The sequence below is a fragment of the Microcebus murinus genome, chromosome 8 (assembly GCF_040939455.1).
Source record: "Microcebus murinus isolate Inina chromosome 8, M.murinus_Inina_mat1.0, whole genome shotgun sequence".
In the NCBI taxonomy this organism is placed as follows: domain Eukaryota; kingdom Metazoa; phylum Chordata; class Mammalia; order Primates; family Cheirogaleidae; genus Microcebus; species Microcebus murinus.
The window spans coordinates 104685433-104964824 of NC_134111.1; the positions used below are offsets into that span (position 1 = coordinate 104685433).

A 279392-nucleotide genomic window follows, 5' to 3' on the forward strand; every position below is an offset into this window, starting at 1 on the left:
ACAAAGAAATGTAGGTCTGAGAAAACAGAAGAAAGCAAGAAACAGCTATTCTTCTTGAGTTAATGGGCCAAGCATCCGCACAGCAGGGAAAAGAGGAAGGAGGTAAGAGAAAGTTGGAGAGAGGCGCCTGGGCCATCCGTCCGCTGCGGGCAGTGGGGAGGGTGCGGGCAGCGCAGCCCGGGCCTGCGTCCCAGGAGCAAGAGATGGGGGCGGGCGGCACAGGGAGAGATCACCGGGGGGCAGAGGGTGTGCAGCCACCATGACGCCTTCTGCCACTGACTTCTGCTCTCCTCATCTTCACCACTCTGGAGGTTACGTCCATTTTGCAGGTGAGGAGACTGAGGCACAGGCAGGCGAGAACACACGCCCGGGTGTCCCTGAGCGTGGGTGCTGGAGCCAGGACTTGGAGTCGGGTCTCTCGGACTCCACGGCCCCCCCGTTCTCTCAGGAGCCTGCGCTGCCTGCCTTGGCACAGGACGGTGCAGAACGATCAGAATCAGGGCTCCGAGGAGACGGAGGGCACGAGAGACCGTCTGCCTCCAGCTGTGTGCGCATTCAGGTGAGTCACGGCTGGGGGTCGGCAACTCCGGGAACTCTCAGTCCAGGTGGGCTGCCCGTGCGGGACTCGTGCCCGCTCCTGCCCAAGCCCCCCACCCCCCAGCCACTTCTGCCCTGGGGACATGCCCAACGCAGCAGCCCCGCACCCCTCTCTGCCTGGAGGAGCCCAAGCCAGGGAGCCCCACGAGATGCCCCGGTTCTCGCTCCCGGCCCTCCGGGTGCAGGGACGCAACTGGGCGTCACCTGATTCTTCCACTCCGCCTCTCGGCTCAGCTGAGCATGCCGAAAGGAGAGTGCCGCATGCAAGTCTCACCTGTGCGTGCTGGGCTGGCCTCCCGCCTCGGCCTCCCACTTCGGCCTCCTGTGCTCCAGGAAAGGTGAGTAGCTCGGCCCCCACGACCAGAGCGAGCAAAGCCCCACGGTGGAGGGGTACTCCGCGTGTCCCCAGGAGCACATGCAGTCTCCAGCCCTACGCCGTGCTGCCCCTGCGGGCAGCGCCCCCTCCGCAGCCCCCGGCTGCTGCACCCTAGAGGCCCTCACCCGACCCTGCTGCCAAGGGGACCACCCTTCCTTCTTCCCAAGCCTTCAATTCTTATTTTTTAAAATGATTTCCAAAGCTGGTACCCATAGAACAGTGGATTCCTGTGGATGGGTTTGGAGGGGGACTTCCCAAGTTCACAGTTTCCGTGGTTTTAGAAAGATCATCACCTTCCAAGCCCAGCCCCTTGGAAGGGCCAGGAGCTGCCCAGGCCGTCTCTTCCCTGTCCCCTTGTTGGCCCGGAGGACACCTGGGGGACACCTGGCTGCCCAGGCTCTTCGAGGGTGGTGGGGGCTGGACTTGGCTGGCAGGAGGGCAGGGAGCACTGGAAGGAAAACTGGGGTGCCTGCAGGGTGCTTGCGGCTCAGCCTGTCCCCAGAGCTGGGGGCAGCGGCCCGGGGCACAGGAGGACACAGTGCGCAGTCGCTTGGCCACCGCCAGGGGCGCACATGGGTCCAAGGTGAGACTGTCATAGCATGGCCACCCACCTCTTGTTACTCCCTCTCCTTTTTCTTTTTCTTATGGAAAGGCACATTTATATAGACACTGCAGAATGACCAAAGAACTTCTAATGCTTAAAACAGTGCCTAGCACGTGGCAGGTGTTCAAATAGGATTTATTGAATTCATTAACTGTGATCAATAAATCATAAATCAATGCACCACACTTCATCAGCCGATCCTCTATTGTTAGTCATTTAATCTGAGAGCAATTTCCCCCTATTTCTTGTCATGCAAAATGGTATTTAAAATACCAAATGGTATTTAAAAACAACTTCTTCTGTTATAGAAGTACGTTGTCAAACATACAGGTAAATAAACAAAGAGCCTTAATTCCTACCACGCAGATAATCTTCAATGTACATCTTGGCATATAGCCTTCCAAACTTTATGCTTAGGTACATAGATGATAGATAGATAGATACTTAAACAACAACAACAAAAAAATGAGCTCATGCTGTTTTATAAGTGACTTTTTCAATTTTAAAAATATCGTTTTTTTACAAATGACTACACAGTTTTTATAAGCTTCTAAGGGCAAGGATTTTGTCTGTTTTGTTTATTGCTGTTTATAAATAACTCTCTGATGTGCACTTCCTTAAAACTAATGTTTAGAAACAGAATATTTGGGCCAAAGGGATCCTTAAGCTTTGTGTAAATATTGCCAGATCCCTTGCGAATATTTGCGCCGCCTCCGCTAGCTGGCATCGATCCAAGTTCCTATTAATCTAAGGGGCCCTGGGTAGCCAACAGAATTTAAAAAGAACAAATTTGGAGGACTCGTGCTTCCTGGTTTCAAGACTGACTACAAAGATATAGTAACAAGACAGTGTGGTACAGGCATACGGGTAGATACATAGATCAGTAGAATAGACTTGAGAGTCCAGAGATAAACCCATGCATCTATGGTCAATTGACTTTCAACCAGCATGCCAAGATCATTCGATGGGGAAAGAATAGTGTTCTCAACAAATGTCTCTGGGACAACTAGGTACACATGTGAAAGAATGTGTATTCTATCTCAGGCTACATGTGAAAATTAAGATGGATCAAAGGCCTAAATGTAAATAAAACTCTTAGAAGGAAACGTAGGTGTAAATCTTCATGACCTTGGATCAGGCAATAGTTTCTTAAATATGACACCAAAAGCACAAGCAATAAAAGGGAAAAATAACTAAATTGGACTTCATCAAAATTTAAAACTTTTTTTTTGCATGAAAGGACTCCAAGAAAGTACAAACACAATTCACAGCTTAGGAGAAAATATTTGCAGATTATATATCTGATAAGGGACTCATATCCAGAATATATAAAAAAATTCTTATAATTTAACAATAAAAAGACAAATAATCCAATTAAAATGAGCAAAAGATTTCAGTAAATATTTCTTCAAAAAAGATGCACAAGTGGTCAATAAGAATGTGAAAAGATGCTCATCATCATTGGCTATTAGGGAAATGCAACTCAAAACCACAATGGACTACCACTTCACACCCACCAGGATGGCTACCCTAAAAACTAAAACAAAAACAGAAAATGGCTAGTGCTGGTATGGGTGTGGAGAAATTGGAACCCCTGGGTTTGCTGGCAGGACTATAAAATGGTTTGGCATTTCTTCAAAACGTTCACCACAGAATTGGCGTATGACTTAGCAACCCCAGTTTTAGGTCTATACCCAAGAGAACTGAAAACATATGTCCATGCAAAAATGTATACATGAATGATCATAGCAGTGTTACTTATAGTAGCCCCAAAGGGAAACAACCCAAATATCCATCAAGGATAAACAAGGTGTGGTCTGTCCATACAGTGAAGTATTATTCATTTGCAAAATGGAATGAAGCACTGATCCACGCTGTAACACGATGAACCAGGGGAATTATGCTCAGTGAGAGAAGCCAAACACAAAAGACCATATATAGGCCAGGTGCAGTGGCTCACGCCTGTAATCCTAGCACACTGGGAGGCTGAAGTGGGAGGATCACTCGAGGTCAGGAGTTCAAAACCAGCCTGAGCAAGAGTGAGACCCCCGTCTCTACTATAAATAGAAAGAAATTAATTGGCCAACTAAAAATATATAGAAAAATTATCCGGGCATGGTGGCGCATGCCTGTAGTCTCAGCTACTCGGGAGGCTGAGGCAGGAGGATAGCTTGAAACCAGGAGTTTGAGGTTGCTGTGAGCTAGGCTGACGCCACGGCACTCTAGCCAGGGTGTCTCAAAAAAAAATAAAAAAAGACCATATAAGGTAAGATCCTGTTTGCAAGAAATATCCAGAAGAGGCAAATCCATTGAGTCAGAAAGTAGATGAATGGTTGCCAGGGGCTGGTGGGATGGGGAGGGGGAGTGACTGCTAGCAGGTACCAGTTTCTTTTGGGGGTGATGATGGGAATGTCCTAGCATTAGATAGTGGTGATGGCAGCACAACAGTGGAAATATGCTAAAAACAACTGAATGGGATACTCTAAAATGGTGACCTTTATGTTAAGTGAATTATACCTCAATTTTAAAAACTGGGAGGAAAAGTCTAAATTTACAGTGGAGAAACCTGGCAAACACCAGCTCAGCCAGATGACCGTGGCTTTGACACCACCAGTGGTGAGTCTTGTTGAGAGTGTCCTTCCTTCCTTCCTTCCTTCCTTCCTTCCTTCCTTCCTTCCTTCCTTCCTTCCTTCCTTCCTTCCTTCCTTCCTTCCTTCCTTCCTTCCTTCCTTCCTTCCTCCTCCTCCTTCCTTCCTTCCTTCCTTCCTTCCTTCCTTCCTCCTTCCTTCTTTCCTTCCTTCCTTCCTTCTTTCCTTCCTTCCTTCCTTCCCTCCCTCCCTCCCTCCCTCCCTCCCTCCCTCCCTCCCTCCCTCCCTCTTTCTTTCTTTCTTTCTTTCTTTCTTTCTTTCTTTCTTTCTTTCTTTCTTTCTTTCTTTCTTTCTTTCTTTCTTTTCTTTCTTTCCTTCTTTCCTTCTTTCTACAGGATCTCACGGTGTCATTCAGGCTCGAGTGCAGTGGCCCCTGGCAAGCTCACCACAACCTCACACTCCTGGCCTCAAGCCACCCTCCTGCCTCGGCCTCCCAAGTAGCTGGGACTACAGGTGTGTGCCACCACACATGGCTAATTTTTCTATTTTTTGTAAAGATGGGATCTCGCTCTTGCTCCGGTTGGTCTCCAACTCCTGACCTCAAGCGATCCTCCCGCCCCGGCCTCCCGGAGTGCTGGGATTACAGGTGTGAGCCGCCACACACGGGGCCAGCGTGTGTATTCTTACCGTGATGCGTTGACAACGGCACTTCACCTCTGTGGTCTTCTTCCCAAAAAACTAAAACCTCTGACTGAACAGGAGAAAAACATCAGACAAGTTCCAATTGAAGACATTCTACAAAATATAGGACCAGCACTCTTCAAAACTGTCAGGGTCATCAAAAACAAAGTCTGAAAAACTGCCACAGCCGGGAGGAACTTAATGAGGCATGACGATTAGATGCCATACGATATCCGGTGGGATCCTGAATATATAAAAAGGACATTAGGGAAAAACTAAGGAAATTGGAACAAAGTATAAGCTTTAATAATATTGTGTGTCAATATCAGTTCATTAATTTTGACAAATACGTCAAATTAACATAAAATGTTAATAACAGGGTTAACAGTGTTGGGTGTATGGGAGCTCTGTGGGCTCTCTTTGCAATTGTTCTGTAAATCTAAAACCATTCTAAAATAAAAGCATTATTTTAAAAAGATAAAAGCAGTGACAGTCTCTGTCCCATCAGTTTGGTGAGTCAGTGCCCCTGCAGACGGTGGAATGACAATATCCAACACTGCAATCCAGAAGCAGTGCAAAGAGGATTGTGGAGGCGGCTCATAAGAGAGTGATTTAAATATCAAAGGTTTCAAGGAGGCCTTGGAGAAAACTGATCAAGGGCTTTTGCAAACACGCCAGGCAGGATTTCATATTGCACTGTCCATCCTTATAGCTGCTGAAACCCAAACAATACTTGATGGATTCTTCTCCCCCACCCCCACCTCTTTTTTTTTTTTTTTTTTAGAGACAGGGTCTCGCTCTGTCGCCCAGGCTGGAGTGCAGTGGCCCGATCACAGCTCACTGCAGCCTAGAACACCTGAGCTCAAATGATTCCCCCACCTCATCCCAGCCTTCTGAGAAGCTGGGATGCCCAGCTAATTTTTTTTTCTTTTATAGAGATAGGGTCTCACCATGTTGCCCAGTCCAGTTTTGAACTCCTGTCCTCAAGTGATCGTCCCACCTCGGCCATCCAAAGTGCTGGGGTTACAGGCGTGAGCCGCCACACCCAGCCTTGATGGTTTGGTTGTTCTATCATGGGCAGGTGACACCATCCCCAGGAAGATGATGGGTACTGGCCCCTGTGGCAGCCTAGGTCTCTTAACCACTTCAGGACCACGCTGACCGGCCGAGAAACCTCGCCCACAGCCGGCACTCACAGTCCGCACGATAGTTTGTGCTGTGCATTGACGATGAATCTGTTTTGCTCTTGTGTGATGAGGAAAACTTGAAAGCACTGAAAGCTTGTTTTACTTTACAGGCAGCTTTAGGAAAATAACTATAATAACTCCTACTAAGGACTTGGTAAAAGGTCACAGATTCGTAGTAACTTATTAGCTGAACATACACACTGCAACTGCAGAGATGAAAGCTGTAAAAGTAAAAGCTTTTGGCTGTCGGCTAAAGGACACTGGGCTGTGTGCCTTCATATCACGGCTGTCAGCTAAGGTCGACGCTCGCGTTCATCTGTGGGGCGCTGGGTTAGGAAGGGGATTGGTGAATTTGTGGACCCTCCTAAAGAGCTGAATTTTCACTGTGTTTCTGTATTAAGTAACGTCTCATTTATTACATATAGTCTTTAAAATTGAATCTAAGCAAACTGGGTCAAAAAGTTAAAATAACAGTGCAAATGACAACAGCCCTTTTCATGCCAATTAATTGTACTAGAATGTTCCAAGCAAATATCCTCTTCCACAACCAGGGTCCAGCCTGCCGCCTCCTCCTCCAGGCCACTGGGCCTGGCTGCTGGTGGCCCACAGGGACTTCACCTGCCACCGTCTCCGTCCTCCACCAGCACCCACAAGCCACGCCAGGTGCACGCATGATGGCACGCTCTCCACCTGCAGCCACGCCCCCTCCCCTCCCCTCCTACCGGCACTGTGTTCGCTCCGTTGTGAGTGACACATTACCGCAAACTCGGCGGTTCAGAAGGACTCACATTTCTTCTGTGGTCAGAAGTCCAGGCCCTGCCCCGCTGCGTCCTGTGAGACCAGGGCACTCCCCAGGCTGTCACCCCGGTGTCGGCCAGGCCGAGTCCAGCCTCTTCTAGAGGCTCAGCCAGGGAAGCCCATTCAGGTCGTGGACGGGACTCGTCTTCTTCCGGCCGTGTGGCTGGGGCCCTGCCTGTGCAGGCCGATGACTCGAGGGCCCCTCGAGTCCTTGCTGGTGGTTCTCTGCTAGGTGAGCCCCCGAGACACGCACCGCGCTACACGAGGCCGGCAGGGAGCCCGTCCAGTGTGTGCGTAAGACGGAGCCTGGTGTGTGTGTGTGTGTGTCCGTGGTCTCAAGGCCGGGGCTGCCATCCCGTCACCTTCGCCGTGCCCCGCTGGCTATGAGCAAGCCTCGGGCCCCACCGCCACCCAAGGGGAGGATATTCTGGGGGCTGCCCACGGGTCTGTCTGCCACGCCCTGAGACTTTAGAGCTTGCGGGACAGGTGTGGGGCGGGAGGAGAGGAACCCTGCGGGGTGGTGCCCTGGCGGGGGTCAGAGGCACAGTGGCTGACCCAAAAGACGACGGACGGGCGGCTGCACCCTAGCCAAGGCTTTTGCATGGACCACTGTGCGCGGTGTCAGTGGTGGCCCTGACTGGTGCAGTGTGCACCTGCGCACCCTTCCCTGGCAGCCCTGACCCCGCCGGCGATGAGAGGCTCCCTCAGAGCCTTACTCCCCCCCCCCAGCATCGGTGTCTGGTCAGGCTCCAGTGCCACCCACGGACCATATGTCTGTGCAGCTGAGTTTGCTTCCCACTACACCCTCTTTCCCAGCGATTCCTTGACTTCTCGGTTCCTCAAACACATCCATAGCTTGAAATATTTTCTCTGCAACTTTTGGCTGTGTTTGTACCCTAGGCAATTCGAACCTCACAGCTTCGGGGAGTTTATTTTCCTATGCTGCCGCTGCCGGGCGGGTCTCTAGAAACGAAGCATCGAAGTCAGCAGGAGGGCCGAGGGAGGGTCCTGATTCTTCCAGAGCAATGACGGTCACAGTTGCCACATGGCGGGGACAGCCCACCCCCCCACAATGCATCTCAGTTGCAGTGTCACAACTAGAGGTTATGCACACACTCCGGACAAGTAACTCAGTTCCCAGGTGTCTTTAGCACAGCCCGAGATTGTTTTTTAATTAACAATAAATGTATCAATAGAAGGTGCAGAATTTCAGAATAGCATCACTGAGTTTGTGTCAGGACCCATTTACCAAGATAAACCACGTTTGGGACCTAAAAACAGGTCTCAAAACGTTTTTAACCACTTCGGCACGGCACTCACCTGCCGCGAACCCTCGCCCGCAGCCGGCACTCACAGTCCGCACGGCGGTCTGTGCTGTGCGTTGACGGTGGATCCATTTTGCTCTTGTGTGGTGAGGAAAGCTTGAAAGCACTGAAAGCTTGTTTTACTTTACAGGCAGCTTTCCTTGTCATGTAAATCAGAATAGGTAGCATATATGTATATGCTTTCATCACGTTCTTTTTAAATGTTCACAATTTTATTATGATAAATGAAAAATTAGAAAAGTCGTATCACAGCTGTCGGCTGAAGTCTTTGTGCGCGTTCACCTGTGGCTCACGCCTGTCATCCTAGCACTCTGGGAGGCCGAGGCGGGCGGATGGCTCGAGGTCAGGAGTTCAAAACCAGCCTGAGCAAGAGCGAGACCCCGTCTCTACTATAAATAGAAAAGAAATTAATTGGCCAACTAATATATATAGAAAAAATTATCCAGGCATTGTGCCACATGCCTGTAATCCCAACTACTCGGGAGGCTGAGGCAGGAGGATCACTTGAGCCCAGGAGTCTGAGGTTGCTGTGAGCGAGGCTAAGGCCACGGCACTTACTCTAGCCTGGGCAACAAAGCGAGACTCTGTCTCAAAATAAAAAAAAAAAAAAAGAATTCAAGTCATGCGAAGTATGTTCTTTAACCACAATGAAGTTACATGATGAATCAAAAAGATTTCTGGAAAATCCCCAAGTGTTTGGAAACTGAATAACACACTTCTAAATAACCCATGGGTCAATCAAAATTGAAATAAGGCCCAGTGCAGTGGCTTACGCCTGTAATCCTAGCAGTCTGGGAGGCCGAGGTGGGAGGATCGCTTGAGCTCAGGAATTCCAGACTGGCCTGAGCAAGAGCGAGACCCCCAACTTTAATAAAAATAGAAAAATTAGCTGGGCATCGTGGTGTGCACTTGTAATCCCCCACCTACCTAGTCCCAGCTACTCGGGAGGCTGAGGCAGGAGGATCACTTGAGCCTAGGAGTGTGAGGGTCCTGTGAGCTACGATGGCTGTATTCAACCTGCAGACTGACTCTGTCTCAAAAAAAAAAAAAAAAAAAGGAGGAAATACTTTGAAGTGAATAAAAATGAAACCAACATATCAAAATTTGTGGGATGCTCCAAAAGCAGGGGAAATTTACAGCCTATATTATAAATTTATAGTAAATGCTCATGTTAGAAAAGAAGGTGTCAAATCAGTGACCACCTGAAGAAACTAACAAAAGCTCACAGAGGCATCTCAGCCCAGGTGTGTAAAGTCCAGGCGTGATCCGAACAGGCTCCCCCTGTTGCCTGCCCTGCCCTGCCCCGCCGGCCTCGCCCTTCTCCACATTGCTCTCCCGCCAGAGTGTCCAGCTCACTTCCCTTCCCCCACTCCAACCCTTCAGTCAAGCCCGTCCCTCTGCCTTCCAAGGCAGGCCAGAATCTGATCATTTCTCACCCAAGGTACCTACACACCCACAGTCACCCCCACTTTAGTCTCCCTAGTCTCTCCTCCCTCCCTCCCTCCCTCCTTCCCCCCTCCTTCCCTCCTTCCCTCCCTTCTTCCTTCCTTCCTTCCTTCCTTCCTTCCTTCCTTCCTTCCTTCCTTCCTTCCTTCCTTCTTCCTTCCTTCCTTCCTTCCTTCTTCCTTCCTTCCCTCCCTCCCTCCCTCCCTCCCTCCTTCCCTCCCTCCCTCCCTCCCTTCCCTCCCTCCCTCCCTCCCTCCCTCCCTCCCTCCCTCCCTCCCTCCTTCCTTCCTTCCTTCCTTCCTTCCTTCCTTCCTTCCTCCCTCCCTCCCTCCCTCCCTCCTCCTTCTTCCTCCCTCCCTCCCTTTAGAGCAGTCAGAGTGATCCTTTAAAAACAGAAGCCAGATCACGTCCCCTCTGCTCAGGCACCGCTAGCTTCCCATTCCCCCCAGAGTAAAGCCCAAATCCCTGCAGTGGCCTATAGGGCTAGCTTGATCTGGCTTCTGTGTCCCCTGTGACCTTGTCCCGTCCACTGCCTGCCCCTCCTGCACCACTGCAGCGGCCGGCCACCTCACTGTGCTCAGGCGAGCCCCGCACCCCCCCAGGGCCTCTCCTCCCAGGCTTCACCCTCCGCCAGCCGGCCTGGCCTTGCCCAGAGTGCGGACCTGCCTGGCCACACGGCCGCCCTCCGCCTGCGTCCTTCTCTGGCAAGGGCTTGCTCCTTGTCCTGGCCGCCGCCTCTAGACTCTGAGCCCCAGCAGATCAGGGGTTGGGGTTCTTTGCTCTCTGCTAGGAGCCCCCCATGGCTGGAGCAGAAGCTGAGTGTTGTATGTGCTCAATAAATAGGTTTTGAATGGGTGAGTAAATGTAACATCATTTTAAATTTTGTTTTAAAAAATATTTTCTTCCCCCTTTTTTGATGAAAAGATATGTCATAATTCTTTATTTTTTTTAACAGAATCAAGAGATTAACAAACATAGGTTTCCCCAGAGAAGAACACATTTATTCAATGAGACCAGCTACAGAATTTACTGCCATTAACTGTCTAAAAAAACAGGGCACAGAAATGAGGAAGTACCGGGTATTTACAAATTACAAGTTGGGCTTATTTTCTCTTCATTTTGGTGCTTTTGATTTTCCTGTTATGAATTTTCAGACATAAAGTGTAAGGTTGGGGACTCACTTTCGAGGGCTGGAAAAGAATTCTCACACCAAGGTTAAAATAGTTTTAAAGAAAGTTCATTTTACTTCCCAAAGGTGGGAAGGGCATGACACAAGAGAAGAAAGAAGTTGACAGTGTGAGGGTCAGGGATTCGGGGGTTTTGTTAGGGGGAAAAGAAAAAGAAAATTGCCCTATTCCCGTATGTGTGTGCAGCAGTATCTGAATTATTAGCTCATAGCCCCATGGCAAACGGCTTTATAACTAGAGTACAACGCTTGTGTGCAGTTCCTCTGTCTCTAGACTCACCGCTGCTGCTCATTTCCAGAGTTTCTTAGGTCAGCACCCCCCCCCATTCCCTTCAGTGACGTCACTGCATACATTTGTACTACAGTTACATTCTCTTGTCACAGTCTGCATTTCTTCCCGGGATCCTAAATGGTCATATCCACAGGACAGCAATAGCCTTTTGCATATGAACAGGTATCCTGCAATCTTGCTACAAACACTGATTCATTCTAGGAGTTTGTCAGCCAATTCTTTGGGATTTTCTACATAGACAATCATGTTGTCTAGGAACAAATACAATTTTGCGTCTTTCTTTCAAATATGTGTACATTTTATTTCCTTGTCTTGTCTTATTGCACTTCCTAGGACTTCTGGTGTGATGTTGAATTGTAGTGGTAAAGCAGGATGTCTTTGCTTTTTCCCAATCTTAGAGGGAAAGCATTCAAATTCTCATCATTAAATATGATGTCAGTGGTAGGTGTTTTATAGATTTTTTTAAAAATCAAGTGCAGGAAGGTCCCCTTATTTATAGTTTACTTTATCATGAATGGGCAACAGATTTTGTCAAATGTTTTCTCAGCATCAATGAATATGATCGTATGATTTCTTTAGCCTGTTGATAGGATGGATCACATTAATTGATTTTTTTTTTTTGAGACAGGGTCTCATTCTGTCACCCAGGTAGAGTGCAGTGGCATCATCACAGCTCACTGCAAACCTCAAACTCAAGCCATCCTCCTGCCTCAGCCTCCCGAGTAGCTGCTCAACATGCCAAAGTGCCACACTTTGGGGTATCCTTTTCTGAGCCCCAACATAGGCCTCTCTAGAGTATCTGTTTTTCCTTGTTTGAGTTTTGGTAGTTTATATCTTTCAAGGACTTGATCCAGTTCATCTAAGTTATCAGACTTGTGGGCATACAGTTTTCATAAAGTCCTTTATTTTCCTTTAATACCACAGGATCAGTAGTAATGGCCCCTCTTGCGTTTCTGATATTGGTCATTTGTGTCTTCTTTCTCATTTTCTTGGTTAGCCTGGCTAGAAGATTTACCAATCTTATCTTTTTTCTCTTTAGAGACAAGGTATCACTCTGTCGCCCCAGCTGGACTGTGGTGGCATCATTATAGCTCACTGGAACTCCTGGACTCAAGCTGTTTTCCTGCCTCAGCCTCCCAAGCAGCGGGGACCACAGGCAGGTACCACCACACCGGGCTAATTTTTAATTTCTTTTCTTGTAGACCCTAGTCTTGCTATGCTGCCCAGGCTGGTCTCAAACTCCTGGTCTCAAGCAATGCTCCTGCCTCAGCCCAAGGTGCCGGGATTCTAGGCGTAAGCCACTGTACCAGCCCAAAAGTCAGGAGAAATAAAGGCATGTCCTCTGAGCTGGTTTTACAGGGAAGACAGGTCGAATAATGATTAAGTCTTTTGTGAATGAGGTCTGTTCTCCCTCTGGTGCTGGGAATGTGCGCTGCATTTTTATGGAAATAAAGATCAGCCCAATGAGAAAAGCAAAGACTTATTGACTAAGAGCCTGCTGTGGCAGGGAGGCAGCCACCCTCACTGGGGCTTGGCAGAAGCTCCCAGGCAGGGGCGCGGGAAGCTGCACAGTGGGAAAGGGGAGGTTGGGGGTGCCCAGTGGGGCTGCTGTCTGGGGAGCTGCTGGGAGCTGGCTAGAGGTGGCGCCCCGTCTGTGATTAGTTGGGGGAGCGTAATGGATTTCTCTGGCTTGTCCTAAGCTGGAAATGGGGACAAAAGTTAGGGAAGCTGTCCGCTATTAATCAAGTCTGGGCCATTTGGGGCTAATGGGGCCAATCTGACCTCCTACAAACCTGCCTTTCCGGCAGCTTCCTTGCGGGGCTGGTTGCTGCAGGCTGTGGCCGCAGTGCTTGTCTACGTAGGGCCTGGCCTCCTCCGAATATTTGGCCTCTCACTTTCAAGGCTGTTGCTAAACTGGGGAACAGCACTCGGGACTAGCGTGAATTAAACCACCACAAAGCCAGGGCTCTTACTGACATTCCACTGTTCCTCCTAGCAAGTGCTTCCAGCTTCTTCTGAGTCTTTGGTTAATGTCTGGAGTTCCAAAATGGCGACTCTGGCAATTTCTTGCCAATTTTTGTTGCTTTTTAGAATGGGCAGAATTTCAGGATTCCTTACTGCATTTTCACTAACATCACTTGCCCTACTAGTTTTCAAAGAGCACAGGGAGGTTCCACGTGGGTTGTTCTTTAGAAGTTATTTCCCTATCAGCTGACTTTGGCTTTCCTATCTCATCTTGCAATGGTGCTAACCAAGCCCCTCCGAACCAAGAATTTTTTTTGCAGCCCATTCTCATCCTCTGTGATTTTTTTTTCTTTCTTCTTTAAAAAAAAAAAAAAATATATATATATATATATATTTATAGAGAGAGAGAGAGAGAGAGTTTATTTGGGCCAAATTTGAGGACAGCAAACTGGGAGACACAGATTCGAGTTGCCCTGAATATACATACGTTCCCCTCTGCAGTTTTTAGCTAGCGCTGCCCGGCTCTTGTTAAGCACCTAAACTGCCTCCCGTGGCTTTAATCAAGAGCAGTTACCTTTTATACCTTGTCTTTTTCAACATAGCCCCAAGCTTAGCACAGGAGCTGGTATAGGATAGGTGCTTAATAAATGTGTACTCGGTTGGGTGAATAGATACACCCCCCTTGGCTGACACATTCTAGAGTCGCAGCAAACACCACTCAGGTGGATTGGGAGCAGGTAGTCGTGGCGAGAGGCAGACTGATGGTGAGAGAGGCAGGGCTATAAGACCACGCAGGCCCCCAGAGACGAGAGAAGCTTCCATTCCCGCAGGCCTTCTAGAATCCTGGAGCTCCCTGCCTGACCTGCCCCAGTATGAGATGTCTGTGTTAGTGGGAGCAAGTTTGCGTGGGTTTCTAGTTGTGGCTACCAAAGACTTTTGACTAGAGCAACACGGCTTAAAAGGGGTAGAGCCACAGACATGTCAGTGGAAACGGTGCATGAATTCCGTGTGATCCAGACAGCAGCCATGTTGCATGTTCCTGTGGTCCTTTCATGCACAAGCTCAGACCCCGGCACCGCTGGGAATTCCACCCTCCCCTCTCCCGGGGCTAATGTGGAGTAATCGGGCAGCGCAGAACAAGTACGTACGTAAGGCGCTGTACATTAGGGCTGGGGGTGGGGCTCTAGCACAAGGGCAGGAGGGAAGCGCACAGATGCTGACAAGGGGGCTCCAGCTCTGAAGGGCTGGGCAGCCTTGGTGGCCTCCCTGCCACCACCTCAATGGAGCCAGGTGATGGATGAAGAGACTCCTCTGGGCTCTCAGTGACCTGCTTCTCAGAATCACTCTGGAGAGCCCATGGCGTGCAGGAGCGCAAAGGAGCCTCCCCACGAGCAGCCTTCCCACCCAGAACTGAGACATGGCCACGCCTAGTGCCAAGGGACACCAAGCCATTTGCCCAGCTCGAAGTTAGAGCTTTGATACAGAGAAGAAAGGGAAGGACGGATGTTGGCACAGTGACATTGCCTGTCACTCTCTTCTCTCCACTGCATATCTCTCCATGAGATACCCTCTGGGGACAGGGCGCCTGAGCGTGAGGCTTTCCCACACGCGTTCGACTCCAGTATTCCACCTGCACCACCCTGTTTTCATTACAACAGCTCTGCAATAGACCTTGATTTCAGGTAGCACAAATCTCCTTTCATCTCTTCTTTTTTTCCTTTTCAGAAATCCCTTAACTGTTCTCTAAGATCTTTACTCTTCCATATGAATTTTAGAATCAGTTTTTCTAGTTCTTTGTGAGATTTTTTTTTCTGGACTTCAGTGAAATCATAAAGCTGATCTTGACTTAAGAAAAAAAATTACATTTTCTTTCGAAAAAAGGTCTTGTACTCCAGGGCAGATCCAGGTTTGTGCTGAACGAATCAGAATAGCAAGTCCGGAAGCAGGCCCAGATGTGATGAAGAACTTGAAGTAGGGTTGACATGGCATTGCACTTCAGTGGGAAAAGAGCACATGGCACAGTAGAGTGCAACTGGGGCCAGGCGCAGTGGCTCAGCACTCTGGGAGGCTGAGGCGGGATGATCGCTTGAGGTCAGGAGTTGGAGACCAGCCTGAGCAAGAACAAGACCCTGTCTCTACAAAAAATAGAAAATTAGCTGGGAATGATGGCATGAACCTATAGTCCCAGCTCCTCGGGAGGCTGAGGCAGGAGGATCACGTGAGCCCAGGAGTCTGAGGTTGCAGTGAGCTATGATGACACCATTGCACTCTATCCCTCGTGACAGAGTAAGACACCACCTACAAAAAAAAAATATATATATATAGTTGGATTCTTACCCACCACCATATCCCAAAGTAATTGCCAGTTGAATGAAGGGATTAAAAACTCAAATGTTAAAAACAAAATTGCAAAACTATTAGAAAATATAGAAGAATTTCAGTTATGATCTCAGGGAAGAGTCATTCTTGGTGAAAAACCACAATTTAGAAAAGACTGGTAAATTTGACAACAAAAAATTAAAACTTTTGTATGGCAAAAGAAACTATAAACAAAGCTATGGACCAAGTCACTGAACAGAAGATCTCACACGATGTATACAATATATATCAGACACAGGATTTGTTCCAGAAGAAAAAGATATACTCAATAGAAAAATGGGTAAAGGATACCCTCTGGGAATGGGCCATTCTCAGAGGAAAACTCTGATTGGCTGATAGACATGAGCAAAGATGCACAAACTTGCCATCCAGGGATATGCAAGTTCAAGCACAATGAGATACAATTTCATACCTGTCACCCTGCAAAAAACTACTCAGTGTGTCAATGCCAGGAGGTCCTAGGGAAATGCAGATTCTCATATACCGCTGATAGGCATGTTAAGCGGTATGACTACTTTGATCAATGTGGCAATTCTAGCAAAACCGAAAACATGTTCCATGACCCAGCACTTTCACTTCCGGGGACAGGCCTCTGAGAAACTCCTCGCCTGTGCTCCGGGTTGCTTCTACCAGACAGTGTTTGCTACAGCCCTGTTTGTAACCGCAAATAATCGGAAGGGACCTGAATGGCCAGCAGGAGGAAAATGGACATGCAATTAAGAAATATTCTTGTGGAGGAATAACATATGCACGTATTAAAATGAATAATACGGCTCTCTGTGTATCAATATGCATAGATATCAGAAACACAGTATTAAGTCTAAAAAACCAAGTTGTGGAATAAGTACCCTTTTTTTGGTGAATACACACACACATACCTAAGAGGGAGATGGCTGGGTTGTAAAGTGTCTGCTCAGCTTTAGGAGGGGCCACCTACTCTCCAAGCCCGCGCCCATCAAGCCGGGCTTGCTCCGCATCCTTGCAGCTTCCTGAGGGGTGCAGGACAATGTCATGTCACCTGGGGGTTCCATTTGTCTTCCCTGATGACTCGTGAGGAGTCACCTGTAAGTGCCTCTTGCCATCTGGATAACCTCCTTTGTGACCAGCCTGCTCAAGTCTTCTGCTGATATTTCTTTGTTAGTTTCCGCCCTTCCTTGTTGATCTGTGGACGCTTTATAGTTGTGGGTATGCATCTGATGTGAGATACTTGGGAAAGCATGCGAAATGTCTCCTCCCACCCTGGGGCTTGTCCTTTTATCGTCTTAATGGTGCCATTTAGAACTTGATGACCAGAACTTCTAAACTTTAATGTAGTCCAACGAACCCGCTCCGTCTGGCATGGCAGTGCTTTTGCGTGTAAGGCACCTTGCCTTCTAAGACGCATGTCCCAGAGCTCTGAAAGCCGCTGCTCACCTTCCACACTGAGACCGCAGTCCGGCTGGAATGTGGATTCCTTTGTCACCGCTCCCTAGAGGTGGTGCGTGATGCTGGGAGGGGGCTGGGAGAGGGGTCCTCCAGCCTATCCCGGGAGGGGCAGCAGCCCTCCCCCGTGCAATGACAGCTCTGCCCCCTAGTGTATAAAGCGTGTCCCCCACTAACTGTCCTCTGCTTTGCTCGGTCTGCAGCTCCTAGAGATGCGCCCCAGAGGCTGGCCCTGCCCCGCAGCCAGCTCCTCCACCGCTGAGGGGGCGGTGGTTCGCAGCCCTCGGGGACACACTGGGTTCTAGGGACACAACGGGTTCCAGGTTCAGCGACACTGGAAGGCTGCCTGGCCTGAGGAACCCACCGAGCCCTATGCTTAGGGTCTGGCCAAACTGCGGTGCCAGGGGCACCCCTGCGCGGGCCCGGCGAGGGTCCTCAGTCCCCAGTGCCGCACGCCGGGGCCGCCGCACGCCGGGGGCCCCCGTACCCCTGCAAGTCCGCCCACGCTGTAACCGCGCCCGGTGTCCTGGGATCCCCTGGCCTAGTACCCCGGGCAACCCCGTCCCGCGTAACCGCGCACCCCAGGGGAGGACGATGCCTGCGGCGAGGGCATCGCCCCCCACCCCGCCCCGTCCCGCGCAACGCCCCAGCGTGTAAAGCCGGAGTCGGGGCGACATAGGCAGATTCGGGAAGGGCGCCACCCTGCGCCCACCTTCCGCAGCGCCCGGCGTCTGCCCCGCCTGTGTAGACGCGGCGACCCGGGATCCTTGAAGCGCCTCGCCGTTAGAACTCCCCTCCCTTTGTGGAAGGACACCCCTCCTGATCCTGGCGCCGGCGGGGCCTCCACGTGGCCCTCGCAGGGATGGGCTCCATCGGGGTGGAGCTGGGGATGGGTGGCTTCCCCCTGGGGTGGGGATGGGGTGGAGATGGAGTGGGGTGGCGGGGTCAGGAAACGGTGCAGACTGCCCTGCCCGTCAGGCCTGCCCGCCTCTTACCCAGTCAGCTCGGCTGGGCGCCCCAGCTCCCGTGCAGAGGTGAGGGGGGGGAGCCGCCCCTCCAGTGGACTAGGGGTGATGGGGGCTGATCCGCTGTGCCCTTACCTGTCCTCTGCCCTGGTGGCAGATGCCAACTGGCAGGAGATGGGGGCTGCCCTCCCACGCCCCTTAGCATCTCGGAACACTTCCAGATATTTTTCAGAGATGCCCATAGCATAGGCGGCCTGGTGCTGCTCTGCTCAGCCCGCTGCCACGGCTCCAGGCTCCACACCTAGGAAGGTGAGGGGGAGGGAGCCTCGGGAGAGGCCCTTTCGCTGGGCGCAGGTGGTCGCCCCACAGCACTTGATCTCGATGGGCAGTGATTTGAAGACCCCTGACTACCCCCAGCCCCCTCCACGAATCAAAACAGTTCAGGGTTCTATGAAGCGAAAAGGCCCCTGTTCCCACCCTCACCCCATCCTGTTGCCCAGAGCAACTGTAAGCGGCTGGTGTAGGTGTGTTATGAGCTGAACTTCAGTCCCCTCTAGGTTCCATGTTGAAGTCCTAACCCCCGCACCTCAGAGTATGACCTTATCTGGAGATAGGGTCATTACAGAGGTAATTAAAGTGAGGTCATTAGGGTGGGCTCTGATCCTATAAGACTGGTGTCCTTATATGATGAAAAGGGGACAGCCAGGGATGATGGCTCACACCTGTAATCCCAGCACTTTGGGAGGTGGAGGCAGGAGGATGGCTTGAGGTCAGGAGTTTGACACCAGCCTGGGCAGCATAGGGAGACCCTTTCTCTACAGGAGGAAAAAAAAATCAGTGGCTGTGGTGGCGTGTGCCTGTAGTCCCAGCTACTTGGGGACACTGAGGCAAGAACACTGCTTGAGTCCAGGAGTTTGAGGCTGCAGTGAGCTATGATTGCACCATTGTGCCACTGCACTCCAGCCTGGGCAACAGAGCAAGACCCTGTGTCAAAAATAAATAAATAGGGCCATGTGCGCAGGCTCACATCTGTAATCCTAGCACTCTGGAGGGCCAAGGCAGGAGGATTACTTAAGGCCAAGAGTTGGAGATCAGCCTGAGCAAGAATAAGACTGTCTCTACAAAACAGAAAAATTAGCCAGGCATGGTGGTGCGTGCCTGTAGTCCCAGCTACTCGGGAGGCTGAGGCAGAAGGATGGCTTGAGCCCAGAAGCTTGAGGTTGCTGTGAGCTGTGATGATGCCACTGCACTCTAGCCTAGGAGATGGAGGCTTTGTCTCAAAAGAAAGAAACAAATAAAAGGGGGGATTTATAGGCAGACACATACACAGGGAGGCCGTGGGAGGGATACAGGGAGCGGACTGCCATCTACAAGCCAAGGACAGAGGCCTGGACACAATCCTTCCCCCACAGTCTCAGAAGGAAACCCTGTCGCTCTCCGGCCTCCAGACTGGGAGACAACACATTTCTGTTGTGTAAGCCACTCAACTTACAGTACTTGTTTTGGCAGCCCTAGCAAACTAATACAACATGCTTCTAAATATTTTCCAATAGTTCATAAACGTATCTCCATCTATAGAGACTATTTTTACACAAATGCTCTTATACTACTCACCACTGATTCACCACTATTTCACTACTGATTTTTTTCATTTTGTGATATATAATGGATAGCTTTCCATGTGGGGTGGGGGGTGTTTACTCATTTTTGGAGCAGCTGCACAGACTCACTCACTGAAGCCCCATCACTGATCTCCCTGGGCCCTGCGGGGGGATATTTAGGTTGCTTCCAGGTTGTTGCCACAGACAACAATACAGCAGTGATGGGATGGGGTTTTTTAACCTGTTCCCCCTTCTGGGACCCCATGTGGCCTTGGAGCCATCCTTCGAAGGCCAACCCAGGTCCTTCCAAGACATCTGGCCCTTCTTGGGCTCAGATCTCAGTTTCCCAGCCTGGCTGGTTCTTGCGCATGATGTGTGTGGGCTTCTAGCAGCAGACAGTGTTTTCTTAACTCTGCCCTGATCCAGACGTGTACACTTGGAGAGACATAAAGGTTCGTAACTTTCTTCGACCAAATTAAACCCATTTGCCCTTAAGTTTATTTACATATTTTACATGTCTTTTCTTTCCTCCTTATTGTGAGAGGGTGTCTTGATAGCTAATTGGTTGTTGTTGGTACATAAAACATACCTACTGGTTTTTTTAGTCAAACCACTTTGTTAATTTCCCTTATTCTGTTTACAGTTTTCATTGCCTCTTAAATACTCTAGGTGGCTGATCACATTGCCTCATCCTTTCTAATAATCATCTTTTGTTTCTTGTGCGTGCCTTCTTAGGGGAGCCAGAACTTCCAGAATAATATTAATATCATAATGAGAAGGGTAGGGGGTACCTCTAACCTCTCTCTGTGCTGCTGCTGCTCGCCCAAGTGATTCTCCCTCCCCTCTGTCATCGCAACTGCCCAGTGTTCCTGGCAGTCATTCTCCCGCCTCTGACATGTAAGGAGTGAGTGCCTGGGCACTGCCATGAGGCAGACTGTATTTCCCTGTAGAAAATGCATGTTTGCAATTTCCTTGAAGTTTAGCCTAGAGACAGGCAGGTCTACTGCCACACGGATTTGACCTAAAACTAACGTATTATCCCCCAAATCACTGGTTGGGCATTTATTTTAAATTGATTTCATCTGTCTCCTTGGAATTTAGAAAGGCCTTCCAAGCACTATTTGGACTGCTGTGTGTTTGAAACCATCGGCCCAGGGAAGCCGGGGGCTGCCCTGCGATTATTTCTCTGGCGAGTGGCAGCATTAACAACATCACTTCTGTGACATGAGACTGGTGCTCCGAGTTTCGGATCAATCGCGTCTTAAAAGGAACCTTTGTATTGTTACGAAGACAATATAAATGAAATAAATGAAAGTTTGAAGGGAAAAAAGAGGAAAATTCACTCCAAATCCTACCACCCTGACACAAAAATTGTGTTCATTTGGCTCATTTACTTTCAGTCTCTGCCCATATATTTGTCTTTTTCAGAATTGCAGTCACTGAGTTTATACAATTTGAGTGTTGCTTAATTTAATTAAACATGTTCTTGGTTCCACATAATCTGCATAATGACAATGCCAGTGGCCGCATGATGTTCCCTGTCGGTAAACGAACGGTAATTAAGTTACCCTCCCCTAACCCTGGGCATGAGGCCGCTTCCAAGTTTTCATGATTACATGTTAATACAATGGACATTTTTGTGCCAGAGCTTTTTCTGCTTTTGGATTACTTCCTCAGGACAACCCCGAGAGTGGAATTACTGGGTCAAAAGATCAGAAGCTTTTTAGGATTTTTATTGCCCTCCTAAGGAGCCATGCTGGGTCAGGTGCTGCCAACGAGGCAAGCAGAAGCTGAAGGCCACTCTGAATGGTGGCTCCTCCTCTTCACAGACAGGACCTGCAGGGTCCCCATCACCTGAGTCCTGCTGGACTTTAGTCACGAGGGTTTGGAAAGGAGTCAGAGCTTTGTCCCAGTCTCCAACCAGAGCTGTGGCTGCAGGGGAGGGGCTCGCCTTTGACATGACCCCAGGAGGGCCCCGGGGGCTGCAGCCTGTGGTGTAGACTGTGTGGACACCACCCTGGCCTGTAACCAATGCTCTGAATGCCGGCCAGCTGCTCCCGATCATGTTCCTGCCTTGTTCACTCAAGTGCTGACATAAACTCCAACAGATATGCGTTTACAGCCATGTTTTCTTTAAGGGAAAAGCATTCTGTGGCATTTTGCCTACAGCACCCACTGAAGTGGACAATGTCCGATACCTAGAACGATGAAGACTGTAGGAACCACACAGAACATAACACACAGTGGCACTGTGTGCAGTGTTTCCCTGCAAAAGTGGTTCCAGCATCTCGAGTCCCTGAGTACCGTGCCAGTATGTGCCCTGGGCTGGGGCCACTACTTCTCCGTGCAGCCAGGCCTCCCTGAGCCGAGATCCCGGCGGCCCCACCGCCATCAGCTGCCTGGGAATGTTCCTACAGCGGCCATAGCAGCTGCTTACAACAGCACAGGTTCTTCCAGCTCCGGACGTCAGCGGTCTGAAATCAACGTGCTAGCAGGGCTATTGGTCAGCTCGGCTGCTAAAACAAAGTGCCCCAGACAGGGGGGCTTAAACTACAGACATTAATTCTCTCACAGTTCTGGAGGCTGGAAGTCCAAGATCACGGTGTGTCCACAGGGTAGGTTTCTCCTGAGGCCTCTCTCCTGGGCTCGTAGACGGCTGTCTTCTCCTGTGTCCTCACCGGGTTTTCTCCGTGTGTGTGCCTGGGTCCTAATCGCTTCTTGTAAGAACACCAGCCCATATTGGGTGAGGCCCCACTCTAATGATCTCACTCTAACTTAATTACCCTTTGAAAATGTCCTGTCTCCAGGCAAAGTCACATTCTGGGGTACTGGAGTTAGAACTTCAATGTATGAATTGGGAGGGGACACAATTCAGCCCCTAATGACAGCAGGGCTGCGATCCTTTTGGGAGCTTCGGGGGAACATCTATTTCCTTGCGTTTTTCAGCTTCCAGAGGCCATGTGCATCTCGTGGCTTGGGCCCCTTCCTCAAATCACCCGACCTCTCTTCCATCCTCACGTCTTCTACTACTGACCTCTGGCCTCCCTCGTGTAAGGACCCTTATGATTGTACTAGAGCTCTCTGGCTAATCCAGGATAATCTCAAGACCCTTAATTTACATCTGCGAAGTCCCTTTTTACCAAGTAAAGTAACATATTCCCAGGCTCCAGAGTTAGGATGAGGATGTGTTTAGGGCCCCAATATTCAGCCACTGCATGTGGTGTGACCTGTGCCACACAACACACAGCCGCTACTCAAGTCCTGCCTGAAAAGTAGTGCTCATCTTCAGCTGGACAGAAACGCCTAGAAACATGAACTGACCTTGGTTAGTGACTGACGTGAAAGAGCATGTGATGCGAAATGGGAGGAAATGTGACAAAGGCAGACAATTTTAATCCCTTTCTGCAAGAAAGTAAAAGCAAAAAGGCTCTGGAGGAAGGCGGCTCCTCTCGTGTAAGATGTTCCCGTAGGGTTTGCAGGCTCTGGGGTGACCTGGCGGACAGCCGGGGAACCACAGAAAGTGCCTCCTGCAGAAGGAAGGGACAGCAGGGACCATGGGGCGTGTTTACAAGCCAATTGTACCATTTTAACAACAGCCATGTTAAAATGGCTGTTGCTTTAGGGTGTAGCTTTAGGGTGAACGATGACACTCTCAATCCTACAAGATTTAAAACACCACTCTGATTTAGTCCCTCTCCAACAAAACCATCACAGTCCATTTTGGTATTTTTTTAAAAGAAATAAAAGGACTTTTAATCATCTGCTGCCTGGACAGTCCCTTACCAAATAATAATGATGATGGTGATAATTCAAGCCTCCGTCTGGCCCAACTACAGACGTCTGTCCCATCCCATGCCTTGGGGGATCCCAGAGCTGGGTCTTGGATGTCACCCCAGTTTCTGCCGCCGAGAGCCTCCCAGCACCTACAACCACTCCAGTCTCTTTTTGGCCTCATCTCTGTCATCTCCCTGGCTTAGGCCGTGGGGCAACTCCCATTTACCCGCAAAGGCCCATTAAAGCCTTTCCTAACAAGAGCACCGTTTTCCTGTCTCCACTTTTAGTAACAGAAAACCAGTGGAAACTTGGATTTTTGACATTTGTGTTTTACCTGCCCAGTTGGATTCGAAGGAGAGGCTTATGGTCAGCAGAGTTGTCTCATGCCCTCCTGTCCCTAAGTCCTTCAACTCGAGTGGGGTAGTGGAGGCTTTGTTCACCCCTGCCTGTAGCAAACCTCCGGGGTCACAGTTGTGCTCCTGTCCCCATTCCATAGTGATATACAAAGTGCTACTGTCTCCCACCAGCGCATGCTCTCCCAGGGCAGGGTCTGCCCTGTCCATGCTGCCCCTTAAGGCGCTCAGCCCTTGATAGAGTCTCATCGTATAGCACTTGACTTGGATTAAAATAGGTTTTAGAGGACTCCACAGGGACACAGGGTCTGTGAGCGTCTAGGCCTGCACCTGAGTGTCCTGAGCCTTACTTTCTGCAAGCACGAGACCTGGCTGGAGAGCAGGTGCACACTCTGGAATCATCTGGAACAACACAGAACAGGTGGAGCAGGTGCCTGCCGAAGGCTTAGTTGCACCTGTCTTCCCACATCTACTCCACATCTAGTGTTTCCTGGGCTGGTTCCTAATCCATGCAACAAGGGGTTACATTTGGAGTGTCGCTTAGATTTTGCTGGGGGGAAAGACAGTGTGTCTGGAAGAAGGGGTGCCTCTATAATAAGATTTAAAACACCACTCGGGCCGGGCACTGCACCCGGTGGGCCTGGTTCTGATGCCAGCTCAGCCAGACTGCGGATTCTTCCACCTCTGGGGGCCAATCCTCCCCTGAAACCCAGAGCCAGGAACGCCTACCGTGTTGGGGAATGAATGTTGGGGAGACCCCCACCCAGTGAGGGCAGGAGGGGAGAATGGAATGGATGGCTCAGGAAGGTGCACCCCTCCAGGGCGTGACTGGATGTTACAGACACAATAATTCGCTTGTTGAAGCCCTAACCCCCAGTGGGGCTGTATGTGGAGACGGGGTCTCTAAGTCATTAAGGTTAAAGGAGGCCGTAAGGGTGGGGATCGATAAGATGCGTGTCCTTATATGAGACACCAGAGTGCGCTCTCCCCCAGAGCACAAAGAGGCTCTGTGAGCATATACAAGATGGTGGCTGGCTGCGAGCCAAGAGGAGGCTTCAGAATGCAACCTACCTTCCTGGCCCTTGATCCTGAACTTCAGCCTCCAGATTGTCAGAAAGTAAGTGTCTGTTGTTTAAGCCACCTAGTCTGTAGTATTTTATGGCAGCTTAAGATGCTGGGAGAGGCCAGCTTTCCTGCTTAGGAGAGCCTTCCCTAACCCAGCAGGTACCCAGGCCCTTGCACCTGCTGTTCTTAACCACTTCAGGACCAGCGTCGACTATAGTCGATAGCCACAGATGAAAGTGCACAGCGACTGTAGCCGACAGCCATGATATGACTTTTCCAATTTTTCATGTATCAAAATAAAATTGTGAACATTTAAAAATAACGTAATGACAACATATATGTATATGTTACCTATTCTGATTTACATTACAAGTAAAACTGCCTGTAAAATAAAACAAGCTTTCAGTGCTTTCAAGCTTTCCTCATGACACAAGAGCAAAACGGATTCAATCGTCAATGCTCAGCACAAACTATCAGGCGGACTATGAGTGCCGGCTGTGGGCAAGGTTTCGGGGCTGGTGAGCGCTGTACCGAAGTGGTTAATCAGCTGGCAGGCTGCTCCAGGCCAGAGCTGGGCAGGCCTGGCTGAAAACAGGGAATATCACCCCTTCCACCACCCAGCTGTCAGTCTCTGGGGTTGAACTTCAAGGGGAAGGGATGGAGGGAATGGTGAGGACACTTGGTAGGTTATTGCCACCTGCCTTTCCTCTGGCAACAACACTCCTATGTGAGGCTCACAGCTGAATCTCCACCCCTACCCCCACACAGGTGGTGCGTTTGTGACCCAAGTCCAGCCAGTCCCTCCCAGAAAAAGTGAAATGGGAGTGAAGGGCAGCTAGCCCCTCTCTTCCCTGGATTGCAAAGATGTGTCTGAGGCCGGGCCCTAGCTCCACGGAGGCATCTGGGAGGACGAGGCCAGCCCGCAGAGGCCAGGACTCAGGTGAGAGGCCTACAGGCAATAAACCACGGCACTGTCCCAAGGTTCCAAGAGCTGACCTCCTTGGGTTCTGTGAACACATCCGTCTTTTGAATCTTTTGTGCTTAAAGTAGTGCAGGTTTGCTTTCTGAAGGAGCCCTGGATGAAGACAAAGTCTTCCTCTGGGGACTAGTTTAGCCTCTTCCCTTGCTGCTGGCCTCACCAGCTGCCTTGGGGCCATAAGTTGTGCTGATTGAGGACAAATCTCAGGGCCAGACTGCCTGGGTTCAAATGCCAGCTCTGTTGTGTTGGGCAGACACCTTAACTCCTGTGCCTCAGTTTCCTCATCTATAAAATGGGGATAATGCCTGTTTCATAGGGTAATTGTGAGGATTAAATGAGTCAATAACCTAGTGAGCCCTACATAAGTCTAAGGTGAAGGCACAAGGCGGTCTCACAAAATGGAGATAGAAATGACTCCATTTATCTGCAATGGGTGAAATCTGGGCCCATGTGGGCCGATATGTGGTACAGCCCATCCTGCAGACAGCGACCCTTAGTGAGACAAGGGCTCAAGCCACTTCAGGTGTACCTTCAACGACTGCCTTGCTTCCAGCCCTTATCTTCTCTTGCCAGGACTCGTGCAGCAAGCTCAAGTAATATTTACCCAGGAGATGCGTGCCCATCACCTTTATGTCCCGAGATGGGAAGGGCGTGGTAGGAGGATGGAGGAAGGAGGTGAGGAGGGCTGAGGAGCTGCGCCCAGTCAGGGAAACAGGCAATGGCGATAAACGCTGGGCACCAGGAGGGCGGCGGCAGTGCAGGGCTCCAAAGAGGACAGAGGGCACCTGTACCGCCCACCCCACCCCACCCGCAGACTTTAGGGCCTCTGAGAAAGCGGCGTCTAAGACTCGTTCCCAAACAGAAGGAATAACAACATGAGTCGTGTTCTTAACCGGTTTTCCTGACTCGCCTCTCTTCTCGGCCAGGCTCCCCCGCCACCGACTCACCCAGAGACAAAAGCCTCTTTTAGAAAGAAAACCTGACATCGTCTCTCCGCCGTTTAAAACCTGTCAGTGGGGTTTCGGACACGGAAGTCTGACCCCTTGGCTCTCTCTCCCCGCCTCCGCCGTGAACCCCGTCTTCCTGCGGGGGACCCCCTCCGGAGCCTCGCCGACCCCACGGGGCCCACCGAATCGCTCGGCGACAGAGGGCGCGAGGAGAAGGACCCGCGCCCCGCACGCTGGGAGTGGGACACCCTGGGAGGGGTCTTCAAAGGACGCGGGTTACACACACGCCAGAGTAGAAGAAGGCACGGAAGTGATGAGAACAGCGCGAAGCTCACCGGGGGCTGAGGGACGCCCGCCGGCCGGCCCGGCCCCTCGTCCGTGCGCGCTGCAGGCCCGTGCTGGACACGCGGCGGGAGCCCCACCGCGGAGGCCGTAGGTTGCGGCCTGGCGGCTCCTCCAGGACTGCCGACGCCGGGCCCCGCTGCCCGCCACGCTGCTATGACCACTAAAGGAACCCAGTCAGGAACGCCAGGCAGAGGCCCAGGCGCTCGGGCGCTCTTTCTCCAGAGCGAACCCGGAAGCCCCGCCCCAGGCCACCACTCTCCAATCAGCGGGGGCCGAGAAATCCGTGCCCGCCTCCCCATGCTCTCTCCACCAATGAGCGAGGTCCTAGCCGCCCTCTGCCCTGCCCAGCCCAGCCGCGGGCCGGCGCACGCTGCTGTTCGTGTGTCAGACTCCAAATAAAGTTCTCCGTGGCTTTGAATTTTTTTTTTAAAGCGCCCGCTGCAGTCGCGGCCGCTGCAGGCGAGAGCAGCCGAGTCCCCGCCCTGCCACTTCCGGTCCCGCCGCCGGGAGCCGGTGCGGCTGTGAGGGGCCGCGTCTCGCCGCCGCCGCCCGGCCGGGCATGGTGTTGGGCGCCGGGCCCGCCTCGCCTGTCTCCGGGTGCCCAGGTGAGGAGCGATCGCGCGGCTTTGCGGCGGGCGAGGGGCCGCCGCGGGCTCCCGTCGCGCGGCTGCACGGGCGGGCCTGCGGGCCGGGCCGAGGGCGCGAGCGCTACCGGGGCCGCCTCAGGCCCGCCGGGCTCCTCACACCCGGCACCGGGACGCCGCGGCACCGGGACGCCGCGGCACCGGGACGCCAGGCCCGGCAGCGTGAATGGCAAGGGGCCGGGGCCGGGGCCGGGGCCGGGGCGGCGGGGGCGGCAGGGCGCTGGCCTCGCCGGACAGTGAGTGATGGTGGCGACGCGGGACAGCCCGCACCGAGCACCTGGCGTGTGCCGGGCCCTGTGCCAAGCGTGGCACAGACCTGCCCGCGTTCACGCCCCACGTCGCGGGAGCTGCCGCCTGCAGTGTACCGAGGAAGCAGGGCGTCGAGCTCCTGGCCAAGGTCACCGGCCCCACCGCGGCCGCAGGAAGCGGGACTCCTGGTTGCTTTAGGAGCGGCGCTAGGCCGTGAGGAGCGGGGAAGCGGAGGAGGAGTGACCGCGCCCGCCTCGTCCGCCCTCCTGCAGCGGGAAGAGTATGTATGGACGCTTACCTGCAATTGGGGGCGGCCGGGCTAGTTTGGAAAATGTTACCGCGGCAGAGGAGACGAGAAGGGCAGGGCATCTTGGACAGATTAGTATAGCAAAGTCTTGATTGCAGACCTGGTTCCGCAGGTGTGTAATACTCCCCTCCCTGGGCTCAGTTTCCTCATCTGTCACAGGAGGGGATTGGCCCGCCCCGCCCCTCTATGTGTTTCCTCGCTCAGGGAAGTGGGCTCAGGGTGGGTTGGAGTAGCCAGAGAAGGCTTCTTGGAGGAGATTGGAATCTAGGTAGGAATCTCTTTTTAAGGGAGGGATAGAACTAGATGGTGTAGAGAAGGAGGGCATTCCAGACGTGGGTATCAGATTGAACAGAAGCTTCTGGAAATGAGCAGGGTGTTGTTGAGCAACAATGGGGGGGGGGGACTGGCCTGTCTGGTGCAGAGGATTCCTGGCTGGGGAGCTGGAGAAAGGCAGGGGAAGGATAGAGGTGGGAGGAATATTCAAAGGCAGAAATCACCACCAGGCTTAGTGATGTGGGGCTTGAGGACCCCCACCTGGACCACACCTGCCATTCAGGTAGTAGGCAGTGCTGAAAATAAGGGCCTGGGTTCCAAAGATGATCAGCCAATCAGGGGGACTCCTGTGCCAGCTAGGAGGTTCCTAGGCACTGGCATTCTGTAGAAGAATGGGGTGTGGACTTTTATGTGTCCCTGATCTGGGCCTCTTTAGCTGGGGAAGTTGAGTGTCCCCTAGTGACCTCAGTTCCATCTTTTGTGTTTGGATTGGGACTTCTTCATGCAGGAGGAGTTGTAAATAAGGAGTTCCCCTCACCTTGGGCTGCATGGACCCTGATGTCCCTGCACAGGTAACATGGCCAGGTTTTGCCACTCTACACAGGAGTGACAATGAGTACATATCACTTGATGATGACACTGGTAATTGACACACAAGAATCTCTTCCTTGGACAGCCTGAAAGCAGGTCCCACCCAGGGGAGGAACTTCTCTGAGCCAATTACAACTTGTGGAATTTAGAGACTGAGCATGCTATTCAGAAGAGCTGATCTGTTACCAAAATACTCCATTAGTCAGAATGTGATTTGCAATAAAGAGGAAGTTTAGTTTTAAACCAGATCTTCAAGAGATGAGGCATATTGAAGAAGGAAAAGAGAATTCTGAAGCAACTGCAAGTATTCAGCTAACTTCTTGACAGTTTGAATAATAACTTTAGTTTGAGTCCTTTTGTATAGATTTAATTTTACAACTATGGAAACATTCGCAAATTAGACCTTTGGCTTATCCCTCAAGTGGTATGTGATTCTGATACAGATAATAGAGAAATAGATGGTCGCTATATACTTAGATTTCCTAGAATATTAGGAAAGTACATTTTGTATTATCTTCTATGGAAAAACAAAACACCAGTGTTACATTATCTTATATCTTGCACAGTCAGTGCCTAGTGTGTTTTATTCAGGGCCACAAACGTGTTGAAGATAGCAAGCCAGGAAATTGACTCTTCCAGTGGAATGGGTGTGGGGCATCCTCTGCGCACAGAGAAGACTGGTGTAGGGTGGTGGAGGTGTAAGAGCATGAAGCACAGCCCGAAGGCTGCAGCGGACAGGAGAGCATCTCGGTGGTGAACCTTTCTTTATGTGAGCAATCGCTCTTGCCAGGCTCCTCTGAGTGGTTCCTTCAGGGCAGGTCCTCAGGAAGCTGGGTGTGGACCTGGTGCTTGATTTTCTGTGGGACTCGTCATTTTGACTTTCCTAAGGACTTTCCTAGGGTACTGAACTCTTTAACACACATTGTACTTTTTTTAACTTTTTGCCCTATTTGCATTGCCAAGGTTAGCCAGAGAATAAAACCCGGTGGTCCTTATATAGAGCATCCGGTGCTTCCAGCACACCCCCAAATAAATGGATGCATATGTTGGCCAATCGTCTGGTGATCCTGACTGATGTGCTCAAGTCTGGGCTCATGGCAGTGGGCGTGGCCGGGGAGGCAAACACTGCACTGTGGTCCACATCCGCCTGAGGGATTCCTGACAGGATCATTCCACGTGGGGGGGCGGCGCTGAGGCAGGACAGCGTGGCTCCAGGAGATGCTGCTGTCTCTGGCAGTTTGTGCGCTGAAGTACCCACAGGCGTTTTGACTTATCTTGTGAAATGACTTCATGAACTGAACTGATAGTTGCCTTGCCCTGGGTGAAGCTGTGATGACGTGTGTGTTCACTTATTGTCTGTGCGCCTGTGTAGGTCCATCTGAGGAGAAGGCACAGCAGAGTGGGGATGTAGAAACTAGTATTGATTTGTTCTCACATTTTTGTCAATTTTATTGAGGTATAATTGAGGCACACTAAACTGCACATATTTAAAATATGTAATTGATTAGTCTTGACATACATGAGGAGAGTAGTATTTTTATATTTTGGCTTTAAGGATCTTAGCCTCAAACTAAAATTTCTGTGCTTAGGTCAAGCTTTTCATATGGAATTTTAAAATCATTTTCTGTTGAAAATGATCAGGATGATATTGAAAGAAAATGATACGAAAGCAACAAAGGAAATTTTGGAAATGTTGAAATGGTGACCATTTTTTTTCCTCAATCAAAAGAAGTTCCAGGCCGGGCGCTGTGGCTCACGCCTGTAATCCTAGCTCTTGGGAGGCCGAGGCGGGCGGATTGCTCAAGGTCAGGAGTTCAAAACCAGCCTGAGCAAGAGCGAGACCCCGTCTCTACTATAAATAGAAAGAAATTAATTGGCCAACTGATATATATATAAAAAAAAAATTAGCCGGGCATGGTGGCGCATGCCTGTAGTCCCAGCTACTCGGGAGGCTGAGGCAGAAGGATCACTCGAGCCCAGGAGTTTGAGGTTGCTGTGAGTTAGGCTGACGCCACGGCACTCACTCTAGCGAGACTCTGTCTCAAAAAAAAAAAAAAAAGAAGTTCCAGAGTCCCTCTCTGGAACCATGGTAAAGTAAACAATAGTTAGGAAGAATGTCAGTATATGTTAGAAATAGGAGGTAGATTCTGGAGGATAGTTACACCTATTAAAATTGGTACCATCCTATTGGACTTTGTTGATAATAATGTATTAATGTAGGTTCTTCAGTTAAAACAAATATACCCTCTGGCGGGGGGTGTTGATAATGGGGGAGACTGTGCATGTGTAGGGGTGGGAGTATATGAGAAATCTCTGTCCCTTCCACCTAATGTTGTTGTGAACTTAAAACTGCTCTAAAAGAATAATAAAGTCTTAAAAAAAAAATTGGTGGCATTTCTTCAGCCCTTCTCCTACGCAGTCAGGGGCATCTCCTGTGTTTACTCTTTATTGTCCTGCCTAGTGAGCTTGCAGTGGGGCAGCCTGAAACACATTGGGTGGGAAGCAGCCGATGAAGAAACTCTAGTTTGGGGCATGAATTATAACTTAGTCTTGATGCTGATATTGCCAATAAATAAATAAAATGCAACATAAATCAACACAACATGAATAATGAGAACATGCCTTTTGAGGCTCTGTCCATACCTTTATTAAAGGAGGAAGGGAAGCAAAGCCTTATGGTACCCCTCCACCAGATGCTGACGGGTACGTGGTCCCCTGCAGCTGGGGAGGCAGACTTACCAGTGGGCAGTGAGAGACATGGGGACCCATCGGTGAGGGTATGCTGGTGGAAAAGCTGTGGAGCCCCCAGACCATGTGCTCCTGGGAGCTTTGTCACGAGCACATCCCAGGGCCTGGCACCTAGTGTATATACCCAGTGACTGTTAAATGCAACTCTCCTTTTGTAAAAATTTTAATTCATACTTTTAAAAGTTAGACTTACAGAGCATGGCATAGAGCTTACCCAAATTCATTATGAAGGAATCCAGTCTTACTAATACTCATAACTAAATTACAGAAAAAAAATTAAAACTAAAAAACACCTGTACATTTTTTTCGATGTCTAGTCATTGTCTAGAGACACAATCCTTACCCTGCCTTCCTTGCTGTCTTTCAGGGTAAAGGTGGCAGTAATGCTAACGCTAGCAAGCAAACTGAAGCGCGATGACGGTCTCAAAGGGTCCCGGACGTCAGCCACAGCGTCCGACTCCACTCGGAGGGTTTCTGTGAGAGACAAGTTGCTTGTTAAAGGTAAAATCATCCATGTGAGCTGTTCTGATATCCTAAAACAAAAGGAAGTTTGACTGCAGGCTCTTTTGGGATATAAAGCAGCTTGTTGCTGAATAGCAATACCTGTTTGAAAAGATTAAAAAACCTAATTGCTTATCGCTACAGTCGAAGGACTTGGTACCATGCAGATGATTAATGGCAAAGAGGTGGTATTGGAATCTGTGGTGTGTCTCATACACTGGGAATATCCTTTGTAGGGTCTGCCAGAATGCTGGCAGAAAAAATACGGTGCTGACAGCCGCAGGCCTAAGGCTGGGTTCAGAGCTGCCATCATCTTCCTCTTTCCCTGACTCTCAGCACCAGTTTCTGTCTGTAAAGGGGAGGGAGGTGAATTCCATAATCTCTTAGGATCTTTTCCTGTTTTATTCAGGTCAAAGCTTATGGCGATTCTTGTGCAAAATTAGTTCTCTTCATAGAATTATAGAACTAGCTGTGTTCACTTCTGTATCCATGTTGGTGAGGGAAGACGTTATCTTTGGAGAAGGGTTGATAAAATTTGTGAGAGTATGTGTGTATGAAAATACTCATTCATTTGTGGTTTGAGTGTAAATTTTGCATTTGTTTATTGAGGAAATTTTTATAATTTTTAGATGCACAGGCAGTTTCCTAGGGTCATGAGACCTCCAAAAGATGATAAAAGTTGCTCCTTTTAAGGAGCTTGTAATTTGCAGTATTTTTTACTTTACTTCATAATAAGTGTTTACATTTCTTGTGTGTACAGCATCTAGCAAGCAAAGAAAGGTTGAGCAGTGTATGAGAACTGCCTGTTTTCATGTCGTATTAAGTGGACAACATGGGGATGGCTGGCATTTGTATGTCCTAAAGGAATCTAATGACAGGAGTGCTGCTGTGTATAAATGCACTAGGCCTTCCCAGACACAGGTCACTGATAAACTGGGGACAAATGGGAACAGGAAGGCACTGGGTTTCTGGAGACTTAACAGAGTACTTTCTTCTTGTTCTCCCTCTCCCTTGTTCTGCCCCTGCATTTTGACTTAGCTTTGGGTTATCCAGCTTGATGGATGATTGGTTAAAAGCAGAGTAAGCATCATTTTTTACATCTTGGTCTCATCTATGAAGTCTGGGAGAACATTAGATGTAATTCAGAGTCTGCTACAGTGCTAGAGGGTTTACCCTGGCAGGGTCAGGCATGGGCAAGGGCCCACGCACCTCACTTGGGTGGGCCTGATAGGACTTGAGTCTCTTTCTCAGATTCCAGCTTTAAGGTTCTGCCTGCAGCAGAAGCCAGGAGCTAAGCAAGCCAGGTAAAGGGGTTTGGGGTACTTGTGGCAATACTTGGAGTGGAGAGTGTTTTAGTGCCTGGGAGTTGCGGTGAGAATGGCCCAGATGTCAACCGAGGAGGAGCAGGTACAAGCTGACAACTAGACTGTCCCATCCTTACCCAGTCATCATCATGGTTAACATTGAGCACTTATACCACAGACTGGGTAATTTATAAACAACAGAAATTTATTTCTCATGGTCCTGGAGGCTGGGAAGCCCAAGATCAGGTACCAGCAGGATTGGTGTCTGGTGAGGGCTGCTCTGCGGTTCCAGGATGGCGCCGTGTTGCTGTGTCCTCTGGAGGGGACAAACACTGTGTCCACATAGGGCAGAAGAGAAGGAAGGGCAAAAAGGGCCTGAGCTAGTTCCCTCCAGCCCTTTTATAAGGCACAAATCCATTTACGAGGGCAGAGCCCTCTTGACTTAATCACTTCCCCAGAGGCCCTGCCTCTCACTACCACCACAGTGGGGATTAAGCTTCAATATGAATCTTGGACCCATTCAAACCGTAGTAGGCACTTTATGGGGTAGTTCTTGTTTGGCTATTGGAGGGCCTTGCCAGGTGAATGTTTCATGTTACCCAAGAAGAACTGAGACTCAGAGGTTAGCAACTTGCCCAGGCTGCTGCTGTATTGCTGCGAGACGGCCTGACCCACAGCCTGAGGTAGGACAGGCTCTGGGGGAGCAGACTCAGCAAGCAGAAACTGAAGGAGCAGGACCGAAGTGGAAGTCCACAAAAGGGAGAGCTCAAGGAGACTCTGAGTCTCTTCCACACCTCCTGCCCTGCTCAGGGATTCGCCTCAGGGCTCTCAAATGACTTCAGGGCCTGGCAGAGCCCGGGGGAGCCCACTGAGGCATACCAAGCTGGACTCCCTTCTGGCTCCAAGGTCAGGAGATGTCTTTGCTGGGGTGACAGGGTCCAACTAAGGTTCTTTGACCTTATGAGGCCCATCAAAGAGAGGAACAGAACCAATTCCTGACGTCACTATTTCTGTCCTACCTGAGTACTGGTGATTGTCAAGTTTTGGGGGCCCAAAGCACTTGCAATTAATGGCAGTCAGGCTCAGTGTAAACCCCTCCCAAGGCCTGCTCCCTCCATTTGCCTCAGGCTGGCGGGGCTGAGTGCTGAGTAGTTTGGGCTTCGGGTGGAGGTTGGGTAAAGAGAAGGGTGGCTGGCCCTGAGAGAGGAGGCTGTAAATGCAGAGTGTGGAGAGACTGCTTTGATGGTTGATGGTTGCTTAGTCTGTGGTGGCCTTCCATCCCATGATAGTAGAAGCACGGAGGTGGGGGGGAAGGGGGGAGGGTAAGCCTCCACGAATGGGTAAGGGCTGTCCTCAGGCACTCCGGCCTCCTCAGCATCGCTGGCAACTGAGGCATTCCAAAGGTGCTGTGGATTGAATCTGTGCCAACTCCCCACATTCATATGCTGTGCTCTTCACCAAGGCTGCTGGCCTTTCAGAGGATACTCATGGCAGGGCACTGCAGCCCTGCAGGCAAGGTGCTTCAGTGCTCCCCATTTCCCAAGCACCCCATGTATGCCCTGCCCAGTGCAAGGTGCTGAGCTCAGAGGGCTGGGGCAGGCTGTACGGACCCTACTAAGAAGAATGTGCAGGGTCGGGGGGCAGGCAGTGAAGAACCAGCCCTGTGTTATGAGCAGCCCAGGGTAGGCAAAGGTAAGTCTGTGCTGTGTGGGGGCCGTTGTGGTGATCGGGTGGATTTTGCAATCTGATATTTCAGTGCAGTCATACTTCAAGTGGGCCCTGTGGTTTGATCTTTAGTTAGAAAGGAAAAGAGTCTTAATTTCTCAGCAGGAAGTTGTGCAGCCAAGGAATTGTGCAAGGTGCCAGGTTTCTCCCAGAAGTTCTGGGCCACAGAGTGGTAGAAGTGTTAGCATCTTGGAAAAGGTGAGGCATTAGCAGTTTAAAAACAGCTGTAATTTCCTGCTACGTTACAGGTGGGGTAGTGTCCTTCAGGTGGTGAGAGTTTGCAGGGAAGGGCTGCAACCAAGAGGCCTCTAAGTTTGCAAAGCAATTGGCTTTTTTTTTTTTTGGTCACAGTCTTATGTTTCCTATAAGGTGATAACTATTGATGTTAGCGAATTATTATTTGCCATCATTTGAAGTGCAGAAAAACTACTTGTCATTTGTGACAACTCCCTAAGAGGAGCACTGCGTGAGAATGCCTGGCTTATTTTATATTCTGCACTGGGCTGAACCAAATGCCGAGCCTCTTTATTGAAACCCTGTGCCTTAGGATTGTATTCCTCGCCTGCAGGGGGCCTGACTGTGGTGGGTGTCATCAGCAGGCTGGTCCCCAGCTTCCCTTAGCTTTGTCCCCCTTCCGTGGATGAGCTACACTGAAGACGCAAATGGAAGCATAACACTCATCTTGGAATTTAAATTCTTTTTTTTTTTTTTAGACAGGGTCTCACTCTGTCACCCAGGCTGGAGTGCAGTGGCCTCATCACAGCTCACTGCAACCTCAAACTCCTGGGCTCAAGTGATCCTCCTGCCTCAGCCTCCCAAGTAGCTGTACAGGCATGCACCACCACACCCAGCCTAAGTGAATATTTTTTTAATGTACACACTACCACACAAGACTGCCAAGAAGATAGACTCCCAGTCTTGTGTTTAGTCACAGAACTTGTTCTGTTTCCAGTCATAGCAAGAGGATCATGAACTATTCTTCCTCTTCTCCCTGCACCCAGCTCTGCTGAAGAGATTTGCCCTTTGTCTCAGTGTGAGAACACTCGCCTGCTAGAATATGGCCTGTGTTGCCCTGGACCCACAAGGAAGCAGCTGTGGGCCCCCTCCCTTTCCCTGGCTCCTCCTCTGTCCCGCTCCACTTTCTGGGTGCCTGTCTCACATACTTGGGCCCCAGAGCTAGTGAATTTAATGGGCTGCCTGTCTCTACCTAGATGCCCAGTTGCCTCATATAAAGAACTGTTATCAGAGGCCTGTGGGTCTCCTGAACGCTGAGCCTTGGAGTAGAGCCTTCAGCCAGCCTTCCCACTCCTCCAGCTTCGTGAGCGTCTGGCCTCCATCACCCCTTCCTCTTATTTTAAGGCTAAATAATGTTCCCTTATATATACTGTATATACTATAATTTCTTTATTCTCAAATGTTGATGGACACTTAGGTGGTTTCCATATTTTGCCTGTTGTGAATAATGTTGCAATTACTATGGGAATTGAGATATCTGTTCCACATACTGATTTCATTTCCTTTGGGTATCTGCCCAGAAGTGTGATTGTTGAATCATAAGATAGTCCTGATTTTACTTTTTTGAGGAACCTTAATACTGTTTTCCACAATGGCTGTGCCAGTTTATATTCCCACTATCAGTGTATAGGAGTTCCCCTTTCTTCACATCGTCACCAACACTTGTTAACTCTCCTCTTTTTCATAGTGGCCATCCAAACAGCTGTGAGGTAATACGTTGTTGTGATTTTGATTTGTAGTTCCCTGATGGTTAGTGATGTTGAGCACCTTTTCATTTAGCTGTTGGCCATTTTTATTTCTTTTTTGGAGAAATGTCTAGTCAGGTCCTTTGCCCATTTTTAATTGGATTATTTATGGGTTTTTTTTTTTTCTTTTTGCTGTTCACTGTGTGAGTTCCTTATATATTTTAGATATTAAGCCCTTATCAGATATAGGATTTGCAAATATTTTTTCCCAATCCATAGACTACCTATTCATTTTGCCAATTGCTGTGCAGAAGCTTTTTAGTTTGGTATCCCACTTGTTTATTTTTTCCATGGTGTAAGATAAGAAGCCAGTTTCATTCCTTTGGACGTGGATATCCAGTTTTCCCAGCACCATTTATTGAAGAAGCTATCCTTTCCCCATGGTGTTTTCTTGGTGCCCTTCTCATAAATTAGTTGCCTATGCTTATATTTATTTCTGGGCTCTCTGTTCTGTTGGACTATGTGTCTGTTTTCATGCTAGTACCATGCTGTTTGATTACTGTGGCTTTGTAATATATTTTGAAATCAGAAAGTGTGATTCCTCACCTACTTTGCTCTTCTTTCTCAAGTTGCTTTGGCTATGTGGGGTCTTTTGTGGCTCCAGACAGATTTTAGAATTTTTTTTTCTATTTCTATGAAAAATGCTGTTGAAATTTTGGTAGGGGATACATTGACTATGCAGATTGCATTGTATGTACCTTATAACAATATTATAATAATTCTTCCAGTCCATGAATATGGGAGATCTTTCCATTTATTTGTATCTTCTTCCATTTCTTTCATTAGTATTTTACAGTTTCCAGTGTACAGATCATTTATCTCCTTGGGTAGGTTTATTCCTAAGTATGTCATTCTTTTTTGATGCTATTCTAAATAGGATTGTTTTCTTGATTTCTTTTTTGGATAGTTTGTTGTTAGTGCATAGAAACACATATGATTTTTGTGTGTTGATTTTATATCCTGCAACTTCACTGAATTCATTTATTCTAATAGTTTTTTTTGTGTAGTCTTTAGGGCTTTCTACATATAGGATCATGTTACCTGCAAACTGGGGTGATTTTACTTCTTATTTTCTGACTTGGATGCCTTTTATTTCTTTTTCTTATCTGATTATTCTGGCTAAGACTTACCTGCAAACTGGGGTGATTTTACTTCTTATTTTCTGATTTGGATGCCTTTTATTTCTTTTTCTTATCCGATTATTCTGGCTAAGACTTTTAGTACTATGTTGAATAAAACTGGTGGGAGTGAGCATTTTACCGTGTGCCAGATCTTAGAGGAAAAGACCTCAGCTCTATAATCTATAATAGCAGGCTTGTGGGGGGTTTGCAGCTTTGTCCTGCAGAAGGGTGCTGGGCCTGGCAGCAGTGACTAGATGAGTGAGAGAATAGGAACTGGGTGGTCTAAGGCCCCAGAGAGGAGGGGACTGGGGCCAAGAAATGTGGCTTCAAGGAGGCAACTTGAAGGTCTGGGAAAAGACATGGGCACAGATATATATAAGTCAGATTTTGAGGGGAGTTGTTCTACTTGGGGAAACCATTTTCAATATCACTATAATGACTTTACCTATAAATAAGTTCTGTTAATTTAAAACGATTTTCATTCATATTAAAGCGAATTTTCAAGGTTTTGTTGACATTTTGCAAGTCACTTTGTTTATCTAAAAGCTGCTAAATAGCTTAAAGTCTAAACTTTAGACCAGATTTCAGTTTGTCTAGTTTTATTTATTTATTTTCTTCTGTGTTCTAGAAGAAATTGTCAAGTTAGAACTGGTGATTTTGTGAAGTAATTGACTAATATTAACAATAATTTCTTTTTTTCTACAGAGGTTGCAGAACTTGAAGCTAATTTACCTTGTAAGTATAGCATCCCCAATCAAACATTAAGTACTAATATTTCAGTCTGTCTGAAAGAGACATTTTTTATTTTTTGCAGAGAAACCTCTATAAACTTTCATGTACAGAGCTACAAACTAGTTCTGAATAGTTACTGAGCACTGCTACATGGAAGTTATTTTATTGGCCTTTGTAAGTATTTTAGAGTGATTATTAAACAGATAGTAAAGATATGTTCTTTGGTGACTTCTTGTTTCCTCTTTAGAACAGTGAGTGTCATATTTTTGGAAAGCATGGCTTACTTGTACAAGTTGGTTTAGATTTTCCCCTCTGATTGGGAGAAAAGGTTGGGGAAAGAATGAAAAGAAGAGGCACATAGCATGTTGTTTTAATACCTAGCATTCTCCTTTGTTTAAATAAAGCAAAAGATGCCGAAACCAATCCCTCTGAAAGGTGGACCATCAAGAATAAAGAAATTATCAAGGCGGATTAAAAAACAATAAAACTACAGAAAAGAACCCAAACTTTTAAAGGTCAAGAAAAGTTAAGTTCTAAAAAATAAAAGGTTAAAAGTCAGGTTTTTTAGTTCAATGCAGGTGCTTTATTAAAACTCTAGAATTAAGCTTTTCCTTACATGTAGGCATGGGCTCTTAATTTTTAGTGACCATTTAAAGGTTGAAGGAAAACATCTCAATTTGGAATTAACTAGTAAAAGACCATAAGGAAAAAAAAGTAGCAAAAACCTCTGGTTTGCAATTTTAGTGTATTGGCATAATTATTATCAAACAAATAGTAACCAACTTATTCCATAAATCATATAAACCCCTCTAGCACTGCTAACTTTATGTGTGTTCAAAGGTTGGCCTCAACATACGGACAGTTGCTCGCTACCAGACCTTCCTGATGTGCTATTTCTTTTGCAGGTACATGTAAAGTGCATTTTCCTGATCCAAACAAGCTTCACTGCTTTCAGCTAACTGTAACCCCAGGTAATATTCTTACGTAAAGTGTTAAAGTGATTTTCTGATGGGGATAAGACCACAGGACTTAGGGATGCTATGTCTGAGGCTGTGGGAGGAAAGGAAGTGAAGGAATTGCCTGAGCAGAAGCCTGAAATAAGGACAAATGTTAACTGCCTAGTTGGGGGACATATATCAGCGATCTGGGAGTACAGCAAAGCATGCTCCAGTCTCAGAGCCTAAGGGGTCTCATGCCTGAAAACCTGTAGATCGGCCTGACATGAAAACGTCTTATGGCTGTGGAGGTAGATTGCACTATGTCAGCCCTGGAGAAGGGTCTTAAGGCTTCCATTGTTAGAACACTGGGCCAAGCTCCTTCTCTCCCTTTCTCTCAACAATGCCTCAGTTAATGTAAAACCAGTCTCCCAGTGGGAAGCATGTAGTTTCTTTGTTCCTTGGTCAAATGGATCACAGCTACTAAAGTTAAAGATTGCTATCTATGTACATAGCGTGTGCTTGGGATAAAATTAGTTTACCTTGGGACAGGTTGTACCTACTAAAGAATTATGTATTTTCACTTCTAGATAGGAGAGGGTAACTAGCTAGGACACCTTGTGATTTTGGGGGAGCCCCAAGAATTTTATTCGTTGTATTCTATGATTTTTTCCACATAAGATCATTATATTTTGTAGCATGACAAAGAGAATAAAAAGCAATTGCTGGGTTTCAGTCACCACCACCTTGGCACTGGAGTGCTGGTGGTCCCCTGATTTCCCCATACTCTTAAAATTATTTTTGTGTCTGTGTCTCTGTTTCTTTTATCTCTTGCAATGCATTCTTCCCGGGGACCTTATCTTTGTCAGGGATATCGCAAACCCCTGATAACTTTCAAGCAGCGAATTTTAAAGGCTGCCCAAATCTATAACCTTTGGCTTGATTTGTCCTCTAGCCTTTTAAAAGTTGATACAGTAATAACCATTTTATATGAAGACAAGATATATGCTTGTAGTCAAATAAAACATAGTAAAGTGAATTTGAGGCATTCTGTGTATAGTCTCAATAACTATATGTAAACAGTGACAGTTGAGGCTGTGGGTATGTAGTGAAGAGTATGGGCTTTGAAGTCATAAGCAGGTTCCCATCCTGCTCCCCTACTTAGAAGCACTGTGACCTTGCTTAAGTTGCTTAACCTCTTAGTTGCAGTCCACCTATCTACAAAGTGGGGGTCAAATGGGACCTATCTCATAGGACAGTTGCAAGGATTAAATAGATGGTGTGGGCAAAGCACTTAAGCCCAGGTCTGGCACACAGAAGCAGACGGAAGATTACCAGCTGTTCCCGGTAGGATTGATAAGTGTCTAATCTCCAAGCTGCCCCAGGGTGGCAACATATTTCTCCTCACTCAAACTGGGCAGCAAGAAGGAGGACTTGTGTATTTTCTAGGTACAGGGCAACTCCCAGAGTGCAGATTCCCACACTGCCCAGCCTGCTGGTGTTAGTGCTGGACAGGGGCTGGCGACCAGTCCGTGCTGCTGTGGGGAAAGGCGAAAGGAGGATAAGCGAGCTCACGTGAGGGAAGGAAGTTTTGTGGTGGAAATATAGGGTGTTATTTTATTTGTAGGATAGAAAGGGAGTGAGAAACTGAGAATAATGAGTCACTAGCTAATTAAAAAGTAGGGGAGAATAGAGAATTTTGGTAAGTGATGACAGGCCCATGAATAAGCCCTGGCCTTATTTCTCTGTGGGTAGGATGGGTGTTTTTCTGTGGAAGCTGTTTTATAATAATAACACGAGCTATCCCAATTTCAAAATATGCTTGAAAACTTTTTAAAATTCCATTTTATCTGTGTGGTGGCTCCACAAAGGGCTCTGGGACATATGTGAGTATAAATTCAGTCTGGTCCTATTCCTCTAAGATGAGGAGAGTGCTTGGATATAGTAGTTAATTCTGGAAATGGGGTGTTCCATATGCCTGACGTCTATAGATAAGTAAAGTGAAGGACTTTAAACTACGAAATGTTGACAACTCTAACCATCCTTTGGCTCCCTTCCTAAAACACGTTGCCCATTCTGCTGTTTTTAACGAGAGGTATTGAGCACACGCTAAAGTTTTCTTGGTGACTCAAGGTCATTGTTATGGATGGCATTTACTGTACAGTTAAGTAATGTAGGGTATTTTCAGAAATTATTGTAGTGCTTAAGATTTGCTCTCTGTTTACTAAATAACCTCAGACTTGTGTGTTTATAGTGGAGTCAGTCCTGCCCTCTGCCTTTCTAGGGTACTTTAATGGCTGTCTGCCCCGCCCTTCCCAAGCACGGGCTTTGTGGTCCTCTGCCACTCAAAGATCTCTGTTGAGTTTTCCAGTCTTGTTTCTACCATATGATTGGGTTTCTGTCAAGTCTAACCTCTGGATGAATGTTTCTTTCTTTTTTTTTCCTTCCTTTCTTTAAACTGAAATTTTTTACTGAATCACATGGATGTTATGATTATTGAGATTATACATATGACACCATCTTTGATGTCCTTATAATTGTTCTTGAAATGGAGTATAATTGTTAAAGTTGTTGTATTCATTGTTCCATCAGATAAAAACGTAACTTGTGTTTTGGTGCCTATAAATACTTATTAGCATTTATATTTTTAATAAGTGCACATGAGGGATGTGATTATCACATTGAACTGTGTGCTCAGCATGCTTTTTAGATACCTATATCTGCCCTTATTTGGTGGTGGCAGTGAATCAGAAAGCTGTGGTGGTTCCTACCCATTGTTTATTAAAAGGAGTATGACCGAGATCTGCCATCCCTAAAAACTTAACCTCGTATCATGGTTTTAAGGAAAACTTTTTGGAGTCATGCTCCTCCTAGAATTGAAAAAAATTGGCTGAGCAAGGTGGCTCATGCCTATAATCCTAGCACTTTGGGAGTATGAGGCAAGAGGATTGCTTGAGACCAGGAGTTCAAGACCAGCCTGAGCAACATTATCGAGACCCCGGCTCTACAAAAAAAAATAGAAAATTAGCTGGGTGTGGTGGCATGCACCTATAGTCTTAGCTACTTGGGAGGCTGAGGCAGGAAGATTACTTGAGCCCAGGAGTTTGAGGATGCAGTGAGCTATGATGATGCCACTGCACTCTACCCTGGGCAACATAGCAAGACCCTGTCTCAAAAAAAAAAAATAAAAAATAAAAAATATATATATATATATATATAGTACAATGTGCCTAAGTAGTAAAATTTTAACAGTGCATGAAGCAAATCATTTTGAAACTAGCTCACTTGGCCAAGCAACCTGGGGTTAGGTCTGAAAACTTGCTAATACATACAATCTAGGTGTTAAGGAAGGTCAGGGTGGAAGAATTGTAACTCTATTTTCAGCTCAAAGCTCTTCTTTATAGATGTTGTTCACACTTGGTAATATTTTTATATTTTTGTTTGTTTTTGAAATGGTCACTCATGTTTGGGAAGTTTGTATGTCTTCTTTTGTGAAGTACCCAAATCTTTTGTCCCTTCTAAAATCTTTTATTTTGTGGGGTTTTTCTCTATGAGAATATAAATCCTTTGTTAGATTGATGAGCTAAGAATATTTTCTTGGACAAGTCCATTGTCAAATACATGACCTGTGAATATTTTCTCCCATTCTCTGACTTTTCTACTCATTTTCTGTTTCTGTCTTTTGTTGAGAAATTTTAATTTTAGTGATGTGCCATTTATCAAAATTTTTTTAAGATTTATGCTTTTTAAGACCTGTCCAGGCCGGGCACGATGGCTCACACCTGTAATCCTAGCACTCTGGGAAGCGGGTGGATCGCTCAAGGTCAGGAGTTTGAAACCAGCCTGAGCAAGAGCGAGACCCTGTCTCTACTAAAAATAGAAAGAAATTAATTGGCAAACTAAAAATATATAGAAAAAATTAACCGGGCATGGTGGTGCATGCCTGTAGTCCTAGCTACTCGGGAGGCTGAAGCAGAAAGATTGCTCAAGACCAGGAATTTGAAGTTGCTGTGAGCTAGGCTGACACCATGGCACTCGATCCCGGGCAACAGAATGAGACTGTCTCAAAGAAAAAAAGACCTGTCTAAGAAAGTTTTGCTTACCCAAAGGTTGCAAATATGTTCTCTTATGTTTTTCTTTAGAAGCTTTGTCATTCTAGGTTTTATGTTAAAGAAAAATGGTCCATCTTGAATTGATTTTTGTTTATGGAGTTAAGACAGAGGTTCAGGCTGGGCACGGTGGCTCACGCCTGTAATCCTAGCTCTCTGGGAGGCTGAGGCGGGTGGATTGCTCGAGGTCAGGAGTTCAAAACCAGCCTGAGCAAGAGCGAAACCCCGTCTCTACTATAAATAGAAAGAAATTAATTGGCCAACTAATATATATAGAAAAAATTAGCTGGGCATGGTGGTGCATGCCTGTAGTCCCAGCTACTCAGGAGGCTGAGGCAGAAGGATTGCTTGAGCCCAGGAGTTTGAGGTTGCTGTGAGCTAGGCTGAAGCCACAGCACTCACTCTAGCCTAGGCAACAAAGCGAGACTCTGTCTCAAAAAAAAAAAGTTCAGGTTTATTTTATCTGTATGGATATCTGTTCATTTCAACAAAAAGACTCTCCATTCTTCATTGAATTACCTTAATGCCTTGCCCAAAAAGTATTGGCTATATATGTGTAGGTCTGTTTTTTGAACTCTATTCTGTTGCATTGATTTCTGTGTTTACCCATAGGCCAGTACCACACTGTTTTAATTATTGTAGCTTTGTAGTATAGTACCTATTTTGAAATGCGTAGTATAAGTATTTTGATGTTGTTCTTTTAAAAAATTGTTTTATCTAGTCCAGGTTCATTGAATTTCCATTTCTATTTTTAAATCATCTTGTACATTTGTACAAAAGAGGCTGCTGGGATTTTTATTGAGACTGTGTTGACTCTGCAGACTAGTCGGGGGAGAAATTACTTCTTAGTAATATTGAGTCTTCCAATACGTGAGCATCGTAGATGTCTCCACTTATTTAAATTTTCTATAATTTCTCTCAGCAGTATTTTGTAGTTTTCAGTGTATAGGTCCTGCAAATACTTTGTTAAATTTATCACCAAGTATTTCTTGTTTTCTGAAACTATTGTAAATGGTGTTTTTTCAATTTCAATTTTTAATTGTTGCTACTGTATAAAAATGAAGTTGTTTTTAAATATATTGATCATGTATCCTGTGATTTTGCTAAATTCACTTATTAATTCTAATAGCTTTTTAATGTATTCTTAGAATTTCTATGTCCATGATGACACATCTGTAAATAAAGACATTTTTTTCTTTTTCTTCACCAGTATGTATGCCTTTTATTTCTTTTACTTCACTGGCTAGGACCTCCAGTATAGTGTTGAACAGAAGTGGTGAGAGCATTTATCTGTCTTGGTCCTGATCCTAGGGCAAAGTGTTGTTATTCATTAAATATGATGTTAGCTGTAGGTTTTTTGTATATTCCCTTTTTCAGGTTGAGAGTTTCTCTTTTTTCCTGGTTTGCTGAGGGTTTTTATCATGAATATGTGTTGAATATTTTCTGTATCAATTGAGATTATCATATGATTTTTCTCCTTTGTTTTATAAACATGGTGAATTATACTTAATGATTTTTGAATATTGAACCAGCCATGTATTCTTGTGATAAATCCTACTTGTTCATGATGTATTAACGTCTTTTTAAAAAAATATATATTGCTGGTTTCAATTTGCTAATACAGTATTTTGTTAGAGAATTTTTGTCAATATTCATGAAGAATGTTGGTTTGTATTTTTCTTTTCTTGTATTGGTTTATCTGATTTTGGCATCAGGGCAATGCTTGGCTGATAAAATAAGCTAGAAGTGTTCCTCTATTTTCTAACGGAGTTTGTAAGTCAGCTTTGCTAATTTTTTCTTTCAAGGAATTTGTCACTTAAGCTGTAGAATTTATTGACATAAAAGTTTGGAATAGTCTTTTATTATTCTACTAATGTCTGTAGGATCTATAGTGATATCCTCTTTTTCATTCCTGATAAGGTAATTTGGGGCTTCTCTTTTTTTCTTGATCAAGTTAGCTAAAGGTACATACAGTTGACTTTTGAAAGAACTAACTTTTGTTTATTTCAATTGTTTGCCCATTTCATTGATTTCTGTTCTTTATTATTTCTTTTCTTACACTTTGGGTTTAATTTGCTCTTCTTTGTCTAGCTTCTTAAAGTGGAAACCTAGATTACTGATTTTTTTAAAATAATGTTTTAAAAAGTAATATTGACTTTGAGGTATAAGTTACATTCTTTTACTTAGCATAATGCTTTTGAGATTTACCCATCTTGTTATAGTAATAAGTATTTTGTATTTTTCATTGGTGAGTTGTATTCTCTTGTAGGGATGCATACCAATTTATTTACCCATTCACCAGTTGATAAACTTTTGTTTTGTTTCCACTTCGGGGAAATTTGTGCATAAAGCTGCTATAAACTTTTGTGTGCAGGTCTTTGTTTATCAGTATGTTTTTATTTCTCCTGGGTAAAATACCTACCAGTGGAATTACTGGGTCATATAGGAAGACTAAGTTTAACTTTGTAAAATACCACCATTAAGTTTTTCAAAGTTGTACATTCCTACTAGCAATGAATGAGAATTTCAGTTACTCTCCATTCTTGCCAACAGCTGGTATTGTCATTCTTTTCACTTTTAGCCATTCTGGTAGGTGAATATCTCATTGTAACCTTAATTTGCATTTCCTTAATGGCTAATGACGTTGGGCATCTTTTCCTGTGCTTGTTTGCTATTGCAAATTTCCTTTGCTCAAGTGTCTATTCAGATATTTTCCCTATTTAAAAATTGGATTCTTTGTCTTGTAAGCTTTCTTTATATACTTAGATATAATTCCCTCATCAGATATGTAGCTTTTCTGAGGTTAATAACATCCTTTTTATTAATGTTACATATAGGAAGAATTCTGATTAGGGACTTCTCTAGCTAGAGTATAAATCATGTATAGTTATCTGTATATTCATCTAAATTTGTTTTAAAATGTATTGATCACTACATTACTCATATTTTCTTCATTTGAACATTCAATTTATAAAAACTTCCCAATAGGTACATGATAATAAAAGTGCAGCTTACATTGAGTCATAAAATTTTAGTGGATTTAATCCCCATCATGTTTGGTTAGGGGTCATTCTTAGCTTTGTTTCAGAGCTCTGGAGTCGCAAAAGGAAACGTTTCTGAATGCATCGTAAAGGAAGATTCCCAGTTCTGAGCAAAGAAATATGATTGGTAAGCCTGAAACCCATGGTTCCACACATGAACTTTTTGGAACAATGTTTAAAGAATCACGGGGATTTAAGAAGATCTGGACATGGAGCAGAACACAGCAGCAGGCCTATTGGCTTGACCAGCATCCTGATTATGTCATAGTTCACTACTAATGTGTCAAGGTTTCAGACACATAAAATGTACTCTCATCCCTGCATTTTTCATCTCATTATAGAGAAAACCAACATAGGAGGATAAATTTGAGGAAGAACAGGGTTTTTTTCTAGTACAATCTTTTCTTTCAAATAATCCTAAAAATACAGATGGCAGTTCTCTTCTTTGGATGTAGAATAGAAATGTGATATGAGGTCTTAAAACATTGGTTATCTCCTGAAGCATCATCATAACTTTGGTCAGGAAAACCTTCACTGTGCTTTTCTTGCTCCTTCCAAGAACTCTGCTGGTGTGATGCTTTGTTGCTTACTATGCCTATTGGGGGCCACCCCTGTCATCTCATCACAGGTATATCTGATCTGTTCTTACATGGGTCTCTGTCCCCTGCCTCAAACATAACTCCGAGTCGAATTCTCTTGTGGGATGTTGGGTCTTCCTAAGTTAGTATGAAATGAATTGTTTTAAAAGCATTAATTTTTATGGTTAAAAATATATTTTGGTGTCACGAGTAAAATGTATATAAGGTGTGTAAAATTTCCAAAAAATAGATGGTGTTTAAATCTTAAGTGTTTTGGCATTTAACAAATTACCAGCGTTTTTCAGTTTCCTGTTCCACCAGTGGTGCCTTTTATGTGGCATAGGCTTCTTATCTTTTTTAAAAAATTGTGGTTACTGAGGTGTAATTTACAGACAGTGAATTTACCATTCTTAGGTATATAGGTCTCTGCATTTTGACAAACATACACAGTCATGTAACCACTACTACAATCAAGTATGGAATGTTTCCATCACCTCAAAAAGTTCCCAGAAGCCCCTTAGTAGTCAGTCTCCTCTCTCCATGGGCACTTCCCACAGCTGGAAAATGTAAGGAAATGGGATCTTTTCTGGAACCAGACAGGGATATAGCCCTGCCAACATCTTGATTTTATCCTAGCAAGACCCGTTTTGGACTTCTGACCTACAGAAGATAATAAATCTTTTTTGTTTAAGCCACTGAATTTGTGGTAATTTATTATAGCAGCAGTGCAAAACTTGTCTTAAGAAATCTTCGTCTAAGAAATACAAAGATTTATTCCTTTTTTTTAAAGTAGAAGTTTTACTAATATAACTTTAGGTTTTATGATTAGGTCTACGATCCACACTGAGTTAATCTTTGTATATGGTACAAGATAAGGGTCTAGTTTCTGTCCATTTTCTGTCTCTTTTTGTGTGTGGTTATCCAGTTGTTCTAGCACCGTTTGTTGAAAAAAACTATCTTTTCCCATTGAATTACCTTGTACTTTGTTGACATTACTTGGCCATATGTGTGTGGGTCCATTTGTGGACTCTTGTATTCCATTGTTCTGTGTGCTTATGCTTATGCAAATGCCACTTATAGTAAGTCTTGAAATCCCATCAAGTGACTTCTGTCTCCTTCAGCTTTGTTCTACTTTTTCAAAATTCTTTTGGCCATTTTTGGTCCTTTGCTTTTCCACATACATTTTAGAATCAGCCTGACAAATTCTATTTAAAAAAATAAAAACCTGGTGAGATTTTGATTGAGACCACATCAAATCTATTGTAGATCAGTTTAGGGAGAATTGTCATCTTAAATATTACATCTTCTAATTCATGAGCATCGTTTATATCTTCATTTTCAATTTTCCATTGCTAGTACATAAAAATACAATTGATTTTTGTATAGTGATGGTATGTCCCACACCCTTGATAAACCTGCTTTTAGTTTTAGTAGCTGTTTTGTAGATTCCTTAGAATTTTCTATGTAAAACTATCATGTCATTTGTGAATAAAGACAATTTTATCTCTCCCTTTCAGTCTGTATCCTTTATTTCCTTTTTTGCCTTATTTTACTCTCTTAAGACTTCCAGCATAATGATGGATAGAAGTGGTGACAGGGGTATCATTGCCTTGTTTCTGATCTTAGGGGGATGTGATCAGTCTCTTCATTAAGTATATGGTTAGCTGTAGGTATTTGTAGCTTCCCTTTATCAAGTAGAGGAGTTGTTTTCTAGTTCTTGTTTGCCAAGAGTTTTTTTCATAAATAGATACATAATTTGCCAAATGCTTTTTGTGTATCCATTGAGATGGTCACACGATTTTTGTTTTTTAGTCTGTTGATATGGTGACTTATGTTGATAGATTCTGTTTTCCAAATGTTGAGCCAATCTTGCATTTATGAGCTAAACCATAATTCATCATATGTTATGTGTTAATGGCTTAATTTATTGATTGATTTGCTATGCTAATATTTTGTGAAGAATTTTTGCATCTGTCTGTTAAAGAGGTTTGTCTGTTGTTGTCTTATAATGTGTTTGTCTAGTTTTGGTGTCAGGGTAATACTGGCCTTGGAATGAATGAAGTATTCCTTCTATTTTCTGGAAAAGTTTCTGCAGAATTAGTATTAATTCTTTTTTGTTTGTTTTGTAGGTTTTTCTCTACTTCCCTGTCTTGAATGGTAAAAGTATTAGTTCTTTATTGACTGGTAGAACTCACCAGTGAAGCTACCTAGGTCTATAATTTTGTTGGGGTTTTTTTTGTTCTTTTGGTAAGATTGTAAGCATAAATACAATTTCTTTAATAGATATAGGGCTATTTAGGTTATTTATTCTTGAGTGAGCTTTGGTATTTTGTGTCTTTCAATGGATTTGTTCTAATCTTCCACATTTCCAAATTCATTGGTATAAGGTTGTTCTTTTTTTTTTTTTTTTTTTTTTGAGACAGAGTCTTACTCTGTTGCCTGGGCTAGAGTGCTGTGGCGTCAGCCTAGCTTACAGCAACCTCAAACTCCTGGGCTCAAGCGATCCTCCTGCCTCAGCCTCCGGAGTAGCTGGGACAACAGGCATGTGCCACCATGCCTGGCTAATTTTTTCTATATATTTTTAGATGGCAAATTAATTTCTATATTTAGAAGAGACGGGGTTTCGCTCTTGCTCAGGCTGATTTCAAACTCCTAACCTATAGTGATCTGCTCGCCTCAGCCACCCAGAGTGCTAGGATTATAGGCGTGAGCCACCGCTCCCAGCCTAAGGTTGTTCTTAATATCATCATTTTACCCTTTTTCAGTTCTGTAGAGTCTGTGCTGATATCCCCTCTTTAATTACTGATATTGTAATTTTTGTCTTTCTTTCCTTCTTGATCAAGTTAGTGAGAGGATTATCAATTTTGTTGATCTCTGCAAAGAACCAGCTTTTGGTTTCATTGATTTCTCTTTATTTTTTGTTTTCTGTTCATATCTTTGTTAGTCCTTCCTTATGCATATTTTCAGTTTAATTTACTCTTCTTTTTCTAATTTTTAAGGTGGATTCATAGACAAATTGTATATTTCTACTTCCCCTTCCCACCCTTTATTTTATAGTTCTCATTCATTTTACTTTTATACATGTTATAACGCAGAATACATTATCTTTCCTTTAAACGCTCTATTTTTTTAAGATTATGTCTCCACATACTTATAATATGACCTTCATTCCCTCTTATAGAGACGGGTTATCTGTTATTTTCGTTCTGTCTAAAGAACATTTTTGAGGATTTTTTGTAGTACAGGTTTGCTTATGATAAATCCTATCAGCATTACTGAATGTTGAATTCTTAAGTTAACAATTCCAGCATTTTTAGGATTCCATCGTACTGCCTTCTGGTTTGTATTTTTTTCTTATGAGAACTGAGTGGTAATTCTTAGTTCCACTTTCTGTGGCGTGCATTCTATTCTCTGACTGCTTTAAGATTTTGTTTCTTATCTCTATTTTCAGCAGTTTGATTATAATGTGCTTTGAAGTGGTTTTCTTTCTTTTTATCTCACTTGGGGTTTTTGAGCTTTCAGGTCTGTGAGTTACAGTTTTCATCAAATTTAAGTAGTTTAACCAACATTTCTTTAAATACTCATTCCTTAATACCTTCCTGGGACTCTAGTTTTTTTATATTATATCTCTCACATACAGATTATCTCTACATGTAAATTATACCTTCATTAGGTCACAAGGTTTCATTCACTTTTCTTTCTGGGCTTCATTTTGGATACTTTCTATTTCTGCTATGTTAAGCTCATCCAGTGAATTTTTGCTTTCAGAGATTATGTTTTCCAGCTATTGATGTTCCATTTGGTCCTTTTTTCCTGATTACCCATTTCTTTCCTCGTTATGTTCATGTTTTCTTCTAAATCTCAGCATCTCTTGTCATAGTTGGTGTCGTGTCTGTCTGCAGCCCTACATGACATGTCTGTCCTGCCTCCGGCTCTGCTCATATGAGCTTCCTCGTCGCCACTGTCTCTGTCATCTCTTTCTTTCCTTCCCCTTCCCCAAGGTCCCAGCTAGACAGCCTGCTTGGAAATGGCTCTGCACCTGCTACCTCTGGGGCCAACATGTATGGTCAGTGTCACACTAGTTAGCACCATGTTTTTGTCCTTCATATATTTCAGTGTTGGGTGGGCAAACTGGAGCTTGTGGGATCTACCCACACAGCATATCAGTGCAGCCCTCAAGCTGAGAATGCTTTTTATATTTTTAAAGAGCTGTAAAACACAGAATATATGACAGAGTCCTGTGGCCCAAAGCCTAAAGTACTTACTCTCTGGCCCTTTATGGAAAAAGCTTGATGACCCTGAGCTGCAAGTTCATCTTGGCAGGACAATGTTATTCCTGCCTTTTAAGTTTAAAATTTGCATATGATGTAATTTCTAGTGTGCTGTAAATATTGACATTTAACAATAAAAGTATTACTCTTTGAAATGTTTCCAGTATAGAATCTAAATACCATAGTTACACCCACCATTGTGCTTTTTAAAAAAAAAAAATGTGAACAAGCTCTGTTTCAATGGTTGGAAAATTTTCATTGCTACTTTTTCTCTTGGCACTCATATTTTCATTTCACTTGTTCCCTAGAATTTCATCCTAGTGTAAACATTTTTATGCTTATAAGTCACTGTCATACCCTTCTATAACTAGAGAGAGAGGTCAATTTAACCACTTTAAAAGTTCCTGAACTTTAAGATTCTTAAGTGTCAAACATTTCTTTTGCAAAATTTTTACAGTTGTTTGTATGGGCTCCTGACTTCTGGTTTTTCTCCTTTGTCACCGGCCACCCCTCCTCTGCCTCATCTCCCCTCAAAGTGGGGGGACCTCAAGGCTTCATCCTCTCTTTGGACCTCCACAGTCAGTCCCCCAGTGACCTTGCCATCTTATGACATTGGAATGCCTTTGTACACTGAATGCTCCCCAACTGCTCTCGCTGGCCTGACCTCTCCCTGCACTGGGGAATGATCTGCCAACTGCCCACTCAACACTTCCACTCGGATATTGACTTGGAATCTTTATGTGTCTGATGTTGACCTTCATGCATCCGTGCCTTCTGTAGTCCTTTTATCTTCGTGGTGGCACCTCTGCCTTTCCCAGTGCCACATCAGAGATCTTAGCATCTTCTTTGCCTCCTTTCTTTGCCTACCTTACGCCTAATCTATCAGCAGATTTTGGTGTTGCTACTTTTAAAGTATGTCCACTTCACCTGCTCCCAGTCTGGTCCTAACCACCATCATCTTTCACCTGGATGATTGCAACAGATAACCCCAGTGGGCTTCTGCCTGTGATCTGTGTACAGGATCCTGGACCCCCTCTCCTCAGACCCCTCTCGTGGCCCATCTCACGTGGGATCCGAGCCAGCGTACTTACAGGGGCCTGCAGGCCAGCCTTGCTCCCTCCTCAGCCTCGGCTCCTCTTCCGCCGGCCTATCTCTGACCACACTGGCTTCTGTGGAGTTCTCAGGGCATGCCAGCCTCTTGCTGGCACCTTCTGCTTCCCCACCTGGAGTGTCCCTCACCTGATACCCTCCTCCTTCAAGTCTTTGCTCTCTCCGTCCTCCCTATTTACACAGCCCTCCCGCTTACTACTCCTTCTGTTATATAATTTGTGTATTTATTTTCTCTTCCTCCCACTAGAATATGTAGTTCATAAGGGCAGAAATTGTCTCTTATTGATGTGTCACCAGTGCCTACAACAGTGGTACATAGTAGGCATTCATCAAATATTTGTGGAATAAATAATGAATTTAAGAAAATTTTGGTGATATTAAACATAACATTCCATCTGCAGTGTATCTCTGAGAAAGATGATGGAGTTACTATTAGCACTTTTCCCTGATTAAATTGATGTATTTGTGAATGAACATTACTTTGTGTTAGAAAGAAGGGCTCAATACTAGTTTTCTTCCATCACTTTGTCTTTACAGATGCAAACACTCAAGACTGCTTGTTCACCTGAATAAGCAGACAGACACGAAAGGTGTTTTGTATGGCTGTTTCATTTTGTCCTTAGACTTCAAAGTTAAAGGCCAAAAGTCATATAAAGTATTTTCATAATCTTTCAAGTGACTACTAGATTAGGTTCTTTCTTCTATTTTGTTTAAAGCAGAGAATTAGAAGCCACCTGACTTGGAAAAGGCTTTGTCACTAAGTTGCTGGAGTCCCTTCACTTCAGTTCCTGAGGCGTGCACCAAAACCACCTTAACAGCCCGGTCAGCTAACCGTCGGCACACCTGCCTCTCCTCACTTCACAGCAGCTCTGCAGGCTTTTGCTTGAAATGTTCAGGAATAGTTGAGAAAAATTACAATATTATTAATTTGACCATACCCTTACCAATACAGTATTGTAAAAATCTTATCACATTCTTTATATTTTCACCCAAAGCTTAGCTAAAGCTACAGATTCCACTCACTCACTTTATCAAACATATCTGCTATGTACATTAATTGTCAAACCAGTCAGCCAAATCAGACTCACTTTCTCTCTGGAAAAGCCTTACTTCACTTTTCATTTCTAATAATATGCTTCTGACAGCCATCTCACTTCTGAGGTCTATAATAGTTCCTAGTTAGATAGGCGAGGCGTGGAGCCGGTCCCCTGGTGGAAGAAGGTGCCACAGCTCTTGTTCATTGGCACCCTCTTTGCTTGCCTCTAGGGAAAAGCACAACCCTACCATAACGCCTCGCTTCAAGGAGGCTTTACTGTCACCAGTGCATCACCCAGTTTCGTCCCTGGGGGTGTGGCCTGGCCTTGGGGTAGTACCTCCTAGGAAGAGGAGAGCTGAAAGGTGGGCTTTCTTTTACAGGTGGGAGAAGGGTGCAAGGGAGGGGAGGTGAGGAAGGAGAGCTGGCGGGACTACTTGGCTTAGGGCATTATGTGTGGATTTGTTCTAGGATATTGACCTTCTAGAATCTAGGAGTGGATTTTGTCAAAGTGACTTGTGCCCGCATACCCCTTATGAAGGGTTGCTTTTCCAGGGTTACCTGTGACCTTCTTGAAGACACAGTTGTGTGGTTCCTTGAAGATAGGAGGGAGTGAGCACCCAAGCGCAGGGGAGAGAAGGATACTTCTGATTGTAATGTGTGGTGGGGCCAGGCTGGCCGATCGAGAGTTGAGTGCCAGTAACTTGTCCCTGCTGCATTTCATTTTTGTGTGTTAAAACCCGGTTATCTGAGAAGCAGAATCCTTTCAGCCCCAGCAGCCATGGAAGATGGTAAAATAGAATTGGCTGGTCCTGGACGTGGTACTCTGGTCCCCCATTCACACTGCGGTTACAGGCGCACTAAAGGAGCCCTCTGCCTGCCTGCTCTGGAGGGGAGCAGCCCCCGCCCCCACAAGACACCCTGCAGAGCCAGGTGCAGAAAGTGATTTGGAGAGAGCTCCTCCCTGGGTCAGCATTGAGGAAACCTAGTGACCAGGCTGTGTCAGTCTGCTCCCTGGCTGCCTTTTTGTTGGACTGGAATCTCTGGGCAAATGCAATACTAAATAAGCAGACTTGATACTGTCTAAAAGCTGATACTGTCTGTGCAGCTTTAAGGAGAGAAAAAGAAGGACTGACTCAGGAGCAGATGATTTTCTTGAGAGAGATTTGTTTCTTGAAAGAAAATAATTAGAACAGTGTATTCTCAGTTTCCAGTAAGTTAAATGAGAATGAGATATAATTCTAATAATTATTAAATGAGAATTCAATTGGGACAGAGAAAATACCATGAAATCCAGAACCATATTAGACCAAATAACATCTCTGAAACTGGTAGGCAGTAGAGTTGAAACTATGTAATCAGTGAAGTGGAAAGCGGACTAGAGAGAAAGCGCAGCCCGGCGGGATGGACTGCGTGAGCACAGCCATGAGGATAGCCGTGGGTGCACCGTGAGTGGGGGTCGTTCCCGAGGACAAGGGCAGAGCGGGTGCCGCAGCAGCATCGGGAAGCTGTGATAGCAGCTCGTAGAGTGGACTGTGTGGTTTGCAAAGCTGAGCCTAACATTAGATTTCTGTGCAGCGGTGGTCAAGATCAGACCAGCGTGTGAGAGACCAGCGTCCAGAGCCTGTGGTGAACAAAGTGTACTCTGAGTATTTTATACCGAAGATACCACTTATTTAAAAAGTTCTCATATCTGGAGTTAAAATTTTTTTCCAAACAAGTATTTTTTCCAAAGACCTTATGTTGTCAGTCACAAATCCAAGTGTATTTATAAAAATTACAAATATACATATCAAGGAAGTGGGGGAAGACAGAATAACAAATGCCATAGGGATGGCTAAGTGACCAGTTAGGAAAAAGTATACCTTCTTCTGTACAACAAAATTAAACTCTAGATGAATGAATGAGCTGATTAAATGTAATCTAGGAAACCAGAAAATTATTAGAAGAAAATATAGGAGGGTATTTTTATAAACTTGGTTGGGAAAGACCTTTTTTAAGCATGATACCCAAGACAGACACCCTAAAGAAAGACTGGCTTCTTGAAAAAGGAAAGCTAGTGTTCAGAAACAACAAAACCAAATGGCAAACAGCAGACTAAGAAAAATTATAACAAATATAAAAGGCAAAGGCTAATTTTATTAAGATCTTTTTTTATATTGACAATTAAAAGATGAATACCTCAGTAATAAGATTTAAAGAACATTGATTGTTCAATTCTTACAAGAAAAATTACAAATTGACCAATATAATATGAAACACATTTCAACCTCACTAGTGTTCATCAGAGAATATAAAGGAAAAGAGAAATAGTATTTCTCTCCTATCAAATTGGCAACGAATTAAAGACCTTAGCGTCCAGGTAATGCCAGTGTTAACTGCTGGACGATATAAATGTTGATGCAGTCTCAAGACTCTCAAAGAAGGAATAGAATTTTTTAGTGATGATTTGAAGCTAACAACTTGCTAAATGTTCATTTTATGTAAAAAGCTTAGGAAAAGCGATAAGATGTGATAATTGCTTATTTATTATGATGATGATAAATATTGGGGGGAAGCTGAACCTTCATTTTAAAGATGGTGTTAATTCTGTCAAATTTGAAAGTTGAGGATAATTTCATTCCTGGGAGGCTTTCCGGACTCTTTCCTGCTGGCGCGCCCTCTGCTGGCAGCAGCGTCATCAGCTGTTACTGACCTCAAGCTGGGTACAGACTGGGGAGAGGGACTGCCCTGTCAGGGGGTGCAGGGCCTAGCGGTGGCTCTCAGACCCTGGTCATCCTCCTGCACTCTCGCCAGCCCGAATTTCCAGAGGGCCTGTTCTGTTCTGAAGGCTGTGGCGAACACTGACTGGGGCAGCAATTCTGTCTGTGTGGTTCACTGCTATGTCCACGGGGCCTAGAACCACACCCAGCAGAGGGTGGGTGCTTAGCAAATGTTTGTTGAGTGACTGTTCGTCATGTACTGCGAGCTGGGAATACAGCATTTGGCTCTAGCCAGCACCTCCTCATCCCCTGAGAACCGACATTCTCTCAGGGAGACCAGCAATAAGCAGACGAAGTCCCCCAGGGCATCAGACGTGTTAGGTGGGGAAGGCACTGGGTGCAGGATGTGGACTAGGGCCTCAGGACACGTGTTCCGGGCAGGGTGTGAACATGCCTCTGCCCTTCCCTGAGGGTTCACTCGGCCAGTGAGGAGACACACAGCAGGCAGGTGACAGTGTGGACGGAGCCCATTTCTTCAGGTCCAGGGGAGGGCTCCCTCCAATGTGCGTGCATTTGGTGAAGGAACCAAGGAACACTGCAGTCCTGGTTTTAAACTCTTAATTCTCTGTATTTACCATATTCTAACATAGTGTTTGCTTTTTGTTTCCTTTTTTTTTTAATTTAAAGGATTTTTTTGTTTTGTTTTGTGTTTTTTGATAGATGAGGGTTACTACCAGGGTGGAAAATTTCAGTTTGAAACTGAAGTTCCCGATGCATACAACATGGTGGTGAGTAGCCTGCGTTGAGCCTGTTGTTTTCTTTCTGTGGGCGGGGGGTGCCTGTGTCTGGTGGCCCACTGCTGTCATGGGGCCCGAGCACTCCCTTCCAAGTGTGTCCACGTGTGGCCAAGCACTAAATTTAGTGTGGTGAGTGTCACTCATCAGCAGTATTTAGAGTATCAGTAGAAAAATCCGTTTATTCAACAAATATTGATGAGTGTTATGTGCCAGGCAGTCTGCCTGTGTATTTTATGTAAATCTTCCTTGTGAAAGTCTGGCACTAAAGAGAAAAAACATTTTATTTAAGACTATAGCTTTGTTTATGGTATGATGCCAAAATTCCAGAAGTCTATAAAATGTGTATTTTAGAATTTCGGAGAATACTGACTTGTAGTTTTAAACACTAAGTAACTTATAACCATAGATACGTGTTAATCCCTCGAAGACCCTTCCAGGGAATAATTATTCCAAGTATATCACATTCCATCTTTGCTTTTGAGAAACTTACAGACAACTCGGGAGGTCAGATAAAATGTAGAAAGTTGATAAAGTGATAAAAGTGGTAAGTAGCAGACAGTAGAGATACTGATTGATGATAGAAAACTCATTTTTGGGAATTCAGAGAAAGAAAATGATCACTTTTGGAAAGTGGTCAAGGCCAGTTAAGCTTTTAAGAAGAAATAGAATGTGAGTCACCCTGGTGTGGCCCAGAAGGTGGGGAGGATGTTCTAGGTGACAGGTGTGGACATGAGGACTTGCAGCCCATGGGAGGCGGGAGGACCAGGCCGGCTTGAGTGAAGAGTTGGGGTGGAGGAAGAATAGGGGCGAAAATGAGAAACCTCAGATTGGGATGTTGCGTTGGGCATTTTGGGTTTGGCGGTAGGGAACCATTGAAGATTCTGAACGATCCTGCACAGCCCTGAGTGGGCGCCTTCAGGAAGGTATGAGGCTGGGATTCAGTGGCAAGTATGAGACGTCTCAGTCCGAACTGCTTGCAGTTGGCATGTGGCCAGCCCAGCTTGCTTGTTTTATTCCTGTGTACTGCACATGTGTATTTCCCCTGATGGTTTCTAACCCCCTCAGCCCATCAGACAGGAAAGAACAATCTGAAGATGGCATAATGAAAAGGTTGTCTCTTGTTAAGTTGAGGATGTGGGTGTGGGGACAGCGCGTACCTGTTACTTTGCTGGCAGTGTGTGTGCTCCTCACCACCTGACAAGCGTAGCTGTCCCCTGACCCCAGCCTTGAGGGTTCAGTTCAGTGGCTGAAGCATTTTTTTTTAAACCAAAGCTTAATCTATGGAAACTGATTTTTTTTTACTGGGCTACTACATTAAAAGTTCTTTTTGAAATGTAATTTATGGAGATGGGGAAGAGTCGGCAATCCAAGAAAAACTTAATTTTTAGACAAAGACAGGAAAATACACATTTCAGGCTTTTATCCATCCATCCAGCTACCTGCTGAAACTTTCCATCCTACCCAAATCACAAACTGAGAAACCTGGCAGGCAGAGTGCTGTGTACTGTCTCAGGTGAGAGGCACTTTGAGAGGTTTGGTTTAAGTACAGATGTTTTGAATTTGGGGGCTATCTGGTGCTTTCTGGAAACAACCTGGTATACAGTATTTAAAATTCCAAACTTACCACTGAATATCTGTACGTAGGCCATCTCTGTAGATTATGGTCAAGAGTAAGAATGTTAAAATTAAACGATAGTGAGTTCATGACACTGTGCTTCCTGATGGCTTAGGGAGGAGGTTAGCATAAGCTGATAAACTTTCCAGACAAGCCTGGAGGCATCGGAGAACCCTCATTTCAGGTATATTGGACATCTTTTAGTAGCAGAGTTTCTTGTTCTCATTATAGGCAGAGAGCAAAACACAAGAGAATACCAAGGAAGGAATGGGCGTTTGCTGTGAGCCTCTGCGTGCCAGGTGTCCTCACTCACATTACTTTAGTCCTTTCTTCTGGTAGTTCACCGCATGATCTGAATAGTCACATCTTCATACAGTAGGCAGTTTCAGCTCAGAAAGCTAAAGTTAAAAACTTCCCTCATTAGCTTTCCAAGTGTAGACAACTGAATTGCCGAAGCTGGTTCATGTCCAGGGCTGCCCAGCTTTTAAACGTGTGCCCTTCTCATCATAATAGGTGGTGAGAAAATGTTTGTTATGCTGTCCTGTCCCATAGGTGACTTCAAGAAATGGAGAGGTGGGAAAATGGAATAAAGAGTGGCTAGAAAGACCTGTTTCCCTTGTTAATTGGGGACTGACACAGAATGGAGGTCAAGGGTAGAGTTTGGATTTTTCCAGTGACTTTACTGTCCCCTCTCTTGCACCTTCTATTCTCCAGTCCTGCCCACTCTGTTTCCTTGGAAAACCAGAAACCCTTCATCCCTGCAGCTGTTCTGAAGTTCTGTGTGCAGTGTTTGACCTTTAGCTTTGTTAGGGTGATCTTACATTTATTTTCACTGCTCTCTCCTTTGGAAGTTTCTACATGATGGGCTGATCAGATTTCATCAGGAATAAAACCCTTGTTCTCAAGCCCGGAAGCAATGAGGGCAGCCGGTGGCTCTGGGGTGGACCTGGTCCCTACCCTGCTTCTGTGGGGTCCTTTCATCCCCCTTCACATCAGACCCTCCCATCCCCTTCTCACGTTTCTTCTTCTCTGCCTCTTGACCAGGCTTGTGTGGGCAACTTTCTCAGTGACAGGCCAGCGTGTGTCACTGCAGTCCCCAGTAAGGAGTCTCTAGGGGACCACTAGATACAGTACTTAGTTAGATACAAAAGTAGTTGTGTTTGCCATGTGTATGATTAATCTTTACCCCTAGAACTCTCTTTAATGTCTGTTTGCGCTAGGCTGTGAGCCCCTGAAGGAGGAAGCTGTGGCTGTCTTGCCTACACAGCGCGTAGCCCATGCCTGCCGCGCTGGCGAGAGGTGCACCTCTGTCCAGGGGCTGACTCTCTGCTTGCCCTGCACAAACGTGACAGTGTAGAAGCAGACTAAAGAATGCAACCAGCATGTGCGAGTGCGTTGGGGCCGAGACTGTGAGAGTGAACGCGAGGGAGCTGCGTCGATCCGCAGCATGGCACAGAGGCTTGGGAGCTTCTCGGGGTGCATCTGGCTCCACGCCATGGCTTCATCCACATGACTTCTACTCTCCATAAGGGCTTTCTTAAACCCCTTGTGGTTATAGTTCCTGCAATGAAGTCTGCTATTCAGATGGTGATTCTGAAAAGCTTTTAATAAAATAGATCATTGTTTTAGAATAAACTTTTAAAAGAAATACCTACTTGATATGCCCTCTACAGACCCATATACCCCTACATCCCAGCAACCAAAGTTCAGATTTCCTTTGTTTTTTGGTCTCTTTATCACTGAATTTCACCTCCTAGCCTGAGGTCTGTCTGGTAATCTCTGGCAGTTTAGAAACTGGCTGAACTGATGTAGTGACTTTTAATGAGCTCCTACAGCGTGACGGGCACTGTGTCGGACACTGCAGGGCCAGAGGTGAGAATTCGGTGGCCTTTTCAGAATTCCGGTCTCCTGGAAGACAGATGCGGCCATGATGATAAGCCTGGCGGTGACGTGGGTGATGGCAGTTCCTCAGGGTGGGGGGATGCCCAGAGGAAGAGCCCATGACATAGCCCTGGCGGCTCACGGGGGAGAGGGCCTCAGCCCAGACGCCACCTTACCTGTGGTGTTACACAGTCCCTGGGCGTCTTGGCCAGGAGCAGTTACAGAAAGGGACAGAGCTTTTGCTCCTTGGCTGTTTCCTCCTGGACAGCTGTCCTGTCCTGTTTCCTGTCCTGTCCTGTTTCCTCCTGACAGCTGTCCCATCCTCTCACTGTTGTTGGCCAAATCAAGTAAAGTGGCCATGGCTAACCTATAGGAGGTGAGGAAGGGTAGTCCTGCCAGTGCCCAGAGGAGAGTCAGAGACACTGTCAAACAGCAGTAATGATGGCCACCACTTGACCTCTTCTTTTTATATAATTTACAATACTTTGTAAGAAATTGAGAAAATTTGGCTATGCAAAAATACAGTATTTATCACCTGGGATCTCTCCACCCAGAGCTGATCACCCTGACTTTGTAATGTCTGTATGCTACGTACAGATGGAGCTACACTGCATATACCCTGGTAACCTGGGGGTGTTCACATTCTAATATTGTGGCCATATGATAAATAGCATGGCCAATATCACATTATATATCAATTAACATATGATTGCATCATCATTAATAAGAGTGGTCCATTGTATGATGTTATCATGGTTTTAAACCACTCTTTTATCATTGGTCACTGGTTGACCAATTTTTTGATAGTATAAACCAGACTTTATGTAAAGGGCCAAGTAATATTTTATGCTCTGTGGACCACATATGGTCTCTGCCCCATATTCTTTTTTTTTTTTAAACAATGTTTTAAAAAGGTAAAAACCAATCTTTGACTTTGGGTAAACAGGCCTGGCCTGGGTATGTTCTGTGGGCTGTGGTTTGCTGCCCCTAGAATATAGGGCTGCGAGGTGTGTCCAGGACACACCGCTGTCCATCTGCCTCGTTCCTTTGGATAAATTCTTAGAAGTGGCATTATGGGTATGGAGTAATTGATGCTCCATTTTAAGGCTCTGGATAAATCCTGTTAAATCACCCTCTAGGCCAGGTGTGGTGGCTCATGCCTATAGTCCTAGCACTTTGGGAAGCCAAGGGAGGAGGATCACTTGAGGCCAGGAGTTCAAGACCAGTCTGAGCAAGAATGAGACCCATCTCTACAAAAAATAGAAAAATTAGCCAGGTGTGGTGGTGCTCGCCTTTAGTCATAGGTACTCAGAGATGCAAGAGGATCACTTGAGCCCAGGTGTTTGAGATTGCAGTGAGCTATGAAGAACCACTGCCTCTAGCCCAGGGGTCAAAGTGACACCCTGTCTCAGGAAAAAAAAACCCTTTCCCTAAACTCTTCCCAAGATAAGGTGTTGTTTGTTTTTTCTTAAAGATATGAGATCTTGCTATGTTGTCCAGGCTGGTCTCAAACTCCTGGGCTGAAGCAATCCTCCCGCCTCAGCCTCCCAAGTAGCTGGGCTCTCAGGTGTGAACCACCATACCCATGATGGAGTATTTTCATTCTTATTTTCTTTTTGCTATTTTGGGAGGAAATGGCATCTCATTTGGTATCCAATTGTCATTTCAATTTTAATTTCTTAAGTAGGATATTGAATATTACTTCCTACTTATTAGCTATTTATATTTTTTATGAGCTGCCATTATGTCCTTTGCCCATTTTTCCATTGGGGTATTTGTTTTTCTTATAGATCTCTAAGAGTTCTTTTTTTTTTTTTTTAATATTTTTTATATTTATTTCTTAATATATATTTTTTCTTTCCATGAGTTCTAATGTTCAAGTCTAAGAGTTCTTATATGTAAAGTATTTGAAACTTTTTCCTTAGGTTTCTTAGCTGTGCTATAAATATTTTATTTGTTTTGCATTTGTCATCTTTTGTTCTGTGAAAGTGTTTTTGTTTCACTGCTGTAGTCAAATCTTTTTCTTCACAGGTTTTTTAAATTATGAAATGCTTAAAGCAGGCTTCAGACCCCCAAGATGGTCATCTATATTTTCTTCTATCCCTCTTGTGGTTCTCTTTTACCTTTAGTTTTAATATATCTGGAATAAAGCTCTAAATGGGGATCTAACTGTATTTTTCTTAGTGGGTAGCCAGTGCTACTAAATAATCCATATTTTCCCCATTTATTTGAAATGCAGTGTTTGTCACATGCTGGCATCTTAGCTGTGTAATAAGGTAGATGGCCGTGCCCAGCCCGGAGAGGGAATGTAGGAGGTGGGGCTGGGCATTGCTTGTTGGTCTGGCTTTGGTGGTGAGGGAGGGCTACAAGACAAGTTCAGCTGGAAAGTGTATGTGTCAGAATCCAGTGCAGACTTTTGCTGCCTGTTCTGGGACCACAGTTAAGAGGACCATTGACAAAGGAAGCATCTGTGTTAACATCTAACTATGGAAGGTTTGAAGGGACAGGAGGAGAAAGGGCAAATACTCCTGAGCCCTTGGCAGATGTAGCAACAATAGGCTGGATGGTCATGTACCGGGACCTTAATAGAAGGGGGACACCATTTGGGAGGGAGGGTGAGTTTGCCATCCTTCTAGATTCCTTCAGGTGCTAAGAGTAGGTGATTCAGCCCAGCCACCAGGCTGCGCTATGCGCAGTGCCTGCCTGATGGTGCACACCATCTGCCCGGAGCAGCAGTCTGGCCTTCCCTCTGCAGCCTCAATGCCTCCTTGGAAGTGAAGGATACAGTTGCTTCTTTCCGTCAAATGTATTCCTTGCATTTGCAGAAAAACAAATCAGAGTATGTAGAATTTATTTAAGCTCACTCTGAACCTCAATTCTTTAGTCCTCAGACACATGCATTTGCGCAGTTTAATCTTTTTGTTTTGTTTTTGAGTCTGTTGATTTTCTAGTGTTTTGAAATCAGTAAGAAAACTGAAAAGGGAGCTGAAAAGTTTGTTTGCTTTATATAAATAAGTGAAACTATAAGAGTAATAGAAAATGACATGAGAATATTTGGATGGTGAAGTATTTCCTAAGTATAACAACGAAGATAAAAATTTAATTACAAAGATAAAACCTTTCACTCCTCAGAAAACATTAATAAAAATTAATAGCAAATGATAAACAGGGAAGATCTTACCTCCATTTGACAAAGGGTTGATACTTTTTTGAGATGATATTTCCAATGACTGCATGTCAACCAAGGAGACCTCCCTGTGGGAGAGGACCTGGGGAGGGTGCTTCTGAAGGGCAACTGGCTCTGTGCCAGAAAGCAGTTGCTGCCCAGCAGTTCCTCCTCCTGGGCTTTGTCCCGAGGAAATATTTCATATGGGATGTGAGCAGAGATATGGGCCTTGGCACAGCGGGGCTTGGAGTGGAAGCGGAAGCAACCTAAATGTCCAAGGCAGGGAAGCAGCTTGTTGGATGCAAGTGTTTGTACCATGGAATGTGGGAAAGCCATCTGAAACGATGGCAGAAATAAATACGAAACGATACATAGCACAGCTTCCTGCTGCTATAAAGAAAAATGAATGTGCGTGCACACACATCTGTATATGTGTGTGGCACAGAAAAGGGGCTCAAAAAATGTACATCAGGTTCAGTAGAGATTAGAGATGTTAGAGAGAGAGTGTGTGTGTATACCTATATAAAAAACAACAAAAGTGAAAGGAAACATGTATAATTTATAATATATATTGTAATGTTATGTTATTTATATATTATATTATGTATATTATCTATTAATAAACATTTCCTTTCATTTTCTTAAATGAGTTATATATTGCTTTTATAATAGAAAAATCTTAAAAGGACTTTATCCAAACATGCCAAGTCATAAATGACATTGATACGTGTCATCCACACGCACTCATTTTCATTCTTTCTCCTTCCTTCAAGTATAAAGTGGACTAAGATTTTCATCTAGGAAAATGTATATGACAATAGCATCTTTAAAAACATCCCATAAGGGAACAGGCTGTTCTTGTAAGTAGCAGTAACTTTTAGCCGCAGTTGGATAACTTAGTGCAAAAGAATCTGGAGGCTCCTGGTTGGAATTTGGGCCTGGAGGGTACAGAAATCTTCCCTGGAGTGCACTGCAGGCTCCTCTTGCACAGCCCTGGCTAACACCATGAGCCAGCAGGATGCAGGGCTTTAAAAAGTGTTCTCAGGTTTGTGGACAGACTGTCCTGGTGACACTAGAACTTGTGGACACAGGGTGCAAGTACGTTCCTGTATAGGGGCAGTAAGCCAGTCAGTATTCAAGGTTGAATGTATCTTTGGTGAGTCAGACTGCATGCTGAGTAAGCCACGACACAAGCCTCTAGATAGGGGATGTGGGAAGGCTTGGCCTGGAGACGGGATGTGGACAAACTGTCGGTGTGATCTCTCTCTCTCATTCTCTCTGTGTTGCAGCCTCCCAAAGTGAAATGCTTGACCAGGATTTGGCACCCCAACATCACAGAGACAGGTGAAATTTGTCTAAGGTGAGTTTCTCATCTTTCCATTCTTCTGCATTTGTGAGTGTTGTGTGCAAGCACTGGGCCTTTGTTTCTGGATTTTTGTTTTTTGTTTTTGAGACAAGGTCTTACAGTGTTGCCCAGGCTGGAGTGCAGTGGCATCATCATAGCTTACTGCAACCTCAAACTCCTGGGCTCAAGCAATCCTCCTGCCTCAGCCTCCTGAGTAGCTGTGGCTGTGGGTGTGCACCACCACACCTGGCTAATTTTTTAAGTTTTTCACAGAGACAGTGTCTTGCAGTGTTGCCTAGGCTGGTCTGGAACTCCTGGCCTCAAGAGATCTTCCGTCGTTAGCCTCCCAAAGTCCTAGGATTATAGGCATGAGCCACTGTGCCCAGCCCAGTTTTATTTTTATATATGCTATTCCCTTTTTTTCATATCAACCTCATTTTTATAGGTAGTTAAAAATACATTTTACACAAGCACACCTTTTTTTAAAGGCATCTTCCCTTTGAAGTGAGCTTTTTAAGTATTGAAATGTTAAAATTCTGCCATCTTTGGTTGCAGATTATAAACACCTCTGACCCTGACCCCCAAGGCCACCCTGAGGACATACTGTCTTGAGCTCGGGGGCTCACCACACTCCTCTTCCCTGTTGTGTTCCCTTCCTCTGTCAGAATTGAGTCTAGAGTAGGAAGGCCTCTTGTCACTTTTGCTGTCTTCTGGGAAATCAGATTATTAGCAAAGCATGATAGGAATTAGCAGATGTTGGCCTGATAAAAGAGCCAGACAACTTAGAGGAAAATATTGTCAGTTTGACCACATACAAATTAAAAATACAGGCTGGGCGCAGTGGCTCAGGCCTATAATCCTAGCACTCTGGGAGGCCGAGGCGGGAGGATTGCTTGGGCTCAGGAGTTTTGAGACCAGCCTCAGCAAGAGCAAGATCCTGTCTCTACTAAAAATGAAAAAAAATTAGTTGGGTGTTGTGGTGTGCCCCTGTAGTCCCAGCTACTCGGGAAGGCTGAGGGAGGAGGATGGCTTGAGCCCAAGAGTTTGAGGTTGCTGTGAGCTAGGCTGACACCATGGCACTCTACTCAGGGCAACAGAGTGAGACTCTGTCTCAAAAAACACAAAATTGAGAGAGAAATGATCATCTAGCATCCTTTGAGAATAGTCTTTACCAATCATTATGATAAAGATGGACATTTCCTCTGGAAAAATGTAGCATCAGCCACAAATAGGTGACTCACACAAGGAGAAACAGGTAGACAGTAAACATCGGAGGAGGCGTTCCGTTCCTTCTCATTGGTAATCAGGGAAAGGCGCAGAAAGGTGCTGCTTCCCTCTTCTCAGACTGGCAGATACAAAAGTAGATACTTGGTGATGTGTGCGTATGAGTACGTGTGAAAGAGACAGAGCAGGCACTTTCCCCAACAGAATACGTGTTATCCGTGCACCTTCTATTGGTCCTCAGCCGCATGATCTCCCTTTAACTTGTACTTACCCGTGAACTTGCCAGCTGCACTTCTGGGGATTTCACACAAGGAAATGATGTGCCACGTGTGTGTACAAGGACTACCTTATTCTTAGTGAAAAGGCAGACGGTGTCCAGTAGTGGCTTAGTATACAGCTCATCCGTAGTGTCTCCTGAATAAAGGGAAAGAAAGCCCAGCCACACCTCTGGTTCACGGTGATCGCCTTCCAGGCAACATCTAGTTGAATTGTTCCCGCAGCAGGACTTCCTGGTTCCTGGTGCTCCATAGGGCTTACTTAGCAGTTCTAGTGCACGGGAGCACTTCGCTCTTTTAGAGAGAGTTTCCCTGGCTCTCTGCCCTGTGTCTCTCTGTGCCTCACTCCACGGGCTGCCTGGTCCCAGCAGGGCCCTCACGCTGCTCTGGTTCAGAGTCAGAGGTTCCATGGCTGTGGGATCGGAGGGCCCAAGGTCAGGAGCTCAGTGGTTGCACTTCAGCTTTTTTCCAGAGTGTACACTTCCAGTATAGTTCCCGGGGTGTCTTCTGTCTCCTTGCTTAGTAACCTCCCTGATGGCTGAGTGTCTCTGTCACCTGAACTTCCGTTGGGACTACCCTCTACTGAGGCCAGGCTGGAACCTCCTCCATGACTGGAGACACTGCAGCCCTGAAGTGCCTCACTGCTGCCCAGGGGCACAGCCTGTCTGGTGGCACTTGCTCCCCAGTTACCTGCCCCCAGTGGAAGCCCTCCTGCTCTGGCTGTGCTATTGGCAGTAAGCTCAGGAGGATGCTGCCAGGTCTGCTATTAACCGGGCTTCCTTCCCTCCTTCCTTCAGTGAGCTAGTGTTGATGGGGCGCAGGTATCTTGGAGAGCAGTTTGCATTCCCTGCTGTTACAGAGCTTGCTATCTGGTGGATGAGACAGGTATCAGACAAGTAAACAACAAGTATATAACTGAAGATTACATTAAGGTCTATAAAAGAAAAGGATGATCTAGGTCAGAAATAATTTCCCCATCCTAGTAACAGAATCTTTCGTTGGACCATAAAAGCCACTAGGATTTGACAGATGGTTCCCAAAAATTTATTCAAAAGTTGTAGAAATTTCAGATCCACAAGTCACTGATACCTTTAAGGGCAGAAAGACATCCACTCATATTTGGTAGGGTATATGATTTTTCTTTTTAAGGCTCAAAGTAAACTTGAATGGTCAATTTAAGGTTATGTTTTTTTCTAACTGGTCTTCATAGACAATTATAGCTTTGACTCAAACTCTAAATATTTATATCGGGTCTCCTGATCTAAATTGACGTATATGAATTTGAACATGCTCTATTCCAAAAACATCTGTCACAATCACGGCCTGTAAAGCTTGATACTGACATATTAGCTTAGGGACTTTTATGTATGGATCAATGCCACAGCATGATAAAATAATTCAACAGATACAGTTAATTTTTATCTCCAGAAGGAAGCTTGGCAATAAATTGTAATTTCTCAGAGTTTAGGGTAATCATTTGTTATATATGAGGGTATAAAATGTGCACTTACAGCTGCTAGAACAGTTAAGAAATGATGCCCAGGACTCACCATACCTCTGAAGCCCAGGTCGCCTGCCCTGAGCCTCCTGCCCAAGGAGTGACATGTCCAGAATTTTGCATTAATCTGCTTTTATCCTTAAGTTTTTTCTTTTGAACTTGTATTAATAAAAACCAGCTATTAAAATGTCACATGCAAGGAGCTCACATTGTTAACCTGCTCCCGCAGCGTTTCAGAACACCAGCTCCGAGTGAGTTGCCTGGGTTGGAAGAACAGTGGTTACCAAGTGCATGCCCTAGGGCATGTCTTCTCTGTGCCTTGGTTTCCTCCTCTGTGAGACAGGGAAATGGTGGCACTTCCTTCACAGGATGTTGTGGGCATTCGGTGAGTTCCATGACTAGCATCTAGGATGGTGCGTGACATACATAGTAACCTCTAAGCCTCAGTTATCCTGTTGTCATTCGTGTTGCCCTTGTCATTTTCTGAACATTAAATTGACAGATGTTCTTTTGTGCTTTTTTGTTTTTGTTTCTTTGAGACAGGGTCTCACACTATCACTCGGGCTAACGTGCAGTGGCCTTAAACGATCCTACTGCCTCAGCCTCTCTAGTAGCTGGGACTGCAGGCGTGCACTGCCACACCCAGCTAATTTTTCTATTTTTTCACTCTTGCTCAGGCTGGTCTCGAACTCCTGGCCTTAAACAGTCCTCCCACCTCAGCCTTCCATAGTGCTAGGATTACAGGCATGAGTCACCATGCCTGACCTGTTTGTGTGCTCTTTTAAGCATGCTTTTCCTCTCCTTATAACTTTCATGTCAAGGATTAAGGATCTCTGTGTACAATAGATAGATGGAAATAATATGAGACATTATAATTAAATGTGTGTATAACCTTGGAGGTGAAGAAGGCCCTCTTCAGGGAAACAGGACACTGAGAAGCCACAGAAGAAAAGACATAAAATGTAGATCTCCTGTATGGAATAAAGACAAAACGTGCCGACAGGACTCGTGTGTGTGCACACACCGTGGCTCAGGTCACTGTCAGCTGCTCCTTGCTAACGGCTCTGTGTTTGTTTTTCAGTTTACTGAGGGAACACTCAATTGATGGCACTGGCTGGGCTCCCACAAGGACACTGAAGGTAGGGCCTGTGCCTTTTAATCAGAGTTCCTCCCCTGTAGTCCTCTGCTTTGGGTACCCAGCTCCTGGGAGAGCAACGCGTGTCCCTGCCTGTCAAGTCCATGCTGGTGTTCAGGCTCAGGCTGCTCCCTCCTTTCCCCACCGCCCGCTGCCTGGGGCTGCTCAGCCAGTCACTGACCCTGCTCAGTTCAGGTCAGATGAGTGTCCTGTTGGCCAGTGCCAGGCACTGTTCCAGAACCAGAGACAGGAGCCCAAACTGCAAGCTTTGGAGCCAAACTGCTATCCACCATGGGAAGCTTCATGTCCATCATTCTTTTAACAGGGGTGTCCTGAGCCCTTCTGGCCACCAGAGGGCCCAAACTGACATGCAGACCACTCCCTGTGGCCAGAGAGGACAGACTGTCAGGTGTTGGGTTTCCATCAATAAGCAAGGACCCTGGGGAACAGTGCAGGAAGGGGTTTTAGCCCTGGTCCAGTATCGGACACTGCAGATTGCAGTCATGACCCAGCACCTCCTGAGCCGTGGTCTCTGCCACCTTGAGCATCCCACCTGCCCTTCTCTCCAGCCCCTTACCACATCCTAGACGAGTACTGCCCACTCAGGACTTAGCCTCTGCACTGGCTCTACCTCTGCCTGGAAGGTTCTTCCCTCCCATAGCCCCCTACCTGACAGGCTCCTGCTCCCCTGCATGCCCACTCAGATGGCTGCCACTTCCTTTGTGGAGCCTCTCTTCCCAGGGTGGGTGCTCTGGGGGACACTTTTCATAGATGGGGTGCTGGCCTGCTGACCTGCCCATCTGTCTGACCCCTTCCACCAGACAGAGCTCCAGCTCCAGCCCCAGGCCAGGCTCCCACCAGGAAGTCAGGGTGGGAGGGTAGATGGGTTGGTCAATGAATGAGAGAAAGCAGAGAAGGGCAAATGAAATGACCACGTAGCAGAGAGCACGAGGTGACCGTGAGAACAGGCCTGGAGAGGACAAGGCTTGAGCTGATGAAGAGGAAGGCAGAGAATGACTGAGTCACGGGTGGCGAGTCAGTACAGATAGGACATTGGTTTTTAATTTCATTTAATGAAACTCTGATTCTTGAAATGTTAGTCTCCCTTGATTCCTGAAGTAACTAAAGGAAAATTATTTTGAATACTTAGTAGGATGGGACTGGCGGTGAGTAATTAGCTTATCTACAACCCCAAGAGGCAGTAGATATTTAAAAAATATTTTATTTTAAAGGTGACTGTTTAGAAGGCTGAACCATATTGGTGACAGTGGGTAAGAGGTGATTTAAGGTGGTGCTCTCTGTGCAAATGCTGACCTGCGGGCTTTCTCATGGCACAGGATGGGGTTCACTGGGCCCCAGGTCCAACCGGAAGGGCAGTTGATGTTCTCTTTGATTTTATATTCACTACCTGTGACTGCTCGTGTCTTTGAGTTTCCCAGAGTTTGTTGTTATACGTGAAGAGAGGTTTTAATTTTCTGATTTGAGGAAAACAACACATGCTGAAGACAGATTTTTTATATGGTACAAGGCACATTTCTTGCCATGGGTTTAAAAGGGTTTAGATATACAACAGCCTGAAACATGTTTTCTGTTTTCTTTCTTATTTCAGGATGTTGTTTGGGGATTAAACTCTTTGTTTACTGTAAGTATAAAGTTTTTGTCAATTTTCTTGACTGCTGGTTTTAAACATCACCTTAAGGATAACACAAAAACATGTTAAAAAACAAAATATAGGCCCAGCACGATGGCTCACACCTATACTCCTAGCACTCTGGGAGGCCAAGGTAGGCGAATTGCTCAAGGTCAGGAGTTGGAGACCTGCCTGAGCAAGAGCGAGACCTTGTCTTTACTAAAAATAGAAAGAAATTAATTGGCTGACTAAAATATATATAGAAAAAATTAGCCAGGCATGGTGGTGCGTGCCTGTAGTCCCAGCTACTCGGGAGGCTGAGGCAGAAGAGATCGCTTGAGCCCAGGAGTTGGAGGTTGCTGTGAGCTAGGCTGACGCCACAGCACTCTAGCCCAGGCAACAGAGTGAGACTCTGTCTCAAAAAAAAAAATATGCACACACCCTCCTTTAAGAGTAGAACAGTGAGGTGGGATCTAGGGAGCTTTGGAGTGGCTTATGGGGAATCTGTTGGGGACAGGGCACAGGAACCCCACTTCTGCCCTCTGCCTTCTGGGGGACAAAGTGGTTCCATTTGCTTTAGCCCTCCCAGTGCAGTGGCCCACCCCTGTCTGTGCCTGTGGTCTTACCAGCCAGCTCAGTCAGGAGCCCTGTTTGCTCCCAGGTGTCCTGGTTTGGATGGATGCCTGTGTGGTCACCAGCCTTGATGGCTTTTCACAAACCCAGAACCTCAGAGCTGTCTCCTTGTTGACGATGAGCTGCTGGCATTCGCTACTCTCAGGAAGCAGCACATCTCACAATGGCTCTGGGACAGAACTTTTAAAGAAATAAGCTTCAGGCATCTGTCTCTAAAAAAAAGTTTTGCTTCTTTTGGTAAAACCTACGGTGCCTCCATGAAAATGAGCACATCTTGGATAGTCCACCAAGAACTGGATGCAGCCCACAGCAGGTGTGCCCTTACGACTCACTCACACCGAGTGGGTCCTGTCATCTGAGAGCACAGCGTTCTTGTTCTTATCTTCATTCACCAAGAGGAAAAACAGCAGAGCCTCAAACTAAGCCATGATTCCCTGCCCACCTTTGCCTCCTAGCCTGGTGTTACCAGGTAGGCACCTATAACATCAGCAAAGAAACGAAACACTTCCAGTGGTTGTAGGAGCCCCCTGAGCCCCATGGAAGCTAATGCCTGATAGAGACCTGGACTTGAGCCATCTGGACCGTTTTCTGCTGGTCTCAGTCACTTTGTTGTGATTTAGCTTTTAGCTTTTTTATTAAAGTGAATGAAGTTTTACTTCTGGAGCTGTGAAGGCTGAGCATGATTTAAAATCTGCCCAGCTTGTGCTTCATTGTGATGTTGAGTGTTTGCATCTCCGGTTTTGATCGAGAGAGCCAAACAGGACAGGTGCCCTTCCAGAGCCCACACATTGTCATTGTCATCAGCCTCCATGATGGATCCTTCCTGGAACCGTCATGTCTGCCCCAGGTTCCTTGGCTGTGAATGGGTTTTGACTGGGAACTTGCTACAGAGGAGTTAATGGAAGGAAAAAATAAACGCTGGCTCCTTGGAGGTTTTTTTTTTTTTAGAAATCTGGTGCAGCCACATGAGCTCCCTGTCTCCAAGTGTTCTAACCCTTTTAAATTATAAAGAGCCAATTAGTAATTAGACTTGCTAATTAAGTAGGTAATGGTTATTCTGACCAATATATTCATTGTAGGTCAGACATACAGTAAAGAAGACAAGGAATTTTGTGTGTCTGATGTAGTCTTTATATATACTGGTATCTCATATAATATGTGCTTGTATTTATGCCTTTTTCTATGACTTGGCATCTAATTTTCCAATGCAATGACCATAGAGATTTGCCAGCTTTCTTTGCTATGTTTATAACATATTATTGGTCACGGCTATCTTTATCTCCAAATCTAGGAACACAGTCCCAGAATTTAACATAATTCCCAAAGAAAAATATGGTCTTGACAATAAGCCATCATATGGCATGCTTTGGAGAGCAGTGACTCGTGACAAGAACCAGTCTCACTGCACTTGAGTTCAGGAAGAGGGATGGACAGTAGAAAGTCAACATGCCTCTGGTCTGAAATCCAGGGTGCTTGCTGGGGTGGGGGGCGAGGGGATCAGCCGCCCCAGTGCTTTTCTAAGGCAGGGGGAGGCTGGTCCTAAGGTGCTGCTCTGCGCTCGGTCAGGTTCTGGGCGTTGACCCTGCGGCTGTGAGTGGGATGCTTGTGAGAGAAGGGAAGTCCAGGAAGGCCCATGTAGAAACTGTAGGCTCACAAAGGCAAGCTGTTGATCATAAGGTAAATTAAAAGAGGCAAATTAGTTTTTGTGAAGAAGAATGGGATTTTTGTTTGGAAGTGTTCATAATGAGAGTGGTTTTCATTCTCCAATTATCAAAAATAGCATTAGAAAATGATATGATTCCTATTTCCTCTGTTTTCACCAAACTTTGGACAAATATATGTAAACATACCCCTGACTTCTTTCAATCATTAATCACCATTTTGAAAAAAAATACCCACATGTTCAGTGCTTTTACATCAAAAGAACTGAGTTCTTAATGGAATTCTCAACTCTCCAGCTTGGTCTGCCATTCACTAATTAGACTCCTGCTGCTTCATGAAGTGAAGACTTTAGCAGCAGAAAAGATGCTTTCTGGAGTTTACTGTGAATTTCTCTCTTTCTCAGGATCTTTTGAATTTTGATGATCCACTGAATATTGAAGCTGCAGAGCATCATTTGCGGGACAAGGTGAGCCAGTCACAGGCTTATTCTAGACTGATGTATTTGGCACAAAGACGATTACTACTGTCTCTTGATTGGATAAATAAGAAGTTGAGAATGGTGAGATGCATGCCTGGAATTAAAGCAATTTCTAAATAATGTGTCGTGATAAATGTTTGTGGCCTCCAGAAAGTGTTTTACCCAAGGTCAGAGAGAAGTAGTTTTTATTAGATGTGATTTCCTAGCAGAATTCAGTCTGGGTGATTTGTTTGCCTCATTAACGTGCAGGGACACAGAGGGGCGTTGGACAGCGTCAGCTGCCTTGTCCCTCCACACCTCTGCCGAGCTCATGTACATGCACGCACATTTGGTTTTGATCTTTACTCAGAATAATGTGAGCCTATTTATTACTCTTAATCTTCAATTTTTTTTTTAACTTTTTTGCTCCAAATCAGTATATAAACTATCATTCATTCATTTCAGGAACTGCGTTATATTCCATAGGGTAGGTCTGCCATACTTTTTTTTTTAACAGTTCTCTTCTTGGTGAGCATTCAGGTTTTGCTCTTATGGGATTTTTTCCCAACTACAAACAGTAACGCAATAAATATATTTATGTACACATCCTGAAATACTGGTATTTTTTGTTTTGGTTTGGTTTGGTTTTTTTATAGAAGAGAGTCCTCAAACTGGGTTAACTAGGTCAAAGATTATGTGTATCCTTCACTGGAATAGCTTTTGCCAGTTTGTTTTTCCGTGAGGCTGTGGTGGTGCCCATGCCTACCAGCAGCGCAGGTAGGCGGGCACCTTCTTCCTGGCGTTCTGCACCGGAGAGGTGTATGCTACTTTCTGAGCTTTCAGAGAGGTCAGGGCCTTTTTTTTTTTTAACTTCCAGTTTGTTTGTTTGTTTATTTATGGAGACAGAGTCTCCTGGGTAGCTGAGATGAGCAACAAACGTGAGCCACTGCACTCAACCAGGTGTCTTTATATATAAATGTATATTAGCTATTTGCATCTCTGAGTGACTTGTTCTTATTTTTGAGCCATTGTTTTCTTAGATTAATTTTCTTTGAATTTTAGGAGGTTCTTTGTCTCTTAGGGATATGAATCTGGTCACTTTAGCAAATACCAGGAGCATAGCTCTGTCAGGTTAGCCATAAGCTCTGTTAGACTGTGCTTCTGTCTTGCCTATTTACAAATGGATTTGAGGTGCTTCCAGGAGAACACCCGTTTAAGAAGACTATTTACCTAGAAACAAAATATTAAAACCCACTGAGAAGGAAAAAGTATAACAAAGCTCAAGCTGCTAGGATTGCAGTCACTGAACGTCAGCTGTAGCAAGGCAGCAAGGGGTTTTAACCGTGTGATGAAAGGAAGCATAAATGTCTGGAGGAGGGCAGTGCTGTCAGGGGACTGTGACTAGGACTGGACGGCTCCATCTCACTCGGGGCCACACTGGCTCTGCCTACGCATCCCGCGCTGTGGCGCTCTGCCTGGATGTGCGTTCTGCGTCCGAACCAGATTCCCAGCGGCGGCCTTGCCACCGCTAGTGCTTGGCCCCTGGCCACTGTTAGGTGGGCTGGCGTTGCTCTGCACATACCATGAAGCCATCAGGTTGGCTCCAGACACGCTGAATGTTCAGAGCAGTGGCTCTTGCTTATGTGAGACCCGCCTCCTGGACGGTGCCGGGCAGTGCAGGCGTTTGAAGTTCGCCTTCCCTGGTCCTCTCCGTAGCCCTGAGCCTGAGTTCAGAGCAGGAGGTGGTGCCTCGCCAGGGCCCTGAAGAGTGGGCAGGGGCACCTCCCTCGGGGAGGCGAGAGAGGCACCACCCAAACATGTAGCGGGGACAGCGAGCTGTTGGGTGTGACTGGGAGGGCGGAGCGGCCGTCTGCTGTGGCTGGCATCCTGCTGAGGAGGCCGAGTCCTGTCTGAGGGCCGCCAGCAGAGGTCCTCAGAAGGCGCCCGTGGTGGGAGGCGGCCCTGGCCACGGGCAGCACCTCAGCCCCCCACACCTGCTGTGGGTGGTCTTGACGGGACCCGTGTCTGGCAAAGGTCTGGTACTGTGCTGTCACGCCCCGGGCGGATATGCTCCCCAGCCCCAGCTCTCAGGAGGCTCCATCCATCTTCGCACTCCTCTCTGCTGTCCTTGGCACTGACGAGGACATTCCACTCAGCCCTGTGGACCAAACCTTGTCAGAGGTGACAATAACCGAGGGCACTCCCACAGACCCAGGTGGAGGTTTTGTAAGAATGTCTTTCATTTTACCTTTCTTTGTGTGAAATAAGGGGAACACTTTGCAGTCGATAAACCTTTAGCACCAGTAAATTGAACCTAAAATCTCCCAACAGTGCTGCCTCCACATGAATTCCAAGAAGGGCCTAGCCCTACCCCTGTCTTCATGCTGAGTGATGATCAGTTACTGAACTTCCCACTTACTTTACCTTACGTTCATTCATTCATCACAAGTTTAACCGATGGCCACTTATGTGCTGGGTGAAGTGCTGCATGCTCAGGGTGGACTGCGAGAGTGACAGTTCTTGCCCCTGTCTCGTGGAGCATACCTTCCAGTGGGGGAAGGTGGAACGTAGATGGGAGAGGCCAAGGGAGTGCAGCGTGGTGGTGGAACAGTACTCCAGAGAGCATCAATAGCCAGTGCAAAGGCCCCGGGGCACTCCCCATGCCTGGGGAGCTCAGGGGAGAGGAACAAGGCTGGTGTGACTGGCACGGACAGCAGGGCTGGAATAGTAGGTGCCAGGCACTGTGTTCCAAGCACTTGACACAGAATGCACTTGTTGCCTGTAACAACCCCAGGAGCAGAGTACTGTTATTAACCCTGTTTCACTGCTGAGGACACCACCATCAAGAATCTGAGACTGCTCATGATTATCCAGTTAGTGAGGGGCAGAGCCCAAGCTTTGAACCCAGGCAGTCTGGCTCCAGTGTCCGAGGTCTTCACTTGGTCCTGTGCTCTGAGGCCCAAGGGAGGAAGGGAGGAGGGAAGTAGCAGAGGCCAGAGCACGGGGCTGCTGCAGGTGTGGACACCGGGCTTTATCCTGAGTGAGGACATGGGAGATGGGCAGGGGGACCTTAGGGGGTCTTCATTTCATTTCACACTCTGTAAGCTTTTTCACTGTCCTTGTGAGCTGATGGCATTGTCTGCCTCTGAGGACTGCGGAAATGACCTTGAGAAGATTTTTGCCAGAGGCCTGGTGGAGTTTGCACAGCCCCACTCTGGGATGAAGGGCCGGAACAGGAGGCTCCGGATGCAGGCCTGCAGACAAGGGCAGGCAGGGCCACCTGGGTGAAATCACAGCTTCCTCGGAGGTCAGGAGCAAGTCACAGGACAGTGTCATAGCTTCATACTGGGAACTTGCCTGACCTTTTCCAGGTTGCAGTGCTAAGTAAGGGTGTGGCAGGAGGTGGCCTCCTGGCTGGAGCCCAAGGCAGTGCTCCAGGCAGGGCTCGCCTGCCCAGGGCAGCACTACCTGGCGTGTGCGCCCGCCACATTGCCATTGTCCAGTGCGGGGAATGCACGCTGCTATCAGCAAACAGAGACAGTGGAACTCATGCCTGCAAAGAACTGTGATAACTGTGCTGTGTACCCCGAGCAGTGGGGCATGTATGGCGTCGATGAGACCAAAGAAGTGTGACCTTGTGGGGCCGTCGGGGACCCAGCAGCTATGCTGTAGGAGTGAGAGCTTTGAGTGCTCCAGGTCATTCTCACAGCCCGTGGGATTTTGTTCCTAGCCTTGGGAATAACAGACCTAGGGACAAACCTGGGGCAGTGGCCCAGATCTGAGAAGGCAGAGCCGCCTATAGCAGCCCAGGTGATTCCTAGGTCCATACTGCCTTTGGTCCCCTGGGGCGTCCAGGCAGCTGCTGCTCGGTGGAGCTCCACAGCACACCCGCCTCTCCTGGGCGGCCACCCACGGTGAGGCTGTACATGGGCCGTGAAGAGTGGGCACATTTTAACTGGGCAGCAAGGTCCAGGGAAGTCTGGGAAGACAGATCTGGGGGCAGGGGGCTTCCTGAGAGCAGCAGCTTTGGCCCACGCCCATCTGTGGGCAGAGCAGTCTTGGCTTTGTGACCTCAACCACACATTCCCAGGCTTCACTTTCCCCATCTGCAAAGTAAATGGGGTGGACGAAATGCTGTCTTAGGACCCTTCCCACTCAGACCCTGTGACTGTGCCCCCACCCTCAGCACACCCAGCAGTGTCTGGTGCACAGTAGGCACCAGAGTCGTGGAGAAATGTCACTTAGACTTGGCCAGGTCTCCAGTCATTCTGCCACCTTGGTGACCAGAGGCCCGGCCTCTCCACACATGACCTGCAAGTTGGTGGCTCTGACTTGTCCCTGAAGCGCTGCATCACTCTTACTCACTCCTGCTGTTCTTCTCTCCCTGGTCCTCCCTCTGCAGGAGGACTTCCGGAGCAAAGTGGACGACTACATCAAGCGTTACGCCAGATGATGAAGGGGCAGCTTGCAGGCCCACGGACTGTGTTACAGTTTATCTCTAACGTGAAACAGCAAGAGGTAGCCCCACCTCTCCCCCGTCCTCACGCTCCCTCTCAGTCCCACTGGATTGTCCCAGCCCTGTGACCATGTTGTCCTGAAGAAGACCATCTTCATGACTGCCCATTGTAGATGGAGAATTCCACATAAATACAGCAAGAACATGTATTTGGGTTTCTAAAGAGTTGTCTGCTTACCTTAACATGTTTACTTTTTTGAAATTGTACTGTATAGGCTGTTGGTGAAATTCTTGAGAAGTTGTAATGAACTCAAAATTGAGGCTAGAGCTTGCTTACCCTTCCCCAAACAAAACTGGTCTCCTGCACAAGTGACGCTAATGATGTGTTCAGTGTAACGCGCAGGTTGGCAGTAAGAAACCCGCTACAAACTGTGGTTGGAGGCAAATTCTCTTAGCTTCTTCCATGAATGTTGGCCCTGCCTAGCTGTCGTGAAGCTTTCCAGAACGCATAGAGTCACTCACTGTAGATCTCTTATTGAAATGCGTATTTTATTTAATGTAAGTATATTTTGGAACAGATTTGTAATTTGTACAATTTAATGCTTTAATTATTTTTTCTATTCTCATTTAGTTTGTATTTTCATTGTATAGAGCAGACAGAAAGATGTTGGGTCAATCAACTATTGAAGAGAAATACAAAGAAAATATGAAAGACACATTATTCATTCTGTCCAAATGCAACAAGATTCTGGCTCTTAAAAATCAGCTCTTGCTTTCATGTCCAGATGTGGCAAGGACATTTTGGAGCCCTTTGAAGCTAGATCTGGATGATAAAAATAAAAGCAAACAAACAAAAAGGGAGGGAGCCCATTCTCACATGCTGCCCCGAGGAAGCTGGCCGGATGCTGGACCAGATGGGGCTGGTGTTTCTGCGGTGTCATGTGATCAGGAGCCAGTAGCCACTTCCCAGGGTGCCAGACCCTCGCTGTCCTGAGAGGCAGGAGAGATACTCAGGAATCAGCTCAGACAGTGTCTGATGCCACTGAGACTGTGCCTGTGGCCTTCTTCTGAGCTCAGGTGGCTCTGGCCCTCCCGAGGGTGAGCCTGGGCCTTGGAGGAGCAGGGATCAGCAGCACATGTGCCATCCTCAGCCAGGTTCACTCGCCAGAGGACGAGCTGCGAAGAGAGGCAAGTGGATTTGTTCCAGCGTTTAGACCTTCGAACAAGTGAAGTCACATGCAAAATAAATGTTTGTCTGGTTTCATTTGCTGCCTGCCTAACACTCACATTTAACTGCCAGCCTCCTTAGACCTCTGGAGTCCCCAGTCTGCCATCTGCTGGGTGTAGTTGCTTTTCTTAACTTATAGAATCTCCGATTATGAGATCAATCTTCTGAAGGTCCAGCAGGTGAGGAGTGTGGGCCTTGCTTCCTGTTTGCAGTCAGGGATTGTAGACTTGAGGGTGGTCCTCTGCTGATGGACACACATACGGGTGCCCGGAGCAGGGAGGGTGGGGCTGGGTCATGAATGCTGGCATCTCAGGGGCTCGGAGCCTGTCCAGGCAGCAGGGTAATCCCCACCTCCCAGGGCCTGGGAGCGGTACTTACACACTTACCACAAGGCATCCTCCGCTAGGCAGGTCGGGAGGCCAGGCCAGCAGCTGTCCTGCCCATGCACCTGATTTCTGCCTCTAGTGACCCTGGAAATGAGATTCTCTGCCTGGTGCCAGGCCCAGGCCCAAGCCACGGCACATCCCATGGTAGCTGTTGGGGCTGCCCCTGAGCTGCCTGGCTGGTGCTGCAGATGTCGGTGGGGCTTTGCCATGAGGCACGTCTGTGGAAGAAATGATGCCAGTGCCCATAGTTGAGTGGGAATGTTTATTCAGTGGAGGTGAAAGGCAGTGTGCCTTCTGGATCACACTGGGAGCAATAACATCAGTTATTGGTTCTGACCTCTAAATACACAGTAGAAAAATGCTTATTGTCAGGGATTTAGCAATTCTTTAAAAATGACATGTCCAGATAACTGAATCATCCTATTCCATCCAGTGGAAATCCTTCGGAGATATTGTGCACACGCCCATTCCTGCTGTCTTAAGGTGCACACTCAGATGCGACCCAGCGCCGTGGGCGCTGCGCAGGTGCTGGGCCAGTGGGCCCATGGGGCCTGTTGGTGACTGTGGGACCCACTGGCTTCTTGGCAACTCCTCACTCTCAGGCTAAAATAACATTTCTGGCTCCAGTCCATGTGCCCCTAACCAATCTGGTCATAGTTGATGAGGGGACAGGAATCCCTAGACTTGGCCGAAGAGGCCGATCTGGAGCAGATGTGAGTGGGCAGGGCCTTGGGGAAGTGAAGCTCTTGGGCCACTCTGACATCCAGAACCTTTGCTCCTGACTCCTGGTTCTTGGCTGTGCTCTGGAGGGTCCCCACAACTCCACTGCTTAGAATTTGAGGTGGCACCTACATGTTATTTCAAGCACTCCTACAAGAAAACACTGCTACGGGTGGCCTCTCCGCAAAGAAGGCTCACATCTCCCCTCTGATCTTCCCCCAGACATCCTCCCAGCAGGTGACCTCCCTTTTGCAGCCTTTCTACTAAGGAGCCTAGGCAAGAGCATTATCGATGTTGAACTCAGATCTGGGCTCCGCGCCTCCTTGCCTTTTCCCCCACAGCCCTGGGCTTGGCTCCTCGTCTGTGGTATGTGCACATGCTGTATTGGAGTGTCACGGAGCTCCCACCCCAGGGGAGCAGTACCTTGGGTTAGGGCTGTCTTCACCTGCCCTCGTCTCCAAACACTGGAAGCCTCAGAGGCTGCTTACATGGTTTCCACCATCTACGAATTAAGCCAGGTTGTGCACCTGCTAGAGAAGCCACTGCACTATGAAAGTTCACGTAGAAACTTTGAGGAGAGCCACTTCAGACCCTTTCAGTAGCTAAAACATTTTGAAATGTACGTTTTTTCAGAACATGTTCCTTGGTATTTGGCAATTTAAATGTTTCAAAGCGCCAGTGCATATTTTCCTCTGTCCTTAGTTACTCGCACACTTGTCTGGAAAGACCTTGTGGGTGCAGGAGGCGGCAGTGTTCTTCCCCATGGCGTGGCCAGGCCAGTCTCATCAGCATCCTGAGGCCCATGCAGAAGCCATCTGGTGGCAGACCCAGCAGAGAGATTGAATACCACCCCCTGTCAGGCTCTGGACCTTCAGCCGAATCCAGCGAGCAAACCCCCAGGCCGCAGTAATCACCAAAATCTGTTCCACATCTTTAGTGAACAAACCCCCCGCTCGCTCGCTCTTCCCGGAGTTGCTCTCTTTCTGTCCCCCACCCCTCTTTAAAGAGCTGCTGTCAAACTTTCTCAGAACCAGTTTGAAATTGATCAGTTCCAGTTTCTTCTGAACACTAACAGTGCATTCTGATTTACCTTTGTTAAATAGACTCCTTAATCCCTAAGAGGTTTTAAAAATAAGTCACACATTCCTGTTCACATCAGACTGTTTGCTGATAATCAAACAGATTTTTCTTTATGTAAAAATTCCAACAAGAAGATGTAAACCACCAATCTAGGATTTTCACTTTCATCTACACGTTTAATCTTGGAAATTCAGGTTTGCTTCAAGTTCACTATTCTTTATAAAACAGTAAAATGCTAATATATGGTCTTAGTATTAATAAAATATTGTACTCCTTTGGCAAAGAACTGGAAAAATGAGAAACCCTGTCACAGCTCTCTCTTCTCCCTCCTGTAGCCCTGCTTCAAATAGAAAATGTCCAACAACTTGGAGGGGCTGATTCAGAGGGATCTATATCACCCATCTACGCTACCTGTCTTGCCTTGCGTTTCCATGGGTTACTAAAATTGCTGGATTGAAAGAATTGTGGTTTAAAAAAAAAGTCTTCAGAAAATGAAATGATGGAGGCACTTGGGGACCTTGCCTTGTTAAGAATGTCTGTTTGTTCACATTGAATTGTACAAAGAACTGAATGGCACCTTCAAAAAATTCAGCTTAAGGTTCATTTTCATTGCTAAATTTACTGAGCCAGTTTCTTCCAGAAAATTTACTGAGTTTTTTGTTGTTGTCATTTAGCTTATTTCAGGGCCAGTTGGAAACGACAGTGCATGTCTCAGGAGTTTCTGGTGCTGGAGGAGAAGAGACCTGTGAACAGGGCCCCATGCAGAGTTAGCTGGGATAGGTGTTTGTCAGGGAGACACCAGTAACCAGGAGAGGTAGGTAGTAGCCGTGGTGCCCTAGCACTTCATTTCTTCTCATTGAGCCTTTGGTCCACAGTTCACATCTGGGGATGTTTTCCTCCTGCCCTGGTGACCTATGTGATGCCTGGGGGCCTCCTGTGGCCTAGGAGGCCTCCTCCTCTATCTGTATTTGTTGTACTTTTTGGTGTTGGATTTTCATGACCTTGGGGTCTGCCCTCATGACCTTCCTAGCAATTCATCACTCCCCTGCAATGCATGATGCTTGATGCTGGAAGATTATTTTGTCTCAAAACAGTCATCTATATTACCAAATGTCTCTATTCAAAAAAATTTTATCCTAGCCTCATTGGCCCTGTTCACCTGTGTCCTTCCTTCCCCCCCAGCCATGGTGAGGTTGAGGAGCCATGGCTGGGTGCAGCACTGTTGGTTAGTAGCCTTCTTTCCTATTCCTGAGGGGTTTCAGCCTCAAATTAGTCTAAAAAGATAAAACCTGTCTCCCTGGGGAACGCTGCGGCGAGCTCTAGATGGAGCAGGAGATGCAGGTGGAGCCCAGGGACTCCAGGGATCCCACTAACATCACTGTGCACTTTGCCAGACCAGAAACAGTGGCATGTGGCAGAAGAACCCACAATCTATGTAAGGAGGAGCTGGCCAGACATCCGATGAGACTAAAACAAACTGAGCGGGATAGCCTCGCCAGATCCTCCCCACTTCACTGCCAGGCTGGCTTCTAAAACACAGTTTTGACCACGTCACATCTTCCTCTTGCTTCCAGTATAAGTATCCCTATGCCTGGTATGCCGGGTCTGTCTACCGTGCCAGCTGCTGCCCCGAGAAGCCTGGCCTCAAAGTGGTGCTGTCATGCCCTGGGCTGAGGTCCACTCTCCCAATTCACTCAGCTTCCCTGTCGGGGCCCCGTTCAGGAATCGGTTCCCATGGTGTCGCTGCTCTGAAGCTGTTCTGCTCTTACAGGCAGACACACACCGCCGAGGTGTCATCTTTCCCAGGCGCCCAGAAGCACCAAGGATGTGGACGGTGTTTGTTCGCATACGTATTCCTGCCTCTCTGAGGAGTCAGTCTGTATACGGAGTACAGGGCCTTCCCTTAGCCAGCTGCAGTGACTGAACAGGTTATTGCAATGCGATTATTTAATGCTGAGTAAATGCGGAGAAGCTTAAGGCACAGGATGCCCAATGCGAGTCTGCGCCAGGCAGTGGCTGAGGAGAGTGTCTGGCGCCACCCTCCCGTCAGCTGACAGTGCCAGGTCTGAACAGAGTTTGCTTGCTTGAGTAAGTAAGCCTGTGAAAAATACTGCAGAACAGAAGAAATAATACGCAACAGATTCTGAGGATAAACAAGACTCTGGAAATGAAGTGTAGGATCAAAAAAAAAAAATTTAGGGAAGAAAATCCACGTTTAGGAAAATGCAGTAAACTGTACTTTTGACTCAGAATAAAAAGGTCATAAGTAGACAATAGACCAAAGAGAAAACACAACAGAATGAAACGCTAAACCAGAGCTAGGTGAGGATAAAGCTCATAGCAGTGAAGGGCAGGATAGATGCTGAAAAAATAGATGTAGAGACAGATTGGAGAAATTCTTCCTGAATGCAGAAGACAGACAAAGCCATCAGCGGGATGATAACAGAACAGAGCGGACGTGTGCTTGCAGCTTGAGTAACAAGGACTGGATTTCCCCTGCTTTGTGAAATAAGCAAAAACTTGACAATATATAATATTAGTATATGGAATGACAGGTTTCAGACCCTGGACAGCAGGCAGTTCAAGACAGTGATCCTTGAGACCTGCTCCGTCTCAGCACAGGGAAGTGGGAACATGGGTGGAACGGAGCAGCCTCCCTGACTTGAGGTGGAATTAAGAGTGGAGGGAGGCCAAGGGAGCTAGAATTCCCGGGGCGGAGTTCTTGCAGGAGAGGCTGCGCAGAGCACAAGCGCTGGACAGCCGCAGAGAAGTCCTGTCCAGCCTTCAGCCAAAGGCTGTTGCACATGCCTGTGAGAACGAGACCTGAGGCTGGGGAAGAGAACTACCAAAAGGAGCAGAAAAAATGGCACTTAGGGCTCACAACAGGACAAGAAAAATCTGTTCCCATGAGCCAGAGTGGAAAACCTTGTAATTCACAGCACATCAGGCAGAGTACTCAGTAACAGGAACATTACTAAAGGCTGTGCTGGTCCCATCCAAAAATCTTAAAAGCAAGCCTTAGAAGGATCAAATTGTTTCAAAAGTAAGTGTTCTAGAACAAAGCCCCAGAATATTTTTAGGAATAAAAAAATATCCAGACCCTATCATAAGTAGTCAAGCCTGGAAGCTTCTGTCCCAGTGGGCTGAGACTACCCTCCCCTGTCCAGCGGCACCAGGCTGGCCAGACGGCACCTACAAAAAGGAATTCTATACCACAACAAGCACCCAGCCCCAAAACCTCTGGCCACCAGGGGCCTGAGATTCTCCACCATCCAGAGACACGGGTGGCTGGAGAGCACCGAGGGGGAGTCCACCACAAGGAATGCCCGGCCAGGCAAGTCTTCACCCCGGCAGGCCTGGGGTTTCCCTCCCCAGCAGGGGACACCAATCAGCCCAACCTGGGGAAGGAAAGCCTTCCCGTCTCCTCAGGCAGTAGCAGATAAACCAAGCAGACCAAAATAGCGCTGAAACAGCTCTGCCTGTGCCTGTGTGCTAAACAGGGTGCTGCTTATTAAAAGATTTAAAAAGAATTCGTAGTCTCCTAACATAATAGACAAAATGTCCAGAATACAAATGAAAATCACTCATCATACTAAGAACCAAGAAAATTGCAATTTAAATGAGAAAAGGCAATCAACTGACACCAATAATGAGATGAATCATACTGAATTATATTACAAGGATTTTATTTTTTTTAGTTTAATTATTTTTTTCTCTTTTTTTTCCCTACTTTTGTGTGTGAAGGATATTACAAGGATTTTAAAGCACCCATCATAAATATGTTTCAGAAACTCATGAATTGTCTTGAAACAAATGAAAAAATACCAAATCTCTGCAAGGATATAGAATTTACAGAAAACCAAGTGGTTATTATAGAACTAACCTGTGCAATGACAGAAACCTTAAACACTTCCTGGATGGGCTCAATAGTAGAGTAGAGAAGACAGAATCAGTAAATTTGAGGACAGATCAATAGAATTTACTTAATCTGTACCATATAAGATCAATATATAAAAATCAGGTATATTTATATATACTAGCAATGAACAATCTAAAAATGAAATTAATAAAATTCTATTTGCAATAGCACAAAATAATACTTAGTGATAAATTTTTAAAAAGAAACACAAGACTTGGAGACTGAAAACTACAAAACACCATTAGAAGAAATTAAAGATCTAAATAAATGGAAAGGTGTCCTGTGTTCATGGCTTAAAAGGCTGACTTAATATTAAGATGGTATCCAGTATCATCCAAATAGATGTATAGATTCAGTGCAAACCCTATCAAACTGATCCTAATGTTCTTATGAAAATTTAAGGGGCCCTGAATAGCCAACATAGTCTTGAAAAGGAACAAGTATGGAGGACTCACACTTCCTTATTCAAAACGTAACTAAAGTCAATAATCAAGACAGTGTGGTAGTAGCCTAAGAAGAGACATAGATCAGTGGAATCAAATGGAAAGTCCAGAAGTAAACCCATACATCTATGGTCAGTTGATTTTTTTTTCTAAGAGAAAGGATCTTGCTATGTTGTCCAAGCTGGACTCAAACTCCTGGGCTTAAGGGATCCTCCTGCCTCAGAGTAGCTGAAACTACAAGTACATGCCACGATGCCTGGCTCAGTCAGTTGATTTTGGATGATTGTGTAAACAATTAAATGACAGAAAGAATTGTCTTTTCAACAACTGTTGCTTAGACAACTAGAATTTGGACTCTTCATACCATATACAAAAATTAAGTCAAATTAAACATCTAAATATAAGAGCTAAAAAATATAAAACTGTTACAGGAAAACATAGGAACAAAGATTTGTGACCTTGGATTAAGGAAATTATTTTTAGATATGACATCAAAATGCAAGCAACAAAAGAAAAAATAGATAACTCAGACTTGATTAAAACTAAAAAGTTTGTGCTTCAAAGAACACCAAGAAAGTGAAAAGACTTCTGTCTCTAGGACTATGAAGAGAAAGAAAAAAAATGAAAAAGGAAAGACAACCCACAGAATTGGAAATCTGCAAAAAATATTGGATAAGGATTCAGTTTACAGAGCATATAAAGAATCTTACAACTCAACAATTGAAAGACAACCTAATATAAAAATGGACAAAAGATTTGAATAGACAGTCTCCAAAGAAGATAAACAAATGACCGATAAGCACATGAAAAGATGTTCAACATTTGTCACTGGGGAAATGTAAATCAAGATCACACCCACTAGGATGACTATAATAATAATTTTTTAAAAGATAGTAACAAATATTGCCAGATGTTGAGAAACTGAGATCCTCATACATTGGTGTTGGAATTGTAAACCAGTACAGCCACTTTTTAAAACATGTTGGAAGTTCCTCAACAAGTTAAACATAGGGTTGCCATATTACCCAGCAGTTCCACTCCCTAGGCACCAATAAAACTGAAAACATATGTCCATGCAAACAAAAACTTGTAGGTGAATGTACAGAGCAGCATTACTCACAACAGTAAAAAAATTGGTAAAAACCCAAATGTCCATCAAGTGATGAATGGACAAATAAAATGTCGTTTAGCCATGCAAGGGAACAGTATTCAACCCATAGGAAAGGAATTAATTAACCGACACATACTACAAACAGGATGAACTTTGAAAACATCCCAAGTGAAAGAAGCCAGTCACAACTGTATGACTCCACTTACGAAATGCCCAGAATAGGCAAATCAGTAGAGAGAAAGTAGCTTAGTGGTTGCAAGATGCTATGGAGAGGAGGGGGTGGGGATTGAATGCTCATGGTTACAGTATTTCTTTTTGGGGTGATGAAAATGTTCTAGAATTAATGGTGATGGATCATGTGAATATACTAAAATCCACTGAATTATACACTTTTAAGGGGTGGATTTTATGGTATGTGAATTATATTTCAATTTTTGAAAACAGTTTAGAGAAATCAAGATTGAATACTAAAAACTGTTCAGGTAACCCAAAGGCAAGCAAATAAAAAGAAACAAGGCTGAGAACCAGATGAAACAAAGAGAAAACAAATCATAAGTGTTAGATTTAAGTGCTAACATGTCAGTAATTTTCTTACATGTAAATGATCTAAATACACCAGGACAGATATTGGCAGAATGGATTAAAAGACACAACTCACTTATATTCTGTTTAGAAGAAACTCTCAGACATTTATAGATTCAAAGGATGAAAAAAGATATGCAAACCTTAAAAAAAAAAAGCAGTGACTATATTGATATCTGATCATTTAGACTTCAGAGCAAAGAAAATTGCCAGAGACAAAGAGGAATATTATGTAACAACAGTAGATTCACTACCATACTCCTAAATGTGCATGAACCAACAACAGACTCTAAAAATTCATGGAGTAAAAACTGGTAGAACTGAAAGAGAAATAGACAAATCCACAATCATAGTTGGAAATTTCATTTGCTGAGTCATTATGGTGATTGTAATGAGCATGCAGTTACCGTATGACCCAGATATCGATGCCTGGCCATTTATCCCAGATAATTGAAAACTTATGTTCACAGAAAAACCTTTACTCCAGTGTTCATAGCATGCCCTTCAACCTGTGAATGGTTAAACAAACTGTGGTGTATATAAAATCTGGAATACTACTCAGCAGTGAAAAGGAATGAGCTATTGATAATCACTGCAACTTGGATGAATCTCCAGGAATTATGCTACATGAAAAAAGTCAATCTGAAAAGGTAACATGCTGTATATTTTCATTTATTTAACATATTTTGAAAAATATAATTTTAGAAATGGAGAACAGTTTAGTGGCTGGCAGGAGTTAGGGATAGGAAGGGGTAGTGCAGGGATGGATTTGTTTATAAAGGATAACAGTAGGGATCTTTGTCACGATGGAACTGTTGTATTTTGATTGTAGTAGTGAATACAAAAATGTACACTTAAGAAAATTGCATAGGAGTAAATAAATACCCACACCAACGAGTACAAAACTGGGAAAATTTGAATAAAAACAATGATGGTATCAATGTCAGTATCCTGGTTGTGATAGTATACTGTAGTTTCAAAGGTGTTACCATTGGGAAAACTGGGTAAAGGATCTCTATTATTTTATTACATCTGCATATAAACCTATAATGATCTCAATAAAACTTTTAATTAAAAATAAATATCAAGCCGGGCTCGGTGGCTCACGCCTGTAATCCTAGCTCTCTGAGAGGCCGAGGTAGGCGGATTGCTCAAGGTCAGGAATTCGAAACCCGCCTGAGCAAGAGCGAGACCCCATCTCTACTATAAATAGAAAGAAAGTAATTGGCCAACTAATATATATAGGAAAAATTAGCCGGGCATGGTGGCGCATGCCTGTAGTCCCAGCTACTTGGGAGGCTGAGGCAGGAGGATCACTTGAGCCCAGGAGATTGAGGTTGCTGTGAGCTAGGCTGATGCCATGGCACTCACTCTAGCCTGGGCAAGAAAGTGAGACTCTGTCTCAAAAAAAAATAAAAAATTAAAATAAATAAATAAATATCCAGCACCTAACATGGTAAAATGTACAATGCCTAGCATTCAATAAAAATTATAAGGTATGCAAAGAAATAAGAAAGTAAGACCTACTGTAAGGGGAATAATATTAGTCAATAGAAATAGACCCAGAAATAATAAATAATAGAATTAGTAGACAAAAGCATTAAAACAGTTCAAGAAGGTAGAGGAGAGAGTGCATATTTTAAGTAAAGATATGGAACACATAAAAAAGACAAAATGTCAGCTTCCATAAGAAAACTGTGTATCTGTGATGAAAAAGTGGATGGGTTCAACAGATGTTGCAGAAGAAAAGACTCATGGACTTCAAGATAGATCAACAAAGAAAATACAAAATGAAAGAAAAAAATGAGAACCTCTGCCCCCATGAGCTGTGAGATGACTTGTGAGTCCCCAAAGAAGCAGTGGATAAAGAAATATTTGACAAAATAATAACTGAAAATTTTCCAAGTTGTTAACACTATAGTCCCACAGATCTAAAAAGGTCAACAAACTCAAAGCACGAAAACATGAAGAAAAGTATGCCAAATCACATCATAGTAAAATTGCGTAACATCAGAGAAAGAGTAAAGTATTAAAAGCAGGCAGGAAATAAAGACGCTTAACATACAGAGGAATAAAGATAAGGGTGACAGCAGATTTCTCTTTGCAGATCATGCAAATAAGAAAACAGTGGAGAAATACACTTAAGTACTGAAAGAAAAAACTCAAGCTAGGATTCTAGTTCTAGGGAAAATGCCAGAAATGAAGGCAAAATAAAGCCCTTTTACATAAGTACAAAAGCTGAAAGAAGTCATGCCAGCAGACTAGCGATAAAGAACTTTCAAATAAAGTCCTCAAGCTGAAGAAATGATACCAAAAGGAAATGTGGAACCCTATCAGGGTTTCTCAGCCTTGGTGCTACTGACATTGTGGGCCAACAACTTGTTGCGAAGGGCTGTCCTGCGCAATACAGGATGTTTAGGAGCATAAATGGCATCTACTCACTACAACCCAGAAGCACCACCCCTCTGCTTGAGACAACCAAAATTGTCTCCAGACGTCGCCAAATGTCTCCCTGGAGGAAAAATCACCCCTGGCTGAGAGTCACTGTATTAGATGAATGAGTCTTTTCTTTCATATTTGCCTTCTCTTTATCCTTTTGAGCTATAATCTGAAAGAATTCCTAGGGTCAGGCATTTAGTTCACTAATTCACTACTCAGATATGGCTATTCAGCCCATCTATTTGAGGCATTTTTAAAAAAATACAGATCTTATTGGGGGGAGGTGATTAAGCCACTTTATTAAGGGGAATTGGGGACAGGCACAAAAAAAGGGTGTAAAACAGTGAGATCCGACATCTTCGGCCGGGCTGGGACCTCCCAGACTTTGCAGACTCAGAAAAACCAGATCTTGCTTTTAAGAGCCGTTTTAGGTTCACATCAATATTGAGCAGTTGCCATTTATCCTCTGCCTGTACACATGCACAGCCTCCCCGGTTATCAACATCCACAGTGATACGTTGTTACAATTGATCAACCTACACTGACAGGTCATTATCACCCCTCCTCCAGAATTTACATTAGGGTTCACTCTTGGTGTTGTAGGTTCTATAAGTTTTAATGGGTATGTGACACGGATCTACCCTCACACTAAATAGCTTCACTGTCCTAAGAATTCTCTGTGCTGCCTATTCATCCCTCCCTCCAACCCCTGAAAACTTTTTTAAACTTCAATTATTATAATTTTAATGTCTAATCTTTTTTCATTGTTTTTTGTCCTCCTTTCATAACTGCCCACTCTTTCCATACAATATCCATTTATCTTCCTGCAGATCTTTCTCCACTGGAGATTAACTCCAGTGGCTCTATTGACTTTTCCCCTTAGGTGTGAGAGTTCTATTTGTTGCCTGTGCTATCTTCCCGGAGATAACATTCCTTAAATGTTTGGTCATTATCGGGCACTTGTCTTTGTAATAAGAGACAGGATAGGTCATCTGGAAGGGTGGCAGCTGCTACTGCATGTTGCACCACATAACATTGTCTCAGTTGGGCTACCTCAGTAGTTGGTCTTCTCTCTGGCATCACCAGCCATGCTGGACATTATCTGGTCTCTCTGACTCCACCACTGTACTCACTATATCCACCTGGAAACACAAGCCTTATTGCTGCCTAATTGGCCCAAGGAGGCTTGAGGAATCACCTCTTCACCTATCCTTGGGCTCCACCCAGCTCCCTTCTTTACAGCCTTGCAAATAGATTCAGAGAATGAAATTTCCCCCTACCTGTCAACTCTCCCCCCCTTGCTCTTTTTTTTTTTTTTTTTTTTTTTAACAAAAGATCTCCTCAGTCCAAATCCCCCTTGCTCTTAACCCCATCCCTTCTCATCTCCTCCAGCACTTTGGTTCTTCTTTCTTCTGTCTTCAGTTTCCTTCTGTTAACTACCTCCATTCAGCCTATAAATAATATGTTAAGTCTCTACTTGCCCTTAATCTTGTATGCCTTTTAGCACCTCCTTTCTCAACTTTTTCAAAAGAGTTGACTACATGTCTAACGTTCTCCTCACTATTCCTGAGATTTCCCTTGCTAAATTCATCAGTGTCTCCTAATTGTTACGTACAACAGACACTTCTCGGATTCCCTCTCAGCTGCAGCTTACTGCCTGTGCTCTTGGCTTCTTTGACATTCCTAATTCCCTTTCCTTTCCTCTTCTTTTGACTGTCCTTAGGCTCCTGTGCATCCATTCACTTCTTAAATGTTGGTGTGCCCTTTGCTACTGGCTGCATTTGGCAAGAAATTAGATCAGTTTGCAGGCAAGAATGAAAGGAAATGAGTCCAGAAATGTGCAGATTTGCTGTGCTGGAAATGTCACGTTCTTCTGGACTCCAACAGGAGATAAAATTGAGAAGGTCTGTGAGAAGCCAATTGAAGTTCAACGTGTTGGCAAAGCATGCCTGAATTCAAATTCTGGCTCCCCCACTACCTGTGTGAACTTGAGCAAGATACTTGAACTTTTCTGTACCTCCGTTTCCTCATATATAAAATGGGGAACCACAGCACCTACCTCATAGGGTAGTCATCAAGGTTAAATTAGTGAGTACACGAAAAATGCTTAGAACAGTGCCCGGCACATGTTCAGAGCTCAAAGTTAAAGATTGTTATCATGGAGAAGGGCAGTCTTTGAGATGCTAGTCTCACTGCCCTCTTCATTTGCCGGCAAATTAATAAATTTCTTTCCTTTTCCTTGAAAAAACAAACTGTCATTATGCCAGAAAAGAAGTGGCAGATGGCTTCATTAGAATAAGAATACGGATCTTTGCCCTTTTTTAAAAAAAATCAAGACACTTTCACAACTGACTTTCTTTTATGGTTGACGGAGCAACTGAACGGCAGGTATCTCCATCTGACTGTCTCGCAGACAACCGAGCGCGTCCAAAGCCCACCTGTGCCGTCTTCCCGCCCTGCGTTCCTGCGGGTCCCAGGTAAGGGCACCACCACCTTCCCAGCCGCAGGGGCAACCCTGGCTTCCGCCCTCTGCTCACGCGCACACGCACCTGCCCCAGCTCCTGCCTACCTGAACCTACTTGAACCCTGAACCTGTCTAGAGTCGATCTTCGCCGCACGTCCCCGCCCGCAGCGTAGCGTCTGCCCGTCTCGCCTCGACTGTCCTCCCGGCCCCGACCTGGCTCCCCGCCCCTCCAACCCGTCCTCGGCGAGCGCTCCCGCCGCACCAGCCCGGGTGCGCAGGGCGCCGAGCGCGGGGAAGGCGAGGCAGGCCCGCGGAGCCCCCGTGCGCCCCGGCCGTGCGCCCTGCTCAGGCGCGTGCGGAGGCGGCGGCGCGGCAGGCGCACGGGAGCGCGCCCGAACAGACGCCGCGCGCCGCCGGCTCCTCCCGGCCCGCCCGGGAGAGCAGAGGCCGGAGGCGACGCGCGCGGGGCGCTGGACGCCCGGACTCCGGGAACCGCCGCGACGCGCCCGGGCCCCGCCCCGCGCCACCTGACCCGCGCAGCCAATCGCCTGCCCACGCGGCCCGGGGGAGCGCCCGGCGCCAGGAAGCGCGCGGATTGGCCGGGGGGTGTCACTCAGCCAATCCGGACACGCCCCTGGCCTCGAGGCCCCGCCCCTCCCGCCCGCCCTGGGCTGCCCGGGCGTCGGGGGTCCCGAGCGGGCAAGCGGGGATGGAGGCGGCCGCGGCGCCCGGCAGGGACGCGCGGGGACGCGCCGTGAGTCCGCCCGCCGGCTGCCGGGACGAGAGCCCGCCGGAGAGGTGCGCGCCGCGAGGGGAGGCCGGTGGGCGCCGCTGGGCCGGGAGTCCGGTCCCGCCCGGGAGGACGGAGGGCGCCGGCCTGTGAGCGCTGCCAGGGTGGGGGGTCCCGCCTGGGAGGACGGAGGGCGCCGGCCGGTGGGCGCTGCCGGGGCGGGGGTCCCTCCCGGGAGGACGGAGGGCGCCGGCCTGTGAGCGCTGCCAGGGTGGGGGGTCCCGCCTGGGAGGACGGAGGGCGCCGGCCGGTGGGCGCTGCCGGGGCGGGGGTCCCTCCCGGGAGGACGGAGGGCGCCGGCCTGTGAGCGCTGCCAGGGTGGGGGGTCCCGCCTGGGAGGACGGAGGGCGCCGGCCTGTGAGCGCTGCCAGGGTGGGGGGTCCCGCCTGGGAGGACGGAGGGCGCCGGCCGGTGGGCGCTGCCGGGGCGGGGGTCCCGCGAGGGCTGTCCGCGGGGAAGGCCTAAGTCAAGGATGCGAGTGTGAGGAGGAGGGACGAGGCGGGGCGGTGACATTCGGCTGACACCCGAGTGACAACCAGGAGTCAGTTTATAAGTTCTGGGAAAGGAGAGCGTGCCGGCCTTAACAGGAACAACCCGCGTTCTGTAAAATGACATGAAGAGGTCGACTCTGGCCAAGAGGTCCTGAGCGAGTGGTCCCGAGGCAGTTGGGTTTCAGTTTGGTTTCGTACACTTTAGAGAGACAGGAATTTCAGGTAAAGTCGTCAGTCAGTACGTGGAAGCTATACAGTGGTTTGGGCCCAAAGGTGGAACCTCTTGAAGCTGGGCTGGGGGGCGCTTGCAGGTTGTAGGTGGGTTCAACGATTCTTTGGTTTGTAGTTGGTTAAAGAAGTGAAGCCTCGTCTAAAGGCTTGGAATGTTTTGAGGAAGTCGGTTGATCAGAGACAAGCCCCTGTATCCTCAGTAGACGCACAGGACCTGTTTAGCAATTGATGGCCTGCACGTGTGCACTTAACCTTTGCTCTGCAGGGCCTGAGGTCCTGTTAATAATTTAGCGTCTTGTTGTCACAGAGTCTGTTTTGTCAGACTTAGGATCTCTTGTTTGAACATTAATGCTGGTCACTTGTCTCTACTCCAAGGGAAGGAGGCATGCCTGACCTCCCTTCCCTTCATGGCCAGGAGCTCAATTTTAAGGTTTTCTGGGGTCCCCTTGCCCAAAAGGGGCCCCATTTTGTCAGTGGAAGCCTTGGGATTTTCTCTTAGTTCACACCAGGAAGAGGCGGAAGCAGCAGGTATCCCATGTGGCCGGAGAGGCCGGAAGATCGGGCTTGTTGGAGATGACCCGCAGAGCCCAGGAGGGACTTGGGGGTTTGAGCAGGGGAGTGACGTAACTTAAGTATGTGTTGAAGGAGCACTGGCTGCTTCCTAGAAAGTAGGGGTGGGGTGGTTGCGGGACAGGGACCAAGCGGGGAAACCAGGTGGGAATCTTTTGTGGTGATCTGGGGGGGGGGTGCAGTGTGGACGGATGGGAGATTCTGGGAGATTCGCTGGTGCACTGTGTAGGAGAAAGGAGGGATTGAGAAGGTTGCCTGCCAGGCAACTGCTCCGAGCAACTGGGAAGTGGGGGCGACCACCGCAGAGAGGGGGAGACAGGGGCGCCTGGTGTCCACACTGCTGCTTAGGTCTGAGCGGGCAGGAGGGGACGTGTGCCTCTTCTCGTTTGGGAGCCTTGTCCCTCCAATCCAGGAATGCGCTAAGTCCTTTTTTAAATAATCCTGCTCACTGCCATGCCTGGAATATGAGGGGAGTCTGGGTCTGTGCCTGAATCACGTCCGTGTCTCCTTTGGTTGGGACAGTGAGCCTAGCTGGGAAAGTGTCCCCTAGGGAAGCTGTGGAGAGGAGACTCCAGGCCTTTTTGTGTTTTGGTTATGAAACTAACAGAGTTTAGCCTCCTTACCCAATGTGGATAGCACTTTCTGGAAGTGGCAAATAATGGAGCAAAGTAATCTGTAAAATACCCATCTGAAATTCAAGTTGTAGATTAGTTCAGCCAGGCAACAGATTGAAAAGCTGCAGTCACAGCAAGCACTAGCTAGCTTGAGGTACCACGGGATGCTTATGTGTAGGAAAGAACAGATGTGAGGGCACACACAGAGTCACAGCAGGGCTGGGAAATTCCTGGACTATTTATACTAATATCAGAGTGGTCAAGGATGATGAGTCAGACTTCCCAAAGCCTTGTACCTGCTGGATGGTTTTGAATGGAAAAGATGCCGCATTGAAACTAATGTACTTTCTGCCCACCTCCTGTGGCTTAACAGCCATGGTTAGTTACTTGTGTCTGAGTTTTCATGTGGATTGGTCTAAACCAATTGTAGAAACCAATTGTTGTTTATTTAAAAATGAGCTTAATTCATTAGTAGTATCAGGCAGGATTGCCTACTATATATTAATATATTTCTGAAGGTTTCTGAAGGTTCTTGATATTAGTTAAAAGATGTGCAGATAAATTTTACTTAGTGAGAGGTCTTTCGTGGGATTTGTGTTTTCTGTGGCATTTACTTTGTCATCTTATGAACCGAGCCCCTGCTGTGTGGCAGCCCTGGTGACAGAGTCCTCACGGCTGCACTTCTGTCACTGTGCTGAGGCGGACAGTAAGGACTAAAGCTGGTGTGTCAGGGGGTGATGACGCTCCCAAGAGAGTAGGAAGGGGCGGGGGCCTGGAGTGCTGGGGTGGGAGGGGTAGAGGTGGCTGCAGTTTTAAGGAGTTTGGGAAGCCACACTGGGGGGACCAGTTGGAGCAAAGACCTAAAAAAAAAGTAGGGGCAGGACGTGGCCATTCTAGACAAACAAAACCAAAAGTGCAAGGCCTGGGGCCCAAGGGTGCCTCCCGCAGGGAGAAGGTCGGTGTGGTGGGAGGAGGAGGGGCAGGAGGAGGAAGTGGCACCAGAAATCACCAGAGTCTCACAGCCCATGGCGGAACAGGTGCAGGGAAGTGAAAGAAAACCAATGAAGTGAGAACAGCTAACTGTTTTCTTTCCTGCAGGAAAGTTTACATGGACTATAATGCAACCACGCCCCTGGAGCCAGAAGTTATCCAGGCCATGACTGAGGCCATGCAGGAAGCCTGGGGAAATCCCAGCAGTCCTTATCTAGCAGGTAATTCTAGAGGACATGCACTCGCACTTGTTCACAAGTTAGAGATAATGGGGGCCACAGGCACTTTTGGAGAAATTGTACACCCATGTGTGTTGATGGCTTTGTTTGAATAGATTTTCTATTAACCGCAAATCTTTAGCTGCAATTTTTTCCTGAGAAGTCCAGATTTGTAAGCTGAGCCTTGTTGATACAGTAATCTTTAACCTTTAATGTTTAATCTTTAACATGCTCTCCTGTCACCCTTTCCCAGGTGAGAAAGGTGTCTTATTGGGAGTTATTTGTAATGCCAGCACCTGTTACACCCTGCTGCATACCCAGCTCAGTTGATCCTTACAGAATTTGCAAAATGTATCTTTTAAATTTGCAAAATGTATCTTTTAAATGTATCTTTAAAATAATGTAATCCTAGCCTTTTTAAAAAATGAAAGTTACCATTACATTTATTACTTTAGTTACAACTATTCATATTGTTTCCAACTGGTTCTTTTAATGCAGAACATTAAATCGGAGGTTTTGGAAAACAATTTGCTTCAAGTCAGTAGTTAGTGGCAGAGCTACATTACAATTTCAGGCAGGCAGGATAAAGTTTACCTTTCTTATTTAATGTTTATTAGGGATAATTAAGGTAAACTATCTTAAGTATGGATTGTGATGAGCTAAAGTAGCTCTTTAAACAGGATGTTGCCAAGCCCTGGGGTTTAGTAGTACTTATGTACAACTCTATAGCATTTAATGTGTTTTCATATCCATTTGCTTATTAAAGTTTCGCAGCAACTTGGTGACTAGAAGGTTTTTCAGTTCAGGTGCTAATCATCCATTAATTTATTTGTGGTTATTTAGTACATGTATCCCGGCTAGTCTCCTGGGCATTGCCTTGTATCTTGTCTCTCCTCTAGTAAAATTGGACTTTCTGGTATTTTAAACTTGAAAATCTGGAGAATAATTAAATGCTGATACACAAAGCATTACTGAATGAGGAAGTCTGGGATAACTTGAGGGAGAGGTGAGGTTCTTGCCCTGAGTGAAGCCTATCGAGGAGCAAGGGTGGCGTAACTCAGCCCGGGCTGCCCAGGCGTTCGGTCTCACCACCCCTTTACTCTCCTAACGATTATCAAGGACTCCAGAGAGCTTTGTTCACGCAGGCTATATATGTGCATATTTGCCATATCAGAAATTAAACTGAGAAACTTAAAAAAAATCGGTATTTAGTAATTTATTAAAATAGGAATAAATTCATTACATGTTAACTTTTATGAAAAACAAACTATCTTTTGTAAAACAGAACAAATTTAGCGGGAAGAGTAACATTGTTGTAGCCTGGCAATTTCTTTAGTGTCTGCTAAACAGCAGACACCTGGTCCGGTCCTGCGTCCTGCCCGGTGTGCTGCAGTGTTCGCCTTCCGTGGCTCTGGGAGGCTTCACTGCAGACGTGGGAGGAAGGCGGATGATGGCTTAGAGTCATTATGAAAATAGTTTTGGCTGTGTGGGCCTCTGAAAGGGCCTTGGGCACTCCAGGCTTGCCTGGACCACATTCGAGAGCAGCTGGTTTAACCAGCCTCGGTCGAGGCACCTGCTGCATGCCCCGCACTGTTCTGGGGTGAGGGAGAGCGCAGTGCACAGACCTGCTTGGGTTTTTGAGGCATTTCTTCTGTTCTGTCCCCTACGTGCAGAATGGACCATGGTGGGTCGTTGGAGTCGGGGGGCCTGCCAGGAGAATCTGGTGGCAGTGGCCGAGAAGGGGAGTCAGAGTCTGAATGTGTTCAGATGGGAGAACCCACAGGATTCGCTGACAGATGGGCATGGGCAAGGAAAGTGCGGCACTTTGGCCTGGGCCCTGGGGGGCCTGGTTGCATCTACTGAGATAGGAAAGGCCAAGAGAGGAGCAGGTCTGGGGAGAAATCCAGCATCCAGCCCTGAGCACGTGCAGTTTCAGGTGCCTGTCGGGCAGCCGGGTGGAGAGAGCGGGGTCCAGACGGAAATTTGGGGAACAAAGTCTCAAGTTGCCGTGGGGATGGGGTCTGAGGAGCCAGTCAGGGCGCATGGCCGCCTGTAGTCTGGAGTTGGAGCTGGGCCCAGTACGGAGACTGAGGAGTCTTGGCCTTGGAAGGAAGGAACGAGAGGGCCCCCAAGGACCGTGTCAGAGAGGATGGGGTCCTGGGGAGAGCTGCCGGCGGGGGAGGAGGTAAGGACTGCGCACGCCTGGGTTAGGCTCCGGCCACTTGAGGACCTTGGTAAGGGTAGGTCTGGGGGCCCAGGGGCCTGAGTGCCTGACCTTGGTAGTTCAGAAGAAAATGGACTGAGGAGTGGAGAGAAAAAAGGGACAGAAGGGAGGTAGAGGGTAAGGAGTCTCTGGGTGAGGAACAGCCAAGTGACAGTGAGCACCACATACGCACACACCCATCCCGTTTGCTTTTTCACTTTGCATAGCAGGAATTCTGGGGTCCCTCTGATGCTCAGCTTTAACCATCGTGTCGTGCCAGGTCCCCATAGGATTATTTTCTGCCCCTCTGTGGTTTTGTAACTGTGCTCTTCCCATTTCATTACACTGACAATGATGCAGCCTCCCTGCTTCTCACTGTGTACGTTGCACACAGAAGAGTTGAAAGAGTACTAGAGTGGATACCTGTGTATCTTCTACCCAGATGCAACAGCTTTGCCATATTTGCTTCATCTCTTTCTTTCTAAATTTACATGAGTTTTTTTTTTTTTTTTAGTTATTTGAGAGTCACAGCCAGTGAGACAGGTCCCCACCAGAGTGAAGCACGCGTGTCTCTAACACATGTGTCTCTAACACGTGTGTCCACCACTCTCAGAAGTTTCCTGGTTCCCCTTCATAGTCCTTGCACCAGCCAGTCCCCAGGCAGCCACTGGGGTGCCCTCTGCCACTGTGGGTTAGTGTGCTCTACCTACAGTTTTATAACAATGGAATCAGAAATTTTCCGTCTGGTTTATTTCAGTCAGTGTAATTGTATTAAGCTCATCCATGTTGGGCGCGTCAGTTTGTCCCTCTCAACTGCTGCTGAGTGGCGGTCCACCATGTGGAGGCACCACATTTACCGGTGGATGTTTGAGCCGCCTCCGGTCTGGGGCTATCGTAAATAACGCTGCATGCAGTGAACACTCGTGTCAGGTCTATGGACAGTCGCCTGCTTTCTTTTCTCTTGAGTGAACAATATTTACCATAAACACCTGGGAGTAAAATGGCTAGATCACACGGTGGGTGTACCTTAGACCTTTCAAGGAACTGCCCAGCTCACCCCAAGTGGCTGTGCCATTTTCTGTTCCCGCCGGCAGCATGTGAGCCCCCACCTGCTCTGCGTCCTCCCAAGCACTTGGCGGGGGGCGGGGGGGGCCAGCCTTTTGACTTGAGCTGGTCCAATAGGTAGACAGTGGTAGTGAGCTAGCTTTGTGTGTCCTTTTTCAGAAAGGTCTCCAGACTTGTTGGTAAGTGGATTAAAGGAAGTTTCTTGGAAAGCAATATGTAAATTATGAAACCCACTTTTGGAACGAAAAGAAGGAAATCTGTGAAATGCTTGCATGAATGTGTATAGGTCCACTGGGAGGTTAGGAGCTACGCAGCACATCGGTGGCGGCGGGCTCCCTGGGCGGAAGGTGGGAAGAGAAGCAGGAATGGGGCTCCTGCTTCGGAATCGGCCCTGTGGCTCCTCAGACGGGGAGGCTTTCAGCAGAGTCCGGGAGGAAGAATGGGGATGTGTCTGGAGGACAGGATTTGAGCCATACTCCAAGTGGAGCTAAGAGCATGTGCCAGGCAGTCCTGCTAGACTTACTGGCAGTTTGTTATAATCCTTTTAATGTGTCATCAATTAAAAGGACCAAGTTTTCCTAAACACCATAGACCTTAAGTACTTAAAATTAAAACCTATACAGTGGTTTTAAGGAGCTTGAGAATTACTTGCATATTTATTTTTACCTCATCTTTTTATATTTTTATGATGTTTTGTAATACATATATTTTAGTGGTGCCTGCTCAATATTTTTTTTTTTTTTCAAATAAGACTGAACTGCCAGCAACTCGGGGTGGCTCACGCCTGTAATTCTATCACTCTGGAAGGCCGAGGCGGGAGGATCACTTGAGGTCAGGAGTTTGAGACCAGCCTGAGCCAGAGTGAGACCCCGTCTCTACTATAAATAGAAAGAAATTATTCAGGCATGGCGGTACACATCTGCAGTTCTACTTACTTGGGAGGCTGAGGCCGGAGGATCACTGGAGCCGAGGTGTTTGACGTTGCTGTGAGCTAGGCTGATGCCACTGCACTCTACCTGGGGTGACAGAACAAGACTCTCTGTCTCCAAAAAAAAAAAAAGACTAAATAGTCAAAAAAGTTTGGAGACTACTGGTGTATATACACCAAGAACGGTCACCAAATTTTTCAGAATCCCCATCCCAGGGTGCTTCTCTGTCTGCCACATGGAGTGCGGTCCCTGTGTTTTCCTGTCGGCCAGTGGAACTGGGCGGTAGCCGGGCTGTGGAGCCCTTGCTTGAAAGCAGACATGTCCCCGAGACGGTAGCCTTCTGAGTCCAGGTGACACCCAGGGCGACCTGCGGTGCGAGGTGTGCCATTGTGTCGAGGAGTTACGAAGTTCTGTTTTTGCTTATTTTTGTTGTTTTGCAGTGTGATCTTAAGCAAATTATCCCGCCCTTTCACTCTCCTGTCTTTGATGACTGGGAAGCAGGGCAGATGGCCACAGCTTCCCTCTCCTCTAGCGCCCGGTAAGAAGAAAGCCTGTCTCAGGGAGCCGCAGGGCTCCCGGCGTCCTCCTCTATCTGTTGCTGCATCTAAGCTACTTAAATTCCAGCAGTTTTCACTGACTTGCTAATATCTCACTGCTGCTCCTCTGCCGAGTTATTTCTAGGTTGTAGTGCGTTGTAGTGGTCACATTAATGGGATGTGTTTCGTCTTAGAATTGCCCACTCGGATCTTTTACTCCTTTGTGTTTGGTGGTTCGTTTAAATGTGTTGGTTGGCCAGCCGTGGTGAAGCAATGTTAATGAATTCCCTTTTTTGGTCCCTCAAGGTAGAAAGGCCAAGGATATTATAAACGCGGCCCGGGAAAGCCTGGCGAAGATGGTAGGTGGGGCGCCCCAAGACATAATCTTCACTTCCGGGGGCACTGAGGTAAGGTTTCCAGAAAGACTCACATTCTTACGGTTGCAAGTTGTAATAAAATGGAGAAGGTGCTTCCCTCTTGGATTGTTTTCAATCCAAACAATACCTCTTGCTATTGTTTTCTTTTTAAAGAAAGAGTAAGTAATGCGCAGTTTTGCTGTATTGCAGATTAGCTTGAAATATTTAGCCAGTGTTTATCCTGTAAGAAAATTCCAGGTGGCTGATAGGCTATTTGTAATACGGCGTGTCAAGTAACTTGCTTTACATTGCTGTCTCAACAAAGAACGTTTCCCCTTCACTTTTGCTCTAGAATCATTCCTTCAAATCCCTGCTAATTTGTTTGCCTTAAGAGTGTGAGGCTTGGCCCGTTTCAAACGTGCTCATTTTAAAATTGACATGAGATGCTCAAAGACACTGTGGCGGGCATCACGGTTTCTATTCAGTCAGTAACACTCTGTGTCTCATTTCCTTACCGGGAAGGAGGGCACAAGGGTCAGCCCCTGGTGATTTGACTAGCCACGTGAGAAACCCAAAGGAACGTACAGCTAGATTATTAGAGCTTGTGACAAAATTTAACAAAGTTTTTAGATATAAAAATCAATTGGATTTTTATATGCCAGCAGCAAACAAGTATTTACCAGAGCATCAAAAAAAAAAAAAAAAAAGTCAAATACTTAGGAAATAAATCTAGTAGAAGAGAATTAGTAAGATCCCTCTCCCTCCCACTGGGAAAGTTAGAAATAGTCCCGAGAGCCTTCAGAGAAGTTCTAAATAAATAAAACAATGTATCGTGTTCACAGATTGGAGGGTTCGTGATACTTTGTCCCAAATTGATTTGTAGAGTCATTGCTGCCTCCATCAAAATTTTGACAGTGTTTTGGTGGGCTCTCACGAGCTAAGTTACATGGAAATCCAGAAGGCTGAGAATAGCCAAGACTTCCTGGAGACAGAGAGCACAGCGAGGGGACTGCTCCCCAGAAGCCAAGCCTTTTATGAAGCCCTGATGATGGAGGCAGGGTGGCTTCAGGGCGAGGGCGGACAGTAGGCCAGGAGCAGAGCCGTGTGCGGGTGGACACTCGTGTGACAAGGGTGACCCTACGTCCTGCGGTGCACCTGCCGTCCTGGCGTAGCTGTGCTAGTGCTCTCCTGCTGTCCCGTGTCTCCCCGACTCGGGGTCGATGGCGAGGCCGTCCCACATGCGGAGGGAGGAGGACGGCGGGAAAGAAGAGCAGTCTCTTTGGTAATGGTGCTGGGACGGTGTGTAACCCCAAAGATAAAAGTCATTGACTTGTGCTCACAACATACAGAAAAAATGACTTTAGGTGGAATAAAGACCAAACCGTGAAAAGTAAAATTCATAAAACTTTTTAGGTGATAAGTTAATATCCTTATGATGTTTAAGAGTGAACAGATTTCTTAAGATACAGAAAGCGTTAATCATAAAAGAAAACACTGATGAAGTCTATCACAACAAAAACAAAACAGACTTCAGTTCTTCAAAGAACACTATGAAGAAAATAAAAGGACAAGCTAGACAGTGGGAGAAGGCATTTGCAGCACATAAGTGGCAAAAGACTAGCATCCAGAATTTAAAGCAACACCTACAAATCATTAACAGATAATCCAGTAGAAAAATGGGCGAGAAACTTGAACACGCACTTCACAAAGGAGAGGCCCAAGAGGTTTCTGCATGGACAGCAGCACTCGGCCTCCCAGACCGTCAGAGTGAAGGTGAACGACAGTGAACACCTCCACGCACCTGCCGCGGAGGCCCAGCGATTCCGAGTGTGGACACAGGTGCTGGCAGGGTGTAAATTGGGAACCCATCTGGGAACATGGGTTGGCGTTGTCTGGTGACCCTGAAGTCGTGCGGACCCCATCAGCCAGCGGTCCCACTCCCGGGCACGTGTGCTGGGAAATGAGGCAGTGCGCCGGGGCCAGGTGCAGGGATGTCCGTGTTCACAATGGCCAACGGCTGGGAGCAGCCCCGACGTCCTTCAGAATGAGGGTGGATGATCGTCGGCGCTGGGCGGTGCGGCCACACAGTGGAACCACACAGCTATACGCAGCAGCGTGGTACGTTCAGTCGGAAGAACAAGGTTTGCCTGGCAGAGCAGAGCCGCGGTGGCTTGGAGGAGCAAGGGGAGGTTGAGCATGCGGCCAGGCTCCCCCAGGACAGGCCTCCGAGTGGCCGCCAGGAAGAGCCACCCCAGCCCTGGCTGCCAGTGGGGGCCTCCTGGTCTCGGCCTGAGGCCAGGCGCCACAGAGTGTGGTGGCCTGGGAGGGCCTGGGTGCATTTTTAGGTGTGGCCTCCTAGTTCTGACAGATGGCTGCTGTGTTCCCAGCGCCCTTGGCGGGGAGTGTGGCCGTTGCCAGCTTTCTTGGGAATGGCTGGGTTCTGCCCATCAATGTGGAGCCCTGGCCTCCTCTTGGAAGCCACCTGCGGTGGCAGTGAGAATATGGCACACGTGGGAGGGGCTCAGCACATCGCCACCGTTTGGATCGTCTTTTACACTGCCACCCTCTCTGGCTGCGGATCCCTAAGGTGACCAAGGGACCCCTTCCACTAGGATCGCAGGGCCCCTGCAGTGCTGAGAGGGCTTCTCCTCTCTGGACCCCAAATCTGTGTTGGACATCAGTGTTTTTTACAAGGTGATGACCTGGCCCCTTTAGAGAACCATGCACCTTTTTAAAGAAACATATCTGAGTCACCCATCCCTGACCGTCTCCTCGCCTTTCTTTAATGTGACGCATCTCAGATCTGGACGAAACACTGCATTGGCTTCCTCGGGCCTCCCTCCGTGGACCTGTTAAGCTGTCAGGGGCTGTGAGTCTTCTGAGCACAGTACAAGGAGCGTCTAGCAGGTCCCATCGTGGAATGTTTTCAGATACTTGATTAGTTCTAATCTATAATTGAAAGACAATTCAGTTCAATTCCATTCCTCTGAAGGTGAAAAAGAGGCCAAACAGTGTTGTTTAGGGATGCTTACATAGGAAGTAAAAGTATAAAGAAAAGCAAGGAAATGGTGACTGGGGAAGTCGGGCTGGAGGTTAGCTCTGCGGGCGTGGGGGGCTGCTGGGGGGCTTCAGCATTGCTGGAGGGTTCTTTTTCATTAAACTGCACAGTTATATTTTACACACTTTTCTGCTATATTTAACAACAAAAAAAATTTTTTTTAAAGTTTCCCATTCCCAACGCTGCATTCATTCACCTCCTCTGCCTGCAAGAGACCAAAATTATTTTTTTTTTTTTTTTTTTTTTTTTTTGAGACAGAGTCTCACTTTGTTGTCCAGGCTAGAGTGAGTGCCGTGGCGTCAACCTAGCTCACAGCAACCTCAATCTCCTGGGCTTGAGTGATCCTTCTGCCTCAGCCTCCCGAGTAGCTGGGACTACAGGCATGCGCCACCATGCCCGGCTAATTTTTTTATATATATATCAGTTGGCCAATTAATTTCTTTCTATTTATAGTAGAGACAGGGTCTCGCTCTTGCTCAGGCTGGTTTTGAACTCCTGACCTTGAGCAATCCGCCCGCCTCGGCCTCCCAAGAGCTAGGATTACAGGCGTGAGCCACAGCGCCCGGCCCAAAATTATTAATTTTACATCCCCCAGAGATGACGCGTTAAAAGCAAATGTGTAGAGATTTGTGTGTTCTTTTCTTCTTCCTTTCTTACCTTTTCAAGTATTTTTTTTTTTGCATATATAAGCAAATGTATATGTCTCTCCCCCTTTTTAAACAAAGCATAGGATATTATATAATGTGTGCCACCTTTTCCATACTTGAGATCTTTGAACATCAGCAGAGAGCGTGTTTTCTCAGTGCTTTTCACGTCTGGTTGGCCCACACTGAGCGGATGTTGTGTGATTCACTTGCCAGCTCCCCTTATGGTGCCCATTCGCAGGCTGTCTGAGGTCTTGCTGCAGTCAACCTTCACACACGCCGCGCTGCTGCAGTGTGAACGCAGCGGTAGGGGAAGCTCCGGGAAGTCAGAGTGCTGGGCCACACGGCGTGTTTGCTGCATGTGCCAAAGGGCCTTGCGAAAGGTTGCACCAGCTCATACTCCCAGCAGCAGTGGTCACCTGGGCGAAATACTCTTTTCTGACAGATAGATTTATAAAATTAAAAAATTTATAATATTAACAATTAGACATAATTGTCTGGAAATGAATCTCAGGTTTTTGAAAGTTTGAAATCTTTCGAGTTTTTGAAAGATTTGCAAATCTTTCAAAAGGTGCAACTCAGGAAGTTTAATTTCTTTGAAGCCTTTTTTTTTTTTTTCAAAATGTTAGCCACAAAAGGAAAATAACAGGTGAGAGATTGTTAGTGACTCTTCCCTTGGGACGAGTTTTGTAAATGCTTTTTCTGCTGTGTCTCTGCAGTCAAATAATTTAGTGATCCATTCCGTGGTGAAACACTTCCACGAAAACCAGGCCTCCAAGGGGGACGCAGCTGAGCACCACAGCCCCGTGGCGGGGGCCAAGCCCCACTTCATCACGTGCACGGTGGAGCACGACTCGATCCGCCTGCCCTTGGAGCACCTGGTGAAAGAGCAAGTGGCCGGTGAGTGACGGCAGGGGCCAGCCTGGAACCCGCCTGCAGGACTCCGGCGGGCGAGGGGCGTGGCCCGGCAGAGCCTGGGACGCGTTCTGGAGGTGCGGGTTCAGCTCTCCGCCGGCCTGACTCACTGACCCTGCCCGGAGGGAGCCCGGCCCCAGGCCACTCGGGAGCCACGGCCCCAGGCCACTCGGGAGCCACGGCCGCTGGCCGCGCGGGGCTCCCGGCTGCCCTCGTCCACTCAGAGGCTGCACGTGCCCCCGGCTGCCAACGCCACCAGACTTTTCCCTAGGAAAAGCATTGAAGGTCGACGTGTAGAACTAGTCATTCGTATTATTGAATGATACCGGAACCCCTTGTATATAGTAAATATTTAATCTGTAAATAGTATGTCTACAAATTGACAAATATGTTTTTCATTATTTACTTTTAATCGTTAAATCTTGGCTCTATTAACTAAAAAAAAAAAAAATTATTAATGAAGTTTATACTTTGGACAAAAGAGAGCTTTATTTCCCAGCCGGAAGCCAAAAGAGCCAAAAGGCAACAGGATTGCATACTGAGCCCCGTGGTCGAATGTGCATGTTTAACAAGCTGTAGGAGTCATGAATATTTATGAAGGGAAATGATGCACGTGTAATTGTGCTTCATCTCTTCCATCCCGTCATGACTGGGAACTCAGTTTTAAGGTGTTTCTGGGGTCCCCTTGGCTGAGAGGGGTCCACTCGGCCAGAGGGCTTAGAATTTTATGTTTAGTTCACAGCTTGCACTCCCCTGATATGAGTAGCAGGATCAAAGAAACATAAACTTAGGTGTGAAACAAGAATGAGGCAGTGAGGGCCTCTCTCTGGGAGTGGGAGAAGAGCAGCATGCGGCCACCGGAGGGTGGGGCAGGCCTGGCCAGCAGGGACTGTGGCCGTGGCCGGGCCTTTCACTTTGCCGGGCGTGGGAAGCCTCCAGGCGGGAGAATCTTGTTCATGGCTTAGACCACTAACTTGTGAAAACATTAAGAGCCTTTTTCCACCCCCAGGGCAGCCAAGGTTAACTAATACTCTGCTTTAAATAGATTTTCTTCTCCACGGTAGCTTTCTTGTCTAATCTGTCTTTTTCATTAAACTGCACAGTTATATTTTACACACTTTTCTGCTATATTTAACAACAAAAAAAATTTTTTTGTTGTTGTTATAAACCTGGAGGTGAATAGAGGAAAGTTTTTATCTTGAAGATTAAGGGACCGCATCAGAGCTGCTTGGTTTCGACTGTGAAGCCTTTTCATTGATCTTCCTGTTTGACTCCTGGAAAATTTTGTCTCTTTATGGTCTTCCTTGAATGCTTGCCAACGGGTGAAAATGGGAAGGATTTAGATGCCAAGATTAAATTTTTACCACTTAAAAAAAGTCCAATCTAACTTTCTTAAACTGTAGTTACTTTTAATCCCTGGTACTTTTTATTCCCTGTGTCTGACTGGTACTGGGTAAGGCAACTTAGGGTACATTGCTGTTAGTTACTGTTCTGTTTAACCTTTTGTTTAAGATCATACACATTTTTTAGAAGTATGGACGTGGCAACTCCGTGTTTAACAGTAAGCTTTGTCTTCCAAAGTAGCTGTACCATTTTATATTCTTATCAGCAGTGTGTGAGTGTTCCAGTTTCTCCATTTGGCATTTCTGGCATTTGTTGTCTATCTTTTTTATTATAGCCATCCTAGTGGGTGTAAAGAGACAGCTCATTCTGGCTTTGATCTACACTTCCCTATGGCTAACAGTTTGAGCCTCTTTTCATTATTTATTGCCCCTATTCATGCTTCATTTCTTTATTGGTGGTTTGTATATATCTTCTTTGGACAAATGTCTATTAAAATATTTGCCCATAGTTTAATTGGATTACTTTTTATTAAGTTTTAAGAGTTCTTTATATATACTTGATATGAGTCCCTGGTCAGATGTATGTTTTGCAAATATTTTCTCCTGTTGTGCAGGTTTTCTTTCTCTCGATGGTATCCTTTGGAGAGCAAAAGTTTTTCATTTTGACAGAGTCTAATTAATTTTGGTCCCTTGCATCATATCTCAAAAGATTTTGACCTACCCCAGATTATGAAGATCACTCCTGTATTTCCTAATAGTATTAGCTCTATACTATTCCTATACTAATTCCTATAGTATTTTCCTAATAGTATTAGCTCTTACATTTAGGTCTGTGGCTCATTTTGAGTGAACTTTGTGTATGGTGTGAGGTAGAATCCAGATTCACTCTTTTGCGTCCAGTCGTCTCAACACATTTGTTGAAAAAACTCTTCTGCATGAATGATCTTGGCACCCTTATCAAAAATCAGTTGACTCTACAACAAGTGAGGGTTTATTTCTTGACTCTCAGTTCTATTCCATTGATCAGTATTTCTGTTCTTAGATTGTTACCAAACTTTTATGATTACTTTAGCTTTGTATTAAGTTTTGAAATCGGAAAGTAAGAATCCCCCAAATTTTTCTTTTTCAAGATTATTCTGGCTATTCTGGGTCCTTTGAATTCTCAAAAGAATTTTGCCATCAGCTCATTAATTTCTGCAAAAAAAAAAATCAATCTAGCTAGAAGTTTGATGGGGATTGCGTTGAATATTGCCATCATAACAATACTAAGCCTTCCAATCCATGAACTCTAGGGCTTGCTATATACTTGTTGGCTTATCAATATTGGCTTCAGATTTAATTCCAGTGAGATACAGAGATGTTACTTCTACATAGTTCTTATTATTGGGCGTGTTGCATCTGTATATGTTATGCACCCAGCAGTGCATTGTTACAAATGTTATTCTACTTAATTTCATGTCCTTTAAGGAAACTAAGGGAAGAAAGATAAGGTATATATTTATAGAGTTTGTTCTGTTAACCTCCTTCATTACCTTCCTTGTTCCGTGGATCTGAATTGTCATCTGGTGTCACTTCCTTCATCCAGCACAGTCTCGCCCCCCACCAGCTCCTTTGCGCTGCTGTTATCAAATATTTCACATTCTCTTATGTTACAGGTCCACCAATACAACTGTACACACGCTATTTTAATACAGATTCTTTTAGAATCCAGTAAGAGAGGAAAGAAGGGGCGAGCAGTTACGCTGCCTGACTGCCTTCGCTGGCGCTGTCCGTTTCTGCTCCCATGGATTCGTATCCCAGTCTGGGGTGACTTGTTTTTAGCCTGAAGAGCTTCCTTTCTTTTTTTTTTTTTTTTTTTTTTTTTTTGAGACAGAGTCCCGCTTTGTTGCCCAGGCTAGAGTGAGTGCCGTGGCGTCAGCCTAGCTCACAGCAACCTCAAACTCCTGGCTCAAGCAATCCTCCTGCCTCAGCCTCCCAAGTAGCTGGAACTACAGGCATTCGCCACCATGCCCGGCTAATTCTTTGTATACATTAGTTGGCCAATTAATTTCTTTCTATTTATAGTAGAGACGGGGTCTCGCTCTTGCTCAGGCTGGTTTCGAACTCCTGACCTCGAGCAATCCGCCCGCCTCGGCCTCCCAGAGTGCTAGGATTACAGGCGTGAGCCACCGCGCCCGGCCAGAGCTTCCTTTCTTATCTCTCATAAGGCAGGCTGCTAGCAGTGTATTTCCTCTGCTTTGTTTATCTTGGAATGTCTTACTCCACCTTCATTCTTGAAAGATAGTTTCGTTAGATGGAAGACTCCTGGTGGGCTGCTTCAGCACTTGGATGTCGTCACAGTGCCTTCTAACCGTGTTGTTTCCGGTGAGGAGTCATCTGTTAATTTCACTGGAGTTTGTCAGGTCCGGCCCGAGAGGGAGGGAGGGGGGAAGGTCGGGAGTGTAGCAGGAAGCTTTGAGCCGGATCACAGCTTGTACAGAGCGAGGGTCGGGAACAGAGTGTGAAAAAGGCTTGGACATGGGGAATCCCGGACCAGTTTACACTGCGGTGACAGAAATTGTCCAGATCTTGTAATATGCTAAAATCAAAGGTCCCATTTTCCGGGGCACTGTGAGCTATTGTCAAGTTTATATTGTGGCCAAACCGTATTACAGTAAAAGACAAGCCGTTTTGGCTGGATTTCGTCAGTAAGACCTAATGCTTTGAGATTTTGAAGGAGACATCCCAAGGGGATAGTTTCAGGAGGAGGAGGCTGGGAGTGTCCCATGTCCCTGGATAGAGTAAAAGTCACTCGAGGCCGATTCCACTCAGTTTTAGGCGTCCCCAAAAACGAGGCAAGGGCAGAGGAGAAGAGGGGTACTGGTTGGAACAGACTCCCTGGATCCAACGGTGCCTGAGGCCAAAGGGCCCGGGGTTTTTCCAGCCCACTGGTGGGACTTTTGAGCCAAGAAGCGAGAGTAAGAGAGAGATTGGAGGAACCCGGGAACGAGCTTCTGAGCTCCTGCTCAATGGGAGCAGGATGTCTCCAGGATGTGGATTTGAAGGTCAGCGAAGGAAGACCCACGGATCTTCTTGGGGGCGAGAGATAGGAGGAACTCGAGAGCGAGTTTGTGAGCTTTTACTCCCCGAGGATGAAAAGTGGATTGTGAAGGTCAGCACAGGGAAGATCCGAGTCCCTGTCCATCCGATGTCTGTCTCTCAGCTCGGTTCAGGAGGGTCCGGGTAGACAGTTACCTGGACCAAGCTAGAGCGCTCTGTCTACACTCCAGAACCAGAGACAAGTTAGAGAGAGACCCCCGCACAGCTCGGGACTTCTCCCAGTGACCTTGTCAGAGACAAGGGAGGTTTGTGGCTCCAAGGGACAGGATCTACCAAGGAGACTGGTTCCTCTCCATTTAGTGAAAGATCCATGGAAACCTTGCAGGTGACCCATGGACTCAGAGGGAGGCAGGATTCAGGAGCGGGCCCAGGTTGAGCTGCCGCTGCCTACTGTTTTCCAGGTTGCGAGACCTGCCTGCTAGAGTCCCAGAGGTCGTGTCCACCTGGTGTACCCTCCCGGGATTCGGCACCAAATGTTAGGTCTGGAGCCGAGAGCGAGACCCATGAAGCCTCATGTGTAGCAGAATGCTGTTTGTTTTGGGCATCTGAGTGCAGATGGGTGGAGGCGAAAAAGCTTCCAGCCCAGGAAGGGGGAGGGTGGTGGGTTTTATAGAGGGTTTTCCCAGGGGGAGTAAGTAAGCGGGCCAGCTTCTAGGACCCCTGCCCCAGTCTCATCCATCCTGCAGCTCAGGACAGATAAGGAGGGATAAACTTCATCCCTGTGTTGGGGGGAGGAATGCCAAGCTCCCCCTTTGCCTTCCATTCCTTTATCTCTCTCGGGGCCTGAAGGCTACTTGCCTGATAGAGTTCACTTGTACGTGACGAGTCATTTTTCTCTTGCAGCTTTCAAGATATTTTCTTTGTCTTCAACATTTTTATTATCATGTGTCAGAGAATGAATGTGTTTATCCCACCTGTAATTCCTTGAGCTTCTTGGATATGTAGGTTAATGTTGTCCATCCTATTTGGGAAGGTTTTTAACCATTATTTTTTGAATACTTTTTTTCTGCTTCTTTCTGTTGCTCCTCTTCTTCTTGATATTCCCATTTTGCATATTTGGTACCCTTACATTGACACACATTTCTCTGAGGCTCTGTTTATTTTTCTCTCAGATATTTGGATTGCATAATCTCTCTACATCCTTTCTTCAAGTTCGCTGATTATCTTTTCTGCCAGTTCCAATCTGCTGTTGAGCCCTTCTAGTGAATTCTCCATATCGGTTATGGTACTTTTCAACTCCACTATTTCCATTGCTTCTTTTTTTTCATAATTTCTACCTCATTATTGATAATTCTCAACTTATAAGACATCGTCATTGTACTTTTCTTCTTTAAGCATGCTCGTAGGCAGTTTCTGTTGTTTGTCCTTTTTCCTGCTTGTTTTTCCACACCTTCCTGTTTCTTTGCATGTCTTGTCACATTTTGTTGAAAGCTGTACATTTCAGTTGTAACAACTCTGGATACCTATTCCCCACATCCTTCCTGGTGTTTGTTGTTTTTGTTGCCTGATTGTCTGTCTAGTGGCTTCACTGAACTGTTCAGTGAGGCCATTTCCCCAGCATTGTGACGCTACTGATTTCCCATCTCAGGGTGCAGCCTTAGTGGTTCACATCCCTCGAGAGGACAGTGCCTTAAGGAGGGCTCTTTGACTATTCCTGTCCCTGCCTTCTGTTAAGCTGTCTGCCTGTTGATAGCTCCCCTAGCTATTAGGCTCCACTTATGGTGGACTGATTGCTGTGTTGTTTTTGACTATGCTTTGAGGCATAAAATTGCGCCAGAGTCTGATCCAGTTAAATTTGGGCCACTTGGCAGTATTTTTGTGAACAGTTTTTGAAGTTTGTTCTGACCCTGGGGGTGGGAGTGCTGTTCTGAACTATTTTTCCCGTGGGTCTGGCTGGTTTGTGGTTTAGCTTGATGCTCTCCTGAAACTACCACCCTCCTTAATTACTCACCACCCACATTGCAGTTGTTTGAGCTTACCCTTGGGCTTGAACTTCCCCACATTCTGTTCCAAATAAAGTCACTTTTTTTGAGGACAGCTTTAGAACTCTCTGTTTTATCTCGCTTTGGCATAACCTCTGAGCCACTTCCTGGAGTGAGGGGCAGGGACAATGTCAGCTTGCTCAGAGTGCCCCACACACACTTTTTTAGGCAGTAGCCTGCGGTCTTCTCAGCAGGGAACCTCTGCCCCAACAGGGAACCTGTGCTGGAGCCAGGCACTCAGGGCACCTGTGGTGGCGCCTCCACCCTGGCACATGCTGGGTGAAAGGAGGGAGCTGCCACCTCCTGACCTGCTCTCCTGGTGTTAGCCTCTGCAGCGCGGAGCTGGGAGGTGGCCGGGCAATGCCGGTGCTGCGCCTCGGTACCATAGCCCTGGGCTGGGCGCCGGGCACAGCACCCGCCGGGACTGGAGCTTCCTCACCCCGAGCTGGCTGGGGCAAGCAGAGCACAGCTCAGGTGCCACACACCTGCTGTTCTTCCCAGGATTTAGTCGATTTTCTTGAGTAAATGTTTCTCCATTTGCCGTGTGCCCTCGGGTCGATTTCCAGAGACTTTAAATACTTGCTCGTTCTTCATTTTCACCAGTTACCATTGTTTTCCTGGGGATCAAGTCTGTGGTGCTCCTCCCTCTGGAAGCTGGCCCTGTCCCCGCTGCTTTCAAATACTATATTTAAATGTTTATTTCCCGAATCATCAACTTTAGAGATTATCTGTTGATTCGCTGGCATAAAAAGGAGGAAGTTAGTATCCATGTTCTTCCTTCGTTTTCTCTCTCTCCTTTGAGTCTCAGTTTGGGCCAGATATTTCACTTTTTCATGCCCAATCTTTAAAACGATTATATTCTATTCTGTAACTATAATTTTCATTTCTTTATAGTTGATGACATAAAGAAAAGGCTGATGATGAGCATTTATAGTGTAATGAATATGTGCTTATTTGTCACTGTGGAACCTAAGTCATCCTGAATATCTTGACTGTCTTTGAGGACACTAGTTAGAATTTTTTTTTTTTTTTTTTTTTTAGTTTTTCTGCTCCTAGGATCACTTCTGTCTGGTCTGGACTCCGTGCCCTGCCTGTCCGTGCCGATGGTCTTCCCCAGAGGCCTGGAGGTCTCAGACGGCCACGCTATTCTTGGGGAGCACGGCATTCTGTTGCGGGGTGTGGGTGGTCGGGCGCTCGTCTCTAGTCCTGGGTCCGTCTCCCGCAGGTGTCTCCATGCAGGGAGGGCTCGCTGGGGCTCTGCGGAAGGTGGCGGGAGCGTGACCGGCCCGCTGGGCAGGCCCCACCCCCGTCCTGCGTCTCTCCTAGGCTCGGTTGCTTTCCTCTGCCTCTCGGAGTTCTGCAGTGCGTCAAGCTCTTCCCCTTCTTCTAGCTCCTTCTCCTGTCCCGGGAGCCTGCCTTTTGCCTCTCGTTGCTGTCCTGGGCCTGGGGAGCCCTGTCTCAGTCCGAGGCCAGCGCCCCTGCCCCCTGCCCGAGAGGTGTGAGGTGGGGGTGCCTGGACATCTGAACCCCCAGTCCTCTGCCAGCCTCGGCAGCCGGCCTCCGGCCCTGCCCACCAAGCTGCTCGCTCTGGACTTGGGTGCCCGCTGGGTCCTCTCAGTGCTCCGAGTGGCTTTCCCTGCTCCTATTAATCTAACACCATCATCTTCCTATATTTTGAGGATCCCTCAAAATTACTGGTGCACAGGTGATGCCCTTTTTCGATACTCTTTTGATTTGCTGCTGCTTTAGAGAAGGCTCCGTCCTTCCGATTCGGTGGGGCCCTGAAGGGGCAGTGGACACATTTGCCTCCCACCTTCTTAAACTGAAAAGCGCAGTCGCCGCGTCTGCTCGCTTTCCACCCGCAGTGCGAGCTCTCAAGTGCCCGGAGCAGGGGCAGGCGCACAGTAGGTGCTTCGCAGACGTGGAGTCACTGTCGAGTGCGTGAAGCGAAGGGTCGGTGCGCTGAGATGCCCACAGAGAGTGCAGGTGGCCGGCGGCCCCGCCCCGTCACCTCCCGGGTCCCTGTGGGAGCAGCGAGGAGCGTGTGTCCCCTCGACAGACCCACCTGGGGCGGGTTCCCACGCCTGGCTCAGACTCCTTCGTTACGGTCTTCTGAACTTTGACGATAAATTGCTTTTATAGTTGTGGGGAATGGTTCCGTTAGGCTCTAAGCGAAATGTCAAGAGAAGTGTGTTTGTGTGGCTCACCGCGGCCCTTGTGCCTTGTTTCTCAGCGGTCTCCTTTGTCCCGGTGTCCAAGGTGAGCGGGCGGGCGGAGGCCGATGACATCCTCTCCGCTGTCCGCCCCGCCACCTGCCTCGTGACCGTCATGCTGGCCAACAACGAGACCGGCGTCGTCATGGTGAGCGGGCCTCCCTTCTGTCTAAGAAAGGCTCGTGGGCGGAAAGGCGGCTTAGACTCCGGTGGCATTTCGTGGTGCTCAGCTCGGGCCCTCCTTTTCCTCTGCTCTTCAACTTTGCGAGCGTTTGTCTGTGCCGGTTAACGGCCGCCTGTTTGTTTCGCGCGGCCTTCACCGAGTCTCGCCCCGTACTCAGCCGTTATCTTTCCCCGCCAGCCCATCCCTGAAATCAGCCGGCGCGTCGGAGCCCTGAACCAGAAGCGGGCCGCCGCGGGGCTGCCGCCCGTCCTCCTGCACACGGACGCCGCGCAGGCGCTGGGGAAAAGGCGCGTGGACGTGGAGGAGCTGGGCGTGGACTTCCTCACGATCGTGGGCCACAAGGTACGCCTGCAGGGGCCGTCCTCCCTCCTGGGGGAAAAGGTCTCTCGACTGAAGGCCACCGGAGAGCCCGCAGCGCCGGGGGCCGTGTGCCCTCGCAGGGAAGGGCTGGGGGCGCTGCAGGGAGCAGCTGCCGGACGGGAGGCGGCAGGGCTAGGCGGCCACCCCAGGGCCAGGACAGGGTTGCGGCAGGAGAGGGCGGCGGGCACAGCCGGGGCAGGCGTGGAAGTCTGTGGCACGAAGACAGGCGGGGGTGAGCCAGCTACCGCGTGTTCTCTGCAGCAGGCAGAGCCTGTGCTGAGGCTGCGTCGGCCACACGTAGTGCCCCCGGGGCAGAAGATGTGGGGTTCAAGCAATTGCTCACTCTAACTTGATTTAAAAGGTGCCTCCGGACAGGGGCGGTGGCTCACGCCTATAATCCCAGCACTTTAGGAGGCCGAGACGGAAGGATTGCTTGAGCCCAGGAGTTCCAGACCAGCCTGGGCAACATAGCGAGACCCCATCTTTACAGAAAAACAAAAAAGTTAGCCGGGCATGGTGGCGCACGCCTGTAGTCCCAGCTACTCGGGAGGCTGAGGCAGGAGGATCACTTGAGCCCCGGAGTTTGAGGTTGCAGTGAGCTATGGTGATGCCACTGCACTCCAGCCCGGGTGACAGAGCCGAGACCCTGTCTCAACAACAACAAAATACGGCTCCTCGTCGTAAATTTAGTGGCTGTATCTTTCAGATGCAGCGTGGGAAAGAGCTAATAGTGAGGACCCTTCTGAAGCTTTCGCTCTTCTTTCTGGCAGCCAGCCAGGACCTGAAATATTTGTAGTGCGCTGTTTTGGAGCACAGTCCTCAGCTAGTTCCCAACGAGTGTGCGCGGGCCTGACACCGGGGCACCTAAACGTTCTGCATCATATCATTTGGGGACATGGAATCATATGCAGGGAAAGCCCTTGGCAATCTCTGGTTCCAGCTTCTCTCCCTTACAAATTTTGTCATGATTGCCCGGAGCTCTGCCCGCCACGGAACTGTCCGGCCCTGCCGTTAGGTCAGGGTTCTGCCCTTCCTCCGAGGCGTCGGTGACTCCGGCACGTCAAAGCAGTGGCGGGCGGCGCGGTGGGGGCCACGGGGCAGCACAGCGCTGCGCGTCTCGGGCTGTTCCTTCCCTGCGCCTCTAAGCGCTTAGCACGGACACAGGATAGGTCTTTGGAAAGTTCTTGAATAAGCCGCTGACTTTCCCTTCCAGTTCTATGGCCCCAGGATCGGTGCGCTGTACGTCCGCGGGCTCGGCGAGCTCACCCCTCTGTACCCTATGCTGTTTGGAGGCGGACAGGAGCGGAATTTCAGGCCAGGGTAAGGTGGAAAGTTGACAGTCTCGCACCTGCTGGCCGTGCCATCTGTCTGTAGCACAGCAACATTTCAAAGCGGCATTTTGCTGTTTCCGCTGTCTCTTGGGAGGTCGGTAATGGCACCGTCCGCACGCTGCCAGGCTCGGACTGGGCCGTGCAGCTGGTTTCTGCACTGAGGACTCGCGAGGGCTGCGGCCTCTTTGGGGCGATTCGGAGCAGTGAAGGAAATCCGTTTCCTTTAACTGCTTCAAACCACTGAATTGCCCTGGGCCTGTCCTGGCCAAGGGCGCTGCTGTTTCCTGACCGTGGGGTCGGCCGGCCGTGTAGACACTCCTTCCTCTTAGCTCCCGGGCCCCGTTACGTACAGGGAGGTGTTAACCAGGGAATCAGTTGGTGCCAGCACCAGGCTTTAGTGTCAGAAATCTCATAACGAGGGAGAACCGGAACAACATGGTGGTAAGCTCCCTGGGTTTTCTTTTCACCTCACGTATCCACCCTCGGAGCTGAGGAAGCCAGCAACCCCAAACACCAGTGAGAGCACACGCACAAAGAAAGTGCCCCAACCGACGCCTGCTCTCTCTGGCCAGTGGCCAGGCCGGGGCAGCCTGGCCAGGCGGAAAGCTCACGGACAGCACCGCTTTCCTCCAGCCCGTCCCTGCAGGGCGGGGCTGCCGCCCCAACACGCCAGCGGAGGTCAGGCAGGACCCCAGGCTCCCCCACACGGGCTGTGACGGGGCGTCCCCCCCAGCCAGTCGTGGGGCAGCCCCACCCTGCTGTGGGCCACACGGGATCCCGGCTGCCACCCAGACACGCCAGCAGAGGTCAGGCAGGACCCCAGGCTCCCCCATTCAGGCTGTGACGGGGCGTCCCCCCCAGCCAGTCGTGGGGCAGCCCCACCCTGCTGCGGGCCACACGGGATCCCGGCTGCTGCCCGCACCGTCGGTGACAGGGAGCCTCCCTCTGGGCGTCGGCCAGCACAGGGGCGCGAGGACCTTGGAGCCCGCTTCCACTTGGCAACGACGAAGCCACGGCTCCTCCTCCAGCCAGCAGAAGCGGGAAGGTTAAGTGAGGTCCGGCCGGACTCGGCCAATACAGAAATGTCCGGGATTCACGTGAAAATCGTCCGTCATACCGAGAACTAGAGAGATCTCAAATCGAGCGAGAACAGACAGTAAAGGCCTGCACTGAGGAGGCAAGGAGGTCAGGGTCACTGACGCACAAGAGCTTCCTTCCTCGGGGAGCTACAAGCACACTTGAAACGAGCGGAGTAGAAAGTGTCAGCCGGGAGGAAAGACGGGAAGAAGAGCGGCACGGAAATCCCAGCACCGAAACCCACGGCAGCCAGAGCAACCGCGAGGCGGGTGGCTCGGCCGCGGGACAGAGGGACGACGGCAAGCACCAGAGCCCTGGAAGGGGGCACGGGAGACGGGAAACAGGCGGGGTCAGAGTGGGCAGAGCTCGAGGCCCCGTGCCACTGCGACAAATGGTGTGACGTCCGTGTCCTCAAGTCCTCGAGGGAGAGGAGGAAGAACAGAGTCACGAACCTGCGGTCGGGAAGCAAGTGGAGTGAACCCCAAGCAGTCCAGGCCGGACGTGCAGTCAGACTTCTAACAGTGAAAGACAGAAGGATCTTGAAAGAGAAAAATGACACCTTTACCGACAGGGAGAAACAGTGTGAATGACAGTGGATTTCTCACCAGAAACCACGAAGACCAGCAGATAGTGAGTGGCACGAAAGTTTTCAAGTGCTCCGAGAAAACTGCCCGGCCCGAATCCTGCCCCAGCAAAGATACCCTTCAGGAACGAGGGGAAATCAAGACCTTCTCAGATGGAAAACTGAGAGAATCTGTCACTAAATACACTAAATACACGAGGGTTTCCTTCTCCTTAGTTTTCTAACTGTGTTTGATGGCATGAGCAAAACTCACAGCCATGTCTAATGTGGTTCTAAATGTACATAAAGGAAATATTTAAGACAGTTACTGGAGGACAAAGGTAACGGAACAGCAAAGAGACAAGGTGTCTACACTTCACTCAAACTGGTAAAACACAATACCAGTAGGCTGAAAAGTTTTATAGATATCTATAAGGTATTAATAATACCTAGACTCTAGGTCCTAGAGCAACCACTAAAAAATTATACAAAGAGATAAAGAGAAAGACTCAAAAACATTATGCATATATCAAAATCAAATGAAAATGAAAAATTCTGAAAAATGTTCAGTAATGTTCACATTCTGAAAAAATGTTCAGTAACCCACAGAAAGACATGAAAAAGAAAACAGAATCAAAAAACAGAATGAGGCCAGGCGTGGTGGCTCACGCCTGTAATCATAGCACTCTGGGAGGCCGAGGCAGGAAGATCACTTGAGCTCAGGCTTTCGAGACCAGCTTGAGCAAGAGCAAGACCCCGTCTCTACTAAAAATAGATAAAATTAGCCAGTCAACTAAAAATAGAAACAAAAAATTAGCTGGGCATGGTGGCGCATGCCTGTAGTCCCAGCTACTCGGGAGGCTGAGGCAGGAGGATCACCTAATCCCAGAAGTCTGAGGCTGCTGTGAGCTAGGCTGACACCACGGCACTCTAGCCCGGGCGACAGAGCGAGACTCTGTCTCAAAAAAAAACCAAACAACAGCGGCTTCAGTCCTATCCCATTGTCACGCTGTTGGCCAGAGGGAACGGCCTTGGGGACTCCTCAGACTCCCCGGTTTGGCAGTGGGGACCAAAGCGAGGCGTGCCCTGGCCCCTGCAGCAGGGGGGCTTCCTTTGGGTAGAGAAAGGGTCCGGATAGTAGTTTCCCCTGGACACCCAACACGTGTTGTCCACGTGGGCCACGCTGGCCACCGTCACTGGCCGGGACAGGTCAGACTTTGCGTGGGAGGCGTCTGGGGGCTGCGGCTGCCATCGTGGCAGCCATGTGGCACGTGCTTGGGAAAAAAGCTGGTGCGAGTCTGTCTTTATTTAACACAGTGACTTTCATGTGGCCAGGGTTCCCCCTTCAGCATTTGTTCACTCTCGTCCCCTCGTCTCTTGCAGGACAGAGAACACTCCGATGATTGCCGGCCTTGGGAAGGTGAGCCCTGGCGGCCTTGAGCAGATGAGCCAGTTGCCTTGTCCTCAGTTTCCCCAGCGGCTCGCATAGGAGCCCAGGGCTTTGGGGAGGTTGCAGGCACGATTCCGTAAATGGGCTGGCAAGGAAAAGCCTGGGATTTTGTGGAGAGCTGTGCTTGTCAGATCTGCAGGGCAGGCTGCGCTGCTCAGCTTTTGAATGTAAGGAACGCAGCCACGTCGGCACGGCAGAGGTGGGACGCCAGGCCTCGGGGCTGCGCACTCCCCACTGGCGCTGGAGCCCCCGCACCACTGGCGCTCAGCCCCGAATGGCCTGTGGGGCGCGGGCCTCGTGGTCGGGTGCGGCCCTGGGGCAGTGGGCTACTGTCCCACTACTCATGGGACAGTAGCCAGGCTCTGTGAGAGAGGCGGGTGCAGTGACACCTGAGAGCCTGCCGCTGTCCTCGCTGCACACGGCCCTGCTGCAAGGCCGCTTCTTCCGAGCAGCCCTCTGCGAGCTGTAGCTACGGCAGCCCCTCCGTGACCCCTCACTGCCACTCTGCACCCTGACCCCGCTCTTCTGCCCCCGATCTGATGTTTTGTCCATGCTCTACGTGTGCATGTCCCCTGCTTCCCCTCTCAAGCAGGCTCATCAGCTCCACGAGCAGGGCCTTGGCCTCGTGTGCCTCAGTATCCCCAGCACAGAAGAAAGGGCTTAGCGCGTAGCAGGCCCCTGGGGAGAGTCTGAATGGACTCAGCGTTTCTCAGGACATTCAAACTTACACTCAACTGAGCACAGTGGCACTTAAACCTGGCGCTGAGGCGACCTAGGCAGCGTTTGTGTTCCAGCGCCCTCGGCTGTCTGTAGGGGGCACAGCCCAAGCCTGGAGGCGCTAGCAGGCCCCCACTCCACACACTGTGGGCGGGGCCGCCCCGCGCTCGGGCTCTCCCTTCCCAAGTCCCGGAAAGGCCCTTGGTCCCCCTTGTCCTGGCCCCTGCGTCTCGGGCAGCGCCAGTCCATCTCCAGAATATGTCCTGGACCTTCCTCTCGTCCGTCCTCGTGGCCACCAACCTTAGCCCAGGGTGCGGTCGCTGCCATCGTCCACGCGGCCCCGCGTGACAGTAGACGTGTGGGTCAGGTCATCATGTCCCTCCTCCAGACCCGCTGCACTCGCCTTCCGATCCAGCCGTCCCCTCGCCCCTCGTGTGTGCTCCCTCCACCACGCCAGGCCCTCTGTTCCCCACACGGCTGGCTGTCCCCCTGCAGGGCTGTTGCTGGAATGTTCTCCACGCCCTGGAGCAGCCCTCTCTGTCGGTCCCGTCCCAGCACCAGCCGGTCGGTAGGAGTCCGTCCACCTCTGCCCTTGACTTTGTCCCCTCTCCTCCGGGACATGGGCTCTCGAGGGTGGGCCCCAGGCCCCACCTGCTGTGGTGTTTCCCTCGCCTGGAGCCGCGGGAAGGTGCCCGAAGGCTGCGGGCAGCACCTCTCACAGGACGCCAGAAAGTGCTGTTGGTGGTGCCCAAGGGCGCCGCGGCCTGTCAGGAGACGCCGCCTGTCCTGGTGCAAGCTGTCTCGCCGTCCGCCGCCTGTCAGCGGTTGGATGCGCTCCCACACGTTGTCACGTGTCTGTCCCCAGGCCGCTGAGCTGGTGACCCGGCACTGTGAGGCTTACGAGGCCCACATGAGGGACGTCCGGGACTACCTGGAGGAGAGGCTGGAGGTGAGCGCGGGGGGCCCGGGCTGTGCCGGCGCCGGGGAGCTGGCCGGCGCTCGCAGGGTCACGAGGCAGGAGGGCAGAACCAGGGAGAGGAGTGCGGTGGGGCGGAAAGCCCCGGAGAGGGGCCCTGGACCGAGAGGGTCTCTTCACAGACACAGACGAAGATGCACCGGGCGAGTGTCGGGCGGCTGTGTGCAGACCGCACGGCCTGACTCGCTTCACCGTCCGTAGTCCCCAACTCCTACAGGTGGATGCTACGATAAGACGAATATCTGCGAGTTGAGGTTTTGTTTCCCAGGGGAGTGTGAAGTTCACACGGTTGCTGGTGGTGGGGGGGTCTTCGCAGCCGTCCCCAGATGTCCCGTTTATTTTTCAGGCTGCGTTTGGTAAGAGGATCCATCTCAACAGCCGGTTCCCAGGGGCGGAGCGGCTCCCCAACACCTGCAACTTCTCCATCCGCGGCCCCCAGCTCCAAGGTGACCGCCGCCTCCTGCTGGTCTCTGGCGTGTGCGCGGTCCCGCGCCGTGTGGGCCGGTTCCCGCCAGCCGCCTTCCCTCCCGCGCTTGCCCCAGAGCGTGATGCAGCAGCGCCTTGCCGGGGGCCCCCCGCCACCCAGCCCCGTGCCAAGAGCAGAGCGGCCGCCACGCTGCGGGCTCCCGCCAGCACCTCCTCCCCGCCCGGCCCCTCTCGCCAGGTGGACAGTGCTCGGTCTCCTGCGAGACGCTGGCACCCACCGAGAGCCGTCCGGGCAGGAAATGGCACTAACCAGGTTTCAGGCCGGCTTGTCCATTTCTGTTAGCTGTTTCTATAAAATACTTTAGGACAGTAAGGAAAATAGAGGCAATCAGCTTTAGAAAGTGAGCCTCGTCTGCAGATGGGGCTTGCCTTCTTAGAGGGGCGCTGCCTCATTCACCTTCTTGGGTCAGCAGAGAAACCTGGCGGTCGTGCGGCCCGCGGGGTCACGGCTGCGGCGGTGAGAGCGTGCGGGGGCCGTCCACCGCCCTGCCTCCCTGCGCGGAAGGGAAGCTCCTCCACCGTCTCCCCCTTTTTCTGGGCACGGACCTTACGTTCAGTGATGACCCATGTTAGTGTAAACCAGCGCGAGTCTCGTCCTCGTTGGTTTAAAGATGTTTAACCTCCGTGCTTGTGAAGGAAAAGGAAAGTGCCTTCTGGCTTAGGAAGAACGGCCCGGTGTCTCTGCCTGGAAATCTCAGGTCAGAGTCACCTGTCGCCAGAGCCACAGCCGTCCGGCAGGGCCGCGGCGTGCAGGCATCGCGCGAGCCTGGGGCTGGACGCGCCCTGCTTTGGGCCGGCTCTGTGAGGCGGGTAGCGTCTGCGTTCTGCAGCCCCAGGGGGAGGAGAGAGGAAGCGTTCCCTCTGGGCCCTGGCTTGAGTTCTCCCTCGCGCTAGCCGGTGGCACAGCGGGGACAGGGGCCTGTGCGGCTCAGGAGGAACAAGGAAGGGAGAGCGCGCGGGCCCGGCAGAGCCCTGCGGCTCAGCGGCGTGTCTCTCTCTGCAGGCCGTGTGGTGCTCGCGCAGTGCCGGACGCTGCTGGCCAGTGTGGGGGCCGCTTGCCACTCGGACCACGGGGACCAGTGAGTGCTCTCCACAGACCCGGGCCAGGGCGTGCTGGCCTGCGGGCACCGGGTGTGGCGGGCGGGCCACGGGGTGGGGCTGCTGGGCTGGGCCTCCGCAAAGCTGTGGACAGCGCCAGGCCAGGCCCCCCGTCGGGCTGGAAGGAGCCCCCGCCCGCCGCCCCTCGGTCGCGGCTGACGCCGGTTCTCCCCGCTCCAGGCCATCCCCGGTGCTGCTGAGCTGTGGCGTCCCGTTCGACGTGGCCAGGAACGCGCTCCGGCTCAGCGTGGGCCGCAGCACCAGCCGGGCGGAGGTGGACCTTGTTGTGCAGGACCTGCGGCAGGTGGTGGCCCGGCTGGAGGGCCAGGCCCAGTGTGGGGGCCACCCTTCCTCATAGGAAGCCCGCTGCCGCCAGGCACCGGGCGCTTTGCCTTCCATCCCTCCCTGGGCTGTGCCAGGATGACGTCTTATTCTCCAAAGTGCGGGTGCGGTGCGTGTGCCTTGGGCTTCTGCCCGGGACACCAGCGCCCGCCTAGGGCCACCCCCGGCCGCAGCTGCCCCGTGGGGACACTGAAGTGGAAACGCTTCAGCCCGTCCACACCGCCCCCTAGGAAGTGGGCCAGCCTGCCGTGGGCTTCCCTTCCCGGAAGGTGGTGTTTTTATCTGGGAGATAAAATGCAAGTATTTATAATTCATTTTCAGCCAATCTCAATCATGGAAATAGGAAACGTTTTGCTTCGATCACGGCCCCCTCAGGGCCCTCCCCCAGCCCTCATCAAATGCCCTCCATCAGCCCTGCCCTTCCAGCCCAGCGTGCAGTGACCCCAGCCAGCTGTGGCCCTTCAGCCAGGCCACTCTGCCTCCCCCTGTCCCAGTGTGTCACTCGGCGCAAGCCCGTGTGCTCCTCTGCGGGGCCGAGGGCCTCCTCCCGCCTGAGTGCTCGCGTGGCTCGGCCCCCACAGAGTCCGGGGTGGCCGGTGCTTGTGTGACCTGGGTCGTTCCTGGGGGAGAAGATGGGATTGTCCCCGGCCCGGCTCCCTCCTAACTGCATTTGCAAAGGGCCCTTTTACCCCCCACGAGATGCTCCCGGTGTCCGGGCGCGCACCACGGGCTGAGATGCATAGGAGAGATTCAGCGCACGAGCCCACGGGGGTACAGAGAACTACACGGTGCTCAGGAAACGGCTGTCAGAAATGAAATGAAATGAATTAAAGATCTCAGGCCCTGGCGTGGCGTCTCTGTCTCTCTGTGGTGCCAGGGTCCCGCCCGGCGCAGGGCTGGGGTGCGCCTGGCCCGCTGCAGCGCTGGGTGTCGGTGCCTTAGCACGGGGTCGAGCTCGAGTCACATCTCTGGGAGCCCCTAGAAAACGGGTCCCCAGTCTGCAGCTTCCTGCAGAGGAAGAGCTTCCTGCCGTGGTGGCCCCGAGTCCCCAGCAGAGACTCTGCGGCATCCAGACCCCTGGGAACGACCTGGAGAGGAGCTCGCAGCTGGGAAATGCGTTTGGGACTTTTGGCCGCAGCGCAAGACTGGGTCGCTGGGCTGGAGAGTGGCCGAGGCTGGAGCTGCGGGACCCTCGTCCTCACGCTGGAGCCTTCGCGCCGGCACAGCTGGGCTCTCCCAGGGTCGGGCCTGTGCCCACCGCAGGCCCCACCGGGCCACCAGCTTCCCCGGAGGTTCACAGGAGCCTCCAGGGCCAAGGGCCACCGGAGGGCCGGGTTCCGGGCACGGATGGCCCAGGGGCCGTCTGCTGTCTGGTGGGCACGTAGCCCAAACATGGCGACCCTGGTGTGGTGCCCTTTCCAAACACGGCGGGGCTGGCCTGTGGGACGGAGGGAGCAGTCTCCCAGGGACCCGTCCCCCCGGGGCTCAGTGACGAATGACGGCACCCATCCTTGCCCTCCGCAGGTGAGTGGCGGTCCCTCTGCTGACCGGCGCCCACCGCTGGCTGACCCCGCGCAGGCCCTGCGACCTGCACCCCGCCCCCGCTGCCCGGCTGGGCCCTTCCGCTGTGGGAGTGGCTTGGGCAGGGCTGCGAGGGCGTCCCCAAGGCCTCAGCCTGCCGCCTCCCATCTGCCCTGCGTGCTGCTTATCAGGTAACCGGAGCCGCAGCCTCGTCCACGCCTGAAACGGGAGGCCTGGCCTGCACACGAGCCGCCAGAGCGGCCGGAGGATGGATGCGCAGCGGGCGCTCGCGGCCGCCAAGGCCGGGGACGTGGCCACCCTGGAGCAGCTGCTGGAGGCCGGCGTCCTGGGCCCGGGCATCACTGATGCCCTGGGGGCTGGCCTGGTGCACCACGCCGCTCGGGCCGGCCACCTGGACTGCGTCAGGTTCCTGGTGCAGCGGGCCAGGCTGCCCGGCAACCAGCGGGCCCACAACGGGGCCACTCCGGCGCACGATGCCGCCGCCACGGGCAGCCTGGCCGAGCTGTGCTGGCTCGTCCGCGACGGGGGCTGCGGCCTGCAGGTGAGCATGGATGGGGACAGCCGGCCGCCCGTCCCCGTGAACCGGCGGGGCTGTCGCTAGGGAGGCCCGGAGGCCCTGGGCTCCCCGTTTCTCTCAGGGCTGGGTCAGTGGCTCCTGTCTCTGCCCCACGCCCCTCCCACCCCTCAAACAACACCAAGCCCCTGGGTGCCAAGGCCACCTCCTGAGCCCCCTGTCCCCCAGCCCCGTGCCAGGCGGAGAGCACGTTTGCCCTTTGTCCCGCCTCCCAGGAGTGCGGGCGCTGCCAGAGGTCTTGCCAGCGTGCGGGCCCGGTCTCCCGCAGGGGCTAGAAGGGGGCGGTGGAGGGTGCGGTGGAGCCTCGGCCCGGAGCTGGGGGCCCGGCGGTGGTAGCGGTGGGGAGAGCCTTCCAAGCTGCATGAACACGGTGTCTCGGGTCTCCGTGACCGTCCCGTCCGGGGCATGTCTCCCAGGGCCCTCCTTCCCGCCTCCCGGCCTGCCCAGCTCCCCGTGCAGCCCCCCCCCTGTGCAGGGGCCTCAGTGCCGGGGCTCAGCCCTGCTGAGCTCTTGAGGGACGGCGAGCAGGCCGAGAGGCCTCAGAGTGCCGCCTGAGGTCACGGTTGGGGTGGGGGCTGCTGGGTCGGCCTCCCCAGCACCTGGCCCTCAGCGCACGGGCACACCGGCCGCGGCTCCCTGTCCTGTTTTGTTCTGACAACCCCGAGGGCTGCAGGCGGGTGCTGTGCCGTGTCTGGACTGGCTTCTGATCACGGGGCACTTGGAGGATGCCAGGGCGCCGTGCCGCCAGGGTGGGAGTGCACCCTGGCTCCAGGCCCCGTGGCTGGAGGGAGGGCACTTGTGGGGGCAGGGCAGCGGCCCAGAGGCAGGTGCCCCGGACACCTGTCCCAGGCACTGCGGGCAAGCGGCAGCTTCTCTGCCCTCCGTCCGCAGCGTGGGCAGAGCCTGCCGGCTGCTGTGCAGGGAGGGCCGTCCCACACCACCTGGATGTGGTCCTGGCCCTGCCTCCCGCCCTGAGCAGGTGGCCTCACTCCCTGCCGGCAGGGGGAGGAGGGGACCGGAAGCCCCACGTCGGGGCTGCGGGTCGTGTAGGGTCCTCGCAGGGCCCGGCCCGGGGTGGCTGGCTCAGGCCACACAGCGCTGCCCCGCGCGGGGTGGGTCACGCCTGCCACCAGCCCGCTGTCCTGCCTGTGACCCCGCAGGACCAAGACGCCTCGGGCGTCTCCCCGCTGCACCTGGCCGCCCGCTTCGGGCACCCTGTGCTGGTGGAGTGGCTGCTCCACGAGGGCCACTCGGCCACGCTGGAGACCCGGGAGGGCGCCTTGCCGCTGCACCACGCCGCCGTCAGTGGGGACCTGACCTGCCTGAAGCTGCTGGCGGCCGCCCACAGCAGGTGAGCAGCCCGGAGCCCCAGCTGGGGCACGCCGGCCTCGGGGGAGGCGGCACGGGCAGGTGGCCTTCGGGGTCAGCTCCGGGGACGGGCTCCGTGGGCGGGTCTGGAGCAAGAGTGAGGCAGGAGGGCCACCCGCCATGGCAGTGGGGGCGGCTGGGCGCTGCTGTGGGGCTAGAGCTCCCGGCCCCGCAAGGGCATCTCAGGGCCTGAATTAGCTGGGAGGGGACAGCAGTGACAGCCATGGGCACCCTCACGCCACCTGACAGGAGCGGGGTGCTTGGTGGACGTAACCCTCCGCACGGCCCACGCAGGCCAGCGGACTTCCCTTCCCCCCAGACCCTCCTCTGGTCCTTGTCCCGCGCAAAGGGTCATCGTTGTCATAGTAACACCCGGCCTTTCGCCTCCTCACCATGGTGTGCCCAGGGCTGCTGTCCTGGCCCGGGGTGGACCTTCCCGTCCACCTGCCGCCTTTCTCGCCGGGGTAGGAGGGGCCTGCCTGCCTCTGACCACAGCTGTCCTCTTTGAGGGATGTCTGGCTGCCCCGGCCGCCCCACGTCTGTCTGGGGACGAGCCCTGCAGCTCACTGGGGAAGTGTCTGTGCTCCCAGGTGCCCCGCTCTGCACCGCGAGGAAGAGGCCTCCGGGCGCACTGCCGCTGCGGCCCCGAGTGGCTGTCTCGCCTCGCAGCTCTTAAAGTAGCTTCCGCCAGGGAAAACCAGGCTGTGCCACATCAGCACACACTCATGCCGCAGGCGTGGGAGGGGCCTGTGCCCCAGGCCCGAGTTCCCCCCGGCACCGACACGGGAGCCGAGCGGCGGCTGCCCCCGGACAGGGCGAGCAGGCGCCAGCGGCCGCGTGCTGGACGCTGCTGTCCTAGCCCTGGTTCCAGTCAAGGCCCCGGCAGAGTCTGCTGGACGCAGCGCGGACACCGCCCTGAGCAGCACCGGGGCCACACTCAGCCCTCTGGGCGCGTTCCATGAGGGAGTCACCCTCGGGCTCTGCAGGGCAGAGCAGGCGCGTGGCGGGCCCAAGGCCAGGGGCTGCCTGCCAGGGCCCTGAGCCCCCTGCGGGGGCAGAAGGAGCAGGGGCTCGTCCTGGCAGGCTCCATGGGGCGCAGGGGTTCAAACCCGGGCACAGCCCTTGGGCAAATCATGCAGCTCAGCCTGTTTCCCTTCTGCCGGCTGAGGCCTGTGGCCCGGTCTGCACTGCCGGGCGGCCAAGCTGCTCCTGGGAGCGCCGAGGATTTGGAACCCAACGTTGTGACCCTCCCTGGTCTAAAACGATGGATGTTTGCAACCTGGACCCAGGAGTCCCAAGGAGAGAAAAGAGGGAAAGGAGGCTGCGGGCACAGTCACCTGGGCCCCAGCCAGCGTAGGGGACCCCAGGGCAGCAGCTGGAAGGTGCCGGGGAGAGCCAGTCCGCAATGGGCAGAGGGGGCGGCAGGGGTGAAGTTACATCACTCGGGATGGGCTCATCCTTGGGCAAGGGACCGGCCCTCCCTACAGCTGGTCGCTAGGCAACAAGGACACACCTGGACCCAACACAACCTGAGGGCAGAGAGAGATGCAGGAAATCCCCAAATGCTGCTCCAGCCCTTCCTTGCTGGGGACTGGAATTTGGGTGCCTGCGGCTCCTGTCCTGCTCATAACAGCCCCTTTTTAAGAGCAGGGCCCTGGGGCTGGGCAAGGTTCAGGGACCTGTGGGCCTCACTGTGCTAGGCAACCCTAAAATGCCCATGAGCCCCAGCTTGATGGGAAGTGGGCGGAGCTGGATTCCCTTGAACAGTGCACAGCCTGTGCAACAGGGCAGGCGGACACAAAGAGCATAGCCAGGTGCCCGGGCTACCCTTACCCCCATCAGGGCCTTCACTGCAGCAGCCCAGACACCCATGCCCCCCTGGCCAAGTGCCCTCTGAACCCTCCTTCCCCTGCAGCGGCGTGAACCGGCGGACACGCAGCGGCGCCTCCCCACTCTACCTGGCCTGCCAGGAGGGCCACCTGCACCTGGCACAGTTCCTGGTGAAGGACTGCGGCGCCGACGTGCACCTGCGCGCCCTGGACGGCATGAGTGCCCTGCACGCCGCTGCCGCCCGGGGCCACTACTCGCTCGTCGTCTGGCTGGTAAGGGGCCCGGGAGTGGGGGGCCGTCCAGAGTCCGGGCCCCGGAGCCAGCCATGCCGCGCCTGGGCGGGAGCTCTCCCGGCAGCCGGGGACACTCAGGGCTGCCGGGGCCTCCGATGTGCCGGCCCGGCCCCAGGCCGCTGAGCGCCCGGGAGGCTGGGCCCCAAGCCTTGAGGCCTGTGCGCCCCTCTGCTCCGACAGTTCCTCCCTCCCCCAGGAGGCCCCGTGGGTCTCCCGGGCACTCTCGGGGCTGGTGACGCCGGGGCTGCTCTGTCGCCAGTGCCCATGGCAGCAGAGCCTGGCCTGGGCCACTCAGCCACTTGCTCAGGCCCTGACGCCTCAGAGCCCTGGGCCTGTCCCCATCCCTCGTCCCTTCTGGGCCCTGGAGGGGCCACTCTGGCCTCTTTTGGGAAGGAGCCCCTGGGACCAGGGCACAGAGTGGCCAGGGTTGGAGAGATGCCTCCTTAAAGATGGGGGGGCTTCCTGCCTCCATAACACAGAACCAGAACAGGAGCTCCAAGGGTCTGTCACAGAGACCCAATGGAGCTGAAGAGTAGGGAGGTGGCCGGGCGCGGTGGCTCACGCCTGTAATCCTAGCACTCTGGGATGCCAAGGGTGGAGGATCACTTGAGGTCAGGAGTTCAAGACCAGCCTGAGCAAGAGCAAGACCCCGTCTCTACTAAAAATGGAAAAATTAGCTGGGTGTCGTGGTGAGCACCTGTAGTTCAAGCTAATCGGGAGGCTGAGGCAGGAGGATCACTTGAGCCCAGGAGTTTGAGGTTGCAGTGAGCTACGATGGTGCCACTGCACTCTAGCCTGGGTGCCAGAGCGAGACTCTGTCTCAAAAAAAAAAAAAGAGTAGGGAGGGTCTCCCTAAGAAGGGGACACTGGGGGCAGAGCTGAGCATGGGCAGGAGGTGCTGGGCAAGGCTGGGGCCCAAAGCCAGTTCCCGGAGGAGGCCCTGCTTGTTCACAGGTGAGGAGAGCCTTCCCACGTGCTGTCCCCGAGCCTGGCATGCAGGTCCCCAGGTGGCAGCCGCCCGCCGGGCACCGTCCCCTCTCCTGCTCTCTTTCCCTCCACCGCAGCCAGCCCTGACAGGCCGCAGTGTGACTTCTTTGCCGCGTGGGGCCCATCTCCAACCCCGGGTGGGGCTTCCACACGCCCTGCCAGAGCGGGACTGTGGCCACCTGCCGCACTTCCCCTGCTGGGTGCGTCCAGGGCTCAGGAGACGCCCAGTGAGTGGACCAGCAGAGGAAGGAGCGAGGAGGGCCCCCCCGACCCCGGGACGGTGTCCAGCCACTCACCTTGGTCCCGAGGACGCGGCATTTGCCTCCAGCCCCCTCTGTGGCACCCGGAGCCACCAGTACCTCCTCAGCCCCGCCCGGGCCTCGCTGCCCCATGCACCTGGCCTGGGCTCCTGGGTGCCACGAGGGCCGGCGGCTGCACGGGGACAATCGGCAGCAGCTCAGGGCAGGGGTCCCGGGGGGCAGGGAGTGGGGTGTCCATTGCCCCTCCGGCCGTGCTGAGGTGTGAGCGTCCCTTTCTCCCCCAGAACGCAGGGCCCAGCCACCGGGTCCCTGGGCCAGAAAGTCCGTTTCAGACGTGGAGCCCCTAGGCAGCCCCCAGCCTGGCACAGTCACTCCTGGGACGGTCACCCTGTCCCTGCCTGTGTCCCCAGCTCACTGTCCTGTCCCTGACAAACGTGTGAGTGTGGATCCGTCAGGGCCGCTCTGGGCGGCAGGCGGCAAGCAGACACACAGCCAGGGCTGCCCTGTCCACGTAGAAGGTGGCAGGGCTGCTGTCATCTCCCTTGTTCTCGTGGAGAAGGTTGGCCGCACCCAAGGCAGGGAGGAGGGAGACACCGCATCCCAAGGCAGAGAGGAGGGAGACACCGCATCCCAAGGCAGAGAGGAGGGAGACACCGCATCCCAAGGCAGGGAGGAGGGAGACACCGCATCCCAAGGCAGGGAGGAGGGAGACACCGCACCCAAGGCAGGGAGGAGGGAGACACCGCATCCCAAGGCAGGGAGGAGGGAGACACCGCACCCAAGGCAGGGAGGAGGGAGACACCGCATCCCAAGGCAGGGAAGAGGGAGACACCGCACCCAAGGCAGGGAGGAGGGAGACACCGCACCCAAGGCAGGGAGGAGGGAGACACCGCACCCAAGGCAGGGAGGAGGGAGACACCGCATCCCAAGGCAGAGAGGAGGGAGACACCGCATCCCAAGGCAGAGAGGAGGGAGACACCGCATCCCAAGGCAGGGAGGAGGGAGACACCGCATCCCAAGGCAGGGAGGAGGGAGACACCGCACCCAAGGCAGGGAGGAGGGAGACACCGCATCCCAAGGCAGGGAGGAGGGAGACACCGCACCCAAGGCAGGGAGGAGGGAGACACCGCATCCCAAGGCAGGGAAGAGGGAGACACCGCACCCAAGGCAGGGAGGAGGGAGACACCGCACCCAAGGCAGGGAGGAGGGAGACACCGCATCCCAAGGCAGGGAGGAGGGAGACACCGCATCCCAAGGCAGGGAGGAGGGAGACACCGCATCCCAAGGCAGGGAGGAGGGAGACACCGCACCCAAGGCAGGGAGGAGGGAGACACCGCATCCCAAGGCAGGGAGGAGGGAGACACCGCACCCAAGGCAGGGAGGAGGGAGACACCGCATCCCAAGGCAGAGAGGAGGGAGACACCGCATCCCAAGGCAGGGAGGAGGGAGACACCGCATCCCAAGGCAGGGAGGAGGGAGACACCGCACCCAAGGCAGGGAGGAGGGAGACACCGCATCCCAAGGCAGGGAGGAGGGAGACACCGCATCCCAAGGCAGGGAGGAGGGAGACACCGCACCCAAGGCAGGGAGGAGGGAGACACCGCATCCCAAGGCAGGGAGGAGGGAGACACCGCATCCCAAGGCAGGGAGGAGGGAGACACCGCACCCAAGGCAGGGAGGAGGGAGACACCGCATCCCAAGGCAGGGAGGAGGGAGACACCGCATCCCAAGGCAGGGAGGAGGGAGACACCGCATCCCAAGGCAGGGAGGAGGGAGACACCGCATCCCAAGGCAGGGAGGAGGGAGACACCGCATCCCAAGGCAGGGAGGAGGGAGACACCGCATCCCAAGGCAGGGAGGAGGGAGACACCGCATCCCTGGCCGCCTGCCCTGAGGGTGGAGTTTCCGGCAGAGCCCTGCGTCCCGCTGGCAGGGTGGGATTCAGTGAGTGGCGCAGGGGAGGCCCCGGGAGGCCCCGCCTGGAACCCAGACACCAGCACGGCAGGCCCCGGCAGAGGGGCGGCCTCAGGTCAGCCCAAACACCCAGCTCCCCTGCGGGCTCTGGGCGGGGGGCACCCCGGGACGCACCGCCCAACAACGTCTGTGCGCCCGTGCTGGGCGCAGGGCGCAAACGCCCAGGGAACGCAGCGCTGCCAGATGCCAGGTGGTGTCCTGTCCCTCTCTCCCCTCCTTTAGCAGCCAATGTTTGTGTGTTGTCCCCGGTGCCAGGTGCGGCATGTTTTCATTTGACGTGATGCTGGCTTAAGACTCGGGACTGTGGCATCTCCAGATAAAGCCACGGTGCTCACCGTGCCCCACGGCCCCCGTGCCCCACGGCCCGAGGTTACAGGGCGTGCGTGATGAGCTGGCTCTGCCGGGCTGCTGCTCCCAGGAGGCACAGCTCGGGCTGCCCCTGGGCCCCTCCCCGCACCCCCCTCCCCGCGCGACCGCCCAGCCCCCTCCGCTGGCCACTCTGTCTCCCCCCAGGTCACGTTCACTGACGTCGGCCTGACGGCGCGGGACAGCGAGGGCGCCACGGCCCTGCACTTCGCGGCCCGAGGCGGCCACACGCCCATCCTCGACCGGCTCCTGCTGATGGGGGCCCCCATCCTGAGGGACGCCTGGGGTGGCACCCCCCTGCATGACGCGGCAGAGCACGGCCAGATGGAGGTAAGGGCGCACGGGCACTGACCTCACAGCGCCCCCAGGATAGTGCCGACGCTCCCTCTTACGGATGGGCAAACCGAGGCTCAGGGGAGGTCACGTGGCAGGATCCATGACCCGTGCTCATCCTGCGAGCAGAGCAAGCCAGGGCGTGATGTTCATGGTTCACTGCAGCCTCAAACTCCCGGGCTCAGGTGATCCTCTTGCCTCAGCCTCCCAAGCAGCTGGGACTGCAGGCACGAGCCACTGTGCCCAGCTAAGTTTTCTATTTTTCGTGGGTGTTGCTATGGTTGCTCTGGCTGGTCTCAAACTCCTGGGCTCAAGCGATCCTTCCACCTCAGCCCCCCAGAGTGCTGGGACTACAGGCGTGAGCCACCGAGCCCGGCACCCTTTGCTATTCTTTAAATGAATCTTGGGGCTCTCGTGGCACCCAGAAGCCCAGTGTGGGTGGGTGCTCACATGCTCTGCGCTGCCAGGTCCGGGCCCAGCCTTGGGGAATGGGCTGGGCCGTAAGCTCTGGCCCCTGCACTGCCGCCCACCTGCCGCCATCTCTGCTGAGGGCCAGCCCACACCTCGGGGCGACACGTTTGCTTCTCCCCGACCCATCCGGCCTGCCGGCAGGGGTCAGCTCACCTCTGAGCACTCTCCCGGGTTCCCTTGCTGTTCCAAAGCGTTTTCTTCTTTTCCACTGTGCAGCCTGCTTCGCTGCCACAGATCCTGTGGGATCCCACTTACGTGAGGCGTCCAAAGCCGTCAGGTTCCGGCCCCACCCCCGCCCGCCCTTCCCATCTCTGTCGAGGGAGGGTGTGAGCACAGAGGTCAGGCAATAGTTTGGGGCCAGAGTTAGACCACTTGTGTGCCTGACTTATTTCGTCAGCCTAATGTCCTCACGGCTCACCCATGTTGTAGCAGGTGTCAGAGTTCCCCTCCTTTTTATGTTTAAATAATACTCCGTGCGCGTCTACACTGCATTTCCTTTTTCTGTCCGGGCATCTGTCAGTGCACGTTGGGTGCTTCCCCCTTCTGCCCATCGTGGATGCTGCTGCTCTGAGCCTGCTGTGTGAATCTCTCTGTGAGTCCTGCTCGCAGTTCATTTGGGTGTCCACCCAGAGCAGAACGTCTGGGTCTGCACGGATTGCCTTTTCCATGTTAAGCCAACCTTGCATTCCTGGAATAAATTTAACATGGTATATTACTTCTTTTATATATATCTGAATCTAGTTTGCTAACACTCTGGCCTCTATATTCTTGAGTAAAATTGGCCTATAACGTACCTGTCTTGTTCTGTCTTTGTTGAATTTTGGTATCAAGGTATGCTATGAATTAGGGGGTGTTTCCTCATGCTCTATTTTTTGGGACATTTTGGTTACAATTAGACTTATTTCTTCTTTCAGTGTTTGGCTGAATGCACTAGTGAAGCCCTCTGGATCTGCCATTCTCTTTGAGGGAAGGCTTTTAATCGCTAATTCAATTTATTTAATTATTGAACCAGTAGGGTTTCCTATTTTTTTGTGTGTGAGAATTGGTTTTGGCAAATTGGCTGGTTGGAGACCTGAGAGCCACATTTCCGTGGCTTCTATATCTTCTTTTGGATTTAAAAATATCACCCCACTCTTCCCCTCTGCCATACTGGTCTGCGCTTTTAGGGGTTACCCTAAAATCACAACTTGAATCTTTAACTTCTCCAAGAAGTTAATCAGTTCTTTGAAGATAATCAGTTCTTTCTCTCTCTTCCCAGACAATACAAGATTCTTATAATAGTCTAAGTTGTAGGAATTGTATGCCATTTGGGGGGGTAAATATATTTTTTTAAGGTAAAATTCACATACCATGAAACTAACCATTTTAAAGTGTACACGTCAGTGGCATTGGGTTCATCCATTACATTGTGCAACCTCATCTCCATCTAGGTCCAAAACATTTTTGTTACCCCAGAAAGGAAGCCCTGTAACCACTAAGCAGGCACCCCCCTTTCTCACCTCCCCGCAGCCCCCGGCAGCCAATAATCTACTTTCCGCCTTTATGGATTTACCTAATCTGGTGTTTCCTATGAACGGCCTCCCGTAGTAGGTGGCCTCGTGTCCACCTTTCACTCGGCGTACGTTTCATGGTTCATCGACCATGCAGCGTTGGGCAGGGCCTCACTCTTTTGAGGCTGAGTGATGTCCTCCGTATGGACAGACCACATCTGGTTCATTCTTTCATTCCTAGATGGGATCTGGATGGTTCCCTCCTTCTGGCTACTGTGACTAGCACTGCTATGGACGTTTGTTGCAGGTTGCTGTTTAAATGCCTGTTTTCAGTCCTGAGGGCGCATGCCCAGGGGGGCCTGCTGGGTCGCGGGGTCAGCTTCCCTCAGCAGCTGAGCCCCACCAGCAACGCACAGGGTTGCAATTTCTCTGGTTTTCCAATACTTTTTATATTGTGTTTATTATTTTTAGAGCCATCCTAATGAGTGTAACGTAGTACCTCATTTTGGTTTTGATTTGCTGGAATATGTTTTTATCGTATTTTTTTTTTTTTTTGAGACAGAGTCTCGCTCTGTTGCCCAGCTAGAGTGAGTGCCGTGGCATCAGTCTAGCTCATAGCATCCTCAAACTCCTGGCCTCAAGCAATCCTCCTGCCTCAGCCTCCCGAGTAGCTGGGACTACAGGTACACGCCACCATGCCCAGCTAATTTTTGCTATATATTTTTAGTTGTCCAGCTAATTTCTTTCATTTTTAGTAGAGACGGGGTCTCGCTCTTGCTCAGGCTGGTTTCTAACTCCTGACCTTGAGCAATCCTCCTGCCTCGGCCTCCCGGAGTGCTAGGATTACAGGTGTGAGCCACCGCGCCCGGCCAAAGTGCATTGGAATATGTTTTTAATCACATCATTTATTTAGACAGGGGACCAGTAAAAACAATTTGCTCAAGATTCCACATACCCTGGGAGCCACCCGGGACGTCTCTGATGGCCAGTGAAGGGACTGGCTTCCCTTCCTGCCTTGAAACCAGCAGCTGCAGAGAAATTCGTGTTAGCAGCACGGATAGGAGTATCGTACGTACGCGGTCACATCTGAAGCATGTCTCGTTAGGGGTGCAGAGTCCCGGGCCCCACCCCGGACCTCCTGGATCAGAACTTGCGCTTGTACGAGATCCCCGGGATCCTCGGGCACAATTTGGGGAACTTTCAGTGTGCATACCCGAGCTAATCTAGAAAGAGTTCCCAGAGAGGGGGATCTTGACGCCCAGCTTTGAATGTGGGGAGGGGCATTTGCACTCATTTGCCGAGAAGGGGTCCATGCGCAGAAGGAAGGCCTCAAAGTCTGGAACCAGTTTAATGTTGTGTAAAAAGGAAATTGGAAGCCGTCGTAGGGTCACGAGAAGGGCGAACCGTTTCCGTTGCTCCTTGGAGAAGGGCTCCCGGTGGAGCCGGAGGCTGCTGCAGGACGGCGGGCTGTGGCCTGGGGCGTGGAGGGTAAGGTGGAAAAGGGAAGGGCAGCACAGACGAGGCTCCCGGGGGGTCAGATACGGGCTGTAAGCCACTGTAGTTCTCTACCGGCTGCCTGCCCACCGCCTTCCTGCTGACGAGGGAGGGAGGCTTGCCGAGCCAGGCAGGCGGCAGTGAGGAGCGTCCCGAGCCCACGGCCCCCAGCACACGTGCGATGCCTAGAAAGGGGTCGGTCGCTGCCCAGCAATGCATGCCCACACTCTCCTTTGTTCGGACATTCGTCACGGACAGGTACCGACCCCTCGCTCAGGCTGTCACGGAGAGGATTCAAGAACCAGAGGGGCATTTGGATCGGATCACTGGTTCTCAGCAGGGACAGCACCCTTTGTGGCAAGTTTTGGAAATTTTGAGGCTGCTTTTAATCGTTACGATGATTGAGGAGCGTGCCAGCTCATGGCGGAAGCCAGGAGTTGAGGCGACCTGCTCCACCAGGACACCACCCACCCACCTGCCCGGGAGGCTCCTGCTCCCCCAGTGCCAGGGGTGCTGCGTTCTCCCAGGGGCTGGAGTCAGGGCCCCCCCACCCCCCTCTGGCCCCAGCTCTGTGCACGTCTGACCAATGGGCCTGCCTCCTCCGCCAAACCAGGAGCCTCCGGGACGATTCCTTGGTCCTGCCTCCCCGCAGCCCTCTGGGCCGGGGGTGGGCACACGCTGGGCCCACGAGCTAAAATAGTTCTCACCTTTTTAAATGGCTGGGGGAAAATACCCCAAAAGAATAACATCTCATGACACATGGTCCTCCCACCAGGCCACCCCTCCGCCTGTCTTTGACTGGCCTCTCTGGGAGGGTGGGGGCTAATCACACCTGTCACAGGTGAGGCGCCCTCGGTCCAGAGAGGAGAAGAGATTTCCATTGGGGTCTCACGACTTTTTAGTTCAATTCAGGGTAGCCCAGAGACGACGAGGCATACCTGGTCTGGGCTGGGAGCAGGTCTGAGCCGAAGGCTCACAGTGTGGGGGACAAAACGCCTGTCTAGCTCACGGGAGCGTCTGTGTTTCCGAGAACCGCAGGGAGGCACAGAAATGCTTACAGCATAAACATGCACAAAAGAAATCACAGAATGACTCTCGCAGGCCCCTCCTCTCCCACCTGAATCCTTCACGGCCCCAGTGTCCGATAGCTTCCTGGTCTGTGGACCCTGCCCTCCCAGGCCCCCTGTCCCCATCACGAGAGCCAGGTGGGAGGGGGACAGGCGGTCCCGACCCCCAGGCTGGCCGGATGAGGAGTGCGGGCTGAGTGGCCGCGGTTGAGGCCCGAGCCGGCGTGGGGAGGGCCAGGGTGGAGCCTCCCGGAGCAGCCTGGGGCCCAGCTGAGGATCCCCGAGAGGGCTGGACCCGGCCCAGGACGGAGCTGGCTGTGGGGCCGTGGGTCGAGGGGCAAGGCAGGTGACTCAGTTTCTTCCCACATGCACCCCACACCTCCGAGTTGTGACAGTGGGAATCGGTTCTGCCTGTAAAGCCCCCGGCGTGGCAGTGCCGAGGGCCAGGCCGGGGACCCGTTGCCGACTGCCCCTGGCTCCGCTGCCGGCTCCCAGCCGTGCCCTCGGAGAGTCGGCCTCTGTGAGCCTCTGCCCGTCCTGCTGCCTCAGCATGGTTCGTGTGTGGCGGTCGGTGCCATCGCTGCCAGGACGGGCTGTGGGCTGAGGCTCAGGGGTGCTGGGCAGGTCTCTGGGGCCCCACGGCTCGGACTACAGCCCTGCCCCTGCGTGGCGGCGCCGGGGCAGCCTTGCGACGGGCTGGGCGAGCCTCTTGCACACGGCCGGCCCGGCCGGGGCCTGGTGAGCATCTCGGTGGGTCACATCTATGTCCCATCCCTGCAGTGCTGCCAGACCCTGGTCTCCCACCACGTGGACCCCTCCCTGCGGGACGAAGACGGTTACACGGCAGCGGACCTGGCGGAGTATCACGGACACCGGGACTGTGCCCAGTACCTGCGGGAGATGGCCAGGCCGGTGAGGCTCGGGGCCGTCTGTCCTGAAGGCATGGTGGGGTGGGGGGCTGCGGATCTGCAGCCAGTCAGCTGGAAAGCTCACGGTGTCCACCTCCCATGCCATGGCATTGCCAGGGGCCAGGGCCTGGGCAGGACTGGGCCGGCACCACAAGCCAGCCGCCGGCACTGAGGCCAGGTGTGATGGGGGCCGGCCAAGGCCGTGACAGGGGCCAGAACATGGGCAGGGGCTGGGAGAGGGACAGGGGCAGGGGCTGGGAGAGGGACAGGGGCAGGGGCTGGGAGAGGGACGGGGGCAGGGGCAGTGAAAGGGTCCAGGACAGGGGCTGGGGTGAGGGCTATGGCCAGGACCAGGGCTGGGCTTGTGGCTGGAACTTGGTCAAGCCACGCCATGCGTCCGGGCTGCAGGAACCATCCTGTGATGTGGGAGCCTCCATGGCCAGGGTTCCTCTTGGGGGACACATGTCCGACCGAGGACCCCGGGTGGGAGCAGGGCCTGGGTCCTGGCAGAAGTGACCTGAGGCAGCCGCAGCCCCGCAGCTGCTGGAAGGCAGCAGGTCCAGTCCCGGCTCACCCTCAGCGTCTCCTCATCTTCGGAGCCTGTTTCCCGGCCCGTGAGGACAGGGACCTTGTCTGTCCCAAAGGTCCCAGGCCCCAGCACACGACAAGGCTCAGCAAGTGTTTGTTGAGGGAACAGATTCGCAGGGGGGTGGACGGACGACAGGGCAGACAGATGGAGGGGAGGGTGGGGGGCGGGATGGACGGGGAGGGTGCGTAGGAGTGAAGGTGGGTGGGGTCGCCGCGGCACCCGCAGTGGAGCCAGGCGCGTCCCCCAAGCACGCCTGCAGCCCCGCAGGATTCTGGGCCCAGGGCAGTTACTTGTGACAAATCTGTCCCAGCCTGCCTCAGCCTGGGCCACATTTGCTTTGGCGGCCACCCCTGCAGGAAGGTGCCCTGGGATCAAGGGACCCCGTACCCAGTGAGGGCACAGGGCCCCACAGGCAGCGAGCCCCCCAACCCAGTCTCACCCAGGGGCTGCCGCGCCTCCTCTTCCTTGGGTGACCCCTCAGGGTGTCCGGGACCAACGGGCAAAGCTGTCGTCCTCCCGGCCCTGGGGCCTGCGGGCGGTCCTCCTGCTGCCACCTCCAAGAGCCTCGGCTGTCACCGACTGAAACCCACACCGATGCGGGCGCGGCCCGGGGGGACTCTGGGAGCGCGGCGGTGCCCTGGTTTGTCCCGGTGTAGCAGTTTCAGGAACTAGAATTCAGTTACTGCTCGAAGTCATTTATTTACTAAATTATTTACTTACTAAATGTTTGGTGGGTTGCTGCTTAGTGAGCGCCTGTCTTTCTGGCCTGGCCTTGGGGAGCTGGTGGAACGCGGCAGGTTCTGCGGTCGCAGGTGGAGCCGCCGTCCGCGGGCTCAGGAGCACCCAGGCTTGGCTGTCCCCGGCTCCCGCCAGTCACTGGGGTCGGCCTCGGCCTTCCTTGGCCTCCCCACCCCGGGTGGCAGCCGAGATCGGGAGGCGGGAAGGGTGGCCATGCGGCGTCCCTGCCCTGTCCCCACCCAGCCACGCTGGGCCCCACGGCCTGGCCTTTCTGTCCAGGCAGGTCTCTGCCTTCCAGCCCCAGACCCCGGGTGGGGCAGGACGGTAATGTCGGGCTCAGCCCCCTCCTTCCCTGCTGCCTCGGGGCCCCTGCCCGGCTCACACAGACCCAAACCCTGGCCTTCCAGGCTCTGGTGAGCAGCGTTGGCTGGCAGCCGCCTGGGGACTGAGGGTCAGCCCAGGGGCTCGTCTCTGCGCCTCCTCCCTCGGGCAGTGCCCAGTGACAGCAGGGGTGCTGGGCGCCCCCAGGCCACCCGCCTCACGTTCCAGGCACCCCCCCAGCGGGAGGGCCGGCTGTCAGCTGCCGGGGCCGGAGGAGGCTGCACGCCTGATGCAATATTGATGGAAAGGCAATACTCGGAGGTCGCCGCGCTGGCCTCTTCCCACGTCGCCCCGGGGAGGTGGTGAAATCCATCGTCCCCCTGGACGCCACAGCCTGTATCCGCCCCAGGGGACTCGAGGGCCCCAGGAGAGGCAGCTTGGGCACGAGGCTGGACAGGTAGTGCCGAGACCTGCCCACGGGAGGTGCCCCCCCCCCGCACCCCCTCTGGGTGGGGCCGGTGAGCCTTGGGCGCACCCACCACCCAGGCCAGGCCCTGCCCCTCCCTGGGCCTTAACAGCCTGGGTGGGCAGGGGCTGGAGGGGCCGTCGAGGCAGGTCCCGGCTCTGGGGTTCTGCGTGAAGTTCTGTCCGGCAGCAGCGGTGGGAACGGCAGCCTGGGGTGGCGCACAGCCCTCCGTGGGCGCGGGGCCGAGCCCCCGGCTCTCCCGTGGCGTCCAGGGCTGTCCTGCTGGTGCTCACCCGGCAAGGCCGGGGCCTCTGTCCCGGGCTGTGGTGCTGGGAAGCGCTGTGCATCCCTGACCTCCAGTTTCCTCTTCCATAAAATCAGATTGAGGAGCCTTGTTTTCAGGGCAAAGGAGACATCCTCTCGACCCTATAGGGTCCTGCCCGTGCTGGGACCTTGGGACACACTACTTCTCCCCCCCACAAGGGCCAGAAGGGCCCTAGGACCCCTTCATTTTACAGATGGGGAAACTGAGGCCCAGGGAGGGCGGGGGACGCCCCGGGCAATCTCCGCCGTCGGGGAGCAGCGGGGCCCGGCCAGAGATCGAATCTCAGCCGTGGCCACTGGTGTCCAGCAGGCAGCTGTGGGCCATGATTTTCTCGGCCCGGGTGGCATTACAGGCCTGTAACCCGGCTCACCGCAGCGCCCCCGATGCATAATGCATGGCAGACACAGCCGCGCAGATCTCTCCAAAAACACGGGGAGAGACCACGGGCTCTGGGCCAGCCTGGCTGCCAACCTTAGGGCCACTGTCCCTGGGGTTCAGGGCAGCTCATGCCCAACTGTTAGGACCCCAGAGGATGAGACCCGACCCCGGCTGCGCCTTTCGACCCCCTTGGGGTCACTGAGTGTTCCCGGCCTGGTGTGGGAGGCAAGGATGTGGCCACGCCCACTGCCTGGGGCACCGCAGCCAGACCTCCCGTCCCTGTTGCGGCTCAGCGAGAGCCTCAGAGCGCAGTGGTGACAGCAGCCACAGGGCACGCCGGGCCAGCCAGGTGCTCTCCGTAGCCTCACCTCCCAGCAGCTCTGATGTTCAGGCCAGGACGTGGAGGCTCAGGGGGACCTCCCAGGGCTTCATCTTCCAGGGCAGGTGTGAGGTCCCCCAGGCCGCAGGTGCTGCTGGGGGCCAGAGTCCCCTCCCCTGGGCCCAGCCCAGCTCCTGCCTTAGAATTCTGTCTGCCCCAGATGAGGGGCTGCTGCCAGCCCAGCTGAGCCCCCTCGCTCTGTCAGGCGTGGGGCCCAAGAGCAGGTTCAGTTGTAGGGAGGGGGCTGGGCTGCCAGGCAGGGTACAGGGTGGGGCATGGGGCGGCTGCTGTCCAGGGTGCTACCCCGGGACCTCAGCCCCTCTGTCTGTCCCACTGTTAGGGCTGGCTACTCTGGCCACGCCTGTGGGGTTTGACTCTGCCTTGCACAGGACTCCTGGTTCTGAGACAGGACTTCCTATGGCATAGCAGGGAGCACGCATGCACCATGTTTTGCGGGGGACCCCCTGCCCCCCAAGTCCCAGGTGGTGTGATTTGGGTCCAGATGGCGGGTGCCAACAGCAGGCTTGTGTCTCAGCTGGGGACCACTGAACCCGCTACCTCTGCTCTGCAGTGAGCAGGACGCAAGCCTGCTCGAGTCTCTGGGTCACCTTCTGCAAGCATGGCCCTGAGAAGTGGCCCGCTAGGGAGCAGCCATGCTCTGCGCCCCCGGGAAGGGGACCCCACACCTGCCGTCCTCCCCAGAGACCCGCCCCTGCCGGGGCCCCGGGGCCCTTGGTCCTGGCAGGAGCAAAGAGGGAGGTCTCCAGTGAGGTTCCCCCCAGCTCCGCTGCTCCCCCCCAGCTCCGCTGCATCCCAGCACCGGGAACTTGAGAAAGCCCTTTGTGCTCTCTGAGCCTCAGTTTCCCCGTCTGTGCCCTGAGGGCTATACTGCGGGTGAGGGTGGAGATTCCTCTGGATTCCTCTTCTCATGGCCCAGGGATCCTGGGTCCCCCTCCTTGTCCCCGGAGGGTCCCTCCCCAGCCCCCGTGGTAAGGGATCCACACCCAGCCTGTGCCTGCCCAGCCACCTGACACCTCAGCCTTCAAATATTCATGCGGCGCCTCCCACTCCTGGGGGCCGCAGCCCCGACAGCCCCCGACAGCCCGGGACGCACAGCTCCTCCGAGTCCCTCCCGGGCTGGGAGCCGGGCGGACATTCCCCAAGCCACCGTGCGCCCGGGCCACTGGGTGTGGGCACAGATTCCTGGAAGGAGCCAGGTGCGTGGGGGCTGGGCAGACAGGCTTTCCGTGTGTTCCCGTCCCCGTGCCCGCGGGCTGAGGGGCGCACACAGCCTCCCGGCTGTGGAGGAGAGTGGGCTGGACCCGTCTTCACCCTGAGCAAGGGCGGCCAAGGGTTTGCTGGGCAGGGTGGCGCCCCCTCCTGCAGGCCCGTGCAGGGGACGGTGGGGTCTCTTGTTCAGAAAGGGTTAGGAACTGCAGGCAGAGACCGCCGAGCGCAGGAGCAGCTGCAGCAGTGCCGGCCCTGGCCCCTGGCCATGCATCCCTCGGCCCAGGGCTCCTGCCGCGCCCACCTGGGCCCGGACGGCCACATCCAGCTCCCGACACCCACTGCAGGGAGGGGCGGGAGCTCGCGTCTGACGGCCAGGGTGGGGCCTCAGAGGGAACACCCTCCTGGCTGGGGACACGCGTGGGGACGGCCGTGCGCCAGATGGGCATGAGGCAGTGCGTGCACAGCCGGGGGCCCAGGCATGGCGTCGCGCAGACGGGGCCAGGCCAGCCTTCGACTCTCAGCCTAACCCCAAAGGCTAAGAGCTGCTGCGGGGGACAGCACGCGTGTCCCCCGCAGCAGCTCTCTGCCGCTCGAGGACAGATGTCAGGGGAGCAGGAGGCGTGTGCGCCGGCTGCGGTCAGCGCTGGCGGCTAGCGCTGGCACACCGGAGTCTCAGCTCCTGCTGCTCAGAGGCCAGCGCTGAGGCCGAGCGCGGCAGTCTGGGGCGGCCCTCCAGGTCGGGGCTCCTTCCGCTGCCCGTGGTCGGCGCCGAGGGTGGGGGAGTGGCGAGGTGAGGCGTGTGCCCTGCCCCGAATGTGGCCGCGCTGGGGCAGGGCGCCCCTGCAGCCCCAGGCTCCCGAGGCTGGCCTTGGTAGCCTCTGTTTCCAGGTGGCTCTGGGAGGGTGGCCCCAGGGAGGGTGGCTCTGGCCAGGTGCCGGTCCTGGTCCCTCCCAGCCTAGACACTGGCAGGTCCTGGGGTGCACCTTCTGGGGTGCACAGGCCCCCGCGCACCCCTGGATGCAGCCGGGAGGAGCCCAGGTCAAGGCCCACCTGGCCGCACTGACCAGGCCTGCCCTCCCCCAGGTGCCACTCCTGATGACGCCCCCGCCACCGCCGTTCCCTCCTCCCCCACTGTCAGCCGCCGGGCACTCCCCGGAGGACGGAAGGAGAGGGGGCTCGGGGCTCTCGCAGCCCACCCGTGAGTACAGCGGCAGCAGAGCCAGTCTGGGCACGAGGGCCCTGGGGCGGGGGGAGTCGCTGACACCCGACAGCCGGGCACCCGGGTCGCCCCGCCCAGCAATCAGCCTCCCTCCCCACTTCGTCCAGGTTTCTTTATCGTCCACGTGGCTTTGTGGGGGTCCGGACGCCTGGGCGCCCTGCCTTCCGCGCTGCCCGGGGCGCGGGGTCTGTGAGGTGCAGGACTCCGTCAGCCAGGCAGGGGTGGCCCCCTGACACCGCACAGAAAGTCCAGCGGGCCCCAGGGCAGGCTGCCGCCAGGCTGGGTGGGGTTAGCACCCATCGTGCCCCTCAGGAGGCGGGTTCTGTCCCCAGCCTGGGTCCCCGAGGCTGTGGTCTCCTCGCCCCAGCCCTGCTCCCCGGCTCCCCCCTCTCAGCAGCCAGGGCTCTCAGCCCCACCTGGCCCGGCAAGCCCGACCAGCCACCGCCCGGGGAGCAGAGGACCTGCCCAGCGCCACCCAGTGTCTCCGCCAGGGCCACAGCGGCCCCCACGGCAGCCCCCACGGTGCGTTCCCCCACCCCCATCCCATCTCCAAGGCCCCAACCAGCTTCCCACCGCACCTGTTGGGGACCCAGGGAGGCCTCTCCGCACAGCCAAGCCTCCTCCGCAGGGGACACCAGGCTTGCAGCTCCCGAGGGCCCCTGAGCTCTGAGCAGATGGGAGTGTCAGGCGGCAGCAGCTGCCACCCCCTCGCAGGAAGTGTGGGCCCCTTCCCTGCCATCCCATAATGCCACCGCAGCCCAAGCCCCTGCCCCGCCTCTGAACTCAGGGACACTCCCTGCCCCCGGTAGCCGCTGCCCATGGGGAAGGTGGGCCTGAAGCCCCTGCCCGCCCCCTCGGGGCTCCCGGCCAGCCCAGGCCTGGCTGCACGAGGCCTCCCCCTCCCCCTCCCCTTCCGGGCACCAGGCCCTGGGACTGCAGCCCAGTCTTCCCCTGAACAGGTCCTGAGAATTCTCAGCCCCTGAGGTAGTCTGTGTGAATCTGGGAGATGCCACGTGGCACCGTCCCTCCTGGAGAGTTGGGGTGCACACAGCACAGTAAAGGCTCTGACAAGCCCTGCAGCACAGACTTTGTCTGTGTAGCTGTTCTGAGAGCAAGTTTGCCCTTGGACAGGGCACGCTCTGGGCAGCCTCCTCTGGACCGCATACAGGGGAGGGAGGAATCTCTGGTTGTGTCTCTCAGCCAGCAGTCCCCCACACACCTGGGCCCCACAGGGGACACCACGGGCCCTTGCCCTTGGGGGCCTCATGCTTAGGCTGGGGGTTCAGGGGTGCTGACGGCGGCCCCCCCCACCTCCCCCCAGGACGCCCTGTCTGTGCACCCTGGGCAGAGCCACCCCCACCCCGTGGGTCCCCTGCACTGGGGGCCTGCGTGACCCACGCCCGTCCACACAGGCTGCGGAGATGGCCGTGGCGGGGGACGGCCCGGACGGCCTGGCCGCGCTGCAGCTGGACGGGCTGCCCCCGGGCGACCTGGACGGGCTGGTGCCCACACGGGACGAGTGCGGCCGGCCCATCCCCGAGTGGAAGCGGCAGGTGATGGTGCGCAAGCTGCAGGCGCGCCTGGGCCAGGACCCGGCTCCCGAGGCCCAGGTAGGGGCGGGGGCGGGGGTGGGGGTGGGGGTGGGGGTGGGAGGCCTGGTCTGGGCAGGGGGAGTGGGAGGTGGGGCGCCCGGAGCCCGGACCTGGGACCCGAGACCAGGTGCCACCGTGGCCTCCGCTGCTTCTGCCAGGAGAGGCGGTTGACCCAGGTCAGAGGACCCTGTGAGCACCCCGTCATCTGCGTTAGGGGTGGGACCCACGGACTCTTCCCTCTGATGGCTTTAATCCTGTAACGTGGCAGACACTGTTCCCGGCAGCGAAGGGCAGGCCCTGCCCTCCCGGGGCTCACCTCCATCAGGGGCTCAGGGTGGGGCCAGGGCGCCCAGAGCCGTGTGTGGGGTGGCGATTCCTGCTGCCGGGAGTCCCCGGGAAGATGACCTGGCAGGGCCAGAAGGAAGGGCGGGCGGAGCCCTGTGGGAGTGGGGGCAGCACATTGCAGGCAGCGGGACAAGAGCAAGGGCCCAGGGCGCAGGGCTGGGGAGCAGGCGGCCAGTCGCCTGCAGGAGGGAGCGAGGAGGGGGGCGGTGGGGGTGAGGTCGGAGAGGAAGCTGGCTGAAGCTACGCGATCTCTGTAAGGCCTTGCTGGCCGCTGGGGATCTGAGCAGGGAAGGGCTGTGATTTGGCGTGGATTTCCAAGGCCCCTCTGCCCGCCGTGTGGTCAGCCTGCAGCACTGGAATCTTGCCCGTAGTGGACTCTGTCCGAACAGCGTGTGCTGCGGCCCACGGTCTACAGCTGCGCTGTGCAATACAACGCCAGCACGTGCAGCTACTTAAAGTCATTCAGATTCATTCAGAGCCGAGGTCCTGCCCCGCGGGTGCACCAGCCACATTCCACGTCTGCAGCCACGGCTGGCTCACGGCTGCTGCGTGACACAGCGAGAGTCTCCACCCTCATGGAACCGAGGACAGCCCCCGTCTGGTGGCCCAGCACGTCCTGGCCTGTCAGGGCTGGAAGCCCACGGGGTCAAGGGCAGAGCCGTGGCTGGGGGCAGCGCAGGGGCTGAGACCTCGGGGACCTGGGGCGTGGGCAGGCTGAGGCGCTCGGGGCTCTGGGCTCGGTCACAGCCCAGCAAGAGCCTGGGGGCCCCGTGTGGCCCTCGTGGGCTGGACGCTGCCCAGCCCGGCAGCGTAAGGTGTGGTGGGGAGGGCGAGTGTCACACGGAGGCCGAAGGTGCCTGGGTCCAGCCACAGAAGGCTCCGGGCTGGCGGGGAGGAGCTGGGAGGCCCTCATGACAGAGCACGGAGCAGATGTGGGGGATCAGGGAGCCGTGGGGAGGGGGCAGAGCAGTGGCACCCCCACCTCTTTGAGGGGAAACTGCCCCCCCACCCCGCCCCCAACCCTGGCCTGGGCTGGCCGGCCACGCCCCGGGAGCCTGTGTGTGCTGGATCACGCGCTCTCCCCACCCCGGCCTGCTGACCCCGCCTTCCTGTGCGCAGGACAGCGGCTGGGGCCCGGGGCCCGGGGAGCAGGCGGCCTGGCGGTACTCCCAGACGCACCAGGCCATCCTGGGCCCCTTCGGGGAGCTGCTGACGGAGGACGACCTGGTGTACCTGGAGAAGCAGATCGCAGACCTGCAGCTGCGGCGGCGCTGCCAGGAGTACGAGAGCCAGCTGGGCCGGCTGGCGGCTGAGCTGCAGGCCCTGCTGCCCGAGCCCCTGGTCAGCATCACCGTCAACAGCCACTTCCTGCCCCGGGCGCCCGGGCCCGAGGCCGAGGAGGCCGCGGCCCCGGAGGCCGAGCCGGCCGGCTGCGCAGAGGCCTCGCGGGCGGCGCCCGGCGGGCAGCCCCTGCCCTTCTGGTGCGGCCACATCGCCCGGCTGGTGCGCAGCCTGTCGCTGCTGCTGAAGGGCGTGGACGGGCTGGTGCAGGCGGAGGAGGGGCCGGCGCCCCTGCGCCCCCACGCCTGCGGGGAGGCCCCGGCCAGCCCCCCTGGCAGCGAGGCCCAGCGCGAGATCCGGGAGTGGGGCGTGTCCGTGCGGACGCTGCGGGGCAACTTCGAGGCGGCCCCCCGCCTGCCCTGCGGCCCCGGCCCTTGCGAGCCGGGCGCCCGGCCCGGGCACTGTCTGAGTGGCTGCTGGCCGGCGCCCCCGCAGCCCTGCAGCAGCGTGACCGCAGGGGGGCCCGCGCCCGGCGACGCGGAGGAGGCCAGCGACTCGGGCATCAGCTGCGAGGAGGCCCCGTCGGAGGCCGGCCCCGCGCCCGGCCCGGACCCCGCGCCTGGCCCGGACCCCGCCAGCCTGCGCAAGGAGCGCATCGTCACTCTCTTCCTCGGCCACTGGAAGAAGTCGGCCTGCACGCCGGCCCTCAAGGCGGCGGCCTGCCGGACGCTAGAGGCCCGCCGCGGGGGGCCACGGGCGCAGGACGCAGCCGGGAGCCCCGGGCTGCCCGCCCCGCCGCCGGGCGAGGGTCCCCGGCTCGGCCACCTGTGGCAGCAGCGCAGCATCATCTCCCACCTGCTGGGCAACTGGAAGACCATCCTGGCGCACGTGCCCGCCCGCCAGCTGCGGCGGCTGAGCCGGCGGCCCCCGGGGCCCCTGTCCCCCGAGCAGTTCCTGCCCCACGTGGCCGGGGCCCCCGTGCCCTACAGCAGCCTCTCGCTGGACCTCTTCATGCTGGGCTACTTCCAGCTCCTCGAGTGCGACCTGCCGGCCGAGGAGCGCAGGATGCGCCACCTGCTCTGCTTCGAGGTCTTCGAGCACCTGGGCGCCCACGGCTGGGAGGCCGTGCGCGCCTTCCACAAGGCCGTGACCGACGACGTGGCCGCCGGCCGCCGCGCCTGGACCGACGGCTTCGAGGACATCAAGGCCCGCTTCTTCGGCTCCAGCCAGGGCCCCGCCTGGGACGCCGAGCCCGGCCGCAAGTCGGGGCTGACCCCGCTGGGGCCCCTGCCCCACGCCGCCGGCCCCGGCAGCGGCCCCCGGCCCACGGCGGCGTGGCGGCCGGCGCCCGGCTCCCCGCGGGGCAGTTTCAACAGCGAGGACATCTGCGGCTACATCGACCGGAGCTTCGCCTTCTGGAAGGAGAAAGAAGCCGAGATGTTCAGCTTTGGAGAGTGACCCGCTGCGGGGGTGGGCTGGGGGCGTGTTGGGTCTCTCTCTCCTCTCCCCTGCGCCGGGCCGGCGAGCCTGGCGGACCCTGTGTCACCCTCCCGCCCCGCCCATTGCCAGCGTTACTTGCCAGCGTTACCCGCCCCTTCTCCCGCCTGCGTCTCCAAGAGCCCCTCACCCTGCACTGGGGGCCCCTCCCGGTCGCCGAGATGGGGGGAAGGGCGCCCACCCGGCTCCGGGCAGCGGCTCCCGGCCTCCTCCCCTGCTGGACACCCCTGTGGAGCTGGCGGTGGGCACGAGTCTGCTAAACAGAGCTCCCCATCCCCGCCGCCCGCCTCCTGCGCTTGCCCTGCCCCAGCCCCTGGGCAGCGCCGGTGCCCACAGGGCCGGTCCTCACCCCAGCACCAGGGCGAAGCGTCCTGTCCTCCTGCACACGGGCGCACGCTGCCCTGCCTGCTCCTGGGTCGCGGTGAGGGTGCACTGGGCCGGGGGGAGTGTCTCTGTCCCGGGCGTCACCCTTGTCTCACACGCACCAGCCCAGGGTGCCGCTGGCAGCGGGGAGCACCAGGGGAAGCACCCCGGAGGCTGTCTCTCGGGACGGGGCCTGGCTCTTGGGTCCAACACGCAGCCAGCAGGGACAGGCAGGGCTGGTCCCTGCCCTGCGCCGGCTGGCAGGAGGCACGGGCGGAGGGCGGGTCTGGGCTGGGCCACGGTGGGTGGTGTGGGGAGGTCGGACACTCTGGTGTTTCCCATCCCGCATGTGCCCCTTGCTGACTGTGCAGCTCTAAGGGCCTAACGGGTGTGGGGGTGTGGCACACACTGAGCCCCCCGTCACTCCCTGCCCGAGTGTTCAGGGCACCCCCGGCTCGGGTCGCCCCTGCCCACTCACTGTGGCCTCAGGCAAAGTCTCTCCATGGCAGCTGGGCCTTGGTTTCCCAGCTGAGGGGCTGGATCAAGGCCAGGAGGGGCACCCCACAAGCGCCTGGGGTTCCCGGAGGACCTGGGGTGGGCTGCCCAGTGAGGGGTGAGGCGGGGGCTCAAATCCAGGCTCGTGGCCCAGAGGAGGGAGGGGACATCTCTGCTGGGGTGCTCCTGGCTGACCCCAAGTGGCCTCCTGCAGACACCCTGCTTCTGAGGGGCACACCGGGATGGGGCTGGGAACCCTGGCCCCGGCAGCTCACCTGCGTCCCCAGAGCAGGCAGGGGCTGGCCCTGGCAGGCACACTCGCAGCAGCAAGGCCTAGTTGGTGCCTAGAAAGCTGTTGTCCAGTTGGCAAGAAACGCAGAGGCCCCCCGAGCCCCTGTCTGTGCACCCCGGGGGGCTGCAGACGTCGGCGAGGCGGCCAGACCCGGAACACAGGTGCGAAACCCAGGGGCTTCCCGGTGACCCAAACCGCACGAGCCCATCTCCCCAGCCTGGTGTGCAGGAGGAGGACGCAGAGGAGCAGGACACTGTAGGACACTGCAGCAAGGACAGCAAAGGACCTCTGTCCCTACCTCCGTCCTCGCGACTGGAATAAGCACGTGAAGGTGTGAGTTCCCTGCACGTCAGCGTGCAGGGTGACGCGAAACCCAGCTCTTTGGTGTGGTGGTGGTTGTCTCTAAAGTTCATTCGAAAGAAACAACGGACAAAGCCCACTGCAGCGGCCAGGCTGCAAGGAGGACACCAGTGACCCTGCCTCCTGGCAGACGTGGCACACACCCCGAAACGCACACGCACACACACGCAGTACCACGGAGCACGGCAGAAGCCACGGGTGTCACACGGCTGTAACAGACGCTGTGGCTCCATCTCTGTCACCCTCCCCGTCGCTCACAGCCGGGGCAGACTTACAGCCTTACCCAGGGCCCCACGGCGGCCCGGCCCAGGCCACCCTCCGGGCGACCGCACCTGGGGCGACCGCTCGCGCAGCCCCGGGGACATCCTGAGGAGGAACCGCCCCTCACACGCGCCCCACCGCGCGAAACCGCGAGGTCGTGGACGTGGGTGTTCTAGACAGTAGACGCGGGGCGATTTGTTACGCGGCGATAGGTACAGTAGACAAGTGCAGACAGAAGCGTGAGGAACAGGGGCTCACGGCTCAGACGCGAGGCAGAATCGCAGAGCAGCGGGCCATCCGACGCAGCGTCCCAACCCGAGGGGTGGCTCAGGCGAGCACAGCGAGGCCAGCTCTGCGTGCACAACGCTGCCCAGAGGACGCTGCGGCGGCAGGTCCCCGGGAGGGGTGTCGGTGACGGAGCGGGCAGCCTGGGCAAGCTCTTCCAAAAGGAAAGAGGATGGCCTTACGGGCCCCCGTGCCCCAAGTAACTCCCAGCTGCAGTAAGAGCTGCTGTGTGCAGGGGAGGACACGGGGCCCCAGGGAGGATGGAGAGTTTCAGGGGAGGACACGGGGCCCCAGGAAGGATGCAGAGTCCCAGGGGAGGACGAGGGGCCCCAGGGAGGATGCAGAGTCCCAGGGGAGGACGGGGGCCCCAGGGAGGACGCGGAGCCCCAGGGGAGGACACGGGGCCCCAGGAAGGATGCAGAGTCCCAGGGGAGGACACGGGGCCCCAGGAAGGATGCAGAGTCCCAGGGGAGGACGAGGGGCCCCAGGGAGGATGCAGAGTCCCAGGGGAGGACACGGGGCCCCAGGGAGGATGGAGAGTTTCAGGGGAGGACGGGGGACCCCAGGAAAGATGCAGAGTCCCAGGGGAGGACGAGGGGCCCCAGGGAGGATGCAGAGTCCCATGGGAGGACGGGGGACCCCAGGAAAGATGCAGAGTCCCAGGGGAGGACGGGGGGCCCCAGGAAGGATGCAGAGTCCCAGGGGAGGATGGGGGGCCCCAGGGAGGATGGAGAGTCCCAGGGGAGGACAGGGGGCCCCAGGGAGGATGGAGAGTCCCAGGGGAGGACGCGGGGCCCCAGGGAGGACGGAGGGCTTCAGGGGAGGATGGGGGTCCCAGGGGAGGAAGGGGGACCCCAGGGGAGGACGGGGGACCCCAAGGGAGGACGCGGGGCCCCAGGGGAGGACAGGGGACCCCAGGGGAGGACGCGGGGCCCCAGAGGAGGACGGGGGACCCCAGGGGAGGACGCGGGGCCCCAGGGGAGGACAGGGGGTCCCAGGGGAGGACGCGGGGTCCCAGGGGAGGATGCGGGCCCCAGGGGAGGACGGGGGACCCCAGGGGAGGACGCGGGACCCCAGGGGAGGACGCGGGGCCCCAGGGGAGGACGGGGAACCCCAGGGGAGGACGGGGGATCCCAGGGGGGGACGGGGGACCCCAGGGGAGGACGGGGGTCCCAGGGGAGGAAGGGGGACCCCAGGGGAGGACGGGGGACCCCAGGGGAGGACGCGGGGCCCCAGGGGAGGACGGGGGACCCCAGGGGAGGACGCGGGGCCCCAGGGGAGGACGGGGGACCCCAGGGGAGGACGCGGGGCCCCAGGGGAGGACGGGGGACCCCAGGGGAGGACGCGGGCCCCAGGGGAGGACAGGGGACCCCAGGGGAGGACACGGGGCCCCAGGGGAGGACAGGGGGTCCCAGGGGAGGACAGGGGGTCCCAGGGGAGGACGCGGGGCCCCAGGGGAGGATGCGGGCCCCAGGGGAGGACGGGGGACCCCAGGGGAGGACGCGGGGCCCCAGGGGAGGACGGGGGACCCCAGGGGAGGATGGGGGACCCCAGGGGAGGATGGGGGACCCCAGGGGAGGACGCGGGGCCCCAGGGGAGGACGCGGGGCCCCAGGGGAGGACAGGGGGTCCCAGGGGAGGACAGGGGGTCCCAGGGGAGGACGCGGGCCCCAGGGGAGGACGGGAAGCCCCAGGGAGGACACGGGGCCCCAGGGGAGGACAGGGCCCCAGGGAGGACGGGGAGCCCCAGGGAGGACGGGGAGCCCCAGGGGAGGACAGGGGGTCCCAGGGGAGGACAAGGGGTCCCAGGGGAGGACGCAGGCCCCAGGGGAGGACGGGGGACCCCAGGGGAGGACGGGGGACCCCAGAGGAGGACGAGGGGCTCCAGGGGAGGACGGGAAGCCCCAGGGAGGACACGGGGCCCCAAGGGAGGACAGGGCCCCAGGGAGGACGGGGAGCCCCAGGGAGGACGGGGAGCCCCAGGGGAGGATGCAGGGCCCCAGGGAGGACGCGGGGCCCCAGGGGAGGACGGGAAGCCCCAGGGAGGACGAGGAGCCCCAGGGAGGACGGAGAGCCCCAGGGGAGGACAGGGGGTCCCAGGGGAGGACGCGGGGCCCCAGGGAGGACAGGGCCCCAGGGAGGACGGGGAGCCCCAGGGAGGACGGGGAGCCCCAGGGGAGGATGCGGGGCCCCAGGGAGGACGCGGGGCCCCAGGGAGGACGCGGGGCCCAAGGGAGGACAGGGCCCCAGGGAGGACGGGGAGCCCCAGGGAGGACGGGGAGCCCCAGGGGAGGATGCGGGGCCCCAGGGAGGACGCGGGGCCCCAGGGAGGACACGGGGCCCCAGGGAGGACAGGGCCCCAGGGAGGACGCGGGCAGTCTGACGGGGCAGGTCCTGTGCCGGGACCAGCGGCAGGGGCGGTCACACCTCGGGTGGTGGGAGGTGCGCTCACTCAGCAAGCCGGAGTCCCTCTGGCTCGTGCGCTGAGTCTGAAAGATGCTCGCACACTTTAAATGGGAGGCTTCGCGCTCAGAGTCTCCTCTGGGAAATGATCACAGACGTGACGCCGTGGTCGTCACCCCAGGCCCGATGGGAAACGGCCCGAATGCCCGTCAGCAGAGTGCCTGGACACCACTTCCCACCCGTGCGGGGAGGCAGTCCCTGCCGGGACAAGATGCGCAGCCACGCTGTGAACACCAGTCACGGCGGAAGTGCCGGTGCCCGAGTGACAGAAGAGGACACACACCCACGGACGCAGTGGCCCCACTGCTGCGGCTCGTCCACGGCGGGAAGGGCTGCCCGTGTGTTCACGGCAGCTGTCTTTCACTGGTGGGGTTTCCCGCTTTGTATTTTTCTGTTTTCCAAAGCGCACACGTGTTATTTTCACCATCTTAAAAAGAAACACGCAGCGTATTTTTAAAAGCTGCGCCGCTCGGCAGCAATCTGTTGGCGCGGATCTGTTGCAAGCCCCCGGTGTTGAGTTTCCCAAACTGACCTGTCATCCGAGGTGCTGGGTCTCTGATCCTCATGGCGCCTGCTGTGAGGCCACCACGCCCGGCAGGCGGTGCCGCGCCCAGGCAGAGCCAGCGCCCTGTGACAGCAGCTGGGCACCAGCGTCCCTGTCCTCATTCCCTCCAGCCTGAGCGGGGGCGCGGGAACCCGGCACGTTCTGCCTGCAAACGGGGCACAGAGGGCAACTCAGCACTGCTGTGCCCGCCCCACGGCAGTCCTGGACACGGTGAGAGCTGGGGACATCCGTGAGGGACCCCGCCCCACGGGAGGCTGATGCCCAAGGCCAGGGGGCAAGTCCTGGACCACGTGGGAGGAGCAGGGGTGGGGCCGGGCCAGGGGGGCAAGGGGGAAGGAAGGGTGGACTCGGGGCACCTGGATGGACGCCGACCGCGAAGCACCTTGCAGACCTGCAACGCGCTCAGCAGCCATTGCAGCCGCTGTGTGCCGACCCTCCCCCCGTAGACCGCAGGCGTCGGGGAGCAGGGACCGTGGCTCCCAGCCCACAGGGCTTTCCCCGGCAGGAGCAGGGCCAGCAGCTCTGCTCACCAGGCAGGTCCCGTGTGTCCCGGGCCCTGGACGCCAGGACACCTCAACTCCCTGGAGAAATTACCCAGCCCTGCCAGGAGTGAGGTTCTGTCCCCTGGGGGCCACCTGGGCCCTGGGGTCTGAGAGGCTGTCGAGCCCATCCCTGGTGGGCACTGAGAGGCCGCTGCAGACTCAACACTCCCAACTGTCCCCGACCCGGCACACAGTCCTGTTAGGGTGGCCTGAGGTAAAGGAAGGAGAGGCCACAGGTAGAGGCCCCGCAGGCCGGGGGCTGAGGGCTGCTCTCCTGTGCACCCCAGGGCCCAGCTCAACCCGCCTGACCCCAGCCAGGGCCTGTGGCTCCAGAGCCCAGCCCAGACCCGGACGTGAGGGCTTCCCCCGCGACCAACAGGAGCCGAGCACAGAGCAGGAGGCCTGGGGCCACAGCCGCTGTATTTTTAGATGACCTCGTTTCTCAGCCCTCCGGGGAAGCTCTGAGGCCAAGGCCACAGTGGGGCTCAGGAAGGGGCCCGGGAATCTCCTGGCCCTGCCCTGGCTTGGGGGCTCCTGAGCTTGGCTGCTCACATCTCTGGGCACCCCCTCTGGCCACCAAAGTCTTCCCTACGGTCACCATGGACCCTGAGCCTTGAAAGGCTTTGCTGACCAACCTGCATCTGTTCGCAATTCCCACTTGACAGAGGGACTAGAGGCCACACAGGTACCAAGACCAACAGTGAGAGTGTCACCTGCCGGGGTCCAGGCCCCGAGCCTCCGAGGCCTGTGGGTCCCCGCTCAGGCTCCACTGCCCCATCTTGCAGATGAGGAAGCAGAGGGGGGGCAGCTGCACCCCGACCCAAGCTCAGCCCAACGCCATGGGGAGGATTGAAGCGAGTCCCAGCCCCTGAGCCTTCCTAGGGTCTGTCCTGGGCCATCGGGTGGGGCCGTCTGCAGACTGGCACCTCCTCCCGCCCCACAGCCCATCCCTCACCGCCTGATGCACACAGAGGCTAAAAATACCCTCTTGTCCCCACGTGGCCACCAGCCGAGCCCCGCCCAGCAGGCCTCCAGTCCCCTCAAGCGGCGGGCAGCCCTGCTCTCAGCCGTGCACTCAGCGGTGGTCCGGGGCGGCTGAGAGGTAGGGCGGGGGTCTGGAGTGGGTGCGGCTGGAGGGAGGTGGGGCTGGGCGGCGCAGCAGAGAGCTCGGGAGACCCCCACCCGCAGCGGCCAGCCAGGCTCCTGGGGCTCAGCGGAGGTGGCTCCCTCCGTGTCCGGGCCGGGGAGGCTGGGCGCCCCTCGGACTGCAGCCAGGGCCACAGCAGCCGGTCGGCAGCCAGAGCCAGGCCTCGGGCGCTCGCTTCCTCGCTCCCGGCCTGGGCGGGCCCTGGGGTGAGGCTTTAGGACCCTCTGGACCCCACCCCCCGCCCCTTGCTGGGACTGCAGGGCGGCAGGTGGCAGGGGGCACCCCTGGGACCCCTCAGGACGGTGCCTGCGCCTGCCGGCCGGGTCGCCACCACGGGGCAGCTGGCCAAGGGCGCACAACAATGGCCGGAATGCGAGGCCCGTGGCAGTGGCCCAGGGACGGCCCCCTCGCCACGCAGGCTCTGCGAGTCGGCCGGGGTGCTGGGGCGTTGGGAGGCTGTCCAGGGAGGCCCTACCGGGCTCCTCGGGCGGGAGGGAGACGGCCCCCCACCTGCACCTGCGTCCGGCTGCTCAGCCAGGTCTGCAGCTCCCCGGCCTCCCCCAAGCTCTGTGCCTTTCACCCCGCTGACTTCTCGGGCGTCCGTCCGTTGCCCACGCGGCCCCGCGCGGCGCCCCCTGGTGGAGAACCGCCTCCCTGCTCCGCAGCCCTGGCGGCCGGAGTGGCTCGGACTACCAGCGCCTTTGTGCAGGCCTTACCTTGCTGTGGCTCGGTGGTCTTCCCGAGAAAAACCAGAAGTACGCGAATAGACACGCGCATATTCACGTAATCCCAGAGGCGGGTTTGCTGATTCGGACGACACGGACGCCGAGACGCGAAATCAGCCTCCAGAAGGCCTCCTTCCGCTGTCCGTGTTCAGCACCTACACCAGCCAGGCGTGACGCGGGCCCCGAGCCTGGGCCCCGAGCCTGGCTCCGAGTCCAGCCCAGCTCCACCACTTCCCAGCCCATGTCCGATTTTGGGCACGTGACACATGAGCCCGCTGTGCCTCAGTTTCCCCAACTGTAAAGGGGGCATTGGTTGCACCCACCTGCCGGGACCGTTGTGAGGCTACGTGATTAACCCAGACCCAGGCTTGGCGCGGCCCGGCGCGTGGGGCGCCGTGGGAGTAAGAGCTGCCGTGCGGAGGGCGGCGCCTGGAGCCAGGCCCGGCAGACAGACAGCACTGGCGGGCGGGAAGCCGCCCGAACGCTCCCAACGTCCCCCAGCAGTGTTGGATCCAGGACAGAGGCCGCCTCTTGGGCTCTGTTGCCGCCCCGTCCTGCCCTAATTGCCGGGCTGTGGGTGGGTCTCGGCCCCCGCGGGAAGCACACCGGCACCTCCGCGCCGGGCTCCAGGGAGACGGTGGGGAAGGGAATCGCGCTGTCGGTGCTCAGCCGCGCCTGCGCCGGGAAGGGGAGGGCCAACCGGCAGGTGGTGGGACGGCTCCGGCTCGGTCCTGCCTGGGCGGCTGAGCCCCTGCCCCTCACCCAGCCCGCTCTCTTCTCTCCCCAGGCGCTCGGGTGGCTCCAGGCACTTGTCCCGTGAGCGGGTGGGGGGCCAGGCGCCCTCGAGGCACGGGCACCATGGTGCGCCACGTGGACGACCTGGACTTCCACCTGCCCTCGCACGCCCAGGACATGCTGGACGGCCTGCAGAGGCTGCGCTCGCAGCGCAAGCTGGCCGACGTCACGCTGCTGGTGGGCGGCCGGGAGCTGCCCTGCCACCGCGGCCTCCTGGCCCTGAGCAGCCCCTACTTCCACGCCATGTTCACGGGCAGCTTTGCCGAGAGCTTCTCCGCGCGCGTGGAGCTGCGGGACGTGGAGCCGGCCGTGGTGGGGCAGCTGGTGGACTTCGTGTACACGGGCCGGCTGACCGTCACCCAGAGCAACGTGGAGGCACTGACGCGCACGGCCGCGCGCCTCCACTTCCCCGCCGTGCAGAAGGTCTGCGGCCGTTACCTGCAGCAGCAGCTGGACGCCGCCAACTGCCTGGGCATCTGCGAGTTCGGGGAGCAGCAGGGCCTGCCGGGCGTGGCTGCCAAGGCCTGGGCCTTCCTGCGGGGGAACTTCGAGGCCGTGGCACGTGAGGACGAGTTCCTGCAGCTGCCCCGAGACCGGCTGGCCACCTGTCTGGCCAGCGACCTGCTGCAGGTGCAGCCGGAGCAGAGCCGGCTCGAGGCCCTGCTGCGCTGGGTGCGCCATGACCCGCCGGCCCGGGCCACCCACCTGCCCGAGCTGCTGGGCCTGGTGCGCCTGGACGCCGTGCCCGGGCCCTGCGTGCAGGAGCTGCTGGCCACAGAGCCGCTGATCCAGGAGTCGCAGGCCTGCCGGGCGGCCCTGGCCCAGAGCCACGGTGCGGTGAGTGAGGGGCCGGGGGCTCCCATCCCTGGGGAGCAGGCGGAAGGGCCCACAGACCCCGCCTGCCTTGGGAGGGAGGGTAAGGGCGGGAGTCCCAAGGTCCCCTAACCTTGTGACGCTCCCGGTGAGGGTGTCGCCATTCACCCCACGAGTGCAGAGCGCCCTGTGTGTGCCACACCTGGGTGTGAGGGGAGGGGAACCCAGAACTGGTAAGATCCGAACCCTGTCCTGGAAAAGCCCGCAGCCCCGCGAGGACAAACGAGAAACAGACCTAAGGCCGTGTGGAGGGGCCGGGCTGGGCGGCACCTGCGCAGGTGCTGGGGGCATCCTCGGAGGGGCGGGCAGTGGGGGAGGACTCTCTGGAGGAGGCAGCATCTGAGCTGGGCCCAGAGGAGGGGTAGGAGCTCGGGGGAAGCAAGGAGGCACAGACAGGCATGGCAGCCCGCCGCCACCTGCCCCTGAGGAAGCCATGTAGGCATTTGGGGTGCACGTCCTGCTGTGCAGCTGGCAGGCCTGGCGGGCAGGCGGGTCGTGGGGAGCGACAGGCCCGGTGTTGCGAAGACAAGGAGCTGTCGCGATGGCCGGCTGCCGGCACCTGCTCGGAGGCCTCGCTCCAGGGGCTCCTTTGGAGCCAGGTCTGGGGACGAAGACGTGACTCAGGGTGGGGGTGGAGTGCGGGGTGGGCAGAATCCAGGCCTCGCCCCGGCAGTCACGACGGGCCCGGCCTCCCGCGGGCGCTGGCGGGGGTCATCTTGTAATTGAGAGGCCCGGGCATCCCATAGGAGGGGCCAGGGTGGCGGCGGGGACCCCAGGGTCCTGGGACGCTGGGCAGTGGCGACTCACTGACCATCCCACGTGCAGCATTCCCGTGTTCCCGCCAGGCCAGGCCGTCCTGGCTCGGCTGCTGCAGGGGGGCCAGGGGCAGGGGGGGCTTTTTGGGGCGCTGGTGGCCAGCCACCAAGCAGTGCGCAGGCACAGGTGTACGCACACACCTGCACGCGCTCACACATGCTGCAGCCCTGCCAGCCCACTCGTGGGCACCAGCACAGAGGGACGCTCGTGGGACTCGGGCGCAGGGAGCCCCGCCCGGCTGCCCTGACCCCGCCCGGGCCCGCAGGTGCGGCCAGCCCTCCCGCAGAAGCTGGAGGAGGTCCTGGTGGTGGTGGGCGGGCGGGCGCTGGAGGAGGACGAGGGGGGCGAGGAGCCCAGCGCCCGCCCCGGGAACTTCGCCTTCTACAACACCAAGGCCAGTGAGTACCCTGCCCGCGCCCAGTACCCTGAGCCGCTGCGCCTGTCGCAGGCGGCTCGAGTGAGGGAGCGCGGGGGAGCGGCCCAGGTCCCCTGTCCATCCGGGATTGGCGGGGCTCGCTGGGGGGCTGCAGAGAGGCGTGGGGGCCACTGCGGCGGGCGGGGACCGTGCTGGGGACACTGCAGTCCCCTCTCCCCCACTGAGGTCTTTCCAGGTCCCAGGCTGCTGTAGGGCGCTGCTGCCCAGACTACACCGCCCTGCACACGTGAAGGGGAACCAAGGCCTGCAGGGGAGGGTGGGGGGCAGAGGGGGCGCGGCAGCCCCGGGGGAGAGCTCAGGTTGCGGGTCAGGACAAACGGGGTTCCTGTTCCAGCCCTTGAGCAGTCACTTCCCCTCTCAGAGGCTCAGTTTCCTCATCTGTGCAAGGGGCTCAGGCCCCTCCTCGCAAGGCCGTGCCGTGAGGAGGCCCTCCCATCGCGGAGGCCGTGGCCGCCGAGGGACGGAGGGAGGAGCGGGGCCTCCGGGAGGGCCGCCTACTTCAGGAAGGGTCAGCTGGCGCCCTGGGGCACCGGCAGGCCGCCAGCCGTCTCCATGGCGTCAGCGGCTGGCGGGCTCCAGAAAGCCGGGCCGGCTGTCCCAGTCAGGGGCTGACGTCAGGAAGGAGCAGCTGTCCCTCAGACCTGGCTGGGGGGGGCGCAGGGTGGGGGACTCTGGCAGGAAGGGGTTGCCAGGCTGTGGGCGGTCCCCACCCCGGGGTGACAGAGCCATGAGTCAGGGGACACTGAGTCCCTGACCACAGTGCCAGGCGCTGCTCCCAGGGAGGCCCGGCACTCCACATGTCCCCAAAACTGTGGCAAACTGTCCTCCCAGGGGACACCCCCAAGTCCTGGGTCTCTCCCTCAAACACCCCAAATGTGTCCACGTCTAGGACTTTTTAACATTTATTGTCTCGTTTTGACTTTTCCAAAGCATTTTCTCATGCCTTGCCTCAGTTTACCCCACGTAGCTCCATGAGGCAGGTGTGACCCCGCCCCTCACGAGAGCAGGGACACTAACCCTAACAGCCGCCCCCGAGGAGCAGGGACTGTGTGCCAGACACGTGTTACCTCGGGAAGTCCCCACACCTGCCCAGAATTACCCCCATTGCACAGATGAGGAAACTGAGGCTGGGGCTTGTCCAAGGCCACACAGCTGGTGCACAAGAGCCCGGATGTGGACCCCTCGGTGCCTGCCACAAGGCCTGTGTCTGATCCCCACGCCTGCCTGGCTGCCACGGGCAGCTCAGGATGAACGAGTGAATGAATGCATGAGGAATGAGTGAAGGAGTGATGTTTGTGTTATAGCCCACTAGTGACACCTGCAGACCAGGCCACTTAACCTGTGCCCCGTCTGATGGGGGGGCCAGACCCAGGGGCTGAAGGTCCATTTGGGGTCAGGGGCCAACTGCAAGGTCAGGTGAGACCCCAGCCCCCAAGGCACCCTGGGTACAGGTCCGGGTGCCAGGCTCTGAGGGGTGGTGTGGGCGGTGGGGCCCACAGGGGGACCAAGCCCCCAGGGCCTGCTCGGGCCCCGCCCACCAGGTATCCCCCCACCTCTGCAGCCCCCGGGCCCTGCCCCCGCCTTTCCGCCAGCGAGGGGGCCGTTCTGCACCAAGTGCGCGGAGGAGGCACCCGGGGAGGCCAGGCGGGCGGGCCCCAGCAGGGAGCCGGGCCCCTGACCCCTCTGCCTCTCCTGCCAGAGAAATGGATGGCGCTCCCGGACTTCCCCGACTACCACAAGTGGGGCTTCTCCCTGGCGGCCCTGAACAACGACATCTACGTCACAGGTGGGCAGGGCGGGCCCTTCCCGAGACGCCGTGCCCGCAGGCACCCGGCCCAGTGCAGCCCAAGCGCGGCCAGTCCCCACTCGGCGGGATCCCTGACGCCTTGGTCAAGGCTCTTCCAGACCTTTCCATGCAGGCGACGAGGAAATGTAAAAGCCACGGGTCCACGTGTGCTGGAAGCCGTTCCGTGGCCACTGCCCGGCGTGGACCCAGGGCCCCCAGAGGGACTGTGCTGGGGGTCGCTCTGCGCTTCTGTGTCCGAGATTTGGCTGGGGGAGAGCTTCCCTGATGGGGGTCTGAAACCGCCGACCTTGTCCCCCTTGTTTGTGGGGGAGGGGACCTGCCCAAGGTCACACAGCCAGACTGTGCCACCCACAGGGGTCCCACCCTGGCTCACGGGTTCGTGCTCACTGCCGGGCATGGGAGGGAGGGGCCCGGCGCTGGCACCCGGCCCACCGGCCTGGAGACCGAGCGTGCCGGCGCCGCGCGGACACGGCCTCTTCTGGCAGGCGGCTCCCGCGGCACCAAGACGGACACCTGGTCGACCACCCAGGCCTGGTGCTTCCCGCTGAAGGAGGCCGCCTGGAGGCCCGTGGCGCCCATGCTGAAGGCGCGCACCAACCACGCCAGCGCCGCGCTCAACGGGGAGATCTATGCCATTGGCGGTGAGAGGCCCTCCCCACGCCTACCGGTGGGGGGGCACGGGGGGAGGGGCCACAGGGGCGTGGCTCTGGAGCTCCCCGTCTGGGGAGGGTGAGCAAGCCCCCAGGGCTCCCGGCCGGGCGGCATCAGGACCCACAGCCTGGGCGTCCTCCAGGCCAGCTCTCCTGATGCACCCTGGGGACAGAGACACAGGAGGAGCCCTGGTGGGAGCTGTGGGGGCGGGGACCCTGTCCCAGCACCCGGGCTCAGCCCTGCGCTCCGGCTCACCGCCGGCTGCTGTGACGAGGGGCCCACGGTCGCCCCTTTGCTGCTGCTGTGTCCCTGCCACCCCCAGCCTGAGCGTGGGGCTGCCCTGTCCCCTGGCACCCCAGAACCGCAGCAAGGAGTCGCCCAGGGACCTCACCGATGAGAGCAATATTGAAAATGAGATGCATGTGGCCCCAAAGCTCTGTCACTGACAGATGGCCCAGAGGCCGCTCCTCATGCCCAGCAGTCCCTGAGGCCCTGTCCTCTCAGTGGCTGCCCTGTCCCCCACCAGAGAGCAGAAAGCACACGCAGTTCCCGGCCCAGGCCATTCTGAGGTCCCCAGGTTGTCACAGAGGCCAAGGCCGGGGGCCCGGAGAGCAGGGTGTCACCTCCCTCCCCGTGACGGCCCCGTCACTATCCCATCCAGACTCTTTCGGGGACTGCCTACAGCTCCAGGGGCTGACATCGTGCCACCCGCCCCTCCCAGGACTGACACCCCCATTCCAGTTCAAAACTCGCGGGAGGGGACCCCAGCCTGTGAGGGGCCTGGGCCGCACCTTCCCGATGCCAGGCCCGTCTCTCCCTCCGCAGTGGGCGTCCCGGGTCCACGCGCCCATCCCCCACCTCTGCTTGGCGGTGGTCCTGGGCAGGTTCCCTTGCCCCCTAGACCTCAGTGTCCCTGTCTGTGAAATGGGGACGACTCCCGAGGCCGTGCCCCCCTGCGCTTGCCCGGGGTCCCTGCTGCCTTGCGAAGCCCTGGACCCCGAGTTTCCAGGAACCCCCCCCATCCCCGCCCCGCGCAGGCACCACTCTGGACGTGGTGGAGGTCGAGAGCTACGACCCCTGCACGGACAGCTGGACGCCGGTCAGCCCCGCCCTCAAGTACGTGAGCAACTTCTCGGCGGCGGGCTGCCGGGGCCGGCTCTACCTGGTGGGCTCCAGCGCCTGCAAGTACAACGCCCTGGCCCTGCAGTGCTACAGCCCGGTCGTAGGTGAGCCGGCCACCTCGAGGGGGGCAGGGGGCAAAGGACAGGTGAGCACGGGCCCCGCAAAGGCTACGGTCCAGCCTAGCGGCAGGCTGCCCATCCGCCCCGCCCGGCCCCTGTGCCACAGCCTGGGGGCCCGCTGGGGTGCAGTCGCCCAGGGGCCCAGTGACCAGGAGGCCCAGGGCCCGGCTGCTTCGTCCACCGGAGTGGCCTCGTGGGCCAGGAGCAGTGGCCTCGACCGCCAAGGCCGGTGGCTGAGCTCGGCCTCTGGACTCCGTGCCTCTCCGCGCTCAGCGGCCCCAGCCCTGGTCCCCGACCTGTTCCACACCCTGGCCGGCGGAGACGCTGGCAGGGCCCGTTCTACAGTGGGGCTTGGGGACCCCACGAGAGACTGACCAGGCCTGGGGTCTGCGTGGGGCCCAAGGGGCCCCCTGGTTGTCAGACCTGGGGTGGGGGTGGGGAGGGAGGAGGCCCAGACGCTCCAGACTGTCCCCTTGGGGAGTGGGGGGGCGACCAGGCCAAAACCCCCTTCAGAGGGCGAGATTCCCGAGGGACCCCGCCCCTCCGCAGGCCCCTCCCTGTGGTGCAGCCGTGGGGGAGGGGCTGTCCCTCCTCCCCCAGAAGCAGAGAGAGGCCAGGAGGGGGCTGGGGGGCGGGGGGGGGGGGCACTCAGCCCCAGCCCCGAGGGCTCACTCCCATTTTACAGACCAGTTCACTGAGGCTCAGAGGGGCACCTGGGTGCCCTGGGTCCCTCAACGGGCGAGCACACCCTGGGGCCCCTGGTGAAGGTGGGCCCGTGTCCCCCCAGACGCGTGGAGCGTGATCGCCTCGCCCTTCCTGCCCAAGTACCTGTCCTCGCCGCGCTGCGCCGCGCTGCACGGGGCGCTCTACCTCATCGGCGACAACACCAAGAAGGTCTACGTGTACGACCCCGGGGCCAACCTGTGGCAGAAGGTGGGCCCCTCCCCCGCCTCCCAGCGCCCCGGGGCCCGCAGGGCAGAGAGCAGGCGGGAACACCCAGAGCCCACAGGGCCCGCAGGGCCCGCAGGGAAGGCCGCCCTGGCCTTCTCCCCAGAACACGGGTGACGCAGTGCCCTGGCCCGCCCCCTGAGAGTGGCGGAGATGATGGCGGTGGGAGGAGGAGGCCCACGGGCCGCTGGGCACCACCCGTGCCCTGTCCCCTGCACACCCATCCTCTGTCCTTCCCAGGGAGCAAATCCAGGCTCAGCAGGTGCTTCAGGGCTCGAGGAGGAGGCCACCGTCCTCCGGCCCGGGGCGGGCACACGGGGGTCCTGAGCCGGCGAGGCAGGGGCAGCCAGCGTCTGGGCTCCCGCTGCCCCAGCCCGTGCCCCTCCCGGGAGGGAGACGGGGCCCGGCTCCCAGCCGGGTGCCCGGGGCCTGCACCTGCCTCGAGATCCGCAGTCCCCGGAGCTGAGAGGTGGCACCCTTCCTGCAGCACCCTGGCAGGCTGTGCCGGCCGACCGGGTGGCAGCAGGGCCCACAGCTGTCCCCTGGCGTCAGCACTCAGCTGAGCCGAGGCCCCATTACCGCGGCGAGACAGGTGCAGCGTGGCCCCGCCAGGCCAGCTCCTCGGGGGCCCTCCCAGCTGGGCCACAGCCCGGCCCTTACTGTCTTCCCCTGGAGGCCATGCAGGCCCCCATCCCCCCAGGCTCTTCCCAAAGTCCCCAGGTCTCTCTCCAGCCCTGGAAACCTGCTGGCCCTGACCCCGCAGCCCCTCTCCAGGGCCCTTCCAAGGCCATGGGCCGGGCGAGGGTGGGCTTGGCCCCCGGTGTCTGTCGGGCCGAGCCGCACCTGTCTCCCCCAAGAGCTGCCATGACGCTGGGAGGCGGCTCCAGGTCAGGCCTCGGGCCCCTCTCGCTCGGGGGCTGAAACAGCATCGCTGGGACGGGCTGGAGAGGGGCCGTGGGAGGAAGCCGCGGGCCAGGGTGAGCTCCGCGGTCAGTGCGCTGGTGTCCCAGGTAGCACAGGGCCGGGCGTTGGCCGTCCTCTCTGCCTGTCCCCCCCACCAAGGGCGCCCCCCACCCCTGCCTTCTGGCCACCCCGTGGCACTGACCGCTGGCCGTCCACAGGTGCAGTCCCTGCACAGCCTGCATGAGAACGGCGCGCTGGTGCCTCTGGGGGACGCGCTGTACGTGACTGGCGGCCGCTGGCAGGGCATGGACGGCGACTACCACGTGGAGATGGAGGCCTACGACGCCGTGCGGGACACCTGGACGCGCCACGGCGCCCTGCCTCGCCTCTGGCTCTACCACGGCGCTTCCGCCGTCTTCCTGGACGTCTCCAAGTGGACCCAGCCCTTCCACCCCGCCCAGGAGCACTAAGCCGGGCGCTCCCGGGGGACGGGTCCCGTGGCAGCTCCCCGTCACCCCCTGGAACGGCCAACTTTTCTTCTGCCTGTCCGTTCACACGGAGCTGCCGTCCCCTCCAGGGCTCAGGCCGGGCTCGGGCCACCGGGTGGGCAGTTGGCACAGCCCAGGCACATGGCCTTGGTCTCTGGAGCTGTCAGACCGAGCTCTGAGCTGAGCAGCCACGAGGCCGGGGCGCTGGGCACCTGCATAATGGGGACTAGAAGCTCTGCCGCACTCGGGCTGCCAGGACCGCAGAGAAAGGCACCGAGGACCTGGGACAGCGGGGCAGCAGCTGGAGCTCTCCCAGCCTCAGCTGCTCCTGCCTCTGGGCCTGGCCGGAGGCTTCCGGAGCAGTGGCACACATGCAGGTTGACCCCGGAGTGGCCCAGGAAGCTGTGGAGACGGAAGGGCCCTGGGGCAGGGTCAGCACCGGGCCACCTCAGTGCCACCGCAGCGGCAGCCTCTGCTCCAGGGCTGGCTGGTGGGCTCCGGGCGCTGTCTCTCTCACCGTGACGAGGACCCACCTTTGAAACCAAGGACCGTCTGTGGGTGCTGAGTGCCGTGTCTCTGTTGCCACAGGGCCACCAGTCAGGAGTCGGGTCCAGCCCAGCGCCAGCCCGGCACCGACCCTCGGAGGCCGTGGGCAGCTCCCGTCCCCCTGCGGATCCGGGCTCCTCTCCGGGGCCACCCTCCCCGGGCGTCCCTGGGCTCTGAGGACAGGTGTCCCCGGTCCCTCCCGCTTCTGTAGCCCTGACCCGCTTTGCGCCCAGACCTGCCTTCTCAGAACCCTTCCTGTGGGACAGTCGAGTGACTCCCAGGGCCCAGGGAGGGGCCCCGAAGGAGCCAGGGCCCACCCTGCGGGTTGGGGAAGCAAGGTGAGGGTTCCTGGGATCTTCGACTGTTTCCACATGGAAATCTCCCAGAATGTTTTCTGGACAGTTATCGAAGGAGGCCAAAGGGCTGTTTAAAAATGAAGACTTGATATAAACCATTTTTGCAAAAATATTTTAAAATAAATAAAAATAAAAACAAAGACTCAAAATGTCAAAACAGGCTTATTTTGATCACAAACGGGCGGCCGAAAGGGTGGCATGCGAGAGTCAGGCTGCCCTCTGCTCCCGAACGCCTGGGAGGTGGGGGGCAAGGACCCTGGCGGGGCGGGGCGGGGGCAGGACACCTGCCACTCTCAGGCTCTGGGGCACCAAGCCTCACCTGGCTGACCACAGAGCTGCCCTGTTCAGGGGCCCTGGAGAAAGTGGCAGTTGGGTAACTGAGAACAATTAAGGTAAAGGGCCGTCGCCAAGCGTGGGCAGGAGCAGGGGGTCCCCACAGCAGCGGGAGTGGGGACCCGTCGCACCCCTCTGTCTCCGGCATGGGAAGGGCCAGAGGCAGGCTCCGGGCTCCAGAGCCCCGCACAGAGGGCTGGCAAGAGCCAGTGCCTTGGGTGTGGGATGCTGCCTCTGCCACCTGGGACCCCGCTGGGAGGAAGGGCCAGAACGGGACCCCCCTCACTCTCCTTCCTGCCCCCCGCCTCCCGCTAGCGCCCCTGCTGGCCAAGCCCACCAGAATCCAGGAGGCAGCGACAGGCCCAAGTGGGGCAGACGGCAGGCAGGGAAGGCGGCCAAGCACAGGACACAGGTGGAAGGCTCCGGTGCACAAATCAAACACTCGGGGCTTCCCACGGGGAAGGGCAGTAACATGCTCACCCACCAAGGAACGTCTCAGGGCAGCCGAGGTGTCCTCTTCCATCGTCAAAGTCCCCAGGATGGCAAGCACCCCTTAGCAGGTTTGGGGCTAACGTGGGCTTCTGGAAAGGGAACGGCTAGCCCAGGAACAAGTGCAAATGCCCCCACACTCTCAGGCCCACGGGCCGTGGGGGATGAGACCCACCCCCAGCCCGGCGTGCTCACGTGCGCTGAGCGGGTGCGTGTTGCCCCTCCCACGGAGGATGCGGGGGACGCCGAGGCCCCGCGGAGACCCCAGCCTGCAGGGAGCACTCGGTGCCCTCGGGAGCCAGGCCCAGCCCTCTTTGCTTCCCAGGGCCGCCGGGGGCCAACGGATGCTTCAGCCACTTCCGCTGGGCTTGCGTGTTCCAGCATCTTCCAGAAGGGACACTTTATTATTATCATGCATCTTCCCTGTTCCAGGCAGGGACGGTGACTGCTGGAATCAGGCTGCCGTCATCCTCACATAGCTCCGACTAAAGGGACCGGGTCACCTGGCAGTTCCCTGCAGTCAGGTCAGACCACTACTGCAGTTGGTGGTCAACCAGTTGACCGAGCTGGGAAGACGTGCACTGACCTGGAATCTGCCAGTGACTATGGGGAGGGAGGGCGCAGCCCCATTCGAGGGACGGCTGTCTGCTCCGGCCCTGCGTCCTTCATCCTTGATCCCCACCGCCCAGGGCAGTGCCGGCCGCTCAGCCTCCAGCGTGGCTTCTGCCGGAGTGTGTGCCCCGGCTCCCCCGGCCTCCCGGGACCAAGTTCACAGCGAGGTAGCCAAGCATGAAGCTGGTGAATTGAAGAATATCGTAGACTGTGATGAGAGTCTTCACAGGGGAAGTAGTTCCTGTTTGGAACGGACACCTCCAGGAGCCACCGTGACTTCCTCAAAGCTAACAGACTGCCCAGGGTTTGCAGGTTCAGGGGCTGGGCCTATTTTGATCACAGTCACATTTAAGAATGTGATTCTGGACAGGCAAGGTGGCTCCTGCCTATTATCCCAGCACTCGGGGAGGCCGAGGCAAGTGGATCCCACAAGGTCAGGAGTTCGAAACCAACCTGAGCAAGAGCGAGACCCCATCTCTACTAAAAATAGAAAGAAATTAATTGGCCAATTAAAAAAAATATATAGAAAAAATTAGCCAGGCATGGTGGCGCATGCCTGCAGTCGCAGCTACTCGGGAGGCTGAGGCAGGAGGATCGCTTGAGCCCGGGAGTTTGAGGTTGCTGTGAGCTAGGCTGAAGCCACGGCACTCACTCTAGCCTGGGCAACAGAGTGAGACTCTGTCTCAAAAAACCAACATGTGATTCTTAGCAAAACAGTGAACAATACCAGTATCCACCTTCTTGCTTTAAATTGAGAGGAGAGTGAAAGACAATTTCTTTTTAATTAACATATTGGAACCACAGAGACAATCAGCAGAAAATCCCCCGAGAGACCCTCTGGATAGGAGTGAGAAAGAGCCCCGCTCCCCCCCGTTAGGTCTGAGACCCCTCCCACCCTGCCCAGGAACTGAGACACGTCCTCTGAGCTGAACTGAATCTGTGGGTTCCTCAGAGCTCTGACCTCCGGTTGTGCGGGCCAGACCCGGACATGGTTGTGTTTGCTGGCTCCACAATGACCTTGGGCCAATCCCCAAGATCCGGGCCTCAGTTTGCTCATCTGTACAGTGGGGGTAATCACATGATTTGAGAATGGGATGACTCTGTGGGCCTAGAAGGCTCTGGTAAACAGCAAAGGCCGTCTGCAAGTCTGTCTGGAGGCCACACAGCAAGCCGGCCTCAGGCTCCCACTGTTTTCGGGGCGAAAGGAGCTTTTATTCCCATGACTTCATCGGCAAAGGCCCTTCCTTTGGAGGAAGAGAGAGGAGAGGGAACAGCTTGACTGCGTCAGGCTGCTGGGAAGCCGGCAGAGGCCGTGACAGGAGGCCCCAAGAATGAGGATTAGATTTCAGCCAGGCCCGAAGGCGCATGGGGGAGGCGCCCCGCGGGCTGTGGCCACTGTGGCCACTCGTGCGTGCGTCCACCCTGGGGTCCACCCCTCGCCCCGGAGGCCAGTCTACTGGCAGGGAGGGGCGCCCCTTGATCTACAGGATTCTTTGCTGGCTCCACCCTCCTCTGTGTGGCAGCTGTTTTGAAATGTCCCCCAGAAACACACGGGGCCCCACCTGAAGGCCGCAGCCCTAAGAGCTCTCGGACCCCTGGCCAGGCCATGTCCTCACCCGGGATCGTGTTACAGGAGGCCGCGCCGGCACCAGAACCAATCTGATTTGGGCCCTCCGGCAGGGCCCATGACATCACCAGGACAGTTCACTGTTTGGGAAAATAACTTTTTCACATGGCAACGGCTCCCGTGCCCAGCGCCGGCCTCGCGGGCTGGGCCCCCACTGCGGAGTGGAATGATGTCACAAGAACATCTTAAGGATCATGTCCCCCAAATCGGGGCACCTCATCCCCCACGGCCCTGGAACGCCGTCCGCCTTGAGCCACGGCTGCAGGCTGGGCGTCCCGCACCTGTGGGCCACATATTCCCTGTAGGGAACAGACAGGGCTGTGTCCTCTTCAGTAACCTTCAAACTCATCCCGTAGCTCACGTTCCACACCTGCGGCAATGGGCGAGCCCTGACGGGCCAGCGGGCCAGGGGGCCTGCCTCCAGCCCCACACCCCATCTGTCTGTGTGCTGTGTGTCCCTGTGTGAGGGCCGGCCAGGCCAGGCAGGTGGACCACTGCACGAATGGCCAGAAAAGGCAGGTGACACAGCGAGCTGGAGTCTGAGATCAACGCTGGCCGGGCAAGGGCACCCCTGCACGGGTCTGGTACTTCCCTTCCGTTCTTGGTGCCCCGCCCTGTTACGCAGGACGGGTCAGGCCTCCTCCCTGCAGGCCGCTCTGCTCACAAGAGGCGAGAAGAATCCTCAGTGGGGGTGGGGTGGGGGGGAGACCCTGGAAGGTGCATTTCCAGCGGGGCCTTCTCCAGCCCTCCCACAAAACGCTGGCGCAGGTGCAGGTGCCTCAGGGGCTGGGGCGAGAGAGCCAGTAGACAGCCACTCCGGATGTAACACACAAAGCAGCCCCGGGCAGGTGAGGAGGCGGCTTTCCTCTGGGAGGGGCCCAGGTGCCGCCTTCTCTGCTCCAGGCGGGCTCCCCTCTGCGCCCCACACCACGGGCAGGACAGGGGTCCGTTCTCCCAGCCTGGCCCTCGGTAGCCCCCAGCAGCCCCGGGTCGCAGATTCGCTCCGCTCCCTGCGCCCCCTGGGTGCCGGCAGGTGCGCGGAGGCGAAGGAACAGGGCGCGCCTGCGGGGGGGGGGGGGGGGGGGGGGGAGAAGGCGCCTGAAAGCGGCGGTTCCCGCCCCGGAAAGGGGCTCCGAGGAGGGGCCCTGAAGTCTCCCTGCTCTGCCGGTGTCTCAGGGGCCCAGACCGGGTCCCGGCAGAGGACACGAGGGACAGAGGGAGGAAAAGGGATGCCCAGAGCCGGGGGAGGTAGGCGCCCTGGCTCCCCGCGGAGGAACGGCGGTGGGGTTACTAAGACAGAGGCCTTGGACTGTCTGTTCCACCAAGAAGCGATGCATGCCTCAGGTGAGGATGCGGCAGTTACCCTGATTTCATTACTGCACGTGGTGCGCCTGTGTCAAACGTCACACGTACCCTGTAAGTATATACAACTATTATGCACCCACAATAATGACAATTTTTTTAAAAAAAGCAGTCGAGAGGTCCGAGGGTCCAGGGCCGGGAACAGGGGCGCCCCGCTCCCCGCGAAGCAGAAACGCTGGACAGCGCCCAGCGAGGGACCTCAGAAGCCGGACTCGATGGAGACGGCCCAGCGGGGCGCCCCTCCTTCCTCGTGCACCCCTCCCGCCCCGCGCTGCTCTGTCTGGCACCCCTCCCGTCCCTCCCTGCGAACCCCCTCCTTGCCCTCCTCCCACCCCCGCCCCGCTCTGTCCCGCACCCCCTCCCTTCCCGCCACTCTCCGCCCTCCCCCACATCCCCATCCCCACCCCACCCCTGCGCTGCTCTGTCCCGAACCCCCTCCCTCCACCCCGCTAACCCCCTCCCCACCCCCGCCCCCCGCTCCGCGCTGCTCTGTCCCGAACCCCCTCCCTCCACCCCGCTAACCCCCTCCCCACCCCCGCCCCCCGCCCCGCGCTGCTCTGTCCCGCACCCCCTCCCTCCACCCCGCTAACCCCCTCCCCACCCCCGGCCCCGCCCCGCGCTGCTCTGTCCCGCACCCCCTCCCTCCACCCGGCTAACCCCCTCCCCACCCCCGGCCCCGCCCCGCGCTGCTCTGTCCCGCACCCCCTCCCTCCACCCCCGCTAACCCCCTCCCCACCCCCGGCCCCGCCCCGCGCTGCTCTGTCCCGCACCCCCTCCCTCCACCCCCGCTAACCCCCTCCCCACCCCCGCCCCCCGCCCCGTGCTGCTCTGTCCCGCACCCCCTCCCTCCACCCCCACTAACCCCCTCCCCACCCCCGCCCCCCCGCCCCGCGCTGCTCTGTCCCGCACCCCCTCCCTCCACCCCGCTAACCCCCTCCCCACCCCCGCCCCGCGCTGCTCTGCCCCGCACCCCCTCCCTCCTCGCGCACCCCGCATGCCACTCCCCGCCCTCCCCATCCCAGTCCCCCCCCCCCCCGCCGCTGTCCCGCACCCCCGCTGCAGCGCGCGCGGGAGCCGGGAGGGGGCGCGGCGGGGGCCGGCCGGCGGGGGATTCGAGCGCGTTATAAGGCGCGCACCGGGGACTCGCTCCGGAGACACCGCGCCCGGACCCGCCGCCCGCATGGCCTCGGCCCGCCGCCCCGCCGGAGCCCGCCTGCTGCTCGTCTACGCGGGCCTGCTGGCCGCCGCCGCGGGCCTCGGCTCCTCGGAGCCCGCCGCGCCCCAGGGGAGCCGCGCCGGGGAGGAGCCGCCGCCCGGGAACGAGCTGCCCGCGGGCCCCGGGGAGAGCCGCGCGGGGCCGGCCGCCCGCCCGCAGGTGAGACCCGGCCGCTCCGGGACCGGCCGCGCCTCCCCGGCGTGGGGTGCGGGCCCCGCCCGCGCTCGGTCGGTGCGAGCGCGGCCCGGGCGGGGACGGACCGGCTGACCTGTTCCCTGCGTTCGTCGCAGCCGTCGCTGCAAAGTGTAGCCTTGACCTTGGCTTTTGCGTAGTTCTTTGGCTTAAAGCAAAATTCTACTAGGCCAGCAAAAAAAGGTTGGGAAATAAGTAAAGTTTAAATAAGCTGATTTCATGAAATTGGGACGAACGTGTCTGTAAAAGTGTAAGCAAATTACTGCCCCCCCCCAGCCTTTTTGGTCCGGTGCCCGGGGCTGGGGGAATGGCGTGGCTTTTGTGCGGGATCCGTGCCTGTTCCTTCCTTCCCACCCTCCGCAGGCGGCCGTCCGCGTGGGGAGGGTGTGGCCACCGGCCGGGAGGGTGAGAGTTTGCTGGCGCTTCAAAGAGGCCCTCCGTGTGGCCAGGCCCTTGGCGAGGGAGGCCACGCTGCCCCTGGAGGGTCATTTGGGTTTCCGAGGGGAGAGCGTCGCCGGGCCTTAGGCCAGGGGCAGCCTAGAATGCATCCAGGAAAGCAGGGTGAGATGGCAGCCAGCGGGTCCCCCAGGGGCCTCTGTCCCATCCTCACCCCAGCAGCTGCTTCCCACGGCCTGAACCTCGCCCCGCCCCCGCCCTGCCAGGTAGTCAGCCAAGCCACCCAGGTGGGCAAGGCAGCCAGATGTCAGTGCACAGTCACCAGGAGGCAGAGAGAGGGGGCTCAGGTGGCCTTGGACCTTCTTTGGGGGGCAAGGGGGCACCAGAGGCCCCCCAGGCTCCAAAGCACCTTTCTGAGGAGCCCTCGTGGCTGGAGACCCAGGCTGGCCAGGGCACCTGCCCAGCACCCACGCACACTGCAGCAGACCCGTCCCACATGGCTCCACCTGCCTCAGCTCGTCCCCAAACCAGCCTGGGGTCTGAGTCCCTCCACAGGCCACGGCTCCAGCCGGGAGGGCCAGGCTAGCCCGCCCTGTGTGCAGAGCCCTCGAGCTGCATGTTGGCACCCAGGGCACCGCGAGGCCGGGAGTGAGATCCCGGGTCCCGACCAGCAGCGGGAGGCCACAGTGGCCCCGCGAGGTGTGGGGAGGCGCTGGGCAAGGGGGCCCTGGCACTCCGGGCCTTTCTCTGTCCAGCCGAGGCTCTTCCCGCACCGAGGCCCCCATCTTCCCCCTGCAACGCCCTGGCCTGTGCATTGGCTGGTCAGCTCCCCAAGCTGGCCGTGGGTCCCCGCAGGGCAGCGACTTGGTGGCCGGGCCAGCCTCTGCTCAAAGCATGGCCAGCTCTAAATCCCAGGTCCCACCGTCAGCCGCTGGGGTTGGCGCCCATGACCGCCTCTAAGCCCTATCGGGCCGGTTTCCGTCCCGGCTGACAGCCTTGCCTGCAGCCCAGACTGCCCGCTGCCCACTGCCCAAAGGGCCAAAGGCCTCTCCCTGGAAGTTTCCTCCCAGAACTTTGCTCCGTGTCAGGACCGGTCGGAACGCAGCACGTGCAGGACCATCCTTGCTTGGGTCAGGGCCTGGGAAGCCCAAAGGCCTTGAGCCCTGACGTCTCGCCGGGCAGGACTGCAACCGGAGGCAGCCCTGAGGGCTGGAGTTGCCTCCTTAGAACTCCTGACCCTGGGGCATAGACAGGAGCGTTGATGGTAGCTGGAGTCCCCCATAATCACAGTTGCCTCTTCCTGAGCACCTATGGGTGCTCCAGTGGTAGGATCTTCCCGGGGACTCTGGAGGGCGGTGTGATCATTCGGCTCACCTTGAGGAAGGAAGCTGGGCTGGGCGGCGCCAGGGCCCGCACCTGCTGCAGAGCTCCGCACCCCGTCTTCCTGCGCCTGCGGCGTGGGCCCCCTTCCCAACGAGGGCAAAGTCCAAGCCGTGGTGTGGCCTGTTTCCTAGGAGTCCTCCTTCCTGGGCCATGGAGAGGGGGTGGGAGCTGTGCTGCCTTTGAGGGCACCGCTGGTGACAAGGGCTGGGCCCCAGGGTGCTGAAGCAGTCCCGCACATGATCACCCCCTGCAAAGCGTCCTTCCCTTTGGCGGGTGCTGGGTGAGACACGGCGGGCCGGCTGTGTTGCAGGAGCCCGTCTCTGAGCAAGTGCATAGTGTCAACCCACAGGACTCCTGGATGCTTTTCATCAGACAGAATGACAAGGGTGTCGATGGCAAGAGAAGGAGCAGGGCCAAGGCCAAGAAGCTGAAGGTGAGCAGGGATCCCACCGCACGTACCCCATGTGAGTGGGGGTCTCCCCGTCCTGGCCCCTTGCACGCACATGCCGACCACTCGCTGCAGCACAGCGCCTTGCACCCCGGCCGGGGGCAGGGAACCCGGGGCCCAGGAGCCCCAGGTTAGGGGCCCAGTCTCAACCGTTAACCCCGTGCCCCTAGGCAGCCGGATGGCTCCCTCCCTCCTCCTCCCTCTGCGTCCAGCAGTGAGAGGGCCTTGCCCAGCAACTGCGGCACACACTGGAGGGCCTGCAGGCGACCGCGGTGACAGACCTGCCTGGCTCCCAGTGGGTGTGGGCACTGGGGCCCGGCAGCTGCCAGTCTCCCACTCTCGCTCAGCTTTGGGCTGGCCCTGGTCCTGGTGGCCAACTCCTGCTGTGAGCCCCAAAGAGGTCCCACACTGGGGATCAGACTGGCAGGGGCCACCACCCCTGCCTGCCCCACACCCCCAAGCACGACCCCGTCCTTGTGCTCATGCACTCACTTGGACCAAAGCTTCCACTGAGTTCGAAGCCCCGAGGCGGACCTCAACCTGGAGGTCAGGGCCTCCAGGCCAGCTGGGCGCTCTCCTGCCTGCCTCTGCCTGCCTGAGTGACTGACAGCAGCTTGCAGGGGGGTGCCCACGGTCCCCTGCCTGCCCCCTCGAGGGTCCTCACTGCCCAGATTCCCTTCCAGTTTGGCCTGCCAGGGCCCCCAGGGCCTCCCGGCCCTCAGGGTCCGCCGGGCCCTGTCGTCCTACCGGAGGCTCTGCTGAAGGAGTTCCAGCTGCTGCTGAAAGGTAGGCGTGCGCAGCGACCAGCACAGCGGGGCCAGGGAGGGTGTCCCCAGTGGCCGAGACGGGGCGGGCATGAGGAGGCGTCTCTCTGTGCTGGGCTCAGCCCCTGGCCCGGCCCGGCCCGTGTCTGCCAAGGGTCAGGGGTGGAGGCAGGAGGATCACAGCGAGGAGGGGAAGGTGGGCTTAGCCCCATGCCCCACCCGGGACTCAGGTGGGCCCAGCAAAAGCCGGGCGACCAGACTGGCTGCTGGCACAGGGCCCACGGGAGGGCGGGGAGGACAGTGTGCCAGGGCAGCACAGGGCGGCCCTGCTTGGCCTCCACAGTCACCACCCGGCCAGGCTGGGGCAGCCTGAGCTGGAGGCTGCAGAGGGAGTTTGCAGAGCTGGGTCAAGCTGTTGTGCCAGGGGGTGTCTGCACTGTTCTCTTATTATTCGTTCTTTTATTGTAAAGAACTACCGAGAGCTGTTTTCCCCTTTGAATTCAATGTTCTGTTTACCTCTGTTTACCAAGGAGGTTCTTCAACACCTTCAGTGTTGAAGAACCTCCTTGTTATATTAATAATATTTCCAGCATAGCCACAATAGTTATTTATTGACACCCAGCTTCTTCCAAAAAATGTGGGTAGGGTAGAGGTGAGGCTGGAGGACAAAGACTCTGGGTGCTGGGTGTGCATCTGTCCAGAGCTTCCCAGTAGCAAAAGCGTGAAGGGAAACAGGATCAGCAAGCAAAGTGTCCTGAGGCCCTGCAGGCCCAGGGGGCGTCGCCCTTGGCCCCCTACTCTGGCGGGCAGCTTCTGCCCATTTAGGACCGAACCGCGCGGGCGCAGGTGGGGTGGCCCCGGTCCCGAGCGCGCGCGCAGCCACAGGCTCGCTCTGTGCCAGGAGCGGTGCGGCAGCGAGAGCGCGCGGAGCCCGAGCCCTGCGCAGGCGGCCCCGACGGGCCGGCCGCCCCGAGCCTCGCGGGCCCCGCCAACGCCGGGGAGGACGAGGACGAGGACGAGGGCGGCGTGCTGGCGCTGCTGGCCCCGGGCCCGCGGGTGCCGCGCGTGGAGGCCGCCTTCCACTGCCGCCTGCGCCGGGACGCGTCGGTGGAGCGGCGCGCGCTGCACGAGCTGGGCTTCTACTACCTGGTGAGCGCGGGCGCGCGGGCGGGGCGGGCGGGCGGCCGGGACCCGCGGTGACCGTCCCTGCGCCCCGCAGCCCGACGCCGAGGGCGCCTTCCGCCGCGGCCCGGGCCTGAACCTGACCAGCGGCCAGTACACGGCGCCCGCGTCCGGCTTCTACGCGCTCGCCGCCACGCTGCACGTGGGTGAGGCCCGGGGCCAGGGGGGTCCGCCCGCACCGTCGCGTCCCGCCCCGCGCGTGACCACGCCCGCCCTGCCCGCAGCGCTCGCGGAGCAGCCGAGGCGGGGGCCGCCGCGCCCCCGGGACCGCCTGCGGGACCGCCTGCGCCTGCTCGTCTGCATCCAGTCCCGGTGCCGGCGCAACGTGTGAGTAGCCAGGGCGACCCACACCCCGCCCGCCCGGCCCCTGCCTCCCCAACGCCGCCTCTCCTCTCGGCCCAGGTGTCCCCTGCCCACTCCCGCCCCCACTGCCCCCATCAGGCCGTCCCTTCACAGCAGGGACTGTTAGACACGTCTGTCCACAGCCTGGGCAAGGCAGTGAGACCCATCCCTACAAAAACTAGAAAAGTTAGCCGGGCGGTGGTGGGCGCCTGTCATCCCAGCTACTCAGCAGCCCAGAAGTTCAAGGTTGCAGTGAGCTGTGATAGCACCACTGCACTCTAGCCTGGGCGACATTGAGAACTGACCCTGTCTCTAAACAAAATACAAACAAAAGTCAGCCCAGTGCCAGTCCCTGTCCAGGCTCCCCAGGCTCCCTCCCAGGACCTAGAAGGCCTGGCTCTTCCCAGCCTCCTGCCTCTCTCCTCTGGCCACGTGGGACTCACGACTGGGGCCTGGGCACCAGTGGCACCTCCCGAGAGGCCTTTCCTGACCGCGGGCTGGAGGCCCCCTCCTCTGTCACCCCCCACCCCTCACCTGGGAACTTTGTTCCCCATGATCTCCTCGCTGGTTGTCGCTGGTGTCCCTGTCCACACTGCACCATCTGGTCCATGACAGCAGTGACTGTCAGCTCTGTCTCCCTGGCATAGAGCAGGTGCTCTGCATAGCTGGAGAGGGCTCGAATGGACGGATAAAGTCCAAAACTTCTTAGTCTGGTTTGACAACCTGGAGGCATTGGTCTGAGTAGGCTTTGAGTGTCACCTGCTGCCACGCCCTTGCCTGCAGCTGCAACAGCCACTGTCCCGTTTCTAATCAGAGCCAGGACTTTGCTGCCTCTTGCCTTGCTTCTCCTGGTAGTCGAAGCGTGCCTCCGTCCCTGCGTCTTTCTTCCTCTCGGGGACGCAATACAGACACTGCCTCAACGGGAAGACCCTGGCAAGACCAGGCACCTTGCCAGGCGCGGTGTTGGTGGCTGGGATGGTTGAGTGTGCTGTGGTGAAGTTGGGATCCTGGGGAGCAGGCTGACCCTCTTTCTGTCCCGGCGACAGCTCCCTGGAGGCTGTCATGGGCCTGGAGGGCAATGGCGATCTCTTCACCATCTCCGTGAATGGCATCCTGTACCTGCAGGTGTGTGGGTGGGCTTGGGCAGGGAGGGGCACCACCTGGGCACAGCCACGGGGTGGCTGGGTGAGGAAGGGTGTTGGCCAGGTGCTCAGGATCACTGGGTGCAGCGCCCTTAGATCTAGGCCCAAGACAGGTTCTGGGACAGGCCGAAGCATGCACCCGGGTCTGGGCAGAGCCAGGCTTCTAGGCTCCTTCCTCCAGACCCCGGCTCTTCCGTTTAGGATGCCGTCCTCCGGACAGCCGCTCCGCTCTGCAGTCTGGTTTCAGACTTTCTGAGCATCTCATACTGAGGCTGGGTACTCCTGGCCACAACAGGCCTCTGTTGGGACCTGTGGCTGGAAGGGAGGGAGGGGCTGAGGTCTGCCCCGGGATGATGTCATGTCATGGCCCCGGCCCACTCTGACTGTGGGAAGCCAGAGATGTAGTTACCTCCTGCATAAAACCTTAAGTGACCTACTCTTGCTGGCACTGTGGGGATTTGGGCAAGTGGCTAGAGAAATTGATACGAAGGTGGGATTCACTTTAAAAAGAAAAAATTGAAGTGCATGTGTGTGGAATAGCTGCTCCTGTTTAATTGTCACCATGCTCTGGGGAAGGGAGTGTTACTCCCCAATTTGTTCAAGCCCACGCGCAGAGCTGGGGCTGGGGGCCAGGCTGCCGGGCTCGAGTCAGCTCTGTGGGCTGCTGGAAGGCACTGCGGTCCGACGTGGGCGCTGCGCAGCCTGCATGGGGAACTCAAACAGTCTGTGCTCCACCCAGATCTTGTTAAGATGCAGACCCTGATGCAGGTCTGGGCGGACCCCCAGATTCCACGTTTCTGGGAGTTCCCGGGGGATGCGATGCTGCTGGCACATGGACCACATTTGGAGCAGCCAGGCCAGAGCACTGGTCTCACAGGTGGCCCTGCCAGGTGACTGCAAGGCCAGGGCCACCCACCTATGTTGGAGCCCTTTTAGACTCAGAGAAGCCCTGCAGCGGAGACACCTGTTGGACTCTTGAAGCCCACTCTGGCCGAGCAGGGGCTCGCCCCCACACGCAGACTAGACTGCAGGGAGCCGGGAGCAGCAGTCGGAGAGGTGCTGGGTTGAGTGCAAGGCCTACCAATCCCTTGCTCTGCAACCTTGGGCAGGCCATATCCTTCGCTGGGCCTAGGCCCTTCTCCTGTGCAGGGCAGAGTGGGTGGGAGGGAGCGTGGCCAGCTGGCCCCTCGGGCACCTCCGTGGGCAGTCAGGGCCCTGCTGGTGCAGGGACCAGCCCGACACCTGATAGGCGCCTTCCCCGCAGATGGGGCAGTACACCTCCGTCTTCTTGGACAACGCCAGCAGCTCCTCTCTCACAGTGCGCAGCGGCTCCCACTTCAGTGCTGTCCTCCTGGGTGTGTGAGTGGCCACCGCAGGCCCTTTCTCGCCACGCAAACGGAGCAGGGTCTGCACAATGTCTAGACAGTGGCAGAGTGGCAGTGGCCATGTGCAAGAGGAAGCCCACCTGGAACTCTGCCCAGACTGGCCCCTGCAGCTTGGCCCAGAAACAGCCATTACAGGCAGGCGTGCGGAGGTGACATGTGAGCTGGTGGTCCCAGAACCAGGGGTGATTGGTGATTTCGAGCTACCATTTTTTTAAAGGGGAAATGCCCTGTCAGGCTGTCATCCTGGAAATGGTTGCATGCCTGGGAGCACTTGCTTGTCCCGGCTGCAGACCTGGGCTGTCGGGCAGCTTGCCCGGGCGGACTCAGCTTCTTTCCTGCGGCCATGCCCGACCTCTTCCACCTTTCCTTGGGTTCTCATGGGTGGCGGGCAGGGAGAACCGGTGGGTGGGGCCCTGTGTGGAGGAGGCGCAGGGCTGAGGGCCGCCAGTGGGAAGCGAGCTGTCCTCACTGCTCGGAGGAAACCCAGGCCAGCTGGGCAACAGCCTTGCTCACCGCTTGCCGTGTCTCCATCTGGGCTCCCTGGTTCTGCCTGCAGCGGCCACAGAACCCAAGATCCCTGCTGTGGGCCTGGGCACAGCAGCCTCAGGGACCAGAGGGACACTGGACAGCAGATCCTGGGGGTGGGCGGAGAGTGAGTCTGAGCCCCGCTTCCACAAGCTGTCTCCACCTCTAAGGTGTGGGACGTTAGCACACAGGTCCCTTTCCAGATGGGAGCATTGCTCTTCCCTCTGCAAATCCCTCCACAGCCAAGGCCCTTCACCCTCCCCAGAGACCAGCCTGGTCCCTTTTCCCATTCCCACAGCTAGGAACCCACCTACCAGATGAAAGATCTAGAATCTTTGCAGATTAGAGATAGCCAGTCCCGCTGACCCATCACCTGAACCGCTGACAACTCCTGCTGCCTGAGTGGCCTGGCCTGGCCGGGTCCAGCCAGCGCTGGGATGCTCCTTCAAAGCATCTTGCTCACTTGGGTGGCAGTGTGGCTCTGAGCGAGCTTAGACAAGATGCCACTTAGACAGGCCTTGGGGAAGCCTGGTCCCAGGCCTGCCATGCTCCCGTGGCAGTGATGGGCACAGGGGAGGGCGGGCAGTTCCTGTGAGGAGACGCAGGGCTATCAGCCTGCAGCTTGCTTAAACGTGGCACCCAACATTTTTCCAAGTATAGGACTGTCCCAGAGTAGCCAGTGGAGAGGACAAGGCCCTTAGCCACCACCTCCAGGGCCCGCTACTGCCTGCTGTGAAGAGTTGGCCACACCCCTACACACAACAGACCACAAGGGACCTAGAGCCATAGGACCTCCAGGGGTGGGGGAGTCAAGCTGGTCTGGAACAGGGGCTCAGGCTTGGGAGCGGAGGCAGCAGCCAGTCACCCTAACCTTCTAGCTGGCCTCCAGGTGAGGTGACCACAGCCAGGTCTAAATGACCTGCAGGAGCCTAGCTTCCCTCCCCCGGGTGCCGCAGCACACACAGGCGGACCATTGTGTGCCCTTGGGCAGGCCTGGCCCGATTCTCAGTAGGACTTGTACCCACCCTACCAGGAAGTGCTGGGCTGGCCTGGGCTGCATCCCCAAGAGCTCTGATAAGGGGTGGTGTGGCCACACCCTTCTCTGGATTTCACTTTGTATCCAGAGGGCACAGATATGTCAGAGAATTTATCTTTTACCCTTGAAAAAGCCACATAACCACGTCTTTCATTTTCTCCACATGAGTGTGTTATACAGCAATCTATCTAAGTATTTATTATATAATATCAGATGGGATGTATTTATACAGCTGACTTTATGGGGCGGTTCAAGTACCTAAGAACCTGTTAACAAGACTACAGAGTTATAAAAACAAAGAGCAAACCCCAAGAGATGCAGTCTTAGTCCCTTAGCCCAGGTTCACCGAGGACAGTGACGGGTGAGCTCAGGAAGGCCAGGTGGAGAGGTGGCCGCCTGCCTCTAGGTGGGGGGACGCCCCTGAAGGTGTGGGACAGGGCCTGCCAGGGAAGCCACAGTGCCAGGCCTTTCCCCGGTTGAGGGCAGTGGCCCTTACAGACGGATGCCTAGTTTGCTTTAAGATACTTACCAAATAAATTATATTTCCTGACTCGGAGGTGCTGAGGTTTTCTTCCATGATACCATACTGGTATGGTACATACTTCCATGATACCATACCCAGTCCTTGAACAGATTGGAAACCTGGTTCATGCCACTCCCTAGGCCGGGGGGCAGCACCACCACCTCTTCAGGTTTAAGTTATGACTTCCACACCACAGACCCTCAGAAGGAACCTCGGGTTAACGTGAACGTTCACAGCTGAGGTCCCTAGGGCTCGGATGCCAAGCTCCACTGACTGACTGGTGATAAGGCCGTCAGTGCTGGGTGGGAGCCAGGGAACATTACCAAACAGATCTGTAAGGGCAAGTTTTCAGAATCTTACATCATCCAGAGCCAAACATTTACACAGAAGTATCTAAGAACTGCTTTACTAAAAAATAATTATAGTAGTAAGGATGACATTATATATAAACAAGTGCTTGAAAAGTATTTTATAACTGTTATTAATAACTCTGTTATTCTGAGTAGGCCGATCATGCATTCTTTTTATCCTTCTAGCGTCTTTCACAGAAGGGTCCCCTTCAAACCGCAGTCCAGCACGGAGCCCACTGCTCACACATCCCTAACACAGGAAGGGGAATTTCAGAGGCTGCGCCGAGTGTCAGGTTGGCTGCTCAAACCAGTAAGGTGCCACCTTTGGCACCCAGGGGATCCAGATTTGAGACCTATTACACCCAACACTCCATAGAGTCTGTCCACGAGACGGCATCTGTCACTAATAGAATCAGAATAACGAATTCTGTTCTGTAGGGTCTGACAGGGCGGGCGCATGGCCACCTGAGTGACCTCGTGCATCAGTCTATTTCCTGGCTGAGCCTGGGCTTGTGTTGGGTACTGTTTTACAACACTTTTTGTGTGGAAAATGGAAAAGAGCCAGAGGGTTCCAAAAGCCCTGGTGCTGGTCCCGGCCTTGTCCCTAACCAGTCATCACCTTGATCTCCTCACTGCAAAATGCCACTTCCCCAACCACGGTCGTCATGGGGGTGAAAGAGCACGTTACTGGCAGCCTGCAGGTCACTGGGAGCCAGTCAAGCTGCCTGTAACGGTTTTGACAAAGACAGACTCAGAGCACATTCTAAAGCACACAAATAACCTCTGAAGGGTCAAGAGGTGCTCACAGCGTAATAAGAGAATTCAAATGACTAGGAAAAAAAAAAGAAAGAAACCTTTATTTACAACCATGGGAGTCCCACAGGAGTACACAGAACACACAGAATGTGCACACACAAAAAATGAACCTTCGAGTCAGCACCACGCGTGCTGCCGCACACGCCGCCCTCAGTGCCCTATCCGCACCACCATCACGGTGACGTTGTCGGCCGAGCCCCGCTGCACCGCCTTATTGGCCAGCCTGTTGCAGGCTGCTTCGTAGCGGGCGTCAACAGCGGGCTTCCCTTCGCGGGTCTGGATCTTCTCATCCTACCAGACAAGAAAGGGGCGCACGTGAACGGGGTGATCCTGCACCTGTACTCTGCCGAAGGAAGAACTGCTCTGGCCCCCATCAGGACTGGCAGGACAAAACGACCAGTGAGTCCCCTGGGAGAGCACAAGGACTGCCTCCACGGCAGGGGGACATGGGATCTCACCACTTCGACTTCTCTAAAAATTAAGGTGCATTTGGAACAACCAGCACACCTTGTGAGATTTCTCACCTCAAGGCAGGACAAGATGAAGTTCACGGCTTCTTCTGGGGTGAAGACCTTGAAGAGCCCATCACAGGCCAGCAAAATGAACCTGCAACACCACAAAGAAACATATATAGGTTTTAGCAGAAATCTTTTTACAATAAAATGGCCTGGAGAGGGAGGTAAAATAAACATCAGGTGTCATGGTAAATGCACACCAAATCTTTGCCACCACATGCCTTGTGCCATTTCCGAAAGATAGAAAGCTGGTGATCATCTGGCCTCAGAAAAACATCCCTGAGCACGCTGCACGCCGAGGGCTGCGTGCAAGCCCAAGACCCAAGGAGGGGATGGCTGTCTACTTTCTTCTGTTTGAAAGCAGCACACTCTCCCTTTCAGAATCAACCGCCTCCTCTAGAATGGCCACGGACGTCTTTCTGAACACCAGTGGATTCAACACGACAGTTCTAGTTTCCTGGCACTGCGGGTTGTGGGTAGGGGATGTTTCCCTGCAGCTTTAAGGTAGAACCACCTTTCTTTACTCACCATAATACCCCCCATCGTTGTTTTCTTCTTTTGACTGGGCGTACATTTGACTAGTATTTACTGAGCACACGGTCTGTGCTAAGGACACAGTGGGGACAAGTCCAAGCAGGCTCCTGTCCTTTCTAGTGTTGTGAGAGTTCGACTCTGAGTAACTCATCCCACAGATCTGTGACTACAACCTGGGAAGGGAAGCCATGAAAGCAAAGCAGAGAGCACTCGGCAGACAGGGGCCTAGCCTAGTCTGGGAGACCAGACTTGACCGAGGGCAGCATTTGGAAAACCAGAGGAGGGGGCTGCTGGAAACATGCCCAGAGACCCTCGGGCGGGCAAGAACATGGCGCACTGAGGGTAGGTGTAGAGGACAGGGGAGCACGGGTCGAGAAGAGGCCAAGCAGGCAAGTACAAAGCAAGGTGTGTGCTCTTCATCCACAGCACTGGGGCAGGACTCCAAGCCGCACGGCGGAAGGACTAATCCCGGCTGCAGAGTCCCTGGCCAATCTCTCACCTCCCTCATCGACTTGGTCCTGTGCATCCTGCCTTCCTCTAGTCTTCTTCTTGCTACTCCCTTATTTCAGCCCTCCCCACCACGCCAGGGCTGCCACTTCAGATCCTAGTGTGCCTCCCTGGCACAACTTTTAAGTTACCTGCTGAGGGCTTCCCTGCCTCAAGGCATGGCGCCGTATCTTTAGGTACACAGAACAGAGACAGACAACTACATGGGCAGTCTCCTTCTCATCCTATCCTGGCTCTACTTGGAAACCTCCCATGATTTCCCACCAATTATGAACAAAAATTCAAACTTCTCAGCATGGAATTGAGGGCCCTTTATAATCTGTCCTCAAAATACCCTACCACCATTTTTCCATCACTCCCTCTGTCCTCCAAGCACCTGCCTGCCCATGCAGCATCACACTATCGCACGTTAATGCCTTAGTGTGTGCTCCCTCTGCCAGGAAAGCCTCTCCTCTCTCCACCAGGGATACCCCACTGCCCTCCCTGCCAAAGCCTCCCAGAACACTCCACCCCTCCTGTGACAAACTGCATAGCAACTGCCCATTCCCACGTGTGCTCTTCCACCCCTGGGGAGCCCACTACTGCAGAAACCACATTCTGTTTACCTCTGCTACCCCAGGGCTTAGCACAATTCTAAGACATTGCTGGCCACCCGCTTCCTCCTCCCAGCAAAGATTCGACACAAATCGGAACAAGTCAAGAAAAGAATAAAGCCATGTGTATGCACACCTGTGCCTTTGGTAAGGTCCTCTTACCTGTCATTGGGGGTCAGCTGGCAACGTCTGATGTCTGGCACAGAAGTGACACCACAGCGCTTGTACTGCCCGTCCCCAATGGAGCGGGACACCTCCAGCACGCCCAAGACACGCCCATCCCTAAAATGAGGGGAAAAACATTTCCAGGCTCCTTCTGACAGATCATGGCTCCACGGTACTTAGAATCTCATCTTAAACGCAGAAAACAGGAGAGTGAAAGATGCAGACTGTGGAATCAACATTATCCAGTACTGACATTTCTTTATCTCAAATAATATGCAGAGATGTCTAGCCATTAACATTCCTGCTGCCCTGGGGTCTCTGCCCAGCACGACAGCCACTGCCCAGCCTAACCTTTCAGTGGACTCAGAGGTTCTCATCACATGCCCAGGTCCACACGCTAGAGTCAGACTTGACTGGACTGGGGAGAAGGGGCTGGCACGGTGTTCTATTTTAAAATTCCTCAGGTGTTTTGGGAATGCAGCCAGGGTTAAGAGTAGTAACTGGGATGTTTTGCATTTCAGTCTAATTTGATTTAGAAAATACCTGAAAGTGACTATACCTACATTCTGGAACACATTTTGTTTACATTGGCTACAGGTATGATTTAACATTAATATAAACAGTAGTACCCTGCATAGCATTCTATTTTGACCCATCCTATTTTTAGTTCAGGGGACACAGAGATGAGGAGGTGACCTATAAATGGGAAGAGACACCTAATGCAAAGTTCTATTGCCAAGGAGAAACTGTGTAGGGAGCCTATAGCCCCAAATTCTGGACGGTTCTGGTCCAGGCTCTAGTGCTTACTCACTGTGTGCCCTTAGGCAGCTGCAAGCTCCCTGCCCCTCAGGCGCACACTTAATCCACACTTAACGGGGTGTGTGAGGGCACCTGGTATACAGCAAAGCCACGCATGGAGGTTCAGCATCATGACAGGGCACCCAAATCAAGGAACAAGAAGCTCTAGAGCTTCTGTGCAGACCGATGCTCTGCCTGAGCTGCTGTCCCAAGGGCAGAATTGTCAGCCTGGCCCTGCCCTTCCCTCAGCCACCCAGTCATGCTCTCAGTGGCTCACGGTTCCATAACAAAGACATGTTTTTTTTCTTCCTCACTAACTTCTGCTGGCATCTATAAAAGGCTGAGCAATCTTCTGGGATACAAACTGTTAAAACAGGCTGGGCGCGGTGGCTCACACCTGTAATCTTAGCACTCTGGGAGGCCGAGGCGGGTGGATTGCTCGAGGTCAGGAGTTCGAAACCAGCCTGAGCAAGGGCGAGACCCCGTCTCTACTATAATTAGAAAGAAATTAATTGGCCAACTAATATATACAGAAAAAGTCAGCCGGGCATGGTGGCGCATGCCTGTAGTCCCAGCTACTCGGGAGACTGAGGCAGGAGGATCGCTTGAGCCCAGGAGTTGGAGGTTGCTGTGAGCTAGGCTGATGCCACAGCACTCACCCTAGCCTGGGCAACAAAGCGAGACTCTGTCTCAAAAAAAAAAAAAAAAAAAATTGTTAAAACAAATAGCAAGAGGAACCACAAAGTGCACAGGCCCGAAGCCAAGATGGGCGTGGGGGCCACTCAGCCTAAGAGCACCAGTTTAGGAAGCAACTCGAGGTTTAAGTACTAATGAGAAGCCAACAAAGTGCCTCTTCTGTGACCACGCAACTGAGTACCTGGTGTGCCCAATGCCCAATCCCAATCATAGACCTGTCGTGTTTCAACAAAATTAAGAGCACAATGACAACCTGTACAACAGCAGGTCCCATCAGACTGAGTCACTACCAGCAACTTCTGGTACAGCACAACTCAGTACAGAAAATGCGGAACAACTCCTCTATGTGATAAGAAAAATGTGAGCAGCACAAGAGCTGCCATCTCTTGTTCTTTACTGAGCAAATTTCCACACACAGTGAAACTCTCACACTCAACTACTGGAGTAATAGGTGGAAGCACCAATGGACAGAATTGTGTATCCAGGAAAAGCCACTTATATTTCAGAAAACATTTTGGTAAAATTATGGCAAGCCAGCCTGGCACTCTGCCTAGACACCAAGCGATGTCCTACACAGGATGTGTGTGTGCAAATACCGGTCAGCTCAAGAAAGGCTCATCAGAGTCCAACTCTGAGATCGTGCGTGGCATGAGGGTAAAGCCACACCACTTAGGCTTGGTGAGTGGCTGGTACAGATCAGACGGACCACTCCCAACTAGGCTGGTCCACTCAGCTCCGGGGCCCCAAAGGCTTCATACTGCCCAGTCTGCTGTACCTGTTTTACCAGAACTCTTAACACATACTCTGTACGTAACCATCTGTTAAGACTGTCTGCACCACTCTGGACATAGCATCAAGAACAGCAGGTTCTCCCCTAAAAAACTGCTAAAAAGTTCCCTCTCCTTCCTCTACCCCTCAAAGTCCCCCCTCCCCCATAATTAGTAATATAAAACATAGGATGGAGTAGCTTTTTTTAGTCTCAACCTACCACGCCAAATCTGCCTGTCCCTGGTAGCAGCCCTCACTGGGACCGGCCTCCCACCCTTAGGCATTTCCAACTTTCACTTTATGCTACTTTACTTCTCTTCTGTCTTGCATGTGCCAATGCGAGAACAGTTTTCCTATTAATGGGCAAGCTGTTCAATAGTCCTCAGATCTTAGCTGTGTTTGCTGCTATTTTCTGTTCCAGTTCTTTCTTCACAATCAGACTGACACTGAGATTTCCTACTATGTGTGAGTTTAAGCTAATCTGGCTGCTAAGAGATGCTGTGCTGGAGACTTCTGCTCCTTAGCACATCAAAGCAGGGACACAGTGGCATGGATGAAGAGGCTATCCACACCTGATGTCTGCAAAGCTAAGGGTGGAAGGTGGAAGCTCCGTCTCCTGACCATCCAAAGAATGGCAGACGCCCAAATCCAGTGTATTAACATGATGAGTGTTGCAGATATAACTGAAGGTACAATTCCAGAACTGTTCCTTTTACTTCTGAGAGATCTGCACTTGACCAAGTTTTAAGGATGTATTTAAATCTAAATGGTATCTGTAAACTTCCCCTCATCTGTTCAGATGCCTTCCTTGTAAAATGAAAACAAAATTGTCTTTACCTACTCTGAGAAATTAACTACTGTTGAGCTTCAGTGTAAGAAAGAAAAAATAATACACATACAGATTAACTGGGGGTATAGCTCAGTGGTAGAGCATTTGAAGATTAACGTATTTCTGTAAGAAACATTGGAAAGAAATAGGGTGAAGGGGGCAGAGATGTCATGACATCTCTAAACATGTCTTTTTACTCAATTCTGATTTTCAAGCATGTAATGGGAGGTTCTTCATTTTTTAATTGTGGTAAAACATACATAAAATTTACAATCTTAACCATTTCTAAGTGCATTAAAATGCATTCACAGCTATGCAGCGGGAGCATCACCATCATCGAGCTCCAGAACTTTTCCACGTTCCCAACTTACTCCGTCTCCATTAAACACTAATCTCCCTCCCCTGCTCTCGTCCCTGGCACCCACCATTCACTCTACTTTTGTCTCTCTGAACTTGACTCCTCTAGGGACCTCATATGAGTGGAATCATATAGTTTTTTTCTTTTTGTTTTGACTTATTTTACTTACTACAGTCCTCAAGGTTCATCCATGTTATAGCATATGTCAGAATTTCCCTCCTTTTTGAGGCTAAATCATATTCCATTTTATCGATATACCACACTTTGCTTATCCATTCATCGCTCAATAAACGCTTTGGTTGCTTCCCCTTCTAGCTACTGTGACTAATGCTGCTGTGAACATGGGAGTACAAATACCTATTCAAGTCCTTGGTTACAATCCTTTTGGATATATGTATCCAGAAGTGGAACTGCTGGATCAAATGGTAATTCTATGTCTAATGTTTGAGGAACCTCCAGACTGGTTTCCATAGTGGCCACACAGTTTTACATTCCTCACCAGCAAAGCACAGGGGCCCTAATTTCTCTAGGTAATTTACAAAGGGAAAAAAAAACCCTAAAATTTAAAACAAACTGAAACTAATAATTGTAATAATCAAAATGGCAACATAGCCACAGTGAAAATAATTATTTCACTTTTGCACACAGTATACTCTGAGAGTACATCTTTAGTGAGGTATATTCAAAGGACAAGAGAACAGCAAGCAGCAGTTAAATTTCATTTATAATGATAATTTTGACACTGTGATTTCAAAACTATTTTGACAAATAAATATACTAACATTATTGGGAACCAAGATTTTCAGTGTAAGAGAAAAGAGCTACAAATATTAAGTCAAAGAAGTTAAGAGAAAAACCCTGTATGTAATGTTAAATTTGAATAAGAAATGGCAACTGAAGCTCATGATTTAAAATGTGTTGTGTGTTTCCTAGCTCTGTCCTTAAACAGACTTAGAATTTATGACACCCCAATGGAAATGGCCAACCCAAGGACATGGATTTTGGGTCTTAAAGATTAACAGAGATGTGTGAGAACGGCACAGGAATCAGCCTGAAGGAGCCCCCACTGGCCGCATCTGGGATAAAGTGAGCAGCAGAAAACACAACTCCGTGGCTACAATTAACACGCTGAGTAAACACATCCACAGTGACTCACAGGGCAAGGCAGGCAGGGGAGAAACAGAGGAGTGTTAAGAACAAACGGCAATTTCTACAACTGCAAGTGACTATCTTACTTTGCAAATGGTAAAGGAAATATTTAAATATTTACCTGGCTTTTTTAGAAGAAACTACGTTCATCCCCTATTGATGATGAAAGGCCTTTCTTTACAGAATGCCTGCTAATACATGTGGAAGGAATCACAGAATATGAAAATCATCTTTGCCATCCTTAATGAAATAATGAGGATTTAATAAATAACTAAAGGCTACTAAGACCATCAGGTGAAGAAAGGCTGACAGGAACCAGAAAATTCACAAGGAACCACAGTGTCCCTCCCTATATTACCTGCTCACTACACCAGGAAATATGAAGCCATCTGGCTGTTACCCCCAGGGATTCAGCACCACTAGTGGTGACACTATGTGCCTACTGAAGTGAGGGACTATCAAGTATACAGCAAACCCCATAAAACATTTTGGCTAAAAACATTTAATCTGAAATTAAAGGGGGCTTTATACCTAACTTCCAGATTGTAGCAAGTATACAGAATGATACCATGAAGAAATAGGCAAATTCAGAGCGTTGATGCCTCCATACAACTGCTGGCCTAAACTAAAATGTGGTTACAAGCCTAGTAAAAAATGCAATCCAAGGTAAACATGAATGCTACCGACTGCATCCTGGTTTGAAACAAAGATGCTTTAGGGATAACTGGCGAAATATGAATACAGACAGGGTGCTAACCTAACATAACCTAAGGAAGTATTATTGTTTAAGGTGTGAAAATGGTCATTGACTATGTCAAGAACATCCTTATCTCCAGGAAACACACACTTAACGAATTTAGGGTGTTACATCTGCAGCTAGCTTTCAAGCAGTTCAGCCTGACACACAGATGAGCGCGCGCGCGCACGCGCGCACACACACACACACACACACAAAGCAAACATGACAAAATGTTTATTGCTGAATCTAAATGGTAGATACTGTAATGTCTGTTTCAGTATTTTAAAGTTCTTTTTGTATGTTTGAAAATTTTAATAATAAAAGCTGGGTAGAGACCCTGGCCTCAGACAGGAGAGCAGGTCACAACAGCGCTCTGCTACTCAGGGACAGAGAGCCACTGCCTGTCTCCTAGCCTCCATCCCCTCTTCTCTGAAATGAAGGGCTCACCCAAGCCCACGCTATCAAATGGTATCTCTAAGGCATCTAAACACTCCTCTGAATTAAGTGGGGACTGGGAAACAGGAAGTAACAGCAACACAACTGGCCCTAATTTCAGCCACACGACTGTCAATATCAAAATCTTTTCAAGGAGTGTAAGAAAGGACAGAAGAGGTGAGGCTGACACTCATATTAGGGTCACATCCTCAGGCATTACCTTCCACAGTGTTCAGCAGGACAGTAGTCATGGTGGCAAAATGGAGCAAACAGCATTGCCTAAGGTCTGAAACCAGACCTACAATCCCAACACTGCTCAAGTAAATTGCACTGGTCACAAATTAAATCATCTCTTACTAATCCAGGAGCTTTTGAACAGGCTCTAAGGGCTCTGACTCCTCTCCAGAGATCTCCTACACCACTGGCTAGACTCAGCCTGGAGCAATAGCAGACTTTCCCAAATAAATAGAAGAGAAACTACACTTAGAACAAGTAACTGCAGTCTTACACTGATAGACTACTTCTCTCATCTCCAACAGAAAGTAAAATTTTAATGGCCAAATTGTACAATCAACCAGAAAATATTTCTAGTCAAATTGATAATGCAATGTCCTTTTACTCTAGGACATTCTCCTACAGTAAAAACTTAAGTACCCCTTTAGCTGCTGTGGAGAGATGGCAGATTATAAACTACAGCAGATGTGATTTTTGAAGATTTGGAGAGAGAAGTGAAATGGAATTGCTAAAGACAGAGCCTGTTCTCTGTGCCAGAGAAGTTGTTCCCAGTAAGTCCAAGGACAGCACACACTACAAATATGTCCCATCTTAACTACTTTAGATTTTACTCTGGAGAGTTCACCTAAAATTGTAACTTACTCAGTGTGACAAATGACAATATTTAAGAAACTCCCTAGGCACAGAGAAAACACTGGAAATTGCAAATGTGAATTTCAGGCAGGTTTTGTATTTTTTCAAATTTAGAGAGGCACTGTTTCTTATGCACATACCTCACCCACCCGGACATACATGAAGTCCTACAACAGTCATCCACCTACGTCACCAGTGTCGACCTCAGACGGACTCTCATCACGCTGAAGACTACGTTAACATGGAAGTTCTACTCCTTGATGGTCTCAGGGCCACTTTTACAGCCAACAGCCCTCCTTTTCTAGAACTTCTATCAGACCCTTGGTTACCTGACATTTCCTCCAGCCTTCTGTATTCTCATTCGTTCTTCATACTGGGTTGGATTATGCTCTTTGCTGAGGCTTAAGGCTGCATGTTTTTGACTCTCCTCATTATAACGACATAAGATTGCCTGGGAAGACGAAGATTACAACAGTCATGAAATTCAATGAGCCCAGTGTCTAAAGTTACCAGTTGAAGAGAAAGGTTAACAATGGAGTTTCCCATTCCGCCTCTTGCTATGAACACACGTTTAGAGAATCAAGTATCAAAGAATTGTTAAAAACACACCAGTCAGGGAGAGACAAGCCTGGTTTTGGTCTCAACTCTGGTGTAAACATCTGCTAGATGGCCATAGCCAATTGCTCACTCTAGCTGTTGTCACATTTGTAACATGAAAGGGAGACACTCAACAAGTATTAAGGTCTCTTTTGGCCTGGAGTCTACAAGGCCAGAGATGTTAAGTCCGTGAGTCCACAAGAGGCAAAGACAAGGGTGCACATTTAGTTAGCATGCTGGCCACGTCCTGGGCAGGTGCTCCCCACCGGCGCCTCCACGTGTTCTCATCTCCACCAGCTGTACTGAGTCTGTTTTAGGGAGGAGGAACACTGAGACCTAAAGGAGAAGTAACATGCCTGAAGTCACACAGCAGAGTCAGGATTCAAATCTGGGTCTGACTCCTAAGCCTTTCTTTTCTTTTGCTGATTTTCCTCCTGATATTTTTGAAGTCACTTGGTCTAATCACATATGTACTGGAGCCAGTCCACTGAAGGATCACCAGAAGGTAAAATCCACCAGGCAGGGGCCGTCATCTTTTATGTTCACTCTTGTACCCCTGGAGTTTGACATTTGTTTGATAAATAACCACCCCAAAATTATGAGGGGTTAGGGTCTGAAGATGCTGCTTAAGTGTGTGCAGGGTCACCTTGCCCCTGTGCCGAAGCAGCACAGAGGCTGGCTGAAAAAAGTGGCAATGGACTTGAACATGTGGTCCTGATGCAGAGGGAGGGACTGAAGCCCGCCTTCCAGAGCACTACCCCACTAGGCTTCCCATCATTCCCCACGACTGTCATGGGCGAAAACAACACTCTGAGCTTTCTCAGGGGAAGAATGGCACTTCACCTAGTACTTATCTAGTTACAGCTTCTGAGTTATTCTGAAATTATAATGATTTTGAGAGGTAGTGTTAATATTTTTCATTCATTACTGTCTGAGGTCAGAGTAATGAAGAGGTATTTAAGTTACTTGCATACTGATTAAATTCTGACCCATAGCATCACATACATAAAAAAGAAACGAGAGGAAAACAGAAACAAAAAGAAAGGATCTGGGTTTTAAAGAAGGCTGTTATAGGGCATAAGTCTTCCCAGAGAACAAACTGTCTCAATAGCTGCTGTTCCCCTATGCATCCTCTGAAGCAGAACACCCCAGAACAACCCCACAAGAAGAAAGATTTCAACCCAGCCTTTATCATTTTAATCTTATTCAACAAAAACTTGGCTCAGGTTTTTCCCCCATGAAACATATCGTCATCTAAGTGGGTGGCTCCAGAGCCACATACCCGACTATCTCCGAGGTTGGCAATATAAAGAATGTTGTCTACAGCCAGAACACACGTGGCAGTGGACCCATCTTTCCAGGCAGGCTTCCTGGGGGGAAACACATCAGAAATACAGTCACCAACAGCCTAGCACTTTGAGACTAATTTCCAGAGCTAGCTGAATGGGAGTATCTTATATTTTAAAATGACCACTTCCTTGATACTTGCTTTTTTTCTCTTTTAGGTTTTGCTAATGGTTAAAAGTTTACTCAGTGCTTGGCACTTTTCAGACAGTTAAGCATTAGTGTCAAACCATATCAGAAGACCTGAAATGTGTTAGGAAAAACACCACACACATTCCACTTGAACTTCTTCAAAGAGTTATACTTACTGGCTTGAAGCTTGTTTAAGGAACTCTTCATCAGTATGCTTAAAAGTGTCCAAAAGGCATCTCTTCACGGTTTTCTCTACACTGATTACATCACCTATTACAAAAGGGCCAAAAGAAAGCAATCTCTCAATGAGGGAAGAGTATCCTCCTCCCACTGTCATTTTTGTTTTTCTATTTTGCATATCAATTGATTCTGAAGCATGACTAAGAACAATCTCTACATTCTCACCTGTAAAAGCGTCATTTGAATTTGGTTTTACTAGTTTCTCAAGTGTAAAGGCAAGACACTCACTGTACCCAAAGATAACTCACCAAGGTCCCCATCACTTAGAGACATGAGAAGTAGGATACCAAGCCATGCCTGCATGGCTGCTATACCTAGAAGCCTCAGAGTCCACTCCTCTTAGTCCCATTCTTTTAAGAGTCACCAATGATTCTTTTCTAAAGCCAAAATGACATATCTAACTGATTTACACAGCCATGCAGACAGCAAAAACCAAAATGAATATTAGTTCTCACGCTCACCTTTGGGAAATTTCCTGATTAAGTTCTGATGCAAATTCTGTGCAGCAAATTTTGAGGCTCGAATTCCTCCATGTCCATCAAAAACAGCAAAATATGAAACCCGAGTACTGGAAGAATGAATTGAGCGCCAATGAAATTCTCACAGCAAAGATCACACTTCTCTATTAAAGCTTTTAAATCTCATCTCAAAGAGTGAACATAGTAAGACAGAGGGGCTGGGGACAGTGGTTCACGCCTGTGATCCCAGCACTTTTGGAGGCTAAGGTGGGAGGATCACTTAAGCTCAGGAGTTCAAGGTTACCATGAACTATAATCTCGCCACTGTACTCTAGCCTGGGAGACAGAACAAGACCTTGTCTCTAGGGAAGAAAAAATAAGACAGAAGAAGTCACACTGTCCAGTCCACTCTTGTAAATGGAAAAAAAGGCTGTAATATTAACTGAGATAAACATTTAAGCAATAATCACAGCTTTTTAAATTAAATGTTAAAAATCCACACTTGTTTTAAAAATCAAGATCTGTTGACTCTGATTTTTCAGTGATGACGAAACTAAAATTCAGAACTTTCGTCCTATTTAAATCAGATTTATACATTAACAAACAGCCAAAGGTTATGATCCAAGATAGTCAAAAACACAGCCACACATCCCTTAATGAGGGACATACACTCTGAGAAACACATTAGTCGATTTTGTTGTGTTAACATCAGAGTATGTGTAACATACTTACACAAACCTAGATAGTATAGCCTACTACACACCTAGGCTATATGACAGAACCTATTGCTCCTAGGCTGCAAACTATACAACATGTTAGTGTACTGAATACTGTAGGCAACTATAACAAAATGCTAAGTATTTGTGTATCTAAACATATCTCAACATAGAAAAGATACAGCAAAAGCACTGTATCAGAATCTAATGGGACCACCCTTGTCTATGCCTTTGCTGTTGACTGAAATGTCATTATGTGGCACATGACTATATCTACAAAAGGGGGACGGAGTTCCAGAATTGTCACTGAAATAAATTTTGAATAATATCTAATTTTTAAAACCTATCTTATCACTCTTATTCCTATTCCTAAGTTTAGCCAGAAAACGCATATATATGGAATAAAAGACATCAAAGACAACATTTCAAGAAGAACAGAACAAATATGCCCATGAAAAATGACATTTACTCTACAGAGCTGCTCTTCTTTCAAACTTTTTGGAATTCCTTTTCAATTTAAGACACTATGGACAATGAGAAAATAAACTTCATCTGGTTCATAACTCAGAACCGTTATCTTCAGCCCAGTACTTGCTAGATATAATTTAGTGTTGGTTAGGCATGATTTAGTGTTCCCAATTAAATCTACCCCCAAAGGATCTGCCCTCCTGGGCTCTCCAAAAGTCCCTTTCCTGGCTTTAAAGCAATTCCCAGGTGCCCCCCTCCCCTGCCCCCCGCAGCGTTGAACCACACAGCCTTACAGCAGTGAGAGTATGTGGCATCAGCTCTGCACGTGACCCACTGCTCCGCAGCAGCCATCACCTCCTCATCTTCGTAATTAGGCCTCACCTACTGGACAAAAGCCACTGGCACAACTGGCTCCAACACACTGTGTTAATGACCAACTGGTGTCAATTAGTGTATATAATGTATTGTATGTAATTCTGGATTACAGAAACTATGTAATACATATTATTAGATATGTAACATAATGTATGCTAATGGTCAACTTAATGTTCTACCTTCTGGCCATTTTTCATCCATGCCTAAGAGCTCATCCAGAGGGCCACATTGTAGTTTGTACAGCTTAAGGATATTTTTCATTATCTTTCTTGTCCTTGGTGCCATTTCAGCTTTTCTGTTGTCTTTCTGGGCCCTGATTATCGGAATTAGCTCTCCTTGATCAACATGCATACTTAGCAGCTTCCAACTTAACCTTCTAGGTCCCAGAATAAGAACACTCTCTGCCAAAAGCTGCTTAGTTACTGGTGAGGAATAACACGCCCTGAAGATCCACAACATGGAGCATCCTTTCCCATTCAGCAGGTTTCTCAACTATATCACTACTGGCATTTTGGGCTGGATGGTTCTTTGTTGTGGAGCTACACTGTGCTCTTAAGATGTTTAGCAGCATCCCTGGCCTCTGCCCACCAGATGCCAGTAACAATCTCCTCCCCCAATTGCAACAACAAAAATGTTCCCAGACAAATGACAAATGTCCCCCGGAAGGCAAAATCAACCCCGGCTAAGAACCACTCATGTAGAACCAAGCAACTCAAGTGATATGTCAGTCTTTCTAGTAAGTACTAACTGGACACAGTCCAATACTCCAGTCAAAACAGAGGAGAGTTGGATGCCGACTAGGCTTCCTGGAGCACAGACACTCACATGAGGGAAGATGGGGGCCGGCACTCCTCGGTAATGTCGTTTAAGATGACATGGGCATCTTGCATCTCCTCCCTCTCACCCTTCCGCTCAGCCACATAGCCTTTCAGACCAAAGATCACCGAAGAAGCTAAGGAAAAAAGAACAAAAAAAGACAATACAAAACCGTGCTCGACCCTCTGGAAGCCCTAGTCCCAGAGCAAATGAGAAGAAACTATGGCTGTTTTACTCAGCAATGTCCTATTTGTGCAAACAAATAAGAAATGCCCCTCAACGCACCCCCCCCCCCAATTGCAAGTCTGTAACTAAAATCAGAGCACTGACAGACAGGATGGGTCCCAAGAGGCTGGACAGTGGGGCACCGACGTGAGTGAATAGCCAGTGAGCACAGAACAACTCCGCGTGGGGCGTAAGGGCACCAGCCCAAGGGAATGGCTGCCATCCCATAGAAGTGGGATTCAAATCAGGGAGAGGATCACCTTTAAATCTTGTCTTTTGATAATTTAATGAGGAGAAAGATTCTTAGTTTAGTGACAAGCAAGTCAATAGAAATTGTCCCAAATGACCTGTCAGACTCCCTGAAAATATGTATTTTTCATGCTCAAGGCTGGTGAAGAATTTGAACAAATGGTAAGATCAGTTGCTTTTACTTCAGCTGAGGAAGAAAAGGATAAAGGAGTCCAGTGCAGGCACAGAGATCTATTTACATTTAATGGCTTGGCTAGTTTAAGCTCCCTTTCTGACACCTAGAACCAGGTAATAATACAACACTTTGCAGAGAGCTGTTCTCTGGGAAGCGACAAGCTGAGCTGTCTTCCCAGCAGAGCTACGAGCAGGTCTTTTCACATACCTCTATGTGCATCCTACAGCTTTAGCTAAAGTAATCTGCGCCAAAGGCCACAGCAGTCTGGTGCAGTAAATGCAAATCCACAACTATTTCTCTTTAGTTGATAATTTTAATTCTCTTCCCCACTAACTTTGACAAGTTATAAAACTGACTACAAATTTCAACTACTTTTTCCAGGCTTAGGGTCTCTCTTGGGAAGCTGCCTACTAAGCTAAATCATAGAATTCCAAGTGGCAATCAACAGGCTATGAACAAAGACTGGAAGTCAGAGAGAGACTGGGTGGTCAATACACTGACCATTCACTGCAGAAGGCTGAGGAAACCTTGACCTATATTTAACGCTTGAAGAACAAATGTAGGTTTCCTACCTGACCAAAGATAAGGTTAGAGATAGATATACATGAAAAGTAAAGGAGAAAGCCAGCACAGGTAAACTTGGAAATTAGTTTGCAAAAAGGAAACCCTACTCATTTCTTAAATACAGGTAGGTATACAAAGAAAGTGTTATAATTAGAAAGCTGAGATTGTTTTTGCTCTGGGTTGTTTAAAAATATGAGTCTAATACATTTGTTTTCAAACTGTCTGAAAACCTTTACAAACTTTCTTTTCCACAAGCTCTTCACTGCCATTCTTCTCCTCCTCCTCGGAGGTTTTTCTCTTTGCTCCTTTCCCATCATTCTTTACCATCTGCGATATTGATGTAGCAAGAGAACCTGAAAATAAAGTAAAAACCGGATGGAAACACAGCTGTAGACTGTTAGAAAAAGTCACCAGCATACTAGGCTTCATCCCAGCCCTCAGAGACAGAATGGCATTTCAAGCAAAGACTGGCAGACAGAGGCAGACCCAGCAGTTGTGACTTCATGGGGAGGGGTTAGGGCATCAGTGCTGCATACCCACAGTGGAAGCATACAAGTTAAGATACAGGCCCTGAGTCAGACCGATGCTGAAGGGATTTGTAAAAGGGGCTTCTCAGTGGTTAAAAACAAATGTACCTATTTTTAGTTTGTAGCTATACGTGATGTTTTACTTTCATAGGTTCTTACAGGGAAGTTTCTAAAATCTGTAAACAAGCATATCCCAGACAGGTTCAAAAAAGTAACAAGTGACCAAAAAGGCTCAAAATGATAATAAACATCAAGCTTTAAGAACTATAATATATCCATAGGCCTGCTGCATCTGTTCCCACTTGCAGAGGATGAATCTGTACTCAAAGCCAGAGCTAAGGGAATCTGCAGTATGTGTGTCTGGAAGGAGAAAAGTCTAGGTTCAAAGAGGCGTGCCCTAGGCCGGGCGTGGTGGCTCACGCCTGTAATCCTAGCATTCTGGGAGGCTGAGGCGGGCAGATTGCCCGAGGTCAGGAGTTCGAAACCGGCCAGAGCAAGAGTGAGACCCCGTCTCTACTATAAATAGAAAGAAATTAATTGGCCAACTAACATATATAGAGAAAAAAATTAGCCAAGCGTGCTGGCACATGCCTGTAGACCCAGCTACTTGGGAGGCTGAGGCGGCAGGATCGCTTGAGCCCAGGAGTTTGAGGTTGCTGTGAGCTAGGTTGATGCCACAGCACTCACTCTAGCCTGGGCAACAAAGCAAGACTCTTGTCTCAAAAAAACAAACAAACAAACAAACAAAAACCAGGTGTGCCCTTAAGGCAAGTTGTTTAACCTTTCAGCCTCAGTTTCTTATCTGTAATGGGATGAAAATACTGTCATCACAGAGGGTGGTTCAAAAATTGATGGGAGCAAAGTATGTAAAACATTTGTCACAGTACCTGCTATATCAACTGTCCAATAAATGGCAGCTGCTGGCCTAATGAATGATTCTAAGTGTTCTCTGAATTTAGGCATAAAAGTATACAACCATTTATTTAACCTATTCTTTGCCAGACATTTCTGAGTACTGAGGAAAAAGAAGTAGAGAAAATGTCCCTGCCCTCAGAAAGAGTCAATTATTTGCACAAGGACCTATTTCTGCAACAGTATACAAAATACACACATGCCACCCCACATCATAAGGCAAAGTAATAGAAAAGGCATGGATACTTCCAACAGAATCTCTCCCAAAAATTTCTCCAGGAATGTTCTATTGCTTACTGTTTGGGTTCCAGTTTTCCCAATGTGCATGTGAAAGTATCTTCATTTCTTTTAAATTCCAAAACACAGAAACCTCACAGCTTCATTATTGACTTATAAGCAAATTATACCGTAGTCAGAGAATGTGATCTGTACATGAAACAGATTCTTTATTGGGACTTATTTAATGGCCTAGTACAGTCAATTTTTGTAAATGATTCCTGCCTGAGAAGAATGTATTGTCTTCTCAAGAAACCTAAAATACTGGATGCAAGATTCTATATACATATATTAAAAAAAAAAAAATCAAGCTTGCTAATAGTGGTATGGAAATCTTATAAATTGTTACTAGTTTATTGGTTTTTACCCTATAGATAACTAAGAGATAGCCATGTTGAATCTTAATTTCTTTCAATAAATCTGTTAAGAGCCTTGTTTGCACAGATTAACTTTCATTACCATTAACCACTTCAGTACGGTGCTCACTGGCCACGAAACCTTGCCCACAGCTGGCATTCATAGGTCCGCACGATAGTTTGTGCTGTGCATTGACGACGAATCTGTTTTGCTCTCGTGTGATGAGGAAAGCTTTAAAGCACTGAAAGCTTGTTTTACTTTACAGGCAGCTTTACTTGTCATGTAAATCAGAATAGGTAACATTTACATATATGTTTTTATTACGTTATTTTTAAATGTTCACAATTTTATTTTGATAAATGAAAAATTAGAAAAGTCAATTCAAAATTATAGACTAAAGTCGACGCTCGGCTATGTGGGTTCCTCTGTGGCTATGAACTATAGTCGACACTCATACTGAAGTGGTTAAGAGTACAGTCTTTACTGGGAAGGTTTCAAGCTACATTATGAGAATATCGTAACTTTTTGGTATGGGTCTACAGCCATGAAAATTTAAGAATTCTCATGTAAGATGATTATAATCTTTTTTCTAAAATATAGGAAATAGGCCAGGTGCAGCGGCTCACGCCTGTGATCCTAGCACTTTGGGAGGCCGAGCAGAAGATCACTTGAGATCTGGAGTTCAAGACCAGCCTGAGCAAGAGCAAGAGCAAGACCTCATCTCTATTAAAAAATAGAAAAATTAGCTGGGTGTGGTGGCGCATGCCTGTAGTCCTAGCCACTTGGGAGGCTGAGGCAGGAGGATCTCTTGAGCCCAAGAGTTGAGGTTGCTGTGAGCTGTGACGATGCCACTGCACTCTAGCCTAGGAAACACAGTGAGACCCTGTCTCCAAAAAGAAATATAACAAAGTAAAATATAGAAAATATACTAATTTAATCCATACTTTCTAGACTGATTCCAATGATTTTATAGTAATGAATTAATGATACAAAAAAAAACCTACTTGAAAAGCAGCAAATCTTCTATTTGACAACAAAAGGTCTCATACCAGAAGATAACTGCATATGAAATAGGACCACCTACATCTCCACTGCCCCCACACCATCCGCCCCAACCCCCTCGCCAGAGGAACTCAACATAAGAAATTCTCAGTGAGATGGAATAACAGATTTGTCATTATGACAAGAGGAATGTGCTCTATTCTTCCCTTCTGCTTAATTGGGACACAAAAGGAAAAGTTAACCTTTTGCACTCACTTGCTTTTTTCTCAATTCCTTTATTCTACTCGGGATTTAATTTTTTAAATACCCCAGATTTTACAAAGCGCAGCAATAGAATAAAAACTGAACTTTCTTTTCATACAAACTTATTTATTTGGAATTTTTTATATTTCTTTTTTTTTTAAGACAGAGTCTCACTTTGTTGCCCAGGCTAGAGTGGGTGCCGTGGCGTCAGCCTAGCTCACAGCAACCTCAAACTCCTGGGCTCAAGCGATCCTCCTGCCTCAGCCTCCCGAATAGCTGGGACTACAGGCATGTGTCACCATGCCCAGCTAATTTTTTCTATATATATTAGTTGGCCAATTAATTTCTTTCTATTTATAGTAGAGACGGGGTCTCGCTCTTGCTCAGGCTGGTTTCAAACTCCTGACCTCAAGCAATCTGCCCGTCTCAGCCTCCCAGAATGCTAGGATTACAGGCGTAAGCCACCACACCTGGCCTATATTTCAAATTATTGATACATTCAAAGAGTAATTTTAATCTCTATAATTTTTGCTAACCATGTCAAGTCACACTCGACATCCGAGTGCAAAGGGTTAAACATTTTTAGGAGTGGGTAGAGCCAGTGCTAATGGGATTGATATATTTGGGAATGTCAGGAACACAAGACAAATCAGAAAAAGAAACTCTGAAATTTTTTTTAAATGTTAATACCAAGTTCGGAATAAATAACTCTGAACTTTTTTTTTCTTTTTTGATACACTGTCTCCTTCTATTGCCCAGGCTAAAGTGCAGTGGTGTCATCATAGGTCAATGTAACCTCAAATTCCTGGACCCAAGCAATCCTCCTACCGCAGCCTCCCAAGTGGCTGGGACTACAGAGGCATGCCACCACAACCAGCTAATATTTTTATTTTCTGTAGAGGTAATATCTCGTTAGGTTGCCCAAGCTGGTCTCAAACACCTGGCCTCAAGCAACCCCACCTCGGCCTCCCAAAGTGCTAGGATTACGGGCATGAGTCACTGTACCTGACTGAACTCTTAATTCTTAAAGTCAGTTTTAGCAGTTTGAATCCCAAGAAGTTAAACCTAGATAATCACCAAAAAAGGATGTAGTACTGAAGTATCTAACCTTTATGCAACTACCTGATGGTGCCTATTTAGTATTCATGAACCTTACGCTGAATTATGACTTAACGTCATCCAACATGTAAATTTTATATAACAGTAAAATATCCTGTACTATTTCTATCAGCACCTTGGATTTTTTCCCCCTACTACTTACCTGAATCGCCACTGCTAGCAGGTGGGAGATCATCAAAAAGCAAAGGTCCCCCTGATCCTGAAACATAGCAGAACACTTAGTGAGCCCATAAAAAACGTATAAGGCTTAAGTTTCAGAATCCATCCCACCAGGACACCTATGTAGGTTATTGAAATAAACTCAAAACTCTTGTGTCAATCCAGTGGCAACTCATACTGCAGTGAATAATATTGAGCCTACTTTAAAGTCCTATCATTTCAAAGGAAATAAAAATCTGCCTTAAAAAGTTAAATTTTATTTCAGCTAGTAAAATAAATACTCAAATGAACCAGAGAAAACTGCTCAACATTTTTACGCAGTACTTCTCAGGGCTAGTGACCAGCAGATTTTTCTGCCTTACCTGATGCCATGGATTCAAAACTTAAGACAGTCCAACACCTAAAACATCTGTGTGTTGAAAATGGGGGAAAGGGAAAAAGATTGAGACAACTACAATCCCAGGATGAGTAGAGACGTTGACACACACCTGGGAGAGCCTGAAGACTGTACCTGAGTCAGTACTGCTGGCCGGAGGGAGGTCATCAAAGAGCAGGGATCCTTTCTGAGCTTCTTTCCCTAAAACACAGAAAACCTGTTTAGAGAGCATATGGTCAACTTCCAGGACAGACTGTCCAAGGGGAAATCATGTGGTCGCCCCCTGCTCTGAAATAAGTTTGCTATTAGATTCAAATTTTCTCCTTCCTATCAAACAAAATTTATTTTAAAAAATAGTTTCTTAACAGCTTTTTAATATGGACATTTGTATCCAATAGTTACAGTCAACATAAAAGCAATGAATGATGCCCCTACAGGCATTTTAAGGACCATGGGACATTTTGAGGAAAATAAGTATTTTTCTTGATAATTTCATCATTGAAAGCACCAAATATTTAAAAATCGTTCTTTAAAAGAGAATCCTGGCTGGGCACGGTGGCTCATGCCTGTAATCCCAGCATTTTGGGAGGCCAGGATTCAAGACCAGCCTAGGCAACATAGTGAGACCCTATCTCTATGAAAAATAAAGAAATCAGCCTGGCATGGTGACATGCACCTTTAGCCCTGGCTACTTGGGAGGCTGAGACAAGAGGACAGCCTGAGCCCAAGAGTTCCAGGCTGCAGTGAGCTATGACCACACCACTGCACTCCAGTCTGGGCAGCATAGCCAGACCCAGTCTCAAGAGAGAGAGAATTCCAGGAAGAAAAAAACTTGATTCTAAACAAAGAAAGCAATACTTTTGTACCTCAAGACAGAACCTCAGAAATGGGGGATCCTTCAAAGATCTATAGGTTTTTTAAAAAATCCTACCTATTTCAATGACATTCTATAAGGGAAGGAAACCTGCTGTAATTTGATGTCCCCACCCCCAGCACGGGGCCTGATTCAACAAACACCTATGGAGAAAATAAGGAGTATCAGATAAGCAAAGTCTCAGAAGAAAGCCAGAAAACTTTATCCAAAAATCTTAAGATTTACACTACAAAAGTATATGTCTTAAATATCATGTCCAATTATCCCTTTCCACATAAAATTTAGTTGCCATTTCTTATTCTCCATCTTTTCCCCAAAAATTCTTTTTAAGCTATTAAATATCTGACTGGCACACAAGAATATCAGGGAAATAAAGGGCTAAAAATGAAAGCATGTGTGTTCACCTCCTACAAAGTTCAACACACAGGCTTTATCCCACCTTTTCTTCCTCAGAGTTCAAGTATAAAAATGTAATCATTTAGGCTGGGTGAGGTGGCTCATGCCTGTAATCCTAGCACTCTGGGAGGCTGAGGCAGGAGGATTGCTCAAGGTCAGGAGTTGGAGAACAGCCTGAGCAAGAGCGAGACCCCATCTCTACTAAAAATAGAAAGAAATTATCTGGACAACTAAAAATATATATAGAAAAAAGAAAAATTAGCCGGGCATGGTGGCACATGCCTGTAGGCCTGGCTACTCGGGAGGCTGAGGCAGAAGGATTGCTTGAGCCCAGGAGTATGAGGTTGCTGTGAGCTAGGCTGATGCCACAGCACTCTAGCCCGGGCAACAGAACCAGACTCTGTCTCAAAAAAAAAAAAAAAAGTACTCATTTAAAATTCAATTTGCTGAAAGAAATAAATTTATATCCCTCAAGAGGTTCATCCATATCATCTTTTTGCCTCTATGTAGAAAGGGAGCTAGGTATCTATTTTTCTTTTAAAAACAAAAATTTAAATCAAAATTTATAAACTCCAAGGAAGGAAATTTCTTCAGGGGTCTTTAGGTCAGAAGTACCTAAAATACATAAGAAATTCCTCAGTTAACAAAACTTAACTCTTTTACTTTATACCCCTAATGCAAATGGGAAATGCATTTAATCCTTCAGGATGTCCCTGAATAAATTAAGGTATTGCAGATACTTCCATTTTTTTTTACAAGTGACATAAAAACTGTGGGAAGTTTACAAGCAGCAGCAGAAGGTATTTAGAATATCCCATTTACTCAATGTATTAATCTCATTACAAGAATCCCTAATATTCTAAAGCAAGTTACTATCAAGAGGAGCCTAAATTACACTGGGTCTCACAATCAAAATGCCTGTTCTCCTAACAGACTCAACTATGTGGGATGATCCGGAACAATCACACTATCAGGACAGTCAGCCAGGTGTCTTAGGAGAGAGGAGAGGGGAAGGGAGATTACAGGGAAGAGGCCAACCTAAAGAGCAACCAACCCTTCCACTTGTGCCAGGTCAGATTTTAATTTTTGAACTATCCTACCCATCTAAATCAGGTCTTTCCATTTCCACTGTAATAACAAAATAGGAGAAGTCATCTTTTCCCCAGGTAATAAATACATTTTCAGTTTTTGTAAGCATTCCTCACAACACAATTTCCAGCTTAGTACTGGCCCTCTTCTTTGGCTACAACTCAGTTTAAGATAGCCTAAAACTGAGTATCATCTCCAGAAATTAGCCTATCTACCCATGCTGCATAGAATGAGCCTTTCTTAAAAAAAAAAAAATAAAAAAAAAAGAATGAGCCTTTCTTTCTCTCTGTAATACTGTAAGAGGTACTTCAATTAATCACAATGAGATCATCTTAAATTTTGTTGGCCACCACTGAGAAGGGCTTATAAAAATAATAACTAATACTTCCTGCCTATCAGGCCCTATTCTAAGGGTTCTACATATTTTAACTCATTTAATTCTTACAATAATCTTATGAGGTAGGTACTATTATTATTGTTATTTACTGATGGAAAAACTGAGGCACTGAGGTCAAATACCTGCCCAATGTCAGAGGGCCAATGAAAAGTAGAGTGGGGATTCAAACCCAGGCAGTATGGTTTCCCTCACCATGCTCTTGGAGAGGTGCTACACTGCTTCTACACATGGGAACCCTTCTAGAAACTTCACAAAGATCATCTCATTTTACCCTTAGATCATCCTGAGGCTCTATCAAATCTCTAGAATAACATTTCTATCATTGAAAGGATAAAACTTAAAAGTTTGCATCTGGATTCCTTAAAAACAAAATCTATAAGGTAACGATATAAGGGAACCTCCAATTAGCCAAAAGAAAATCAAAGTATTGGAGGCTGCAAACATTGAGCAAAGTGTGAACTTGACCCAAATTTTAGAAGATGTCCCCCAAGTCCTAAGAAACCTATATAGAAGAAACCTAATAGACTGAAAACATTTTTTCATTAATTTCACCTAGAACTTTTTTTTTCAGTTATCTACTGGAAGTTACATACTATGCTGAGTAAAATACTCTCGAGTTGATCATATTCAGGTTAGCTAAAAGACTGCTATGTACCATAAAGTAACAAAAAGGTTTTATAATACTTTGCCTATACTGTTTTTTGTTTGTTTAAGAGACAGGGTCTCCCTTTGTTGCTCAGGTTGGAGTGCAGTGGCATCATCATAGCTCACCAACCTCAAACTCCTGGGCTCAAGTGACCCTCCTAAGTAGCTGGGACTGCGGGCATGCACCACCACCCTCGGCCTTTTCTGGGTTTTTTTGTAGAGACAGGGTCTTGATACGTTGCTCTGCCTGGTCTCAAACTCCTGGCCTCCAGTGATCCTCCTACCTCAATATCCCAAAGTGGTAGGATTACAGGTATGAACCACTGCCACGGCCTAAATTATTTTTTATACTAGAATTTTCTTTTCAACTACAAATGTGATACAGGTATTTCCAAACACTACAGAGGTTTATCAGAAAAGGCAACGGAGGCAGGGAGCTCCACCACATTCCCCAACCACAGTAACAGTTTAGTGTGAACTCTCCACTCTCCTCGATGTTTATGTAGATGTGTATGTGCATTTTAATTTTTTTGTTTTGGTAGAGACAGGGCCTTGCTCTACTGCCCAGTCTGATGTCCAGCTCTTTGGCCTCAAGCAATCCTCCAGCCTTGTTTTCCCGAAGTGCTGGGATTACAGGTATGAGCCACTATGCCCAGCTCATTTTAATTTTAGAAGGCAGAATCATACTCTACACAATTACTCCACATATATTGTTCACATAATTCATCAGGGCATGCTCCAGGCCAACACCCAGGAGTCTAAATTCCTTCTCTCCAACAGTTGCACATAATTCTATATGAAAAGCATCTCATTTGTATAGTTTCAGTAGAGATGGGGTCAAGCTGTTTACAGTTCTTCACATAACAAAATGGCGCCAGAATAAAAAACCTGACACACATATCCTTAATCTGCCAGACCACTTGTGTATGAATGATTTAAATCTGACAGAAGCCAACATTTTCCCCCCAAAGTTGTAATAACTTCCACTCCTGACGTGTTTTATGAGGATGTCTATTTTCCCACACCTTCATCATTATGTTAGCAATATTTGCTAATATGATGGGTGAAAAAGGAAAGCTGAGCATCATTTCCTGTTGATGGCTATTTGTATTCCTTCTCTAAACTGTTAGAATACACTCTTTGGCCATTTTTCTAATGGGTTATCTGTCTTTTTCTTATTAATTTTGTAAGTCTTTCACTTATTAAGGATATTAACCCTTAGTAATGTATATCACAATTATCTTCTCTCAGTTTGTCTTTCGCCTTTGTAGTATCATTTGTCCTGCAAAAATTTTAAATTCTTACATAGTCAAATTTTAAGACTTGGGTTTTTTCTTGCTTAACCTCATAGTTTTACAATTAGTCTGTTTTCTTACAATATCTAAACTTTTATTTTGTTTAGCTCTCCAATTTTTTAAAGAAATATTTTTAAGATGGTCTGCCAAGCAAATATTTATTTAGTCCTTGACAGCTGACCATCAGTTTTAAATATACTGGTGTAGCAACCAAATATGTGAAAGAACCACCCTATAAACTGAAACCAAGTTACTGCTGAAGCAACTTTAAACCACAGCACCTTTAACTAACTCATATGGATTGCCAAATACAAGCTGTTAATCTTAAGGACATTAAATCAGCATTTTTATGGGTATGGCATAGAAAAATTCCATTTCTGTCTGATATGAACATACTTCTTTTAGGTTAATAAAAAAGATGTGTGTGTATGTATGTGTGTGTGTGTGTGTATATATATATATACACACACACACACACACACACACACATTATATATACTTTTTTTTTTTTTTTTGAGACAGGGTCTTACTGTATTCCCCAGGCTGGAGTACAGTGGCTTGATCATAGCTCACTGTAGCCTTGAACTCTTGGGTGCAAGTGACCCTCCTACTTCAGCCTCCTGAGTGGCTGGGACTACAGGTGCACAACACCCCAAGTAGTTAATTTTTTTTTTTAAGAGACAGGGTCTATGTTGCCCAGGCTGGTCTTGAACTCCTGGCCTCAAACAATCCTCCTGCCTCAGATTCTCAGAGTGCTGAGATTACAGGCATGAACCACTTTTAAGAAACCTTATTCACTTAGCAATTAAAACCCTTAAGAGCTTGGATGAAAACTACTAATTTAGCACAATACCTAGAAACATTTAATGCATTCTTTCTATATCTTTTTTCAAGATTATAAAACTGTAAGAGGCTTTGGGGTAGGAACACTGATGCAATGCTTAGAAGAAAACATAAAGCAAAAGAACTGAACAAAACACACTTGATGTGATCCAAGCAGTACAGTATCTTCTCCCTTTGGACACATAGTGCTTATACAGAATCCATTTAAGACTGCATTTTCCCCCCTTTTAAACAACTGTTAAAAGTTAATGTCTCATATGATAATTGCTAATATCTACAAAGCACTATGTGCTCAATTTTACATGTAGTACACTCTTTAATCCCTAGAATAACAGTAAGAGGCATTCCCCTGTTTTACAGATGCAGGAACAGCCACAGAAGGCAGAGTAAGTGAAGAGCTGGATTTGAAACCAAACAGTCTGGTTACATTTCCCAAACAACTCTTTTGGGGGACTGTGACAGTAACTAGGTCCTTTATTGTTCACTGCATTAGCTTAGAGATTTGTGGAAGCCACATATCATGTGTGAGGGTCATGATCCAGCTTAGCTTCATTCTTCCATCCACTTCAGCAAACAATATAATTTACTGGGAAATATGGTATATAAATTAATTTTTTCATATCACAATATTTTCACAAGAATATGAAACCAGATTGTTCTTATTCAAATGATTTTTTAACCCATCAAATCTCATCTTTTTGTTTTTAGCATGTCATGATAACTTTGGATCCCAAATGCTGTCACTCACTTTAGTACTTATCTCTCAGCTTCCTGTCATCTTCAAATTCTGAAAGTATGTCTTTGCTTTAAATCTATTTTTTAAAATGCACTCAGCCAGGCAGTGCCTGTGGACAGTGTCACCATCCTTCAGGAAGACAAGAAGCAGTTTACTCATCCACATTCAGGGGTTTAAACGCCATGCAGCCCCTCTGCTGCCCTGTCAGCTCAGCCAAGATTGGAAGCTGAGTTTGGAAAAAAGAGCAGGATATGCACTCCCCAGTGTATCTGCTGCTAAGGTGCCAACCTGTAAGATTTCAAGTTGTCAGATCTCATGTCATGTCCAGGGGGCCGTCCCCTGAGCAGAATCAAATTAATTTTGGATAAAAAGTAAAGAGGATTTTAAAAATGATAGGTTTATAGGCATATTAGTGAACCCAAACACATTCAGATAGAAGTTATATTCCACCGACATAGAAAAAGACTGCCTACACAAAGCCAGTCTTTACCCACAACTAGAACTGTGGTTATCCTGAAAATGAATGGCTCAGTCAAGTTCACAGACTCATGGACCATCTAACCAGTTGTTTAGATGCTTTGTACCATCAGAATGGTCAGTGGGGAAAAGTGCGCATTACTGAGAACAAGGGCAAAAGATAAAACTTCAAAACAGTCCCACAAAGACTGGTCATACACAGGTGAAAAGGCAGAATCCTGGTCCTGTGGAGGGCAGAATGACCCTTCATTAGGGCCCCAAACCCTGACTAATCCTCCACACTGGCATGCTCTGCTCAGGAAAACAGGAGAACTAAGTGTTCCCTCTTTGAGCACATTGTTCTCTTGCCTAGATTTGGTGCAAACCACAAGTCTATCCATCTTTAGAAGCCCAATTCAAACACTGCCTCCTTGTCCACTATCTCCCGTCAAGAGGACAGATATTACTCCTCAGGGCACTGGCCATTTCCCACAGTCATTAGCTTTTGCCAGTTTTAATTACTGTATAATCACTTGCATTCAGAATTAAGCTCTTAGAAAGCAAAGACCGGGTCTTAGTCACCTTCCTATGCCCTACAACAGTAGTTCCCAAACCGTTCCTCTCCAGAGCCCCGCAGGACGTCCAGTCGAAATCCCATCCCAGGAGATTTAATAGCAGACTCGGAAACTCCACCCTCAAGGACTCGGATTCAGTGGGGCTGAGGTGGGCCTGGAAATGTGAACTTGTTTTTAAAGTTTTCCAGGTTTATCTGCCCACCAAGTTAGGTTCGGAAATAAGGACCTAATAAACTGCAACATCTAGCTAAACGTCTTGCGTTGCGAGCACATCCACACGTTTGGCCAAACCAAACCTGGAGTGACTATAATGCATCGGACACAGGGTAGCCCCAGCGCGCTGCTGTTTTTCCGAACTCAGCTCCGCCAGCTGCAACTCGAAAGGCCTCGTTTCCCACTGCTAATGCTGGGCTCAAGCCGCAGGTACGGGAACCTGCACACTGGCAGGGGCAGGGACCCAGGCCGGCACTCCTAACTTTCGGAGAAGGCGGGACTTCTTGTGATCCAGGAAAGAACAAAAAACTACTATTTTTTTTTGTTTGTTTGAGACAGAGTCTCTCTCTGTTGCCCGGGCTAGAGTGCCGTGGCGTCGGCCTAGCTCACAGCAACCCCAGACTCCCGGGCTCGGGCGCTCTGCCCGCCTCGGCCTCCCGGAGCGCTAGGATTACAGGTGTGCGCCACCGCGCCCGGCCAACTACTAATCACAAAATCACAGTGTCATCCCGTCTCCCGGGCCCCAACAACACGAAGGGTTAAGTCAGCAACTCAACGTCTGGTGCAAACGAGAACCCCGCAAGCCCCCGGCCGTGCAGCTCGCCCGGAACGCGGCTGTCCGAGGCCCGCAGGCCGCGGCGCGGGCCGGGCTCCCGCAGGGACGGCGGGCCGCGGGGGGACCCGGGCCTGTGGCGCGCGCTCCCGGCGGGCGGCCACGCGGACGCGGCGGCCCCGGCGCCACGCAGAGGCGCGCGGAGCCCGGGCCCGGCCCGCCCTGCCTGCGTCGCGAAAATGGCGGAGGCGCGTCTCGCAGCGCCGCGAGTGTCCGGCCGCGGGGGCGGGCGGCGGGCAGGCCGGGCCCCGCCAGGCCGGAGCAGGCCCGTGCAGCCCGCCTCCCCGCGCGGGCGCCGCCTCAGCCGCCGCGGGCCTCAGCCCGGCGCCACCCCGCCCGCCCTCCTTCCCCTCGCCGGCCGGGCGGCGACGCCGCTTACCGGCAGGCGGGCGCGGCGAGCGCTCGGGCTCCGGCAGGTCCCCGAACAGGTCCATGGCGGAGGCTGGGCGGCAGCGGCGGCGGCGGCGGCGGCAGACGCGCAGCCCGCGAGCGGCGGCCGGGCTCCACACCCGGGCGGCGGCGGCGGCGGCGGGGGCGGCCGGGCGCCGTCAGTCACCCGGGGGCGGGCCCGGGGAGCCGCCAATCGGCGCGCGGCGCGGCCGGGCCGCCCCAGAGTGCCGCGCGCGAGCGGGGGCGGGGCGGCGCGGTGCGCACGCGCGCTGGGCGTCTCCCGCGCCCGGGCCGCGAGCTCGCGCGGGGCAGGCGGCGCAGGCCGCGCACCGTGGCGCTTCCCGCGTTGGCGCGACCCGGGGCCCTCCTGCCTTCCCCTGGCGGGGACGTCTCGTTTCTGTCCAGTTTTGTTGAGTTCTTGGCCAAGAAGGCCTGTCGAGAGAGAAACGTGTGGGCCCGAGGGCCGCCCCTCACGTCTGGAAGGCTCGGCCGGGCTTTTGGCGTCGCTCGGGTCTGGCCCTCCCTCGTCCCGCCGGCCACGCACGTCCCGGGTCCAGGCCCGCCATAGAGACTGAGAAGCCGAGGCTCGGAGGGAGCGGCCCTGTGCGCCAGGACGGGAGCTTCAGAAGATGCGGGAGGAGAGGCGGCGTTCCTCGACGCGTGCTCGCCGCCGGCTCGCGGGGGAGCGGGGAGAGGGGCTCGGCCTCGCCGGTCCCGCCCGGCAGAGAGAAAGCAGCCGCACCGACGGCGGGGCTGGCCCGGGCGCCAGGCCGCAGCGGGACTCGGAGGGGGCCCAGCTCACAGCTGGGCCTTGGTGTTCTCTTGTTGAACATATACAACTTCATAAAACACCAACATCAGGCCATGACACACGTCAAGAGGAAAAAGAGACCACTCTGTAACCAGGTCTGAGTACAGACAAAATCTGAGCATTGTGCAAGCCGCAAAAATAACCGAACATGCGCTACTTCTGCTAATAAGAGTGATTGCTGCTGCTTCACCAGTGACAGGTGCAGCCTTTTCTAGTTTTCCTGCCCTCTAGATAAGCTTTGTGGAGATCATGGCGTTACCTCCTCTTCCTGACATCGTCCAGTCCAGAGCAAAGCCCTGTTAGGTTTGCTCTGGGTGGAAAGCCGGAAAGTATATGTAGGATGGAATGCGGGTTAATGGAAAACTTGGACAGTGATCATAAGGCCCGTGAAACAATAGCAGCAGGCGTCTGGAGGTTGTAAATCCAGCTATGACGACAGATGGCTAACAGCAGCAGGAACCGGTGCAGGAAAAAATTCGCCCTTCCCAGACTTCCATCCAAACCTCCTACAAAACCCACCACTCTCCCCTTCCTGGTGTGCAGGTTCTTTTCGGCCTCCACCTATCTGCACCCAGATCCTCAAATAAACAGCATTTTGCTACACCTGAGGCTTTGTGTATTTCCCTCTCAGCTCCAGACCTAACAAGCCCCATTTCCATAAACATTCCCCCGAGCCAACTAACACAAACCCAAGTCTTGTAAGTCCTTTCCAACATCTCCTTGCCCAGGTTGCCCATGTTACAGTGGTCTCCCTCGATGCACTGAGTTAGTAACCCCGATTCAGTCAACTGCAGATGTGGTTCTGGTGCTGTCCAGCTATAGGACACCGGCAGGTCCAGCAAGCCTTCATGTTTCTCTTCTGCTTAGCTGCTCACGTGCCACTGTTTGAAACCTCCACTGCTGTCTCCTCCCTTGCAACAGAAATACCCTGAGGTGACAACACTCACCAACATCTCCAGTCCCTCACCTCTCACCCACTTCTCACCACACCCCCACCTAGCTTCACCCCATAATTCCTCCAAAACTGCTCTTGCCAAGCTCACCAGTGACTTCCCACTCTTGCTAAACCAAACTGACTTTTTTAGTCATCATCTCACATGAATCCCAGCAATTTTGAATATTGCTGGCCTCTCTTTCCAATTGGTTTGTGGGACACATGACTTTCTTGGCTTTACTCCTGTTCTCTGGCTGCTCCAGGTCTGTCCCCTTCAAAGGCTCAACTTCTTCTGCCTGGCTAATAATTGATAAAATTCCTTAGGACTTGATCCTGAGTCCTCCCCTCATTCCATACCCCTTTCTTGGTAATCTCATCCACATTTGGCTTGAATCACCACCCATCTGTAGTGGTGTGTTAATTACATTTCCTACCATCTCCAGATCTACAGGCTCAAACAAGTAAACATGTGATACCTCTTAGATGGCTCAAAAGTACCTCAAACTCAACATGGTCCCCAAATGAATTAATTTTCCTTCCTCCCCCCCACCCTCTCCCCTTCAATCTGCTCCCCTTCCAGAGCTGACACCTCCCCCTCTTCCTATTCCAGACCCCTCCTGTGAAGACAGACCCTAATGTGACCCTAATGTGGCCTAGGGTTCCTGTCTCTGAGCATTCAGCTCTTGTGTGGACCCCTTCCTTTGAGTGTGGGCAGGACTTGTGTCTTGCTCTGGCCAATAGAATCCAGCAAAAGTGATAGGATGTATGTGATGAAGTATATATGATTCTTCAACACAGGGTTGTGACACCTACCCTACTAGCAGACTCTTCTTAAGAGAGTGTGAAGAAGTAAGTTGCCATGTTGTGGGCTGTGGTGTGGAAAGGGCCACACGGCAAGGACCTGAGAGCCAGAAGTGGAGGCTGACTGGGCAAGTAGCTGGGACCACAGGCGCGCACCACCATGCCTGGCTCATGTTTCTGTTTCCTTGTAGAGATGGAGTCTCGCTCTTGCTCCGGCCTGGCTCATGTTTCTGTTTCCTTGTAGAGATGGAGTCTCGCTCTTGCTCCGGCTGGACTCCTGAGTTCAAGCGATCCTCCTAAGTTTTTACTTTTTTAAGCTGCTAAATTTGGAGGCAATTTGTTACACAACAGTAGTAACTGGAAGAGAAATGTGGTGCCCAGAGCGGGGACTGATCCATCAAAAACCCAAAACATACAGTATTGTTTTGAGGACTGGGCAGCGGGCAAACACTGGAAGGGCCTGGAAAGAATGTTGGTGGAACCCTGGTGGGCTCTGAGGCTGCTGAGAGCTTAAAGAAGAGGGAGGGAAAATGTTATTAGAAGATGGAGAAAAGAATATTATTGTTCTGTAGTGTGGAAAGTTTAGTAAAACCGTTGTCTGCGGTGATATGGGAAATAGAATATGTATCCAATGAACTGATGAATCTGGCTAAGGAGATTTCCAGGGAAAATGTTGAGAGTGCCAACTACAATCACATGAAGGATCTCAGGCAAGAACTGTCAAGCCAAGCCCTTCTGGAATTCCTGATCCACAAAAGATGAGCAAAGTAAAGTGGTTGTTTTAAACTGAGAGAGGAGTTTTAAGTGTACAATTCAGTGGCACTAAGAACCTTCACAATATTGTGCACCCAGTGCCACTATCAATTTCCAAAACTTTTCCATCATCCTAAACAGAAACTGTGTACTCATTAATATCTCCCCATCTCTCCATCTCCCCAGTCCCTAACCTCTATTCTACTTCGTCTCTATGAACTTGCCTGTTCTAGGTACTTTATGTAAAGTGGAACCATTTATTTTTGTTTGATCTATTTCACCCAGCATAATGCTTCCAAGACTCATCCATCTTATAGCATGTATCAAAACCACATTCCTTTTCATGGCTGAATAATATTCCATTGTATCTAATATAGGTATGCCACAATTTGATGAAACATTCATCTGTTGATGGACACAGGTATTTTTGACACCTTTGGCCATTGTGAACAATGTTGCTATGAATATTGTCTCTCAGTGGCTGTTTGAGACCCTGTCTTCTGTTCTTTAGGGCACATACCAAAGAGCGGAATTGCTGGGCCACATGGTGACTCTATGTGGCTTTTTGAGGAACCATGAAATTTTCTTCCACAAGACTACCATTTTATTAAACACAGTCCCACCAACAGCTGATTTCTGTATTTTTGATACAAAATTTTATATACACCTACTTATTCAATATTATAATTTAGACTAAGTTAATGTAAATCAATATCTACATTTGGAATATTAAAAATAAATATATTTTAAATTCATACTAAAAGTTTTTAGACAAATATGGCATCTAAAAAGACAAGTGGTGCAATGTTCAGGCAAAGAAGGAAAATACACGCAGAAATGGATCAAAATTATAGGGGACAGTTATAAGTTTGGCTAGAAAAAAACAGTATTCCAGCTATTGAAAATGACTGAGTCCTTCAACACTGATGTTATCAGAACCGAACCATCATCAGAGTTAACTAATGAATCTTTTTCAAGAAAATGAAGAGATTTAACACTGGGGCTCTTATCAAAAGGAAAATGAAGAGAAATGTTAGGCCGGGCGCGGTGGCTCACACCTGTAATCCTAGCTCTCTGGGAGGCCGAGGCGGGCGGATTGCTCGAGGTCGGGAGTTCAAAACCAGCCTGAGCAAGAGCGAGACCCCGTCTCTACTATAAATAGAAAGAAACTAATTGGCCAACTAATATATATAGAAAAAATTAGCCGGGCATGGTGGCGCATGCCTGTAGTCCCAGCTACTCGGGAGACTGAGGCAGGAGGATCGCTTGAGCCCAGGAGTCTGAGGTTGCTGTGAGCTAGGCTGACTCCACGGCACTCACTCTAGCCTAGGCAACAAAGTGAGACTCTGTCTCAAAAAAAAAAAAAAAAAGAGAAATGTTAGAAGTTTCAGAAACTAGTGACCATATGTGTGAGCAAAAAGTATGAAGATGCTATTTGAAATAAGTTTTAATTATTATCCATTGTGGCTGCTTCTTTGTGATAAGAAGAGAATGAGTTTAATAGAACACAAATCTAAAAAAGGACAAGATGTAGATTTTAGGGAATCTATTTCACAAGATGGTCAAAGATTTTCTAAGGACTTTTTAATGTTCTAATGGCAAGTGAATTCACTGTGACTAGCTTATTTATTCCAAAAGTTTGGCTTTATTTTTCATGCATAATTTTCTGTAGTAATACAACAAAATCAAATTTTTGCAACTCAGAAAAGGTTTCAAAAATTAGAAAACTTTAAACAGAATTTTTCTTGGTTGTTTTTTTTTTTTTAGAGACAGGGTCTTCTCACTCTGTCACCCAGGTGGGCATGCAGTGGCATGATCATAGCTCACTGCAACTTCGAACTCCTGGCTCAAGTGATCTTCCCACCTCAGCCATCTGAATAGCTAGGACGATAGGTGTGCACCACTATGCTTAGCTAATGTTTTGAGACAGAGCATCACTTTTTTGCCTGGGCTAGAGTACAATGGCCTCATCATAGCTCACTGCAACCTCAAACTTCTGGGCTCGAGGGATCCTCCTGCCTCAGCTTCCTGAGTAGCTAGCACTACAGGTGCTCACCACCATTCCCAATTAATTTTTCTACTTTTTAGTAGAGACAGGGTCTTGCTCTTGCTCAGGTTGTTCTCATACTCCTGGCCTCGACTGATCCTCACACCTCAGCCTCCCAGAATGCTAGGATTACAGGCTAATTTTATTTTATTTTATTTATTTACTATTTTGTAGAGATTGGGGTCTCACTGTATTGCCCAGGCTGGTCTCCAAATCCTGGCCTCAAGTGATCTTCCCACCTCAGCCTCCCAAATTACTGAAATTACAGGCATGAGAGCCACTGTACCTGGCCTAAACAGAATTTTTGATCAGGAAACTTTTATGTTTTATTGTGATGCTTTTCTAAAATGGAAGTGTCCTTAAAAAAATATTAAGGCCGGTGCAGTGGCTCATGCCTGTAATCTGGGCACTTTAGGAGGCTGAGGCAAGAGGATTGCTTGAGGCCAGGAGCTGGAGACCAGTCTGGGCAACACAGCGGAGACCCTGTCTCTACAAAAAATTTTTAGAAATTAGCTGGGCGTGGTGGCGCATGCCTGTAGTCCCAGCTACTCAGGAGCCTGAGGCAAGAGGATGGTTGAAGTCCAGCAGTTGGAGGCAGCAGTGAGCCGCGATCACACCACTGCACTTCAGCCTGGGTGACAGAGCGAGACCCTGTCTCTAAAATATAATAATAAAAAAGAAATAAAATATTCAAACTGACAGTTTAATAAATGATGCTTTGCAGAATACGATAAAATCAAAGAAACAGCAACAGATAATTGGAGTGATTTTTAGATCTTTAAGCAAAAAAATATTTTACATCTTAGAGAATTGCAAGAAATTACTAGAAGTCCAAATCATGGCATGTTTTTAACTTTAGGTGAATTTATAGCTAATAATAAAAAGAATGCCTTATTTGTACAATAAAATTAAAAAGAAATGTATAATGCTACTAGAAAATCATGTTAGATTTGAAATACTATCAAGAATAAAAGCAGGCCGGGCGCGGTGGCTCACGCCTGTAATCCTAGCACTCTGGGAGGCCGAGGCGGGCGGATTGCTCAAGGTCAGGAGTTCAAAACCAGCCTGAGCGAGACCCCGTCTCTACCATAAAAATAGAAAGAAACTAATTGGCCAACTAATATATATAATATAAAAATCAGCCGGGCATGGTGGCTCGTGCCTGTAGTCCCAGCTACTCGGGAGGCTGAGGCAGGAGGATTGCTTGAGCCCAGGAGTTTGAGGTTGCTGTGAGCTAGGCTGACGCCACGGCACTCACTCTAGCCTAGGCAAGAAAGCGAGACTCTGTCTCAAAAAAAAAAAAAAAAAAAAAAAAGAATAAAAGCAGCAAATACTTTTTGATTGTATACCAGATGCCCATTGTGAGCAGGCGTGCCAGACTATGAGGCATGCTCACATTAAGAAACTCCTAATAAAAGTCGTTTCCACTTTGTAGTTTGGTAACTAAAATTTTAAAAAGTTGTATTAAGGCCAGGTGCAGTGGCTCATGCCTGTAATCCCAGCACTTTGGGAGGCCAAGGCCGGAGAATCACTTGAATACACTTGAGACCAGCCTGAGCAACATAGCAAGACACTATGTCTATAAAAAGTTTAAAAAATTAAGCCAGGCAAGTAGTTCCAGCTACTCCACAGGCTGAGGTGGGAGGATCGCCTGAGCCCAGGAATATGAGGTTGCAGTGAGCTATGATGACACCACTGTACTCTAGCCTGGATGACACAGCCAGATGCCATCTCAAGGGGAAAAAAAGAAAGAGAGAGAAAGAAAATGTTGTAATGACTTTATTGAAATGAAAGGAAAAACTGAAAGGTCTAGTTTATGAAATTAGAGGATGGAAAAAGATACTAACATAAAAAATGTTTGTGGCCAAGGATATAATGGAGCAAATATGGCAAGTTATGCAAGGCTGCCACTATTTCCCCAATAAAATGCAAAATTGGAAATAAGCCACTATTTCTCCGATAAAATGATTATGCTGAACTTGTCTTTCTCAGCTCATAATCTTAATATGCAAAAATGCTGACATGGAATAAAAAAATTGTTTGAGACAGGGTCTTGCTATGTTGCCCAGGCTGGAGTGCAGTGGTGTGATGGTGGCTCAGTGGAACCTCAAACTCCTGGGCTCTGGCAATCTTCTTGCTCCAGCCTCCCAAGTAGCTAGAAGTACAGTTGTGTGATGCAACTGGCTAACTTTTCTATTTTCTGACACGATCTCACTAAGTTGCTCACGCTAGTCTAGAACTCCTGGTGTTAAGTGACCCTCCTGTCTTGGCCTCGCAAAGTGCTGTGATTACAGGCATGAGCTACTACACCCAGCTGTGAAATCAAATTGAATAACTTTTTTTAGCATTGTGTATTTGTGTGTGTGTATGAAGTCAATGAGCAGATGGAATATTCTTATGTCTGTTTTAAAAACTACATTAGTCAGAAGGATTTTAGAATTTAAATAATCCTAGCTACTCAAGAACCTGACACAGGAGCATGGGTTGTGCTCAGAAGCAAGAGTCTGTCTCAAGGAAAAAACAAACAAAAACAAAACTACATTAAAAACATGTAAACATACCTCATGAGGATCGACATCAAATGCAATCAAGGTACTTCACAAATTAAAGACATTTATAAATATTGAATTATTTACCAAATGAAAAAACACACTATGCTGACATCAAAAACATCTTGCTGTGAATAGATTACAGATTTTTATCACTCTCTCTGTGTAGGATGATATTCTGAACCAAGTGGGAATGTTAATAAAGCTCTGCTATAAAAAAACACAACATCATACATAAAGCTGAATGCTTAGTAGGCCTGTCCCTATGCTTACAACAAACAAAAGTCACTTTCGAAGTATATTTGATGAATGTTAAATTTTAAGAAAGGAGATTAAAACACTACCTGAATTTTAAAATAAACTAAAAAGCATAGAAATTGGAAATGAATCACTGGATGACTGTGTCAATTATTAAGGGAAAAGTGCATATCAAATAGAAATTAAGATTACAGATGCCTTAATTTCACATTTGAAATTGAGATATAAAAAATTAAAATGTCTTTACACTTTGAATTTTTCACTGGAGAATTTTTCTATGAATGCATCTGATTTACACAAAACAGCCACTTATTTGATTCTTAAATGTTCTGATGATTTAAGTCATATAGAAATTTCACCTGAAATGGTTTTAAGGAGTATGCGATCAATAGTTTGTAATAAAAAATTTCCATTCTGTATGGGTCTTTGAAAATTGATTCACAAATTTTGCTTAGTGCAATGTTTTTTTGTTTTTTGTTTTTGAGTCCGAGTCTCACTCTGTTGCCCGGGTTAGAGTGCCGTGGCATCAGCCTAGCTCACAGCAACCTCAAACTCCTGGGCTCAAGTGATCCTCCTGCCTCAGCCTCCTGAGTAGCTAGGACTACAAGCATGTGCCACTGTGCCTGGCTAATTTTTTCTATATATTTTTAGTTGTCTAGCTACTTTCTTCCTATTTTTAGTAGAGATGGTGTCTCGCTTTTGCTCCGGCTGGTCTTGGATTCCTGACCTCAAACGATCCTCCCGCCTAGGCCTCCCAGAGTGCTAGGATTACAGACATGAGCCACTGTGCCTGCCTGCTTAGTACAATCTTATCAGCTTCAGAAATGGCTTTGAGAAGTCTTTTAATAATACCAGGCACAGTGGCATATCTAAAAGAAATTTCAATAAGTTGAAGTCAATAATTAAGATCATCACTTGATCAAGAGAAATTCACATGACAATTCTCTCAAGTGAAAATGAGATATTAAAAACAGATTTTGGAAATATTGATGCGTTTGTTTCCATTAAAGCCAGGTAAGTAAATTTATAAATTGTCTTTTATGTAAATGTAAACTTAAAATATTTTGAGTTTTAATACACCTACTTTCCAATTTTTTCAATGGTTTTTCACCTACTTTAACATTCCAGAAAAAAATATTCAGAAACAGCGGGCGGCATAAAAAAAAAATTGAAAGAAAAAAAAATAAATTTATAGTATAAAAAATATTAAAAAATATTTTATTCAGGCTCCAGTCTTGGTCCCCTACGTGGAGTGGGGACCAGGAGGGAGTCTGAGGAAATCTTCTGAAGTGAGGTGATGCTCAGGACCCTGAGAAGGGTTTGAGATGCAAAGGTGTATACACTTGTCAAAATTCAGCAAATGTTCACTTATGAGCATTCATTTCATTTGATGTTAAGTTTTACATCAAATGAAAAGAGGACTGTGAATAATCAACTCTACTTGATGAGCATGCTCAAGTAGTTAGGGGAAGGCAGTAGGAAGTCTGTAATTGCCTTTGAAAGGAATCAGAAATAAAACGGGCTAATGGAGGCTTGGTTAGAGGTGATAAAGCAAGTAGAGTATGAGTGGCACAGTCAGGTGGCGGCTATACCGATGTGCAAAGTGAAATTCATTCAACTTTGCTGTGACCTGCAAGTGTCCACAGTGAAGTGTTGGGAAGGTGGAGAAGGCAGCTCTAGCCCTCTAGCCCTTTGCCCCAAATGCTGGTCCGTCTGAGAGCTGGGAGGGTCCCGCAGGAGCCCCCTCTAACCTTCAGAGTCTCGCTAGGTGATTCAGTGGAGTAGATCTGGTTAAAACATCCTAAAAGAGAAGTGGCCAGGCCCTAAGGGCAGCGGTCCCCAACCTTTTTGGCACCAGGGACTGATTTCCTGGAAGACAATTTTTCCATGGACGGAGGGTGGGGGTCGTGGGTTGCAGGGAGGTGGCATGCAGCTCAGGCGGTGATAACGCAGCCTGTTTCCTAACAGGCCACGGACCAGTCCTGGGCCACGGCGGGGGGTGGGGTTGGGGACTGAAGCTTAAGAGGGATGGATCAAGTGTTGGAGGGAAGCAGGGGCAGAAAGCAGAATGTCACTGGGCAAGGGGAGATAAGTTTGGTCCCCAAACGGGGTGGGGCCTGGGCCCTTTCTCCCCCCGGCCTTGGATCTCCCCTAGTTTTCCTTCCACTCTGTCAAGCACAGGGCAAGGCCAAGGCTGACAGATTTGCTGGTAAAGAAATATGAGCCCTTTTCAGATTCAGTTTATTATTTGCACAGACAACAAAAGGAGGAGTAGCCAGAGGTGCCAGCTTCCCATGGACCTTGTGCAGGGTGATGCAGGAAACAGTGACCAGATGAGTGACACGAGGATGCCGGGACACCCTGCTTCGAGGAGATGCTGCCACGCTGGAGCCAAGCTCTTTTCTAGCCTGTGCCCCAGGTGGTGGGGCAGGAAGCCTCAGGCCTCACAGCAAGCGGGGCCCGGCCTGCTGGGAGGCCGGCGAGGCACTGCGCTGAGACCGAGAGTCAGCTGTGGCCCAGCCTTGTCTGCATGGCCTATGTGGATACCGCAAGGGCGCCAGGGCAGAGCTCTTCCCCCGCGCCGGCTTCCGGAATTTCCCTAATGATCCTCCACTCCCGGGACTACACCAGCAGGGACCTCGGGAAGTATAGATAGATCCGGGCCTGATCCAGCTCTGAGAAAAATACTAATAAGCCGTGAGCTTCAGAAGAGATGCTCTATGTCACTCAGGAAATGGGAATTAAAAATAACGAGATGCCCTGGAAAGGTTCAAAGAGGGCGGGATGTGGAGGGAGGCTTTCCGAACAAGTGCATCCTTGCATTTGCGGCTTGACTCTCCGGACACACCCATCTCATGAGGAAGCAATGCAGGTTTCGGCTGCTAAGTCAGCAGTGAGACGCCAGAGTGACAACGTACTGAGCGAGTGCTGCACGCTCCGGTGAGACCCTCCCCCGGAGCCCGAGGACCAGGGTGAGAGCACAGACACAGGAGGCGCGTGGAACATCGTGGGTAGGCAGCTGGAGACGGCCCTGACACCCCAGTTCCTGCTATGTACACCCTGTGTAATCCCCTCCCCGGAACTCGGGCTGAACCCACACCAAAAGAATACAGCAAACGTGACGGGATGTCACTTCTGTGTCACTTCTAAAGTAGGTCACAAGAGGTGGCCTTCCGTCTTGCAGGACGGAGCCGCCTGCCATGCTGTGCACTGCCTTCTGGACATGCCCATATTGCCAAGAAGTGAGTGAGGCCTCCAGCCAAAAAGCAGAAAAGAACGAGGAGGCCCTCAGTCTGACAGCCTGTGAGGAACTGAATCCTGCCCACAGCCTCTGCCGGCGGCTGGGCAGCGGCCCGCCCTCGCCCGCCCTCCACCTGAGACCAGGCCTGGCGGCCACCCTGACGGCAGCCTCGGGAGAGACCTTGGGCAGAGGCACCAGCTGAGCTGGGCCTGGTCTCCTGGCCCACAGGAGCTGTGGGAACAATGTTTGTTTCAAGCTGCTAAACTGTGGGGCAGTTTGTTGCACAGCAATAAATAACTTTCCTGTTATCTGTTTTGGTTCTTTTTCTTCGACAGGGTTGTGAGGTCCTGCTGGCCTGGGTGGGCCGTGCCCTCGTGGGGTGCACCGGGAACAGCCCTCGTCCCTGCTCTGGCTCTGGTCCCCGGACCCCCCAGCTCTCGAACGCAGGCAGTGCGGGGAGCGTGGCTGGACCACGTGGAGTCAGACATGCTTTCCAGTTCTAGCCGCCCAGGAGCGAGATCCAGTGTGCGCAGGCTCTGTATCCACCGGGAGGAAGGGGCGAGAAGGGAAGCGGGGTGAAGCCGCAGAAGGCAGCACATCCCCAGGGCAGGCCCCACACAGACAGCCCAGTCCCGCCAAGGAGAAGGCCTCTGTGCCTTACGCCCTGTCCTTTGGAAAGTCCCACATCAAAATTGGGAGCATGGTGACCTCTGGGGTCTGAAAAGCAAGCCTCATCCTCTATCATCCTCCAACCTCCACCTGTCCTGCAGGGCTCACATGCCACCTTCTTCCACCTGCCTTTGGAAGCCTGAGTATCTGAGGTCATCTCAACTTTTTCTCAACCCCTGCGCCCTAATGATTGTTGTTCTCTCACAGCCTTGTTTCTTTTTATCTTTTTTTTGAGATGGGGTATTGCTGTTGCCTAGGCTAGAGTACAATGGCGGGACCATAGTTCACTGTAGCCTCAAACTCCTGGGCTCAAGCCATCCTCCCACCTCAGCCTCCTAAGTAGCTGGGAATATAGGTGCATGTTACCATGCCTGGCTAATTTTTAAATTTTGTATAGAGATGGGGTCTCACTATGTTGCCCAGGCTGGTCCTGAACTCCTGGGCTCAAGTGATCCTCCTGCCTCAGCCTCCCAAAGTGCTAGAATTATAGGCGTGAGCCACTGCACCCAGTCAGACTTGTTTCTTATACATTGATGATTAGGAAATGTCTGCCCCTCTGAAATTACATTCTCCTTAAGGCAGAGGCCTTGCTCCCTAGGAGTTGGTGAACCTTCCTGCTGAAACTCTTCCTGGTAACAGGGCACAGGCTGCCTCCAGGGATCTGTTCCCAGGCTCCCTAAAGCAGGGCATGCACCATCCCACCTCTTACTCGCACCCTGTCCACGCCACAGAACCTGTTCAGGGCCCAGTGGAGGCGTCCCACATGCTTTCTGCACTCATAAAGCACATAGGGACTGCTGAGCCTCCAGAAGTCCAGGGACTCGGAGCCTTGCTGCCAACTGGATCTTAAGCCAAGGCAAATCCAGAGGACAAAAAGCAAGAGCCCGGTGCCTGCAACCTGGGGGGGGTTCTGAATGAAGAGGCAGCCAGCAACCAGGCTCCACTGAGAGTCTCAGGGTCTGGGGTTCCCACCACATCCTTAGAGTCTGCGCTCCTGGTCTGCCCTATAGATAGTACATTCCACTACCGGTGCCAATTCATATGGAAAATGGTACTTCCCCCTCCTGACTTTGTCCCAGCATCCCTAAACAACTCTGTGGTCCTTTAACGAAGCCTGAAGTCCCATTACAGAGCCCTGCCAGGCTCTGGTCCTCCGCTATGTGGACTGGGTGGGCCCTTTCCAGCCGCCAGAGTTAGGACGGGCAGGGGCTGTCTGTGAGCACTGGAAGGAAGGAAGGAAGGAATGGAGGAAGGAGCGGCCTATGCCCCGCACCCCATTCTCAGGGGACTCCTCCACGTGGGTGGCCTGACTCCCCACACACTCACCTTGACAAGCGCTGGGCACACTTCCCTGGTTGTCCCCTGCAGATATCTTTCATCTCTTTCCAGGGTGAATCTGGTAGCCCAGTGAGTGAGCAGACCACGCCCTGCGGGAGGGAAGGAGGAGGAGGGAGTCACTTGCCCGGCAGAGGCAGACACTGGACTGCCGCCCTCAGCACCCACTGCTGGAGACGCAGGAAGGCACAGGAAGGCTAGGAAAGGACAAAGCGGGAAAGGCAGAACAGAAGGGGACTGGGGGCGGAGGAAGAGACAAAAAGAGGGAAGAGAGTAGAAAGGAGACAGAGGCAGAGAGAAAAGAGGAAGAGGGGAAAGGAAAGAGACAGGGCCAGGCAGATGAGGAAGGGAGAGGACACAAGAATGGGTGGGGATGAGGAAGGAGAGCCAGGTAGGAACCAAAAGAAAGGAAATTCTACCCAAGACGACTGTGACAGGGGCTTTACCTGCAGCACTGACTTCTCAAACAAAGGAGGTACTGCTGCAACTGCCCTTACTCACACAGAGACATAGGCTGAAGAGATAAAGAGGGAGGGAGAGGAGGAGAAAGCAGGAGAGAGAAAACAAAAGAGGCAGGAAGAGAGAAGAGACAGAAATTGCCTATTCAAGGATCCAGGGAAAAAAACCAAAAAGTGCCTCCCCCCCATCTGTCCCCATGTGGCCTAGGGGGCCAGGAGCCGACAACTTCACAGAGGACTTGCTCTCACTCGAAGGACTAGACCGTCCCCACGCTGAAGTGTTCCGAGCACAGAGGAAGAAGAGCAAGGCTCGCAAGCTTCTCACAAGGGCAGCAAGACACGGACACAAGACCAAAGACAGCACACAAACCCACAGAACATCCCCGAGAAATTCTGACGCAAGAATGGTGCACGACATTCTGGAAGAGGCTAAACTATGGAGATGGTGAAAAGATCAGGGTTGCCGGGAGTTGGGGAGAGGGAGGGATGAGTAGGTGGAGCAGGGAGGACTTCTAGGACAGTGAAGATACTGTGTGTGACACCAGAGTGGAGGATATGTCCTTATTCATTTGTCCAAGCCCACGGGATGCACATCAAGAGTGAACCCTAACGCAAGCTATGGGCTCGGGGTGATGATGTGTCAATGTGGGTGGGTTCATCAGGTGTGAAAAATGTACCCTCCGCTGTGGGATACTGACAGTGGGGGAGGCTGTGCATGTCAGAGGGCAGGAATAGATGAGAAATTTCTGCTCAATTTTGCTGTGAACCTAAACCTGCTCTAAAGAAGTCTATTTTTAAAAAAATCCTACACAAACCAACTTCAGCTGGACCTTGGCCCACCTTGACCATGGGGGTTCATTATGAAAATGCAAACAGGGCAGCTCAGTGTTGGTGAATTCAATCACAAAATACCCCAAATTGATAGGCCAAAGGACAAAAATAAGGCAACATGTAATTATCTTAAAAGATTTCAAAAGGAACCCCAACATTCAATGTCCTTCCCTACTTAAAAAAAAAGTTTTAATAATACTAAATCAGTAAAGCAGGAATACCTGCAGCTAGCTTGCAGGGATATAGAAAGCTGCCACCCTCATACACTCAGGGCAGAGGTACAAAGTGATGCAATTTTAATTTTGGTCAGTGATCTGACAATACATACAAATTGCTCAATGACGTACCATTTGCACAGCCATTCTAATTCTAGAAATGTACGTGCATAGTTGCAAAGTACACAAGGGTGTTTGCTGAGTATTGATCTTGGCAAAACCTCAGAAATCCCCTTCTGCATGGTGGGTGGGGGACACCCATGCACTGGGACAGCCCAGGATTAAAGTGAATGAGGAGGGTCTGCATGTGCCGGCGCGGAAGGTGGGCCGGGTAAGTTCCGTGAGTGAGGGGCTTCATCTTCCTCACCACAGGGTCCCCAGTGCCCAGGACAGTCCAGCACATAGCAGGTGCTCAGTCTATACTGTTGAATAAATGGTTCTATTGTTAGGTTTACAAAGTGGAAGAATGGCGTGTACAAAACGGTCCCGTTTGTGTGAAAAAGAAAAAGGCATGTATCCTAGATACATATGCTTGCAAATGCATAGAAAGCATCCAAAAGCACACCTAAGAAACTGTTCATCGTGGAAGCTCTTGGCGAGACAGGAAGGCAGGGAATAGGAGGGAAGGAAGATTTGCCCTTTTCACTGCCTGCCTTCTGTAATTTTTGACTTTTTCTGGGAATGTATATTGCTTTTCTAATACAAATCTAGCTAGATAAAAGGCCACCTAACATATTGGAGCCTCAGTTTCCTCATCTGGGAAATGAAGAACAGTAATACCTACCATAAAGGATTATTATAACATTTGAAGAACAGATAAGATCATGTACATGGTGCACTTTACATACAGTCCCCTAGCACCTGGCAAATGCTCCACAAATGTTATGGCTGTTATTATTGAAAGAGAGAAAAAACAAGAAGTATTTTTTTTAAAGACTATAGGAATCCCACTCCAGCCTCACCGTCCCTGGAACAGGCCCAACACAGTCCTTCCTCTAGGCCTCTGTACTTGCTGTTGACCCAGAATACTCTTTCCCAAGACAGCTCCTTGGCTCATTCCCTCGTGTCATTTGATTCTCTGCTCAAATGACACTTGGGGTACTATAATCCTGTCTTCTTCAGATCCAGACCCACCTTAACCTCAAAAAATCTCTCTCAGCCTTGGTAGGCCATCCCTGATCAACTTCAACTGCACCCTGCTGCCACACCATCAGTCCCTGTGCCCGTGACCTGATTTATTTTTCTGCTTGGCACATAAAAACCACCTGCCATATTATATATTTTTTGTCTGCCCCCCACATTACCATATAAGCTTGAGATGAAACATTGTTTATCTCCAGCAGCTAGAATAATGCCTGGCAGAGGCGTCCAATAAATAATTGTGGAATGAATAAACATCTGAAATACACCACCAGGGAAATGAAACTTAGAAACTGCATTAAAAAAAGCGTTGACCAGGAAAGGCTTCACACAGGTGGTGCTATCTGAGCCAAGGTTGAAGGCAAGCAGAGTAGAGGAGCAGGCTGGCAATGCAGCAAACCAAACCTAGCAAGGGTGGAACAGGATGGGGAAGGGGACTTAGAGGCAAAGCTAGTTAAGTTCTGAGTTGACCCACGGGAGTGTTGGGCCTACCGTAACTTTCTGAATCTGCAATGTTGGGCTTTTGAAAGAACTGAAACTCAGGCATTTTCTTAATGACCACTGCCATTCTCCAGGTGCGAGACAAGAGACTGAATTAAGAATGCAGCAGCAGGGAGAAAAGGTATAAGGTGAAAATTCATTCACTCATCCATTCAACCTATTAGAAGGTAAGAATTCAGTTCCTGGACACTGATTGCGTGGTGGGGTGGAAGGAGATGTCCAGGGAGGGGGTCTCCATGGAATACCAGGTTTCTGGCTGGAGTGACTGAGGATGGTCATGTTGTTCTGAAGGATCTAGAACACGAAAGGAGGTGCAGGTTTTGCAGGAGAGCTAAGTTCAGGTTTCAACTTGAGTTTGAAGAACCTGTGGGATTCCTGAGTGGCAACAACCAGGGGCACTTGGATAAACTCCATGATGGCTCAAAAGAGAACTGGGCTGGAAGTAGTTTTTGGAGTTGGTGACATGGTAGGTGAACCCATGGAGCTCACACAGATCATAGCCTAGAGATAACCAGAGGGCCAAGGAAAGAAATGTGGGACAAGATCATTAAGCATGACATTGTTGGCAGTCTTTAGGTACGATGAGAACTGAAGCACCTACTTAGCAATTAGTTCACTGGCAACTTCGTGAGAAGTTTTCAGTAGCATGGCAGGAAACATAACCATACTAAGCTTTTGTGAAGAGCAAGCAGGAGGTGAGGCAATGAGAATGAAGACTATTTTCAAGAAACTTGACTGTGAAGGAAACAGTAAGATATCTAGCAGACCTCAGTGGGGTGCTGGTTCCTGGGGAAAGAGTGGATAAGACAGAAGGTTGTTGGTGCTTAAGGTTTGGAACTGGTTCAACTGTGAGTGATGACAAGGTCCATGGTAGGGAAACTGGCCGAGATGCCTAAGGACACATTCAAGATTTTTTGAGGTTAAGGTGGGGCAGGATCTGAAGAAGAGAGGAATATAGTACCCCAAGTGTTATCCATTGACAAGTCGGCCGACAGCATGACAACGGGAAGAAGAACAAGTACAGAGTGTGTTATCTTCAAGGGAGGGCAATATTTTCCCCTGAGGATTACAAGAGCAAAAAGCCTGGGAGCTTCCATGAGAACTAAAAGGCCTGTGGACCACAGGTTAAAACCGTACCTCTCCTCCTTCCAGACACCTTCATATCCAAGTACTGCACTAGTAATCTGGTAAAACCTGGGCTCCCTGGCTGCTGTCTCTCAAAAATGCCAACGTCTACCTCTGGGAAGTCTGTGTTCGACTGTTTCTCCGTGGGCTCTTGCTGATCTTAAGAGACTGCATGTTCCATGACAGCAGGGGTCCTGTCAGTCTCACCTCAACCCCCAGCACATAACACATGCTCAAGATGTTCCTGGAAAGATTGGGGTTTTTTTCGCCTGGTGAGTGACAACGCTCCACGAGAACACGCGAGTCTTGAGTAGTAGTTTTACCCACTTGCATGCAGCAAGTGAGGAGAGCCCTGGGGAATATTCTCCAAAGCAGGGTCTCCAAGGGAAAGTGGCATGGGGTTTCTATGGGGCAGTAGAGAGTGAAAAAGTATCAATGCACGTAGGGGGTGGTGGTTTCCCTTAGGTTTGTGTTTTTAGTTCGTCCCCAGACAGGTCACGTGTTACGGGGTGGAGACTTTAGCATGGTAATAAGGAAAGTTCACTGGAGTTCATCCATAGGCTGCCAGCTGAGCAGCCAAGGCCTCCTAAAGATAGGGCTGCACCACAGGCTGCTTTTCCAAGTGGGCCGAGCGCCCGTGCTTTCTGGAGCCCTCCCTTCCTACTTACAAACACCTGTGTGGGATGCACACTGAGCACAGCCGGCGCTCGGGCTCTGGCACAGCCAACAGTGTCCTCCCTCCTCGAGAAACCCGCTTCCATTCGACCCCTCCTTCCTCGACCTCAGTCGCTGGCTTTGGCCACACTTGCGAACCCCGTGCGCAGCCTTAAGGCTCCCGACGCCCAGGCGCCGGGGACCGCAGCCGGCCCCCTCGCGCCTCAGCCGGGCGGCGGCAGCTGCGGAGGGCCCGAGCTGCAGAGCGCCGGCGCCTTCTTCGCGTCCTCTCCTGGTCCCCGGGGTGTGGGAGAGACCGCAACCCCGCCGCCGCCGCGGCCAAGCCGCTTAACGGGCGGCGCGCGCCCTCCGGCACCGTTGGACGCAGTTGCGCACCGTTGGGCGCCCGGCTCGGAGCTCGCGGCCACTGGGGACGCCGCCTCCGAGCCGCGGAGGCCTCTGGGAGTCGCAGTCCCGGCTCACCCTGCGGCAGCCCCGACAGAGACGAAGGCGAGGGGCTTGAACTACATCTCCCAGGAGGCCTCGCGGTTGGCCTCGTGAGGGGCGGGGCCAAGGCCTCGGCCCCTCCGAGCGTCTCCGAGCGCAGCGAGCTACTGGAACCCTGTTCCCGGAGGCCTGCGGAGCTACGGCAGCCTTAGTCCCAGGTCCCTCGGATTCCCGAACGCCGGCTCCCCGCAGTCCCAGAAGGGCTCCAGGGCGGGCCGCGCGGGGCTGAGCGAGGCTGGCCGGATCCTGGCCCTCGGGCCACTTGCGGAAGCCCGAGTCCAGAGCAGAGCGCGGGGAGGCCGGGGAGGCCGGGCGGCGCCGAGCCTTGGAGGCCGCGGCCGGGACTGGGGTGGGGAGGGCAGCCAGACACCTGCTGCCTGGCGCGGGTTACAAGACTCGGTCGGTGGCAAAGAAGACGACAGGTCGGGGCCGGATTTAGAAGCGGAGCGCAGGGGCCTGGCTGATTTGGAGCGGGAAGGCAGGGAAAGAAGGAACCTGAGGGTGACGTCTCCCTGTTTCTGCCGAGAGGTGGCGCCGCCTTTGGGGGCGTGGGTGATGGTTTTGGCCGTGGCGAGGCGGCGATGCCCGTCTGACACCCAAGTGGCCACACCGAGTGGACAGACGGGAGAGTACAGGGGAGCCAGCAGGCGGGGGACGGGCTCGGGATCACGGACACGGGGTGGAGCCAACGGCCCAGACGGGGTCGCCGGGTGCGGGCCCAGGGAAGGGTCGAGGACGGAGCCTTAGGAAGGACATGCCCACGGGGGCCGGCAGAGGTGGCCAGTGGGGAAGGGCGGCCCAGGAGGGTGGCGGTCATGAGGTCGGCCAGTATCCCCACCATCGACCTTGTCATCACTCACAGTTGAACCAGTTCCAAACCTTAAGCACCAACAACCTTCTGTCTTATCCACTCTTTCCCCAGGAACCAGCACCCCACTGAGGTCTGCTAGATATCTTACTGTTTCCTTCACAGTCAAGTTTCTTGAAAATAGTCTTCATTCTCATTGCCTCACCTCCTGCTTGCCCCAGGTGGCGGGAGCCATAACCCACAGGAGGTTCAGCTGAACACGGAGACTGGGTTGGGAAGTAGGCCGGTGGCTGGAGACCCTGGGACAGGCAGTGTGAGTGGAGGGGCGGAACAACAGCCTGGTTGGAGAGGAATGAAGAACTAGACATGCAGAAGCGGAGACAGCGAGTGGGATTTTGCTTTAGAGCAGAGAAATGAGGCAGAGGCTAACAGGGTAGGCCAGGTCCAGGGAGGTGTTTACAGCTTGTTTGTAGGTTGACAAGAGTGATCCGGGAGGGAGGAGAAGTTAATGATGCAGTGGGGAGAGCAGAGTCACCGAGCAGAGGAGAGGGTAGGGGACCCAGTGCCCTGTGGGGAAGTGGCCCGATGGAAGTCAGGATGCCTGGTCCAAGGCATGGGGGGGGTGTGGGAGGCAGATAATGCCTCCCCCATGACCACATCCCAGCTCCCAGAACCCTCGAGGATGTTACTTTACATGGTAAAAGAGATTCTGCAAATATGACGGACTAAGTTAAGGAGCTTGGTTTGGGGAGATTATCCTGGATTATCCAGTTGGGCCCGATGTATTCACAAGGGTCCTTAAAGGCAGAAGGAAGGAGGAGGCAGAAGTGGGTCTGGGGATACAGGAGGGCGGATGAAGGGTCAGAGTGATGCAACACTTTGATGAAGGAGCTTTGAAGATGGAGGAAGGGGCCATTGTCCAAGGAACGTGGGTGGCCTCTGAATCGAGGAAAGGCACAGAAATGGATTACCCTCAAGCTTCCAGAAAGGAAAGCAGCCCTGCCTGCCGGCACCTTGATTGTAGCCCAGTGGATCCTGTGTTGGACTTCTAACCTGCAAGATAGTAAACGTTTGTGCGTTGTTTTAAGCCACCAAGTTTGTGGTCATTTGTTGTGGCAGTGATAGAAAACTAACACAGTGGGCCAGGGATGGTTTGTGGTTTCTGGCATTGGGCTGCTCCTGGTCTGAGCGACACTAACCCCAGGTCAGCCTCCTGTACCTTGCATCCTTGACCCCCTTCCAGGGCCCCTGGGAAGATGTGATGAGAGTGGAAGTAAAAGGAAAGAACTGTTCTTTGAAAGCAGTGCCTTGCTGATGCTCCCCAAATGGCATCAGAGCTTACTGCAGTGGCCTTTGGGTGTGTTGGGAGGACATGGGACAGGGCTTTCAGGATGGCCTGTTATCCATCCTTGTCCCTGTGGACACGCCCTACATCAGTCTGTCTGGGGTAATTAAAATAATTCCAGGAATGATGTTTCCATTCCGCAAGCCCCATCTGTGGACCTGCCTCACCCACCCTTCCCTCAGCAGCTCAGCCCCAGTTGCTAAAATTAGGCTGCATCTGGCTATAGTCCAGTGGCTTTGGTCTATGATTGAATTGCAGGGGTGCCAGAGTGAACCCCAAACTCTGAAACACCCTTGGTGGCCATGATCTGCTTGAGGGCTTTTGTAACAGGGAAGATGTTCTTAAGGCAAAAGTACACAACCATAGAGGAGACTCAGATTTCAATTCCAAGTCATCACAGCTTGGCCCCAGCCTGGGTACTGCCAACCCAAAGTAAGAACAAGCTATCTGGGGGCCTGAAGCAGGAGGAGGGGACTAGGCTAGCCATGGCAGTGATTGCAGCCAACTGACCACGTGCTATCTGCAGGCCTGACCCAGCCCAAGAGGTCAGGCTCCTGCACCCCAGCTGCCCATCCCGTCACCCCCCATCCCTGAGGGATCTGACCTCCTGGGCCCAGTTCAACCTCAGGCTCAAGCCCCCTAGGGCCTTGGCACTTTCATATCAAGCCGAGAACTGGGTGGGTCCCCTTGTCCCTGAAGGCAATAGCACCAGGGAGCACCATTCTTTCTTCAGTCAAGAAAAGTGACAATGAACACAAGTGGTCCTGACACCCGCATCACACTTATGGATTGGAAAACAGGTCTTTGAAAGATACATCCACCCAGACGGCAGCTAGCAATTAGGCATTAGTGTTATTATTCTTGAAGTTCACAGCAAGAACATGGTGCAGAGACAGGTCATTTCCCTATCACGAGTTACCCCGGAGACAGACCCCACGCCAATGGAATCCTTCAGGTCACACACACATTGCCAGGGACAGTGGCCAGGCCTGAGGACCTGTCCAGCCACAGGGACGCAGAGCACTGTCTCCTGCGAGAGGAGCCACAGGGTGTTCTAACACGTCACACTACTCACTTCGCTGATAAAGGGCGAAGTTTTAAAGGACGTTCGCAGGAGTCAGATGCAGGAAAAATGTGCTTAGTTTGTCATTTACATATCTGACACATTAACGACACCACACCATCTGGTAATACTTCAAGGGTAACTAAGTCCAAAATTCTTTATTTAATAAAATTGTAACATTTGATGGCAACCGAATACACAATCTCAAGTGTGCTACAGTCAAGATGGACAGAGCCTCGCTTCTTTCTGGCAGCTTGGAGCAGTGCTGCGGAACGCACCTGCCTCCCCTTGTCTCCCATCAAAGTGGCAAATTCAAGCTTCTGTTTAGCCCAGGGCTGCCAGGGCCTGAGCACCCCTCCCTGGGACACCAGCACCCAGCACCACTGCTGTCACCCCTGCCCTCAGACCCACACCTCGGCAGAGAAGGCTGAACCTGGGAGAGCCCTGGTGGCTCTACAGGATTCTTCCTACTGCCCTAGCTCCCTTCCGCCACCCATTCCTGAGCTGCAGGGTCCATAAATGTTACGTCCTCAGGACGTAACAGGGAAGATGTAACAGGGCTGGGGACCGGACTGGGCTGGTCCTCAGGGGCTGCCTGCAAGCCGGCCAGTGGAGGGGCGGGGAGGGCAGATCTGGAAGACACCCAGGGCCCTGCCCCACCACATGTCAACCCCAGGGAGAAGGGAGTAGAGCACGGGAAGGCTGGGCCCACTCCCTGAGGATCCTGGCTGGCGTTGGTCACCAAGGCCTCCAGACACTCTGGGCTATTCGGGATGCGGTCTGGCTTCCCAGGACTGCAGGCACCAAGTCTGCCCCCTCAGCAGGTGCCCGACTCGGTTCGGCCTCAGGGACCTCCTCCAGGTCGGAGCACAGTTCGTCCCCGGACCCTGGGGGGCTGGGCATCGGGGACCCCGGGGCCCCTCCCGCAGGCCAACCACTGCGCCCAGGGGCTCCGGCCAGGGCGTCCCCTAGCAGGTCCTGGAAGTTGCTGCCCTCGCGCAGCGGCATGGACTCCAGCAGGTGGTTCAGGAGCTCAGCAGCGACGGTGGCATCGATGGCCTGGCATGTGGACACGAACGTGTGCACCTCATGCATGCACTGGATGTAGCCCGCGGCGAAGCGCTCGCTGGCTTCGGCCTGTAGCTGGTCCCGCTCTGCACCCAGGGTGGGAGGGAGAGACCAGCGTCCCAACGGGCCCACCGGGACTGGGCGCACCCAGGAGACACGGGGCACACCCTGCTCCGGGGGGAGCCCTCGCCGCCTACAGGATAGGGGCGCCAGAGGGGCGGGCCAGTGGGTGAACGCTCCCGCGCCCGGCTGGCAGGCACCCGCAGCCCGCCCCGCCGCCACTCACCGCGCGCCCGGCCCCGCAGCGCGCCCTGGACGCGCCGCACCGTCAGCTCCAGCACCTCAGCGTTCTCCAGCTTGGCCTGCACCTGTCCGGGCCGGGGACGGCGGTGAGCGGGCCTTGCGCCCCGGACGCACCCCGCCCGCCCCGCAGCCCGCGCCCGGCCCCGCACCTCGGCGCCCGCCAGCAGCAGCCGCAGCTCCTGCAGACTCTCGTTGATCCGCGCGCGCCGCTTCTTCTCCACCAGGGGCTTCCGGGCCTGCGGGAAGCGGACCCTGAGTCCCGGCCGCACGCGGCCTCCCGCCCGCGTGCCCGCCGCCCCGCCCGGCCCGGCCCGCACCTTGCGGTCCCCCCGCGCCTCGCAACCGTCCTCATCCTCCCGGCCCGCGCGGTCCCTGCCGGGCGCCAGGGGCGGAGCCATGCCCGTGCGCAGGAGCGCGGCGCCCTCGCCCACCCGGCCGTGCGGCCGCGGCCCGCGCTGCCCCGCGTCTTCCGGATCGCCGCGGCCCCGCCCCTTTTATAGCCGCTGATTTGCATCTGAACGCGCCGATTGGCCGCGCGGGCCGGGCCGCCGACGGGGAGGCGCGCCGCAGCCAATGGGCGCCGCTCGCTTTGTGGGCCCGCGGCTCGGCCGGCCGGCAGCTGGCGGGGCGGGGCCCGGCCGGCCTCCGCGCGACCCCCGCGGGGCGGCACCGGGGGCGGCGAGCGGGCGCGGCGGCGGGGGGCGGCGAGCGGGCGCGGCGGCGGGGGGCGGCGGGGGGGCGCAGCCCCGGGTGCCCGGCGTCCCTCGCCCGGCTGCGCTAGGACCCCAGAACCGCCGTGCGCGGGGCAGGGGCTCGTGCGTTGCCCGCCATCCTCCCGCCGCTCACTCGCTCTCCCTCTCCCGCCCCGGGGTGGCCCGGGTCCCGGGGGCAGAGCCACCGTGCGGTCCGCGGTCTCGGGACCTAGAGGGGGCTTCAGGTCTGGATGGGGTGACTGTGACGCCCCGGGAATGTGGGGGTGAATCGGGCAGCGGAGGAGGGCCCCCCCCCGGCCCCCAGCCTTTCTGGGGGATCCGTCCCGGCTGCGGGCTGACCCCGGCGCCGCCGCCCTCCGCCAGCGCCGCAATCCCAGTGGGGGGGCTCCAGGGTGCCCCGCTCTTCCCCGGCTCTCCTTCTCTGTCACCCCCATCCACCTCCGCCACGCCCGCCCGTCCCTCCCGGGCCCCCACCCCGCCTCCCTCCCCTCCTAGTCCTCTTCGTGCCCCCGTCCCCCTTGTCCCTCCGCGGCCACCCCATCCCCCTCCCGGTCCGCCGGGGCTGCCGTCTGGCCCCGTAACTTGATGCCCGTGACAGTTGGCAGCTGCAGCCGCCTCGGCGGAGAAAAGCGGCGGCCGCGCCAAGAGCGACAGGTGTTGGCCGCGCCTTTGTCTCGGCCCGCTTTGTCCCGCGAGCAGGCGGCGGGCGCGCCTGTGTCGCCCAGACGCCCGCGACCCCCGCCTGGGGCCGCCCATCTGCCCGCCCGCCTCGCCGCGGGTGGGGCGGGGCCGCGCCCTTGGGTAGCGCCCTGGGGACCCTGGCCCTGCGCCAGCTCCACCTGCCTCGGTCCGGCTGCCGCCTGGCAGAGTCCAAACGCTGGGTTGCCTGCCTTCTAGGAACCGGCCCGCTGGGCCTGCCCCACGGCAGCACCAAGCCCTTGCCCAGGCCTGCGCCGCTCCCAGGGCTGGGATTGTCGGGGTCTTCTGTGAGCGCCTCTAGGCGACCAGCGTCCCCGGTCAAGGACAGTCTGACCTAGGACCCCTTCTCCACCTCTCCCGCGCCCGGGCACAGAGCCAGCCTGGCCTCGCAGGAGCACTGGGTGGGCAGGGAAGGGGAGGGGTGTCCCTAGCCTGACTGGAAGGCTGCAAGGGAGGGGACATGGAGGGACCCCAGCGGCTGAGCAGAGTGGCAGGGCTAGGCGCAGACCGCCCCCCCCAACCCTCTCGAGGATGGGTATGGCAGCCCGTGTGGTCTCCCTTCACTTCTAGCTTCCCACCGAGGGAGGGACTCGTGCAGGCTTCAGCCAGGGCAAGTTTGGTGAGAGGTTTGAAGGTTCCCAGAGTCACCTCCCTGACCTTTATAACCACCTGGGAGCCCTTCCTGCCCACTCCTCTATGAGCAGGCCCCTGAGACTAACTGCAGCCCCCATCACTGAAGGAGTGTGGAAAAATCGGACCTGCTTCCACCCACCCTCCTGGGGCTGCTCAGAGACCCAGCTGGCCTCCCCCATGCCCTGCTGCTCCTGGGGGCGCTGGTGGGGGGTTGCAGGGGTGGGTGCCGCGGGAGCCCGTAGCTGGCCTGTGACTACTCTCCTTCACTACTTAGACATCACCCTGAGAAAGGAGACACGCAAGTGCTACAGTTAAATTTCTACTACTTTGAGAAAGTGAGGTAGGGAAACATAAACTCAGTGATATTTCTTGTACTCCCAAGTTTGCAAACCGATTTATACTCCTCCCATTATCCAAGTGAACAAGGCCGAGCAGATATTTTAGGATGCTCTCCATGGAAGGCAATTCGTACTGGAACTAGATGACCAGGGCCTTGGGGGGGTGCCTCTGGGAAGAGCCCAGTAGAACATCTGACTGGATGGAGAACTTGGGGGGGGGCAGAAAGAGGACATAACAGAGGCAAATGGTGCAAGCAAAAAATGGAAGGCAACTAGGAACTCCAGGAAAAACAAAAAGCTGCCCAAGAAAAGAAACGTAACCTTAGCACATGACTTGGCTTAAGACCCAACAATTCTTTTACAGTCACAATTTAACATTGTTCACAGGGCTTCAACATTTGGAATTAATCAATAGAAAAGGCAAGGAAGGCTTATGTATGGTTATAGGACACCATATAAAAAGTTGACTTAGTGAAAACAAAAGGACAGGTGACACCGGAGAGGGAGGAGGCTGAAAGGAGGGCTAGGACCTCAAAAGCCTTGTCTGACACAGTGGGGGGCAGAGGGGGATTGAAGAATACTGTCTAGAGTTGAGGGAAAGAGAAATGAAGTACTGGGATATGCATCAGTATGACCAAGTAGTCTTGAGGGGAAACAGCCTAAGTAGAAAAGACTGTACCAGTGAGTAACATCCTTCTTGGTTGGACTGGATGTTGCCTAAGGTCCCGTCTGCAAAGTCACTTCAGTTTCCTTTAGTGGCCTATTGGCCACTGGCTTGGTCCAGAAGCCTGGCTGCCCTGTCTTGGGGCCACCAAGCCCTTCCTCTGTCCTTTACACAGCCTGCCCTAGCTGATACTTCCTGCCATTTGTCCTTTGGGCCAATCTTGCCTTCAAAGTTTGCCTGAGCACAGACTTCCTGAGCATTTGGGCACTTTGATCCCCCTCCCCCCCCCAAGCCAGGAATAGAGGCCAGCAGAGGCTGGGCAGGGCCGTGGTTGCCACTGGGGGGACCAGTTAGCAGCAGGGGTGGCAGGCCATAAATCTATGGGGAACAAAGGCAGCGGCCAGCCTGCAGCGTCCAGGCCCCTTGTGGACAGTCTGTCCAAGAGACTTAGAGAATCTCCTTTTGGTTTGGAAATAAAGGAGGGGGCACCCTGGGGGGTATATGGCAAATAAAAATGCAATTAAGGGTCTCCCAAAGGCACTCAGAAGTTCGGTGACACACCATAGCTGGCCATTTAGGGCAGTCTGCAGAGGCCCCTGTGCTTCTAAAGAGGACAATGCCTTTTGTCCCTCGTCCGTGCTTGGAGTGAGGCAGCCAGGCCAGGGGGCTGTGCAGGGAGCTTCTGGGAGGCTGGACACTGGGTCCAGACCCAGTCACCTCTCTGCTCCAACTCCCAAGGTCCTGGATTGAGAAATGGGAGGTGGGGTGGGGTCGAGTGGGCTCTTCGGGCCTCCCCTGTCTTGGTCTCACAAGGTTTCATCACTGTGGCAAGAAGGGCTGGGAGACAGTGCCGCGTTGCCTGTGTCATCCCCTTGGGGACCCGAGGCCTTTCTGGTGGAGCATCCTTCTGACCTCGCTGCCGTTAGCCAGAACACGGGCAGCCAGTGAGAGGGCCAGCTAAGCAGGGGCGGGGACAAGGGAACAGAGTGGGTGCCCCGGTCAGAGTCGGGGAGCTCTGGGGGTGTAGCCAGGCAGCGGCAGCCCTCAATTTGCAAGTGAAAGGACCGTGGGGGCAAGTGCATGATTAGATTTGCATTATAGAGCAGTCCACTCTCTCACACACAGAAAGGAGACCAGCGAGCAGCGAACTGCATGCGGGAGGCGCACGAGGCATTTGGGATTGAAGGTTCCATAAGGCAGAATTTCTGGAGTTCTTTTTTTTAAAAAAATCTTTTGATAATCTTTGATCTCCATTCAGGTTTTCCTCTATTGAAAATACATACTGCTAAAAATAAAAATATACTTGCTTTATTTACCAATTTTTCTAAAAGGCAAAAAGGTCATAAAAAGACACAAGCAGTCAAACAAATATATTGCACTGAGTGAAGAAAGTTTGGTTCGCACACGAACAAACCGCTTGTTCGGCAAGGCCCGGCAAATCATTACACAAACTCTGAGAGCTTATTTACATACCTTTTTAGGAATATATTAAAAAGAAGGCTCAGTTTAAAATAGAGAAAAGGTTTTTAACACCCATGTAAGCACACATACTAAAGAAAATGACTCGACATTTGACCTCCCATGTAAACAAAATCACAAAATGACCCTATTAAGTCAACTTCTCAGCACACGTTGAAGCTATACAGTTAACAATCAGAGAGCTTGTATGAAATGATAAAATAATGCCGATGGTAAACATTCATAACAGTAGAGTGAGAACGTTTTGGCAGTTCTGTGTTTAGGTAACAAAAATGTAACCTTAGATTATCGCCTATCCTCTTATGATCTGACCTCAGAGGCGGAAAGCAGTTTCTAACATCTAATTTCCATAAAAATAGGCTATAACCTTCCTTACCTGGGGCATCTGAAGGTGACATGACTTTGTAAATTAAAAAATAATTAAAGTGTTCCTTTAATAAGATTAACATTCAGGCATAAGACGGTTTTACTATGAAAACCAACTGGATTACAAGGACATTTCATCTTTCTTGTAGCCACTTCCCTGTCAAAGAACGAGGAAAACCCTGCTTCCTTTTAAGCTTCATAGAACTGGTCCGACTTCAAGCCAATTGTCTTATCAGTGATAACTCTGCATCCACACCAAGGACCATCATTACATTTTCCAAGCCATCTTTGGGATACGTGATGCGACATGAGGTTTTGTGAAAAGTTGGGCAGACCGACCTCACTTTCCCCCAAGTGTCCAGATGACCTGAAAGTTCCGGTGATACTGGCAGAGCTGAGGCTACACCAGGTGAGCGCGCGCTCACAAAGATGATGAGGGCCAGGCACCGAGCCCAGGTGCAGTGGGACAGGCAAGCACGGACGGTGTAGCTGGAAGCTGCGGGAACACACTCGCGGTGGCAGCAGCTACTGTCTGCCGGGAGAAAACCCCACACAACGGGGTTCCCAACGTGCCGGTCAAGGCCTAGCTGGCAGGGGACGTCACTGCAAAGACATGACTGGCACCGTGTGTTCCCACGTATTGGCCATCGTGGTCTGAGGAGGAGGCAAGACGATGTACAAAGGGGGTCTGGTGCGCTCGTCTGACGGAGCCGGTCCCACAGACCACCAGGCTCCTTTCGTCCAGAGCAAACGTTTCAACTTTGTTCACTACAGACAAAAGCGACACCGGATTGCAATACCGACCACTGCGGTGCCTAAAGCCAAAGCAGCTACTTTGCCAAACCGTGCCTCCCCGTTTAACATGAAACACTTAGAAAGAAAATTAAGAGAGGCTGTAATCTCCACTTGGTATGTGAACGAGAAAACCTAGCTTGCCTAAAGGAAAATTTAGGTAGAAAGCGGCCCCCAAGAATGTGGCCCGATCAGGCACACCCGGGGAAAGCTCTGAAAGGCCGGAGTCCTCAGCAGGGAGCCCCACGTGGCGTGGCGTCCGGGCCTTCGAGGCGGCCTGGTAGGGTGCCTGGGAGCACCCAGGGGTGGCCAGTGGGGCACTGGGCAGGGCTCATCACAGGCGAAGGACTTCCGAGAGCCAGTGGCTTCCCTGACACACAGAGGTGTTGCAGTCTTTCTCAAATTAAATAACAATTATTAATAAAATCTCTTCCCCTATCCCACGAAGCTCCATATATATATATATATATTTTAAATATAAAATCGTATTTCTTCCCCCCAACCTTCCCCACCCTCCACAGTTTAAAGTCACCCCTTCAGAAAACTATGTTTTTTTTTCTAAAACAAAAAAGCAACATAAGTATACGTGTCCATTTCATTAGAAACAAATGTGAAGATCCTTCTCTCTTCTAAGCACCATCTAATGTAGATCACTGGCTGTCAGGGCGGGGTGGGGTGGGGGTTATGTTATGTCTGTTCTTCGTTCTTGTGACTCAAGGGGGACCCGCTGTCCTCTTCTTTGGTGTCGGATGCTTCGCTGTGTCCCAGAGAAGGAATATCTTCCTCATATGGTACACAAATGTTGCCTTTTCCCTCGTTTTCACAGTAAACACATTCCTTAAAAGAGAAAAATGTGACATGAGTAACAACCACGAGACCTGAGACCCTCGTGACAAAGCAGTGCTCAAACCGAGCAAGGTGCAGGTGACCGGGTGTCAACCACGCGGCTGCCAGCAACAAGCACAAAGATCCCTGCCGCAGGGATGTCCCGGGAGAGGAGAGGGGACAGTGGCCTCAGTAAGAAAGGCTCCACGGGATACTCAGAAAGGAAAAGCGCTGTGCTGTTGACAGGGAACAGCATGCACAGTGAGAGTGTGCGTGGAGGACGCCCGTGACTTTCAAGTGGACACTCAGGACAGGCCACAGGAAAGGTGACGCAGTGCTTCTGAAACATGTCCCCACACTCTCTGCACCCGCCCTCAGAAGACGGGACCTAACTCCCCTCCCTCAGCTGGGCTGGATGTGGGGCTTTGCTCTGGCTAGGAGAGCTGCCTTCTGACTCTAGGTCGTAGGAGGCACTGGGCTTCCTCTTGTTCTCTGGGGAAGTCACCTGCCACGTCACAAGGACACCCAGGCAGCCCTGTGGAGAAGTCCCCATGGCAAGGGAGGGAGGCCTCCTGCCACCAGCCAGCACGGCCGACAGGCCTGGCGTGGGCCTCCGTGGATGACAGACGCCTCAGCAGCTATCCTGCCACTCTCAGGAGAGCGCCCGAGTCAGAACTGCCAGCCAAGCTGCCCTCGAACTCCTGACGCCCAGGAACCGTGAGCAAACACACGTTTACTGCTTCAGGCCACCACGTGTCGGGGCCATTTGCTACCCAGCAGCAGATAACTAGTAAGTGGCACACGGAAAAAAGACTTGAAGGAAGCCAGAGCAAGTCCCGCATGCATCTGGGGAAAGAGGATTCCAGAGGGAAGGGCAGGTGCAAAGATCCTGTGGCCACAGGCCAGCGGGGAACAGCCAAGAGGCAGGGGGGCTGGGGAGGAGGGTGGGGGAAGAGAGGAGGCAGCCGAGGTGGGGGATGGGGGGCGGGACAGGACCGTGCAGCTGTGCAGCCGTTTGTTCTGATGGAGACCAGCAGCGCCAGAAGGGCCTGAGCTGTAGGTGACATGGTCTGACTGCCCGGGGCTGCGGGGACCACTGAGTGCAGCTGGGGGCTACTCTGACATCCGGGGGAGCACCGTCACGGCTTGGACATGGGTGGTGGCACTGGAGGTGACCATAAGTCGAGCTCGACTTTGCTGATGGACACGGGTGGGGTCCTGAGAGGAGGAGGGTTCAGGACGGCTCCAGGCTCTGAGGCCTGAGCAAGGGAGGATGCAGTTGCCCTCGAGGGAGCTGGGAGAGGGGCGAGCGGGTTTTCTCCGGGGAAACGAGGAGCTCGGCAGAGGGCAGCATGGCAGACGGATGCCAGGGGCTCTCTGCACACAGATGCTGCTTCAGGTCTGGGCAGGGGAGAGATCGGAGGGAGCGCAGGCAGAAGGGAGGTGCGGACGCTGAGCCCTAGCGGGGAGACCAGGGGCTGGAGAGCAGCCCCGAGGCCAAGAGGAGGCAGAGCTCCAAGGAGCAAGGCACCCCTCTCACTGCGGCCAGCCGTCCTGGCCGTCTCCCAGGACGGGGACTGAGACACGACAGCTCAGCTGCGGGAGGCCTCGCCGAGAGCAGCCCCCACAGCGCAGTGGGGCGACACTGCCCCGGGTGGGAGCAGGATGGCAGGGACGCTGCGTAAAGGTCTCCATGGACACTGAGCGCTTATGGCAGGAGAGGGCTTGGTTTTTGAAAACAGGAAACAGAACTGAGCACAGGGGGAAACATTCCGCCTGCAGCAAGGGATTGAGACGAGACCTCTCCGCCTGGCCTCTGCGGAGGCCCTGCTGGAGAGCCGTGGGAGGGCGCTCTCCGAGCAGGCCTGGCAGCGCCCTGAGCCTGTTAAGCTCCTTTCTCACAGCACCTTTCTTTAAAATAAACTATAATTTTAGAAGTCTTATATTCACAGAGAAGTCACGAGGACAGCACCGAGAGCTCCCATCACAGCGCTCCTAGCGCCCCCGAGGGCGGGCGAGCTTACCGCGGCGCCCAGGGCGGGGGGCAGGCCGCCCGTGCGCATCCAGGGGTGCACCTCGCTCAGCTCCCGCCGCTCCGCCTCCGAGAACCGCGGCTGGAACTTCTGCAGCAGCCTCAGCTTCTCTCTGTCCTCCTTCAACACCGTTTCTGCATTCCTTCACAAAATATTCAGAAACGGGCAAGCTTCAGAACGTTTCAAGGTTTCTTTCTTTCTTTCTTTCTTTTTTAAGAATACACTCATTTTCTTTTTTTTTTTCTCTTTTTTTTTTTTATTCCATATGACAAGAGCTAATTACACTCATTTTCTATCAACTCTTTCAATATTAATAATGTAGTTTTAGATGATTCTGTTCAATGCACATTTTCTTTCCATTTAAAATAAATTACTGTGCTTAACTATTTCCCTAGTAAACATAACCTGTAGTCTTTCTGTTAAAATGACAATGTGGGTGAAGACTTAATTTTACTCTATTTTAAACTAAATGTGGGGCTGGGGGTGTCTGCAGGGGTGGCCTCGCCCCTTGGCCTTGGTTCTGCACAGGTGTGGCTAGTCCAGGAAATTCCTGCAGCCCTGCCCCAGCCAGTCCTGGCCAGAAACGGGGTGCAGCCTCCCCCAGCCAACCAGAGGCTTCAGGGGCTAATCCTTCCTTTCCCTCCTCCCTCTCAGCCTCCCCTGCCGAGGTGGGGGTGGGGTGGGGTGCTACGCAAGGGCAGGGATCACACCTAGTTCCAGAGCCTGGGCCCAGAGCCAGGTCACCACCAAACAGCTGGCAGCCCTGGGCTGGTCACCTTCCTCGACCTTTGGCTCATCCAGCCCTAAGACACACAGGTGGATACCTCATTTACCCCGCAAGGTTACGGGCAGCAGAGCCAAAGAGCTGGCTCTGGCGGCAAAGCTTGGTCAACCTGGAGCCTCCTTCCCTGCCGGCTGCGGGACGTCCCCCAACGGGCCTCCGCCCAGAGGGAAGCCTGCTTTTCACTGCTGCACTCAACCCAATCTAGATCTGTCAGAGTGGCGCCCTGCCCTGTCCCCTTGTTTCTGGGAGCGCCTTAGGCCCTGCCCTCCCTGGTCCCCAGGAAGAGGCCGAGCGGTTACCGGGACGGCAGCTGGTATGTCATCATGACGCTGTCGTCCGTGTCTGCCATCAGCAGCCAGATGGGGTCCTGCAGGACATACTTGATGAAGTGCTCACTCTCGCCCACGCCTGTGCTCGGCTTCGCCCTGTGCGTGTTCTCTGAAGAGTCGACGCTCCCAAAATACTTGCTGGTATGACTTGTGTCACTACTGCCTTTAAAAACACACAGCGTGGTGGGTCAAAACCTTGAAATACAAAATTAAAACCTGGCCTAATGTGCTTATTTTGTAAAGTCGGGACAATTTTAGAGGACCGAAGAATTTCAATAGCTAACAAGTGCCTGTGCTGGTGGGTTTCCCCCTTCTCTTTCCAATTCCGGGAGGATCTGGAGACCGGAAAACAGGACATCACCAGCACCACGGAGGTGGACCTTTCCTGGGAGGCCCCGAGAAGCTCGGCTAGGGTGGAGCCGCGCCCTGGAAACCTCGGCCCCTCTCCCGAGCCCTCGCCGCCGTCTCCCGACTCAGCGCAGACCACAGAGCTGCGTGGTCTCCTAAGGCGGAGGCAGCTGCCCCAGCACTCTGCAGCCAGCCTCCCCCAGGAGAGAGGCCTTCGAGGCCGGGAGGGGTGCAGGCTTGCTCCAGGGACAGAGGGGAGCTGAGATTTGTGGACCGTGTGTGCGTTCCTGGTTACAGCGGTCCCCATCACACTGGGAAGGTCCCAGTCAGCAAGCGCTTGCGGGTGGTCCACACCTGCACCCACCCACGGGGAGCTAACCGGGAAGGCAAACAGCTCCCAGGCAGGCCAAGGACGTCCCCGAGGGGCTGGCAGGGCGGCCTGCAGTGACTCGGCCATCAGAAGCCACAGGCAGGCCGCGGCCCCAGCTGGCCAGGGAGAGCCGAGGGGCTGCTCAGGGCCCGGTGCGCCCGCGCCAAGCACAGGGTCAGCCTGGGATTCCGGGGCACCCAGCGTCCCAGCGGCCGACACACGCCACACCCCCAGGACCAACCTACCTGCCCCGCCGGCGCGGGAAGCGTTGAGGCCCAGCGAGCTGGAGCCCAGTGAGTCGGAGGCGGCGGAGGCCGCACTCCCGGACAGTGGCGAGGCCGAGGCCGAGCAGAGGTCGTCGTTCAGCAAGAGGTTCAGCAGGTCGCTGGATGTGGACAGCGCGTCACTGTTCTGGGCGTCTGAGGGCTCACGGCGCTTCAGGGACAGGGAGAAGAGGACATGGTGCTCAGGGGCCCAGCTACGTGGGACACAGCACGCGGCGAGGCTGGGGCGCGGGGCGGGGGCGGAGGGGCTGCGAGGTCCTCAGGGGACTGCCGTCCTTCGTTGGTGTTCCGCAGGGCAGACCACACGGTCCCTGGGAGCACAGCGAGGGGCTGGCCGGTGCACTATGAGTGCCGTCGGATCACGTTTCATCTCGGGACAGTCCCACCAAGGCCCGGGTGCTCGGGCCCCTGCGGGGAAGAGCCACAGCCCCGGCCGTGCAGCACCCAGGCCTGCCCTGCAGCGGGGCTGCCTTGGGAACGAGGGAGGGGTTGGCCTGGAGAGCACCCCTGCCCCCCATGGGCCCAGGACCCCGGAAACCAGAGTCGGGAGGTGGGAGATGCACTGGGAGAACCAGTTCCACTTCCTCACGCAGGGGCCCTGGGCACTCAGCGAGGCGGGGGCTCCCCAAGACAGCAGCCCCCGCCTCCCGACTTTGAGGGCCTGTGTGCTGCATTTCCGCTAATGCGTCTGCATACCCAAGCTCATTTGGAAATACACAAGCGCTTGGTTGGAATAAAGATACAAGTTCAGGAACTGATGAAGAATCCCACTACGTGACCCTAAGGCTTCCTGGTTTCGGGCTGTGAAAGTGCCATTCCCCTCCTCCTCCTCCCCGGGCACCTGAGCCAGGCTCTCTGCCCTCCGAGGAGCCTCACTTCTGGCATTTAACTGTTTGTGCTTTATCTTTGAAGAGTCATTTAAGAAGCTGAAGCCCAGAGGTGGGTGCAGTGGTCCGAGCCTGTAGTCCTAGCTACTTGGGAGGCTGAGGCAGGAGGATCACTTGAGCCCAGTTTGAGACCAGCCTGGGCAGCATAGCGAGACCCCGTCTCAAACAGACAAGAAATTTGAGGCCCATAAACACTGTCGACAAGTCACTGTCTAGACCCTGCATTTACACGGACCACCTAGCACCTTTCGTTCAGACCCTAGACAACGAAAAGGTCCGAACGCTGTATTCTGACAGGACCGTTTAACCGGGGACGCTAATTTCGGGCACACACGTCCAGGTGGAAATCTCCACAGTCTGGGGGAGACCTAAGGTGCGCAGAGCCCGTGCCCGAGCCGGGAGCGCGGCCTGCTTTGGGAAAAGAGCATCGGGAGAGCCTTACAGTCGGAGACGCCTTTGGCTGCCGGTCCCGAGAAGTGCCAGGGTTGTAGTCCGGCCCCGAAGCTGCTGTCCCTGTGGCTCCTGCTGCCCCCACAGCCCCAGCGCCACACTCGGGGCCCTCCTCCAGCTGCAGCAGGTTGAGCTGCAGCGGGGAGCTGCCCCGGGACTGGAAGAGTGGCGGGGAGGCCCGGCCCGCGGCCGACGGTGGGGTGGCTGGGGTGGCCGGACAGGCGTACGGCTGTCTGGGGATCGAGGTCTGGCCCGGCAACTCGGGCTGCGAGGCAGGCGTCATCTCGGACACGAGTGTGGGGTGGCCTGGGCAGTGGGGGTGGCCAGGGAAGAAGGCCTGCGGCGGGCTGGGGGGCGCCAGGGGGAAGGAATAGCTGGGCAGCACGAATGCCATGACAGGGGCCAAGGGCGCAGGGAAGGGCGGGGGCTGGGCTGCAAACTGGTGCTGGACGTCCATGGGCACGGCAGGCATCGGGAAGCTGGCGTGGGGCGCCACAGGTGGGGCCGCCACGGTCCCCGCCGCTGGGAACACGGGCAGGGAGTACGCTGGCACAGCGGTGGGGAAGGGCATGGCGGGGCAGCTGGACTGGGAGGTGTCCGAGGGTGACCAGGCGGTGGCATTCAGGCCTAAGAGTGGCGGCCGGTGGGGCACGGGACCCCCAGACCCGGTGCTCTCGGAGGAGTCTCGATGCTTGACCCGTTTGGACTTCAGTTTCCTGCTTTTTCCAGCCTTTTTCCAAGAGGAATCTATTCCAGAAGGGTTTCTTAGTCCAGAGGCAGCTAAAACACGGAGAAACCGCCTGAGTTAAAATTTAAGAATGTATGTGATTCCCATGGTGTCCATTCTCAGAGGCTTGCACAGTTTCAGAAACTTGCAGTCGCCTCTTAGGTCAACAGTCCTTTGTTCCCAAACGCCAGCCTAGCGGGCCACCTACGGTTTCCCCTGCTCCTCAGGGTGGAGTGAGAAAAATCAGGGCAAAACGGTAGGTTTTCCATAAACCTAAATTCAGTCAATTTGAAGGGCAGCCCTTAGTTGGAGGATCACATTCCTTCTTTTCTTCTATTAAAATTTCTTTTTCCTTTATGAAATGGTAAAGAGTGGTATTTAAAAAGGTAAGAAGTTTCTATTTGTATACATAAATAAGCAGGCAAGTCTCTGCTGTTCCCGATATTTGGGTAAAAAAAAATGGGCTTATGAAATCTGAAAGGGAGTCCCACTGACTCCACCTAACTTTCTTATTTTTCAATTTTACCAGCGTTATCACTACTGCTCCTTAAACAGAGGCGTGTCCTCTCTCTCTCGCCAAATAAGGCCTCCATGCAGTATCGGGGAGGAACGTCTGCTTCCGGAACCAAATTCTTCCGCTCTAAGGACAAGTGCTGTTGAGACAGCCTGTCCCCAGGAGGGTGGAGGGACTCAGCTGGTGACAGAAGGGACTCTGCGTGTTTCCCCAGTGCCCCCTGGGGGGGTGGTCCAGGGAACCATAGTTCCTCGCGCATCTCACAGAGCAAGTCGGGCTCCTGCAGGTGTCTGGGGCATCTTTCAGCTGTGCCAAGGAGTCCCGAGCCTTTGTGACGTGCTGAAGGCACCAGGGCCAGCCCAGGGCAAACCGCCAGTGAGTGGAGGTTTTGTGATTCAGCCTCTCTATCTGCTGTGCTTCCTACAAGAAACCTGTCCCCGAGTGGGACTGGCAGCTAAGGCACTACATTTCTGGGATAACACATCTGGGTCTGGCAGGGCTGCACCTTTTTCTAAATTCTACGGAGTTGCCTATGGCCTGGCAGTAACCCTGCATCTGCGGACGACAGAGAGAAAGAAAAGAGCAGAAAAGGTGTATCCCTAAGAAGGTTGCAGGTTTCTTTAATTTCTTAGACCTGCCCTTCAGTGTCTGCCCAGAGGCCCAGGGAGCTGGTCCTAGTGGGAGCATCTCCTGGGCTCGCCAGCTTGGATCCTTGTGCCAGCGGCTCAGGGAGCCGAGGGAAGGGTGGCTCGTCTGACCAATGCGGGCCTTGTCGGTGGGGTACGCACAGGTATTGGAGGTCGGGAGCTGGCTCCTGGGCCAGAAAGGGGGTGAGGAAGCTAGTCTCTTCCACTTTGCCCCCCAAGGGCTCTCACCTTAAAGAGCAGCTTCACGCATCGTGGGCTCCGCCCACCGTGGCAGCTGGCAGCTGAGCCCTGAGGCTGGCCCGCCTGGGCAGCGGGAGCCCCACACCTAATGCCCACTGTCTCTGGGCTGAGTTAACTGACTCTCTGGGGGTCTCGTCTGGCTGGGCAGGTAGAGACGGTGCCCCTGCCCCACAGTTTCCCAGGCACGGGAGGTCAGACACAGCAGCAGTGACCAGCCCAGGCGCTGCACGCCACAGGGGCTAGCCTGGGACAGCAGCCCGTATCTACCACACTGTTCCCCGGGGACATGAGGTCACATCCTGAGAGCTCCCCCCAGGCTGCAAGGTCCACAGAGACAGACTGCATGGCCAGTGAAGTTCCAACAGCTGTCTTACAAACTAACGCTTCCGAAATCGGGAACATTTCGCATTTTGAAGCCCCCCTGGACTCAGTACCACTAGGAATGACGTTTTTTAAAGACCCAGCTTTAACGCAGGTGTTGTTACTTACTTCGCTCACTCAGGTGCCCCCTGGATCTTTCTTGTAAGTAATAATGGCAGTGAGATTGGAAAATACTGAGCTTTCTTATTTCTCTGAACTTCTGCAAGAAGCTTTGCTCCTCCTTCTGGGTGTGCGCTGCGAGCACTTCCTTGGTGAGGCCGAGCTTCCGGAAGGCGCCCTTCTCCTGGCCGAGGCCGCAGGGCAGGGCGGGGGCTGCCAGGCAGTCCAGGGAGTCCGGCCCGCTCACGGCGTCCTCCACCACCTCTGCAACACAACACCCAGGCCGCTGAGCCGTGCGCCCTTGCGTTTCGATTTTACATTATTTCTTTTTAGAGATGGGGTCTCGTTCTATCGCCCAGGCGGGAGCGCAGTGGCCGTCACAGCTCACTGCAGCCTCAAACTCCTGGGCTCAAGCGATCCTCTGCCTCAGCCTCCCAAGTAGCTGAGACTACAGGCATGCGCTGTAATCATGAACAAGACAAATCATTCACATATAAAATTACTAAACGACGCTCGAGGCACGAGGGTGAAATTCACGGTGTCCTTGTTTAGCTTTCTGAGAAAGTTCACCGTAAAAGGCAAAAACAGCAGACAACAGGCCTGATTACCAGCTGGCTGGGACCAGGGCGCTGAGCAAGCTGGGAGGTAGGATCGGATCGGAACCTTAGGGGCCTACCCCTAGGCTGGCCTTAGGGCTCACACCACAACGGAGTCAATGTGGGTCTTTCTGGGTTCGGGACCATGCACTGCGGCAGTCGGGACCCTGTGGGGCCGTGGGGGCAGACAGGACAGGGACAGGGACAAGCGGGGCCCACTGACCACCTTGTAAGGGAGGGTTTGGGGACTGCATCTCTGACACGTCCTTTTTCTTCATCATCTCCCTAAAATGAATTCAGGATTCATTTTGATCATAATGTTCTAAAGAACAAAAAAACTCAGCCATGAATACCCTCGGCGGGAAGTCCTGCTGCAACCTGTACCGGCTCCTGCACGTAAGGAGGAGGCTAACGGTCCCACCTCCTGCCAGGCTGGGCAGAGCAAAGGCCCTTAGCCTCCCTAGGGAACGGGAGGTGGGGCCTCGCTCCAGCCTTCCCAAGGGGGCTCCTGCCCCACAAACCGCCCTCCCCTATCGGTGCCAGAGCAGACGACTGCCACCAGGTGGCACCAGAGAGCTCGGGGACCGGGACAGGTGGGGCGCTTGGGCCCTGGCTGGCCACACCCCATCCTGCATTTTATGCAACTGGATTTCCCGGACCCCCCTCACTGGGCTATGGTGGGGTTCTTCTGCACTTAGATGAACTTAAAGGAAACAATTAGGATGGCAGCCAAATGTCTCCTTTTTAAGATCGGACTGCTCTCCCGTCGGAGAGCCCACAGTCGTACCTGACTCTGGTTGTGGCTTTTTGTCCCCCACGTGGACGATGGTGCTGCTGTAGCTGCACTGGCTGGTGAGGGACACCACGCTCTCCGCCTTGCGGGGCAGCGCCAGCGAGGTGAGGCGAGTGCTGACTGCCGTGTGGCTGTTCACGTTGGAGGGAGACACTGCCTCTGCGGGAGACCGAGGCAAACGCACAGGGCGACTGACACGGCCGTCCGCACGCGGGGCGCCGCCTGCCCAGGCAGCGCTCAGTACCTCCCCACGCCGCGGCACGCACCCCGCCCCTCGCACAGCCTGGCCGGGGTGCTCTGTCCTCAGGGCTCGCTCGGGGGACAGTGGGGAGAGGAACTCCTCAAGCGGGAATGTCACACGCTTCAATCCCAGGGCCCTGGGAGGAGGCCCGGGAGCCCGGCGCTGTGGGAACTCGGGGTGAGGGGTCTGTCTGGAGCCAGGCGGCCCCTCCGCCGGCCTGCGGGCGCCCGCAGTGGTCTGGGCAACGTCGGCAAGCACTTGGCGCTACTCTGTGGCTTAGGGCCGAAACCATGCGGTCCCAGCGTGGCCGTCCAACCTCTCGTGCTCCAGCCACCAGGCGGATACTCTGTTTCCGACCCTGGTAAGGACCACCGGCAGCGCTGGTAGTCTTTAAGCAGCCTGAGATCTAATCGGACTTACGGGCACGCTCCCTTTCCTAGGCCAGGGCTCCTCTGAGGTGCAGTGGGAGGAAGCCTGCCCCGGAATGACAGCTCAGGACCCCGTGAGGCTGCAGGACGGCTCAGGGATGTGCCCAGGCCACCAACAGCCCCCCTGGGCTCCTGCTCTCAAAGCCAGGCCTCCAAGACCAGAATCATTGTCACCTCTAGCTCGTAAGAAGGTTGCTGACTTTTCAACTACTTGGATCATTTTAAAAACAGCCACACCCTTATGTTACAGCCACAAAAGCCACCCGGAACTAACATGGGAGGGAAGAGAGGGCCCTTCAGGGCTTGAGGGAGCATCTGAGTCCACTGGGGGGGACTCGCGTGATTATACGTTTGACAGCTCAAGACGGGTCAGATACCTCTGGCGGGCGGCCCGGGGCCGACCATGGCCTTCCGCTTGTCGCTGGACCTCAGCGCCGGGATGTTGGCCGGGAACTCGCACTTCCGCTTCAGGGTGGCGGCCTCGCTGCAGCTCTCCAGGTACCTGCGGGGAGGCGTGGACGGTGGCATCACACGGCACGAGGCGGGAGGGAGCGCGGGCGGCGGGGCCGTCGGAGGGCCGGCGTACCTGATGACGCTGTCCAGGCAGCTGATCTGCTGGTAGGAGCAGGCGGGCTGGCTCTTGCAGGCCAGCTCCTCGGGGGAGCTCGCCTTGGAGAAGCCGGCCCCTGAGCTGCCCTTTTCCGCGGCAGGCACGGCTTTCATCTGAGCCGGGGGACTACTCTGCATTTCTGAAAAAGGACATGATTGTTCTCTCATTTAGTGCTTTTCCCCACAAAGCGCACACTCGATAAAGCACGTTAATTCTGCCTAAAGATAAGGCTGGGGACTCAGAACATGCTTCACAGGCAGAGAAGCCCAGTGACAGCCGGGCACACAGCAGCCTCTGGCCTGAGCGCCCTGGTGCCCGCCGCACAGGGACCTCACAGAGGGCCGTGACCCAGGCCCGGGCCTGCTCTTCTCTGGGGTCCAGGCTGTCCCAGGACCAGGCACTCAGCAGTGGCAGAGGCCAGCTCTTGCGAGGACTCCTGCACTCGGGGGCCCGATGAGATCCCCGGTGCTCTGTGTTCCTCCGGCAGGGCCAGCGTCGCCAGTGTGATGGCTGGTACGACGACACCCAGCGACCGCGCTCGCGCTGCGCCGTGGGCTCCGCTCTCCTCCCCTTCACCACGTAGAGCATGCCAGCGCCTTGGGGCCCTCGAGCGAAGAGCCACGCCCGGCTCCTCAGTGTGTCCCCAACCCCCAGCAGAGCCCAGCAGGCAGCGCGCCCACCCACACACCCCAAAGGCCGATGCTGCCGGCCATGCGTGGCCAGGAGGAGACACGGGGTGGCTAGAGCGTGCTCTGGCCACCACGCTCCCCTGCAGGAGGCAAGGCTGAGCGCAAAGAATGAGCAGGGGCTCAGTGGCTGAGAGGCCCGGGGCGCACAGGCGTGTGTGCACGTGTGGATGCGTGTGCACACGTGGGGCACACGTGCCGGGCAGACGGGACGGCACAGCCTGGTGTGGTGGTGTGAAGCCACCGGACAGAGCAGCAGTGCGGGGAGGCCAGGCCAGGGCAGACTCCGGCGGTGTGTGCACACGAGTTAAGCGTGTACGTGTGACCGCACGGCCACACCTGGCCATGCCGAGACAGGCCTGTGGGGTGTCTGCACTTGCCCACGCTGCCCGGCTCCCCACAGCAGTCTGGATACGTGGGGTGGAGCACACGTGTAGAAGGCAAGCCCCCTGCCACCCAGAGTTGTTAGCACTGCACCCAGGCCCCTCCGCTCACCTGGCCATACCCAAGTTTTATTAAGGAAATGGTGAATTTTTTTTTTTTTTTACCTGAAACAGATTTTTCCTTTTGCTCCCCAGGTTCATGAGAATAACGACTTTTGGGTTTGGTCTTGCTGCCACTTTTACAAGTTTCCTAGAAGAAAAATGAAATGAACACGTCACTCTGGGTGACCCCTTCAGCTTGTCCCTCGGGGAGGACGAAGCGTCGCCGGAATAACTCCAGCAACGCAGGGAACTCCGAGCGGGGCAGCTGAGACAGACGCACAGCTGCGCAAACCGAGCTGACGGCCCTGAAGCACGATGGGAAGTGAATCGAAACGGCCCCCGCATGCTCTTCCTGCTGCCCCACAGTTCAGTCTTCACTTTCGCTTGCTCTGCCCGCTTCAAATAGGCTGTGCCCAAATCTGTGCCTAGCTCCTAGCTGCCTCGACTCTTGAGAGGTTTTCACGTGGTCCCAGCGAGCAAAGTGTGCAGGGCAGGCAGGCGGCCAGGTGCCGAGGGCTGCATTAAGCGCCCAGCGCTGCCCCCAGCGCGCGTCTTGACCTCCTGCGAGCACCGGCGGCCTCGTTTTCTCGGGGAAGGACAGGGTGGGACGTACCGATCTCCTGCGGCGAGAGTCTTCGTGGCCGTTGCTGTCGCTGGAGGACGTCTGGCTCATGAGGTGCTCGTGGGACCCGTTGCTGCCCAGACTCCCGTAGCCGCTGGAGCCGCTGTGGGGGACGGGCTGGGGGGACAGCAGACGGTGCTGTGACGCATCATGGGGGCCACCGAGCTCACCGGGGAGCCCTCCCAACACACAGAGCGGCTGGTGACCTGCCCAAGGTCACACGACAAGGACGAGGGGGCCCTGGGCTTGAACCCCGGTGTCAGGCTCCAGAGGTGGCCCCCGCCTCCACCCCCAGTGCCCCAGCCCCAGGCAGGTACGTGGCCCAGGCAGGAGACTCCGCTAACAGGGAGCCTGTTCAACCCGGTCATCAGTGCATGCAGCGGCCAGTCACCACTCTGCGAGACGTTTCAAAAACAAAGAAGGACGCAGTCGCACCCTCAGGCCACAGCCTGCCGTGACTGAGCGGCAGAAACCTACTCAGGCATGGGCCAACTGTGCTGATACTGATTTTTCTTTTTCCCTTTTTTTTTGAGACAGAGTCTCACTCTGTTGCCCAGGCTAGAGTGCCATGGCATCAGCCTCGCTCACAGCAACCTCAAACTCCTGGGCTCAAGCGATCCTCCTGCCTCAGCCTCCCGAGTAGCTGGGACTACAGGCATGCGCCACCATGCCCAGCTAATTTTTTCCTATATATTTTTAGTTTGCCATTTAATTTCTTTCTATTTTTAGTAGAGACGGGGTCTCGCTCTTGCTCAGGCTGGTTTTGAACTCCTGACCTTGAGCGATCTACCTGCCTCGGCCTCCCAGAGTGCTAGGATGACAGGCGTGAGCCACCGCGCCCGGCCCCCTGAAACTGATCTTTCTTGAGAAGGATGTTCCTAAGTCCCAGCACTCTGGGCTGCAGTGAGGCCTACGCTGTGGGGGGTCCCCTGGGGACCCTGCAGCCTGTCAGGGCTGGGGCCTGGGCGCGTCCCTCACGGCTGCAAGGCTGGGAAAGGCCAAGCAGGTGGGGGGCTGTCACAGGGGTTGGCACAGACCATGCCCAGACTGGCCCCTCGGGACGTTCAGTGAACCGCAGGGGGAGCCATCTGAACAGGGGTGCCAGGACCAGGGTGCGGGGCGGCGCTGATGCCCTCCAGAGGGTTTGGACTCCGGACGCAGGGGGCCCTGGGGCTGCCACGTGGCAGGGGGCGATGGCCCGCACCCACCTGCAGCAGCAGCCGGTGGATCTGCTCCGTGAGCTCCTGGATGCCGGGGCTGGGGGCCTTCTCCTCCTCGCAGGGGCGCGCCGTGAACACGTCCTCGTTCAAAGGGCCCCTGTGGGTTTCAATTCGGCTTGTGAGGCGGGGGGGGGGGGGGCAGAGAGGAGGGCCCCTCCCGCCCTGCGTGTACAGCGGCCCCTGGGTGCGTGCCCTGCCGGCCTCCACCTCCCCCTGCAGCCGCCTGCCCGCCGCCCACTCTGCCGGAGTGAGGCCCCTCCCCCCGGAGGGCGGGGGCGGGTGACCCCTCACCCATGCAGGTGGGGAGCGGGGACGCCCAGGACCCGCAGGGGAGCCTGGGGCCGGGCGAGAGCACTCACACCCTGACTTTGTGCCTCCCGATGATGAAGGCGATCTTCCTGCTCCACGGGTTGACGAAGCTGGACCAGCTGGTGTCCAGCGTGATGTACTCCCCGTTCCGGGCCCGGAACCGGATGGGGGAGTAGTCGAAAGGCTGCCCGCCGGACTGCAGGACTGGGAGGGCGAGAAACAGCGTTCGGAGTGTGCACGGGGGCAAACGGGGCCCGAGAGAGAAAAGACAAGTCAGGGCACACTCGGGTCTGGGGTCACTCGCAAACCCCTCTTCGGAGCCGCTGCTTTCAGCCCCACGTTTTTGCTTTGAATCGCAACAGGGAGGCTGTTTCCCGCAGGGCTCGTTTCGTCTCTGTGGCCATTTCACCTGCGCCCGTGATGGCTGGGCTTGGTGGGGACGTGCCTAGTCCACCCCCCGGCCCGGCCGGTGCCTCCCTGGCTGCAGCTGACTTGGTCTTCCCTCCCCTCGGCCACCGAAGCCAGCAGTCAAAGCGAGATGCCACGGACTCAGGCCACAGCCGGGGCATACAACTGGCCACTAAGGAACCCACGTGAGTTTGCTGCTCTCTGGACTCCACCTGGCGCTGACCTCGCTGGGACTCGGATGGGACGGGGTCCCCCCACCCGCCCATTCTGAGCCGATCTGACCTGCCAGGGCCCGGGCTGGCTTCGGGAAGAAGCCCTAACTGCTCGCTAGGTCCGTCAAGCGCTCGAGGGTTTCCGTGAGAAGGGGACCTACTCTTTTTGTGGACGGCCAGCATCAGGGGCCTGTCGCTGGGGTGGAGCTGCAGGAGCACAGGGGTCTCGGTCAGGTCCTGAGGTAGGTAGCCGAGGAGGGGCACCGCCCTGGAAGGAAGCAGACACACGCTAGGGCTCGGCTTCCACCCGGGAGAGCCGCTCTAGAACCATCTCGTTCCCTGGGGAAAGGGGCCAGGCGCCAGGCTCCCCAGAGCCCACAATTTTGGAGCTGAGCTAACAGGGACCGGCTGGCCTTGCAACTGGTGAGCAAGTGCAGAGTCCAGCGTCCCCACGAGTCTGGGGCCCAGCGGGGCTCCACTCGTTAGGGCCTCAGTGCTGCAGCTCCGTGTCTTATCTCCTGAAAGACTGAATCAGGATGACGTTTTTGTTTTTCTCCTCCTAAGATCTTTTTCTTTTTTTATGGCATTCATTAGTGTGGTCACACGAGGCCTGTTGTGGGTTTCTGTTTGGCGAGTCTTGTCCGGGCCCTGGAACGCCCTCTCCGTGCATCTTCTCCAGCTGAGGACGGTTTTCCTTCTCGTGTCGCTTTGGCCGCTGCGTCTGCTCAGCGTGCTGTGGTTTCTCCAGGAGTCGCCGTGGCTGGCCGGGCCTGCGCCCACTGCCCCCCGCCCGCCTTCGCGCGGAGCTGTCGCTGTGCTTCTTGCCACCGTGCCCTCGCCACCCCGACCGGCTGGAGCTGAGCTTCTGCAGCCCGCTCCGCCGCCGCAGCGGACGGCCGCCTCCTCCTCGCACCAGACAGAGGTTGCCAAACTCTCCTGCTCGCGCGGGAGGACTCTCTCTCCCTTTGAGTCTCATATTAAAGCTTCCCTGCTCCGTGCGGCGCAGAACTCGCTCTCGGGCCTGGAATTAGTCTTTGATTTTCTTCCCCTTGTCCGATGCGCTCCCTCTCCAGGCTTCATGTCTTCCTTCGGACAGGAGTACAGAATGTTCCTGGCACCCTCCCCACCAGGGCTCAGCCAGAGGAGGAGGAGGGGGAGGAAGAGGAGTAGGAGGAGGACAGAAAGGAGGAAGAGGAGGGAGGAGAGAGAGGGACGGGGGAGGAGCCCCGGCCAGCACGGGGGCTCCGTGAGCCTTCACTAAGGAAGGCGCCATGCGCACCTGCCCCCGACGCCCTGCACGAGACTGAGCTGGACACCTCAGGGCTTTGCAGACACCTCTTAGCCGTTGGAAGAGTAAAAATCTCCTGGGGTTGCCTTACAAATGCAGCTCCCAGGCCCCCAGTCCAAGATCCTGGCTGGGCAGGGCAGGGTGGGCCCAGGCACCTGCACCTTGCAACGGTCTCTCTGGCGATCCTGCCGCAGGTGGTCCGCAGCACACACCTGAGCGACCAGGAGGTGCCAGCCTCCCGTCCGCCCACAGAGCAGCATTCCCACGAGGCTGCATGGCCTGACTCCGGGGGGGGGGGGGGGGCTTGTGTCCCTGGGCCAGGTGTGGGCAGCAGGGAGCACCTGACCCTCCCCAGCTTCTGGGCAGCCCGGTCCATTCCAGGAAGCCCAGCACGCCAGTGCTCCCCGGCCCACTCGCTGTGGCGTCTTCTGAGGACACCTCCCCTCCCCGCCCTGCTGCCCGCAGCCCACAGTGTCTTCGTGACTCTGCGGAAGGGCCGAGGAGGCATGTCTGTGAGTCGGGGCAGCACTCAGAGCCCGGTGTCCTGAGTCTGGGCAGGGTCACTCACACCTGCTACCACACCCAGGGAGAGAGACCCGGGGCGGGGCCCGAGCCGGGCTGAGCAGGAGGAGGAGAGAACCCTGTGCCTGCAGCGGCCCCCAGCACGTGGCCTGGGAGACAAGCTGCTGCTGGCATCCTGCCAGTGGCACCCCCAGCTTCAGCCCTCACCCTGGCAGCAGGCACACTGTCCCTGCTTGTCCCGTCATCTACCTGAAACCATTTAAACAGGATAATAAAGACTAGAACAGTCGCCATCTCTCCAAAAGGGCCCAATTACCCTGGGATCATATCTCAGGAAGTTTCTGGCATAACTCCATACTTATTTCATTGCCTGTATATACTTAAACATTTTTGTCCATTATCATGTAATTATAAAACCAACATGCACCCTTGGCTTAGCTAAATAGCTTTCATGTTCATACCAAAAACATGAAAATTCCTTGAGCTTTATTTAGCTCTTATTACGTAATTACCAAGATGATGACAAAACACCACATATCTTGCGAAAGAACCCGATGACACGAATAATGAAATACTGACTCCAAGATAAGCAACAGCAGAGAGGCAGTGCAGGGGGAGGGACAGGCCAATGCCACCTACCTTTCATCTATGTCCTGGAACAGACAATTCGGCGTGTGAGTGGTTGTAAAAATTCTCTTTTCAGGAGGAATTCTAGGGGCTGAAAGGACAGAGTATGTCACACGTTTCTGATTGTAAGAAATACATATTTAACGTCATTGTATTAAAACTACCAGAAAACGCCATGTAGATTCAGAGTAATCGGTTCCTAAAGAAAAATTTAAAAAATTAAAACGTGGGCTTTGAACAACACATGGAGGGCAGGTGGACCCTACGCTGGTAACCAGCCGTCTCCACTGCTTTGTGGACTGGTTTTAGTTCAGTCAACTAGGAATCGCACGTTAACAGAACCACATGCGCCACGTAGAGACTTCTCTTAGCAAAATCACGCTGGAAGGCCACCTTCGTGATTTTTAAGACGAAACAAGAACGATCTGAACAAATTATTTTTAGAAAATGAATCACACACTTAGATTCAAAATTCTCAGTAAATTTCATCGTGTTGGAGAAGGTCGCAGATTCTAAGGTGGGCGAAGGTAAATTTGCGTAAAGGAAGTCACATATCCAAAATTTTCCTCAACTACCAAATTCATGGATAAAACATTGAAAATTCCAAAATTTTTCATTCCTGAAGGAGACTGAAAATTTGGGGGAGGAACCTGTTGAGCACTAAGGGCCTTCTCTAAATCCTTACTGGATATTTGGAGGAGAACTTTCCATATTCAGGGACACATCAAACATTTTAAAGAGAGTCACATACTCAAAACATTTCATCACTTTTAAGAAGTGCTTTTATGATTTTTTTTTTTTTTTGCCCAGGCTAGAGTGAGTGCTGTGGCGTCAGCCTAGCTCACAGCAACCTCAATCTCCTGGGCTCAAGTGATCCTCCTGCCTCAGCCTCCCGAGTAGCTGAGACTACAGGCATGCGCCACCATGCCCGGCTAATTTTTTCTATATATATTAGTTGGCCAATTAATTTCTTTCTATTTATAGTAGAGGTGGGGTCTCGCTCTTGCTCAGGTTGGTTTCGAACTCCTGAGCTTAAATGATCCGCCCGCCTCGGCTTCCCAGAGAGCTAGGATTATAGGCGTGAGCCACCGCGCTGGGCCTAAGAAGTGCTTTTTTAACTGCTGAGAGGAGATCACAGCACAGGGAGCACGGGCTGAACCGGAGTCCTGTGGCTAAGCAGTGGCAGGCAGCACCTGCTTTCACAGAATTTTGAAACCACGTGACTCGCTCAGGAGTGCCCACGGTCCCTGGCTGGTGGCTGGTGCCAGGACCGAGGTGCCACAAAGCAGTCCCTTGAGAGGGACTACAAGAAGGATATGATCCAGGTGGCACAGCGCATTGGGTCCTTTGGGTTTCAAAGGAAGCACCCAGATTTAGTTTCGGAGGCTGGGGTACCCCGAGGAGCTAGGGGGCAGGAGAGTCGCAGGCCAGATGAAGGGCTCGGCGACGGGGCTTCTACAGGCGAGATGGGGGGGCAGCGCCAGGAAAGCAGATGGGGAGCACAGACTGGGGGCGGGGGACACTGGGTGTGCAGGCGCTACAGCAGGTCAGCCGCCTGTCTGGAGAAGCCAGCACGTGCCTGGAGGACGGAAGTTCAGGGAGAGGTTAGGATGGGCCAAGGCAGGGAGGGAGGAGTGCCCGGCACTATTTTCTGGGGGGGGGGGGTGAGAGACTGTTTAGGGTGCTGGAGCAGACAGTGGGGTCGCTGCCCTTCAGAGGGGCCCAAGACGCCGAGGCATTGGTCAGGGGGACAAGGATGGGAGGGACGGGGCCCCAGACCTGTCAGGGCTGTTCTCACTTATGGACGAAAGACAAGAGGGAGAAGGGGTCACAGCAATGGTCTGGTCGGGCCGAGACATGCCGGCACCCCGGACCTCCACAGGGAGGGCGGGATGACAAAGGGGGGCTGGGTGTGTCGAGTCCCAGGACCGATGGAGACTCTGCCCAGCGATGGGGGAGAGGCCGAGGCTGGAGAACTGGGGCGGGTCAGCCTCGCAGACCTTAGGTCTGCACCGTGGAGTCGCTGAGGGCGTGGCTGTTACCTTCGTAGCCGGAGTGCACCCTCTCCGCCAGCAGGAGGCAGCAGAGCTGGCTCTCCTCGCCCCGCTGGTCCCGCACCTTGGCCAGGTAAGGCGTCATGCGGAACGGGTGGTAGCGAACCTCATTCTCGTGGTTCTTCCCAACGCTGCAGAGAAGAGCGACACTGAAGGTTTGGAATTGCGACAGAGCCCTCTGTTTGCTGGTAACGTCCTCACGTGGGGACCCAGGCCACGCTGGAGCCAGCAGGCACCTCTGGCCGCCTAAGCAGCTGGGCCCGCCACCTGCTCTCAGTCCTGTCACACTGAATGGGGGTCTTCCCGCCCTTCTCTAGAGCACTCTGCATCTGAGCAGGCTACACGGACAGGAAAGGAATGGCTCTCCCCCCGGGGGGGTCCTAGGTCTCGACTCCCGAGGGCCCCGGGGTCAGCCTGGGAACTGCCGAGACCACAACGGGACACTCACTCAGTCCCTCTGCTTCGGGCCAAGAGCCCGTTGAGAAAGCTGCGGGCCTTCCCCAGAAAAAGTCACGTGCAAACCCGAGGACACACGTGCTTTCCAAGTCCCCGAGGACCTTGGGAAACTTGACTTTCGGGGTGACAGACGGCAAGTGTGGGGTCCTCCGGCCAGCCTTTTCTACGAGCAGGCTAAAGCACCCCACTGTTGGCCAGAGTCTTAGCACCTTTGCACATTTAAAACGTAACTCACTCAAATGTGTTTTCATATAGACTTTTCAGGGACACGCGTGCTGTGACCACATGGAACAGCCTCAGCCCCTGAAGGATGGGGAGCAGACGGGCTCAGGGCCCTTGGCCTCGAGCACAGGGAGGACGGGGGAGCGTGCACGTACCTCCTAACCCCTACGGCAGGTGCTGGGGGTGAAACGCTCGTGCTGTTTTGTTTTCTTTTTTATTTGAGATGGGGTCTTGCTCTGTCTCCCAGGCTGGAGTGTGGGGGTGCGGGCCTAGCTCACCGCAGCCTGGAGCTCCTGGGCTCAAGTGTGTGGGTGTGCGCCACCATGCATGACAGATTTTTTAAGTTTTTGCAGAGATAGGGTCTTGCTATGTTGCCCAGGCTGGTCTCCAACTCCTGGCCTCAAGCGGTCCTCCTGTCTCAGCCTCCCAAAGTGCTGGGGTTACAGGCGTGAGCCGCTGCGAGCGGCCCAATGTGCTGTTTTCTAATTTAGGAAAACTGGGAAATGGGGCTTACCTGACACGGCAAAAGAAAGATTTTTCCTCCATGCACTCTTGAGCAAAAGAATCTAAAAGAAAAAGCCTGAAGTCACTCAACCAATTAAACAACCAAACACAAACGGTGTTCCTTACTGCTCACGCACTAAAGAGAAGCAGCAGAAGGAAAAGTCGAAGTGCAAAGCTGTAAACGCGCCCAGGCAGCAAGCGCGTCCTTTAGGTTAGAAATCATCGCTTTTCTGATGAAGATTAGATACATTTCAAAGTGTGGCGCGCACCAAATTTCACAGTGCTAAAATTTTGCAGGGGGAGTCTTACGTTTTTGCCCTGGTGAGTACTGCCGCTACACGCACGCCAGCACTGGACCCTGGAACTCACACTGCGTGATGTGAGGAATATTTACACGTATTTTGTGACATGCCCTAAACCAGGCGTCCTCAAACTACGGCCTGCAGGCCACATGCGGGTGTTTTTGCCCGCCTGTTTTTTCACTTCAAAATAAGATATGTGCAGTGTGCATAGGAATTTGTTCATAGTTTTTTTTAAAACTATAGTCTGGCTCTCCAACAGTCTGAGGGACAGTGAACTGGCCCCCTGTTTAAAAAGTTTGAGGACCCCTGACCTCAACGTTTCAAGCTACGTATTTTGGGGATATTCAGTTCTAACAGAAACCATTCAGGGCATTTCAAAGCTACCATCAATACCTTGGTAAAATATTAACCTACTTTAAAATTTAAAATGTCTAGTAAAAACATGAAATCAATCGGGCAACCTCATAAAAAATGAGGGAATGGGTCTTTCCATAGTAGTTTAAGAAAACGTGTTAAAAAGAAAATTTTTTTAAAAAAATCTTAGACCTTGATTTTTTTTCATATAAAATTTACTCAAAAGAAATGAAGAAAAATTACTAGTTACAGACAATGATATAAAATTATCATTTTGGAAAGGCCTCTGAGAATTCACCTGGTCCTTCTCTTTTATTCAGACAAAAATTGTTTTTTGTTTGTTTGTTTTTTTGACAGAGTCTCACTCTGGTGCCCAGGCTAGAGTACTGTGGCCTCAGCCTAGCTCACAGCAACCTCAGACTCCTGGGCTCAAGCGATCCTCCTGCCTCAGCCTCCCGAGTAGCTGGGACTACAGGCATGTGCCACCATGCCCGGCTAACTTTTTCTATATATTTTTAGTTGGCCAATTAATTTCTTTCTAATTTTAGTAGAGATGGGGTCTCACTCTTGCTCAGGCTGGTTTTGAACTGACCTTGAGCGATCCGCCTGCCTCAGTCTCCCAGAGTGCTGGGATTACACAGACAAAAGTCTGGTTGGCTCCATGCTGGGGCCAGGGGCCAGGGGCCGAAGCCCTAAGTCCATGCTCCAGCCATTTCCCTCCCACGCAGTGGCCCAGCCCTGACCCAATCGATGCTCACACCCTGCCCTGCAAACTCTGATGGTCTGATGGGACGTCACTTTGGGAGAAAGTAGGCAACCACATCCGAACCCAAGTGCTCCTCTTTCTGAGCCACCGTAACCAAACTGCACACACATGCCCGCTGCCCGCAATAGAGCGTGTGGCTGTCATCCCCTCGGGGGGGGGGGGGGGGGCGTGAGGCCGTATCCTCCCCAGCCCCCACTGCAGACTGAAAGGGCATGGGGAGGTGGGGAGAGGGCCGATGGCTGGGGCACGCACACCTGGGGGAGCCCCCAGCTCAGGGTGGCGAGCCCCCAGGGGGGTACCCCCTAAAGGGAGCCTCCCACGCCCCCCACTGCCCCCAGCCCCTGCACGCTGCGCAGTGAGGCCAAGACCCCAGAGCTTCAGAACAGCTTCGCTTCCACAATGTCTGACATTTCCTGAAATCTTCTGAAACGCTTTTCCCTCTCTGAAATTTACGAAAAGACTTTACCTTCTGCTCTGTATTTATTCTGAAGAGAGGAATGACTGCTGACCTTTCACCTCTGACAGACAGGCTGTGGCGCCTCGCCTGGGGCAGGGCCCAGCCCCCGGCCCCCCACCCCACCCGGCCACAAGTGCCCGCCCACCTGGAGAGGACGCGGAGCCGCCCCGCGCGGGCCTCACCTGCTCTGCCGCACACGCCCCACGCGGGCAGCTTGCAGGGCGTGGTGAAGCTGTGGAACACGCTGACGTCGTGGGGCGCCAGGAACTCCACGAACTTGGCGTCGCTGAAGGCGTCTCTCTTACAGCGAAATATGGACGCGACTTGGTCAGAGACGTACAGGATCTTCCCGGTCACCAGGGACACCGCCACGGCAAACATGTCCTGGGAAGGAAGAGTGTGACTCCAGGGACGGCGGTCCGGCGGGGCTGGCAGGCTGGCCGCCCGGGTGGGGAGCTGGGCTGGGGCTCTGGGCCCTTCCCTGGGTCAGCCCCGGCCAGACCAGCCCGACTTCCCGTTACGTATCTGGGGTCCAGCATGGTATCATCTGAAACACGTCAGGGTTCCTGCGCCAGAAACCCCAGGCGTCCCCACTCCCTGGCAGGTGCCACCTACCCGCTCTCCTGGACACGGTGTCCAGGCTGGAGTGACTGGGAGGTGGGACGGGGAGACCCTGCTCGCCTGGCCTGTCACAGCAACCTCTGCCCGCTCTGCCTCTCCCAGGGCTCTGGGGCTGCCTGGGGAACAGGGGTCTCCGGCCAGGCCCTTCCAACCCACCGCAGGGTCCCTTCCCGCCACTGGCCCTCTGGCCTCAGGGCTGGGGCTGCCTGGGCTTCAGCTGGAGAAAGGAGGATTGGGGAGCACCATTCCCAGGCCAGAATGATCCCAGCTGCACCGTGATCCCAGCACATGTTAGTCCCCAACCGGCCCTTACAACTATTCTCACCATCTGAGAACCTGGGGTGCCGGGTGTGTGTGTGGGGCCCATACCCCCTTCAAGGGGCCCACCTTTATGGGGTACATAAAAACGCACAGATTTTGGAGTCTCAAATCCTAGCTCCCCCTCAGGACCACGAATCCCTGGACACGAGAGCCAACTGTCACCAGGTCTGTCCCCTCTCCCTGAGGACATGACACCTAGATCCCCTCGCTCGGTTACACTGGGCTCGCTCCTGCACCCTTGAGCCGTAGGGTGCAGGTGGCCAGGGACGAAGGACAAGTCTCTCGGAAGAGAGGCAGAAGCCCAGAACACGACTGCTACTTCCAGAATCACCGACTTCACGTTTCTTTTTTTTTTTTTTCTTCATTAAAGGTGTGAACCCCTCTCCTGAATCCCCAGCTCTAGCTGGGAAGCCCCTCGGGCGGAGAACTCGTGCGTGTGAACGGGACACTCGCTCACCATGTTCTTGCCGATGTACTCGGAGGTCACGCGCTCCATGTCCTCCACGGTGCAGGGGGGCACGTCCGGCCCGCAGGGGTGGCTCTCGCTGGACATCAGCAGCTGGTAATATTCCTCATTGGCTGCGGGAGAAACGAGGTTCACGCTGCCGCGTGGCAGGCCCGGGCAGTGAATGAAAACCACCGCTAACTCGCACGCGCCCCCTGGGGCTGTGCTTTCTCAGACGACAAGTGGAACGAAGGTACTACGTTCCCGGGACACGGAGCACGCAGAAATGTGAGGGCAAAGCAAGCTAGCAACTCACAAACAGAAATCTGGATATTTTTCCCCCTGAAAATCAGGTGGACTTTGATTATAGAATGTTTTTTTCTTTTTTTTTTTAAACCTGGAAATCTGTGTTGGGATGATTACAGAATTCTTAAAAATGATAAGTACGTTATGTTAAACAACATGGCCACAGAGTCTGCCTAACCCCCACCTTCCCCAGAAGGGTCTTTAGCTATGGTGCAACATCAGCGTGTCCACGTGGGACCCCAGGTGGCAGCCCCTGCGTCTTGGGGCCCTATAGACACTCCCATGCAGGCAGGCCGGTGGCTTAAAGAAACAGCAGCAAATTCAAATGTCATTGAATCGTTCAGAATAGAAAATGAAGATGAGGGTACTTGATCTGAGTCCTCATGTCAGCCCAGGGCACACGTGGCAGGATTGTGGGGTGCCCAAGCCTGTCTCTGGGTGTCGCAGCTCACAGGCTGCAGCAGCCCCCGCCCTGGAAAGGAGCAAACAAGCCGGCTCCCGGCTGCCACCTGCCCGCAGGGCCCCGCGGGCCACCAGACAGATGGAACCGGAGTGGCATCCAGGGCCCAACCCGGGTTCCCGCCAAGATGTGCTCCCGGCCACGTGGTGGAGAGACCTTCGGACCCACAGCTGTGTCTCATCTGCTTTCGATTTCCCCACCTTCAGAAACTTCAAAAACAGGTACACTTCTCAATACGCTCTCAAATCAAGACACAAACTGCCAGGAAGCACAGAGAATGTGCTTTTGCAGGCTCTGAAGTCGCTGCAGACGCCAAGAAGGAAACACCCTAAACAGATACGATCACTCCAAGTCTACCTTAGCCCGATTAGCTGCAACGATCTCCCCCCTCCAGCTGCTCCTTCCAGAACGGGGTGCCCCCGCAGGCGCCCTCCACGGCGAGGTGCACACCCCCCGGGCTCCAGGTTCCCACCGGGCACCTCCAGGCTGGACCAGTACTGACCAGCCGCAGTGACACTCTGCTCTGACTACAGCGGGCTTAGGGAGGAGCCTGCAGAGAAACTGGGGTGGAAAAGGACACCCAGAAACCCGGCGCCAGCCAGTGCACTGCAGGGCGGCGGCTGTTCCACCCCCGGCTCAAGGGTCCCCAGAGTGCCGATCACCGCTCTCTACCATGAAATCTGCCCAGACATTAAAACATAGGAAGATTGTGTGAAAGGTGGGTTTATACCGCGATCATGCGCGGTGGGCCTGCCCTAAATGCACGCCGTGCCTCGCGGCAGTGACCGATGATAACAGAGTAAAGCTACCTTTATCTCAGCCTTCCAGATTTTTCTCTTTTTATGCATGTTTTCAAAGTGCAGGACCCTCCGGCACTGCAGGGCACTTGTGCAACGCAAGGATAAGGGCGCACGTTTGCAGTGGGGGGGATGCTTGCACATCCACTGCTGGGAGGGGGCAGCTGCTCTGCGGGCCGCCTCCCTCCCCCGCCCCGGCTGACACTGACAGATCCTCACAGCAGACCAGCACGGCTCAGGAGCTGGTGGTTTCCACGGTAAAGAGAAAGGACGCACCTAAGCCCACGGTGCTGCGAGGTCAGGAATGCAGACGTGGGCGCCGCCTCCAAGATTCCTTCCTGCCGTTTCCTCTGCAACACTGGAGGAAACCGAATGCTCCTGAAGCTCGCGGACTGAAGGCAGGGCTTCTCGGACCTCTGTGAGCAACCTCTATAGCTTACCCGTCCTAGAGAACCCCGGCGCAGGGGTCTCGCCCTCAACTCTAGGGACGGGCTGTGGGAAACCGGGCTGTGGGCCCACGAGACGGAGCCGGCCGGTTCCGCAGAAGCGCGTCCTGCCTTTCCTGGAGACAGAGGCGCCTGCAACTCCCTGAGCCCAGGAGACAGGGCACCTCCGGGTGGGAGAGCCAGGCCAGCAGCCGCTGGAGGAGGACGAAATTCTCCTGCGAGATGCTGAAGGGGCTTGGCAGTTTACTGAGCAGTAAAGCACCTGGGCTTGTGAGCCTTAGTATTTCTGGAACGTGCAGTGTTTGTTCATAGATCTCTGCACTGCATCTTCGAAGAGCTCGGCACGTGTCTTCTCACGTAAAAGCCTCAGTCTCATGCGTGGCTGACCGACCAGTTCTATAAGTTCTTTCATATTCTGCCATCTAACGATAAAATCCACATATACACACAGATGGAAGCAGGATCTATTAGTAAAATTTGGAGGCCCCATCACTGCCCGTGTGCGGTGGAAGGTGGCGTTCTACTTGTCTCCTTCTTTCCTGGCTGAAATGACCACCAGGACAGAAACTCACGCATTTCTAGATAAACAAGAGATGAACTTCCCGAGGTCTTGAACCGAGAAGTTCTAAAGTAACGATCCTTTAAGGATAAGATCTGACAAGGCCTTCCCTCGTGTATCTCTTCACATTACATTTTAGAGGCAGGACAAGTCCTCAGCTAAATGCTGAGGGATGTTTTGCTTTAATTCCAAACTGCGCTGCTCACGGCACCAGGCCGCTGCCACAGGCTATGGGCAGTGCGTGGTAACCTCCCTGGACTCGGGGTCACCGTCCCAAACGCCAGCGCTCCTGCCAGAGCCCCGATGATGTTGGACTCCCCTGATCATGACCTGACCCGGCCCTGAGCACAAAAAGTTTATTTTTCCTTTAAATAGAACACTTCCAAAGTGCTGAGGTTCCCAATCAATGGCAGCTGCATCAGATTCTTATCATTTCCTTCTGCTATTTCAGGAATGAGTTTTAGGAAGTCAACACAATCCAAGCTGTAGTTTGGGGCCATTTGAAACTAATTTCTTGCTTTTTTTTTTTTTTTTTTTGAAAGCAAGCAATGAAAACAAGGTTTATTGAGGAGAGAAAGACAGGATTGTGGGGCAAAAGCAAGACACAGGTGTACAGAGCATGATGCATACGCCACGGATGACAGCCAGACCCACTGTCGCAGCAAAGCAAGAGCAAAAGGAAGGGCGCAAAGAAACCCTAGCACTAATCTCTGCCGCTTTGGAGCGACGTGCGGGGCAGACGCACCTCTCACTTGCTTCACGCTGCTGAGGGCGTACTTCAGGGTGGCCAGCGTGCTGGCCTTCCCCGGGGCCCTCTTGTCCGCGGGGAGGTGGCCCTTCAGCTCCTTCAGCGTCTGTATCAGCTCCCTGTGCGCGTCTGCTTTGGCAGGCTGGTCGCTGCTGCGGATTCAAGGAAGAACCGATGACATGTTAGCGTCCCGTTTTCTCCGCCTGGGGGCTCACCGGACGCCTTGGTCTGGGTGGCTCCCTGCGGGGCTCTGCGGAGCGTCTGGCCGCGAACCAGGCCCGCCACCGCAGGTAAGCGGCACCGTCACCCGTGTGGCGAGCAGGAGAGTCTGCAGACATCGCCACATGCCCCCACCAGGACACAAGCTGTCCCCCGTTAAGCATCACGGCTCTAGCCCCAGCGAACGCAGGAGAAGTCCCTCCACCCGGGCTCTTCTCCCCCGAGGGGGAGCCGCTGGTGGGCCCGTGGCCTGGCGGAGCAGACCGTGCCCCTGGGTTGCGCCTTCCTTCCCTGTCCCCTGTCCCGGGCAGAACAGGCCTGGGTGAGGGGACTACAGACGACAGCAAGTGACTTCCGGGGACATAAATGCGAACCGCGAGCACAGCGGAGAGGAATGGGGGCTTCTGAGAAGGGTCCTCACGTGCAAGGACACAGGGACGGCAGGCAGGCAGGACAGCAGGGCACTGGCCGGGGGACATGGGCCCTCGGAGCAAAGGGCTCGGGAGGAAGGACGGGGATCTGGTGTCTGCGGTGATGGCAAAGCGCGCACGGGCTCGAGACGAGGAGCTGGACTTTGCTCCGGAGGTGACAGGAAAATGTGGACATGAGGATAAACTTGTTACAAATACCCCCAAAAGGGTGAGGAATATGCCAGATGAACATGCCCGAGACTCAGGCGAGGTTTGCATAGAGTAGGGCTGGGAGGAGCGTCCCCGGCTCTGGCGCAACACTGGGGGCTCTGGACAGCCGCGGGGACATGTCAGAGTCTGAGAGGCCGGGGTGCAGCCAGGTCACAGCGACAGGGCCATGCAGGCTGAAACAAAGTCACGGCCAGGCGTGGTGGCTCACGCCTGTCATCCTAGCACTCTGGGAGGCCGAGGCAGGAGGATCACTCAAGGTCAGGAGTTTGAGACCAGCCTGAGCAAGAGTGAGACCCTGTCTCTACGAAAAATAGAAAAAATATGTGGACAACTAAAAATATATATAGACAAATTAGCCAGGCATGGTGGTGCATGCCTGTAGTCCCAGCTACTCGGGAGGCTGAGGCAGGAGGATCACTTGAGCCCAGGAGTTTGAGGTTGCTGTGAGCTAGGCTGATGCCACGGCACTCACTCTAGCCTGAGCAACAGAGTGAGACTCTGTCTCGGAAAAATAAAAAAATAAAAATAAAAGAAGTCACATTACTCCCAAGGAACTAACCTCCAGTAAAAGGTCTCTGATGACACTAAAGGACTCACTGGCCTTACCTGCAGCCACTTGTGGACGGGTTGTGTTCAGACTTGGCCATCATCAGGCTGAAGGCATCTGGACTGCAAGAACAAGGAATAAAAGCAAAATTTAGGCACCTGTATGCCCCATCCACTTCCTCCCCCAACCCCACCAGTGATAACAGGCTCGGTAACACCACAGCAAGATAATTTAAAAAAAAATACAAGGGTAAGATAAAAATGGAACATAAAACCTTCAGACAACAGAAAAACTAAGTATTGGGAGATGGAAACACAAGACAAAAGGAGCACGTTCATTTTCTATAAACCACCCTACCTAAATTTTAGTTATCCTGCGTTAATAAGATTTTCAAAAATTTTGAACAATCTGGTGATCCCAATTTAAAGAATGCGAAAGCAGCCAGGTGCGGTGGCTCACGCCTGTAATCCTAGCACTCTGGGAGGCCGAGGAAGGAGGATCGCTCAAGGTCAGGAGTTTGAGACCAGCTTGAGCAAGAGCGAGACCCTATCTCTTGTTTCTAGAAAGAAACGAGCTGGATGACTAAAAACATATAGAAAAAATTAGCCGGGCATGGTGGCACGTGCCTGTAGTCCCAGCCACCCGGGAGGCTGAGGCAGGAGGATCCCTTGAGCTCAGGAGTTTGAGGTTGCTGTGAGCTAGGCTGACGCCACGGCACTCTAGCCCGGGCAAAGAGTGAGACTCTGTCTCAAAAAAATAAATAAATAAAATAAAATAAAATAAAATAAAATAAAATAAAGATTGCGAAAGCAATCGAATCACAAGGGAAGCGAGATGCACTGAGGAACCAAGCGCCTGTGCAGCTTCAGCCCGGCCGGGCGGGCACCCACCTCTGGTGGGCGGCCGGCGGCTCCACCAGCATGCCCTGCTCCTTGCCGCTGTCGCCACAGTCGCTGCCCCGGGAGTCCCGCCCCGTGGAGCAGTTCTCGCTGGTCTCGTTTCCGCTGGAGCCGCTGCTCATGTCCACGTCGTCCTGGAGCGGGGCCCGGCCGGGCTGGGGCTCTGGGGGCCCCCTGGTGGGGTCTGAGGGTCTGGAGGGGAACTCCGCGTACCCGTTCATGTCGGGCTCTGGGTGCAACCTGCCAACCAGAGCAATATTGTGAAGCATTAAAAAGAGCACACAGGTGGTCGAGGAGCCATGGAACGGAGCAGCTGCTTGAACCTTTCTACACGTTTTGCTAGACGAACCGCAGTCGTCGGGATCAATCACACGCCTATCACTTCGCCATGTCCCTTGTGGTCTTATTTACTGAGCCCCCACCTGTCGCCAATGAGGAAGACAGTTGAATTAGGCGGCTGAGGGGCGAGGGCCTCGTCAGCAGGGGGACAGAAGCGCCGACGAGGACCCCGGCACGCGGGAGCTCTGGGGAAACACAGTCCCACTGAGAGGCTGGCAGGGCCCGCAGCCTGCATTTTGCACGTGTCCCAGGTGACATGGGAGCGGTGGGCGTCAGAAATCTTGGCCATCACAGCTCGGTACCAGTTACAGGAGAAGCCGAGGACGGTGGGCGACTTCGGGGGCGATGAGGCTTGTGAGTGCAGAGGACAGAGCAGGCTCAGCAGGTGCAGGCACCCCACCCCGGCAGCTCAGGGTCCCAGACACTGCAGGTGTGTGCGGGTGGGGGTGGGAATGGCCAGGAGCCCCTGAAGCACCCTGAGCACCAGCCCCTGGAGCTCAGTTTGCATGGGGACAGGCCCCCACTTTGGCGCCAGACAGAAACTTCACCTTTGGGGCTGCAGAGGGGGGTGGAAAGGGACTGGAAGTAGAGACAGACCAGCCTCAGGTGGCCACAGTAATCCCAGAAGACAAACAGGGGGGTCAGCGACGACTGTGAATACGGAGGGGGTCTGACTGACTAGTGGGGTTGGGCACCAGCCCAAGTATGGGGACAGTTCAATGTCATCAGAAGAAAGGAGGACCCAGGATGGGTTTCTAGTGGGGCCGGGCAGGAAGTGTGTGGCGGCTGCACTGCATGGCAGGGCATGGTCACGCTTAACCCAGCAAAGCCGGGGTGCACTGGGGCTGGGGGAGGCTGCTCGCCCCGGCCTGGAGAGGCAGGAGCACGGAGCTGGGGGACCCAACCCTGATGACCCGAGGCCTCGCTCCTCCCGACCCCGTCTGGCCTCCAACCTGCCAAACTCAACGGGAAGCCAGAGGGCGAAGGGACCTGCTGACTTGGGCTTGGTGGCTGGGTGGCAGCGGTCCCTTCTCCAAGGGGTTGTTCCCAGAAGGCAGAATGTCCCTCACAGCCTCCATGTGCTCAGGGAAGCAGACAGACGCCTGCAGGGTGGGCCGGGAGGTGCTGAGCGAGGGCTCTGGCTGACGCTGACGACCGGGGACAGACACACAGCCTCTGTGACTCCCACGCCCACTGTCCACGTGGTGTGCAGGACGCGGGTCTGCGGATGAGCCGGCACGGGCAGGTGACTCACTCCAGGCCACTCAGCGGCTGGTGACGGGGCTGGATTCCAGGCTACCTGCCTCTGAAGGGCCCCACCCCACCCCAGGACAGCGCAGGCAGGGTCTCCGGCCACCTGCCCCGCACTCTCCGGGCGCTGACTCTGGCCCAGCGTGGCGATGCCGCTGCTGCACTGCATCTGCTCAGCCCCTCCCAGGGCAGAACGGGGGCAGGGAAGGGCTTCTGGATTCTGCCCCCCAAGTCTCTGCGAAAACGCTTGCCCTCAAGTTCCCACCGCACTCTGGGAAAGCACCCCCTCCGGGCACCTCCTTCTCGCTGGAACGCAGGTGAAATGACCCAGCACCACAAGACTGGTGGGGGAGGGGCATCGCCGTCAGCCACCCTGGAGTCCGGCTCTCCTAAGAAGTGGCCCCTCGCCGCAGACCCCTGCCACCCTGGCCACGCAAGGAGACGGCGTCCCGTGGGATGGACGCCGAGGCTCTCCTGGACACTTGTTCCCACCGAACACCCCGAGGCCCCGTCTCCAACAAGGTGGCTCTGGGAAAGGGGCCAAGGCCACGCAGGAAACGCCATGCGGCCATACAAGCAAGGAACCAGCTGCTGACTCCTGGATCACTGAGCTCCAATGTGACCCTTCACCCCCGTCCCCAGGTCTAGCCCGTGCTGAGGGCGCCACCCCAGGGCGTCCAGGTGAGAGACGGACCCAGGCAGAGTCTGGCCACATTCCCATCTGAAAAACAGTAGGGCCGGTAAGGCCTTGTCATGCTCACAGATTAACACTCGGAAAAGCCAACGCGGGGCTTTAGAAAAGACACATGGCAAAGACAAGTGAACGCTGTAAGGCTGGTGGCGGGCCCCCTGCCCTCCTTAGAGAAAACAAGAGAACAGGCTCGCTGACCAGACCCACCAAAAACAACTGCCAGGCACCACCAGCCCCTCCTCCTGGAATCTGCAGCTACCACCAGCCCCTCCCGTTTCTCAAGAATGGACAAAGACCACAGTGGAAAATCCCCATCTCCTCCCTCCAAAAGTCCCTAGCCAGGCCCCAATGGTTTAAAAGACCTCACCCCCTTCAAACATGCAACTTCTCGCCCCCCCCCCCACCCCGGGACCCAAGAACCTCGTCCGGGAGCGCATAATAAAGCCATGTTGTTTGGCCCCACTCCTTTTCTCTCTCTGTCTTGTTTCTTTCGCCACCGGAAAACTTTACAAACACAGCCCTCCCCGCATGGAGGGAACAAGCAGATGTAGGGCAGCACCTGCTTTTCTTTGGGAGTGAAAATTCAAGGGAAGGTGGATTCAATGAATCAAGTAATGAAGAATGAGATAAAGCCACGGACTGAGATGGAAATGCCACATTAGGACAGAAAATTAGAAAGGACAACGTTCAGAGTGAATAAGGAAGAAAATGGGATCAGTGAATGCGAGACACATGAGAAACTTGTAGAATGAGAAGGGAAAGAACCAATATTACATGCAGGAAGAGGAGAGAGATGTAAAAAGCTGAGTTTAAAAAAAAAATTTTTTTTTTGAGACAGAGTCTCACTATGTTGCCCAGGCTAGGGTGCAGTGGTGTGATCAGAGCTCACAGCAACCTCAAACTCCTGGGCTTAAGGGGACCTCCTGCCTTGACCTCCCGAGTAGCTGGGACTACAGGCATGCGCCACCACGCCTGGCTAAATTTTTCTATATCCCTGAAAACTCACTGTGGTAAAAAAAAAAAAAATAAAAAAAATAAATTTTTCTATATATTTTTAGTTGACCAGCTAATTTCTTTCTTTTCTTTTAGTAGAGATGGGGTCTCACTCTTGCTCAGGCTGGTCTCGAACTCATGAGCTCAAACAATCCGCCCGCCTCGGCCTCCCAGAGTGCTGGGATTACAGGCGTGAGCCGCCGCGCCTGGCCCAAAGCTGAGTTTTTACCTGCAGATAACCGCTCTTTCTGAAAAAAGACACCAGAGCAATGAAACAGACCATAATGAGAGATACATGTGAAGAAAACCATCCTGAGCTGAAGGCAGGTGTGAATGTGCCAGAGGACAAGAGTCCAGTGTCTCAGGACACGCTGGTGAAGAGCTGCATTCTCAAGGATGAAGAAAATCCTAGCGACATCCAAAGAGGAAAGACAAACAGGCTGCCTAGAAAGTATGGAAAATCATACTGGTCTTGGGCATCTCCTGTACAGTACTAAATTTCTAGAAGATGGTGTCTACCCATAGCTTTGAGAGGAAACAGTTACGGTCAAAGGGAAGAAATATCGACTAGAGGATACTTGCTTACTATGGGTTAGATGGCTGGATGGATCAATACCCTGAGTTACAAACCCTAAAATGCCACTGTTACTCCAATTAAAGTCAGGAACAAAATCAGCAAGGCTGCTCTTCCAGTCTTTTTAAACATTTTATGGAAGTTCTAGCTAATTCGATGAAAGACGAAAGGTAACTTTGGGAAGAGAGAGACCAAACACAAAGACTGTGATGAAGAGAAATACCAAAGTTCTCTGAACTTGTGGAAAGACTCTCGGCCTTATCAGCACAGGGAAAATGCAAAGGGCAGGGCAACTTTGCCCGTCGGGTTACCAAAGATCACCAGGCTGATTGCACCCAGTGCCGCAGAGGCAGGCGGGGCGGGCTCCTGTGCACGGCGCCATAACATTAAGTCTTTCTGGAGGGAAATCTGGGTGCCCAGCAACATCTCCGATCTGCACGCTCATGCTCACCCCACTTTTAGGAATCCACCGCATGGACATGCTCGTGGGTGTGCACAGAGATGTGTGAGCAGAGCGTGCAGAGTAAGAAAAGCCTGGAAAGCACCACCGGCAGGAGGCTAACTGCACCCTACCCGGGGCACCCTGGCCAGGCCCACCAGGCCCAGCTCCTGCCTGCACCAGGCCCGCAAGGTCAGCATGGTGGCGAGAGTGACCCTGGTGGAAGGAAGGTCAGCTCACGCCGCCGGTGCTCGGACCCTTGCTCTGACTCCAGGGCCTGCGGGCTCTGCAAGGTCCAGCCCCTGCTACCTCCTGTGCCCTGCCCACCCCTTGGCCCCAGCCCCGTGCTCTGACCTCAGGGACTTTGCACTTGCTGCTCCCGGAGCCCACAGCGCTCTCGTGCAGATGCCCAAGCAGCCCACTGCCTGCCCCGCTCCCTCGCACCCACGTGTTGGGCGGTTTACCGTGTGCCCTCTTCGGAACGTAAGCTCCACGAGGGCAGGGCCTCGAAGTGCCCGCTGCTGGGGAGGGCCCGGCACACACTGTCAAAGGCACAAAGCCTGGGACACCTGCGCCGTGGAATACCAGGCGCCCGCTAAACGGAGGGCGAGCAGGCTGGCTGACGGGGGAGACGCTCAGACTGTTGGGGATGAGCAAGTCGCAGAACGATCAACAGCAATGATAAAAAGGACAAGTGGCGCTTACACAGGGCTTGCCTCGCGCCAGCAGTTTCCTGCCGGTCAGCCTGCTCCTGCTGCGCGCAGCTCTGAGGGCCCGCGTGAGGGCGGGCTAGGGAACAGCCACCTTCCTGGCCCCCGGGGAGCTGGACTCTAGGGGAAAGCAGACAAGCAACGCGGAACTAGAGCGCACGGCACATGATGACCAGCGCTAGGCAGAAGACACAGAGCAGGTGACAAGGGAGTGGGCGTGGGAGGGGCTGGGCGTGAGGTTTTAGGGACGGCGGCCAGGGGAGGCCCACCTGTGGGTGGCATTTGACAAGGACCTTGCACACGGGCCCTCACGTGTGCTTGCTGAGTCCTCCGCCTCACCTCTCCCAGGCCCGAGGACACTCGCTTCTCCCAGCCACTGCCGGGCACCTGCCCCAGTGGCTCCTCCTGCCCTCTCACCTGAGGCCACCCAGAGCACCTGGCTCCGCTGCCTCGTGAGGACGTGGATGGCGTGCCACGCTACGGCGTGGGCCTCACTGCCACAGGGCCTGGTGAGGGACCTGGACACGAGGGAGAGCTCGCTCCTCGGGGTGACTTTTGACCGCAGGGGACTGGAGATGGGAAGGAGCTGGCAGAAAACCCCTCCCCGTCCTCCTGGCCCGGGCTGTTCTGAGGCTGCCCGCCTTCCTTCCGCCCCCACCCGCCCTTCCTTTGCTCCGGACGCCTTTCTGACGAGGCCAGGGGCTGAGCGGCCAGCTGAGTGTCTTCGTGGGGCAGGTGCCACCTCGGCAGGTGCAGCTCGCGTGTTGTCTCCACGCTCCCTCCCTTCCCCTTTCCTTCCCTCTCCCAGGAGGGCGCCTGCCCCAGACTGTGCTCTCAGGACAACCTGAACTCAGACCTGAAGACAGCGGGACCGTGGGCTGCTGGAGGGAGAGGGTTCGAGCCAGGCCAGGCGGACAGCAAGCGCAAAGACCCCGAGGCAGGCGAGCGTCTGTCCGCCCTACCCGAGGAAGACGAGGAAGACGCACGAGGCTGGAGCAGAGCGGGTGAGGGACGCGATGTCAGAGCAGTAGCAGGGCCACACCACCGTGTGCCTTGCAGGGGCAGAGTCAGAACTCGGGCTTTATTCTGAATGACGTGGGGAACTGCTGGAATGTTCTGTGTAACAAGATCTGACTTGGGCTTTAATGGGATTGCAGGGTGGGGACAAGGTGGAGACAAGGAGACCTCTTAGGGGGCTCCTGCTGTGGTTTGGTGGAGCCGCCAAGGGGCCGTCCAGGGTGCGGAGGGCATTCTCTCCCTCCAGGCCTCCCCCATGCCTTCCCCAGACAGCAGCTGCCCCTCCTGCTGTGCGTGGGTTATTAAGGCGATCAGCAGCAGCAGCAGTGGAGTGGTGAAGGAACAGGCCCTGGAAAGCCAGGGTTTTGGTTCGGAGCCACCACTTCCTGCTCGTGTGCTCTTGGACAAGTTCCTTAACCTCTCTGTGCCTTGTGTCCTCATCTATAAGGTGGGGAGAACAATAATTCTTGCCTCCTATTGGTTTTTTTTTTTTTTTAATGAGACAGAGTCTCACTCTGTTGCCCGGGCTAGAGTGCCGTGGTGTCAGCCTAGCTCACAGCAACCTCAAACTCCTGGGCTCAAGCGATCCTCCCGCCTCGGCCTCCCAGGTAGCTGGGACTAGAAGCATGCACCACCATACCCAGCTAATTTTATATATATATATATATATTTTTTTTTTAGTTGGCCAATTAATTTCTTTCTATTTTTAGTACAGACGGGGTCTCACTCTTGCTCAGGCTGGTTTCAAACCCCTGACCTGAGTGATCTGCCCGCCTCGGCCTCCCAGAGTGCTAGGATTATAGGCGTGAGCCACTGCCCGGCCTCCTATTGGGTTTTAGAGGATCAAATGACACAACCTGTACAAAGTATCTGGAATGCAATTTTAGCTTTTATTATCACAGGAAAACAGAGAGGAGTAACAAAAGTAATTAAAAGAGATTTCCCAGGGCGCTATCTCTGACTTGTATTTAAAGGACTAAGCGCCAGCACCATGCCGAGCACAGGCAACAAAGACCACGCTGGAGGAACAACACACTTGAACGAGGCCCTGTGCCGAGTGTGCCCTGGAGGCACCCACAGTTCCATCCTGGGGAGCCCGGTTGAATACCATTCGTCTGTGTTACGTGATTGCCTTAGGTGGAAATATTAATATGAATATTTTTGCAGAGGGTCAGGCAAACTTGGCAGAAGTGTGAAACAACACGCAAAGTCAAATCATCAGAAACGTCATCCTTCTAGAAAACGTGTCTCCGGGCACCAGCGACTCCAATGCACCAGCCTCTTTTTGCCGAGCTGGCGAAACCGACGTGCCATCAAAGCAGACTTTGCCTCCTCCTTCCAAAAGCGTTTGCCGGGCCAGCACTGCCAGGGCCCTGGGGAGCTCCGGGGAAACCTGTGTCTGCCCCAAGGGGGGCTGGGGGTGTGCTCCTGAGAGGAGGGGACCAGGGCACAGGAGGAAATGACGGCCTGGTTGGAAGGGACTGCGGGAAGCCGGGGGAGCCTGGCTGCCCCCGCTCTGCCCCGGGACAGTCAGACCGAAGGAAAGGCATGGAGCTCGGACCCTGACCGGGTCACTTGGCCGTGTCTTTGGTAGGGAAAGTCTGATCTCGACCAGACAGAGGGACATTCAGAAGGCGCGGTCCACGATGAGATCATGGAGTCTGGGATGGGGCCAGGAGCCCGAGTGCTTGAAACGGGCTGACGGGTTCTCGGGGGCTCCTTACGCCACCCTCTCTGCTTTCGGAGGTGTTCATACTTTCCACAAGGAATGGGGAAAGAAAACTGGGACGCACAGCCTGGGCCCTGGTTCCAGCCTCCTCCGCCACCGCCAGGACCGGTGGAGCCTTCTCTCGCTCTGTGCCCTCGCCGCTAAGGCAGAAATACCTTGTTTCCCTGCGGAAGCCAGACGCCAGCATGTGGCTGGACCACTTAGGGTGGTCGTTTTGTGAAACAGATGCACGGGCGCGAGCATGGAGCAGTCCCGCGCCGTGAGGTCACAGGCTGCTGTGTGTCCACGCGCCGCGCACGCCATGTGCAGCACCGGGCCAGCGCCCGACAGGAGGCAGGACGCCCCGGCCCCCACAGGCTCCCCAGGGCCCCTCCCAGCCACTGCCCCACTGCCCACGCCCAGGTCCCCCTCAGCCTGGCTTCTCTCAGCCTGGTTAATCCTGCCTGTTCTCCAACTTTACGTAACAGGGACCATAAAACCTGTCGTCAGTCTCTGCGAGCCTGGCGGTGTTTTACAGCCCCAAACGTTATGGCATGTTTCCTACTTCCTGGTATGAGCCTACTCCCCGAGGCCAGCCTGCTGCAATCCTGAGAAAATGTTTGTCCTGCTAAATAAACAGTCGCGCTCTCTCCATGGCAACAGTTGGGTAACTGAGGAAAATGTGACCGCAGCCTTCCAAATATGGAGGGGAGGGAGGCTCGGGGGAGAGGCGTTGTCTCGGCCTCACTAGGAAACCTCCAAACACTCTCAACTCAGCCTTTTAAATTAATCCTTGAATATGTAGAAGCGTCAGATTTTAAAACAGTAACAGATGGGAAAGTGACAGCTTCCTGACTTCAGTGCACAGGGACGAGGCTACCGGACCTAGGAGGCTGAGAGGCATCTGCTCCCCACGTACCTGAGCTGTTCTTATTCCACCCGGCTCCTTAAAGAGATTTCTGTCTGCCACCCTCAGGAGGCCACACGGGCTCCGCACGGCAGCCCACTCTGCCTTGGGAACCGCCAGCCTCTGAAAACCAAAGGGCCTGCCCTGCCTGCGTTCACTGCTGTCCCTTTACTGCCGCTGACCTGCTTGGGAAGACAGCGCCAGGCTTGTTATAAGCGTGTACACGACGGGCGCAGAAGGAGTTAAAAGGCGCCCGAGTCCACAGAGCACAGGCTCAGGGCAGGGCCCGCCGAGGCCCCGTCTGCACCTTCTGCACACCCCCCCCCCCCCGGGGTTCCACAGGTGGGCCAGCTGTCCACAGGGCGGGGCACAGGGTGGGCACAGCTG

At 53.0% G+C, this 279392-nt stretch overlaps 8 protein-coding genes and 1 long non-coding RNA gene across 22 annotated transcripts in view; 5 read left to right on the top strand and 4 right to left on the bottom strand.

Moving 5' to 3' along the window:
* Positions 1-27244: 27244 nt before the first annotated feature.
* Positions 27245-78606, top strand: UBE2F (ubiquitin conjugating enzyme E2 F (putative)). 3 transcript variants are annotated; one of them, XM_012755684.3, is made up of 10 exons: positions 27247-27480; positions 32055-32188; positions 38804-38833; positions 39736-39801; positions 57330-57397; positions 65358-65428; positions 69492-69549; positions 71155-71187; positions 73874-73936; positions 78330-78606. In XM_012755684.3, exons 2-10 carry the CDS (start codon positions 32071-32073, stop codon positions 78378-78380), a joined length of 558 nt encoding a protein of 185 aa, XP_012611138.1. In that variant the 5' UTR covers positions 27247-27480; positions 32055-32070; the 3' UTR covers positions 78381-78606. The 3 variants fall into 3 exon arrangements, with proteins under 3 accessions (XP_012611140.1, XP_012611138.1, XP_012611139.1); XM_012755685.3 differs by lacking the exon at positions 27247-27480 and adding an exon at positions 27966-28048; XM_012755686.3 differs by lacking the exon at positions 32055-32188 and having other exon boundaries at positions 27245-27480.
* A 14801-nt stretch (positions 78607-93407) lies between these two features.
* SCLY (selenocysteine lyase) lies at positions 93408-123899 on the top strand. Of its 6 annotated transcripts, none has more exons than XM_012755683.3 (12): positions 93408-93553; positions 96550-96662; positions 101699-101799; positions 106170-106350; positions 115023-115150; positions 115364-115528; positions 116760-116866; positions 119900-119936; positions 121549-121632; positions 122006-122105; positions 123149-123224; positions 123424-123899. In XM_012755683.3, the coding sequence occupies exons 1-12, from the start codon at positions 93465-93467 to the stop codon at positions 123599-123601; spliced, it is 1359 nt and encodes a 452-aa protein (XP_012611137.2). In that variant the 5' UTR covers positions 93408-93464; the 3' UTR covers positions 123602-123899. The 6 variants fall into 6 exon arrangements, with proteins under 6 accessions (XP_012611137.2, XP_075862215.1, XP_012611130.1 ...); XM_076006100.1 differs by lacking the exon at positions 93408-93553 and adding an exon at positions 93554-93576; XM_012755676.2 differs by lacking the exon at positions 93408-93553 and adding an exon at positions 94631-94795.
* Positions 123900-124189: 290 nt separating this feature from the next.
* Positions 124190-149955, top strand: ESPNL (espin like). Its single transcript, XM_012755673.3, has 9 exons — positions 124190-125668; positions 126862-127052; positions 128985-129171; positions 132927-133109; positions 138415-138546; positions 144052-144166; positions 144585-144697; positions 145600-145797; positions 147244-149955. The coding sequence occupies exons 1-9, from the start codon at positions 125375-125377 to the stop codon at positions 148861-148863; spliced, it is 3033 nt and encodes a 1010-aa protein (XP_012611127.3). The 5' UTR covers positions 124190-125374; the 3' UTR covers positions 148864-149955.
* A 7126-nt stretch (positions 149956-157081) lies between these two features.
* KLHL30 (kelch like family member 30) lies at positions 157082-166399 on the top strand. The gene is made up of 7 exons (XM_012755734.3): positions 157082-158031; positions 159149-159281; positions 161019-161105; positions 161612-161767; positions 162815-163003; positions 163806-163951; positions 165088-166399. Exons 1-7 carry the CDS (start codon positions 157258-157260, stop codon positions 165337-165339), a joined length of 1737 nt encoding a protein of 578 aa, XP_012611188.2. The 5' UTR covers positions 157082-157257; the 3' UTR covers positions 165340-166399.
* Positions 166400-171838: 5439 nt separating this feature from the next.
* Positions 171839-181243, top strand: ERFE (erythroferrone). The gene is made up of 8 exons (XM_012755702.2): positions 171839-172057; positions 174180-174302; positions 175001-175103; positions 175983-176230; positions 176301-176409; positions 176488-176590; positions 177652-177730; positions 179012-181243. Exons 1-8 carry the CDS (start codon positions 171863-171865, stop codon positions 179108-179110), a joined length of 1059 nt encoding a protein of 352 aa, XP_012611156.2. The 5' UTR covers positions 171839-171862; the 3' UTR covers positions 179111-181243.
* Positions 181244-182397: 1154 nt separating this feature from the next.
* ILKAP (ILK associated serine/threonine phosphatase) lies at positions 182398-211356 on the bottom strand. 5 transcript variants are annotated; one of them, XM_076006103.1, is made up of 12 exons: positions 211177-211356; positions 202801-202866; positions 202273-202329; positions 197931-198047; positions 196491-196617; positions 194110-194216; positions 193585-193678; positions 193215-193302; positions 191665-191786; positions 184694-184813; positions 182907-182988; positions 182398-182673 (listed from the first exon to the last, which is right to left on the bottom strand). In XM_076006103.1, the coding sequence occupies exons 1-12, from the start codon at positions 211229-211231 to the stop codon at positions 182533-182535; spliced, it is 1176 nt and encodes a 391-aa protein (XP_075862218.1). In that variant the 5' UTR covers positions 211232-211356; the 3' UTR covers positions 182398-182532. The 5 variants fall into 5 exon arrangements, with proteins under 5 accessions (XP_075862218.1, XP_020143650.2, XP_075862221.1 ...); XM_020288061.2 differs by having other exon boundaries at positions 197925-198047; positions 211177-211355; XM_076006106.1 differs by lacking the exon at positions 211177-211356 and having other exon boundaries at positions 197925-198047; positions 202778-202858.
* Positions 211357-221565: 10209 nt separating this feature from the next.
* LOC105866367 (uncharacterized) lies at positions 221566-229920 on the bottom strand. Its single transcript, XR_012920521.1, has 3 exons — positions 229524-229920; positions 224577-224677; positions 221566-223117 (listed from the first exon to the last, which is right to left on the bottom strand). It is a non-coding gene; the product is annotated as an uncharacterized LOC105866367 (long non-coding RNA).
* A 3440-nt stretch (positions 229921-233360) lies between these two features.
* On the bottom strand, positions 233361-235094 carry HES6 (hes family bHLH transcription factor 6). 2 transcript variants are annotated; one of them, XM_012755705.3, is made up of 4 exons: positions 234921-235093; positions 234753-234839; positions 234587-234668; positions 233361-234386 (listed from the first exon to the last, which is right to left on the bottom strand). In XM_012755705.3, the coding sequence occupies exons 1-4, from the start codon at positions 234999-235001 to the stop codon at positions 233971-233973; spliced, it is 666 nt and encodes a 221-aa protein (XP_012611159.1). In that variant the 5' UTR covers positions 235002-235093; the 3' UTR covers positions 233361-233970. The 2 variants fall into 2 exon arrangements, with proteins under 2 accessions (XP_012611159.1, XP_012611160.1); XM_012755706.3 differs by having other exon boundaries at positions 234109-234386; positions 234627-234668; positions 234921-235094.
* A 3848-nt stretch (positions 235095-238942) lies between these two features.
* PER2 (period circadian regulator 2) overlaps positions 238943-279392 on the bottom strand; it is a 42540-nt gene continuing 2090 nt past the window's right edge. The window contains exons 2-23 of one of the 2 annotated variants that reach the window (XM_012755704.2): positions 270368-270616; positions 269537-269599; positions 268068-268222; positions 264767-264888; positions 263550-263751; positions 261499-261550; positions 260295-260437; positions 258265-258343; positions 255977-256083; positions 255246-255399; positions 254875-254983; positions 253658-253783; positions 253108-253192; positions 251850-252012; positions 251641-251765; positions 250589-250753; positions 249215-249469; positions 246590-247377; positions 245222-245411; positions 244229-244421; positions 243137-243287; positions 238943-241124 (exon numbers count right to left, since the gene is read on the bottom strand). In XM_012755704.2, coding sequence (XP_012611158.1) covers positions 240975-241124; positions 243137-243287; positions 244229-244421; positions 245222-245411; positions 246590-247377; positions 249215-249469; positions 250589-250753; positions 251641-251765; positions 251850-252012; positions 253108-253192; positions 253658-253783; positions 254875-254983; positions 255246-255399; positions 255977-256083; positions 258265-258343; positions 260295-260437; positions 261499-261550; positions 263550-263751; positions 264767-264888; positions 268068-268222; positions 269537-269599; positions 270368-270597 — 3807 coding nt within the window. In that variant the 5' untranslated portion in view covers positions 270598-270616 and the 3' untranslated portion in view covers positions 238943-240974. Of the gene's footprint in view, positions 241125-243136; positions 243288-244228; positions 245412-246589; positions 247378-249214; positions 249470-250588; positions 250754-251640; positions 251766-251849; positions 252013-253107; positions 253193-253657; positions 253784-254874; positions 254984-255245; positions 255400-255976; positions 256084-258264; positions 258344-260294; positions 260438-261498; positions 261551-263549; positions 263752-264766; positions 264889-268067; positions 268223-269536; positions 269600-270367; positions 270617-279392 lie in introns of those variants that run through there. The other variant, XM_076006108.1, reaches the window with a different exon arrangement.

Coding starts and splice junctions, on each gene's coding strand:
- UBE2F (XM_012755684.3), top strand. CDS start 32,071: ATGCTAACGCTAGCAAGCAAACTGAAGCGCGATGACGGTCTCAAAGGG. Junction 39,802..57,329: donor TCAGCTAACTGTAACCCCAG/GTAATATTCTTA, acceptor GTTTTTTGATAG/ATGAGGGTTACTACCAGGGT. Junction 57,398..65,357: donor CCGATGCATACAACATGGTG/GTGAGTAGCCTG, acceptor TCTGTGTTGCAG/CCTCCCAAAGTGAAATGCTT.
- SCLY (XM_012755683.3), top strand. CDS start 93,465: ATGGAGGCGGCCGCGGCGCCCGGCAGGGACGCGCGGGGACGCGCCGTG. Junction 96,663..101,698: donor CAGCAGTCCTTATCTAGCAG/GTAATTCTAGAG, acceptor TGGTCCCTCAAG/GTAGAAAGGCCAAGGATATT. Junction 115,529..116,759: donor TCACGATCGTGGGCCACAAG/GTACGCCTGCAG, acceptor TTTCCCTTCCAG/TTCTATGGCCCCAGGATCGG.
- ESPNL (XM_012755673.3), top strand. CDS start 125,375: ATGGATGCGCAGCGGGCGCTCGCGGCCGCCAAGGCCGGGGACGTGGCC. Junction 129,172..132,926: donor ACTCGCTCGTCGTCTGGCTG/GTAAGGGGCCCG, acceptor GTCTCCCCCCAG/GTCACGTTCACTGACGTCGG. Junction 144,698..145,599: donor GGGCCACAGCGGCCCCCACG/GCAGCCCCCACG, acceptor CCGTCCACACAG/GCTGCGGAGATGGCCGTGGC.
- KLHL30 (XM_012755734.3), top strand. CDS start 157,258: ATGGTGCGCCACGTGGACGACCTGGACTTCCACCTGCCCTCGCACGCC. Junction 158,032..159,148: donor TGGCCCAGAGCCACGGTGCG/GTGAGTGAGGGG, acceptor CCGGGCCCGCAG/GTGCGGCCAGCCCTCCCGCA. Junction 161,106..161,611: donor CAACGACATCTACGTCACAG/GTGGGCAGGGCG, acceptor CTCTTCTGGCAG/GCGGCTCCCGCGGCACCAAG.
- ERFE (XM_012755702.2), top strand. CDS start 171,863: ATGGCCTCGGCCCGCCGCCCCGCCGGAGCCCGCCTGCTGCTCGTCTAC. Junction 176,410..176,487: donor CGCCGCCACGCTGCACGTGG/GTGAGGCCCGGG, acceptor CCCTGCCCGCAG/CGCTCGCGGAGCAGCCGAGG. Junction 177,731..179,011: donor ATGGCATCCTGTACCTGCAG/GTGTGTGGGTGG, acceptor CCTTCCCCGCAG/ATGGGGCAGTACACCTCCGT.
- ILKAP (XM_020288061.2), bottom strand. CDS start 211,231: ATGGACCTGTTCGGGGACCTGCCGGAGCCCGAGCGCTCGCCGCGCCCG. Junction 202,330..202,800: donor GGCCAGCAGTACTGACTCAG/GTACAGTCTTCA, acceptor GCTATGTTTCAG/GATCAGGGGGACCTTTGCTT. Junction 193,679..194,109: donor AATCAGGAAATTTCCCAAAG/GTGAGCGTGAGA, acceptor CTTTTGTAATAG/GTGATGTAATCAGTGTAGAG.
- HES6 (XM_012755705.3), bottom strand. CDS start 235,001: ATGGCTCCGCCCCTGGCGCCCGGCAGGGACCGCGCGGGCCGGGAGGAT. Junction 234,840..234,920: donor AGGCGCGGGGGGACCGCAAG/GTGCGGGCCGGG, acceptor CGCTTCCCGCAG/GCCCGGAAGCCCCTGGTGGA. Junction 234,669..234,752: donor TGCTGCTGGCGGGCGCCGAG/GTGCGGGGCCGG, acceptor CGGCCCGGACAG/GTGCAGGCCAAGCTGGAGAA.